Source organism: Phocoena sinus, chromosome 2 (genome assembly GCF_008692025.1).
Source record: "Phocoena sinus isolate mPhoSin1 chromosome 2, mPhoSin1.pri, whole genome shotgun sequence".
Lineage (NCBI taxonomy): Eukaryota > Metazoa > Chordata > Mammalia > Artiodactyla > Phocoenidae > Phocoena > Phocoena sinus.
In genome coordinates, this window is record NC_045764.1 from 133,161,131 (window position 1) to 133,449,488 (window position 288,358).

The 288,358-nt window shown below is 41.2% G+C and overlaps 1 protein-coding gene across 1 annotated transcript; it reads left to right on the plus strand.

Moving 5' to 3' along the window:
• The first annotated feature begins 28,247 nt into the window (after nucleotides 1-28,247).
• On the plus strand, nucleotides 28,248-236,666 carry PELI2 (pellino E3 ubiquitin protein ligase family member 2). Its single transcript, XM_032623134.1, has 6 exons — nucleotides 28,248-28,623; nucleotides 80,060-80,189; nucleotides 203,872-203,973; nucleotides 212,488-212,685; nucleotides 214,228-214,416; nucleotides 231,963-236,666. Exons 1-6 carry the CDS (start codon nucleotides 28,547-28,549, stop codon nucleotides 232,527-232,529), a joined length of 1,263 nt encoding a protein of 420 aa, XP_032479025.1. The 5' UTR covers nucleotides 28,248-28,546; the 3' UTR covers nucleotides 232,530-236,666.
• Nucleotides 236,667-288,358: the final 51,692 nt, after the last annotated feature.

Below are 288,358 nucleotides of genomic sequence, written 5' to 3' on the forward strand. Positions count from 1 at the left end.
CAAATGCTCACTAAATGTTAACTATTGTTACTCAATTTATCTTAAATATTTCCTTTTGCTCTTATGAGTTGAAAACTGTAAAGACAGCAAAAAACTATAACATTGGAAGATACTTGCCTCCATGTTTTCAGAGATGAAGATAACCAATCTGTTCTTCTTTAAAATATAAAATATTAGAAATCCAAGGTTTTAATCCCAAGAGCCGTTAGATGTAGTGTGGGATTTTAATTTAGGAGGTAACATAAGGCTTGTTCTAGGATTACCCTAATGGAACACAAGAGTTGTTTACTTTTACTTTGAATATACTGTTGCAGAAAAAAACTTCTAAAAAGTATTGGACATTGCTGTGAAGATAAAGTATAAGTGTAAAAATTTCCCAATCATCACACACACACACACACACACACACACACACACACAATCTGAAGAACTGAATTTTCTCTCTGACCAGAACAGCTACCTCTTTGTGCTACTTCTGGATTTGCTGAAATGTTTCTCTTGATGGTGGTACATCTGAAAGGGGGTTTTAAAAACATACAGCTTTGTCTTCATGGGCTTGACGAGAGCCAGTCATATCCTGGGGACACAGGGAAGGGCCGTGGCTGAGATGAGCCTTCCTGAGAGGAAGGACCCAGTTCCTGGGGAGCATCAGGCAGGGCCTGCAGCTGATGGAGAAGGAGTGCCGAGCAGCTGGGGCTGGCCACACGAGTCCATTTTGCCTGGCTAACAGGTTGACCAGATATCCTCTCCCCCAAATGATGTAAAAGAAATTACAAATGCATACATGCACTCTTGAAAATTATCCTGTGGACACAGGAAAAAAAATAAGATTCCCCTTGCCCTTATTTTAAGAGAAAAATATCCTTCCCCTTTCCTTTTTGTGAGACAGATACTTCAGGAATATTAAGTAGGGAAAATGGGTGGTGAGATAAAACAAACTTTTATTTCCTTGGCCAATGAGCTTTGAGTAATTGGAATTTGGGGGAAAGAGTTAAAATGGAAAGTAAGTAAGAACGAAAGCCTCCTCTGCCTTCCCTTTTTACCCTGTGCATTCACAGCAGCTGATAGGGTGGCCAAGACAGGACGAGTGCTGGGCAGTGATGGGGGAGTCCTGGTCTCAGGTGGTACATTGAGGGTCACGGAGGCTATGGCCTGCAAACGGAAGGAGCAGGCCATGTAACAGTGTGGGGCATTGCTAATTAGTGGCAAATTTGGCTGGTGTCTGCCTGTGAGAATCTTGAGCTGACTCTGGCCCCATCTGCTCTGAAAATAATGATGCACAAGTTTTACGCAAATGCTTTTCTTTCACAGGGAACTCCTATTTGGTCTTTCACTGGAAAACGAACCACAAAGATTTTTATTCTCGTCGTTGCAACTATTTTTTTGTTTTCATGTACAGGGGATGTTCCTCCATGATGTTTTTGTCTTGGGGCTGGTTAAAAAGCCTACCGATCTGAGGAGAGGTCTCCATTTTCTTTGTTAAGCTGATTCTCCCATAAAACCTAAATCTGCGGAAAATATTTTAGAAAAGGAGATTTACACTTAGCCCTGCAGAGTCCAATAGCTTCCCTGTGTTCCATCTGCCTCTGTTCATCTTTTACTGCTGTACAGGAGCCATGCCTCCAAAAGCTGATCTACTGGGAACTGACCTTTCTTAGAGAAAATGTCGGGAGACCCTCGCTATTCCTACAGTGGTTTCTGACATGGGAACGCATTTCCTCTCGTTCCTGGGTGGGTGTGTGTTTATTTATTTTTTAGTCAGGCAGCAACTGCTCACCTTTTCCCGTTTAATCACAGTTATCTGGGATTAAAAAACAGGAAAAAGTAAAACAGGAAAACAGACACACGAAAAACAACAGCATGCAACTTTTCTCAGATCCCATGTATGGATTCCAAAAAATAACTGAGTAAAGCAAAGGCACTGATCTTTATAGTTGATTTATAATGTTTTGTTAATTTCTACTATACAGCATGATGTTTTTCATTTTTCCTCCCTTTTCCTAAAAGGCTGAGCAGAGAAGTATCCAATCCCTTTATGTGTGTATGTATATATTTGTGATTATTCTTGTGTCACCTAGTCTCTTTCTGGCTTTTCTTGGCGCTTTCATGCATAATTCTCATTAGCTGAGAGCTCCTAATAAGGCCCAGCAACTCATTTTCAGCAACATTAAAAATGAAAAATCCAGTAAGAATGCAAGAGTCTTGTACCACTTGCAGCAAATAACTATTTCTTTGTTAATTATGTTGTTTTGGTCTTATTGCTCTGAGAAGGATTTTGCTTGCACATCCAACCACCATGTAGCCCAGCATAATGAAAACTCTGCAAGAACCTTTGCTGATGGATGCACCTTTGAGTTTACAAAGATTAATGATTTTAAAATTGACTCTGCAGACCACTAGCAATGAAATTGACCATATCCAATTTTGAAAGCCCTAAGACCTGAGAGAAACTGCATATTAACAGTGAAGAGGTAGCATGTTTCTGGAGATGTGAAGCCCAAGCTGATATTGGTCCAGTGAAGTGTTGCAGAATGCAGCAGTTTAGGTTAATATTGTCGTACTAGGTCAGAGGTCAACCTGGACATGAAACGTGTGGGCAGCCTTAGGAGACAGTCATTTGCAACTCCTAAAGAACTAGTGACAGGACAGTGACCATATGATTAGACTAGTTACAGTGATTAGTTATTACGTCCTACTGGCATGAGATACGAATGAAAAGAAGGAAGTAGTTGAGGTTATTATCTTGCTTCTATTGAAGTAATGATAATGGTGACCATAATACTAGCTAATATTTATTGAGTGTTTGCTATGTTCCAGGCACGAGGCTTAGCATTTAGTACACATTATTTTATTTAGTTCTCACCAGAACCTTGGGTGGTACATGCTGTTATTATTGCCCACATTTTACAATGGAAGAAACTAAAACTTAAGAAGCCTAAGTAACTTGCTTGGTTTAATCCGCTGTCAAGTAATGGATGTAAGAGTTGAACCTCCATCTATTTGATTCCAAAGTAAAAGCACTCAGTCGCTGTCTTTTACTGCCTCTTGATAGAACACTGCTGCTCTATTGTGTAGGGTCACATGGCCGGGAAGGGGTAGCCAAGATGGCTGCTATGACCAAAGCTTCAGTCACTTGAAGGTCTTTTAAATAACATCTCCAGCTTCTTGCGAGAAACGCTTTGTTTAACAACCAACTTAAATTCCTTATGCTGTCCTTTCAAACTCTTAGCTGTCATTTCCTTCCCCTGTACAATTAGGAACTCAAACAATGGGGTTCTCTACCTTCTTCATAGAAAATAGAAGCAAAGGTAAGTTTTATGGCCTCTATACTTCCTTAGTTAGCATCCCCAAGCTCCCATCCAACTCTCAAGGACACCCTTCCCGTTGAAACATTTGGGCACCTTCCTGGTCGAGGTATGTAACCTGTGGCCCTCAACCAAATGACTGGAAATGCTAAGGTGGAAATCCCTGCAAAGTAATGTGTGTAGGAGTAAGAAGTGAATCGCTTACTGTTCTCATGTAAATCAATTTCCCCTTCAAATATTACAACACAGGATTTGTGATTCAACTTGTAATTCAAGTGTTTTCTCAAGTACAGTTTCTCCTAGTCGTCATGAGTTAAAGGGGAAAATGCTATTCTGAAGACTGACTTCTGTGAGATCCAAAACTTTTTATGCTCTCCTGTTTCTCTTCTCTTCTCTCCCCACTCCCCATCCCATTTAGCATTTCTCAATGGCTCTATTCTCAGCAATACCACGTTTAAATTGAACACGTGCTTTTCAGTAACAAAAGCTAAAGAGTGGTGTTAGTACTGGATTGATTTTCAATTTCTTTTCAAGAAAAACTAAGAAAGCTTGGCTCAAAATAAAGGCAATCAGAATAGAGCATTCTGCCTATTTCTCTCTCAACTCAGTGCTTGGCTTGGGTGCTTTATCTTATCGCTCTGTGAATCTTAAGACTTGTTTTGGACTCTAGTCTCACCTGTACTACCCCTTGGACTTAGCAGTCTCAGTCGTGGCCAGTCTCCAGGTGAATTCTATTTATGCGATATAACATCAGAAAAACAAAAGTCGTTTGTCATTTCAAGCACTAGAAAAGTGTGCCATGTCACTCGACTGTAACCCTCTCTTTCCTGTACTTCTCCCCCAGTCCATTAAGTTTCAGGGCAGCTAGAATACCCAGGACTAAGTGTTCACTATAAATGAAGCTCCCTCAAGTCCAGAGAAAATAAAATAGAACAGACAAATGAGTTCTTCAGTCTTTACTTGATAGCTTTATCGGTTACAAGAGCCAGATGAAACTGCAGGTTTGCATTTCCATCTCATGGAAGATGGCATAATTTCTTTTGCAGTCACGTCACAGTTCATCTAAATCTGAATATGTGAGACATAAGAATCTCAAGTTGGATTTTCTGACTTATTTCTATAGCAACTGGAGTACAGTGCTATATACAGGGAGCAACTCTTTAAATGTGTGCCAACTTCAGCACCTCTCAGCCTTACAAAGATGCTGGAACGTTTAAGAAGATCCAAAGAGAGGTAGGTGAGAATGATGAGCACGAGAAGGCAGAAGTGATAGGCTGTTGCTGATATCTTAGCTGCCTGGAGCCTCTGTAAGTTACGAGAGTGTGAGCTGATGTCAGCTACGGATTGCTATGGAAAATTTAAGGGGGATTCCAGTGAATCCACCAGAAATAGAACATTTCTGAGACATATTAAAATATGTAGCTGGAAGCATAACTGCTATTGAAAATTAAAGGATGAAGAACCGTGACCAAAATTTGATAATATCATTTAGTTCAAAAATATTAAAATATGCACAGATGACTCTCAATAGCACCGCTAAAATGTTTGTTCACGAATTATAGAAGGGCTAGGATGGGGTCTCGGTTAAGCCTGGACAAAGGAACATGGAAAGGGAAGTAGCAAAACCACACAAAAAAATGTGTTTTTATATCTTATGGTACTTCAGCCTTGCCACCTTCCTTTTTCCCTCTGAGTCAGTCACGGTTTGAAAGCGGGGACTTAGAGGTCTTGAGCTCTGGAGATAAAGTAGCAGAGAGAAGAAGTAGAAGGAAGGAGCAAAGAGTTTTCACTAATCAAATATGCATTTGGAACCATAGGCTCCTCTTAAAACCAACAACAATCATTCCTTAGGGAAAGTGGCAGAGTGGAAAGGCACAGAAGTAACCGTTTGAGTCCTGGCTCTGTGACCGGGGCAAGGAACTGAACCGTTCTGAACTGTAGGCTCTTCATCAATCAGGGCGAGATCAGGCATCTACTCTCCCCTCCTTGGGAAGATTCACTGGAATAAGGGCTGGGAAGGTACTCCATGCTCAGCGGGCCCCTGGGATTGTGGTGGCTGGGTTTACTGGGTAGTCTCATTTCCTGGGGCTGCCATAAAAAATGATCACAAACTGGGTGGCTTCAAAAACAGAAATTTATTTTCTTACAGTTCTGGAGGCCAGAAATCCAAAATGGACGTGTCAGCAGGCCAGGCTCTCCTCCAAAGGCCCTGGGGGAGGATCCTTCCTCGCCTCTTCCAGCTTCTGATGGCTCTAGCCATGTGGCTTGGCTGCATTGCTGCAATCTGTCTTCACATGTTATGCTCTTTTGTGTTTCTGTCTTCTCCTCTTCTTGTAAGGACACTTAGCATTTGCTTCAGGGCTCACTCAGTTAATCCAGGATGATATCGTCTCAAGATCTTTCGCTTAATTACATCTGCAAAGACCCTTTTTCCAAATAAGGTCACATGCAGAGGTACTGGGGGTTAGGACTTGGACATATCTTTTGGGGGGGCCACAATTCAACCCACTGCACTGGATTTCCAAGTCCGAAGACTTGTTGGTCATCCATAGCTCACTGTGAATTAGACAAACCAAATAACAGCTGTATGTAAAGAGCGATGAGAGTGTTACTCTGTTGAGAATTGAAGGAGAGCTGTTTTGGAACCAGGGTCATTTTGGAAGAGGGAAGACGAGAGTGGGGTTGCACTGGTGGTGCTGGTGATAGAGTCAGGGACACTGTCCTGGCATTGAGGGAGGGGCATAGCAGGAGCAAAGGGGATGGGAAGTTAAAGACAAACATCACCCTCCTTCCCTTCCTTCCCAGGGCCCTGGTGGTTGCTTCTGTGCTGCTCTGGAACACCTCTGCCACTTGGATCTTAGGTCTGGCCTGTTACATAAATGTGACGTGAGATACCTTGGTCTCCCTAAAGAACAAGCGTGCCTTTGAATCAGGTAGCCAACCCCTGTGGCAGCTGGAATGATGGTGCACGTACATTAATAAACTCTCAAGGGAGTTCCTCATTGTGATGAGCAGAAAGCGAGGGTGGATCTGGATTCCAGCCTGTGGGAGGATGCTCTCTGTTAGCCCCTCACACCCACTGCCTAATCCTGCTGGGAGCTGCAGTGAACACATAGCATCTCTTAAACCAGTAATTCCTTTCTTAAAAAAAATTTATTGAAGTATAGTTGATTTACAATGGTGTGTTAATTTCTGCTGTACAGCAAAATGATTCCATTATATATATATTCTTTTTCATATTTTTTCCATTATGGTTTATCACAGGATAACCTGTGTTATACTGTAGGACCTTGTTTATCCATCCTATATACAGTAGTTTGCATCTTAGAATCCCAAGCTCCCAGCCCTTCCCTCCCTCCCTCCCACCTCCCCCTTGGTGACCACTAGTCTGTTCTCTATGCCTGGAGTCTGTTTCCATTTCATAGATAGGTTCATTTGTGTCGTATTTTAGATTCCACATATAAGTGATATCACAGGTATTTGTCTTTCTCCCTCTGACTTACCTCACTTTGGATGATGATCTCTGGGTCCATCAATGTTGATGCAAATGGCATTATTTTATTCTTTTTTATGACTGAGGAGTATTCCATTGTATATATGTACCACATCTTCTTTATCCATTCATCTGTTGATGGACATTTAGGTCGTTTTCATGTCCTGGCTATTATAAATAGTGCTGCTATGAATATAAGGGTGCACGTATCTTTTAGAATTATAGGGGTTTTTTTGTTTGTTTTTTTTTTAAATACATGGACTCCCATATTTATTTATTTATTTATCTTTGGCTGTGTTGTGTCTTCGTTTCTGTGCGAGCGGGGGCCACTCTTCATCGCGGTGCGTGGGCCTCTCACTATCGCGGCCTCTTTTGTTGCGGAGCACAGGCTCCAGACACGCAGGCTCAGCAGTTGTGGCTCACGGGCCTAGTTGCTCCGCGGCATGTGGGATCTTCCCAGACCAGGGCTTGAACCCATGTCCCCTGCATTGGCAGGCAGATTCTCAACCACTGCGCCACCAGGGAAGCCCCCGAATTATAGTTTTGTCTTAAACTAGTAATTCTTGACCTCGTTAGGGACCTCACCTTGGCAAAGTCTGCCAGTAGGGCCTTAGGTGACCTCTGGGGGTATTTTTACTGACTTCGACAGCTTTGCCTATTCCTAGCACTCCTGGAATAATTTTGAATTCCAGAGGGCAGCTTAGGAAGAGGGATCTGGACTCTGAAGCTCTTCCTTGTTCTAATATCTGTGATATACATTCATTTATTCTAAATCATAGTTAATATGCAGTGAACATTCAGTTACATTGTAAGCACTGTCCCAGGTGGTTGTGATGCCTTTTTTTTTTTCCCAGTTCTTACAAGAATCTTGTAAGGTGGATATATTATTGTCTCCACTTTTAAGGTTAAGAAACTGATGACCAGAGAATTTCGTTAACTTGCCCAAAGTCATACAGCTGGTAGGTGGAAGCTCCAAAAATCAAATCCAAATGCCTCTAACAGCAAGGCCCTTGCTATAAGCCGCAGCCCTGGGAGGGGAGGTGGGTCCCTGGTGCAGCAGTTTACACAGTAGAAGGAACTGGGGAGGCGTGCCGACAAAAGGAAGTTTCTCACAAGGAAGAAGCGCTCAAAGACCTAAGAAGTGAAACCAAATTTTCAGACTACGTGGCGGGTTCAGTTCTGTGATGGCTCCTTGCCGCCTATGTCCCCCGCTGTCAGCACACAGCCTCCCTGGAACACTGATGGGACAGAGTGGAGCTGCCTGCGAGAAGGTGGTGCAAGCTGACAGTATGGAAATGTTTCAGGTCAGCTCTTACTAGAATTTCTGCTTTGAAATCAGGATAGCCTGGAAAAAAACAAAACAGAACAGGACAGATGGTTGTTATCAGGAAAGCTTCGTTTAAAGAAATGGGATTCTGTGTCCTTGTTTAACACAGAGCAAATCCTTTCTTTGGGTGTCTTGGGTCTCTCCCTGGCTACAAGTATTACAACTTTTAAAATATAAGGCTGGCCGCTCCACAGTGATGCTGGGAAGAGAGCAGCACAGCTGGCTAAGAGGAATTCAAATACATGTATAAATGCTAGTTGATAGAGACCCTTTCACCACTTTCACAAGTTGCTGCGAATAATTCTGAATCTGAGACCACTAGTTATTTAAAATGTGCAGCAATAATTGAATACAGCTGTTTGAACATTTCTAAATGATTTCTATTTCAGAGTTAGGCACACCAGAGAGACTTTTGTTGCTCCAGTTACAAAAAAGTATTTCTTCTTGGGAACTCTAGTTCTAGAAAAATAATTGTATATGTGTTGGAGGAGGAAAACCATGCAAACCTTTTTGACATGTAATATATAAACAGCAGTCCCATGCCCTGCCCATCAACACATAAAAGAAAAATATAATTTAAAATGTCTATTTTTCAGGTTACTCCCATGGATTATTATAAAGAGGGCAATATTTTCTGTTAACCAAAAAATAATTTTTTTCACATGTTAACTCCAGAAAACTTTAAAATCATGGAAACTTTTCTTTGAAAGAAAGTGCTTCAGTCACTATTGCTACATAATAAATTACCTCAAAATATAGCAGCTTAAAATACCAGTCATTTTTAATATGCTTATGGATTCTGTGGGTCAGCAATTTGGATAGGGCACAAAAGGGATGCATTGATTCTGCTCCACAGTGTCGGAGAGCTCAGCTAAGAAGGCTTAAAAATTGAGGATGATTCAAAGAGCGAAGGCTGGCATCCTCTGGAGGCTGCTTCATCCCCATAATTGGCACCTGGGCTAAGATGACTTGAAAGCGGGACCGCTGACCAGAGCACCTACATGTGGCCAGTCCATGTGGTTTGCCTTCCTCACGGCATGGCGGCCCCAGGGCTCTAAATGCAAGCATTCCAGCAGACAAGGCAGACGCTGAATTACCTGTTCTGACCCATAACATCACTCCCACCACACTCCACTGGCTAAAGCAATCGAAAGCCCACACAGATTCGAGGGGAGGGAGATACCACCTGTCGATGGAGAAGGGGCAGGTCACTTTGCAGAGGAACATGTGAGATGGGAGTTATTGTTGCAGTTGTCTTTGGAAAAATACAATCTGCCACAAGAAGAAAAAAATGCCAAAGTGATTCAAAATGTGCATTATCCAAGACATGAGTTGATAACTGGCAGGAAAATCTGAATCGAAATAAGCTTCTTGAAGGGATTTGTATTTTATCCAGGTTACAGACAACAGCAATAGTCATAATGATAGTAATGAAATCTTACAGTGTTCAGTGTGTGCCAGACACTGTTCCAAGTGTCTATATTAATTCAGTTCATCCTCTGTGGAAAACGGGTTACAAAGAGGTTAAGTAATGAGCCCAAAGTTATACAGCTAGCAATCAATAAAACCAAGCTTTGAGCCCTGGCAATTCAGCTCCACTTGCTGTGTGCTTTAACTACTCCCCTGTATCACCTCTCCAGTCCAACGGGAAAAACAGGTGAAGTCTAATTAAAAGCAAACTATAAATTGACGTTTACTTCTAGGCTATACTAGGGAATGGGGACTGATCTTTTTTGATTACCCAACACATGCCAGGTATTATGCTCTACATGTTACCTCTCTTAATTCTTACAATGACCCCATGAGGTAGGTGTTATTACTGCCATCTCTCAAAAGAGAGAATTGAGGTTCAGAGGTGTTAAGTAACTTTCCCAAAGTCACAGAGCTGGCAAATGGTGGCCGTGGGATTGAAAACCAGATTTATCAATTTATTTGTTCAACTTATCTGTTCTTTCCATCTTTCCATAGCTACAGTCTACCTACTCTCAAGGGTTTTTCTGTAAGAGCCCGTTTAAAATAATTCACTATGGAGTCTTTTGCTTCCCAGTAGCATGGCATTTGGGGAATATAACTGAAAGATACAGAGCAGCTAAAATCCCTTGGTTTGATTATGGAGTTTTGGGGACTAATATCGCAACATTTGTGCTTGTCTTTGTAAATTCCTGCTGGACGTGACCCATGACTTTTATCTTAGGTAATAAGCCCGAATTCTGGGAGGATTTTTTTTCTCTCTCTAAAAAATGCCTTATTGAATATCCGACATTTTCAAGAATTTATCCTTTGCCCTATCAGACCATTAAGTGAGCAGTAACTGCTCTGGAAGGTCTGTGTTTTGCTTGGTCTTCAGCTATAATGTGATGGGCACTCAACCATAACATTATGATTATGAAGCACTTAGGGAGGATGCTATCTACAAGATGCTTTCTAAATATTTTCTCCTCTTGTGCTTCTCCCTCTAAGTCTCCAGTTCCAACTGTGCTGGGGCCCTTAGCTGATTCTAAAAGAGTTCCCTGAGCTGTCATGGGAGAAAGAGGCAATTTGATTTTAGCATCCAGAGATATTTGTATACTCTTCTTTATTCCATTAATGTGACTGACAGCTTCAGTCCTTGTGCCAGATTGCTCTTTTGACTTGTTTCCTGTGCTGACAACTGATGTTTTAACTCACTCATGATCTGTGGATTCAGAGGGTTATGCTGTTTGCCCTTTTCTTCAACAACAGAAATGACATCAAATATATCATTGCTTAAAGACTGACACCATGCTTTCCTTGGCAAGGACTTAGTGGACTTGCCTAGAGTTAATTCACAAAGCAAGTTGAGGGTTTTCAGTTATTAATGCTCTTATCAAGTTATAATGACATTATTTAGAATCATATCTGTTCTTAACGGGATAGAATTTAAACTAATGACAGGAGATGAAGGAGAAGTCACAGAGGTCTGAAACAGTTACAGAACCCACCAACGCAACATGCAGGCATCAGTACAAAGAGGAATCTAGTACGTGAATGATATTTCTTATCAGGACATAAAAGCCATTTGGATGTGTTTAGCTTAGTTCACTTTCTAGTTCAAAAACTCCTTGACAAGGAGCCCTTTTCATCTTAGTGTATGTTTGGTGCCCAGCACTTAGCGCATTTTAATTAGAGGTCTATTGAATTTTTCAGAATTATCTCAGAAACTTGCTCACAGGACTTTGTTTAAACTTGGAATCCCTTGTCAAAGAAACTCAAGCGAGGAAGGGCTGAATTTTTTATATGTGGCCCAAACCCCCCAACTCTCCAGCCCAGGGCTCTCCATTTGAAATCATCCTCAGAATTCAATGGGCTAAGGCACATTATATAATAACTGTGATTTACTTATAGTCCCACTGGAAACTTTATTTATAGCTCACCTAATTACCTTGAGGGCTCCAGGACTGTTCACAGTACTTAGCACATATAGTAGACACTGAATACAATTTGCTGAATGATTGCAATGCCTGAATCATCCATTTTATTAAGAAAAGCTTTTCTATTAAGTTCCATTTTTGTCACAGAAGTTACTCATCAAGGTCCATTCTGGATGAAACAGCTGTTCTTTGCAAATATTTAAGATATGCACACATTGGTGTTTGCCTTCCATTTTCTTTAGGGAGCACTGGACGCAGTGGAGACTGTACCCTTCTGTCTTTTTTTTTTTTTTTTTTTTTTTTGCGGTGCGCAGGCCTCTCACTGTTGTGGCCTCCCCCGTTGTGGAGCGCAGGCTGCAGACGCGCAGGCTCAGCGGCCATGGCTCACGGGCCCAGCCGCTCCGCGGCATGTGGGATCCTCCCGGACCGGGGCACGAACCCGCATCCCCTGCATCGGCAGGCGGACTCAACCACTGCACCACCAGGGAAGCCCCCCACTTGTGTCTTTTGAGGCATACTAAATACAGTTTATCCAGATTAAAAATATGCACATAAGAAACAGAATTATCTTAATCTCATCACAAGAAAAAGAAATACTCAAGCTAGTTGAAATAAAGAGGAATTTATTTTAAGGGTCTGAAGAAATCCTATGAATCTAATAGTATAGCTGGGTGACTTATGGGAACCCTGACATCTTCAGGCAGGTCATTTCTCTTGGTCTTTCTCAGAACACTGTCTTTTCTTCTCTTCGCGTGTCAGCTTCATCTTTCCTGTGGAAACCAGTTTCTTCTACAGGCCTTTTAGGGTCTGCTTCCCCATAACTTCAGCTGTATCTAACTTTGCATTTAGCTACGTTTTAATTTTGGCCATAAAGCCAATTACATTACTAATTCTGTATGACCTTATTGCTCTGGAGACTAAAGTGTCAATTAATTCAGTCTCTATCTTTCAATTTCCAAAGTTTCTAGGAGAATTTGAATGGCTTTGCCTGAGTCACTTGCCCACTCTTGGTCTAATTACCAAGGGGACGAGTCATATGCCTTTAGGGCTGCTTAGCAAAAATGTTCTCCACAAAGGTGGAAAAGGTGGTAAAGGTGGGCAAGTGGAAGTGGTGGATATATCAAGAATATGAAGCTTCAAAAAATCTGGTTTTGGAAGAAGGAGATACTTTTGATTATATTAATTGTCATGAGAACATATAAAATAAAGATGATAAAAATTCATTCTCATTCTTTGTACCTGATACCACTTCATTTTTTATTGCTAAAATACATCTTCATCTCTGAATCTGCTATTTCTCTCCCACAAATTACCTTGAGAGGATAATTTTGTGAACTCTCGTCTTGTAGGCCCTAAGTTAGAAGCCAAATAACAAGATAAATTCTTCAAACATTTCTCACTGCTTCTGGCAGTTTCATTTGTAATGATCACTTGGCCTAAATTAAAGTGGGGTTGATGATAGTAGAAATCAAACTCCAGGGAAAAGACTGAAAAAGCTGGGGTTACTTTTTGAAGCTTAAGAAGAGGAAAGAGATTGTAAGTAGTCTTGAACCTTTCTTTGGTAATTTACTCATTTAAAAAACCTGCTCTTTTCAAAAATAACACATGGTTTTATTGAAGAACTAACTTTGGAAGCTATGGATAATCTTGCATCTCAAAGATTAAAATAAAGACTATCTAGAAATGTCTGTAAATTTGAACATTTAAAAAATCTTTAAATGGTGTTATTTTAATTTAATTGTATAAAATGTATAATGTTAATACCCTGTTACCAAGAGCTTGCTTCAATTCAGCCCCAAATAGCCTACCTACGCTAGACATGCTTACAGCACCTACCAGCCTTTCAGCTTACAGGTAAACTGTGACAAAGTGAGAGAGCGGCATGGACATACATACACTACCAAACGTAAAATAGATAGCTAGTGGGAAGCAGCCGCATAGCACAGGTAGATCAGCTCGGTGCTTTGTGAACGCCTGGAGGGGTGGGATAGGGAGGGTGGGAGGGAGGGAGACGCAAGAGGGAAGAGACATGGGAACATACGTATATGTATAACTGATTCACTTTGTTATAAAGCAGAAACTAACACACCATTGTAAACCAATTATACTCCAATAAAGAGGTTAAAAAAAAAAAAACAGAGAGAGAGAAAGAGCCATTGGCAGCCATGTTTCCTACGTTTTGACTTGTCTTACCACCACAGCTGACTGGACCAGGAAAGACGACCCAGCCTAAAACTGACCTGTAACCCCTGACCTGGTATTCAGAAAACGTGTTGAGCCAATCATATTCCCTCTCTCAAGAATGTGAACGAAGAACTGCCGAGTGAAGGAATTCAGGAAGTATTAGGAGCAGAGATTGAATCATTATAACATAGACTTGATTTTCAATGTGCACTGCAAAGTCAGAGGGAAGGAAATATGACTCAGCAGAGGAAACCCACCTAGAGAGAGAAAGAGGAAAACAGCAACACATCAGGAATCAGGTATCTTCTAAGGGATGGACAGTCCCCTGGTACCTAGAGTTGCCCCAGTGCCATTTTTAATCCACGTGGAGACTTGCAGAAAAACCTCCCCTTTCTTAAAGTATCATGAGTGGCTCTCTATCTCCTGTAACTCAGAAAGTCACACTTCAGCACCATCTTATCCTGGGTTCATAAAAAAGGCCAAGGGCTGCCAACTTACCTTAGACAATGACAGTTGATTATGATGTTCATGATACTGACATCGATCCTTTTAACAATGAAATTTGAGAAAATTTGGGGTTAGCAGCAAAGCAAAGCATTTGCATGTTGGCCTGCTTTCCCAGAGCAATGAGCTTGGACCTCCCCCTCACCCAGGCTGATGTAGACAACCTTGGCAGCTGGCTTAGGACTCAGCTACAGATGACACACCCACCAACAGAGAGATGACAAACTTGTGTTGCTCAGAGCTGACTGGACCATTCCAGTTCAGGGTCTATTGAGTGCAGATTCGGGGATGAACGGGATGCCGTTCCAGTCCCTGAACAAGCAGGGCAGTTCCTAGGCAAAGCCACAAACTCCTGTCCTCGGTGTGAGGGGTCAGAAGGGCACTGAAGTTGAAGCAAGCTGTACTGTACACTGTCACCCTGTGTACGGTAGTCACTCTGGTAGCTTGGGCAGAAGCGATCAGGGTAAAGCTAGATGTGCCAGTCCCTCTTTAAGAATACAGTCCAAGGGCTTCCCTGGTGGCGCAGTGGTTGAGAATCTGCCTGCTAATGCAGGGGACACAGGTTTGAGCCCTGGTCTGGGAGGATCCCACATGCCGCGGAGCAACTAGGCCCGTGAGCCACAACTACTGAGTCTGCGCGTCTGGAGCCTGTGCTGCGTAACAAGAGAGGCCGCGATAGTGAGAGGCCCGCGCACCGTGACGAAGAGTGGCCCCCGCTTGCCACAACTAGAGAAAGCCCTTGCACAGAAACGAAGACCCAACACAGCAAAAATAAATAAATTAATAAACTCCTACCCCCAATATCTTCTTTAAAAAACAAAACAAAGCAAAAAGAATACAGTCCACTCCTGAGTGTGGTGTGTGTGGTGTCAAGGCAGTAGAGCAGTAAGGAAGAATGAGCCTCTAATCCTCTAATCACTGGTATTCTCTAGGAGAGAAATGGTTCTTTTGTGCACTCAGGGAGAGTGGTGGGCGCCTCAGATGGCCTCAAGAGCTTCAAGCTCTTACTAGAGGGTCAACCAGGATAGTTATGGTTCCTCCACACGGTATATTGTGAATAGGCACCTCTGGCCCTGTGCTTTTAGTCACTTTGGGACAAAGAAGTACTTCCAGTTAGTTAAATGGATATGGATACATGCTGGATATGGATACATGACAAAAACTGCTACCGCTAATTGACATGTTGAAGAACATTCAGCCTAAATTCCCAATAGGTATAAATTAAAATTTAAAAAATTTTGAAATTTAAACAGTTAAGAGGCACCATAGCATATGCATGGATTCTGGACCCAGATATCTTGGATCTAAAGCCCAGTTCCACTGCTTTCTACCTGTTTAACCTTGGTCAAAGCACTTAAATTCTCTATACCTCAATTTCTTCATCTATGTAGTGGGGTTGATGATCATAGCACCTACTTCATTTGGTTATCGTGAAGACTAAATGCTTACTTGTATAAAGCCTGTGCAACAGTGCCTGGCACATAATAAACATTCAGTTAATGTTATTGATTATTATCTACTGCATTTCAAGAATAAGCCATAGAGAGAGACTTATTGAAAGCCATGATGATCAAAACAAAGTTCCTGTTTGACACTGGTTCTTTAACACTAAAAGAAAACCAAACGTTACCCATACTTTATCCTCAATTATAGATGAAGAAGACTGAAGAATGGAAAGTGAAATTTTACACTAAAGGTGATGTCCCTCTCTAATTTGCTTTTTTTTTTTTTTTTTTTTTGTGGTACGTGGGCCTCTCACTGTGGTGGCCTCTCCCGTTGCGGAGCACAGGCTCCGGACGCGCAGGCTCAGCGGCCATGGCTCAAGGGCCCAGCCGCTCTGCGGCATGTGGGATCTTCCCAGACCGGGACACAAACCCGTGTCCCCTGCATCGGCAGGCGGACTCTCAACCACTGTGCCACCAGGGAAGCCCTCTAATTTGCTTTTTTAAAAAACAAAATTTGTGACTGAGTTGTTATGACTTCGCTGTCATTCTTTCTGCAATAACACACAGGAGTAGCGTCCCTTGGCAGCCTTCCAGCAGTGTTTACCCTTAAGATGCTCTAGAACCACACCATGAAAACAGTCCCAGTGCTCAGCACAGGGGCTGGCACATAGCAGACGTTCACGGTCTATTCACTTACTTTAAGTGACTGAATGTCAATTTCTCTCCTGCCATTTTAACCTCATCACCTCCTGTCTCGAAATCTTCAATAAGGGGTTTCCCTGGTGGCGCAGTTGTTGAGAGTCCGCCTGCCGATGCAGGGGACACGGGTTCATGACCTGGTCCGGGAAGATCCCACATGCCTCGGAGCGGCTGGGCCCGTGAGCCATAGCCGCTGAGCCTGCGCATCTGGAGCCTGTGCTCCGCAAAAAATCTTCAATAAGACTGCTCTTTTTCAAGTTTAAATTATTCATCCCATATTTCAAATCTTTCAGGGATCTCACTTCTTCCTTATCTCCTTTTATCTAGTTGGCCCCTTTTACTGCTCCTTCAGTTAATATATCTTCTTTTGCTCTGTTCTTCTTACTCATTTTTATCACCCACATGGTACTAAATATAACTCCTTCTATACTTTAACATTTTGTTTACACTCAAATTTTGCTGCTTTCTCCCCATTGGAATTATAGTTGTAGTAGGCAGTTTAGAGGTGCTTTCCCAGCCCGCCTCCTGTCTTCTCTAAAACTTGCTCCCATAGCAGCTATGTTTGAACTTCATGACCCTAACCGTTAACCCTTAACTGCCCAAGGGTGGTTTTTGTTTTTGTTTTAAGACACTAGGTTTTGAGGTGTTTTGTTTTGCAGTAAAAGATAAGGGATTCAGGACTTCCCTGGTGGTGCAGTGGTTAAGAATCCACCTGCCAGTGCAAGGGACACGGGTTCGAGCCCTGGTCCGGGAAGATCCCACATGCCACGGAGCAACTAAGCCCGTGCGCCACAACTATTGAGCCTGCGCTCTAGAGCCCGTGAGCCACAATTACTGAGCCCGTGTGCCACAACTACTGAAGCCCGCGCGCCTAGAGCCCGTGCTCCACAACAAGAGAAGCCACTGAAATGAGAAGCCTGTGCACAGCAACGAAGAGTAGCCCCCACTCACCACAACTAGAGAAAGCCCGTGCACAGCAACGAAGACCCAGCACAGCCAAAAATAAATAAATTTAAAAAAAGATAAGTGATACATCATTGTTCTTAAAAGTTGCTTCATAAAATCTCTAATTGTGAGTTAAAAAATATGCTTTAGAGCTATAGTCATTTCAACTTAATAGTCGTATGATTTTATTATAAAAAATTATAGAGTACAAGAAACTTCTCTACTGAATATGACGTATAGTACAAAACATATGGTAAGTCTGTGATAAATGCCAGCAAGATTATGATTTTTTAAATGCCTAGGAGAGGAGGGAGAGGGCAAGGGATTTGATTTTTTTAAGAAGTTTTTTTTCTAGCTTTCAGCATCTGCTGGCCTGGTCATAGAAGAGGATATAGTTAATAAAATGCTTAATATTTAATAAAATGTTTATAATTTCATAGAAGAAATAAATTTGGTTTGTTCGGTTAAGGTTCTTTACATTCCTGTTGTGTATTTATGGCTTGTTTTTAGTCAGCTGCCCATCTTTCTGTCATATTGACTTTAGCCAATGACAACACAGGGATTGAGCTCAAGAGGGGAAAGACCCCTTGTATACGTGACCAGTATGCAAGCAAAGAGCAAGGTTAATAGGAACTTAAATTGACCAGGCAGGTGGATGTTTTATGAATTAACAGTTTTGATTTTGCGGGTCTTAAAAGTGTTCAATTCCTCCATTACTGTGATTAAGTTGCCACCACGGTTTAAAGTTTTTCGAAAGGTATGAAAAATATTTTGTCTTATTATTTAGCTTAGGGGAGCAGTGATAACTTCTACGTGTTATCAGGTGCTTTGTTCCTACTGCAGCTGTTGACCATGGGAGTCTGTTCCATCTGTGCTGAGCTTGTGTGTCAGCGTGCCCTTGGCTTTTTGTGTGTGAACTGGCACGTGGTAATGGAGATTAGGTCGCTCTGCTTCATGTGTTGATTTTGCAGCTAAACACACCCAGTTACTTCACACGTGTGATTGTAATGGCTGAATTTAAAAGATTAGGAAAAGGTAAAAAGAAAACAAATGCATTCAGAATAACTTAAGATCAAATGGACATTCATAAGCATGTTGGAGATGGATGAAACATTAGCTCAAGATGTTAGACTGAGCTTCCTGATATCAGCTGATCTTGTTAGCACTCCCTCATAGTCCTGCTATTATATAGCACCTTACAGTTTGGAAAGCATTCTCATTTGGGTCCGTTTCTTATTTAGATTCCAATTTTCTAGCTGCTACAACTGGAACATTTCACAACTAGCAAGAAAGCCACAGATTGTGGGGATTCTGCTGACTGGAGTCCCACAGGCTCCCTCACTGTCCCTCATCTGAGATCACGATCGTACCTCCAAAGTGGGAGCCTGTGGGACTCCAGATTTCCTGCTGTCTCACTTGCAGCCATGGCACTTGCTGTATCTATCATGGTGCCTTAACGTAATAGGCCCTAAGTAAATATTTCTCAAATTATCTTATTACAGGGCTGTACAAAGCCAGCACAGGAACCTTTCAGCGCATATTTATTGATTCATTGTTATTTAATATTTCCACATCCCCGTCCCACAGTATTCTCCTGTAGTTGTATTTAAAAATGACAATACTGTGTATGTTTTAATACTTTGCAGTACATAAGTTACTGTCACGTGCATTATCTCATCTGATTTTCTCAAAAACCTTATGAGCTATACAGGCAGGAAATTATTACTCCTATTTCACAGATGGGCTAACTAAGGAAGGCATAAAGACATTAAGTGATGTAGGACTGAGGTCTCTGTCTCATTAACTAGCCTGTTTTCTGCTCTTTGAGGATGCTTTTCTCTTGCTTCAGTTCAGCCTCTTTCCCGGAAGAGTCCCTGTCTCAGTGGTGAATGAGAGTAGGGAGGCCCTCTTCCAGAACAATCTCATTGTTACAAATACCCTTCGTTGTTTGCAGTAACTCTGGTCTGGGGCAAAGAACATAAAAATGAATACTTTATTCCAAAGTCACTTATCATGTAGCTTCCAAAATGTGTATATTGATTTTGCATTTTATAGTCTCATGATGTCTATGTAGGTAAAATTATTACAAGATTTTGTTATTTATTGTTTCAACAACCCTACCCAACTCTCCAGTGATTTCCAATATCAAAGAGAAGCAATCATTACCCTGACGCCCTGTATGACCTGGCTCCTACCTACTTCTCCAGCTTTATCTTATACTCCTCTCCTGTTCATGCGGTAAGCTCTGGCAACATGAAGTTCTTTCTGTTCCTAACATATGCCAAGCTCAGTACTACCTTAGGGCATTTGCACTTGCTGCACCTTCTGGGTGGAATATTATTCCCTGAGATCTTGCACAGGTGATTCTGTTTTATCATTCAGTCAACTGCTCAGAAGCCTCCTTGAAGAAGTCCTTCCTGGTCTCCTTGTTAAGTGAAAAAAGCTAGGTACAGAATAGTGTACATAGTGTGCTGCCATTTCTGTGTGTTTTTAAAAGAATATTTATACAAACATATGCAGAGAAAAGTGCTGGGAAGATACATAAAAAATTGAAAACTGGTTTCAACTAGGGAGGAGAACTGCTGGGTGAAAGTAGGATTAAAACATTTTTCACTCTTTTTATTATTTGAATTGTTTACTATCTGTATCTATTACTTTTTGAAATAATAAAACCTCTTTAAAAGAATGAGAAAAAAAGAGCCCATTGGATTGTCTAAACCTAACAAATTGGAAATAAAACAGGAATAAATATTTAATATTTCACTTAGATTCAAGTATACAGGTCTTGGTGAGATGGATTCTTCTTCAAAGCAGTTCATCTGACAGAAACCTAAAATTCTATTGACCACAAGCTCAATAGGACCCAACCATAGGGCTGTTAGAAGACTGAATGCCTCCTCCCAACAGCAGCAGAATACATATTCTTCTTAAGTGCACATGGAACATTCTCCAATATAGATGACATATTAGAGAACCAAACAAGTCTTAACAAAATTAAGGTGATTGAATTTATATCTAGTATCTTTTTTTACCACAATGAACTGAAACTAGAAATCAATAGCAAAGAGAATTGGAAAATTCCCAAATATTTGGAAATTAAACAACACACTCTTGAACATAAATGGATCAAAGAAGAAATCAAAACAGAAATTTAAAAATATCTTGAGACAAATGAAAGCAAAAATACAAATACCAAAACTTATGAGATGCAGCAAAAGCAGTACTAAGAGGCAACTTTATAGTGATAAATGCCTACCTTAAAAAAGAAGTAGAATCTCAAATATAAAACCTATTTCTATACATCAAGGAATTAGAAAAAGAAGAACATAAGCCCAAAGCTAGCAGAAGGAATGCAATAAAGATTAGAACAGAAATAAACAAAATAGAAAATAGAAAAACAATAGATAAAATCAATGAAACTGAGTTGCTTTTCTGAAAAGATCAACAGGGACTTGCCTGATGGTGCAGTGGTTAAGTCTCCATGCTCCCAGTGCAGGGGGCCCAGGTTCAATCCCTGGACAGGGAACTAGATCCCACACGCATGCCGCAACTAAGAGTTCACATGACACAACTAAGGAGCCTGCCTGCCGCAACTAAGACCAGGCTCAACCAAATAAAAATAAACTAATCAATTAATTTTATAAAAAGAAAAAGATCGACAAAATTGACATCTTTAACTAGACTAACTAAGAAAAAAAAGAGAAAGACTCAAAATCAGAAATGAAAGGGGACATTATTACGACCTCTGCAGGAATTAAAAAGATTACAAGAGTACTATGAATAATTGCACACTAACAAATTGGATAACTTAAAAGAAATGGATAAATTCCTAGAAATATATAACTTACAAGATTGAATCATGGAGAAACAGAAAATTTGAACAGACCAATTACTAGTAAGGAGATTGAATCAGTAAAACAAACAAACACCTCTCAACAAAGAAAATTCCAGGACTAGATGTCTTCACTGGTGAATTCTACTAAACAGTTAAAGAAGAATTAATACCAATCCTTTTCAAACTCTTCCAAAAAATTGAAGAGGAGAAAACTTTTCCAAACTCATTTTATGAGGTCAGTATCACCCTGATTCCAAAGCCAGAAGATGTTACAAGAAAAGAAAACTACAGGCCAATATTCCTGATGAATATAGGTGAAAAAATCCTCCACAAAATACTAGAAAACTGAATCCAGACACACATTAGAAGTCTCATATTCCATGAACAAGTGGAACTTATCCCTGGGATGCAAGGATGGTTCAACATATGAAAATCAACCAATGTGAGACAGCATATTAACAGAACAAAGGATAAAACTCTTATGATGATCTCAATAGATGCAGAAAAAGCATTAGACAAAACCCAACACCTTTCTTGATGGAAAAAAAAGACTCAACAAACTAGGAATAAAAGGAAATTATCTCAAAGTAATAAAGGCCATAAATCCCACAGCTAACATTATACTCAATGAAAAACTGAAACATTTTCCTCTAAGATCAGGAATAAAAGACAGGGATGCTCACTCTTGCCACTTCTATTCAACATTTCTATTCAACTGGAAGTTCAAGCCAGAGCTATTAGGCAAGGAAAAGAAGTAAAAGCCATCCAAATCTGAAAAGAATTAAAAATCTCTGTTCACAGATTACATGATCTTATATGTAGAAAATTCTAAAACTTCCACAAAAACATTGTTAGAACTAATAAAGTCAGTGAAGTTCAAAGACACAAAAATCAATATGTAAAAATTTGTTGTGTTTCTATACATTAACAATGAACTATCTGAAAAAGATAAGAAAAGAGCACCATTTACAATAACTTCATAAAGAATAAAATACAAAGGAATAAACTTAACCAAGGAGGCAAAAGACTTGGACACTGAAAACTACAAAATATTAATGAAAGACATGAGAGAGGACACAAGTGAATAGAAAGACATCCTGTGTTCATAGATTGGAAGACTTAATATTGTTAAAATGTCCATACTACCCAGAGCAACCTATAGATTTAAAGCAATCTTTAGCAAAATCCCAATGACATCTTTTACAGAAATAGGAAAATAATCTTAAAATTCATATGGAACCACAAAGGACCCTGAATAGCCAAAACAATCTTATAAAGAACAAAGCTGAAGGTCTCACACTTCCTGATTTTAAACATATTACTAAACTATAGTAATCTAAACAGTATGCTACTGGCATAAAAATAGACATATAGACAAATGGAACAGAATATAGAGCCTAGAAACAAACCCATGCATATACAGACAACTGATCTTCAACAAGGATGCTAAGAATACACAATGGGAAAGGAGAGTCTCTTCAATACATGCTGTGGGGAAAATTTTGCATGTGCGTATCCACGTGCAAAAGAATGAAAATGGACCCTTATCTTACACCATACACAAAAATCAACTCAAAATGGATTAAAGACTTCAACAGAAGACCTGAAACTGTAAACTCTTAGAAGAAAGCCAAGGGGGAAATCTTTGTGATACTGATCTTGGCAATGGTTTCTTGGGTATGATACCAAAAAGCACCAGCAACAAAAGCAAAAATAGACAAGTGGGACTACATTAAATTAAAAAGCTTCTGCACAACAAAGGAAACAGGTAACCTACAGAATGGGGGAAAATATTTGCAAACCATATATCTGATATGGGGTTAATATCCAAAATATATAAGAAACTCATATAACTCAATAGCAAAATACCAAATAACCCAACTTAAAAATGGTCAGAGGTAATGAATAGACAATTCTCCAAAGAAGATAAGCAAATACAACAGATATATGAAGAGATGTTGAACATCACTATCATCAGGGAAATGTAAACCAAAATCACGAGATACCACCTCACATCTGTTAAGATGTTCATTATCAAAAAAACCCAGAAAATAGCAAATGTTGACGAGGATGTAGAAACATTGGAACCCATGTGCCATGTTGATGGAGATGCAAAATGGTAAAACAGAATGGAGCTTCCTCAAAAAATTAAAAATAGAACTACCATATGATCCAGCAACCTACTTCTGGGTATTTATTCAAAAGAACTGGAATCAGGATCTTGAAGAGATTTGCACTCCCATGTACATTGCAGCATTGTTCACAATAGCCAAGAGGTGAAAACACCTAAATATCCATAGATGGATAACTCGATTATATAGTACATACCTACAGTGGAATATTATTCAGCCATAAAAAGAAGGGAATCCTGTTATATGATATGTCATGGATGGACCTTGTGGACAATTTACTAAAAAATAAGCCTGTCACAGAAGGACAATACTGCATGATTCTACTTATATGAGATATCAAAAGTTGCCAGACTTATGCAAGTAAAAAGTGCAATTTCTCAGAGCTGCGGGGAGGGAGAAACGGGAATTGCTGTTCAATGGGTATAAAGTTTCAGTCATACAAGATGAAAAAGCTCTAGAGATTTGTTGTACAACATTGTGGTTACAGTTAACAAAAGTCTACTGGAGTCTGAAAGTTTTGTTGAGGGTAGATCTCATGTCATGTACTTTCTACCACAATTTTTTTTAAATGTGAATGCACCTCACAATAGCAATCAAAGAAATGCAAATAAAAATTATCACCTGTCACATTAGTGAGGGTTTAAAAATGCTACTGAGAGTTCCCTGAGGCAGGCTCTCTCTCATTTACTGATGGTTGCAGTATAACTTGGCAGCTATAATCATTCTGAAAAACAGTTTGGAAATATGCATGGAAGGGTCTTAAAAATGTTTATATCATTTGATGTAATAATTTCCCTTGTAGGAAATTGTTCTCATGCAGTAATAATGAATATAAATATGTTCATTATTTAGAAGACCAAAAATTAGAAATCTTCCCAATGTTTTATAAGAGGGAGGATGGTTCATAGATATTGATACACATGATGGAACAACAAAAATGAAGTTTTAGCAACAAGAGAAAACTGCTCACAATTGTAACATTAAGTGAAAAAAGGGGAGATAACAAACTGTGTGAAAGGTGATTATACACAGTATTATCACACTATGTAAAAAAATTAAAAATAAAAAAGATGAAGGAAATAGATAAAAAATGTTATACAGGGTTGTTTCTGGGTAATGAGACTATGGATGATTTAAATAAAATAGAATTTTTAAAAATCCCTTTTTTCATGTTTTCCAAACTTCTGACAAGGAGCTCATATTACTTTCCCAATCAGGAATATATATATATATATATATATCTATATATATATCTATATATGTGTATATATAGATATATATACGTATGTATACAGAAAATTTAAAAATAAAATGTGATCTAAGTTTTCATGAAAAAAATGACTAGTTTATCCAAACATATTTTTTTTAAATAAATACATTTATATATTTATTTATTTTTGTCTGCGTTGGGTCTTCGTTGCTGCATGCGGGCTTTCTCTAGTCGTGGTAAGCGGGGGCTACTCTTCATTGCGGTGTGTGGGCTTCTCATTGTGGTGGCTTCTCTTGTTGCGGAGCACGGGCTCTAGGTGCCTGGGCTTCAGTAGTTGTGGCACAGAGGCTCAGTAGTTGTGGCTTGCGGGCTCTAGAGAGCAGGCTCGGTAGCTGTGGTGCACGGGCTTAGTTGCTCCGCGGCATGTGGGATCTTCCCGGACCAGGGGTCGAGCCTGTGCCCCCTGTATTGGCAGGCAGACTCTTAACCACTGCGCCACCAGGGAAGCCCCAAACATATATTTTTTGAAAGGATCTTCTTACTCTTTAGTCTTTGCAAACATAAACATGTAAGGTAGAATGGAGAGTGACTAAAAATTAGACTCTTTATTCTAGAAATACTGGAAGGCATTTGATTGATTTTATTTAAGACAAACATAAGCTTCTTCACTAAATCTTTTCATTCTAACTTAAAAGAGATAGACCTAACTGGGGGGTAAAAATCAAGAGAAAGCCTTACATATTTGTGAAGTTAACATATGGCCTTAGGTAGCCCAAGAAGTAGCATCAACTCCCTCTGGGATGCTGTGGGTGGTTCATCCTCTTCAGGAGAGTGGTTTCGGAGAGACACAAATGTAATGGCAAGCAGGGAGGGAGGGTGGTGGTCTGCCCTGGCAGCCAGGTCAGTCAAACCCACCCTGGCTTTCAGTGGGTTGGCAGATGGCATGGCCAGATTGTCCCACCAGCCTGGAGCTACTAACTAAAACAATTACATTCAAGATGAGATAAATTCATGCTACAATCAGATTCCTAATATTAGCAGGGGATGGTGGGGGTAATGTTCTAACTGGCTTAAGTTGTGAACAGAAAACTCTAATGAGGGATGAACAGAGAAAGGTGCAAGCTGGCTTTTATAGGGATACAAGCCATGGACTCTCTGAGAAAATCAAGTTTATGCCCCACTATTCTGTTCCCCTCCCAGCCCTGCCATTTGATTCCACTTGAGAAGTGTTTTTTGGTTCTTTTTTTTTACCTTCGCTTATATATTTCCTTGAAACCAGACAAAGCAAATTTGGGGAACTTGGGCCCAATCTAGAAAACAGACATGGTTTTGGTGGGTCCAGTCTGTGTTTAAAACAAAACAAAACAGAACTGGAATGAGTTGCCTATAGTTACAAGTTGGATTTGGCATAAAACACAGGATTTGCACTTAAACAAAATTAAATTTAGCAACAGTAAGCTGTTATTGTCACATGGCGACAATTAGCTGGAGAGGAGTGACTGACGCGCCTCTGAGATGGCACAGTCTCACCAATTTGCCACAGTCCTCACTTGGCCCTTTTGCTCATTTGGATTTCCATTCCTGGTGCCTGTATGCATTCCTGAGGTTTTCAGGTGTCAGAATGATTCCCCAAACTGGTCTGTGAGCCCTGCGTTGCCTAAGATAAAAAGCCTCCACTGCTACAAAAACTTGATTCAAAGCAACACTTCCTGTAAGTAACTGATAAAGACAGACCTGATGAAGAACTTTAAACAAGCTCAAAGACATGCAGGGAGAGCAGAAAGAGAGAGATGGCCCTCTGGAAGTCAGAGGCGTCCTGGGCAAACAGCTAGAATGGAGGTCCTGCAAAGACTGAGACATCTTATGGGAAACTCTCAGCCTAGTGTTTGGAACTTAGTAGGAGGTTAATAAATGTTTGTTTCCGTCTTCCTAAGAGCAGATGCAGAGCACAGCAAGGAGGAAATGGAGCCAGAATAGTGTAATGCAATGCACAAAAGCACAGCATGCCAAGGGAGAACGAGGGAGGGGGTAATCGCAGCCTAGAGAGCAGTAGCAGCAACAGAACAAGCCTGGAGAAGTTAGAATGACAGATCAAGGTACTATAATAACTGGGGACTTCATATCCAAGGCATGATTCTGATAGACCTTTGCTAGCCACACATCTATAAGGTAAGTAGGAGCATGGAGTAGATAAATGAAGACAACATTAATCAGGCAGAAATTCAGACAGAAATTCACACCAAGACCCTAGTGATGAGAAAGCATTCAACCCTTTAGTGAAGGATTGTTGGTTAAAACTAACTATACACACACACATATTACAGAGAGTATGTAAAATATGCTGAATAACGGTGTTCAGATGAAGTATAGAAATTTTATACTTAGGTGAAGTAAGTTGTTTAAAAAGTTTTTGTGTGTTTGACTAACCAATGGCGTGGCTTTAGTTACTTTGAAATAATTTATTTCTAAAGCCCCAATTAAAAACAAATTCGTTACTAACTGAAGTAACATTTCCTGCAGCATCTTGTCACTATAGTAATAACCTGTCAGAGAATGTTAGACAAAGGGTGCTGAACGGTGCAATGGAAGGTTACTGATGCAATTATTTCTTTTTCCTAGCCCTTTACTTAGGGTCATAGCCCACCAGTCAGTTGTTTATACATAGGGTGGCTTTGCAGTATTTATTTCTTTGAAAATTATTTAACAGTCTTGAGAGGCAGTGACTGACAATAATATGCAGAGTTTCCAGTATGAGTGCTTAATAAATGGGAAAACAATAAAATCCTGTATGGGGAGAAACAGCAGTCAGTAAAGCTGTTATACTCTAAAATATTTTAAAGCCATAGTAGTAACTATTTAGAAAAGCATAAAAAGCAAACAATGCATCGGCTAAATTATAATAAAGGAACTTTTATATCCATTAAAATGTTTACCCAAATAATTTCCTCTTAAATTCCTTAGGGGATTGAGAGAAGGTATGGGAAAGCGGACAGGGTATGGATTAAAAAAAAAACAAAAAAACCCCCAACAACAGCAAAACATTTTTTTGGAACCATGTGGAACTCTGCTGACGACAAACCGGGTTGTTACATCCTGCACCGCGGCAGTGTGCTTCAAGTGCCTTCAAGACTCCCTCTAATCCAGTGCCAACTGGCGAGCCCCTCTAAATTTCTAGACGTCTTCAAGCTCTTAAGGACTTGGTTTTGGAAGAGGAGGCTCCCAGGTGCGCCTGTGCGACACCTCCGGATGTGTGCCGCGACACAGTGACACCGGGAAAGCAAATGCTCTCATACCCCGAGAGCAAGTTCTTTATTTACAGCTAACTAACCTGGGGAAACTAGGCTAGGCTTGGGAACCTTGACCGCTGTGCTTCCGGGATCCTGCGCAGCCTTCAGCCGCTGGAAAACTCGGCGACCAGGGCTGTGGACCCCGCGCTGTTAAGTTTGGGAAAGGAAGCGAGGAAAAAAAAAAAATAGAGCTGCTCCTTTAAGAATTTCTTTTCCCTTTTACTCTATGTTTACATAACACCCGGGCGATCCACCGCAGGGCCCGAGGGGGGCGGGGAGGGGACTTGGGCGGCCCCACGCGCCGGGGGAGGGGGCGCCGGGTGGGCGGGGGGGCTGCTGGCGTCTCGCGGAGGGCCGGGCGGCTCCCACCTGCCCGCGCGCCCGCGGGGCGGCTCAGCGGTCCGGCCCCCGCCCCTCCCCCTCCCCCGCCCTTCCCCCGCCCGCTGCCCCCGCCCCTCCCTAGCTTTCTCGCTCTTTCCCTTCCTCCCTCCCGCGGGGCTTCGGCGGCGGCTGCGGCTCAGGCGCTCGGCGCGGGTAGGTCCCCCTGCTGCCTGGTTCCATTTGTTGCCGAGTCCGGCTCGGGGTAGCCGCGCTGCGCGGAGCTCCGGAGAGCCCGGCAGGGCAGCCGCGCAGCCACGACGGAGCAGCCGCGGGATTGGCCGCCCCGCGCCCCCTTCGCCGCCGTGCCCTTCCCTGGCGCGCTCACTCCCTTCTCGGGATGGGATTGTAGCGGCGGCGCGGACTCGGCGGGGGTCGCGGCGGAGGCGACGGCGGCGGCCGAGCAGGGCTCCATGTTTTCCCCCGGCCAGGAGGAGCACTGCGCCCTCAACAAGGAGCCGGTGAAATACGGGGAGCTGGTGGTTCTGGGGTAAGTCTGGGGGTCCCCGACCCGGGGAGCTTTGGGGCGGGCGGCAAGCGCTCCGGGCTGGGTGGCAGCAGCGCGCCCGCATCCCGGAGCAGGGCCAGCGGGGTGGCTCGGGGGCTCTGTGGGGATCGCCCGGGCGCATGGGTCGGCGCGAGCGGCTCGGAGGGCTGGGACGGCGGGGGCGGGGAGGCGCGCGCGGGGCGCTGCGGCGGGCACCGGGATGCGCTCTCCGCGCCGAGGACGGTGGCGAAGGAAGTGGCGGGTCGCGGCCAGCCCGGGGCGGCGGCAGTGGCGGGGACTGGGGCGACCCCGCGCCCCGCGGGGCTCAGCGTTCGGGGACCAAGTCGTCGGTGGTACCGCAGGGATAGGGGTTCGACTTCCCTGCGCGCCCCGGGCCGGGTAGCGGGGGTAGTGGCCAGGGCTGAGGCACCGCCGTCGCAGGCACCACGCGGTGTCCGAGGACACCCCCCACCCACCACCACCTTGGCGAAGCTGAGAGGCCCCCGGGGGCCCTCTGACCCCGCTTACTGTGAGCCCGGGGCCCGGAACTCCAGGCGCGGCACCGCCGGCTCGGCCGCAGCGGGCAGTGGGATCCGCGCGGGGGGCGTCCACGGGCAGCGCTTTGCATATTGTTATGGTGGCCGCCACGGGTAGCCGCAGCCCGAGGGCACTGAACAGTCTGTGACTCGGTCGGGAGTGTCCCGGAGTGGGCAGGAACGCCGCTGCCCCCCACCCTGGGCTCCCGGGCACGGGACCGCATCCCTTTCGTCCCTCGGTCCTGGGATTCGGCCTCGCAGATGTCCTCCCAGCGGCGGGGAGCTCGCCAGCCCCACCCGCCTCGACTCCCTCCGCTTGTGAAAACCACATTTTGAAGATAGTAATTACCTACAGTCGTTAAACGGCAGCAATTAGAGACTTCATTTTCTTTCTGAGTTTCCTTGTGACATTTCTATTGTTTACCCTTAATAAGCCAAGAGAAAGGCTTCGCCAGGATTAAAGCAGGGTAAAGTGGGCAGTGAAAGGGGAGCGGAGTGGGGAGGGGAAAGTGCGGGGAAACTCCGGAGAAGAAGCAACTTGGGTTTAGTATTGGAAGAGAAAAGATTATTTTTCCCTTTGGATCTGTCACTCCTGAGAACCCGCGCTTTTGTCCTTCTCTCTTGAAAGACCTGTATTCTTAACATTATGGGTGCTGAAAGGTAGGCTTAGCACACATGCGAAGAGTCATGGGTATGGAAAAACTCAGGGCACTCTGAAAAATGTGTTTTGATAACTGAATACTTTGAAGTAAGTGCCGACTTAAACATAATTTTAAAAAGAAGAATTTTTAAGAGGAGCTTCCAGACACAGCTCAGCTCTAAGTTGTCTAGTCCAACTTACCTTGTTGCTACAGTATTAGGTGGAATATCATTGGAAATCTCATTACCTATTTGGAAGCTGTTTGCAGATAAGCATTTTTCTCACCTGCATCTAATTGTACTTAAAAGACAGATATCAGGGTTCACTGGAAGGAGAGAGGAATGGGAGGAAAAAAGCCAGAGTTTAGCTTGTTTTATGTAATCTCAGCCCAGCCTAAATATTGTGCAGTTTGGTTTTGTTTGTGTGGCTGGCTTCAAAGTATGTTTAACATTGTGAACCTGACACGAAAGATTAACTTAGGCCAGGACTTTATTTCATTATTTCCTTTTGAGGAAATCGTTGTTGAGATGTTTCATGAAAGCAGTGTGTGAATGGGCCTGGAGAGGGTTTTGTATTCACAGCTGGAAGTGCTGGGCATTCCAAAGCCCTGAAAGGGATTTATACCCTGGATTGTCCTAGTATCACAGGCTTACTCTAAAGTAGGCTATGTAAATGCGTTGCCTATTGCATGTGCTCTGTCCTTTAAGAATGCTTTTTCAGGAGACACTTCATATGACAGAGTTGGCACTTACATCAATACTTTGGGCCACTCAGCAGTTATTTGTGCACCTACTATGTGCCAGCACTGTTCAGGCATACCGGCTCCAGCAGTGAACAAGGAGGTTTCATTGTAGTGTGGAGCGGCAGGTATAAACAGGAGGAAACATGTAAACAAAGGAATAGTTAATGGCAATTTTGGGTGCTGCCAAGTTCTCAGCAGAAGTGCGTTAGCTTGGGAAATGTCTGTTGTAGGCAGGTCTTGCTTCTTTAGCTGGGAGGTCAGGGAAGGTCTCTCTGAGGAAGTGAAAGGTGAGTTGAGACCAGGTTCTGAGAAGATGCTCGTCTGGTTTTTGAATACTTCAGAAGAATTGTGGCCTTTTTCTGTTTTTGAGAGTAGTTTTCTGACTCTCTAGCGATATTGAACACATTTGAAGAATGCGGGGGAAATGGTGAAAAGGTAGGGAGACTTTAAAGAGACCCTTATTAATCATTATCCTACCCTTAGGACTTGAGACAGGACTCTCCCTTTTAAAACAGCAGTAACAAATAAAAATTATTATCAGATTTGCATGTCTGATCATCTAGAACATAAATAATGGCAGAGAATTCTAGTAGGTTTTCTCACTGATAAAATTAACCTTGAGATCTAAAAATGCCCAATATTGATATTGATAGAAGCTTTTTGCTTGTAAAATACAGTGTGTTTTTCATTTAAAAAATAAAAAACGGTTGTGTGGTAGCCCTTTTTGTTCGCTTCTAAATTTCATAGTAAAATGTTGCTAAGAGGTCCTGGAGAGCAGACTGAGGAGCTATATATGTATCTGTCTGTATCCATATATAGATGCTTCTGCGTCTTTTCGTGCTTTACACAATATTAAGAGAATTGCCAGCTAGTTAGGATTTTAGTAGGGCCATCATTTTCTTGGCAGATTGGTAGAATTGAATTATTTCTTGATTTCAACCAGTGAATGCTTCGTAGCCACAACTCATTGTTGTGTACATTATGTAATGGAAGATAGAGAAAAGGACTGGTCTACCTGTCAGGTCTTTTGTGCTGTTAATTTTAAACCTGGCTAAAATGTTGAAGTTGGGGAAGTGTGTCAGGATTTGAGAGGCAGTTTGGTGTAGTTCGTGAGGAGAGGATGAACCAGCAGTCGGGAGACCTGGATTGAATTCCTTTCTTGCCCACTGGCTTTGTGGTAGTGACTTAGGCCCTTACCCTTTCTCTGTTTCTTTAGAAATAATGAAATATGATTGGATTAGGTAGCTGTCAAGGACCTTTCTGGTTTATACCCTGTCATATTGTTCATTGGCTGAAATGTTGAAAACATATAGTTAACATAATCTAGGTAGCCCAGCATGTGTTGATTTTGTATATTCTTAAAGTGAAGGTGTTAGAATTCGAATGGGAACTGTGTTTTAATAGCAGAAAAGATTGATGCTGTGATTACTTTTTTGGAAGTAGAGATGTGCAAAACAGGCATTTAAAAAAGTTGTAATGGTATACATATATTTGGTACATTGGTGTTAGGTTGTACATGAGGGTGTTCAAAATTTGGTAAAACTTTCTGTTCCAAGTTTAAGGAAGTCAGTGATGTTTTGAAATTAAGCTCAGTGGGCTGAAATAATCAACATAAGGAAGAGATAATCTGATGCTGAGATTTTAGAACTGAAAGGGCCCTAAGAGGTCACGGTACATGTTCAGCTCTTTAATTTTACTGAGGAAGCAACTGAGGCTCCCGGAAGGAAGGGGATTTGTTCAAGGTCATAGTTGAGCTGGATCACTACACTGCCGGGTCACTGTTTCCCCATTTCAGGACAGAGTCCAGCAGTGCTGTTAGCAGAGTCCAGTCAGTTCCTCAAAGCTTCAATTTTTCTTGTAACTTTTATGAGGGGAGCTGAATCTCTTTCTGGATTCAATTTAAAGCATGCAGCTCTCTTGCTGACTAATGGCCCATCATGGTTTCTGGAAAAATATTGCTTATTCTTAGTTCCCCTCACCTCACAGTTGAATGGATAATGCATTTTGCAAGACTTTCTTTTTCATTTGATGCTTCACAAAATGTATTTTTATTGGCTTTCTCATCCAAAGGTTTTTTAACCTAGGGTCCACAGATGGAATCCAGGGAGCCCTTGAACTTAGATGGGGGAAAATCATCTTTATTTTTACTGTATTCAAACTGAGATTTAGCATTTCACTCCATTATGTGTATAGGCAACAGATAGACCTGCTGCTCGATTCGTTAATACATTAATCCAGAGGTACATACATTATTGTATCACAACTTAAAACTATCTTGATAACCAAGTATAATTGATTCCATTTTTAATCCTTTGTATTGTATTTTTTGCATTTAAAAATATTTTTCTGGACTTCCCTGGTGGCGCGGTGGTTAAGAATCCTCCTGCCAATGCAGGGGACGCTAGTTTGATCCCTGGTCCGGGAAGATCCCACATGCCGCGGAGCAACTAAGCCCGTGTACCACAACTACTGAGCCTGTGCTCTAGAGCCCGCGAGCCACAACAACTGAGCCCATGAACCACAGCTACTGAAGCCCATGTGCCTAGAGCCCGTGCTCCACAACAAGAGAAGCCACCACAATGAGAAGCCTGCGCACCGCAATGAAGAAGCAGCCCCTGCTTGCCGCAACTAGAGAAAGCCCACGCGCAGCAATGAGGATCCTGACACAGCCAAAAAATAAATAAATAAATTTATTAAAAATTTTTTTTTCTGAAAAGGGCTCAGTATACTTTACCAGACTGCCAAAAGGATCCTTCGCACAAAAAAGGGTTAAGAATTTCTACAGATATGACTCAAAAATATTGTAATTGAAACTGACCAAGATCTACAAACGGCTAAAGGTCAGGGGTACCTGCCTATTTCCCTTTGGATTGTGTAGCATTTTATCAGGTAAGACAAAGAGGACTGTTGCTGGAAGAGTTTATGGTCTTTATTTTTTGAAACAAGCAGCTCCGATTTCTAGATGACCATTTTTGTCTTAACCTTGGCATTTTGCCTTGACCCCTCCCCTTGGTAGTAATAAGAAACCTTAAAATACATCCTAACACTTTTCCTTTTCTCATCGTCCTCTCTAATTTGGGCCCAGACATCAAACACTCGTGTCCTTTATAGACTAAAAGGTCTTTGAACTTAAAAAAAAAGAATACAAAACAAAATCTTTGCTGTCGCTCAGCGTGTAGGGTGATCTGCAGAGCTCAGCTCTGTTTGTGTGGATGGAGTGTCTACTTCTGTAGGCTATTAAGGGTCATGATGTGACTGGCTTTGGGTTGCTATATTTTCCTTTACTAACTTTAGCCTTGTTTGGAGTATGTGGCTGTCTGTGTGGTTTCTTGTCTGGCTCTCTCAGATGTGTTTGTTTCTCTCTTTAACACACCAAGCCTGAAACCTTCATTAGGACTTTTCGTTTTCAGTTGTATTTCATCATATGATTAATGTTTGGGTATGCTTTAGGTAAACAGAAGTAAAACCAGGTTGATACAGGTTCCAGCACCTTTACCAAAATATATTTTATCAAAAGGATAAAACATGTACACAGAAAAGACCAAAAACCAAAACCATGCCAGTTGCTGTATTTGAGGGAGACCAGTATTGTCACATTGAGGCAGTGGTTTTGTGTCTGTTATGTGGGGATCAGCAAGGTGGGGCCATAGATTGTCTTTGGAATGGAGAGTGTAGCTCCTGATGGAGCTCCTTGGTATGGGAGAAAAATAACTGAAAAGGAATTTTTGACATCTTTTGATTTAACTAAGGGTTTCCCCTGGCGTGAGCAGAATCTATAAGAAGAAAGTCAGTCGAGGGTAAGAATGATTCTGTTAATGGTTCTTATTGAGCTTACTGTCACTTTTATCTTCTGCAAAATAAAAATAACGAGAGCAGAAAACGCTTCACATTTGTTAGCTTTGTCTAAATCAGCTGTTCTCAGCCACCTTAGTATGTGATGATCAGTTTTGAGGTACATGGCTGGTAATTTATGACACGTAATCAAGTATGGATCTTTTAAATGATTCCAAAATGTCCCTTTAATAACATGATTTTACGCACTCGCATCTGCTATGTTTTCCCAAGTGGGAGAGAAAGGGGTGGAGTTACATCAGGCAAGCCAGGGATTTATTCATTCAACAAATATTTATTGGGATTGTGCTCTTCCAGGCATGGGGGATACAGCAAGACAAGGCAGACACGTGAATTGCTGTCTTATTCTTGTCACAGCCCTTTAGGGAACAGGTAGTACAAATACACAGTTCATTTATTTATTCCACAAATATTTGAGCATCTGCTACGTGTCGGATGCTGTCCTTGGCACTAAGGGATGGACAGGTATCACCTCTGCCGCTGTGGATCCTGCATAGAAAGCAGTTTAGAGTATAAGCTGTGACGGGGGGCACATTAACAGGGTCACCTAACCATGTGCCAGGATGAGAAGGGGTCAGCCAGGTGGAGGTAGAGGGAAAGATTGCTCTAGGAGGAGGACTATTCTACGACCCAGAGGTGAGCACACATGCTCCTTTGAGGAATGGAGAAAAGCCCCAAATGACTAGAAGAGAGTGGTTGGAATGCATAATGTGAGAGATGAGGGTGGGAGGGCAGGTCCAGCAGGATTCGGGACTTTATCCTAAAGGCGTGGGAGACTGTAGCTGGATTTTCAGCTCTGAAACTTGGAGTGGAGAAAGCACCTCTGCAAAGAGGGCTGCAGCAGCGCCGGTGGAAGGAAAAGCCCAGGCAGAGAGGGACTGGGGCGTATGGGAGCCAGCTGCTGTCTGGGTTCCAGTTTCTGGTTCCTGTCCCTCATGAGATCCAGTTGCACCCACTGTCCAGGGTTGCGAGTGACCAGCCACTCATTCAGTGACTCAAAAATACTGACTGAGGGCCAGCACTGCCCCAGACACTGGGCTGCATACCGTAGGAGTGAGACAGAGGGCCCCGCCTGCAGGGAGCTCACCTGTGAATGGGGGAGATGGGTGGTGCAAATGAGTCGGCATGCAGGTAGATGCAGCATTTAATTTCAGAGAGTGTCAGGAGGAAGATGAAGCAGGGTAAGGGGAGGAGAGTGCTTGCTGTGTGTGTGGGGGAACTAGCCAGGTCAAGTGCTGGAGATAAGGTAGTGGGGGCCCTGGTAGACAGGAAAGTCAGGGGAAGCTTTTCTGAGAAAGTAACCCTGTATCCTCTGAGAGTCCCCCATCTTTTTCAGTTTTTATTTACTTTTTTCCGGTTTAAGCCACCCTGAGTGGGTTTCACTCTTACGCCAAAGGATTCCGAGTATCCTGTTAGTTAAGGAGGCAAAGTATGTAAACCATTTACTAAAGGTAAAATAGAAGAGCAAACAAGTAGAAGGACGTACATTTAACCTCCCGAGACACACGCAGGGTTCAGTCCGCTGCGCTGCTCGCCACGTGCCCAGAGTGGTAATTGCGTTCCACTAGGGCTCATTGAGAAGACCTGCTCCTCCCTCCAAGAAGAGTTGACCCCTTGAGGACAAGGGGTGACTTCTACCCCCCTTGGAGTGCGAGGTATGCCTTTTCAGGTGCATGGGAGGTTGGGTTTCTCTGGCACACTGCAGCGCCCTGCTCAGCTCAGAGGTGTCTCTGGGGTTCGGTGACTGTTTCTCGATTTGGAAGGAACGCAGATTCTGGTTCTGTAGCACAGCTGCAGCTTTGTAAACAGTCCTCTCAACCTTAAGGGCCCAACTTAAAGGCTCCCTGCGATACTAAACATGTACTTTACTGACGTCAGATATTCCCGTTTCAACTTTTGTTTTTCTTTTTGTCAGTCACCTAACAGTCATTTTGTCACCTGCAGAAAGTTCTGCCTTGAAGGGAAGCAGGCCGTCTGTTCCCATTCCACCAGCTGCTCGGAGCTGCGTTGCAGCGCGCTAGGGTGGTGCTGCAAGGCCGCGGTCATTAGTGCCTACTAATGACTAACGACGGCTGGGGGGTACAAGCCTCTTGGATGACAGACCTAATAAATATGCATTAGGGGTATTTTCGGCAGCAGGTTTAAGACTACTGCAAGTCATTCTCGACTGGGGTTTTATTTCCAGCCGTCCACATAATGCTTCTCGCTTGCAAACACTTAACTCCGTTCGTACCCTGCTTTTCTTGCTCTGTGTTTAGGATGAGAATCATTATTTCAAGCTCTGTGCTCCCATTCTAATTAGTACTGGTTTAGCAGAATCCAACCAGAGCAGGCAGTTGTGTGTTTGGCTTCCAGGCTGTTGGTATGAAACGGCTGTTTACTATTACCAAGTCCCTTCGAGGAGCCCCCGAGGCCCCTCCTCCTTTCCGGTCCATACCTGGCCTTCTCGTGCTTCCTGCTACACGGTTGTGGGGCGCTCTAATTATAATCAGAACTTGTGATGGGTGAGCAGTGAGGGTTTTCTGGAGCGCTTGACTGATGAATCGATGACCTTGAGGAAAGGTCCTTTTTGCACAAGGACCACAAACACAAAGAAGTGCGCTTCTTGCCAGATCCCAGAAACTTACAGACTGGGTCTCTGCTGTGGTACTTGAGACTGCTTTAGGGTTTGGGTGCTTTTGTTTTTACATGCTCTTGGGTAGAATTCAGAATGGAGTCTGTCGTTTTGCTCTATGGCTATTTGTATAGGGTATGCAGGAGAGCTATTGGAGGGAACAGGTAACTGTACCATGTGTGTCAGCAGTTTATGCTTCTCAACATAAACTGCTTGAGAACTGTTTTCACATAATAAGCATTCAGTTGTTTGACTCTTAAACCATTCAATGAAAGAGTTATATCTAAAGGCCATGTATTGAGGTGGACATTACCCAACTTTCCCAACAGGATTTGCAGGCAGTTGGAGATCAGATAAGAGAACTCAGGGTTTTAACTTAGTCCCACATTCTTCCTCTGTCATCTTCAAATACAGCCAGCGTACCGGACCTCTCTCAGGAGGTGGATCCCCTCCCCGTGCATCTGAGCTAGTTTTGTGATTTGCTCTGACCAGTCTTTGTGACAGAGGTCTGTGACTTTTGGATGTTGCCTTAAGGGGTATTGTATCTTCTGTTTCTGTTCTCTATATTAGTCTGCTGGGGCTGCCATGACAAAATACCACGGGCTCGGTGGCTTAAACAACAGAAACTTATTTTCTTATAGTTTTGGAGGCTGGAAGTCCAAGATCGAGGTGTTGGCATGTTGGGTTTCTCTTGAGGCCTCTCTCCTTGGCTTGCAGATGGCTGTCTCTCGCTGTGTCCTCACGTGGCTTTTTCTGTGTGGGTGCCCATCCCTGGTGGCCCTTCCTTTTCTTATAAGGACACCAATCATATTGGATTAGGGCCCACCCATGTGACCTAATTTAACCTTAACTACCTCTTTCAAGACCCTGTCTCCAAATACATTCACATTCTGAAGTGTACTGGGGGTTTGGACTTCAACATATAAATTCAGTCCTCAACATCTTCTTAGAAGGCAGCTGCCGTATAAAGACGTCTGACTACCCTGCTGGAGAGGGTGGCCCTGGTGGGTGAGAGATTACAAAAGGAGAGGAGGCCTGGTCATCCCCCAGCCATTCCAGCCACCCAGCTGAGGCAGCTGACCTGTGAGTGAAGCCATGGTGGCTTCTTGGTCCATCAAGCTGCCCCAGGCCACACTGCATGGAGCGGAGATGAGCCCTTTCCTTCTAGTTCTGCTGAATTAACGAATTCTAAGTGCCAGTTGTCCTTTGAAGCCATTATGTTTGGGGGTGGTTTGTTACACAGCAGTAGACAACTGAAACACCACAGTATTACATTTGCATGTGGTTCGGTTGTCAGATCTGACAGACTAACAGGAAAGAATTCACTGAGTTTTTGTTTCTTTCAGGTTATTGATTATTTTAATAAGCACAATTTCAGCCTTTTAGATGAGTTATTCCAAACATTAAGTACTGTACGGCCTGAAAACCGTAGATAGCAAAAGCAGCTGTGGAATAACTTTATCATGTATAAGTCATCTATGATCTCTTTGCGTTCGTTAATCTCCATAATCAGTATTATCTCCTGAAATTCATTGAGAGCAGGCAGTTGAAGAATGGCCCGGCTGAGCTGAGAAGCGTGCTTCTGGAAGACGGTAGCATAAGCAGCTTTAAGCCAGGACAGCTAGTCATGATGCCGATTTTCAGCATTTTAAAGGCCACCCAACATGAAATAATAGTACTAACAGAGGTTTGAGGAGGGGAGGTCGTCTATACTAGCATCGTGCAAGTACAGGGCGATGAAGAGCTCATTTGTGTGGGTTGTACCTGTCTGCGACTGTCAGCGGTAGGAAGGAGGTGCAGTTCCTGAAATACTTCCCAGGTCTCATTGATCCCATGGAGCCAAGTTATGTGCTGGGTAGGAAGTGAGCAAAGACAGAAGGTGGCTGTGGCGTGGTGAAGTCTGGGCTGGGCCAGTGTTTTCCTTCCAGAAGGAGACAGTTGTGGACAGCAGCCGAGCTGCCAGCCACGTGCATGGTCCTCGGGGTGCAGAGAAAGAACTACAGGTGTAGATTCTGCCAGCGACTGCCTTCAAACTGAGCACCTTGCCGAAAAAAGGATTCCTGTAGTAGCTGAAATGAATGGAATGTCTTAAAATTCTCCAAATTCTGTTTGGGAAGTTTTAACATTTGACATTTTTAATCAGAAGGACTGAAACATGTAAAATGAAAACTTTTGCATTCAAAATTTGTGAACTAAGTGTAAAAGAAACTTAAATACACTCCCAAATGGTGTATTTTGTAAGTTTGTAGCTTTTATAATTTTGGAGATTTTAAAGCTTAAAACTACACTAGAATCTTTGGGATACCAAATATATAGGTAGCTATATGTTACTGCACATGTATTCTGTATGGACATATTTAATTAAATGTGGGATTCACTGTACATACTAGAAATTAGGCAGTATCTAAACGTATGCAGTAAACTTTGAACCACTCAGTACGTGTGAGGTGATTGCTGTTACGGTTGCTGTTTCGGTGACACCAGTGGTCTCACATTTAGAAACCCACATAAGGAAATGCCCTCCAGGGGCCTACATCTAAGGGCAAGACAAATAACTAAGCAACAAATCATACATGGTGTTGAGGAGGGGTGGATGGAGGGAGCCGTTATTTCAGGTGCACTGCGTGCCAGGTTCTTTTGTTTTTTTCTTAATCAGTCCCAGGAGTTAGATTTCATTATTTGGGACATGAGGCTTCAGTTCAGGTAACTCATCTTGTCAGTGGCAGGGCCTGATTGGAAGGTAGGTTTGTATTGCTGTGAAGCCTGAGTCTTTCCACCAGGGTGAAGGTCAAAGGCATGTGTATTGCTAGGAGATTGGGAACATATCCTGGAGAAGGCAGCCCTTGAGCAGAGTTTTAAAAGGTGGCCTGAATTTTTATAGAGCAGTGGTAGGAAAAGTGTGGGGTTTAGGAACTTTGAAGGATTTGGCAGGAGGCTGAAGTGCTTGGGGAAGGAGATGAAGTTGGAGTACCATCATCTGGTTGGCATCTACTTGCACTGGGGATACAGAGGGTAATGACACAGTGGTCCCTGCCTTTCTGGAGCTTATCGTCCATCAGGAAAGAGGGACTTTAAGCAGATTAAGCTGGCCAGGTGCTGCCATGAGGTACAGGGCTTTATGAGGGTACACTGTAGGGGTCGGAACTTGTTTTTGTGCTGAGGGAAGGATCCCACTTAAGCTGAGATGGAAAGGCTGAGTAGGAATTAGCTGAGGGTCACGAGGGAAAGAGCAGTGTGCGTAGAAGCTGAGGTGCTGAGAGACATCAGTGAGTTTGGAAATTACGGGATTGGAGGGCCAGTGTAATGAGAGAGACCTGGAAGGGAAGGCAGCATGGGCCCTGTAATGATATAGGCCGCCAGGATCGGGAAGCCTTGACAGCATTTCGAGGAGTTATTCCATATGGAGATAGCAGGCACATTTCAGCTTTCTGATCCACAGGTTGGATCTTCTTTGAAATCTCCAAATGGGTCTGCGTTTCCTCTTTCGTAGTTTATTTCCCCCTACCTTTGTCTCCCTTCCCCACCAAGGGACAGTGGCTTGTGCTGGGAGGAGCCCTCTCCTGAGAGATGGCCGTGGTGGGATAAAGCCATCACTCGTTCACTCAGTAGCATATTTTGGAAACTTGTGCTGGAACCGATGGGTATTTTGGGGTCAGACCCCACCCAGGAGGGCAGTCAGGGATCAAAAGAACCTTTACACACTCAGCCAGCTATCCTCTAGAGCCTCGCTTTCCCCAGATGCCCAATAGATGGCATCCCACATGCATTGTCCCCTGGGCAGAGAGGACCTGCAGCCCCACAGCCCCACAGCCCTCCTTCCCCTGCTCCGAGGAAGCTGAGTGTGCAAACCATCCAGTGACTCGCCCTTAGGGAGGAATACCAGGTGCTCCTCCTGGCTGTTAGTGAAGCCCAGGGTCTTGACTGTCTCTGGCTGAGCTGGACCAGCAGCAGAAGTGTGGGCACGGGACCACATTGCCCACAGACCAGTGTCTCTGGTTGCTCGGAGAGCAGAGCAGAGTAGACTTGTATTCTTGCGAGCCTGGCAGTTTCTTCGGGGTCTCAGATCACTGCCCTGCTCGCTCCTGGCTCCCATCTCAACTTTTACCTTGTCCTCAGTGCCTTCCCTCCTTTTGAATTGAAGTGGAGGTCCCTGGTCAGACGCCTGCAGTTTAAAATCATCCTTAAAGAGGGAGCATCGGGATCTGAGCTTTTTGTCTTTTTTTTCTGCAAGGATGAGGAAATTCCAGCTAGGCTGCTGCCGCTTAGCAGCTGGGTTCTTTCTCTCTTTGGGGGAGGCGCACCCAGGGCTGGCGCATGGGTGGCGGTGATGGTGTCTTGCTCTTAGCCAGGTCCTGTGCAGAGCCGCTCTGACCGGGGGAGGTGGGTACCATCCCTCACCGTGTTATAGATGAGGAACTTGAGCCACGCATGGGGTTGAGAAGCTCGCGCAGGGTCGCTGGACTATATTATGTGGCAGAGCTCTGATTCGGACCCATGCCTTTCTGACTCCCCGCACCCTTGTCCTTAGGTCCTGCCTCTACTGTATGTCTGAGCAGTTTTGTACCTTTACGTTTATTTTTTAGCCAAACGCTTTCCATACTGGGTATTCTCTTTACACACAGTGACACAAAACTTGACTCGTTTATGTAGTTACCAGTGAGGTTGAATTTTGTTTTAAATGTTTCCAACTTACATGAACTTTTGAGGCGGGGTGGAAATTGCCTACATATGTGCTTTGCCCACTTAGGCATTGCGCCTACTTACATGTTTTCAAAAAAATCAAATATATGATCTCCAGAGAATAAAAACACGAATCCTCCTCATATCTGCCTTCTTGTACCTGAATATATTACAGTTAAATTAATGCTGCAAGGAAGAGCTGCTTTTGTAAATCCAAAATAATTCAAAGTTCATTTTCTCTAGTTTCAAAGCCAATTCAATGAGCTATTTTTCTAATCTTTAATCTCGTTAGTTGTGGCATGCACCCCTGAAATCTTTTTTCTTTTGCCATTGTCTGTGATGACTTAGGCTCGAGTTTGTATTTTGTTTACAGATTGGAAAAGGAGCTGCAAGCCCTTCTCTTCTCGAGTGAAGGTCTGCCTTTGCCTGGGTTCTCACGTCCCTGTGTGTTGATTTTTTCCTTTCTTGTCTCTTGCTCTTGCTGTTAGTGTCGAATAAGGGGAATGACCTTCCCCACTCCCTCCATCTCCTCCTTGACAGTCCTTAGTACAACCTGTCGCAGCAGTGGCACTGGTTTAGTTAATCCGAAAACCAGAGGCCAACAGCAGGCCAGGAAAAGTGCCTTTTATTTGCTTATTCTGAGTGTTAACTTAGACCAGATGCCAATTAAGGCTTTGATGAAACTGTTGACTTAGACCCTTCTGGAAGCTGGTGTAGCTTTATGTTGTACAGTTTCGACCTTCCTGGGAGGGCAGTTAAGCCTTTTCGGTTACAGATGTGGTGAGATGCACACGACCCAGGGTTTCTAAAAAAAGGTCCTTAACAAAGAGGTGTCCTTAGATATCAGATGGTAAAATAGCAAAGGACAAATATAGCCTCTTGATAAGCAATATTAGATGTTACATGGGGGGAAAAGCAGAGCCTTGGAAGCTCTGCAGGGAAGTAATTCAATCAGGAGGTTCTGATAATGTAATAAACTACACAAGGGTGAAACTTGAGTGGTTTACACACTAGAATGCCCTTCAATTGAATTATTGTCTTATAACAGTTGTCTGCCCATGTGCTACTGTTATAAACATTAAAAAATAGCACAACTCATCTTTTCCCCAGATGGGAGAGAAGAGACACAAATCTTCATCACCTGAATAATTTGTGTGCCCTCCTCCCACCCTGCAGCCGCACTTCGCTTGACTGTCAGAGCTCATGTTTTGGGTTTATTAGTTGGAAATCCTGTCCCTGATATTTAAGCATACAGACTCCGTGTTGGATAAGAAATACCACCGCTCCTCTCGTGTGCCGAGGAGTACAGGTTAGCCGGGGTGGTGAGCCTGCAGGCTTCCTTAGCTCCCAGGGGACCCCCTGGAAGAGAAGACGTTCTCCCCTTCACCCATTCTTCAGGGGCGGCTTCTTCTGTTGGTAGTGTGGAGGTCCCAGCAGGGCTTTCCTCTTCGTGCCTTCTCCCGGCTGCTGTACCATCTACTGACTGCAGGAGGCAGTAAGAGCTCCGGGTCCCTTGCAGGGTGTGGGAGGCCTGCCAGGGCGCCCCGCCCCTGCCAGGTGTTCAATTTCCTCAGGCCTCAGAGGAGGTGATGTCACCGTCCTTGGAGAAATGGGGAAGCGGAGATGCCTGGAGATTGAGCTTCACCTAGGAGCCTGCACAGTTAGTAAAGGATTTGCAAGCTCAGGAAATTTGAATCCAGGTCTCTCAGATTCTAAAGCTTATGCATATTGGACTTCTCAGAGCCTATGCATCTTATGTCGTTATCAGTAATGCCTTTTGATAGCGTTCTGAAGGGTAGAACGCTTAATGTTTGGCATTAGATTCTGAAGTTGGGATTATAACAATAGAAAGGCTGGCGATTCCCCTCTGGACCAGCCAGGCTGGGGTACACAATGGTATAGGCGACAGCCCCGCGGGGATCTGACCCTTTCTCGCCGCTTGATGGCTTGTCCTCTTACACTTCCCTTTATGTTCCTCTCCTTCAGGGCCACGGGAAGGGTCAGAGGATGCCTGCCCCTGTTTTTCCTGTTGCCTTCATTCAGATTAGATTCAGACAATAGAGCTGCACTCCCTCAGGAGAAGGGCTCTCCATAGCCCTTAACTCTCAGTTGAAATGAATCTTTCTCTGATCTAATTGGGTTTTTTTTTTTAATATACCTGAATCCTCACCCATGTTAGTTACCATAAATCACGTACTCTTCCATTTTCCTTGTGTAATTATTTCACCCCAATTTCTTTTAGATTTAAACCAGTTTTATTGTTTTAACATCTTTATTGGAGTATAATTGCTTTACAATGTTGTGTTAGTTTCTGCTGTACAACAAAGTGAATCAGCTATACATATACATACATCTCCATATCTCCTCCCTCTTGCGTCTACCTCGCACCCTCCCTATCCCACCCCTCTAGGTGGTCACAAGGCGCCGAGCTGATCTCCCTGTGCTATGTGGCTGCTTCCCCCTAGCTATCTATTTCACGTTTGGTAGTGTATATAAGTCCATGCCACTCTCTTACTTCATTGCAGCTTACCCTTCCCCCTCCCCGTGTCCTCAAGTCCTAAACCAGTTTTAAGTTGTGTGTCAGATTCTTGTAACTTTTAGAGGTTAGCACTAATCATTGACACTAATCATTTAGCTTTCCTCCACTGATAAATTTGTAAATGGAATTTTTTAAAGGCAGACCATTTATATTCAGGTAATATGGAATTAATTTAAAAAGCTGTATGCTGAGAAAATGATATATAGAGAATATTAATGAAAATTTTGGAAAAAGGAAGAAAAATGGTAATCATGCTGTTATTTTCATTTTTTGAACATTCACTTCTAATATCGTCTCTGCTGAAAAATATTTTATATACTTCATTTATATGTAGTGTATGTGCTGCTTTTTAAAGTATTAACTAACTGACCTTCATTTTAAGAGAATTTAATTAACATTAGAAAAACATTTAAAGTAAGCCATACATATTTTTTTATCAGAGTAGATATGTGTGAATAGATAATCTAACACAAATTCTGCTTTTTTTTTCTTCTGAGGTGGGTTTGCAGTATTAGAATTGCCATGTGATTTCTAAGGTCTCTGTTCCAACAGGATACATCGGACGAGGAGAAATACAGGGTTATTCTAGCCATTGTTTGAGGACTTCAAAAGATCTCTAAAAGGCTAGTTATGTATGCTAAGGGCGTGACTTCTGAAAACAAGTTTCTTAGGTACTTAGAGAAAAGGACGCTTTGAAGGATTCCAAATTCTGCATGTGAAATGCACAGTCAGGCCCAGGATAACTTACTTCCTTGCCCTTGGGGCCTACTTTCTGGCCCCCTCCATTATGCCTCCCCCCCCCCCCCCCCGCTTATGAGTTCGTAGAACTTTCTGTCTCCTCTTTTCTCAATTGCTTTCATGCACGTGGTTCTCTCTGCTTGCTGCATCCCGCTCACCTGCTAAAGGTGAGCTCAGGTGTCATCTCCAGCAAGGTGCCCTTCCTGACTCCCCCTCCCTTTCCCTCCAGCCAGAAGCAGTTAGTTCTAGTGAGCTCTCTGTGCCTTGTAAATGTTTATTCCTTTAGGATCCCGGTCAGGGCAGGGCCTGGGGCTCCCTCACCTGCACTCTGTCCCAGCGCCTCCCTGGAACCTGACACTTGGTGGCAGGTCAAGGATGTGGATGAGGAAATGCCGCCCTGGAAATATGAGCATTCTAACGTGGACAGCCTGTTCCCCCTTTTCTTCGCTCCCTGCTCTTTTAAGAAAGGACTATTTACTTTTCAGTAAGTATTTTGTGTATTTATGTTTCTTTAATGAGCTTCCTAAAAGTATTATCCTGTTCGCATCTTCCAAGGTAAATTGCAGAGCTCTTGGGTACGTGAACGCGATGAGCACTTGGTGACAGTTGACTCTTTGGCCCTGAAATGCGATGGTGGTGAATTTAAAATTTTCCTTTTAAACTTAAAGAGAAGGGGTTAAACTGGCTGAGTACAGGGATGTGTTCTGAAGCTGACAGGAATTTCAGCTTTCAGCTTTAAATGTAGTATTAAAAATCTCCCTAGAAAAGTCAACAAATCCAAACACACTTTGACAGTGATAAATCTTTATTTTTACTCAAAATTAGTTGCTCTGGTTTCTTATCTTTCCACTCTGAAGTCACAGATAAATATTCTTTCCATTATTTTTTCCTGATATTTATCACAGCTGGCTTTTGTGTTTGCATGCTGGCGGGGTTTGTGTACTTTCTCACTCTGCATCTTCTACTTTCCAACTCCTTTCCTTTGATTTTTAGAGAGCCTTCTGCTTATAATGTATATATGATGTTTGCTGTTCAGCCAGTTTCGTGATGTGTTCTTTTTTCATGTCCCTGCAAACATCCTTGCTGTTTGTTGACTTTTCCTCCATTCTACCATGTTGAGTACAACTCGTTATATATTTGAAGCAAGACAGCTGGGGTGCTCTGGAAGCCAACTTGAGTTTATTTTTTCGTTCCTTTTCTTTGTTTATTTTTTAAAAAGTCGTTATCACGAGGAACCAGAAATCTTGTCATTAAACTCTTATTTCTTTTGCCGGAGAGAGTTGTGTATAGCAGGGGAATATAAGCCATCTTTCTTCCCTGGTTTTCCTTTTTTCTGCCTCCCTCCCCCTCCCAATCCAATTCCCCACCCTGCCTTCAGTTTAGAAGTTAGGATTCTCCAATGAATATTTGTCTCCTTTCTCCATTCCAACTCCAGTTCTTAGAGGGACCATAACAGATAACGAAATGTCTAAAATTCAGATTATTCATGGGATTTATAACAAATAAAAAGGCAAATGCGGTGATAGTTTTAAAAAATCACCTACACATTGGAGAGCAGCGTGGCGGTTATACATTATTTTGAATTAAGGTCCTTCTTCGTGGTGTCTCTGCAACTCCAAAGCTGTATTCTAAGTATCAAACATACACAAACCTGGTTCTGTGGACAGAGTGCTGACTCATGACTTACCAACAAAGAGAAAGGAAATGGTCTGCTTCTCAGTGTGTGCACGGTCTTTGGGAGTAAGCTGCAGTCCATATGATTTGTGGATTGTGGTTTTATAAAATGGCTTAATGAATTTGTTCATTTGATTGGGTTGTAAGAAGAGAATGTTTTATGGTATTTGGCTGGTCGTTTTTGCCTTGTAGGTTTTCTTTCTGGTGTACTGTTGGGCACCTGCTCTCAATAAAAGTAGGCTCTAGAAGTGGCAGATATTTTCTCAAAATGGGAAATGATGTTTAGGGATGGTAGCTCAGTGATTTTGGTGGAATGTTGGTGGTTGATGAGTCAATGTATTACTGAAGATCGGTCTAAAGTGAGGTTTCTCCGAGAGCTGACATTTTTGGCTTTCTGTTACCAACGTATTAGCTATACATGGTGACTATTACTAAATTGAAAACAGCCTTTATTCTTCTCGTAGGATACATTTCGAAAGCTAGAACTCTTGTCACTTCTGTACCAGAAGTAACTGGGTAAAAGAAGACTAACAATGTGTTGTGTTGCATTTTCTGCTTATCGAGAAAACTTAGCTACGTAGTTAATAACCTCAGCTTTCACACTACGGTTATCATTGAATAACACTGTAAATTTAAAAGGCAGAAAACTGGGACTCAAGGGAACCCTCTGTCAACCCTTCTCAAACATTTTATTCCCATAAGTAAGATTTTTAAAATAAAAATCACCTTAGAGGTAGGTGACTGAGCTCTCTAGAAGAGCCGACTGTAGGGGAGGCATTTCTGTTGGCGGAGGGCTCCATTGGTGCCCTTACGTTCAGCATATTTGGGTTTTCCAGTATCTCCCAGAGGGTGGGGTGGAGTGTTGAGGTCCACAGCTTCTTGGATCACGCCCCGAGGCTCTGGATTTAGATAGTGGGGCAACAAAATATTTGCTTCCGTGGAGCGTATAACTTAGAAGCATCACTGCTAGCTGCCAGATTATATTTTTAACCTTTTAAACTGGTGGTTTTGCTTAATGCATTGGGCTGTTGAAAACAAGATTAAATCAGGGTTTCAGCTGAGGAGAACTGGGACCAGAAAGGAAAGCTAGAGGCGTCATACGTGATATACCATTCTCCAGGGCCCTTCAGTTAGAGGGATGCCTTTGTTTGAACAAGAATAAAAATAATAATCGAGTACTCCAGCTCACTGACCTTGGTAATTGTGACATCCTCTGATGTAACTTACTGAGTGCCAAGTGTTTTTAATTGATGGATAAAGCATGGGATTTATATGGGACACCTGCCAATGGTCTCACTCAGAAGTTGAATGCGTGTCTTTCTTCTACTCCTCTTTCTTTTCGTCCCCTCCTTCTTCCCCCTCCCTCTTCCCCTCCTTCTTTTCGTAGGTGTGCGCTCTGAGATCATTCCTTTCCAGGGAGACCTTGGCAGTTTGCCTTTGGCAGCTTCCTCTAGGAATCTCCTGTGGAGAGCCAGCCAGTGTAGTTAGTCTGTGTTCCATCTCCCCCTTGATAAAGCCCCGTCGCTCTTCCCTGCCCTCCGGATGGAGGTGATGGTTGTGTGGGGCTGCTCCTACGTCAGCTGGGAAGGTTTGGTTGGGTAGCAGCATAACGAAGTGAATTTCCCCCACCCAGTGGAAACTAGTCTTCACCTGCTGCTTACTGCAGTATTGGTGAGGGCATTGAGTTTACAGCCAGGAGCCTGAGATGGGGTCTATAACGTCTTCCAGAAAGTGGTTTGTGGCTTTCGTTAGCCTAAGAATCCCGCAGTAACTTTTCTTTCCTTGGGAGAGGCTGTTGACTGTGCGTAGGAAGATGGTTTGCTCAGGTGAAATTTGAGAAATTTCAGTCATTGGACTGGGTAAGAAGAGGAAAAAAAAGAGCTGTTTGAGCCATGTAACAAGTAATTGCTTTGTATCTGGATTAAGGTGGAGGAAAAGCACGATAAACCTAAGCTGTAGGGAGCCATTGGATCCTGTTCTGTGGCCAAGACAGCAAACTATTTCCCAGGTCCCCTCTCAGGTACCCTGGCTCCTTGTCACCTCCAGACCACTGTGCTCTGAATGTGTTAGGGTTGATTCTTCTGCTGAAGATGAAGTACACGTGTAGAAAAGGTGGTTTTGTGCTCGCTCCCCTTCCTAGGGTATTTAGCAGGATAGTTAGGGTAAGAAAAACGACTACTCACGTCCGCGTGTGATCTCTAACTTTATCATCAGCTGTTTAAAAGTCAGGATTGTCTGTGTGATCACATTCGAGGCTGGTGGTTTGAATTTAAGATCTTAAACCGTTCTGAGTTCATTTAAGCTGCCAGTGTGCTTTATTTAGGGAAGAAAACACGGGTTCATTTTTGCAGAAAAGTTCAGAAACCTGTAAGAGGGACGCTTCGATCATTCTCACGGAATGTTACACGACTGCAGACATTTCAGTTTGAAGTGCGAACCAGCTGATCTGTTCTGGGATGCAGTTGCTCCTCTGTGGTTTCTGGGAGGCCCTAGAATGTGTGCTTCCCGCATCTGCTGGGGGAGGCTGCTCTGTGTACCCTGCTCTCAAGGGTTCGGATGTGCCCCGGCCCGCCCCTCTCGCCCAGCAGCCTGTGTCTGTTCTGTGCTCACCAGAGCATCGCAATGCTCAGAAAATTGCTTTCACCACGAACTGGCTGTTTTTGTTCAGAGTAGTCATTTTTCATGAGGAGGTAAAAGGCAGTTCAGGAGCGTTCTTTGAAAACTGTACATGTAGTTAGCAGAAAGTGCTGAATCCCCAAACAGATCGTGTATTTTTACGTAGGTTTTGACACAAAGCACCTTAGGTTTAGAGTTTTAGTCCTACCGTGGAATTAGCAAAGCGTTTTTCAGGATTTGAGCATTTCCTCTCTTTGGAATCCCCTCTAACTTTTAAATCAAATCAAAGTACAGGTGATTCTGAGGGTTTTTTTTTTTTGTCTTTCAGTAACTGAAAAATATTCATGAATTATTATCTCTCTACAGAAAAAGACCGAAATGGCAACTGCTTAACAGGAATATTGTATAATAGGGTATTTACAAATTTGAATTTGTAAAGCCCTGACCTTGGAAACTTCGTAAAGTAATTCGGCACATTTAAGAAAAAGTGGGGTCTTATTGTTAGAGATGCGTGCCCAAGGATGGACTATTAAAACTGTAAAGGTTTGATCCACCAGGTTAAAATAGCATTCATTTTATTTCCAGCTGTGCTTGATTTGTGACATAACTGAAAGCTGCGCTGAGCAAATTGTTTTCAGTATCTTGTCAGTCTCGTAATGTCTATTGTTCATCCATCCAACTTGTTTGAAGTCTCAATAGCGTGATTATGGAATACTTAGTTCACGTCGAAACAGTTATTTCTCCTGTGCTGTCGGTTGTGTTTGTTTTCTCAGGTGCCTTTTCCCAGCCTGGCTTTCACTTCTTTCCTGCTGACAAAATTGATGAACCTGTGGGGAGGCTGTGGGAAAGAAATGGGAGGTTACAAGTGATTCAAGCTGGTCCGGCTGACAGGGTGCTGGAGGGATCTTCAGGATGTAGACGACAGAGTTGCGGGGACAGCTGGGTAGAGATGGACTCATTGGATAAGCCACAGAATCCTTAATTGTCTAACCGCAGGCCTGGCTTCTCGGATGCCCTGCATGATAGGGCATTACATACCCAAATTTGCCTTGGTGTGGTGCTGGCAGGGGGAGCGACGGAGGGAGGGAGGAAAGGGAGACAGACGGGCAGGGCAGGTGGACCGGTAGCAGAGAGGCGAGAGGAGAGAGGCTTGTGGGGCTGCTGAGCAGAGTGGGATTGAAAAATATTGAGTTTTCTTTGTATTTGGTAGTTTGAAGATTTATTTGTCTTATGCTGATTTATGAAACTATAATGAAAATTAGTATATCTGTATTTTGTGTGCAATTGCTTATTTACTAAGCAGAGTTAAGCAAAGTACCCTGTAGTTTTTTGGTTATCGCTGCATTAAAGTTAGTTTCTTCTTGAACCAACTCCTTTTTCCCCTCTCTGTTCCTCCTCTTCCCATTGTTTACCTTTCCTTCTTTCCTATTCTTTGGGTACCTTTGTATTTTGGTTTATTTTTGTAAATCTTAGATTTACTTTTGAGTCAAGTGCCTGAGGGCCTTTTTTTTTATGCTTTTGCTTTTGTGTTGCTACTTGCCCTTTAGTTGTTGTTGTTCTTCCATGTTGCAAATTTGTTTTTTAAAGTAAAGTTTCTGGGACTTCCCCGGTGGCGCGCAGTGGTTGGGAATTCCGCCTGCCAATGCAAGGAGCATGGGTTCGATCCCTGGTCCAGGAGGATCCTACATGCCGCAGAGCAGCTAGGCCCGCACGCCACAACTACTGAAGCCTGTGCGCCTAGAGCCCACGAGCCACAACTGCTGAAGCCCCTGCTCCTAGAGCCCGTGCTCCGCAACAAGAGAGGCCACCACAATGAGAGGCCCACGCACCGCAACGAACCCGCTAGCCACGACTAGAGAAAGCCCACGCACAGCAACAAAGACCCAGCACGGCCAAAGATAAATAAATAAAAATAAAGTTAAGTTTCTAAAAATGTAATTCTGGTAACCAGGGAGACTCCCCTAGCACAGATGGAAAACAGAAAAGCTCAGGCCAGCAGTCCTGACAATAATCACATCACACGCTCTTCCCATTTAGTTAGCAAGCTTTCCAGTTGGTAAGATCAGGCTTTTTTTTTTTTTTTTTTTTTTTTTCAGAAAGGGTGGTACCAACCAGCTTCCTTATTGAAAAGGGGAGGTGGGATCTTAGGATTTGAGGTTTGTTATTGGTCAAGCATGTTGCTGCTGCTTAAATTGGCTTTCGTCAGAAATGAGTACTTGTCTGAAAAAGGGCCTTTCCTCCTTCCGCCTTCTCTCGCTCCTCCCTTGTTGACATCTTCGTGCGCACCTGAGTGAAACGAAGATGCAGCCCTGTTGGTCATGGCTAAATCATGCATCATGCCTCAAGTGTGTAATTCAGAGCAGGGAGTCTCAGATATGAGTATATGTATATCTGAAAAGTTTGTAATTTTACAGAACTGATGCATCTTTCCCATTAATGTCTTTAGGACTTGTAAAGAATAGTCAATAACAACCCTTTTTCCTCCAAGTACAAACAAACTCCTTCCAATCCCGGGTATCTATTTTAAATGATTTTAAAAAGGTACTACTAGTGGTTGCTTTAAGTGAATGATTTGAATACATTCTTGTTAGGTACAAATTAATCTAACTTACTGAAAGCAGCAAAAGCAAGAGTACATACAACAGTAATGGATCCTTAATTTGTATTTTACCTTTACAGTGAGGGCTACAAAGAAAAAGACATTAACTTTAAACAAATGTTTTAAAATGACTGCTTTGGAAAGAAGTTGCTTTTGAAAGTTTCTAGGTGAAGACTGTTACTTAAAGGGTTATGTGCTGAGGCAGATCCCAGCCCTCAGCAAGATCCCAGCCCTCTTTAGGAGGGTCTTTGTCAAGCCCTCCTCATGGAATGACAGCAGGAAAAGAGAATGTTCAAGGCTTAAAATTATTTTTAGTTTTGAACTTGATGCCAAGGACTCAGTAGCGTTTTCAGTTTGAAATTTTGGTTCAACCACAAGATGGAAAAACTGGTGATGCAAGTGCTAGAGCCGATGGGGTCTGTGGACAGGTCGGGGGTTGACTTGTTATCTGGAGATGCCAGTTCCGTAGGCGAGGGAGGGAAGGCCAAGAGAATGGGCGGATGCATGGAGCTTGGAAGGTTGCTGGCCAGAGCGTGTGGAAGTTGACACAGCGGCCGAGTGTTTATTTCTATCCTCATTCCCCTTGTACTTTGTCTAGTTGTTTCATCAGCCGAAGAGAGTGTTCAGTAATAAAAGAACAGTAGTCTTGTCTGGTTTGGTTGGAATGCAAGCTTTGGTGGCAGAGCTTGGACCATCAGGCTGAGATGGCCAGTGCATAGTCCTGAACTGTTTCCTTGTAATCTGGGGTTCCCATGGATGAGATAAAAGTATAATTTGTTTTTTGTTGTTGTTTATTTTCTTTCGGTTTTATTGAGATGGCGTACAGCACTGTGTATGTTCAAGGGGTACAGCATAGTCACTTGACTTACATACCTTGCAAAATGATGACCACAGTGGGTTTAGTGACCACCCATCATGTATAGAAAAGTGTAACTTGTTTTTAATCAGTTTAAGACAAAGTGGTAATATGATTCAAAAACTAAAATGTTTAACACTTTTCAGGTATTATTAGGTCTCCTGTGTGTAGCATAGGATCTAAATGTACACAGGTGTTGTTTGACCGGAACCTTGCACGAGCTTTCAGTGCTCTTGCTTCAGGAGTGTATGCGTAGGACCAGCTGGCAAATAAACACCTGTTCTTCTTTTGTCTGCTAAGATTTTTCTGAGGTGGAATTTGCCTCACGGTTCTTAGGAGGTAATTTGTTTCATGGGCCCTATTCATGAATTTTGAGGTATTTTATTAAGAGGAAGGTGCCTCGTAGCACTGTACAAAGGCTTTGGCTTAAGCAAACGTGAGGAGTATTGTATGCAGCCATTTGATGCAGCATCAGCCTGTTCTGATCTCTTCCAGTTCTAGAGAGTTCTTTCTTCAGCACGGATCTCTAATTTACCGTGACTCGAAATCGCCCACCCCTCTTTAGTGGCCTTTGAAGTAAAAGGCAGCTGTGTGCTCAAGAGCAGAACTTCACATATCGGCAGTGGTCTCTGTTCTGCCTTTTACATTTCTGCTCACCCTTTAAACGCAAGTTTTCTTGAAGTAAAGAAGCAATAAATATATTATCGACTTATAAACCTGTGGTGCAGGATTGGGACGGGCTGCATCTTGAATGCGATAACCCTCTAACGGTGGCTTTGTTCCCTCCACTGAGCTGAGACCATGTGGCGCTTTGGCCAGGAGGTTGCTCCCATTTACCAGTGACTGTCCTCCAGTGTCTCACAGCCAGAGTTTCAGAGAGTTAGGAACGTAATGCTTAGTTAGATGTGATAGCTTTTCCACTAACTCTGGGTTTCTTAGCCAAGAGATATTAGACTTTAGAAACTTTTGGAGTATGTTTCATTTAGAGCCATTTCTTCCCAAAAATGAAAATGAAATCATTTTCTGTCCTGTCATTTCCCCGAACGCCATTCCTAGAGGAAGGGGTTGCAGTGGGAAATCTCAAGGTTACTAGAAACCTGCAGTCACAGCAGTGGCAAACTGAGGTACCTCCTCATCTCTTTTTACAAATAATTGCCTTTTCTTAACGAAGCTGTAACGTGTTCATTGTTGAAGATGTGGAAAATACAGAAATGTATGAAGGGGGAAATAAAGTACTCATAGGTCCCACCACGTGAAGGAGACAGTGTTCCCCTGACCGTCCCCGGGTCCCTTTCTGTTCCTCTGCCGGGCACACTCAGCAGGTGGAGAACCAGTGTGAATCGAATCATGTCATGTGTCTGCTTACTGTTCAGTGACTCCCAAGGCTCTGATGATCCAGCATATGCTTATGTGTTCTCCTCTCCTTCCCCCTCAGTTTCTGTCACAGCATCTGATGCCCTTTATAGACCATATTTATGGGCCATATCCTAGTTTGTTTGTATTTTTTGTTTGTTTACTTGGGTTTTGCCTGTCTCTAACAGTGGAATGTGAGCTCTGCAAAGCATGAGGGCCGAGTCCCATAGCATCCCTAGGGCTGGCAAGGGCCTGGAATATTGTGGGGGCTTAGAGATGTATTTTTTGCAATGAGTGAATCTTTCAGGTCCTGTTCTTCGCACACTCATGTATACATAATTACATATACATTTGTCCATTACAAAATTCTGTTTGGTTTTCTTTCCAGATTAGTACAATTTCTTTTCCTTCTAAGTGAAGAGGATAGGATTACAATGGCATACTTCTTTTAAAAAAAAAGGCACTTGGGCTTCCCTGGTGGCGCAGTGGTTGAGAGTCCGCCTGCCGATGCAGGGGACGCGGATTCATGCCCCAGTCCGGGAAGATCCCACGTGCCGCGGAGCGGCTGGGCCCGTGAGCCATGGCCGCTGAGCCTGCGCGTCCGGAGCCTGTGCTCTGCGACGGGAGAGGCCACAACAGTGAGAGGCCTGCATATCGCAAAAAGAAAAAGAAAAAAAAAAAAAGGCACTAAAGATTGATATGATGTTTTTAGTCAAAATAGGAGCATACTGTCTTTCTATTTTAAATTAAAAAGAGGAATAAAGACGCAGACATAGAGAATGGACTTGAGGACACGGGGAGGGGGAAGAGTAAGCTGGGACGAAGTGAGAGAGTGGCATGGACTTATATATACACTACCAAATGTAAAATAGATAGCTAGTGGGAAGCAGCTGCATAGCACAGGGAGATCAGCTCCGTGCTTTGTGACCACCTAGAAGGGTGGGATAGGGAGGGTGCGAGGGAGACGCAAGAGGGAGGGGACATGGGGATATATGTATATGTATAGCTGATTCACTTTGTTATAAAGCAGAAACTAACACACCATTGTAAAGCAATTATACTCCAAAAAAGATGTTAAAAAATAAAAAAAATGAAAGTCCAAGAAAGAAAAATTTAGGCTAGACTTAGATCTCTTTTTTTGACCTATAGCTCTTTTTTTTCTTTTTCTTTTGAATAATTTTAATTTTACATAAAAATCGTAAAAGTAATACGGAGAGTTCGTGAACACCCTTCACCCTGCTTCCTCTAATACTGTCAACTTTTATAACCATAGAACAATTATCGAAACCAGGAAATTAACACTGGTACAATTCTAGAAGCTAAACTACAAACCTTATATATTATGCATTTCACTCGATTACCCCCTAATGTCTGTTTTCCGTTGTGGGAACCATTCCAGGGTCACATTGCATTAGCTGTCATATCTCCTTAGTCCCCTCCAATCTGTTGACGGTTCCTCGATGTTTCACGACCATGACTCTTTTGATGAGTACCGGTCAGTTGTTTTGCAGACTGTCTCCCAGTTTGGGTTGGTCTGATGTGTTCTCATGTGTGGATTGAGGCTATGCAGTTTCATCAGAAGTACTGTGCTCTACTCAGTGTTGCCTGTCAGGAGTATGAGAAGATGAAATGTCTTACCTTTACCGCTTGGCTAAGGTGATAGCTGCATAATTTATCCTCTGCATGGTTATTATTTTTCCTTTGTAATTGATCAGTTTCTCGGGGGAGACACTGAGACTCATTTTCATGTTTTCCATTAACATCCATTTTGCCTGCAGCAGTTGGTACTGTGACATCTGCCTGATGGTGATTTTGTGTTCTCGTCATTCTGTTTACGTTTATTAATCGGAATTTTTCTGTAAAGAAGAGTTGTCTCTTCTCCATTTATGTATTATTCATATCAAAATGAAATTATGGATATTTATTGTATTTTATGGGTTATAATCCAAAAGTGTTACTGTTTATTTTACTGCTCCTGTTGTTCCAGTTTTGGCCACTGGGAGCTCCGTCAGGGTGGCTCCTGTGTCCTTTTGTCATACCTTAACCTTGGTCGAGTGCGTCCTTGTTTTCTGGCACCACAAGATGTTTCAGGTTTATCTTGTATTTTTTCCTGCCACAGCCCTGGAATCAACCACTTTTCCAAAGAGCCTTGGTTCCTTTTATGGGAGAATGATACTTAGAAACCAAGTTTAGTGTTGGTTTTAGTGTTCAGTGAGCTCATTGCTACTGGGGTGTCATTGCTTCTGTACCCTCTCAGTGGACAGAACTAGGAGAAAACACATCTGTATTACTAACCTATGCTTGATACTAAGCAGGGCCCTGTGGGGCTCCTGGGCACAAAGCTTTTCTGTGTCCCCCAATTCTTTGATTATAGGAAATAGCCTTCATTCAGTCTCCATGACCTTCCCTGAGTTCCAGTGGGCATATTCAAGCAGTTGTTAATTAGGGGAGGGAGGGGATGGGAGACCAGGGAGAAACAAGCAGTCAAGAGAAACAGTAGTGTGACCTTGGGGCAAGGTCCTGGTTCCCCATCCACGGATACACACAACAATATCTTTGAGCTGTTCTGCAGATACTGAAGCCCCCTCCAGGTGGCAGAAGTTAACGATTAATGGTGGTATGCTGCCTGCAAGCCTGTAGACCCCAGACCAGTTGGAACCTGAAGGTTGATGATGCTGACTCCTACTTACCTCACCATCAACCCATCAGAACAATGTCCACGAGCTGATCACACCCTCTTTGAACCATTACTATAAAACTTCTCACTATTCTCTCCAAGTTGGGAGACACAGTTTTTCGAGGCAGGAGCCTGCACTGTCCCCCTTTGCCTGGCAAAGTAATAAAGCTATCCTTTTCTACTTCACCCAAAATTCTATCTCCGAGATTTCGATTCAGCACCAGTGTACGGAGAAGCTGAGCTTTCAGCATCAATTTTGCATGGAGATCTATATTTATTTCTTTATCTGTCTGTATAAATGTGTATATTAAGAGCCATTAGTCTATTTTGATCCCTCTGATTCCAGTCCAGCACCACGTGATCATTCTAATCCTCCTTATTTCTAACTTTTTTCTTAGGCAACAAGAAGCCTGGTTCTCATGGTCTACAGTATATTTAGCTTGTTCAGTCCTGTTGTGTCATTGAGGTTTCAAGCTAGAGAATCCGAACTAGTAGAAGATCTGGTAAAAGTTTTATTGCAAGGAATTGTCTTATGTGATTGTGGAGCCTGGCTAGGTGAGTCCTAAATCCATAGAGCAGTCCATCAGGAAGGGCAGGCTGGCACTCTTGGGTGTGAGCTGAAACTGCTATCCACAGGCAGAATTTCTTCTGTAGGGAAGCCCTAGCTTTGCTCTTAAGGCCTTTCAACTAATTCAATCAGTCCCATGCAGATTATCTGGGATAACCTTCCTTTTTAAAATCACCTGATTATGGACTTTAATCACATCTACTGGATACCTTCACAGCAACTCCTAGAGTAGTGTTCGACTGAGTAGGTGGGAACTGTAGTCTAGCCAAATTGACTTATAAAACTGACCATTACACCTTATATGTGAATGAAGTAGTGACAGAATCGCTAACCCATACCTCTATGAGAAACGGGTACGGCATCGCTTGGTTTTTAAGCACTCTGTTTTCTTTGTAAAATTTATAGACACGATGGTGAATATAGAATAGCATTTGTCATGATCTCCAGTTATCCCTGTTATTTATAATATTGTTTATTGTTTGTCTTCCTCGCTGGACCCCTATTCATTTTTGCCCCGTATCCCCAAGACTGGGTATGGTGCCTGGCACAGTGGCTGGGTGTGAATGAAAAAAATGGGTGAGACCATCCATCCTAATATTTTTTTTTTTTTTTTTTTTTTTTTGCGGTACGCGGGCCTCTCACTGCTGTGGCCTCTCCCGTTGCGGAGCACAGGCTCCGGACGCGCAGGCTCAGCGGCCATGGCTCAGGGGCCCAGCCGCTCCGCGGCATGTGGGATCTTCCCGGACCGGGGCACGAACCCGTGTCCCCTGCATCGGCAGGCGGACTCTCAACCACTGCGCCACCAGGGAAGCCTGCAGACTGTCATTTATTCAACCATATTTTATGAGTGTTTATCCTATGCTGTGCATTTGGGCTACAGAGAGGAAAAGATACGGACTTTGCTATTAATGTGTATATGTTCTAGTGCATTGTTTTTCTTTTTCGTTTTTTGGCTGTACCGTGTGGCATGCGGGATCTTAGTTCCCCGACCAGGGATCGAACTCTTGTCCCCTGCATTGGGAGTGCGGAGTCTTAACCACTGGACTGCCAGGGAAGTCCCTGCACTGTTTTTCTAACTTTGGTAATATATAGTTCTATTTCAAAGGGAAAAAAATTATTTGGCATCCCCAGTGTTGAGTTACATTACTTTTGTAATGATGTTACTTAGGTACATATAACCATGTAACTAGGAACAAACACATTATGCTTATATCTCTTTTACCACTAGAAACCAAAGCCAATCTGCAGTGAAATATAAAACTACAAGGTCACTTAAATCCAAATTAACTGTATTAAATTAATGTGACAGATGGTGCTGCTTTGCTAAAACAAAAAGCACCATTTCTGATACAAAATATTGCATTGACTCATAAGGGCCAAGGTTTTGGAGCTCTGTGTGCTTCTGCTTCCCACCAGCAGTTTCCTTTCGGAACTACTGATGCCTTTGTTCTTGTTCAGGGCAGTGTGATTTCGTTGGGCCTCTGCTTGACCCAGATGCACCATCACCTGCATAGTAGGTCTGCCTCCGTTGGTTTCTTTTTAGAGCTAAACCATGAAAATGGGAATCGTTTGCACCAGCTTGATTCTAAATGCAGAACAAACTGGGACACGGCAAAAGAAGATAGAAGATATGCTCCTTGATATATTATGGACCCCTCAAGGATATGTCCATGAATCCCCACTGGGAAAACACTGGTTCTATAAAGAGACAGATGTACAAATATAGTTCCCATATGAACACAGTGCTGTACTGGAGTCATGTGTAAGGTGCACTGGGATGGTAGGTAAAGATGTTAGTGATTCAGGGGAAAACTTGAAGGATGAGAAGGAGTTAGAGAACTGACAGCATGTAGAAGGTCATGGGGCCTGGTAGCATGGGTAGTTCAGTACTGTTGGAGTATACATACTACAAGGGAGAACTTTTGAAGTTGATGGTAGCATTGTAACACAGTGGAATTCTGGTGCTTACATGCCGACATAAATTCTGCTTGTGTTATAACACTCAGTCTTCAGTTTTTTCTGTTGATGAGTAGTCTCTTTTCCTTTTTTTACAGCTTTATTGAGGTATAATTTATATACCATTCCATTTACCTATTTCAGAGTGCAGTTCAGTGGTTCAGTAGATTTATATATTCATTTATAAATTCATCACCGCAATCTAGTTTTAGAAAACCTTCATCACCCCAGTGTTCCCTCATGCCAGTTTTTAGTGAATTCCTCCTCCCATCCCTAGCTCTAAGGAACCACTATAATTTTGCCGTTTTCTAGAAATTTCCTTGGATCATACCGCATGTAGTCTTTTGTGTGTCTGGCTTATTTCATTCAGCGTAATGTTTTTGAGCTTCATCCATGTTGTAGCATGTATCGGTACATCATTCCTTTTTATGACCAAATGCTATTCCGTTATAAGGATGTACCGCATCTCGTTTGTCCAGATGATGGACAGACACTTGGACTGTTTCCAATTTCTGGATAATGCTGTTGTAGACATTTGCTGACAACTCCTTGTGTGGACATATGTTTTAGTTTTTCTTTGGTAGATACCTAGGTGTGGAATGACTGGGTCTCGTGATAAGTGTATGTTTAACTTTTTAAGAAACTGCCAAATTGTTTTCTGAAGATGCTACACCATCTTACTGACTGTACAGTCTTACTGGCAACACGTCGTTATGTATTGGGGGCAGAGGGAAGGAGAGGATGTGAAAGTCACTGCGGTGGGCTGGGTTGCTTTGTCTCCCACTTGATGTACCGAATTCCTATACCAGCACCAAATTGTGCAGGATGGCATTCTGAGGATACTGCTTTCTTTCTGTTTGACCTTAATTATTTTTTTCCCTTTACGAGCTCTGTTTTTTTGTGAACTATTTGTCAGACACTGGAATCTGGAAAAATACCCCAATAGTAATCTCCAACTGGGTTAAATAAAAACAGCACCCTCATAACTGTCTGTCTTTCGATAGACCACTCTGGCCCAGCTTCTAGGAAGTTAGGAAAAAGCCAGAGACGTGTAGGAGTGTGAGTGGATATTTTTAAGTGTGTGGTTTGGGTGTGTGTTGAGAAGGAAAGCTAGAGTATCCTTACGTCATTACCCGTGCTGTATGTTGACCACGGCATCATTAGTATGGCAAGTTGTCTCTGAATCAGATTTGGTAGGAGACTGAATATTCTGTTTGTCAATAGTCCAGGGACAGACAGGTTGATGTTTAAAGTTTTACGAGCATTAGATGGGAAGTACAGATTACTTCTTACCTTTTGGTCACAATACGAAGTTCAGCACTCAGATCACTGTCTCTCTTCCCCCTTAAATCTGCCTCCTTCCCCTGGATTCCCTGTGTCATTGGCACCATAAGCTATACAAGCCAGAACCTGGAAGTTAGCCTAGCTCTTTGCCTCACCTCCCACATTGTATGAGTCACTAAGTTTTAAAAAATTTTCTTCCTTATATCCAACCTGCTTCCTCTTTCCCATCCCCACAGTGTCTGTTGCCTCCTAATTGCTTTTCATCTTCTCCCCATTCCAGTTTATCCTTCACCGATCTACTGGAGAGGTCTGTTAGCAATGGAAAGCAATTTATGTGACCCTGTTAGGATTTATGTAACAGTGTGTGCGTGTGTGGTTGACTATAGGATAAAGTGTAACCTGTGCATGCTTTGCCTGCCCTGGCTGCCTCTGGTCCCCGTGCACAGCCTGCAGCCTTGTGGACCTGCTGCTGGCTGCTCGGGTGTCCCTGCCTGTCTGGGGCTTCCAGCCAGTGCAGGTCCTGCTCTGGTGTCTGCGAGGCCGTCCTTCCCCGCCCATGTCCGTTCTAAACACAGAAGTTCAATCTTCCCAGACTTGGCTTTGGCACCCAGGCTGCCCGAAACCTTCCCAGACGCGTTCCCGCCCCTGCCCTCTCGTCCTCTTGCCTCACAGCGCTTTCACAGACCTCGCTGTGTATTTGACTTTGTTTCAGAGTACTGTCACCTTGGGCTGCTCTGTCGCCCGCTGGGCCGTGTACCCCTTGGTAGCAGGGCTTTTATTATACGTTTATGACCTCAGCATCTAGTGCAGCGCGTGACACCAGGTGTGCACTCAGTAAGGCTCCGCAGATGCCAGAGCCGAGGAGCCTGGGCTAAAGCTGAGGGGAGCGGCAGCTACTTGTGGGAAGTGAGAGGCTGTCATGAGCGTGGGAGAGGGCTTGCCGGGTCACTGCATCTTCTTGCAGCTTTAGACCCAGACCCACCCACTGGCTGAAAGAGCTTCATGAGAGGTGCCCCCTCCTTATATTGTTTCAGTAATCAAATCCCTCATTCTCAGAAAATGGAGACATATTTTACCCAAATCGTTTATACTAGGGCTTAAGCCTTTATTTTCAGCCTTAGTATACAGTACGTCCCCTACATACGAACAAATTCTGTTCTGAGAGTGCATTCGTTAAGTCCAGTTTGTTCGGAAGTCCAGCAAAGTCAGCCTAGATACGCAACTAACACAATCGGAGGGCAAGCTGCAATTTCACTCACGCCTGATGTTGATGGAATGCACGTTCGCATCTTTGAAAGTTCGTAACTTGAAGGTTCGTGTGTAGGGGACTTAATTTATATGGATCCCTCTGTGAAAGTAAACAAAACATTTAAACCAGTGTTGTAATAATTCATAAAATTGAAACGAGAGTTGTGAAGTTAGATGCCAAAATGTGTGAGCTTATTAGGTAGGCTTTAAACCATGTATATCCGTAAGTATTGAAGAGCGAGGGTTTTGCATACAATGTGCTTTTTCCCGTTAACTTTCTCTTTACGCACAGTTCTGCTTTATTCTGGTTAGGTATTCTGGATGCAGCAGTTCATTCTTTTTCCTTTTTTATTTCTACAACGTGCCCAGTGTAATCACACGTGGAGTTATGTTTTATAAAACAGCGCCTGCCTGTAGGAGCATGGGAATCTGCAAGGACAATGCTATGAGGGAGGAAATGGAAGGAGAATCTATCTCCTCACCAAATATTTCTCCATTTGGTTTCAGTAGTTACAGTTTCCTTGGAGATTGGAGCCCACTTTTTACTCTTTTGTCGTTTTAAGCTATATCACAGTTATGAAGAATCTTTTTGTCATTCTACTAAATAAGTTTTTACCTGACCTTCAGGAGTTGTATTGCCTCACTTCATTTCCAGGTTATAACACTTCTCATACCTTTGCAGCATCTGAGTGAGGTGTGCAGACGTCTATTTAATATAGCATATGCTTTATATTTTTGCTCTTGGTTTAAGAGCTTAAGTATCTTTCAGGGGACAATGCAAATATTTTGTGTTTTACTTTTATTATTTTTAAGTGAAATTTAATGTCTTTCATGTACAGAACATACATTTTTCCTGCCTTCTTACTTTTTTGGTGATGGGGGGAGAATTAACAGCTCCTGCTTCCCTATAACTTTCTGTGCTGGCCCCAGCTACATTATGGACATGATTGATGGCTTTTCTAGAAATCCATGGCATTAGACATAACCAATATTGTTAAGAAGAAACTTGAATAACTTAGACCTTCTAAAATTATGCTTGTTACCTTCCTTCTCAAGGCAGGTGTAAGAATAAATAAGGTATTTTGCTTTGATCCCCTCAAAAGCAAAACAGTTTGAGGAGGAATTATTATGGGGATTATGTCCCTGGCAAAAAGCACCGTGTAACTGTCAAGTGTGTTTGGTGGTTAACATTAAGATCCAGTGTTAACTGCCAAAATGCCAACTTGAAGGAAACCATTTCCGCACGTGTAGCTAAAGTAAAGAAATTCATTTAAACAGTGTTTAAGAATGAAGATGTATTTTAATAAATGCCATGCCTGTTGATTGATCCAGTATAATCTTACAGTTGATTCTATTATCTGTTGCTTATGTTTAGTTCTTTTTTTTTCTTTTACTATTTTATGTTTAGTTCTTTTTTTTTTCTTTTACCATTTTGAGTAAATACATTGAGTAGTCACAAAGTAGTTTTTTCAGCTTAGTCTGTAGATCTGACGCAATACTAAGTGGTAGAATATTTATTAATGAATTTTGGGAGTGGATGCTTTACATAAATAAGAATGTTTAAATATTTGTTTACATATTTTTTGAAGTGTTTATGATACCTTGGAAAATACCTTACAACCTTTTGTTTCTACGGTTCTAAATATTTGAAAGGCTAGCTGGTAGAAAAGGGGGCAGACTCAGTTGTGTTGCTTGAAGAGACTATGAGATATGGAAAACTCGATAAAGGGGCCAAATTTAATGTAACGTAGGGAAGACTTTTATGGGCTCCACCACAGACTGGCCTCCCTTGTGGCCGTGTCCCAGTAGTGGACGACTGGGTGGTTTTCTGTCTCAGGCACAGCAGAACGGGCTGCTGGTGGCAGTGGGAAGGCTGGACCAGGTGATGCCCAAGGTTCCTTCAACCCTAGATCCTGAGAAATCTGGTAGAACTTTATATATAAGAAGACTGAAGTCTTAGGAGATTAAATGATTTTACCTTTTGGATGTTAAAAACTTAAGGAAACGAGAACTTCAAGGACCTTTGTCATGTTTATAGCTGGAGCTTAGGAAGAAGAGATGAAAATGAGATTGAGGGTAAATTGGGTGCTGACCAGTTTCTGGCAGTGACGTCTGCCCACACCCACCCACGGTACCGTGTCGCCTCTTTGAAGCTTCTTGGTAGCTCTGGGAGCAATTTTAGGGGTTTAATGCTTCTGCATATAGAGTCCCTTCTGCTTTTTCCTGCCCCCTGCCCCCATCCACCTGGTGAATTTTTACTTCCCATCCAGTGCACTGCTCTACAGCTTTCTCTGCTGTGACCTCTCTCGACCCCTGTGTCTCTCTAGCCCATACTTGACTGGCACAGGTGCTCCATCCTTGGTGCTCCCTTTGCACTTTGCCCAGACCCATTTTAGAGCAACACTGTATTGTAAGTGATGTATGTTCCTCAGGGGACTGAACTTGCTAACCATGAACTTGACAATATCTCAACCACTGGAACATACCTGTTCTGCTAGGACTTATTCAGAGTATTTGGGTTTTCACCCCAGCTCTGTGACGGTAGACAGGTTGCTTACCAGGGCCTCAGTTTCTCATCTGCTGGGTGAGGATATTAACAGTCCCTGCCCCCCCAATATAGATTTGTTAAGAAGATTAGAGGAGTTAATATGTGTGCTTAGAACAGTGTCAAGTAAGCATTTAATAAGTTATAGTTATTATCTGGACCAAAGCTGAGAACCAAGTTATTAAGAAACAAATTATTCATAGAGTTTATGTAAGAAAACAAAGTATGTTTTGAGCTAAAACAAAATGAGGTTAAGTATCTCTTAATAAAGAGATTATCTCTAAATAATATAGGTGTACAAAATACACCTAAATACAAAATACACCTAAATAATATAGCTGAAATGTAATAGATGTTTCCTCTCTCATGAAAAAGCCCAACATGGAGCAGTCCATGGTTGCTGTAGTCCACAGGGTCATTCAGAATCCCAGATGCATTCATGTTACTCTTGGGAAGCTGGTCTCTCAGAGTACAAGCGGTCCTGTCTCCCATTTGCGCTCCAGCCTCAGTTAGAGAAAGTGGTTTCAACCTTAAGGAGAGGAATCAGAAGTTGTATACATCATTTATGGCCCTGCCGCATTGTCTCAGTCACATGATCACAGCTAGCTGCAAGGGAAACTTGGGATGGACTGGTTAGAGTCCCAGCTCTGCCACTGAATGGCTGTGAGACTTTGGGGAAGTTGCTTCACCTCTCTGTGCCTGTTTTCTTGTCTTTGAAGTGGGGGTAGTAGAAACACCTGCCTCATAGAGATACGGTGAGGATTCATTCCATTAAGTTAATATGTGGAAAGCATTCAGGGCGGTGCCTGGCACAAAGGAAGCATTATATACATGTCAGCGATTGTGATTATTTTTCTAAAAGGTAGAAGGGAGTACGAGTATTGGGGGTCAGTGAGCAGTCTCTTGCATGGAAGGAAAACCAGAGGCTGGGGCTCCCAGCCTGCCTCATTAGCCGAGGTTTCTGGGTAGCCACAGCTTTACTGTAAATCACTGTGGGTCGCAGGAACTTTTAGGCTCCTGCCTTGCACAGGTCTTGTTTAGGCCTCCCTTGGGTCAGTATGAGAAAGGTTTATGAGCTGTGTTTATGGCTTTGACCTCTCAATTTCTCATTTCTAGCTCTTCCTTCACTGTGGCTTGTCATTAATATACCAAGGAAGTAAATTAAACATTCTATTTATAACTATATTTATAACATTCTTTCTTCCTTATAGTAGTTGTAGTACTAAAAAGATGACTGTAAAGTGAAGTCCATTTGCAGTTGATGTTAATCAGAAAATGTTTATAAATGGCAAAGGCAATATGCAATCCAGTTGTTTCTAACTCCTGCTTTTTCTCCAATACATTATCCCATGTGTTTGTAGTAACAGTGGGCCGCATGGTGTATGTGCACAGCTACCTTGGCAGTTCCCAAACTTGACCGCTTAGAGCACTATTCCTGGAAACGGTTGGCTCTGCGTGTGCCGTGAGCGTGGGATGTTAGACCAAGTCAGTGGGAAATACTGCCTGCCCTGTCTTCTGCTTGGCGATTCATAGGGCACGTTAGCGTATTAAAAGCTGTGATGGGTGTGAGTAGAAAAACCTGCTTCATTTTCTTTAATTCACTTGACAGACTGACTTGAAAATGAATTTTTTGGATTTATTGATTTGACTAGTGATGCTATAACTATTTCTGGAAAATGGAGCTCTATATGTACTAGTTTTGGCAGTATGAAAGATCCTGATCTGCCTCAAAGTTTAATGCAGATCATGCTGCTAATTGTATGAGTTGCCTGCAATTCCTGCTCTTAATTGCATCAGAAAGACATGAAAGTTTGACATTGCCTGATGAGTGGTGCTGAGAATTCTTTTAGGAATTAATCTGGTAACAGAAGTTTCAGATTTAAATTTTTCAAAAGTTTCTGTCTTTAAGCCCTAGACTCTATTTTCATAATCTAATGATAAATTACATGAGTTAGAAGTTTGACTAAGATTATACATAAAATAAATAAGTTTATATATGTCATGAATATCTCTAGTAGAAGTAGAAAACTTCGGAATTTTTAAAAGTTTTAAAAGTTCAAGAATGATAGGTGCGAAGAGTTTTTTGTAAAGTAACAGCTTCCCCAGCTGTGAAAAACCAAGTTCTACTTGTGTGCCAGAGATATCTGTGCATGAATGGTGTTTTCAATGTGGCCATTTAACAATTTAGACACATTGTGGCCTTCTTTTGAATATAAATTTAATCTTCTTCCCATCCTCAGGGTTGATTTTATTTCTGGGTCTTGTTTCAGATCTAAATTGATTAATACTGTATTAGAAATTAAAACAATGAGTCCACCTTTATTTAATGAAATATATGCTTTTTAAAATGTTTAATTCTGATTTAAAAAAATACTCAATATAGATGTTTAGAAGATATCAAAAAATAGAAATAAGAATTAAATCACATAATGATACTTTCTAACAATAATCACTATTAATATTTTGGTTTTTTATTTCCGTTTCCCTATGAATATTACATATTTTGAACATATTAGACATGATACCATTGGCACATTTTGTATTCTCTGGTTTTCAAAATCCTTTTTCATTGCTATTAAGAATTTGTAGTAAATGTAATTTCATCATCTAGAATTACATTATCTACTTAATCCATTATTACTGAACATTTAGGTTATTCCCAGTCTTTTGCCATTATAAATAATGACATAGTTACCATCTTTGTGCATACAGCTGTATACTGTGTTTCAAAATTATGTCGTGGGGATAGATTCCCTCAAATTAGAATTACTAGGTCAAAGAACATGAGTACTTTTACTAAGGGTGTTGATACATATTGGTAAATTATTTTACGGAGAGATTGTACCAATTCACATTCTCACCAGTGGTATTTTAGAGTAACTGCGTCATTTCAACAGTTTTGTAATTTTATTGGCAAATAATGAAATCTTGCTTTAATTTGTATTTTTTGATTACTGATGAGATTGAACATTAAAAAAAATATGTTCATTAGCCATTGTTTTTTCTCTGTGAATTTTCTATTCATGTTCTTTGCTTATTTTTCTATTGCATATCTTTGGGGATGTCTGTTTTATCTTTTACTTGTAAAAACATTGACCTGTTAACGATATTAAGCTTTTGTCATATTATTGCCAATGTTTTTTCTAGTTTTGTTGGACATGTAATTTTACAATTCTTGACATGCAGAAGTTTCAGATTTTTACATATTTAAGTGTACCAATCTTCTTCTTTGTAGTTTCTTTCTTTTTTTAACTGAGTTTAGAACATTATTACTGACTCAAGGATATGATAAATAATCAACTTTGTTTTCTTTGGTTTTATGACTATTTTTCATATTTATCTTTTTAGCATTTTAGAATTTGTTTTGTGGTAGAATGTAACATGCAGATCTAAGCAATTTTTTTCTTTCAAAGTAGGTAGCTGGTTTCTGTACAGAACTGAATAATCCAATTTCTTTCCCATTGACTGGTGCCCCTTTCTTCATCTTATATTACTTACGTAGTCAAGGGTCTATTTCTGGGACATTTCTTGTCCATTGGTTTGTGGTTTTTGTTCTCAAGTAATACATTGTTTTAATTATTACAGCAATAATACTACCTTAATATCTTCTTTTCCTACAGTTAATACCCCTTATTTCTAATTCAGTGTTTTTAGTTAGACTAGGATTTTTTTAGAAGAGTGTTTAATAAAAATGGTAATAGTAAGCGTCTTGTTTTGCTCCTTATTTTTAATATAAATGCTTTTATTTTACTCTTTTGCCTTTAAATAATTATGGGAAGGAAATATTCTTTTATTTTCAACTCTTAGAAACATTAATCTGAAATGGATGGAGACTTCTATCAAATGCCTGAATTTAGAAGTTGTTTATAAAGTGAATTTTTATACGTGAATCACGCTTTGCCAGAACTTATATTGCACATTGCAAAATGTGTCCCTAGAGAAAATGTTTCAGCTTCAAGCAAAATACATTTTTTGATACCAGAATTTTTTGTTTTTCCCCCTCAAAAGGCAGTAGGGCATTTTCTTTGTTTTTTTTTTTTTTTTTTTTTTTTTTTGCGTTACGCGGGCCTCTCACTGCTGTGGCCTCTCCTGTTGCGGAGCACAGACTCCGGATGCGCAGGCTCAGCGGCCATGGCTCACGGGCCCAGCCGCTCCGCGTCGTGTGGGATCCTCCCGGACCGGGGCACGAACCTGTGTCCCCTGCATCGGCAGGCGGACTCTCAACCACTGTGCCACCAGGGAAGCCCAGGACATTTTCTTAACTACCTGATAGACAAACATCTTCAAGCGGAGAGATGGAGTTTGACAATGCCTTCTAGACCCTGGCATTATTCCAAGGAACTCTTAGAAACACAGTGTCCCCAAACTGTCAAATTCTAGAAATCCTGAAGACAGCATTGAACTAGGTATTGGCTGGGTATCTTGAAGATGCTCTTGATTTGACTTGCTTGAAATCTATGCCAGCACTGTGCAGTCGAACTTTCTGATGATGGAAATGTTCTATAGCTCTGCTGTTCTGTATGGTAGCCACTGGCCACATGTGGCTGTCAGACACTTGTAATGTGGCTGGTGTGAACAGTTTTTAATTTTATTTAATTGTAGTTAAAATTTGAATAGCCTCATATAGCTAGTGGTTACCATATTGGACCGTGCAGATCTATGCAGTGCACCAGTATATATCTAAGGTCATTTGTAACTCTCAAACTGTGCTTTTCTGAATATGGCTAGAAATTTCCTAAGAATCTTCTCATAATTCAAGAACTGGTAAATTGGGAAAGTTGCGTGGGTTGGGGGAACCTCTGATGTGTTCCAGTTCTTGAATTCTTGATGAGATACTCCCTGAATCCAGGTGATACACATGGCTGTTCACTGCCTGCTGGTATCCATTAAAAATCAGGTATTATTTGTGATAATTGACAAGTTAATATATTTTCAGGATGAATATGAATTTTTTTTTCTTTTGCAGCTGTTGGGTTAATGCTCCAGACCAAAATTAACTTCGAGATAATAAGCTTCTGTAGCACTGAGGGAGGGGTTGGTTGTACGAAAGTCATTTCCTACAGAGAGGCTCAGAAGCCCTTTTGTGTAATTGACCCGATTCATCTACTACTGGGCTGTTATAAAATGAGGTTTTAGAGAAGGCTTCCATTTCTTGAAATAAACTTGATTTTTGTACACATTTTTATTTCTAATATTTTCTAACCTTGTTTCAGCTATTAGTTATGTGTAAATGTTCTAGAAATAAAACAGTCTTCTTTAGAAAAGTTGTATGAAAGGGAGTGAATCTATGTAGCATCAGTGATGTAAAGCCACAAATGGCTTTATGCTTTGTAGTTCATTAAAAAGTTTTTATATGCTTGATACAAAATCACCCCCCCCATTCTGCCATGGGTAATTGAATAAAGCTGATATATTTTATAACAAATTGTCTTGAGAACTGAATTTGCATACAATATCAATTACATATCTCTTTAGTAAGGAATTGTCAGGGCATTGCCTGGTAATGTTCAAAAGTTGAATTTGCTTGCTCTAGCGTGTCTGTATTTCTAGGAATTTCTAAAAATTCACTATGCATACTCAAAGTTTAAAGTAAATAAACATTAGTAAAAATAAGACATACATTAGTGTGATTCTTTTTAGGAGTAGTAAGAGAGGCATGCCATGAAATTTAAAAAAAGGAAAAGAGATTGGAAGGAATTATTTTAGTAGTTAGGAATAGTTAAAATAAGTTATAAGTATATAAGTTATAAATTAAGAAGAGATTCCTCTGCTAGTTTCTACTTCTAGCTTTAATACTTACATAAGTACTAAGGCGAGAAATCAGATTTCTTTGTACCATCAAGTTCTTTATTTGAAATGCCTGTAGTTTAGTACATATTAGATGATGGGCCCAATGCTAGTTTAAGATGCTTCCTTTTCGAGCATCCTTTGAGATGCTCACTTTTTAGAGGCCTCTTATTATAGTAGAAGTTGTGTGTAAACAGTTTGAAGAAAATCAGTGCTTTGCCAAATAATTAGTAGTTTTATCCTAATTCTTTTATGTCTAAATTTCACTTTTAGAGAGGAAGTCCTTTTTACATACACATCATATAGCTTATTTGAGGGACCACTGATTTTAGTTGACATAATGATTTACTGAAGAAAAAAAAAAGGACATCCAATTTGGTATTTTGTCCCCCTCTTGAAGAAGTATACTTTTTTTTTTTTTTTTGCGGTACGCGGGCCTCTCACTGTTGTGGCCTCTCCCGTTGCGGAGCACAGGCTCTGGACGCGCAGGCTCAGCGGCCATGGCTCACGGGCCTAGCTGCTCCGCGGCATGTGGGATCTTCCCAGACCAGGGCACAAACCCGTGTCCCTTGCATCAGCAGGCGGACTCTCAACCACTGCGCCACCAGGGAAGCCCGAAGTATGCATTTTAAAAAAATCTCATTCTTTATAGCCAATTTAAAAAGCAACACATTTGGAATTATCTCTAATTTTAGACTTTTTCCTTCATATTGAAAGAGTATTCTTTATATAAAACTTTCAATGGGTATATAGTTTGCATTTTTGTGATTTTAGTCCACCAAAGTTTTTGACTACTGAAGAAGCTACTTAAGTTAATTTGCTTTCGAAATTCATTTACTTTTTGCCGTATAATGCTGTGTGACCAATCATCCCCAAACTCAGCGACTTGAGACCACAGTCATTTGTTCTCATGACTGTGGGTTGTTGAGGTGGCTCTGCACTAGGCTGTGATGGAGTGGCTTTGCTTGCATCGCATGTATGCGGCTTGGATCTCCTCCCAGTGTCACTCGTGCTCCTCGGCAGGTTGGCTGGGACATACTCTTCCTATGGCCATGACAGAGGATAATCCCAACCGCCAACCACAGTGCACGCCCCTGCTTGTGTCCCATTTGTTTTTTTTTTCCCCTGGTGGCGCTGTGGTTAAGAATCTGCCTGCCAATGCAGGGGACACGGGTTCGATTTCTGGTCCGGGAAGATCCCACATGTCGCAGAGCAGCTAAGCCCGTGCGCCACAACTACTGAGCCTGTGCTCTAGAGCCCGTGAGCCACAACTGCTGAGCCCACGTGCTACAACTACTGAGCCTGTGCTCTAGAGCCCGCGAGCTACAACTCTGAAGCCTGCGTGCCTAGAGCCTGTGCTCTGCAACAAGAGAAGCCACCACAATGAGAAGCCCGCATGCCACAATGAAGAGTAGCCCCCACTTGCCGCAACTAGGGAAAGCCCGTGTGCAGCAAAGAAGACATAACACAGCCAAAAATAAATAAATAAATAAAAATTTAAAAAAAGTATACTCATCCTGTAGGACTTAAAAAAAAATCCCATTGGCTAAAGCAAGTCACATGGTCCAACCCAAAGTCCAGGGCAAGGAAGTTAACTGGAGGTATAAAGTCATGTCAAAGGGCATATCTTCAGGGAGGAGTGAAGAACTGTGACCAGTATTTCAGTCAACCACATACAATTTATATACCTGTCTTCATTTAGGTGATGAGAGGCTAAAATAAGCAAATGTTGGAGTGATTAAAAAAGGAATGTGTGGGATTTAATTTGGTTTTCAAAATTATTAATTGGCGAACTCTGTAAAGCAGTCTGGAGTGTAAAGTGGTACTAATTCTAGAGATTATCATATTAAGTGAAGTAAGTCAGACAGAAAGATAAGTATCATATGATATTACTTATATGTGGAATCTAAAAAAATACAAATGAACTTATTTACAAAACAGAAATAGACTCACAGATACAGGAAACAAACTTGGTTATGGAATTGGGGGGGAGATAAATTAGGAGTTTGGGATTAACAGATACACACTACTATATATAAAATAAACAACAAGGACGTACTGGGAACTATATTGAATATTTTATAGTAACCTGTAATGGAAAAGAATCTGAAAAAGAACAGGTGTGTGCATGTGTGTGTGTGTGTATGTGTGTGTGTAACTGAATCACTTTGCTGTACATCTGAAACTAACACAACATTGTAAAGTAACTATACTTCAATTTACAAAACAGGTAAAACACATAGCTGCTAATGGCAGAGCTATGACTCAGACCACCCCCCCCCCCAAGAAAAAGATGGTACTAATTCAGGAATAGGATAAAATGATGTCTTTACCTGATTCGTGAATTGTACAAATCTTGTACTATAGCAAATTCATTTCTTGCTATACTTTGGCTTTTTCACTTTGTGTGATATTTTCTCTTTTAGGAATCAAAAGTTACTGCAGGGTAATACTTGAAAAATATTTTTCACCCATAGGGTAAAAAAGATTCTTTGACATAAATGACTAATGTTATATTAATATGTATTTAATCAGATATTTTGGACTGTTGGCGCCAACGGCAGAATAAAAGACGTTAGTCGTCAGTGTTTTAAGAGTAACATAAATAGCCTTTTCTATTCCTGACGTTTTGCGTACCTTCCGGTATTCAGTAAAAACGCTCTACTGTTGGCCTCCCAGCAATGCTCAAAAATCAGAGATTCAATACAGTAAAAAAACTTTATCTTGTGTTTTTTAGTGACAGTACCAATTTGAGATGACAAAGGGAGGAGAATGACCTCAAAGAACCAGATGGCTAAGTATTAGATAAGAAATATTTTTCTTTTCATAAACTGTTCCTCTGTGTTTTAGGTGGACTGGATTTGCTTTCCATGCTCTTTTCTTTCGTATGGGCTGGTTGGAGGAAGAAGCAAGTAGGGAAGTGTGGCCTTCAGAGTCATAGGAGTTGAATGAATGCAGGAGAGAACAGAGTCCCTGCCCTGGTCATTGCAGATGCGGTGCTGATGAGGCTGGGGTCAGGGCCTTTCCGGATAGCTTTGCCCTCATCTCCCACCACCATGCTGCTCCAGAATCCAAGTGGTAGAATGGGCTCAGCAGCTTCCTACTTTATGGGGAGGGAAAGTGAGGTTCTGAGATGTTCAGGGACTTGTGCAAATATGGGATGGGACGCAGAGCCAGGATGGGGTCTCCCTCTGGCCTTCATGCTGTACCTTTTGCTGTAGTGGGGCTGGATGAGAGTGTGTGGGTGTATAATTCCTGGAAGAACGGCTGAAAATCTGCGTGTGGGAGCAGTATTGCGTTCCTGATAGAACGTTTTAATGTTTTGCCTTGGGAAATATTTTGGTCTGGGGAAGCTAAAAATCCTCAAGAGAAGGAAAACCTCAACCTGTAGCTGTAACTGCCACACCTCAACTGCCATAAAGAATTGAGGGGTCTTTGGAAGTGTAGCAGCAGATCAAAGCCAGTTGCTAAAATAATAGCCACAACCTTCACCCTTCTTAGACAGGATCCTGGTATTTGAGTTGGATGAAATGCCTTCTCTGTCCATATCAAATTGAAACGTTTGAAAGAGGTTTGGGAATCTCTTTTTAAAATTGAAATTGTTCTTTTGTGTTGCTGTCTTTGTAGCTGAGGAAACAGTCCCATCTTAGGTAAGTTCACAGCACCAGCTAGGAAAAGAGTTGGAGCTAGAATTCCTCTCTTGATCCCTTAAACCACTATTATTATTTCCATATTAATGTGGTGACTGTTTCATCGATCCCCTCCTTGGTTTTAAGGTACCACGTAGAGGTGAAGGGAGGATACACAAAGAAATAGGAAATTCCTCAAAGAGCATCCAGTCCAAATGGTGTGAGATAAATGGGAGATTGACTGGTGGTGTCACACAGGGTTGGTGAAGACTATTAATAAGGTTCTATGACTTGAATCACACATGTAGGGCATGCCAAGACTTATGACCGTGTCCTAAAGTAATCCCAGAGTTACTGTTCTGATTTTTTTTTTCCATTGTGTTTTCTAACTCACTTTCGTTGGCACTTATCAGTATTGTTTTATAACTATCTGTCACCTGATCTGTCTTCTCCACCTGACTGAGTCTGTTAAGAGACAGGGTGTCTCGTATCCTTAGCCCCTCAGCACACAGCCGTGGGCCTGGCTCACCCCATGGACTTCGCTTGATGCTATCTTGAATGAATATATGCACCTACACATTTTATATATAAATATATTTTCATATTCAATAGCTCTGAAGTAGCTACTTGGAGCAGAGACCATTTCCAACCAGAAATGGGGCATTGAGAATTTTCATTTGGAGGCCAAGCCCAGGAAGATTTTCTGAATGAATCGACGTTTAAAAAGCTGCAGCAGGTTATCCCCAGAGGGAGTAGACTGTAATGGTGCTGCCATAGTTAGTTCTCTGGCTGGAATTGAAAGTCTACTATTTATTTTATGAAACCGTACAATACGCAGCATTTGTTAGGCACAGGAAAATAGATACTGTTGTGTCCCTGGGCTTTATGTATGGAGTTCAGTCGGGCAGTGCAAGTCCAGATGCATCTGATAGCTTAAATAATGAGGAGTTCGGGCTGTAATGATGTAAAGCCAGTGTCAGGCACTTACTGGTTTACGTACATCTTCATATGCACGGTTGCAGCAGTGCGTTAGTGCGTTCACTATCGTGGTGAATTGATGTGCACTCCTTGAGACCGGGGGGCCACGGTGCAGGGGTTTATCAGACTCCAGTGCCCTTCACCTCTCTTGTCTCTAGTGTCCCCGGCCTGTTCATCTGCAGTGTACAGTCTGTCTTAGCTACAGTAGTTGCTTGTGATTTATATGTGCAGGTGACAGAGATATTGCTTTCGAGGGAGGGCAGAGCCTTCAGTCTGTAATGGGAAGCTGGGCTGCCTCTGGAATGTGGCCGTTTGATGCTGATGACGCTTCACTTCTGTAGCCCACACAGGTGCTGCTCCGTGCGTTCAGACTGGTTAAGATCAAATGTGATGCCTCCGAAGTGTGGCTGGGAGCCCCTGGCACGCCCTCTCTTGCTGTTATTTCCTATAGAAAATTCTTTTTGACAAATGCATTTTTTAGGTGGCAGGCGTCTTCTCAAGAATGTGTCTTTGTGGTGTTTGCCAGGAAATGCCTTGAATTTAAAAATTGTCAGTGTTGGCTACTGGAAAGAGTATGAAATATGGAGTCAGACAAAACCAGATGTAGATTTGAGTCCCATCTGCCCCTTCCCAGCTGTGCAATTTATGCGTGTTCCAGTCATTCAAGCCTCTTACTGCCCACGAGGAGCCTCCCTTACAAGGTTTCTTGGCACATAGTAAATGCACAGCAAATGCTATTTAAAAGAATTAATGTGTGAACTCTGAATTTTAAACCAAGAAACACCATTTCTTACCTTGTGAGGTTTCTTACAAGGGTTTTTCATTGTCCTCTGAAGCTTCCAAATACCTTTACCACCTATTTGCCCTGCGTATATGAAGAGCTACATTTTCATCACACATTTACTAAATAAGTGGATTTTTTTAGTCTCCAGAATTTTTTTTTTAATTTGAAGCTTGAAAGGCAACTTGTGGGTTTGAATCAGAATACCCTTGTTTAGCAGCTGAGACAGGTATGCCCACGGTACTTGGAAATCTTATTTCTACAAACTTGCTGGCTGAAAAGCTTGCCGGGCCAGACAGCATTCTGACCCTCTTTCATGGAATAGTACTTTTTTGCCTTTATGAGCAAATGTACCTTTAGATTTGGAGGCAAACAATAGTGGGCTGAGGAGTTGACAGGTAGGGAATTGGGACGGTGGGTGTGGAGCCCTCTTTTGAGGTTCTTGGCCATGAGAAGCTGGGAAGGAGAGGGTAGGCTCACAGTGAGGCTTGGCGCTGGAGGGCTTTGCTTGTTTTTGCGTTGCTGGTTTGCTCTGAAGGTGGGTGATGTCACCAGTGACGACGTGTTCTTTTCCAAATCATACTTGCGCATTTCTGACTGGCCTCTTAACGGATTAAACACTTAAAATTCTCTCTTCTCCTATCTTTGGTAATGCAACTTTCTACTGGTCCTGGTCCTTCTGCCTATGACTAAGACGGGTTTATTTATTTTTTTGAAGATATAAAAGGTATTTATTTTGTTTGAAATTTACATATGTTGAAAGTCACTTTTTTGACGAATAGTTCCGTGAATTACGGTTTATTTCTTTAAACGGTCATCTTTCCCAGGGTCTGTCCTTGCCTTCTGTACATTTTCTTGAGTAATCTCATTTGCTCTCATGATTTTAACTTCCACACCTGTATGGTGCAGGCACCCAAGTTTATAACTTCTCTTGCCTCATACATGTCTTCCCCCGGATGTCCCTGTAATTCCTATTTCTAATAGTGCCGTCGCCTTGGCCTTGGCCGGGAGCCTACGTGATATTCCCTTTCTCTGTCCCTCACTTGGTGCGGCCACACCATAGCTCACCAATTACTATTGATTTTTTGCCTTTAAAACCAGGGTCCTCAGCTGTAGCTGCAAGTAAGGATCACCTGCGGAACTTTTAAAAGTTCTGTCCCAGAGCTACTGAATCAGCATCTCTTGAGGCTTAGGCACGCATATTTTTATGAAGTTTCCCTGGTAATTCTCATGTTCATCTAGCATTGAAAACAACTCAGCAGAATTTGTTCTCCCACAGTTCCAGAGGCCTCCCATCTTGGAATCAAGGTGTCCGCAAGGCCGTGCTGCCTCTGAAGGCCTTGGGGGAGGGTTCTCCTTTGCCTCTTCCCGCTTGTGGTGGCTCCAGGCGTTCCTTGGCCTGTGATCGTCTAACTCCAGTCTCTGCCTCCATCTTCACCTGGTCGTCTCCTCTCTTTCCCTGTGTGTGTCTCCTAAAGACATTTGTCACTGGATTTAGGGCCCCCAGCAATCCAGGATGATCTCATCTCCAGATCCCTAACTACGTCTGCAGAGACTCTTTTTCCAGGTAAGGTCACCTTCACAGGTTCTGGGACATGGACCTGTCTTTCTGAGGGCCACCCGCTACGTTCCTCCTCAGGTTAGGGTGGTTCTCCCATCCAGTCATCCTGACTCTAATCCAGATGTGCGTCTTGCATGCTGCTGCCCTCATGATTACTTCATATGCAATCATGTTAGTCCTTTGCTTACATCTTACCAACTCCCATTCTTCTTAGGGTAAAAGGCCATGCCCCTTGTCGTGGAGTATCAGGGGGTTGTAATCTGGGCCCTGCCCACCTTTTACCCTCCTAGCCCTCTGCGTCTGTCCTCTTGAACTCTACCCTCCCACAGCACTGAACCACTCCTTGCCCTTGTACATACGATTGCCCTGCATTCCCCATTTAGTCATCTTGTTCAGAGTCCAAGAAAGTTCACACTCTCTGCTCTGTGAGGGCTTCTGATGTGGCTCTTCCCACGTGCTTTGAATGACTAGTGCATCTTGTCGCACGAGTGTTTTGTCACGCTTGTTTTTATGTCTTTCTCTGCTTTTAAGTGGAGAGCTCTGAACACGGGTTGGTTGATATTCATCGTTGCAGCTCTAGTACTTGGCATTATAAATATTGAACGAATGACCATGTAGCTTAACCTGATTCGAAACTTTTCTCATCGTGACACTGTTTTCTCCACTGCCTTAACTATTTCCAGCATGGTTTTTCACTGGGTGTCATGTAGATGTATTAAGTAAGCAGGCATATTAAGTGGACTGGCATATTTGCTTAACCTGAAATATCTGTGCATCTCTGCTCAGGCAGTTGAAATGAAAATGCTTTTGCATATGTTAAGGTTGACATTTCTGGTTTTTGTGTTTTCACCTTTATATTAGATATGGCTTTGGGGTTGCAAGTAGCAGAAACCAACCTGAGTTAGCTGAAACTAAAAAGAATTTCACCAACAAGGGTCAGAGTACATCTGGGCCAATAGAAGCCCTTAAGGACCCTCTTTCCATCTCTTTTTGTTGCTTGTCTCTGTTCATCTGTTTCACTCCTCACTTCTCTGCTGCTTCATCACGGAACAGACTGTGACATCCCCACAGCTCCCATGCTTCCAGTTTGCAGCTCTGGCCACCCACGCAGACTGGCGGTTGTCTCTCGTCCGGCTTTGCGTTTTTCCGGGATGAGAATGTCATTGGCCAGCTCGGGCCGGATGTCTGCCTCCAGCTATTCAGCTCCAGGGTGGTGGAGAGGATGCTGGCCTGGCCGTTTCATTCAGACATGATGCCGGGGCTCCCCTTAGGGAGTTCAGGGCTGGATTCCTGAGAAGGGATGTCATGGGGAGCAGATCTCTTCAAAAGCACCTGCCGTGCTCTTACTAGGTTCGCTGTCCTTGACCAGCAGTATATAGTTGAGAGAAAGATGCAGCGGAGATCTGGGCAAGTGTGAGGGTCACAAGGAACCTTGCCAGATCTTGTACCAATTGCCTCTAGGCCACAGTGGTGAAAATGTCCCTTAATTGTTTACAGCCCTGCCTTTGATTGATTCACGTACGTTTCTCTTAATACAGGATGCTCATCTTGGTTTAAGTGACACGGAAATATATCAGGACAAAGTGAGTTTATAATGGTTGTTTACTCATGGATATGTTCTTTGTAGTAGTGATCACAGATATGTTTAAGAAAACAATGCACATTATTCTGATCTTGCCTCAGAAAAAGGAGAGGAATAAGACTTGAAACAAATTATTTTTGTATTCTAGAGACATTTTCTTTTTGCTGACGTTCCTTTGTGATGGAAATGGAGACATTAAAAACACAGCAGGAATAATTTCTGGTGATAATTTAAATCCATTGTCATACTATAGCTACCGAATTGTAAAACAAACAACACAAACCCCTTGTTCTGACTTTCACTGTTCTCAGTGGGCCTTGTGTCCCACCCAGAGATCATGGCCACCATGATCTCTGGGATTGACGGACAAGTGGCAAAGGCAAGACTTCCAGGAGAGGGTGGAGCCGCCACACCACAGGCACTGCCCCTGACTTTGGTGCTCCGAGGGAGCTTTGGAGCTGTTATGTTTATCCACACAGATTGGAAACAATTCCCTTCCTTCTTTCGGTTCTCTTTTTGAAAAGAATTTCTGCCAAGAGGGAGTTGGAGAATAGGCATGGCAGTGTGGCAGCATGAGAAGCGGTCAGAACGTACAGGGACCCTTAATCCAGAGTTAGAAAATACAGGTGAAAACGGAAACCCTCCTGCAATCCTGCATTTCTTTTAAACACTGGTACTGGCTTAAAGTATTAATTCAGGAAATCTGCTTAAGGACAGTAGTGTTTTCCAGGTGACTTTTAGAGATATCTGTTAGTGGACTAAAACTCATCTTTTCTACCTTTGGGCTTTTTAATGGTCAACCTTCTTGTAGAGTCGTACTTTATGTTTAATTTTGCAGGCTAGTTTTTGCTAACCTGACAGTATAGGGTTCAAATAGCCATGGGAATGAAGGTGGAGAATTCCAAACTTTTAAGAATGCAAGTAACTAAATTGGGTCTTACAAATAAAGATCCTACAGACATTAACATGATTTGCGAGTGAGAGATGAGGTTTAATTAGAATGCTAGCTTCTAACTAGTTCATTTAAAAATATTTCTTGAGTGTTTCTCCGGGGCCCATTAGGACTGCGCTTGCTGAGTTGAGCCAGCACTAATACGGCCTCTGCAGAATTTTCATTTGCTTATTTTATACTTGGTCTCTTCTGAAAAGATTTGAAGCGTCTGACTTTATAGAATAGGAAACCGGTAATTACTTTGTACATCACTCTTCAATTAAGTTTCCGGAAGTGATTTGAACTTTATCATAGCTGACGTCTGTGAACCGTCTGTTCTGTGTCCCTTTTGTGGGGCGGTTAGTGGGCAAGTCTTTGTGAGCATTCCTGTCTTTTCCCTTAGGCCGTCGAACTTTTATTCTTAATGCCTTTAAAATCTACAAATAAATGAACCCTCTCATCTCTGTTTATAGGTACAATGGTGCTTTACCTAATGGAGACAGAGGCCGGAGGAAAAGCAGATTTGCACTCTACAAGCGGCCGAAGGCTAACGGAGTCAAACCCAGCACGGTCCATGTGATATCCACGCCGCAGGCATCCAAGGTAGGGGCTCCTTGGAACCGAGAGGGCCGGCGGTGACTCATGGTTATTGCTGATCAGCTGCTCTTCCCTTTGGGTCTCATTTCTCTGTGGGACAGTTTCTCAACCATTTGAGCTGGATAATCTTTGTTGTGAAGGGCTGTCCTGTGCATTGTATGTTTCGCAGCATCCCTGGCCTCTGCCCACTAGATGCCAGTAGCACCTCAGCCCCCCAACCCCCAACTGCCACCACCATGGAGACAACCAAAAGTAGCTCCAGGGCTTGCCACATTTCCCCTCCCTCCCCTCCCCTCCCCTCCCCTCCCCTTCCACCCCTCCCCACCCCTCCCATCTGTCCCCCAGTCCTCACCCCATAATGAACGACTGATTTAGGATATAGTGGAATCAGCATATTATCAATTTAGAATAGTTATGGTTGAAAGATAAATGATATTCTTTATCCTGAAGAGAGTTTTTATGTTAAATTTTGATATAAACCTCACTAAGATTTGCTGTTTCCCTTCTGTTACTTAAGGAGTGGGTGTTTTCACATAATCTACATGTACATGGAATTGAATTTGTGTAATTATTAGAAAGATTGGAAGTAAACAGAGCTAAGTGCTCTAAGAAGTCTATGATACATATTCCTCTTGTAAGTTTGAAGTATATAAAATGTTCATTTTTTTATGATTATTTCATTTGTTTTTTGATATATAAGTGGAGGGGAACCCTGAATTTCCATTCTGGCTGATATCGTCTATTAGATTATCTTTTAATTAAGTACGTTACTTAATGTGTAATATAGTTTCCTTTTTATTTATTTAAAACAATTTTTTTTTTTGCGGTACGCGGGCCTCTCACTGTCGTGGCCTCTCCCGTTGCGGAGCACAGGCTCCGGACGCAGGCTCAGCGGCCATGGCTCACGGGCCCAGCCGCTCCGCAGCATGTGGGATCTTCCCGGACCGGGGCACGAACCCGCGTCCCCTGCATCGGCAGGTGGACTCTCAACCACTGCGCCACTAGGTTTGTTTATCATAATAGGCTTGGACCATGTGGAATAAATGAGAGACTTGCTTCCCATTTTTTACTGAAAACCCATGGTTCAGAGAGAAATGAACAGCTTCATGGAAGCATATGTGGTATTTATACTCAGTGTTAGCAACAGGTCACCTCTGTTAACGTTTTTATAAAAAGTTCCTGTTGTTCTTTCTGAGGCAGTGCCTCGGAAAAAGTTTGTGAGAATGTGCCAGTCCAGACTGTCTTGGGTTAGGGAGGGAGTGGTTAGATGAGAAGATATCAAGCACCAGGGAGACAGGGAAGAATAATACATAGTGGCCAAGTTTTAGGCTAGAAAAAGGGAAATAAAGTGAAAGTTTTAGGGAGGAAAGGACACTTGATAGGGTAAACAAAGGAAATCAGCCTTACGAAGGTTCTGAGAAAAGGAGGAAGTGAAATGGCCACAGAATCTTGGAAGGTCAAGGAAGTATGAGAAACGTTTTACAGTCCCAAAATATTTGGAGGGGAAGGATACCAAGACAAGCATGTGATGATGCCAACAATATTCTGCTATTATAGACACGGTCTTTATAATTTTGTCTATATGTTGATATTTCTCTTTCCTTTCTCTGGCTCTGTACCTTTTTACATTTACTTTTTTTTAATCCAAATTTTATATTAACACAAGGGCTTTAGATATTTAAAAAAATTTATAGAAATCTTCCGTTACACTGGCTTCATGTTACAGTAGAATATGAACTATATCCTCCACTAGCTACTATTAGAAGATCGTGGCTCTTCCAGACTCATTAGCCACCTCCATCTGCTCCAGTTTTAGGCTTTTTCTATTTTACCTTTATACCTAGATTTTATCTGACGTTATTTGGATTATAAGTCTTTTGGAAGCTGTCTGTCTAAATCTGTTTTTTAAAAAATCGCTGAGAGTAGTATAGTAGGGACAATTGGGTTTTGGTCTTTTTTTAAAAAATAAATTTATTTGTTTATTTTTGGCTGTGTTGGGTCTTTGCTGCTGCGCGCGGGCTTTCTCTAGTTGTAGCGAGCGGGGGCTGCTCTTCGTTGTGGTGCGCGGGCTTCTCATTGTGGTGGCTTCTCTTGTTGCGGAGCACGGGCTCTAGGCGTGCAGGCTTCAGTAGTTGTGGCTCGTGGGCTCTAGAGCACAGGCTCAGTAGCTGTAGTGCACGGGCTTAGTTGCTCTGTGGCATGTGGGATCTTCCCGGACCAGGGCTCGAACCCATGTCCCCTGCACTGGCAGGCGGATTCTTAACCACTGTGCCACCAGGGAAGTCCCAGGTTTTGGTCTTATAACCTGTAAAAAAAAAAAAAAAATTCTCAGGGCCTCCGTTTCCTCATTTATAAAATGAGTTAGCTATGGGCAGAAGCCATGTTAAATCAGGAAAGATACTTTGGTTATAAGCAACAGAAATGATTCTGGCTAAAACAAACAAAGCATACATGGAGACATTATTAAAGGTTAGGGTAGGCACAGCTCTCAGAATCGGGGGAAAATTGAGTAACCAGGTTTTGTGAGAGAAGAGAACCAGAGTATCCACAGGAGTTAACATAGATATTCTTTCCAGGGTGTTATAAAGTGGCTCCAACTACCTTCAATCACTTTGAAAGGTTTTTAATTTTCAGGAAAGAGAATCTCATAGGCCCGTACAGGGTCAGTCAACCATGTCCAAGGGAGATGAATGGACCAGGCATATTTATTGTGAGCTGATCACCTACCCCATATCGCCTTTCTCTTATTTATCTTGGTACCTATATGTTGGGGGCCTTGTGCATAGTATGTCATCCTACCTGAACCTAGCACCTTAGTCACAAATCCCTCCCTCCTCCTGTTCCGCCTCAAGCTCCCATTCCCGGACCGTGTTGCCCGGCCGCTCCTGCTGCCACCTGCTCTGCTGGCCTCCTAGACAAAGTCTCTTAGGTATTTAACCTTTTCTTCAAATGCTCCTTCTACTACCTTACCTTAACTGAATCCTGGTTTTTCAGTAATATGTTCTTTTTCCATCTTTTCCAGTTCATGGCATTAGAAATGATTTCATTTTGTTTCCATTTCAGTCTCTTCTTTTGTAACCCTACCTTACTCATCTAAGCTGTCTCTTCCCCTGCCTCCTGCCCTCATTGACCTATAGATCACCCTTCTGCATGTTTCGCTGACTCCGTCCCCACCTTAGTCTCTGTGACTCCCCGGGCTGTATTCAACCGAACATGAGCATCTGTGGTGCATACTGCTGTAACTCTTTCAATTTCAAGGACTGTCACTTCTGTTCCACATTTCCCACAGATACAGTGGACCTTATAGCCCATTGTCACTTGTAAGTTACCATGACCTCCAGTTCATTCTACTCGTGTACACATATACTCTCCTTATCAGATTTCATCAGAGCTTCCAGCCCTTTAGCCTGTCCTTATTTGCCACGGTTGTTAGCCCACTTGGCTCTTCCAGTTATGTGTTAAACTTCACCCCAGATTCCCTTTCTCACCCTTCTTTGTGCGTCCCTGGCTCTGGGCCCTTCCCAGGCCCTGCCGGATTGTTTTTCTCATCTTCCTTCTCTCTCACCCTGTTTCCCATCAGAAGGCCAGGGTGTGTGGTAGTACTTGGCAGAGGCTGTTTGACTGGAACCAGCAGTGCTTTCCTGTGAAATTTGTGATTCTGCAGTATTGGTAATGAAAGGGTCATCTTTCACTGGAGGTGTGCAAGTGAGCTCTGGAAGGGTGGGGTGATTACCATTGTTAGAATTGGAGTGCTTGGCCTCTGAGCATGCTTTTTCTTCCCTCTGCCCCAGTCATTCCTTCTGCCCCACTGTCTGGGGGCAGACCAGGGAGACCCCTTTGCTGATGGCAGTGGCAGCTGGGAAATGGGCCCTCTTAGTCTTCCATGCATCCCCGTGTCCAAGCTAAGTCAGATGAGGGTGGCAAGTATGTGCCACTGTTGTGTAATTGCTATTTGTGTAATCAAGATTTGTGTAATCTTCATTTGTGTACCTATTTGCTCTTGAAATAGTAATACTCAAAGATATTTCTTCTGTTATGTAAGGTGTTAAAAGAAAAACCTGAAGCCCTGTTTTACTTTTAGCAGGTCTATTACATAGATATAGGGCATTTAGCAATTTATTCATCCACGTATATTTATCTAGTCCTTTTCTGTGGCCAGCCATCATCTAGGTATTGGATGTACTACAGGGACCAAAACATGTCCGCGTGGAGCTAATCGTCTCGTGAGTAGGCAAACAATAAGTAATCACGTGGATACACGTTTATCTGAATATTTTGAAAAGCATGGTGTGGAAAAAGAATACGGTGCTATGAGAAGAGGAGGCACAGAGTTTAGTCTGGGTGGAAGGGGGAGGATCTCTGAGGAAGTGGCCTGTGAGCTGCGAGCTGAACGGTAAAGAGGAGTTAGCCAGGCGAGCAGGGAGGTCTAGAGCTCTTGGGGTCCTGCTTGGAGAATTTGGATTTTTTTCCAAGGGGAAACATTGAAGGGTGATTAGCAGAGGGAGTGGCAGAATATGACTGAGAATTTAAGTCGATTTATGCTTGTTCGTTTACTTTTTAATGATGTGGGGCAATGATTTTGCTCTTATTTAATCAGTAAACAGTAGCTGGTTGTGGTGGGGATGGTGATGCTGTCTGATAAGTAAATATTTTGCTGGTAACGTGGTTTAAATTTAGCAACGTTACTGTGGAAAACTCTTCATCATGGTTTTCCCTTCTTAGATTGTGCTTTATTGAAATCTCCTTTTTTGGGTATTTTTACTTTTAAGAAGTAATTGAATATCACTTTGTTCCAGTTGGCATTATTTCAGAATGGAAAATATCAGTGGTCTAGCAGTGACAGTTCAGAGAAAAATTGGGGCTATTTAATGTAGTTGTTACAACCAGGGCTGCTCTTAAGCTGTTCCCACTGGGATGGCTCGACTGCTTGACGAGATATTAAAACTCTTCCTTTTCGGTCAGTGGATAATGTAACAGTAACTGGGAGAAGTGGTAAAAACTAATAATACAAATTTCAGTGTGAACTCATTAGTTCAAGCTAATTTTGTAGACTTTAGTGGGGTCTTTTTGCAGCACTCACTGTCTGTCTGTCCAGCCTGGCTCTTAGAGACAGTGGTGGCATATCTCCACTGCACATTCATTGTGAAGCTGAAGCCTTCTGTTCTTGCAAAGAATCATCTGTTTATCATTATCCTCGATTTTAAAATTGCTACAGCTTTTTTTTTCTTTTTTAACATCTTTATTGGAGTATAATTGCTTTACAATGGTGTGTTACTTTCTGCTGTATAACAAGGTGAATCAGTTATACATATACATATGTCCCCATACCTCTTCCCTCTTGCATCTCCCTCCCTCCCACCCTCCCTATCCCACCCCTCTAGGTGGTCCCAAAGCACCAAGTTGATCTTCTGTGCTATGCAGCTGCTTCCCACTAGCTGTCTATTTTATGTTTGGTAGTGTATGTCCATGCCACTCTCTCACTTTGTCGCAGCTTACCCTTCCCCCTCCCCGTATCCTCAAGGCCATTCTCTACGTCTGCGTCTTTATTGCTGTCCTGCCCCTAGGTTCTTCATGACATTTTGTTTTTGTTCTTTAGATACCATATATATGTCTTCACATACGGTATTTGTTTTTCTCTTTCTGACTTACTTCACTCTGTATGACAGTCTCTAGGTCCATCCACCTCACTACAAATAACTCAGTTTCGTTCCTTTTTATGGTTGAGTAATATTCCATTGTATATATGTACCACATCTTCTTTATCCATTCATCTCTTGATGGACACTTCGGTTGCTTCCGTGTCCTGGCTATTGTAAATAGAGCTGCAGTGAACATTTTGGTGCATGACTTGTTTTGAATAATGGTTTTCTCAGGGTATATGCCCAGTAGTGGGATTGCTGGGTCGTATGGTAGTTCTGTTTTTACTTTTTGTAAGGAATGTCCATACTGTTCTCCATAGTGCCTGTATCAATTTACATTTCCACTAACAATGCAAGAGGGTTCCCTTTTCTCCACACCGTCTCCAGCATTTATTGTTTGTACATTTTTTGATGATGGCCATTCGGATCGGTGTGAGATGATATCTCATTGTAGTTTTTGTTTTTTATTTTTATTTTTTTGTGGTACGCGCGCCTCTCACTGTTGTGGCCTCTCCCATTGCAGAGCACAGGCTTTGGACATGCAGGCTCAGCGGCCATGGCTCACGGACCCAGCCGCTCCGCGGAATGTGGAATCTGCACGGACCGGGGCACAAACCCGCGTCCCCTGCATCGGCAAGCGGACTCTCAACCACTGCGCCACCAGGGAAACCCTCATTGTAGTTTTGATTTGCATTTCTCTAATGATTAATGATGTTGAGCATTCTTTCATGTGTCTGTTGGTAATCTGTATATCTTCTTTGGAGAAATGTCTATTGAGGTCTTCTGCCCATTTTTGGATTGGGTTGTTTGTTTTTTAATATTAAGCTGCATGAGCTGCTTGTAAATTTTGGAGATTAATCCTTGTCAGTTGCTTCCTTTGCAAATATTTTCTCCCATTCGGAGGGTTGTCTTTTCATCTTGTTTATGATTTCCTTTGCTGTGCAAAAGCTCTGAAGTTTCATTAGGTCCCATTTGTTTATTTTTGTTTTTATTTCCATTTCTCTAGGAGGTGGGTCAAAAAGGATCTTGCTGTGATTTATGTCATAGAGTGTTCTGCCTATGTTTTCCTCTAAGAGTTTGGTGGTGTCTGGCCTTACATTTAGGTCTTTAATTCATTTTGAGTTTCTTTTTGTGTATGGTGTGAGGGAGTGTTCTCATTTCATTCTTTTACATGTACCTGTCCAGTTTTCCCAGCACCACTTATTGAAGGGGCTGTCTTTTCTCCACTGTATATTCTTACCTCCTTTATCAAAGATAAGGTGACCATATGTGTGTGGGTTTATCTCTGGGCTTTCTATCCTGTTCCACTGATCTATATTTCTGTTTCTGTGCCAGTACCATACTGTCTTGATTACTGTTGCTTTGTAGTATAGTATGAAGTCAGGGAGCCTGATTCCTCCAGCTCCTTTTTTCGTTCTCAAGATTGCTTTGGCTATTTGGGGTCTTTTGTGTTTCCATACAAATTGCGAAATTTTTTGTTCTAGTTCTGTGAAAAATGCCAGTGGTAGTTTGATAGGGATTGCATTGAATCTGTAGATTGCTTTGGGTAGTAGAGTCATTTTCACAATGTTGATTCTTTTAATCCAAGAACATGGTATATCTCTCCATCTATTTGTGTCATCTTTAATATCTTTCATCAGTGTCTTATAACTTACGGCATGCAGGTCTTTTGTCTCCTTAGGTAGGTTTATTCCTAGACATTTTATTCTTTTTGTTGCAGTGGTAAATGGTAGTGTTTTCTTAATTTCACTTTTGGATTTTTCATCATTAGTGTATAGGAATGCCAGAGATTTCTGTGTATTACTTTTGTATCCTGCTACTTTACCACATTTATTGATTATCTCTAGTAGTTTCCTGGTAGCGTCTTTAGGATTCTCTATGTATAATATCATGTCATCTGCAAACAGTGACAGCTTTACTTCTTCTTTACCAATTTGGTTTCCTTTTAATTCTTTCTCTTCCCTGATTGCTGTGGCTAAAACTTCCAACACTATGTTGAGTAATAGTGGTGAGAGTGGGCCACCTTGTCTTGTTCCTGGTCTATGTGGATGGTTTCAGTTTTTCACCATTGAGGACGATGTTGGCTGTGGGTTTGTCTTATATGGTCTTTATTATATTGAACAAAGTTCCCTCTATGCCTCCTTTCTGGAGGGTTTTTATCATAAGTGGGTGTTGAATTTTGTCGAAAGCTTTCTCTGCATCTATTGAGATGACCATATGGTTTTTCTCCTTCAATTTGTTAATATGGTTTATCACATTGATAGATTTGCGTATATTGAAGAATCCTTGCATTCCTGGGATAAACCCCACTTGATCATAGTGTATGATCCTTTTAATATGCTGTTGGATTCTGTTTGCTAGTATTTTGTTGAGGATTTTTGCATCTATATTCATCAGTGATATTGGCCTGCAGTTTTCTTTCTTTGTGACATCTTTGTCTGGTTTTGGTATCAGAGTGATGGTGGCCTCATAGAATGAGTTTGGGAGTCTTCCTCCATCTGCTATATTTTGGAAGACTTTGAGAAGGATTGGTGTTAGCTGTTCTCTCAATGTCTGATAGAATTCGCCTGTGAAGCCATCTGGTCCTGGGCTTTTGTTTGTTGGAAGATTTTTAATTACAGTTTCAATTTCAGTGTTTGTGATTGGTCTGTTCATATTTTCTATTTCTTCCTGATTCAGTCTTGGAAGTTTGTGCATTTCTAGGAATTTGTCCATTTCTTCCAGGTTGTCCATTTTATTGGCATAGAGTTGCTTGTAGTAATCTCTCATGATCTTTTGTATTTCTGCAGTGTCAGTTGTTACTTCTCCTTTATCATTTCTAATTCTATTGATTTGAGTCTTCTCCCTTTTTTTTTTGATGAGTCTGGCTAATGGTTTATCAGTTTTGTTTATCTTCTCAAAGAAGGAGCTTTTAGTTTTATTGATCTTTGCTATCGTTTCATTGATTTCTTTTTCATTGATTTCTGATCTGATCTTTATGATTTCTTTACTTCTGCTAACTTTGGGGTTTTTTGCTCCTTCTCTAATTGCTGTAGGTGTAAGGATAGGTTGTTTATTTGATATGTTTCTTGTTTCTTAAGGTAGGATTTGTATTGCTATAAACTTCCCTCTTAGAACTGCTTTTGCTGCATCCCATAGGTTTTGGGTCATCGTGTTTTCATTGGCATTTGTTTCTAGTTTTTTCTGATTTCCTCTTTGATTTCTTCAGTGATCTCTTGGTTATTAAGTAGTGTGTTGTTTATCCTCCATGTGTTTGTATTTCTTACCGACTTTTTCCTGTAATTGATATCTAGTCTCATAGCATTGTGGTTGGAAGAGATACTTGGTACGATTTCAGTTTTCTTAAATTGACCAAGGCTTGATTTGTGACCCAAGATATGATCTATCCTAGAGAATGTTCCATGAGCACTTGAGAAGAATGTGTGTTCTGTTGTTTTTGGATGGAATGTCCTATAAATATCAATTAAGTCCATGTTGTTTAATGTATCATTTAAAGCTTGTATATCCTTATTTATTTTCATTTTGGATGATCTGTCCATTGGTGAAAGTTGGGTGTTAAAAGTCCCCTACTATGATTGTGTTACTGCTGATTTCCCCTTTTATGGCTGTTAGTATTTGCCTTATGTATTGAGGTGCTCCTGTGTTGGGTGCATAAATATTTACAATTGTTATATCCCATTGTTGGATTCATCCCTTGATCATTATGTAGTGTCCTTCTCTGTCTCTTGTAATAGTCTTTGTTTTAAAGTCTATTTTGTATTATATGAGAATTGCTACTCCAGCTTTCTTTTGATTTCCATTTGCATGGAATAACTTTTTCCATCCCCTCACTTTCAGTCTGTATGTGTCCCTAGGTCTGAAGTGACTCTCCTGTAGACAGCATATATACGGGTCTTGTTTTTTTTTATCCATTCAGCCAGTCTATGTCTTTTAGTTGGAGCATTCAATCCATTTACATTTAAGGTAGTTATCGACATGTATGTTCCTACTACCATTTTGTTAATTGTTTTGGGTTTATTATTGTAGGTCTTTTCCTTCTCTTGTGTTTCCTGCCTCGAGAAGTTCCTTTAGCATTTGTTGTAAAGCTGGTTTGGTGGTGCTGAATTCTTTTAGCTTTTGCTTGTCTGTAAAGGTCTTAATTTCTCCATCAAATCTGAATGAAATCCTTGCTGGGTAGCAATCTTGGTTGTAGGTTTTTCTCCTTCATCACTTTAACTATGTCCTGCCACTTCCTTCTGGCTTGCAGAGTTTCTGCTGAAAGATCAGCTGTTAATGTTATGAGGATTCCTTTATGTGTTATTTATTGTTTTTCCCTTGCTGCTTTTATTTATTTATTTATCTAGTTATCTATCTATCTATTTATTTATTTATTTATATTTATTTATTTTTTTGCAGTACTCGGGCCTCTCACTGTTTTGGCCTCTCCCATTTCAGAGCACAGGCTCCGGACGCACAGGCTCAGTGGCCATGGCTCACTGGCCTAGCCGCTCCATGGCTTGTGGGATCTTCCCAGACTGGGGCACAAACCTGTGTCCCCTGCATTGGTAGTCGTACTCTCAACCACTGCGCCACTAGGGAAGCCCACCTCTTGCTGCTTTTAATATTTGTTCTTTGTATTTAATTTTTGATAGTTTGGTTAATATGTGTCTTGGTGTGTTTCTCCTTGGATTTATCCTGTATTGGACTCTCTGTGCTTCCTGGACCTGATTAACTCTTTCCTTTCCCATATTAGGGAAGTGTTCAACTATAATCTCTTCAAATATTTTCTCAGTCCCTTTCTTTTTCTCTTCTTCTTCTGGGACCCCTATATTTCGAATATTGGTGCATTTAATGTTGTCCCAGAGGTCTCTGAGAACGTCCTCAATTCTTTTCATTTTTTTTCTTCATTCTGCTCTGCAGTAGTTATTTCCACTATTTTTTTCTTCTAGGTCACTTATCCATTCTTCTGCCTCTGTCATTCTGCTATGGATCCCTTCTAGAGAATTTCTAATTTCATTTATTTTGTTGTCTGTCACTGTTTGTTTGCTTAGTTTGTTTAGTTCTTCTAATTCCTTCTTAAACATTTATTGTATTTTCTCCATTCTGTTTCCAAGATTTTGGATCATCTTTACTCTCATTATTCTGAATTCTTTTTCAGGTAGACCGCATATTTCCTCTTCATTTGTTAGATCTGGTGGGTTTTTGCCTTGCTCCTTCATCTGCTGTGTGTTTCTCTGTCTTCTCATTTTGCTTAACTTACTGTGTTTGGGGTCTCCTTTTCGCTGGCTGCAGGTTCGTAGTTCCTGTTGTTTTTGGTGTCTGATCCCCGTGGCTAAGGTTGGTTCAATGGGTTGTGTAGTCTTCCTGGTGGAGGCAACTCGTGCCTGTGTTCTGGTGGATAAGGCTGGATCTTGTCTTTCTGGTGGGCAGGTCCATGTCTGGTGGTGTGTTTTGCAGTGTCTGTGGCCTTATTACGATTTTAGGCAGCCTCTGTGCCAATGGATAGGGTTTTGTTCCTGTCTTGCTAGTTCTTTGGCATAGCACTGTAGCTTGCTGGTCGTTAAGTGGAGCTGGGTCTTGGTGTTGAGATGGAGATCTCTGGGAGATTTTTGCCGTTTGCTCTTGCATGGAGCTGGGGGGTCTCTTGTGGACCAGTGTCCTGAAGTTGGCTCTCCCACCTCAGAGGCACAGCCCTGACACCTGGGTGGAACACCAAGAGACAGTCCTCCTCACAGCTCAGAATAAAAGGGAGGAAAAAAAGAAAGAAAGAAGATAAAATAAAATAAAATAAATAATAATTATAAAGAAAAAAATTTTTTTAAGTAATAAAAAAATAGGACAGAGAGAACGCTAGGACAAATGGTGAAAGCAAAGCTATACAGACAAAATTACACACAGAAGCTTACACATACACACTCACAAAAAGAGAAAAAGGGAAAAAAATTATATATATCGTTGTTCCCAAAGTCCACCTCCTCAATTTGAGATGATTAGTTGTCTATTCAGGTATTCCACAGATGCAGGGTACATCCAGTTCATTGTGGAGATTTAATCCGCTGCTCCTGAGGCTCCTGGGAGAGATTTCCCTTTCTCTTCTTTATTCGCGCAGCTCCCAGGGTTCAGCTTTGGATTTGCACCGGCCTCTGCCTGTAGGTCGCCTGAGGGCATCTGTTTTTCGCTCAGACAGGACGGGGTTAAAGGAGCAGCTGATTCCGGGGCTCTGCTCACTCAGGCAGTGGGGAGGGAGGGGTGCAGTTGCTGGGCGAGCCTGCGGCGGCAGAGGCCAGCGTAATGTTGCACCAGCCTGAGGCGCGCCGTGCGTTCTCCCAGGGAAGTTGTCCCTGGATCCTGGGACCCTGTCAGTGGCGGGCTGCACAGGCTCCCCGGAAGGGAGGTGTGGATAGTGATCTGTGCTCACATACAGGCTTCTTGGTGGCGACAGCAGCAGCCTTAGCATCTCATGCCTGTCTCTGGGGTCTGCGCTGATAGCCGCGGCTGGCGCCTGTCTCTGGAGCTCCTATAAGCAATGCTCTTAATCCCCTGTCCTCCTGCACCAGGAAACAAAGAGGCAAGAAAAAGTCTCTTGCCTCTTCGGCAGCTCCAGACATTTTCCCAGACTACCTTCCGGCTAGCCGTGGCACACTAGCCCCCTTCAGGCTGTGTTCACGCTGCCAACCCCAGTCCTCTCCCGGCATCCGACAGAAGCCCAAGCCTCAGCTCCCAGCCCCTGCCTGTCCTGGCGGCTGAGCAGACAAGCCTCTCAGGCTGGTGAATGCCAGTCAGCACCAATCCTCTGTGCAGGAATCTCTCCGCTTTGCCCTCCGCATCCCTGTTGCTGTGCTCTCCTCCGTGACCCCGAAGCTTTCCCCCTCCGCCCCCCGCAGTCTCTGCCCGCGAAAGGGCCTCTAGTATGTGGAAACCTTTCCTCCTTCACAGCTCCCTCCTAGAGGTGCAGGTCCCATCCCTATTCTTTTGTCTCTGTTTTTTCTCTTTTCTTTTGCCCTACGCAGGTACGTGGGGGGTTTCTTGCCTTTTGGGAGGTCTGAGGTCTTCTGTCAGCATTCAGTAGGTGTTCTGTAAGAGTTGTTCCTCATGTAGATGTATTTCTGATTTATTTGTGGGGAGGAAGGTGATCTCCTCGTCTTACTCTTCCCACTGTGTTGAAGCTCCTCTCCTGCTACGGCTTTTAAATAGTTTTTATTTTGGCTTCTTTCATTGTTACTACACTACAATTCTTGAGTTAGTAGTGCCTGGTGTTTTGATATTTATAAGTACAAGAATTAATTTTATTATTTTATTATAAATGAAGAGGCAGCAAAGTTTTATTCTTTTAGATATCATAAACGTGAATATTCTGAATCTGTCAGAGAAGATAAAAAAGGAATATTAGTAGAAAGTTGAAGTCCAGAATATCTCTTGATACTATACAGGAATACAAACCTAAAACAGATAATTTGTATTTTTAGGATGAAACACAGTTTGATTATTTTGACAAAAAATATAAATATGAACAACTTACCTTTTTTTAAATTTATTTTTTACTGAAGTGTAGTTGAATTACAGTCTTGTGTTCATTACTGCTGTACAGCAAATGAACAACCTATCTTTATACCTCAAGAGACTAGCAAAAGAACAAACTAAGCCCAAAGTTAGTAGAAACAGGAAATAATAAAGATCAGAGCAGAAATAAATGAATGAGACAAAATAGACAATAGAAAAGATTAATGAAACTAAGAGCTGTTTTTTTGAAATGTAAACAAAATAGACAAACCTTTAGCTAGATTCAACAAGAAAAAGAGAGGGGACTCAAAATTAGAAATGAAAGAGATGTTACACCTGATACCACAGAAGTAAAAGGATCACAAGAGACTCGTATGAACGACCATACACCAGCAAATTGGTCAACCTAGAAGAAATAAATTCCTAAAAACATAAAACCTACCAAGCCTGAATCATGGAGAAATAGAAAATCTGAACAGACCAATTACTAGTAAGGAGAATGGATCAGTAATCAAAAACCTCCCAACAAACAAAAGTCCAGGACCAGATGACTTATGGTGAATTCCACCAAATGTTTAAAGATGAATTAATACCAGTCCTTTTCAAATTCTTCCAAAAATGGAAGAGGAGGGGACATTTTCAAACTCATTTTATAAGGCCAACATTATCCAAATACTGAAACCAGACAAGGACACTACAAGAAAAGGAAAATACATGCCAATATTCCTGATTAACATTGAAGCAAAAATCCTCAACAAAATTTTTTTTTAATAAAGGGAATTTCATATAGAGAACTGACTGTACATTTGCCAGAGGTGCAGAAGGAGAAGTAGAGGTCCTGGAGGAGTAAAGAGGAAGAAGGAGTGATACCTAAGGATTAGAAGCTGCTAACATCCCTGAGTTGAAACCCATTACAGCATCTGTTGCAGTTCTATTGGAAATGCTATCTCAGTTGGTTCTGGATGCATCAAAAGGGTGCTTTTTTTGTGTGTGATCTTTATCATATATCAAGTCTTTTTTTTTTTAACTTTTTATCTTATATTGGAGTGGAAGGGTAGCGGGAGGGATAGTTAGGGAGTTTGGGATTGACATGTACACACTGCTATATTTAAAAGGGATAACCAACAAGGACATACTGTATAGCACAGGGAACTCTACTCAATATCATGTAACAACCTAAATGGGAAAAGAATTTGAAAAAGAATAGATGCATGTATATGTATAACTGAATCACTTTGCTGTACACCTGAAACTAACACAACATTGTTGATCAACTATACTCCAATATAAAAAGTCAACAAAATTTTAACAAACCAAATTTAACAGTACATTAAAAGGATCATACACCATGATCAAGAGAGATTTATTCCAAGGATGCAAGGATGGTTCAACACCTGCAGATCAATCAGTGTGATACACCACACTAACAATATGAAGGATAAAATCCATATGTTCATCTCAATAAGTGCAGAAAAAGCATTTGACAAAAAATGCAACATCCATTTATGATTTTTTAAAAAACCCAACAAACTGAGTACAGAGGGAATGTACCTCAACATAATAAAGGCCATATATAATAAGCCCACAGCTTGTTCTATAAGATCAGGAGCAAGACAAGGATGCCCACTCTGGCCAATTTTATTCAGTATAGTACTGGAAGTGAAGTCCTAGCCAGAGCAGTTAGGGGGAAAAAAAGAAAAAGAAAGGAAGGAAGGGAGGGAGGGAGGAAGGAAGGAAGAGCGAGGGAGGAAAGAAAGAAAGGGCATCCAAACTGGAAAGGAAGAAGTAAAATTGTCTCTATTTGCAGATGACTTGAAATTGCATATAGAAAACCCTAGAGATTCCACCAGAAAAACTTTTAGAACTAATAAATGAATTCAGTAAAGTTTGTAGGGTACAAAAGTCAATGTACGAAATTCAGTAATGAATTATCAGAGTAATGAAGAAAAATATCTCATTTACAGTTGCATCAAAAAGAATAAAATACCTCAGAATAAATTTAACCAAGGAGGTGAAAAATCTATACGCTAAAAACAAAAGTCATTGATGAAAGAAATTGAAAAAGACACAAATAAAATAGAAAGATACTCTGTGCTCATGGATTGGAAGAATCAATACTGTTAAAATATTCATACTACCCAAAGCAATCTACAGATTCAATGCAATCTCTATGAAAATTTCAGTAGCATTTTTTTTTTTTTTTTTTTTTTTTTATGCGTTACGCGGGCCTCTCACTGTTGTGGCCTCTCCCCTTGCGGAGCACAGGCTCTGGACGCGCAGGCTCAGCGGCCATGGCTCACGGGCCCAGCCGCTCCGCGGCATGTGGGATCCTCCCAGACCGGGGCACGAACCCGTGTCCCCTGCATCGGCAGGCGGACTCTCAACCACTGCGCCACCAGGGAAGCCCCTCAGTAGCATTTTTCACAAATACAGAACAAACTATCCTACAATTTATATGGAATTACACAAGACCCCAAATAGCCAAAGCAGCCGTAAGAAAGAACAACAAAACTGGAGGTATCACATTCCCTGATTTCAGACTATATTACAAAGTAATTACATAGTAATCAAAACAGTTTGGTATTGGCATAAAAACAGATACATAGATCAATGTAACAGAATAGAGAACCCAGAAACAAACCCACACGTATATGATCAATTTATGATGAAGGAGCCAAGAATACTGCATGGGGAAAAGATGGTCTCTTCAGTAAATGGTGCTGGAAAAATTGGACATTCACATGCAAAAGAATGAAACCAGACCATATACACAAAAATCAACTCAATGGATTAAAGATTTGAATATAAGACCTGAAACTATAAAACTCCTAGAAGAAGACAGCTTTTTGACATTAGTCTTGATGATAATTTCTTAGATTTGACACCCAAAACAAAGGCAATAAAAGCAAAAATAAACAAGTGGGTTTATACCAAACTTTAAGACTTTTACACAGCAAAGGAAACTATCAACGAAATGAAGAGGCAACCTACTGAGTGGGAGAAAATATTTGTAAATCATGTGTCTGATAAGGGGTTAATGTCCAAAATATATAAAGAACTCATATAACTCAATAGCAAAACAAACCCAAACAATATGATTAAAAAATGGGCAAAAGATCTTAAAAGACATTTTTCCAAAGAAAATATCCAAATGAGCAATAGGTACATGAAAAGGTGCTCAGCATCATTAATCATCAGTGAAATGCATGTCAAAACCAGAGTGATATCACCTCATACCTGTTAGAATGGATATTATCATAAAGACAAGAAATAACAAGTATTTGAGGGTGTAGAGAGAAGGGAGCCCTTGTACCTGTTGGTGGGATTGCAAAATGGTGTAGCCACTGTGGAAAACAGTATGGAGATTTTTCAAATAACTAAAACTACAATTACCGTATGATCCAGCAATCTAACTCCTCTCCTGCGTATGGAAAGGAAATGAAAACAAAATCTTGAAGAAATGTCTGCACTCCCATGTTCATTGCAGCATTATTCACATTAGCCAAGATATGGGAACAACCTAAGTGTTCATCAACAGTTGAATGGATAAAGATGTGGCATATATGTATATACAGTGGAATATTGTTCAGCCATGAGAAAGAAGGACATCTTGCCATTTGTGACAACATGGTGGGATCTTAAGGGTATTATGCTAAGTGAAATAAGTCAGATAGAGAAAGACAGATACTGTATATCACTTACATATGGAATTTAAAGAGCGGAACTCATAGAAACAGAGACTAGAATGGTGGTTACCAAGGGATGGGGGAAATGGGGAGATGTTAGTCAGTGTACAAACCCCCAGTTACAATTTGAATAAGTTCTGGGGATCTGATGTACAGCATGGTGATTATAGTTAATTATGCTGTTTTATATACTTGAAAATTGCTAAGAGAGTAGATCTCAAATGTTCTCACCACAAAAAAAGTGATAATTTTGTGACATGATGGAAGTGTCAGGTCTAAGGGTATGGTGGTTATAATTTTACAATATATAAAATATCAGATCAATATGTTGTATACCTTAAACTTACACAGTGTTATACGTCAAACATATCTCACTAAAGCTGGAAAAAATAAACATAAATCAGTTTTCAAAAAAAATTAAGAAAATAACTTCCCAAAACATTTTATCAAAGAGTATTGCTAAAGCAAAGGAAAAAGTATTTATGAAATACCAACACAATATACTGTATAGTTTAAAGTAACTTTCTGACTTGAAGTATTTATTAAGACTTCAAAAAATAGTTTTTATACAAATGTATCATGGCAGTTAGAGTTATGGTTCTGATTGTTGTAAAACATCTGTTGAGATGAGAGAACAACTTTTTGGAAAACTTATAAATCAGGGCAGTAAAATGTTAGCCATTGACAAAGCTCCAACCATTTCACATAGAAGTGGTTTAATAATTTACTTAAAATGCAGTATTCAGGACTTTGAAGATAGGTGATGGTTTTTGTTGATTTCATGGAGCTAAAAGGAACAACATCTGAAATATATTAAACTTGATTGTCATACTCAAGAAAAATGGTCTCAATGATAAATATTTACATGAAAACTTTATGAGTTTTGTACAGGTGGTGCAAGTATAGTGCTAAGGAGAAAAAAAGTCTGAAATTCTAGAAAAACTTGCGGATATTTTTATTTGAGGTTTTATTTGTTACTTTAGTTATCTCTGGATTACAGCATAAAAAGATAGAAACCAAATAAACCACTTAACAATTTTTCTTGATATTTTTATATTCGTGAGCTTATGTTATTTAATAACTGGTATTTATTTGATATACCTAAGAACTTGGAATTGAAATAACGAAATACGGTTGATCCTTGGACAACACAGGTTTAAACTGCATGGGTCCACTTATACGTGGATTTTGTTGTTTCAATAGTCAGTACTGCAGTACTGCACAATCCACAGTTAGTTGAATCCCTGGATGCAGAGAAGTCATGTATATGGAGGGCTGACGATAAGATACTCAGATTTTTGACTGCATGGAAGGTCTGTTCCCCTAATCCCCATGATGTTCAAGGGTCAACTGTATTAGCCTTTGGATGGACAGCCTGGGTATTATTGATGCAAACTCAGTTTGGAAATCCTATAAAGACTTGCATATTGACTTTAGTAGAAATTGTGAGATAGCATTTGAATAATTACATTTTTTAGAGATTTAGCTTCATTACATACTATTCTAACCATTCTTATTTCTTTGGTTTTATAAGAAAGAAAATTTCTGATTATTAAAATGGATAGATTTCTTTGACAAGTAATAGATAATAGAACATATAAAACAAAATACAGGAAGCTGTGGTGGAAAAGCAGAGAATATTGGAGAAACAAACAAATTTGAAATAAAGTAAAATATTCCAAGAGAAAAATTATTAAATTATCCAACAAGTAACATGAAAATACCCTTATTTGATGACAGATCTGAAGAGTATAATTAACTTTTAATAACTTCTTTTTAATTTATTGGTTCTTAGAATTTGGCCAGTTGATTGTTTTCAAAGCACCATAGATCGAAGGTGAACAAAATTTTGTAAAAGTAAGCTAGATAATTAAATATGACAGTTCAATAAGTGATTTTCGTGATGATGATAGAAATAGTGAATATTATTAAGGTTAGAAAAAAATCTAATTTAATTGACTTTAGTTCAGCATGAGGTGTAATATAAGATTTACCAAGAACAATCTTATGTTATGGGGAAAATCTATATATCAAGACTCATCTTCTGTCTTTCAGTTAAATAGGGGATGTTACTGGAAGAGTTTGGTTTGTTATATTGAATCATAGCTCAGACATTACTTAGCTGTGACAGATATAGATCAAATAAAGGATCACACCAGTATTTTCTAACAGTTAACAGATGAGTTAGAAATTATTAGCATGATTTGATGAATGGTTGGTGCACTAACTTACAGTTTTATACTATGTGTAGTTCATATTTAGAGAAAAATGGGAATGTTAAAAATTTTTTGATTTATATGCTTAATAGTTTTTATTATAATTCTGATTGTTAAATATTGTCACTCCAGACATGAATAATTTTTAAAATACATCTGTGATTAGGTGATTATCTCATTTTATGTTTTACATGGTGTGAGTTTTAACATCAGTGATTGGTTATTATTAACTACGTAGTACATTTCTGTAAATTTTGACCCAGTACTTTTAATGATGTTTTTCTAAAGTTTTTGATAGTTGTTATTGCAAATAGTGTTAAGTGTAGCAACTTGTGAGTCGTTCTTACTTTTCTTGTTTTTCTGGTTTAGCTTTGTTGTTCACAAAGTAAACAACAGTAGGCTTTCTTGTTTAAGTACCTTTTCTTTCAAATCACCTAAATAAAGTGTTGAGATTTTTTTTACTGCCGTGTTTAAGCGAGGCAGCTTGACTTGTACTGGTACTTGTACTTGACTTAGCATAATTAGCACCATTTTCCCATTCAGATTTGTGTGAGTGCCTTTAAGGTAGGTTCTAAGATATTTTATAGTACTTTTAAAATTAAAGTTTTAAGTGTGATTCACTGCCTACTGAGAATAATTCCATGAAGTTGAAGACTATTACATTTTTCTTAGTTTCTGCAATTAATATAGTTTGGCACTGACATTTTTGTTTTCTCTAACCCTTCTTCCAGCATATATAGTTTCCTCGTCTCAAACACTAACGGCTGGGGTTTTTTTGCGTGTGCAGTATAATTACAAGGTCATTGCTGCCTTCCCTTCTGTTCATTGATATTTAATCAAAACTTCTGCTTTGCTCTGTGCTGTGGGCAGACTTATTCATTGGTTTCTAGCAAAAGAGACATTTTTGTCTTCTTTTCTGTATTTAGGATGTGGTTGGCAGACTGGTGCCCCCCTTCACTCCCCAAGATGTCCATGCCTTGGTGTATGGAACCTGTGAATATCTTACATGGCAGAAGGGACTTTGCAGATAGAATTAAGGTCGTGGAACTTAAAATAGGGAGATTATCTTGGATTATTGGGGTGGGCCCAGTGCACTCGCAAGGGTCTTTAAACGTAGAAGACTCAGATGTGAGGGAAGAAGGAATTGGAGAGTTTGAAGCATGAACAGGGGCTTCCCTGGTGGAGCAGTGGTTAAGAGTCCGCCTGCCGATGCAGGGGACACGGGTTCGTGCCCCGGTCCGGGAAGATCCCACATGCCGCGGAGCGGCTGAGCCGGTGAGCCATGGCCGCTGAGCCTGCGCGTCCGGAGCCTGTGCTCCGCATCGGGAGAGGCCACAGCAGTGAGAGGCCCACGTACCGCAAAAAAACAAACAAACAAAAAAAAGAGGCAGAGAAGCATGAGCAGGACTCAACTTGCTGTTCCTGGATTTGAAGATGGTGGAAGGGGGCTGTGAGCCTAGGAATGCAGGCAGCCTCTAGAAGCTGAGAGCAGCTGTGGCAGACAGCAGCATGGAAACGGGGACCTCAGCCCCTTAGTCACAGGGAACTCAATTCTGCCAACAACCTGAATGTCCCTGGAAGCAGATTTCCCGCTACAGCCTCATAAACGAACACAGCCCTCCTGACCCCTTGATTTCTGCCTTGTGAGACTTGGGCAGAGAAACCAGCCAAGGCTATAGACCAACAGACCTGTGAGATGACACATTTGTGGTGTTTGTAGGTGCTGTGTTATTTTTTACAACAGCAAGAGAAAACTTATATGTGCTATCTTATGGGACATGAAATACAGAGCATCTTGAAATACTGAGCAGCTCTTAAGCTTGTATTGTGGGAAACAAAAGGATGGGGAGGCCATCAAAGAATTAGGAGGCAGGGGGGGAGGTTTTTGGTTCTTTTCTTTCAGATCCAGAGTGTTGGAGCAGGAGAGCTTGACTCTAACACATAGTAACTTAATTATCAGTGTAATTGTCTGCATTACTGATATATAATAATTATACTGTTGACTCAATTCATGTATTAGTTGGAAAAATCGTATTTAATTTGTGTTGTCCTGAAAGCACAGTTTTATTAAGGAGTTGCTTTTAACACGTCATTGTGGGAGAATACTTGTATTTATATTTATAATTAAGCCTTTGCTCAAACTTATTTGAATTATGGCTCTGATTCAGGCACTTACCCCTGTCCTGTCTTTTCACGGAGGAAAAGAATCTCTTGCTGTAACTTTCTTTACTAAAAACATGGAACATGAGAGTTGGAAGGAACTGTATTCAGACTGACTGATTTTACACACGAGGGACTTGGAAGTTCAGAGAAGCCCATTAAGAAGTCTCAGATCACTAGGCCAGGTGTGTTACCCAGGGCCCAGAAGTATCGGTCTGTAGGTGCAGGTAGCAGGTGGACAGTGCCGTGAAGGAAAGAACCAAGCTGGATTCTGCTCTGGGTCTCCCACCTTCCAGGAGTGTGACTTGGAAAATCCATTTATTTCCAAACTAAGACTGCTCTGATGATCAGATAAGTGAGTGTGCTATTTGTTGGTAGAAATGGAAGTTACTCTGTCGACTTAAGGATCATTAGCATTGTTAGGATAAGCTGTCCAGTCAGAAATCAGGTGCTTTACAGAGAAAGCCTTTCCTGCAGAAGGAACAGTGACGGAGACTTGAATTTAGGTAGCTGGTTTGTTTGCAGTGGTCGTTACGGCAGCAAGTGGTAAAAGGTACCTCAAAATGAATTCTGTGCACAGCCTCCGAGGGAGGGGCGCAGAAGTATCGTTGACTGACTTGAACTTGCTGTGGCCTGTTTCGTTACAACGCTGCCTTTCACACTGAAGTGCATGGTTGACCTTATCTTTTGTGAGAAAGCGCTTCAGCCTGTTTGAGGTCCTGTGCTGCTGACAGATTCACAGGATACCTACTTACAAGCTAATTATCGATCACACCCCTGTCATGGGTGAATGAGTGGCTTCGGGAACCTTTGGTTTGGCCCCACCAGAGTTAGAGTTAACGGGAGCTCGGAGGAGCCTGGGTGCAGGAGCTCTCAGGTGGATAACTCCTGCTCATCCCTGCTTTGCCATATATCCTTATCCTGCCGTCAGATGAGCCGTGCAGGACCATCCCTCTCTTCTCCGCGTTTCAGCCTGACATTCAAGTTAAAGTCCCAGGCTCCTCCACATCTTCCACGTTCTCATTTCTGAGAACGTGCTCCAGCCTCGTATACTAACCTGTACACCGCCCTCCTTTAAAATACAGCTCAGATGTCATTTCCCCCTAGAAACTCTCCCTGACGCCCCTCACTCCCAGCCTTAGTGAGAAGTCCCTCTGTGAACTCCTAAAGTTCAAAAAACGTGTGTAAGGCTCCACAAGTGCTCTGGCACTGTGTTAAAGTTGTTGGCTTGCTGCTGCAAGCTCCTTGAAGGCAGGGGCGCTCTTTCCTGTCTGTGTTCCTGCTGCCCAGCACAGTTTGTGGGGTAAGTAACCAGATGGCGTGACCTGCCCTGGGCATGTGCTGGACAGCTGGTTGTTCTAATGGGTCAGTGACTAATGTGTTGGGATTCTGCAGACCCACAGGCACCTGCACAGGTCAGTTGGTATTTCAGGCACGTTTGGTAAATTAAAATTAAAATAATCCTTTTCCTATTGTTTCCAAGTTTTCTCTATTATAAAAAACATCATGATGAGCAGCTTTGTACAAAAACTTGTGTCCATCTCTGATCTTTTTTCCTTCTGATCTCAGGAATCATGTATTGGTTATTGAGAGTTTTAAGAAGAAATAGTTAAGTTTTGTAAAATTTGAAAGTGAGAATTGAATGACAAGTGTGGGTTTTGGTGTTTTGACTTCCTGAATTCTTTGTTTCCTCCATTTACTAGCTGTCGACTCTTGGGCAAAATACTTTTTCTGTGGCTCACTTTCCACTTTCATGAAAAAGATTTGTCTCAGTCAGTAGACGCCAGGTTATCCTGCAGTAACAAACAACTCCCAAACCTCAGTGGGATTATAACAACACAGCATATTGATTACTCACACTACATGTCCGTCGTGGATTAGCATGGGTGTTGTGTTCATTGTGGACTTTCAGGGACCCCATTGGAAGGTACATCTTGACTTACATTCCAGAGATCATGGAGGGAGGTAAGAGAGAGAACGTAGCTCTTAGAGCTTCTGTCTGGAAGTGACATACTTGCATTTCACTGGCTAAAGCAAGTATCCTGGCTGAGATCAAAGGTTGGAGATACATAATCATTTTGTAGGGAGAGGTATTAAATATTTGCAAATATTAGTGCAGTCTGCCTCCAGGTAGTGACTCATGAAGGGAAACACTTGGAATATATCGTGTGCCTAGTATATGGTAGTGATTGATTAATGGAAGCTAATGTTATTAGTGATTGGTTTCTCTGGAAAGTATTAATTATCTGTTATAAGAAGTTATAAATGGGCTCAGGATACAATGAAACCTAGCGTCCATACTTAATTATTGGCAGTTTGGTTATATTAAAAACTTTTATTTAAAATATACTGACAGGTTAAAAATTAAAACTGCAGCTTCATGGTTTGAAGATATAGGAGTTAAATCTATCATTTTCTTTAGGTCACAGCAACAAAGGTTTAATAATGAATAGTTTCTGAATTATTGAACCCACTAACTTAGAAAATCAGGGTATTGCCTCATTGGAAGATGTACTTACCAATTAGAACATTTTGGTAAGGCATTCGTTCTTACGTGAAAATGCTTCTGGCCTAAGTCGTTTTGGTGCCTCATGGGTTCTGCAAACTGCCAATATTAGTTTCATTCCTTGCTTTTCGAACAAAGGAGTAGTTCTGTATTTTTGTCAGTGTAGAATGAAACCTCTGTTTCACATGAGAAGGTGAGTCATAACACTTTGTCTTTCCATAGTGCCTGGTGGAAATTTTTAACATGAATATCAGTGACTTCCCCCCACCACCCCATCCAGCATTTAAAAAAGTCATTTTTATTATTTTACTCTGCAACTGAGTATGATAACTCCAAGAATATTATTTTTTTAAACTTCTAAATACCGTTGATACCCATGTTTTATGAGCTAGGTATAACTAACGTAATGAAATTTGGTTCCCGTAAAATGCAGAAAAATGGGAATTCTGGTCAACACATCTCACCTAACATTTTTCTATTTTTAAGATGTTCTTTAAAGTATACAAACCATAAGTGTAGAGTTTGATGGATTTTCATAAGGCGAACACACCCGTTTAAGTAGTACCGAGATCAAGGAACCGCATTGCCAGCACCCCAGAAGACCTCCAGGCTCTCCGTCCCAGTCACTCCCCCCATCCCCGACCCCAGGCAGGAACCAGGTAACCACCATCGTGACCTAACGCCATAGACTCGTCGTCCTGTTTTTGTACTTTATATAAATCGGATCTATATATAATAGTAAGCAGATTTTTATTTCTGATCAAAATAAATGGAAGTCAGTCATAGCCACCAGCCTTCCACATACATAGCCTGCAGCAGTTTAAAACCTAGCTACTTGCTGCACAAGTGAGAAACGTATCCTCACTTAGAAAACTGGTTAGCTTACTAAAACAGTAATGATTTTACAGAATTGAATATCTGGGGGAAGAACTCTAATTTTTAGAAAACTTTGAATTTTATGGTGTGTTGTTTTCTTCTCCTGAAAAGCTGACTACTGTGTTACAGCTAGGGGCCTGCATACCAAGTTTTCCTCACTTTTCACATATGTGCAGTAGACAGGCGGCCTGATGTAGACGGCAGGAAGAATACAGACTCCAATGTAAAATGAATCTAAGGGAATCTTGGCTCTTCTCTTTGCTAGCCATGTGGCCAGGGCGAGCCACAGAGCCCCCCCACCCTGGGTGTAACAGTTGCTTTCGGAGTTGCTGTGAGGGTTCCACAGAATGGCCAGTGCACACACCTCCTGGCCAGGTAGGCTCTCGGGGAGTTAGTAGCTGTTCTTTTAGTTACTGAGCATGGAAGTTGTAAAGATGTGATGGAATCGTTTGGTCCTTTGAAAGCCACTGTGTACCCCTCCAGTATGGCAGGTGTTGCTCAGCATGAGCCGAACCACCCACTTAACGTAATCAGCGACTTGAGAAGACTTTTAGGATGATTCCCTCCTCAAGTGCCACGGATGTTCATTCTCACCGTGTAGATGGATTTCAGTATTTAAAAATGTCAACCCATCTTTAATATTTAATTCCTCACTTAACTGCACACCAAAAAAAAAAAAAACAAAGCATATTTAAAACTTAATCATGACAGTTGAGTGCCTGCCCCCAGATGCTCCTCCGTGTGAAATCTGTGTTCTGGAGTCACTCGCCCCACCTTGCATTAGACCTGCCCCAGCGAGTCTCTGTTCCCTGCAGACGGTAAGCTCCCCGAGATCAGGCCCTACCTTTATAGGCAGAGCGCCTACGGAGAATGTGCAGTTGCTGATGAAATGAACAGGAGTCATCCCGGATGTTTTAGAATCCATCGCTTCTCAGTTAATTTACGTGGTTTCATGAAAGTGCCGAGGAGTTTGGTAACTTTTGCCTAGAGACGGATGAAAGCTTTTCTCAGAAAACACATATTTTTAGCATTCTAGATAGTTGAACTGGTTGAAGTGTTTTCTTATTTGTAAAAAGTAATCTGTAGCTGACGCCCAGATAGAATCCTTAAGTGGGAAAATGAAGTATGGCTGGTTGGCAGCAGTGAGTCCACACGGTGGGGGGTGAGGGGAGCGGGCTCCGGCCACAGGGCCAACCTCTGCGGTAGAAGTGCTGACTCGGTAGGCATGCAGTGAGGAAAGCAGCAGAAGTCCTCAGCTGCCAACGTCTAGATAGGTTGTCTGCGGCCGGCCGGTAGAGGACCCCTGCCTGAGGGGTGTCGCTGGTACCCGTGAAGGGCCCCTCTCTGCCTTGTCCCCCTTCTGTGCCTGTGAGATTAGACAGGGACAACGTGAATTCCTCTAGTGGAGTCCTTACTCTATTATAGTCATCAGAATTTGGTGACCCAGACTGTAATTTGAGAACTTTTCTACTTGCGCTGTGATACAAAATCAGTTTTTCAAAGAAGTTTTGACTCCGGTTGCTATCTTTTGTTTTTTTAGAATATAACACTTACTTTTCTTAATGGGGAGCTGTTTTTGTTTTAATTGAATAAAGCTTTTAGCGCCAATTTACTGACTTTTCTTCCACTTAGTCTTTTCATACACTGGTGCAGTATTTCTAGTGTTGTATGTTTCTAGTTCTTCATTATTCCCTACACTGAGTCATATGGAACAGCGGTAAAGGAGGGAAAGATTATTAAGAAGCCTAGGAGTATTTAGATCAGGGTTTCTCAGCCTCGGCACTATTGACAGTCTGGCTGGATCAGTTTGAGGCAGTGCTATACGTTGTAGGATGTTTAGCAGCATCCCTGGCCGCTCGCTACTCGATGCCAGTCATCGCCCCCAGTTGTGACGACCCAGGCATTGCTGAATGTCCCCTGTGGGTGCAGAATGACCCTATTTGAGGACCACTGATTAGACTCTGATTAGGTCAGTATGGAGTTTAGTTCAGAGTGTATGCTCTGGGGTCACATTCCCCAGGTTGAAACCCCAGCTCTTCTTTGGCCAAGTGATAACCACTCTGAACCTCAGTTTACTCATCTCTCAAGTGACAGAAAATACTAATATTACTCAGCTCATAGGTTGGAATAAGTGAGCCAATACATGTAAATTTCTTAGCTTTTAGAGTGGCATCTGGCACATTTTAAATGCTCGATAAATGTTAGCCGTGATTATTATTTCTGCTTATAAGAATATTGGGTATCATTATCACCTCTTTCCTTCCTTCCATTGCTGCTTATTTTCACCGTGTCACAGAATGGAGACCTAAGGAGAAATCATAATCGAGAAAGTTTTTCAGCAAATTAATCTTCATTTGTAAAAGCTGCGTTGCTGCGTGCTCCGGCAGGCAGTGTGGCACGGTGAACTGAAATCAGATTCCTCTTTAGTGACTGTGGGCCCCTTGGCAGAAACCCTTGCTCGAAATTAGGCTTTGTGGAGACAGAGGGGGATGCTTTACAAGTTGACTTTCAATATGAGGGCAATCTGTCTCTGGCCTGGATTAAGAAGGGATTCCGGATGGGAGTATGGGGTGGAAGGAACACTGTTTTCTTTGTTACCCCGGTCAGTTGAAGCCCCATCTTTCTTGAATTTCATCCATTATCTAATCTGACAAGGGCAGATTCGTTTTGCCAGAGCCTTGATTACGGCTGTGGTTGTTAATTTCATAGAATAAAATAAGCAGCATTGGGGATGTTGTGTGGTGAGGCAGGAGCTTGGATTGGGGGGAAATGGAGGAGAAGCAGCAGAGATTTTTCAGAAGGGAAAACAAGTCTCTGAAATCTGAGAATGGAAAAGGAAGAGGAGGAAGGGTTGGAGACAAATACGTAGTCATACATACCAAAAGAGCCTTGAAACCATTTAAATCAGCAGTGCCTCCTCTGCTGATTCATGCAGTTGAATTGCATGCACTTTATAGGTTAAAAAAAATCCATGTGGGTTAACCCCAAGTATGTTCATGACAGGTATTCTTTTAACATTTTATTGGGTTTCTGACTCTTAAAACACACTTTTGATAAAGAATAGGAATTTTCAGTTTCCAAAAATATTTTAAGGAAATATGAGATTTTAAAAGGTAAGCTAGCTTCCTTTTTTGTCAGAATAAAGGAGTGTATAATTTGTCCCTGGTTTGATACCATTTTTCTGTAGTATTACGTTAGGAAGATTTGGGTTCCTTCTGGTCACTTTTCCCAGCATGAAAACTGAGGCCTGGAGTTACAGGACCTTTCCGGGATTGCTTGACTAGCTTGAGCCTAAGGCTCTTAATCCTGTTAGGTGTTTTGTTGTTACATTCTTAACTGGGTTTTTGAGAAGGCGATAAAAGTCTTTTACTATTTTGTTCTTTTTTTTAAAGTAGTCATTGTTTCTGGACTCTGTGGACTCTTATGTGGTAAAAAGCACCTAGGAAAACACACCTGCGTGTAAGCTGTTCCTTATTGCACGATGTGGAGCACAGACCGTGAGCTCCCAGTGTGTCTCTGCCTCCCTTCCTGTGGCTGTCCCTCTGTTCCTGTCCTAGCATCTGCTCCTAAACACGCTTCTCTCTCTCCGACTCTTCGGAACTTCCTGTCTTTGGTTATAGTCCCATCACCACCGAGCTGATAGTCTAAGTGAGAACCTTGGTATCGTGCTTAACCTTTTCTTTCCCCTAATAACCCTGGCACCACCCCCCACCAGTGAGCCCCCAGATCCTGCAGAACCGATGTCTGCACCGACCCTGAGCTCCCCTCCTCCCCATCTCCATTGCTGATCCCTGGTGTTGACATTTGCAGTGGTTCTTGAATGGACGGATGGATGAAGCCCTAATAGTTTTACCTTCTCCCCAGGCCATAGTCCCTTCATACTTATTAGGCGCCACTGAGGTGCAAAAACGCTTTTAAGGTCACGTGAAGCTCTCCTTCATACCTCTGGGTCTGCTCAGTGACGTCACTTCTCCCAGTTGAAACCATGAATCCTTCTCCGTCACACACAAGATAAGGCCCCACGTCCAGAGAATGGCATGGAAAGTCTTTCACAGAATGGCCCCCGCCGTACCTATCCGACCTCCTTTTCTCTATTTCATAATTCAGTCAGTGGGGAGTCGTAAGGGGTCATTACATTTAAGATCTTGTCCTTTACATATGTAAAAATAAGAACCGAGTGTTGGTCCTTATTAGAGTTCAAGGGCCAGCCGTGTAAAACTCAGATGTCCCTACACTCACAGTGTATGGTGATGACTTTAATGAATGAAGGAGCATTCACGTCCCGCTGATGAGAATTAAATCTGAAGCTGTAAACTGGGTGCTCATTAATTTATCGTTTTTCCTTGATACATGTTTCTACAGCTTTCCATAAAAGCATTCTTAGGCTTTTATGCACACAGAAGAATAAATGCAAGCCAGAGGTCAATAGTCTAGAAATGAACGTAATTCCTGTTTGGTACTCCCTGTAACAGCCCCACCCCACCCCCAATAAAAAGCTCCATATTTCTAAAAATATATTGTGGCTCAGCATTCACACTGTTTACTTGTAATGTTGTGTCTTTATGTTTGCTTCTTACCATTTGGCCATCACCTGGTTTTCTAGTAGGATGTGGAGAGACAAACACTGCCCATCCCGGGACAGAGCTGTGCTTCACCCTCCCACACGCAACCCCCTCCTGAGGTGCCCTTGCTCTTTTTAAGGTGGTGCTCCCGTGGCATCATCCATTCTCATCTCACAGCTGGTTTGAGGCTGAAGCCGTTTTCAACAGCATCTGTTCGCTAAGGCCGTTCTGAAGCTAGTTGGGCATTTTAATGGCCATAAAACAGAATTACTCTGTGAAAGACCTTTCAGCAATTTAGCTAAAGGCTTTAGAGGCAGTGGAGATATTTTCACTTAAGAAAATTGGCACTAATGAAACATGTGGGGATACCTTTCCTCTAAATGCCACCACTTTCTGTATTAAAATCCTGAAGACCACACAGCAGAAGAAACTTGCCCTCCTTTGCTGTTTTAGTTTTTATTATTAAACCATTTCTTAGGTTTTAGAGTGGTACCACAGAAATCTTTTGGTTGTTTAAATGTGAATCAGGCCCAAAGCAAACTGCAGATTTAGTATAATCCCTATCAAAATTCCAATGGCATTTTTCACAGATAGAAAAAAAATCCTAAAATTCATATGGAATGGTAGAGATCCCAATAAACAAGGCAGTCTTGAAAAAGAAAGAACTGGAGGTATCATGTTTCCTGATTGCAAACTATATTACAAAGCTATAGTAATTAAAATGGTATGATATTGGCATAAAAACAGACACATAGACTGATAGAACAGACTAGAGAGCCCAGAAATAAACCCACATATATATAGTTACTTTACAACAAAGGAGCCAAAAATATACAATGGGGAAAGGATAGTCTCTTCAGTAAATGGTGTTAGGAAAACTGAACAGCTACATGCAAAAGAATGAAACTGGTCCCCTATCTTACACCATAACAAAAATCAACTCAAAGTGGATTAAAAATTTTAATGTAAGACCAGAAACCATACAACTTCTATGTATGGTTTGTATACAACTCCATACAACCCCCAAGAATACATAGAGGTTGAGCTTCTTGACATCGGTCTTGACGATTTCTTGGATTTGACACCAAAAGCAAAGGCAACAAAAGCAGAAGCAAGTGGGACTATATCAAACTAAAAAGCTTCTGCACAGCCAAGGAAACCCATCAACAAAATGAAGAGGCAACCTATGGAATGGGATAAAATATTTACAAATCATATATATTCTAGGGGATTAATATCTAGAATGCATAAGGAATACAACTCAATAGCAAAAAACAATTTGATTTAAAAATGGGTAGAGGGCTTCCCTGGTGGCGCAGTGGTTGAGAGTCCGCCTGCCGATGCAGGGGACGCGGGTTCGTGCCCCGGTCCGGGAAGATCCCATATGCCGCGGAGCGGCTGGGCCCGTGAGCCATGGCCGCTGAGCCTGCGCATCTGGAGCCTGTGCTCCGCAACGGAAGAGGCCACAACAGTGAGAGGCCCGCGTACCGCAAATTAAAAAAAAAAGGGGGGGGGGGAGGGGCAGAAGAACTGCATGGACATCTTTCCAAAGAAGACATCCAGATGGCCAACAGGTACATGGAAAAATGCTCAACATCACTAATCATTTGGGGAATGCAAATCAAAACCACATAAGGTTGCACCTCATACCTGTTAGAATGGGTACCATCAAGAACACAAGAGATCAGTGTTGGCAAGGGTGTGGAGAAAAGGGAATTCTTATGCACTGTTGGTGGAAATGTAAACTGCTACAACCACTATAGAAAATAGTATAGAGGTTTCTCAGAAAACTAAAAGTAGAACTACCACATGACCCAGCAATCCCATTTCTGGGTATACATCCAAAGGAAATGAAAACAGGGTCTCCAAGAGATATCTGCACTCTCATGTTTGTTGCTATTGCATTATTCACAATAGCCAAGTTGTGGAAACAACGGAAGTGTTTGTAAGTGGATGAGTCAATAAAGAAGATGGGTGTGTGTGTGTGTGTGTGAGTGTGTATGTTTGTATGAATATGTGTGTATGAATAGTATTCAGCTATGAAGAAGAAGGCTATCCTGTCATTGGCATCAACATGGATGGACCTTGAGGGCATTATACTGATTGAAATGAGTCATACGGAGAGACAAATAATGTATATCACTTATATGTGGAATCTAAAAAAGCTGAACTCATAGAAAAAGATATAGGCATACCTTGTTTTATTGCACTTTTCTTTATTGTGCTTTGCAGATTCTGTGTTTTATTTTTTTTACAAATTGGAAGTTTGTGGCAGCCTAGCATCCAGCAAGTCTATTGGCATCATTATCCCAACAGCACTTGCTCACTTCATGTCTCTGTCACATTTCCATAATTCTTGGAACATTTAAAAATTTTTTGTTATTATTATATTTGTTATGGTGATCTGTGATCAGTGCTCTTTGATGTTACTACCATGATGCCCTGAAGACTCAGATGACGGTTAGCATTTTTTAGCAATAAAGTATTTTTTAACTAAGGAATGTACGTTGTTGGCTTTTTTTTAGATACAATGCTATTACACACTGAATAGACTACAGTATAGTGTAAGCATAACTTTTATATGCACTAGGAAGCCAAAAATTTTGTGTGACTCTGTTGTGAAGCTCGCTTTATTGTAGAGATCTAGATCTGAACCTGCAATATCTCTGAGGTATGTCCACCATAGAGTGGTGGTCACCAAGGGCTGGAACGTGGAGGAAATGGGGAGATGTTGGCCAAAGGTACACATTTTCACTTTTAAGCTCTGGGGATCTAGTGTACACCATGGTGATTATAGGAAATAATCCTGTATTATATACTTGAAAGTTTTGCTAAGAGAGTAAATCTTAGATATTCCCATCACAAACAAGAAATGATAATGATTTGGCATGCTGGAGGTGTTAGCTATAGCTGTCGTCATCATCATTTTGTAATATATGTGTATCAAATCAACAGGTTGCACACCTTAAACTTACACAATGTCATATGTCAGTCATATCTCAATAAAGCTGGGGAAAAATGTGAATCAGTTGACAAAAAGCTTAATCTGTCCAGCTGGCAGTTTTGGACACCATTCTTAGGGGCTGAGGACCGTCGCAAGCTGCAGTTTGCACGTGTGGTTGTCAGGCAGAATGTGAATGGTGCTCTGACAGCAGGGCACCATTTCTGAGAGTGTATTCCCAGTTGGCAGGATGTATTTTTCATTTGATTCCAAAATGTTAATTTATGAATACCAGGGTGGGGATATGGGGAGATTCTGATAGAATTGGGCATTTACTCATCTTAAGAGATGCGTAAAATAGAATACAAAAATGCTTAATATAGTAGCTGTGATTTTTAAACATAATTTCCAAGATTGTTGGAGGTTGTATTTAAATGAACAGAATTGATACCAAGTGAATCTAAAAGCTAGAGCGAAGCAAGAGATTCCTTAGGAGTAATTTCCCTCCTTAAAATAACTGTATCTGTTTCCTTCGAAAGCATTTTTTTGGGAGCGGGGGGATGCACGTTGTGAATTCTGAAACTACTGTGTGTGGCATTCATTTCTGAAGAAGGTCCTTCTGAGTCTGTGTTTACTGAGGAATTCAAGCCACAGAAAAATTTTAGTCCTTGAATTTTTGCTATCTGGTGATGAGACTGTAATTATGTCACTGTCTCTGGGTTGGTGATCTTTGCTTTGGGAAATGTGTAATCCCCTAGTTCAAACAAACTCTGTGGATTCATTGCAGATGTGGCTGTAAGGAAACGATCTTCAGCCTCCTGCTTTCCCAAATTCCTTTCTCTTGCCGAAGCTGTCTAGCCCACAACATTGAGATTGTACACAACTGCCCACTTGAAAAATGGCCAAGAGAACCAGTTTTAAATCATTATCTTAAATCTTGAAAAAGTATTCTGTGTTTTGCTTTTTTTCGGGGGCTACTCTCCCTTGTGTGGGCTTCTCACTGCTGTGGCCTCTCCCGCCGCGGAGCATAGGCTCCAGGCGTGCAGGCCTCAGCAGCTGTGGCACGCAGGTTCACCAGTTGCGGCACACGGGCTCAGCTGCTCCGCATGTGGGATCCTCCCGGACCAGGGCTCGAACCCGTGTTCCCTACACGGGCAGGTGGATTTCCAACCACCGCGCCACCAGGGAAACCCTATTTTGTATTTTTATTTGTTCAATGTCAGTTAATTTTTGCCAATCTGATGGGTTAAGACTGGAATTTCTGCTAATTTCCTGGTGTTTATTAAGTATCTAATGTTTAAATTCCTTGCCTATTTTTGGATTGTATTGTTTGACTTCTTTTAAATTTATAAGACCTCTTTGTTGTATATATTGCATATATTTTATGTGTCTTTTAACTTTGTTCATGGCATCTGTCACATATTTGAGGTTTTCAACCTTAGCGTAATCATATTTGGATTTTTTTTCCAGTTACGATTTATAAGTTTCCTGTTTTGTTTAAGAAGCTCTCTGTCTCAAGGTTTACATATCTTCTTTTTTCCCAAATACTGTTTTTTATATTTAGATTTTTTTATATTTTGTTTTTTGTATTTAGAGTTTTCTTCTGTTTGAATTTTTTGCTATTTTAAAATTAATATTGATTGAGCATCTCCGCTGTGCCAGGCCCTGGGCTCTGCAGTGATGAGTTAAACAAACATGGTCCCTGCACTCGTGGAGGTTAGAACGGCAGAGGCAGGCAGTAAATAAGTAACCGAACAAATAAATACGCAACTTTCATCCTGCTCGGTGCCGTCAAGGAAACCGTGATAGAGAATACTGTGCGGTCCAGGGGCACAACCCTTAAGTTATGTATGTTACGGAGGAATACGTGGACGTTAGCTTTGCAAAGAGAGGGGGAAAAGTGTAATCGGCAGCAGATTCCAAGATCCTGAGGCAGATTTGAGGGTTCGTTAGCAGAGAGTTGGCGATGGGGATGAGAGGAAGGTCCAGAAGTAATGACCCTTCAGGTCTTGGTAAGGGACCTTGGTGTTAATCTAGGTGCAGTAGGAAGCTGTTTGGGGGTTTAGGGAGAGATCTGCGAAGGAGGTTTTTGGCTTTGGTATGGAGGGTAAGGATGGAAGCAGAGAAGTTATGAGGCTACTATAATAGGTTAAGCCAGAGATGAGGTGGCTTAGACTGGAGTGGTGGTTGATTTTACATGTTAACTTGGCTGCGGGGCCCAGATATATGGTCAAACATTATTCTGGATGTTTCTTTGAGGGTGTTTTTGGATGAGATTAAAATTTAATCAGTGGACTCTGAAGAACAGATTGCCCTTTATAATGCTGGTGGGCCTCATCTAAATAGATTGAAGGCCTTAACAGAGCAAAAGACTGACCTCCCCAAGCAGGAAGGAATTCTGCAGCAGACAGCCTTCAGACTTGAACTGTAGCATCAGCCCACCCCACGGAGTTTGGACTTGGCAGCCTCTGTAATCACATGAGCCAGACAAACAAAAACCCTCTGTATACACACACACACATTGGTTCTGTTTCTCTGGAGAATTCTGACTAATACAACAGAGGTAGTAGCAGTGGAAATACAGAGAAGTGAACATATTTTTGAGGAAGAAACAATAGGACTCACTAGGAAGAATAAATCGTAATCGAACAGATGGCGATGCCATTCACTGAAGTGAAGGCAGTAGAGAGAAGCCAGTGCAGGAAGAAATTCAAGAGTTTGGTTTGGGACCTGTTTAGTTTGAGGTGCCAATGAGGTATGAGTGGAAAGGTTGAGGGTACAAATTGGGGATGTGATCCTGGAACTCAGCAGTGTAGAGAGGGGCAGAAGATTTAGGACTGAGCACTGGAGAACCCAGCCTTTAGGGAAAGACTGACAAGGAGTGACCAGAAAACTAGGAGGAGAACGAAGAGAGCTTGGCGTCCTGGAAGACAAGAGAGGAGTGTCTCTTGAGCAAAAGGGAGACTCTGACAGTGTCAGATGCTGCTGAGCGGGACAAAATGAAGATTAAGGAGGGGCAACTGTTAGATTCGACAACTTACAGATCAGTGGTTACACGGGCTAAAGCACAGTGGAGGAAGGAGCGGCCTGTGGAGTGAACGGGAGTTGCAGTATGAAGAGCATACCTGTGGCCGCTCTTTGGCGAAGATGTGCGGTGACGGGGAACAGCCACACCAAGAGACCAGTAATTGAGGGTTCAGGGGGTCAAGAGAGGTATTTTTTTCCTTTTTATTGATGGATGATAGGAGGGCATGTTCACATGCTGATGGAGTTGATTCAGTAAAGTGGAAGATTGATGAGAAGGAGAGAGAGGGTGTGTAACTGAAGGAACAGGTCCCTGGGAAAAGGAAAGATGCATCTCTAAGCACAGATGGATAGGAGTCATGTGATAGGAAGGGAGGGAAGGAAAGGGCCCAGCTGCAGGCAGGTGTGCATACGCGGCGGAGTTGGGAGGGTAGGGGGGGATGAGGGTGAGGATGGGAGGGGGGATGGGGTGAGGGTAAAGGAGCTCCCTTGTGATCAGTTTTCCCTGTTAAAAAGGAATGGGGTAGTAGGAAGGCAGCTTGAAGAAAGAGGTAAGGTAGAGTGGGAAGAAAGTTAATTCAATAAACAATTGCCGGGTAGCGTTGAGAGCCCGCTTGAGAGTTGAGACTGATTTAAAGTGACACTATCTGTGTTTTTCCAGTGTAAATATTTTGCTGCTGGGCTGTGGCTATGGAAAAAGAAGAAAATTGGGTTAGAGTCCGACAAGCAGGACAGAGAGAAAGGTTTTTACAGGAGAGATTAAAGTGATGAATAGAATTTCAGTTTGATGAAAAGGGCACTAAATGGATAATTAAGAGACATCTAAGAACTGTGGTGAAGGGATTTGATGAGAAGTTTTATATGTATGGTGTGAGGCAAATAATAACAGCTGCATTATTTTCAGGAGAAGCAGTTGTGTCCCAATCCTTTATTGAACAGTCCATCCTTTTTTCACTGACTTTACTTGCCACTATTGCCATATAGGAACTTTCCATGTAATACTGGAGCCCTCTTTGCTTCTCTGTTCTGTTACCTGGATCTCTCTGTCTCTTGCTCTGTGGGCACACACTCCCTTACTGTGGGGCAGAGTAGCTTCCTTCAGGCCCATGTGTAGTATTTATTCAGACCCACCACCTGGAATGGAGTTTCTTGGTAAGAGGTTAAGTTCATCCTCCGCCATTAGCTATTGCTAAATTGTCTGCAAGATGTTTGTAGCTGTTTTACACTCCTACCAGCAAGATACAAGTTTCTACTTCTCCACATACTTACAAATACTTGATGTTATCAGACTTGCATTTTGGGGAGGGGATTTTGTTGACCGTCTCACTCCATCATGCTGGAAGTCGGCAGTCATAAGGCTTTAGGTTTTAATGTAGTCAGATAAATGTTTCTCCTCCCCCCACTTTTTGTGACTTTCGCTTTTGTGTCTCTTATTTAAATAAATCTTTCCCTGTGCTGATGCCATAGACATTGTTTCTGATACTGTCTTTTAATATGTTTTAAAGTTTTGCTTTTTATAATTAGGACTTTAAACCATCTGGAATTGATTTTATGTAAGTTGTAAGCTAAGTAAAGATCCAATTTTGTTTTTCCATGTTGACGACCAATTTTCTCTGCCCTTTCCCCCATTAACTTTCTCAGTCGTATACTAAATTCCTACATAAACATGTGAACCCACGTATATAGCTCTCTGTTCTCTTCCATTGGTCTGTTTATCCCTGTACTAGCATACCTCGGAGATACTGTGGATTCGGTTCCAGACCTCCACAATAAAGCGAGTATCGAAATAAAGCAAGTCATACAAATTTATTGGTTTCCTACTGCATGTAAAATTTATGCTTACATTATCCTGTAGTCTGTTAAGCATGCAGTTGCATTATGTCTAAAATAAATACCTTAATTTAAAAATGCTTTATTGCTAAAAAGAAATGCTAACCATCACTGAGCCTTCATCGAGTTGTAGTCTTCGCAATAGTAACGTCAAAGATCACTGATCATAGATCACCGTAACAGATATAATAATTGGAAGAAGTTTGAAATATTGCAGGAATTATCAAAATCTAACACAGAGACACAAAGTGAGCAAACGCTTTTGGAAAAATGGCACCAGTTGACTCGCTCAATGCAGGGCTGCCACAAACTTTCAATTAAAAATGCAGTATCTGCAAAGCGAAATAAAACAAGGTATGTACTAACACCACACTATTTTAATTACTGGACCTTATGATAAATCTTAATGTTTGGTAAGATAAGTCCCACCCACCTTGTTCTTCAGGAGTGCCTCGACTGTTGTTGGCTGTTTTCTCTTCCAAATGAATTCTAGGATCAAATTGCCAGGTCCTGTCAAAAGGCATGTTAGAGTTTTGATGGGAATTGCAGGTAGTTTATAGATCAATTTGGGATAAAAGTTGTGCAATATTGAGTATTCCTGTCCATTAACATGATTTCTCTTTGTTTAGGTTACTTTCTATGATTTTCAATAAAGTTTATTTCCATAGAGGTTTTCTCTTTTTAAAAATTTGGTCCTATGTAACTTTTGGTTGTAATTGCTATCATAAATATATCTATTTTTTAAATTATGTTTGAAAAATGGAGTGCTGTTGATTTTTATATATCCATGCATATAGATTTTAGCTCCTGTTTTCTACTTATTCTTTGATCAATTTTATATTTTCTTTTGAATATCATGCCTTTGCTCTGGAATTATTGACAAAGTTATCATAATATACACTTATATTTCTTTTAATCATTCATATCTGTAATTATATCGTTTTCTATTCCTAATGTCATATATTTTTGTTTCTTTTTTCCTTTTTTTTTTGCTTAAGTATCTTTTACTCATATTTTCAGTCAGATTCTTACTTCACTTATTTTCTTAAATTTCATTAGTTTTAGCTCATATCTTTTCTTACAGAGTAATTCTGTAAACAAAAACAATTTTATTACTGTCATGTGTGAGCCAGAAGTTTCTATCTTGCTGCTCAAGGCCTGTCACGTGAGAATGATCACATGACGTTTCTGAATCATCTTTAGTGACTGTCCTAAATGTCCCCACATATCCATGTCTGGAAACTGAATGTCTCAGTCCTGCATGGGCTCTAATAGAAGCCATTTAATTCTGTTCCATTTGTGTGTTTATACTGTGTTTAGTCTGGGTCATTTCTTCTCATGTTGCTGCTGAGGTGGAAGCCAGTTAAAGAACTAAGAACTTGGAGAATGACAATGTCCAACTGATCATCCAGGATGGCAAATTCCCAAACTTAATTTAAAACCATTCTTTATTATCAGCGATATTAGATAAACAGCTCATGGAACTCAATATTAAAAAAACAAACAGCCCAATCCAAAAATGGGCAGAAGACCTAAATAGACATTTCTCCAAAGAAGACATACAGATGGCCAAGAAGCACATGAAAAGCACTGCTCAACATCACTAATTATTAGAAAGATGCAAATCAAAACTACAATGTGGTATCACCTCAGACCAGTTAGAATGGGCATCATCAGAAAATCTACAAACAACAAATGCTGGAGAGGGTGTGGAGAAAAGGGAGCCCTCTTGCACTGTTGGTGGGAATGTAAATTGATACAGCCACTTTGGAGAACAGTATGGAGGTTCCTTAAAAAACTAAAAATAGAATTACCATATGACCCAGCAATCCCACTACTGGGCATATACCCAGAGAAAACCATAATTCAAAAAGAGTCATGTACCACAATGTTCATTGCAGCACTGTTTACAATAGCCAGGACATGGAAGCAACCTAAATGCCCATCGACAGACAAATGGATAAAGAAGATGTGGTACATATATACAATGGAATATTACTCGGCCATGAAAAGGAATGAAATTGGGTCATTTGTAGAGACGTGGATGGATCTAGAGACGGTCATACAGAGTGAAGTAAGTCAGAAAGAGAAAAACAAATATCGTATATTACCATGTATATGTGGAACCTAGAAAAATGGTACAGATGAACCGGTTTGCAGGGCAGAAATAGTGACAGATGCAGAGAACAAATGTATGGACACCAAGGGGGTAAAGTGACAGGGGTGGTGGTGGTGATGTGATGAATTGGGAGATTGGCATTGACATATATACACCAATATGTATAAAATGGATAACTAATAACCTGCTGTATAAAAAGATAAATAAAATTCAATTAAAAAATGGAAGATTATATTTAAAATAATACTCTAAATCTATCCAGTGCTTCATGGTTCTTCTTGTTGATTTCTCAGGGTTTGGTTAGCAATGAACCAAGGTTTATAACTTGCAGGTTTGAGTGAAAACCCTGTTATAAACAATTAGATTTAATGGTTTACAACATTTTTGACATATTTATTCTGATTAATCCCAAACCCTACTGGTTACATAGACAGAAAAAAGTTGTTTTGGTAAACTCAAGTATGTGAACATACATGATAAACCAGCCTCTCAGCTATTTCTTCGAACTGTATTGATGTATAATTTGCGCTCAGTTTCCTGGGATCCAGGATTGCTGGGATCCAGGATTGCTCCACTGCAGGTTCTGTGTATGGTCATGCCGTGTACACAGGTGGTGCTCCATAGATCTTGCCTGACCTGATTTGATGGAGTGTACCTGCAGTTTACCTTCCCTGTAGAAGCCACCCTACACGTGTGGCAACACTTGCTGTATTCACCTTGTAGACAGCTGGTCTGTATCAAGTCTAGGTGTCTTGGCAGTCAGCAGTTTAAGTGATTAATTGAAGAATTTGTACAAAACAGGGAACAATGATTTAAAGCCAGAATTCAAGGCCTTAAAATAAATGTTTATACTTTTTGCAATCTAGTTTGTAATTCATTTTCCAAATATTTGTTGTTGTTGTTTTTGTTACTTGAGGAAAACAGAATATACTTCTAGCTGCTTTCCTTTGCTTTTCCCATACCACAGTGCCATAATCATAGTGAGAGCTCAAGGATAGGCTGCTCACTGTGTGCCAGATGTGGTGCTGAGGGCTTTTCACATATTTCCTTATTTTCCCTCTCAACGGTCTTATGAGGTAGGACTTGATCATCTCCATTTTTAGGATGAGGAATCTGAGACACAGAGTGATTAAATAACCTCCCCACGACCACACAGCTGGTGAGAAGTGGGGTGCAGACTCACACCTGGTCTGTCTGATGCCCAAGCCTGCTTTCATAACGACCGTACTCTGTGTTGTTCCTGTATTGGGGTACAATCATGCCTAAGAAGGAAAGAAATCTTATTAAAAGATGGCGAAATAATCAATATAACTACCATTCAACCAAAAATACAATCCTGTGTGTTAAAACCTTGGATATTAGATTTCTGGAATGTTGATGATTGTAAGTGAGCAGCCTCCAGTCCAAGCAAAGATGTTTCTTAAAAAGAAAAAGAGTAACTGAGTTCCTGACTCAGGTTTCCGTATTAAAGTTCCTGTCAGACTAGTTTTTAATATCAAAGCAGGATTTAGCAGAAGAACTATTGGCATTTTTATTAATTCTCTTGCGTTTGCATTTCAAACATTCTGATCCTTTGGGTCACAGATTTTGCCTGGTCTCGAGGCCATTAGTGATCGTTAGTAAATGAAGCTGTCAAAGGATCCCACAAGTATGTTTGGATTTCCCAGGACTTCTTTTTTACATCAGAAAGGCACATGTGGTCATCTTTAGTATTAAAATACATCTAATCTAGGCATAAACACCAAATAAAAGAACAGTAAGCTTCGGTCTTTAAATGTACACCCAAGGCAGAGCACTGGCCTGTGAATTTAGAGCTGTGGAACTTGCTCCCTGCTTGGGACTCCAGATAAGTGATTCACTCTCTGAGCCTCAGTGAGGAAGCTGTGAAGTGAAACTGTAAATAAGTCCCGTTTCCTGCAGTTCCTCACATTTCATTATTCCATCAAGGGATGATTCTGGGTTTGCTGGCTGTTTTTTCATGAAGATGTTACTTAGGAGGAATGTAGAAAATATAGAGAAAGATAAGCTGGAACCCATGACAGAGTTTTTCATTTCTCTTTAAGTAGGCTTGCAAGGTGCCTTCTACTTAACGTAAGATAGCCTTTCATCCTGGGGTTTTGGACAATAATGTGTCCAGTGGTGAAAGTTATCCAGGAATGGGTTAGGGATTTTAAAAAGTTTAACAGGTCCACTGTGTACAGTACATTTTACGTGCATTTAACCAACAATTACTAAGGGCCTACCATATAGATTTTTTTTTTTTTTTAAAGAAGATGTTGCGGGTAGGAGTTCATTCATTAATTAATTAATTTTTGCTGTGTTGCGTCTTCGTTTCTGTGCGAGGGCTTTCTCTAGTTGTGGTGAGTGGGGGCCACTCTTCATCGCGGCGCGCGGGCCTCTCACTATCGTGGCCTCTCTTGTTGCGGAGCACAGGCTCCAGACGCTCAGGCTCAGTAGTTGGGGCTGACGGGCCTGGTTGCTCCGTGCCATGTGGGATCTTCCCAGACCAGGGCTCGAACCCGTGTCCCTGCATTAGCAGGCAGATTCTCAACCACTGCGCCACCAGGGAGGCCCAGATTTTTTAAGAAAAATATACTTCTCCCTGTATAATTTGGTTGAATTGTGTTGTCAGACTCCACCTGAAACCATTCCGTTCTCATAGGCTCTCATCCATGTAAATTGCAGGGTACTGTGAAGTGAAGTGATGCCTTTGAGCTGCTGCACTGTCTCTGCTCTTTCAGTGGGTGGCTCAGTGGCACTGTGGTTTACTAAGATGCAGTTAGGAATGTTTACCAAGAATTCGGCTAGCTAAGTACTGACAATAATCTCATGAACCCACGGTCAGTCAGTACGTGTTCTTTTTCTATAAAAGCTGAAATTTCACTGCTGAGTCGTTTTAAAGTTCAAACAGGCTTCTTAGCCTTACAATACGAATAATATTCACTATGACTGCAAAAACATATTGAACGTTCATCATGTACTAGGTATTGTTCTACACATTTGACGTGTTAACTCATCTCATTCTCACAATCCAGTGAGGTACGTTCTACTACCCCTGTTTCATAGGTGAAGAAACTGAGGTACAGAGACACACACGGGGTAGCTTGCCAGGGTCACACAGCTGGTAGGTAACAGTGCCAGGTCTCCAAACCCACACTCTTAACCAACTTAAAATTACCCAACTGGAACCATGTGAGGTATTTTCATAAAGAAATACTCTTATTGTCACCGAATAACAAGGAGGATGATTGTAAAAATGGAAGGGAAAAGTAAATAGAAATCATCCCTTTAGCAAAAAAAATTATTTTAGGAAAGTTTGCCTGAAATGTAAAAATAACCCTGTAGTTAATAATTACTTTTTTTTTTTTTTGCTTAGTTTTTGGTTTTTCTAGAATGGCTGCCTACTGCCTCTCTCCTGTAGAAGTGTAAATCTCCTAGATCGTCTGACTCATTAGTTACCTGTCAGCTCTGTTTTTCTTAGTGGGGACAGGCCTCCTGGAACCTCCACTCATTCACTTCACTTAGAATTTGTTACTCTCCAGGTCTGCTCACTCCCTGCCAGCAACCTGCTTGCTGTCTCTGGAGGCTTCCCTAAATGTCTGATGGTACCTGACTGTCTGTTCTCACGTGAGGCTGGGATCTGGGCATGGGGAAGGCGCGGACTCCTGTGGTTTGGAGCTGCACTGCAGTCGATGGAGTCAGGACAGGGCCCTGTCTTCTGGGGGATGTGGCTCCAGGTGTGACGCAACGTACCATCTGGGACGTGCTCTTGACAACATCTTTAACCTGAATCTCACCATTGAGACACAGCCAGACAAGTCCAGATCAGGGGGCATTTTACAAAATACTTGGACTCTTCAAAAATGTCTATTGTGGAAGACCAAAACCTTTTAAAAAATGAATGGCAGGGGAGTGGTTCTTTATTAAAAGAGATTAAAGAGGCATGAAACTGAATGTAGTACGTGATCATTCCTTGGATCCTGATTTTGTTTAAAAAAATGCTATTAAAGTGCAGTTTTTAAATACTTGGGGAAGTTTGAATATGGGATGGAGTAGATAATCACTGTATGAAGGTTAATTGCTTGGGTGTGGTAATGGTATGATGAATATGTGGGAAACTGCTAAAATATCTAGGAGTGAAGTATCATAATGTCTGCAACTTACTCTGAAGTAGTTCAGCCAAAGAAAATGTATATTTGTGTATATGTACCTCTTTTTCTGTCCACACAAAACATACACACTCTATCTATAGCTCAAAACGTACACACTGTATCTATAGCTCTCTCTATATAGACACTACACTATCTATCTATCGAGAGAATTGGGTGCACATGAGCAAGTGTAGCAAAAATGTTAGCAATTTTGAATCCAAATGAAGAATATGCAGAGTTTTCTGTAGTTTCGAATATGTAAGAATGAAGTTGGAGTGGAGAATCAGCCTAGCATATTTGTTATGTTGAGTCATATGGCTCTTCCCCTCAAGGACAATTCTGAGACTAAAACTTTCTCTAACTTTGTGGCAAAACACATTTACAAAGGAAATCAAAACACAACTTGCTGTTTAAAATGTAGAAGAGTTAGAGTTTGAGATTAGCAGATGGGATTTTATTGATTCTAAGAAATATGTTTTCACATTATAGTACCTGAAATTAGAATATGATTTTACAAAACTTCACATCTTAGTATTGTGTTGTAGCAGCATTTTGAAAATTTGTATCTCAGTGGCACATTGAACTGTGATGTGCCTTTCAGTAAACAGTGTTCTTAGATTTGGAATATAGTATTTAGTGGAAGACCTGATTTCTGGACATAACAGAACCTGAGGATGGGAGTGGTGTGTGTTTTGCTCCTCCTGTAATGCGGAAGGAATCCTCATAGCAGGGCCTCGTGCACAGAAGGCACTCAGCAGAATGCCGATGAAGGAGTAAATGAATGACGTGTGTTGATTTCAGATTTTTGCAACTTTTAACTGTAAAATAATGAGTGACATTTGTTGATTAATGATGACTTGATGATTATCGGACTTAGGCCAATTTTTGTTGTGACAATTATCATTAAGCCAAAATTGTTGATTGAACTTCATTTCATACATCCATTTGTAACTGAGGGAGTCCTGTCATTAAATTGAAACCTTTGGTGTCAATTTTTGATGGGCATTTCAGTAGTTCTGATTTGGCTTTCTTTTGAGTTGTGGGTCATTTCAGTGAATAGATAATCTGATTTTTCTGGATAATGAGATGGGGGCTAAAGGGGGTTCTGGAATTAGGCTGAGGATCAAGGGAACGATGAGAGCTTTGTTTTTTTTTCCCCTAATTGAAGGAAAACGGGCATGCTGAGAGGGTTTCAGATAGCTGATCTTTAATGTTTTGATGTGTGTATGTATAATACATATCTATTATACTTATATGATATATGTAGGTATATTTGATGTATCGTGTGTGTGCAATGTATATATGTCGATATCCTCCATATCTGTAAACTTCTGGGAATTATTTGATTTGTTGTAAAACACTGATGTTTATTTGTCAGAGTTGGACAATGAAGGACAAAGAAATGATTCAGAATTCAGTGAAACCAGTTAAAACATGATGTTTATGAGGACACTTTCTTTATAATTTATTTAACAAAAACTTATTGGGCACCTGTTAAGGGAGCCTGTACTGTGCCAGCTGCTTGTGAAAGGTCTAGCCCTCATCCTCGTTGAACTTGCAGCCTGGTGCAAGATCCTATGAGTAATTATGGGTGATGTTTCTGAAAGAGATCATGCCCTCTTTAACCCCCATCTCATATATATACAACAGGAGCTCCCACCCTGCCCTTAAAGGTAGAGAGAATCAGCTTCTACAGAAAGTGACTTTTCAGCTGAGTCTTCTGAAGAAAGATGAGGAATTAACTATGTTAAATGGAGAGCTGGGTAGAAGGATGGAGAGAAAGTGTAGAATGAAGAAGAAAAAGCCAGCGCAAAGGCCTTGTGGCTGGGGAGGATGATAGGGCTTCCTGCCTTTGGTGGGGGGACGGGTACAGAGACCTGAGCTGTAAGCAAGGCCGAGTTCCCCAAAGGACTTGTCAACCCCAGTATCGGGCAGGCATTAGAGGGCTTTCAAAAGGGAACCCGTGGGATCAAAGTCCCATTTTAGAATAGTCACGCTAGTGATCTTGTTGGCATTGCAGAAATGATCCAAGATTTCGAAGGTTGGTGAATACCTGGAGGTCACCTGTGAGCTGTTGTAGCAGCCCAGGTTAAGAGGACGTGATGTTTTAGACTGAGTCAGTGACGATGGGAATAAAGAGAAGTGGACAGATTAGAGTGATACGCATGTAGTAGATTAATCAATCCTTCGATTGGTTGGATGGGGCAGGTGAAGACAGAGCAAAAAGGCTGGGATGACTTCTGAGCAGAAGAAGACTTGCGGACGTGGAGGGATGGTGTGAATCCTGGAGAAGGGCCAGGAGGGTAGGAAGAGATGATTTCTGTTTTGGATACGCTAGATTTGAGGCGTTTTTGAGACTGACAAGTGCTGGTTTTCCGAAAGCTCTAAAGTGAATGGGTCTGGGGCTCAGAAGTGAGGTTGGGGCATGATGAGGGAGTTGACAGAAAGATGGTTTTAGAGAGAACACATGCTCCTGGGGAGAACTTTTAGACTGATTAAGAAGACTGGTTGTATCCGGAGGGCCTATTGGAAAGGGAGGAGCCTATGAAGAAGGATCCAGAGGGTGGGAAGAGAACTTGGAGGGGGCTCCAAGACCAGGGAGGGAGTGGGCAGCAGGCTCTGAGGCTGCGAAGAGGTCAAGCAGAGTGGACTGAAAAAGCCCCACGAGGTGTACGTGTGTGAGGGTCACAGGGGACCTGACGGATGTTGGAGAGCTGGGGGTGGTGTGGTGTAGACTAGGTCAAATGGAGCCTCAGGTGGTGAGGAGCGAGCATAGCAAACTCGTGCAATTTGACTGAACAGGAGACGAGAGTGTGGTATTGATGGGGGAGTGGAGTCAAGGGAGGGTTTATTCATATTTTTTAATATGGAAGAGTCTTGAACATGCTTAAATGCTAAGAGTCATGAGCCTGTGGGGAAGGGGAGATTAAAAAAAATTACCTACCTTTCCCCATATTTTCAATTAATTTTATTTATTTTTGACTGTATTGGGCCTTCATTGCTGCATGTGGCCTTTCTCTAGTTGTGGCGAGCGGGGGCTACTCTTCGTTGCGATGCGCGGGCTTCTCATTGCGGCGGCTTCTCTTGTGGTGGAGCACGGGCTCTAGGCGCGTGGGCTTCAGTAGATGCAGCACGAAGCCTCAGTAGTTGTGGCTCACGGGGTCTAGAGCGCAGGCTCAGTAGTTGTGGCGCACAGGCTTAGCTGCTCAGCAGTGCGTGGGATCTTCCCGGACCAGGGCTCAAACCCATCTCCCCTGCATTGGCAGGCAGATTCCTAACCACTGCGCCATCAGGGAAGCCCCGGAAAGGTGGGTAATTGATTGGACAAGCTCCTAGAGGAGGCAGGAGGGGCCTGAGCAAGCGTAATATCCTCGTCCATTAAAGCAGGAGGAAGGAGGAAAGCTTGGAAGCAGAGATAAAGGTAATGACTCAGTGGAAGAGTAAAATGAAAATTTAAAAAGTAAAGCCATTCAGTGGTTTGGAAAGCAAATAAAATTTTGTTCCTTCAAATACTGTTCATGCAGAGCCAAAGATAAGGCAGATGCCTCTGTCGAGTGCAGCAGGGACCTCTGATGGCTGTTGGGGGACATTGGTGCCCCGGGAAACCCCTGGTGCTGAATCTCAGGGTTAGGAAGGAGTTGGGAGAGGAAAGGGAGCAGTTAATTAAATGCAGTTGAAATACAAGGCTATTCCAGGTTGCTTCCATGTCTTGGCTATTGTAAATAGTGCTGCTATGGACGTTGCAGTGCATGTATCTTTTCAAATTACAGTTTTCTCCGGATATATGCCTAGGACTGGGATAGCTGGATCATATGGTAGCTCTATTTTTCATTTTTAAGGAACCTCCATACTGTTCTCCATTGAGAACAGTATGGCTACACCAATTTACATTCAGCCAACAAATTGGCGACACCAATTTACATTCCCACCAACAGTGCAAGAGGGTTCCCTTTTCTCCAGACCCTCTCCGGCATTTGTTATTTGTAGACTTTCTGATGATGCCCATTCTGACTGGAGTGAGGTGTTACCTCATTGTAGTTTCGATTTGCATTTCTCTCATAATTAACGATGTTGGACATTAGGAAGTAACCTAAATGTCCATCATTTCGGAGTGAATGAAGAGGATGTGGTATATACATACAGTGGAACATTGCTCAGCCATAAAAAAAAAAGAATGAAATAATGCCGTTAGGGACCTAGAGATTATCATACTAAGTGAAGTACGTCAGACAAAGACAGATATCATATGATATCGCTTATATGTGGAATCTTAAAAAAAAAAAAAGATGCAAGTGAACTTATTTCCAAAACAGATTCTCGTATGGCTCTCAGAGACCGGCTGTTAACCTTTGATGTGATGTGGAACCCTGTCAAATGTTTTCTGAAATTCCAAGATCACTGCTACTTCTTTTATTGAAGTTGTCGGCGCTATCCTCAGAGGTGTTTGCTTCGTGCGCTGTGAGGATGGCGGGCCATGCCCAAAAGCAGGTTGCCTGTGCCTAATCAAGATGTGCTCGACCAGTTATCAAATAAGGGCCCTTGGTTTTCAGTGATTACATGGCTATTGGATTGTGAGTCTGCAGTGAAATCCTGGGAAGGCGGAGGAAATTAATATCGAGAATTACCACCCCAAGAGCAGAGGGAACATGGGGTTTTAAGATTCCAGAAGTGCCTCGTTCCTCATGGCACTTAGACACATGCTAAGATGACGACATCCTAATAAATAATATTCTTTGCACATTGCCAGCGAGGCCAGTAGAGCAAAAAATTACTGAAGAATATGTGTAAACCCTAATATTGTCGTCATTGTCACCATATCACAATCACAACAGCGTCCACGGTTGGCTCCTGTGTCACAGTCACGGTGCTAAGAACTTTACACACGCTATCTCATGAAATTGCCTCCGCAGATATTTTTTGAGCATCTGCTATATTCCAGGTAAGCACTGGGGATATTAGGCTTGATAACCTCCAGGAATTTATAGTTTAGTAGGAGGTCCTTGCAAGAAAATCAGAAGTCCCACTAAAACATGATATGGCTGAGTTGCATTAGGAACAGGGACTGATTTTCTAGCAGGTTCATTTTCCTTCCCCAGACTGTATTTCCGTAGAAACATAGTCTCACACGGTGTGGATAAAGCACGATAAAGCTTTATGGTCACCTAGACCCAGTGGGAGGAAAGGTATGGGGAGGACTGGTAGCAAAAGAGGGTTGGTAAGGGCTAGCATGGCATCGCTCCCGTGGGCCCTCAGCACCAGCTGATGGCTGAAGCGGGGGGGTGGGGCAGCTGTCAGGAGAGCTGAGGCCTTTCTTGTCTGGCCAGAGTGGAGGGTGCCTACGTTGGCAGGGTCTGCTGGTACAGGGCAGTGGCCCGCCCAGGAGTGGACCCTGTTGCCTTTGCTGTCCTGGGGAGATGGCCGTCATACTTTGTCTCTGGAAGGAGTCTGGACCCTTATCTAGATGACAGGCACATTGGGGTTGTCAGGAGTACAGGACTGGGACTCACACAGCAGACCTAAAACTCTCATCTTTTTCAGACTTAGAGGCGATAAAGCCAGACTCCTCTTGCATGTCATGCCTAGCCTTAGTGCCTGCGTTCAGAGTGCTGTCTGTGTTATCATGTTGTATCAGCCAGCTTTATAGAGAGAGCTTTAATTTAGGTTTAAGAGTCAGTCTGGGGACTTCCCTCATGGTGCAGTGGTTAAGAATCCGCCTGCCAGTGCAGGGGACACAGGTTCGAGCCCTTGGCCCGGGAGGATCCCACATGCTGCGGAGCAAATAAGCCTATGCGCCACAACTACTGAGCCTGCGCTCTGGAGCCCGCGAGCCACAACTACTGAAGCCTGTGCACCTAGAGCCTGTGCTCCACAACAAAGAGAAGCCACTGCAATGAGAAGCCCACGCACTGCAACAAAGAGTAGCCCCTGCTCACTGCAACTAGAGACAAAGCCCACGCGCAGCAGCGAAGACCCAACAAAGCCAAAAAAAAAGAATAAATAAATAAATTTAAAGAAAGAGTCAGTCTGATGAGCAAAGAAAGAATCACTGTTGAGTGCCTGCCAGGATGGAGGCAGGCACCAGTGGGGAGGGGGTTCTCAGCAGCTCCTTCCTAAACTCCCTGACCATAGCGGACAGGCACTGTGGGAGCGCCGAGCAGGGCAACCTGACCTGTTCTAGAGGACACGGCTCCAGACCTGAAAAATAAACTGGGGGGAGATGGGGAAATGACAGTTGAGGTAAGCACAGCAAAACCTGCTCCAAGAATCAGAAGTATTTCCATTTGACTGGAAGGGGTAGAGAGAGAGGAGATGGTTAGCAAACTGTTGCATTTGATTTTGTCTCCATGTTGACATTTGCACTTACAGGGCAGAAGCAGTGGTGGGTAGAACTGCTGGCACCTTAGCACGAATTAAGGCACTGGCTCCAAACTGGTCATTTTATTCATGGCCACAAAGCACCTACAGTTTTTAAAAAAATACAATTTCCCTTGTTGAAGCAGTGAACATTATTTTTAGTAAAATAATGAATATGCACGTATTACACACAGGTATCATGTTCGTATTATGCGTGAGGAAACGGGAAGCATCACCTACTGAAGGATGATACTCGTCTCTAGGAAAAGCACTGGTGCAGAGTGTGGATTTGCATGCTGGCCTAGCCACTCTAAGGGAACGCCACTTTCACTTAAAAGAATGACATATATAGGGCTTCCCTGGTGGCGCAGTGGTTGAGGGTCCGCCTGTCGATGCAGGGGACACGGGTTCGTGCCCCGATCCGGGAAGATCCCACGTGCCACGGAGCGGCTGGGCCCGTGAGCCATGGCCGCTGAGCCTGCGCGTCTGGAGCCTGTGCTCCGCAACGGGAGAGGCCACAACAGTGAGAGGCCCGCATACCGAAAAAAAAAAAAAAAAAAAAAAAAAGAATGACATATATACATGGTTATTCAGATTTGGGTATTTGGCACCTATATTCTAAAGGAAAGCCGTGGAGAGCTTTTGTTGCCTATGTTAAAATTCAAGCTTCCAAGCAAAAATTAGGCTTTGAGAAAACCTGTGTGTGCTACCAAGTCTTGAAAGTTCCTAATACTTAAGACTTTTCTGATGCTTAGGGGCGATATTAATAAATGTGAATTTTGATATATGTAATGAAATGTGTCAGTATTTGGAAGAGCTACATAACTCAGTGAACTAATATTTCCCAAATGACCAAAGCGTGATGTTACATACATAACTCATGTTATATATAGTATATATGTATATGTATACACATAGCTAAAAGATCTATTCAAAGTATTATTTAGATCAGTGAATTTTTTTCATATAATTCTATTTTTAATTTTTTGAGGACTCAATATATATACATACATACGGCCAACCATAATGGCTACACCATTTTACATTCCCGCCAACAGTGCACAAAGGTGCCAGTTTCTCTACATCCTTGTCAAAATATATTTTCTGTTTCTTGATTATAAAAATCCTAATGGGTGTGAGGTGGTAGCTCATTGTCGTTTTGGCTCGCATTTTCCTAATGATTAATGACGTTGGGCATCTTTTCACGTGTTTGTTGCCCATTTGTATGTCTTCTTTGGAGAAATGTCTATTCAAGTCTTTTGCCCATTTTTTCATCAGGTTGTTTGGTTTTTGTTGTTGAGTTATAGGAGTTTTTAGCATATTCTGGATTTTAACCCCTTATCAGATATATGATTTGCTAATATTTTCTCCCATTACATAGGTTACCTTTTCACTCTGTTGATTGTGTCCTTTGATGCACAGAAGTTTTAAATTTTGATATAATCCAATTTATCTATTTTCACTTTTGTTTCCTGTGCTTTTGGTGTCATGTCCAAAAAATTATTGCCAAATCCAGTGTCGTGAAGCTTTTCCCCTGTGTTTTCTTCTAAGAATTTTATAGTTTTCACTCTTATATTTAGGTCCTTAATGCATTTTGGTCTAATTTTTGTATATGGTGTAATGTAAAGGTCCAACTTCATTCTTTTTAGGTAGATAGCCAGGTGTCCCCACACCATTGGTTGAAAAGACTATATTTTCCCCCATTGAATAGACCAATGGATTTTAATGTAACACAGTAAGAAAGGCTCATTGATGTGATTTCAGATGCCACATTGCAACAAATCTTTAAAAAGTGACCAGTTGTCCAGTTTTGGTGCTGTATCACAAGAGTGTGATAATAGTATTGTGGTTGTGTAGGATGAATGTCCCTGTTTGTATATAAAAGCATTCTAAAGTAGATGGGGGTGAAATGTCACATTTCACATGGTTTAGCAAAAGAAAAAAAAATATACATAAAATGAGAGGGCACATGTGGTATAATGTTAATCATTGGTAAATTTAGGTAAAGGGTATACAGAAAGATTTTTGTCGTACTATTTTTTAAAACCTTGTTTTAAACATGGTACTATTTTTTAAAACTTCTTATGTAGTTTTGAAGTTTTTTCAAAAATAAAATGTTGAGGAAGAATACAAGAGCCAGGAAAAAAAATAAATCTATCAAAGGTTTGGAAAATAAAAATACCTCCTAGAATGTAAAACAGAAAAATAAAAGTGACGGAAACTAAGGAGGGAAAAAAAGGTTCAGTCTAGGAAGTCTAACACTGAATAAGTATGAATCTTAGAAAGCAAACTGGAAGGAAAGGAGTTAACCAAGGAATAATGGAAAGAAATGGGATTAAAATATCCCAGAACTGGTTAAATGAATCTCCAGATTGAAAATGCATACTAAGTGCCCAACCCAGTGATGGAAGAAAAGAGCCGCCTCAAGGCATATCATTGTGAAATTCACAACAGTTGACAGTACTTTTCACTGGGATGGGAAGTTACTTTTGAAGAGGTGACAGAGCTGAGGTTTCTGTGTTTCATTTTAAGCCTTGCAGAATGACTTGATTTTTTTGTGTTTTAGACTATGTGTGTGTGTTTCTTAAACAAAACAGGAGTTTGTGATAAGATTAGTTCAAATTTAAGATTTCCAGGCATAAAGAAGTGATGAGACCTAGAGAATGGCCTTGGGAGTGGTGAATGGAGTGAAAATCTTTACGATTAATGAGGTCAGAGGACTGAAAGGCTAAGGTTCCATCTGGCTGCCAGGTGTGTTGAAGTTGTCCACAATAATGACAGGATTTGGGGTGCCAGGCGGACAGCGCCTGGGGTCAAAGTCTTCAGTCTGGAGCCCCATGGTCAGTAGGTAGAGGTGGTAGGACTCAGCTATTTCTGTCTGACCTATGGCTAGACATGTACAGCGTTTTCCCTTTACGTGAATGAAAAATGAATGTTTATTTCTAAATAATTAAAACTAATTTGAGTAAACTGTTGTTGCTTTTGGTGGTAGGTATTGCTCATTTCCTTGGTCTTAAGTAACTACCAAGAGTGTTTGGTGCGGCTCAACTTTCTGAGCATATTGTGTGTGCAAGATTTCTAAGCTGTTTAAGCCTGTCTATGATTCTTTTTTTTAAAATAAATTTATTTATTTATTTTTGGCTGTGTTGGGTCTTTGTTTCTGTGCGGGGGCTTTCTCTAGTTGTGGCAAGCGGGGGCCGCTCTTCGTCACGATGCGCGGGCCTCTCACCGTCGCGGCCTCTCTTGTTGCGGAGCACAGGCTCCAGACACGCAGGCTCAGTAGTTGTGGCTCACGGGCCCAGTTGCTCCGCGGTATGTGGGATCCTCCCAGACCAGGGCTCGAACCCGTGTCCCCTGCATTGGCAGGCAGATTCTCAACCACTGCGCCACCACGGAAGCCCAAGCCTGTCTATGATTCTGTATCCTGCAACACACCCAACTGAGAAGCCACCATAAAGGAGGATAAAAATCTCAGATATTTGGGCATTTGCTCCATCGCCTCTGCTGAGTTCTCTTCTCCTTCCCGTTGATGGAGAATGCAGCTCCCAGCCCTGAAGGAAACCCCACTGGTCACTGTAAGTGCTGCCAAGTCTCTAGCTGCTGGCCGGCTGGCTCTGGCCACCGGGAAGGTCAGCAGAGAGTCATAAGCTGATTGAGTTTTTTTGGTTGATAGTTGGGCCTCTCAGTTCAGATGTCACATCATTGTTGTGGCCTGTCACCTCCTGTGAAGGCTGTCCTCAAGTTGCCACCTCTCCTCCCCTGAAATCCACAGGGTTAAATGCTGGAATAGTACTTCATGTGCACGTCTTATGTAGCAGCTCGTGTTTGGTATTGTTTTTCAGCCTTGTGAGGGTAGAGAACGCATTTTATTGATTTCTGTGTCATCTGCTCTAACTATAGTCCTCAGCATCTAGTGAAAAAATACACATTTTTGGGTGGACAGATGGGTGAATATAAATAAGATAGGTATTCGACTTATATCAAAGTTTTAGAGACATTTCATTATAAAAGTATTAAATGTGTTATTTTTGTATTTGTTATTTCCAGCTGATAAGGTTGCCAGATTCTAAGAATTCCAAGTTGGAGGTAGTATGGGGATAATATTAAAAAGGAGCTTCAGGTTTTGTTTTTTTTTTTCTTTTTCATTCATCTAGCTAAGTTGCTTCTTTTCCTTTTTTTAAGAGGAAAAACAACTCCATGTTTTCAAAACTCAGAATCCATGCAAATGCATACATGTTGGCTTTCCCGTGGGAGAACAAGTGTGATTCTGTGGAGCATTGAAATCAAAAACCCAAAGTCAAATAGCTGACTAACACCGTAATTTAGTCAGCAGTGTGTTCAGAAGAGCCTGTTACGTGCTAGGAACAGCTCTGGCGGTCACTGTTCGGGACAAAAAAAGAACAGAAACAAAAAAACCTAACAGAGAACCAGCTGTAGATGTCACCAGAAAAGAGCAAGGCAGTAAAATCAGCTGGAGGACAGTTTGTTTGAACGTTAAGTATGTGTCCAAAACAAACAGGGGGGCCTGTCTCTGAAGTCCACGAAACAATCCATTCTCTCACATCTCAGCAGGTCCTGAGCAGAACGGATTTTTCAAATTCGACATTGTTTTGCCTTTCATAGGTATTACTGTGCTGTACTTTATTTTTTCACTGAAAAAATCCCCACTATTTCCCCCTGAACTCTTGCCAGGACCAGCTTTCAGTAGGTCACAGACACTGAGCCTCTGCTCCTTAAGAAACCCTGCCCTGGACACTGCTTGCCCCTGGCAGACTGGCCCTGGCTCCCCGGGGTGAGGCTCTGTCCTGGGACCCTGACCCATGTGGGTTTAGCTGAGCTCCTGCAGGGGAGTTGGAAGACACAACTCTGGTTGAGGAAAGGGGGGTACAGGTGACGGGCTTTCTGAGGACATCTGAAGCTCCTCCCTGCTGCCTTATGGATCTTCTTTTGGAGGAAGAGGGTTCTGACTTGGAGGGGTTCTGTCACAGTCACGCCGGTGGGAGCTCCACGGCCAGGCTCGTGCAGTAACTGTCCGAGGCTGTTATGGAAAGCAGTAAGTCTCACCATCACTCTGTCTTCCATCAGCACCTCTTTTCTTGCAAGTGTCGTGGAGGCTGGAACAGGACGGGGACACACACATTCCAGTGGTCAGTCTGGGTGTGTACCGTGCAGGAGAGGGGAGGTATGAGCCATGGCCCAGAAATCAAGCTGAGGCCGGTGGCCAGAGGCACCAGAGGTGCTGGGGGTAGAAGACAGGGGTCAGGGTCTTGTCCGCACATGCTGCGTGTGACCCTTTGGGAGCCCCGGCTTGGAAGGGAGTGGCTAGGGCCTCTGCCTAGACCTGCAGCCCTTCACGAATCTTATGGACTCTAAAACTAGAAAGTGACTGTCCAGGCAGACGCTTGGAAGATCAAATGATAAAGAACGGGAACCTTGGGCCTTGGGAGACATCCTTATCACTTCCTCGGGAAGTAGAGAACCCGCCCGGATAATGATATCTTTTCTCCTCCAACATGTGGGGATGAAGTTACAGTTTGTATCACTATGAGTTCGTTTTGTATCTGCTTTGCATCCCACGTTTTGGGCCCAGACCAGAGTTTTATACTGTAGAGGCAGAAGGAGATCCGGAAAGGAATTAGCCCGTTGGAAGTCCAGGGAGCCGCATACTTCAAGGGCATAGAAGGCAAGGTCAGGCTTAGCCGGGGAAGGCAGAGGCAGGCCCACCAGGCAGTTTAGCGCAGTTCCCAGAGCGCGAGAAGCAAAGGCCAGATCGCAGAGAATAAGTTTAAAAAGAGCCGGGATTGAAGCAGTGGGTAAACTGTCATCCCTGAGAGTTTGGCGGTTTGATGACGAAGCGAAGAATGATGGTGATGCTGGTGGTGGTTTTAGGATGGAGGGGGCAATAAATGAGTTTGTGGGTGAGGTTAATAAGCCAGTAGCGTTGGCGGGGATGGGGTCCGCGTAGCAAGAGTGGGGCTTGGGGTGAGCATTATTGATGACGGGTAGGAAGATGCCAGCAAAAGGCTTAGCTTTATTTATTTTGGTGGTTTTCTCCTGAGGGAGATATCAATTTTCTGAACAGCATATGGGGCCCTGTGCAGTGGTAGTTTTTAAGGATTCATTTACAAGGCTTGTCCTAATGTCACCATGAGTAAAACTTGGAGATCCCAAATTGGGATCCACAGGGATGTATAGTCTTAAATTAATTGGGATGCAGAGCCAGAAAGTCTTGTCTCGCTCTCTGACCCGGGCTCCGGGGCCAGGGAAGCCAGCAGAGATGGGAATCTGCCAGTGTGAGGCATGGAACTTGGGGGTCGGGGGCGTGGGGTGAGAGGGGCTAGGAGGCAGTGAGCTGAATCCTGCAACTTTGCCAGGTGCCAGGGTAAGTTGGTGTTTGAAGATGATGCTGGTTTTCCCCTGAATTCGTTTTTGGATGTTAATGGCACTTACCACTTAGACTGATTGGATTTGAGGAGTATTTGCAATCTCCGCAGATGATGACATGCCTGTGGTCATTGCTTTCGTAGAATATCCTCATTTTTAGTCTCTCTTCCTCTTTCCAGTCCTCCTCCTGAGTGTGTTCAGTGAGATGAATTTTGTCAATTTCTTCTTGGCTTGTTCCCTTGGTAGGAAGAGGATTCAGACCCACATGTCCTAGAGGGAACTGAACTTGGAGTCAGCTGTATCAAGGGTAGCCTTGGAGGGGGCTGGTGGGCATGGCAACCTCTGGAGTTTAGGAGATGGATATTCACCGTTTTTGTTCCTTTTTTTTTTTTTTTTGCGGTACGCGGGCCTCTCACTGCTGTGGCCTCTCCCGTTGCGGAGCACAGGCTCCGGACGCGCAGGCTCAGCGGCCATGGCTCACGGGCCCAGCCGCTCCGTGGCATGTGGGATCTTCCCGGACCAGGGCACGAACCTGTGTCCCCTGCATCGGCAGGCGGACTCTCAACCACTGCGCCACCTGGGAAGCCCCTGGGTTTTTTTTTAAGTGGAACATTTGAAGTACTGTGCTTGATTAGCAGGAGAGGAGGTTGGTTGGAAGGGTAGACTGTCAGGGGAGACATTGAGAACGTGTTGAATGCCACACAGAGGGTGTCCTTTCAGATATCTGCTCCCACGTGTGGAGTATCAGGGCGCTGGGCCCAATGCTGGGGATGGCTAGGCTAAGACGGGTCTTACCCTCAGGGATTTCACAGCCTGGGGAGAAGTGGCCAAGGAGATAAACAGTGCAGCACTGTGTTCTCTCCCCGCTTTGATAGAGGAGCTCATGGATGGAGTTGACTGCGTGGGGTTGGTAGTTTACCTGAACATCTTCTTTTTTCTGATTTTTTTAAAATTAAGAGATGCTGGGGGTCTTATTAACTTGTTTCACTTAAAGCAGTATTTTGAAAATTTTGGAGTAATTGTCACACACACGGTTGATCAGTAACCTGAGAAGAGGATCTATCAGTAATTAATATCTGCCTCTTGCTTAACTTGAAGCTGCTGGCACACCTCATTCATGAATCTCACGCTTGTGACCATCTGTGGAACAGTCTCACTTTGTAATACAGATGATGTCAAGATAGATCTTTATCAGTTTGATTTATTTTGATTTATTTTAAGACTCAGCAATTGAAATTGTTCTCTTTCTCATCCTGAGAAGTGTATTTGCTCAATAGGAAACAATTCTGTAGTGATAGACTAACGTGGCTTGCAGGCTAACCCCTTTTCATGGAGGACCAAGGGTTTCGGGAGAGGGCATTTGGGGATAGATAGCCTCCCGTACTGTTACTGAAGCAAAGCAGCACACAGAAAAACCAGCTGAAGGGAGATGATGATTGCACTGTGAGTGAGTTTACTTTGGTGCTGTTCTCACACAATTTTGGGTTTCCTCAAATAGGCAGGCAGAAGGAAACAATACTTGTTTTCTAGGTTTAAGACTTATTTAGAGCTTTTTAAAAGCATTATTAGTTCATGAACCAAGACTGAATGATTTGATCAGAAAGAAAATAAGTCAGTGGTTGAAAGTTCACGTTAGGAATTAACCTATACTGCTATTTGAAATGAAGTCTACATTTTGGTAACAGAACACAGGAGTTAAGGAGTGCTTTATTTTCAAAATTAATTGGGTATTAATAATCAGTCTTAAAATGTAGTCCGGTTTTGCCAATACAATTTCTAATTGAATTCACAGCTGTTTAATTACACCCGTCAGGTCTGGTCACCGTCACTAGTGTGGAATTTAGGTACCCAACGTTACTGAGCTTCAGTCAGTAGCTTAAAGCATGCATAGTGTGACCGCAAAGTAACAGCACTGCAGTGGTTTATAGAAATCGTGCAGTTTTATTTTGTACTCACATTTCACGTTGTTGAGTATATGTCACATTTGTCCTAATGTTATAATTTTATTTATTTTTATTTATTTTTAATTTTTTTTTGGCGGTATGCGGGCCTCTCACTGTTGTGGCCTCTCCCATTGTGGAGCACAGGCTCCGGATGCGCAGGCTCAGCGGCCATGGCTCACGGGCCCAGCCGCTTCACGGCATGTGGGATCTTCCCGGGCCGAGGCACGAACCCACGTCCCCTGCATTGGCAGGTGGACTCTGTGCCACGAGGGAAGCCCTATAATTTTATTTTTATATGGGAAATACATGTCAACACTACTCAGGAACTTGCTTAATCTGGCTTATGTTTTGCAAAGATGTCACCTCTAAGCTTCCAAGGTAGCACTGAATTTTGCTTTGCTATTTAACGGCATTATAGAAAAATTAAAAGTAAGCAAACAAGCAAAAACCTTGGATACAGCTGCTGATGCATTTGTGTTTTATGTCCCCGTGAAAGAATTGATCTTTTATTTGGTTTGGATTATGTGTGCGGGTGCGGTGCAGTGGCTGGGGGCTGTTGAAGGTTTTGGAGTCACTGAACTGCTTTTTTTTTTTTTTTTTTGCGGTACGCGGGCCTCTCACTGTTGTGGCCTCTCCCCTTGCGGAGCACAGGCTCTGGACGCGCAGGCTCAGCGGCCATGGCTCACGGGCCCAGCCGCTCCGCGGCATGTGGGATCCTCCCAGACTGGGGCACGAACCCGTGTCCCCTGCATCGGCAGGCGGACTCTCAACCACTGCGCCACCAGGGAAGCCCCACTGAACTGCTTTTGTTTGCATTAAGGTTCTTTTCTGTTCTGCTTTGTTTTCTGCTTTCTAAGCCAGTTGTGGAGTTACCCTGTGCTCAATTTTCTCTCCATTCGTTTCCAAGTTTATTTTTTAATTTAATTTAATTTTTTAATTTATTTATTTTTGGCTGTGTTGGGTCTTTGTTGCTGCACACAGGCTTTCTCACTAGCTGCGGCGAGCAGGGGCTGCTCTTCGTTGCGGTGTGCGGGCTTCTCACTGTGGTGGCTTCTCTTGCTGTGGAGCATGGGCTCTAGGCACGTGGGCTTCAGTAGTTGTGGCGCACGGGCTCTAGGTGTGGGGGCTTCAGTAGTTGGGGCTCGCGGGCTCTAGAGCTCAGGCTCAGTAGTTGTAGTGCATGGGCTTAGATGCTCCGTGGCATGTGGGATCTTCCCGGTCCAGGGCTCGAAACCATGTCCCCTGCATTGGCAGGCGGATTCTTAACCACTGCACCACCAGGGAAGTCCCCCAAGTTTATTATAACAGTATATTAAACTACTTGTTCAGCAGAGGGTGAGCTAGCACAGTTGGATATTCAGGCAGGACTGTTATTTTATAAAATATACATGTTCATACCCAACAAGGCATATAGGCCGTTTCATGCCACAAAAACATAGTAGCTCCCAAATGCAGATATTTCACATAATTTGTATCATTTTTGTCAAATGTGTAATTCTCTGTCTTAGTTGCAGTGTCTGAGTTTTCATACATTTGATGATAGTTTTTCAACAAGTACTGTTAGGCAGTTGTAAACCAGTTGTAACTGCATTCATTTGCATCTAATTCAGAGGGAAGAAAGCAACAGCACTCTACAGGGAGGGGCCATGTTCAGAGCTCCACTGCTATCAGGATTCACGGCATCAGGGCTCAGTTTTCTGGCTCCTCTGAAAAGCTAATTCAGTTTCTTTAGGCATCGGCTCACCCAGCAGACAGTTGGCTCTTTGCCATGAGCTGCTGGAGGTTACTGCTTCTCAGGTTGATTAGCATGCAGTGTTACAATGTCCCGAAGAATCATTTTGCTTACCTATATAATAATTGAAGTTTTAATCATTTCCAAACATGTCCTAAGTTATTCAGTCCTTTGTCAGCGTTTCATTTCGGTCCTAGAAGTTTATTTTTTAAGCATCTGCTGTAGGCGTAATAGCGTGTTAATACATTGTTTCCAAATAGGTGGTTGTTTCTAATAATAGAATTCCTTCCATGCTTTTGCTGCTTTATAGTTTCATACACACCTTACTTGATGGTAACAACAGTCTGTGAGGCAGAAATATGAGCAGGCATATCGCCCTTTTTCACAGATGAGGAAACTGAGGTCTGGAGAAGGTAATGGGTTTGCCCAGACCACACAGCTTGTAAGTGTTGCAGATCGGCCTACAACCCAGCTAGTCCTTTTGCGCCAGTGAACTGATCAGATAAGATGAGGGCTGTGTTGTCATGGGAGCGGGAGGACTCCTGGCTTTGGAGGGAGGGTGTTCAGCCTGACCACGGCTCCACCGGCTGCTGCCACTTCTTGAGCGACAGCCGAGGCCCAGATCGTTCTTTCCCCGCCCCTCCCACCCCCAGTGCCTTGGGAAGCCTTTCACACGTGCCATTTTTGACGTTTGTGTTAAAGAAAACACTTGATACCCTTTTATTTAGCTCCACGCTGAAAGCTAGACATGTATTTCGTTACAGGAAAAACTAAACAAAACAAAAGGCATGTAATAGAAAAAGGCAATTTATGTATTTTATCATCGCCTAACCTTCGAGACTTGAACATTCTGTTAGCCATCCCTGTTCTCTTCTGTTGTCGCTGGTTTGGTCCGATGTGGTGGCATTTCTCCTTGGTAGGCTTGCCTGTCTCCCTTCGGCATGCCCTTTTATATCCCTGTCTTTCAGGTCTTTCAGGGAACAGTGTTGTCTTCTCAAGCCCTTGCTCAACCAGCTAATAAAGAGCTCCTGCTTATTAAGGGTCATTTTTCCGGCAAGCGCTTTGCTGAGCAGGTCTCATATGGCATCCCATATCATTCCTGCCAGCCACCCCATCACTTGGTGTTCTTGGTGTTCAAAATAGCCCATCCCTATTTTGTAGCTGAAAAAAGTGAGTGTCGTGAAGACACCTGCTCAGCATCACACAGCTGCTGATAAGTGACAAAGGTGGGATCCGCCTGTTTTGTCTGCCGCCATAGCCAGTGGTCCGATACATGAACAGCCTGGCACTGTCCCTGCCTGTTCAGCAGCTGTGCGCTCTCATTATTTTCTGGGACATCTCCTTTCACAGAATATAATCTGGGGTGTTTGTTTGTTTGTTTAAATAGCTAGCTGATTTTGCACTTGGGATTTTTTGTTGCTGTTTTAATAGCCAGCTGATTTTGCACTGATTTTTTTTTTTCTATTCTGATGGTCAATTATGCAAAATGAGTCTAGTGTTTAAAATATAAGCCAAGAATTTCATTTTCTTCTTATTTATACCTTTACGGTTGTAGAGCAGAGAAGTTTTCCAGGTGGATCTTGTGACAACAAAAACGATTGGTATTGAAACCCACATTGCTACTTCTTTAATTGTTGCACATTTGGACATACTTGAGGACTAGGTAGAAACCTTCTGTTGTATAGAAGTTAATGTTTTGTGCCAAAGTTTAAGGCTAATTTATTGCTGTCTACTCTTGGACCTCCCAGAAGTTCTCCTTTATTTTTCCCCAGAGACGGAAATGTTATTCTGCTTTGTCTTTGTGGGTAATAGGTTTAAAAAAATCAGAGCCAAGACTGTGCGTGTGTGTTGGGAGGTGGGCGGAGAAAGAGAGAGAGGAGGGGGCAGGAAGAAAAAAGAAGAAGGAGAGGGGGAAGGGAGGAAGAAGGGGAGGAAGAAGAAGGATGGGAGAGCAGGGAGACAGGGAGACAGAGAGGACTTGATTTGCCAAGATTACAGACTAAGCTACAAAAAGCTGTTGGTCTGAAGCCGTGTCTGTAGTGTGCAGTATGATTCACACAAAGAAAAATAGATAAATAAAGTTGTTGTTATGGGGGGAAAAATTAAATGTGAAGAGAGTTTAGTTCTCAAAGATGATGAATATGCGGAAGGTGGTCCTGTGACGCTGTGTGCTTGTTAGAGCACATTGGGCAGCATTCTTGTGCTGCTTTTGCCTGGACCTTAGAAGACGCCTGGTCCTTTCACTTTCTTGGGCATGACCAGGTGGATTACTCCTTCCTTCCCTTTACCTTCTTTACTAATGGTAAGCAGATTCCTAAGAAGTGAACGTATCTTTAGGCACGAGCCATTTGGGGTATCCTTGTCTCTTAATTCTGCATAGACTTTTTTCATTAATGTTGACTTTGCCTAAAGTTAAAAACTGCTTCCAACTCCAGTTCAACATTCTAGTTGTTTTTAATGTTCGGGCCCCTACTCTTTTACCATTCTTTTCCTCTCCCAGTAACTACAAGATGATTTGTTTTGCCCCCTAGCGCTCAGCTCTTACAGCCGTATCTCACCTTCTGCAGCCACCTCTTCATCAATCTGGAGCAGGTTGGAACAGTCAGGATCAGCAAGGAAGTCACTCAGGGGTCCCTGAGCTGCCAGATGCTCACAAGGGGCTCCTTAGCCCTACTCCCAGGGCTCATTTGTTGTTTCTAGATTATTCTTAACTGATTGATTATTCTGTTTCCATTTCTGTTGCCAGTTTAAAAGCCGAAAGTTAGATGGGGAAAATTATACTTCGGTTGGTAAACCAGGAAGTGACACCATATACCTTCATTTTATTCAGCTAGTTTCATTTGTTTATTTCTATGTGCTCATACCCTGCCCCTTTCCGCAACAGATTGGCGGCTGCTGATGTCCTTACAGAAAGTGTCCCTTGCTGTGTCTTTAAGGGGTACAGGCTCCTTAAAGAAGCTCAGGTTGAAAAAACTCCTGCCACACAACAGATAAGTGTTCTGCTAACACTTTCTTTCTTTCTTTCTTTTTTTGAATTTTATTTTATTTAATTTTTACACAGCAGGTTCTTATTAGTCATCCATTTTATACACATCAGTGTATACATGCCAATCCCAATCTCCCAATTCATCCCACCACCACCCCCACCCCCCGCCTCTTCCCCCCTTGGTGTCCATACGTTTGTTCTGTGCATCTCTGTCTCACTTTCTGCCCTGCAAACCGGTTCTTCTGTGCCATTTTTCTAGGTTCCACATATATTCGTTAATATATGATATTTGTTTTTCTCTTTCTGGCTTACTTCACTCTGTATGACCGTGTCTAGATCCATCCATGTCTCTACAAATGACCCAATTTTGTGCCTTTTTATGGCTGAGTAATATTCCACTGTATATATGTACCACATCTTCTTTATCCATTCGTCTGTCAATGGGCTTTTTTTTCCATGACCTGGCTATTGTAAATAGTGCTGCAGTGAACATTGGGGTTCTGCTGACACTTTCTATTGCTCCATTAATGCCTGCTGTGGGAATCCTATCGCAAGCAGTCCAGGTAAGCAGTGAGCCAACACCGACACTGAGAACTTTCCTATTTCACCAAACGTGTTTCTTGTCTGCAGGCTGCAGACATTCAGTGGTCACGTGTTCCTTGTATCTGCTCTCTTCTTAAGGCACCAGACAAGGGGCGCCCCACAGACATGTCCCCGATGCTGGCTCCCTGTCTTGGAGCACAGTCACCATCACCAGGGCGATGGAAGTGGGCCGCATCACGGCAATGATGGTTTCACTCCCTGAAGCTTGAAAATCAGATGAATTGCATTTGTGCACCAGCACACGGGCAGGGGAGTGCTTTACTGTTTGACACACAGATGACAGTCTGGCTGGAAGCTAGCAGTTGGGGGAAAAACAGCTGAAAACAAAATGATAGTTTTGAAGCAACGTAGTTATAAGACACAGCATGTATCTATAGTTTTCTTCTGAAAAAAAGTCAAAATTTTCACCATGGAAGAAACACCCAGAAACCAAGCAGTGCCCTCCCTGTGTTTTGGCATTTTTATAACAGTTTGTATCGAAGGACGATACCGTATAAAGCGATTCCAATATGGCTCGTTAATTGCGCCAAAACCAAGACGAAACAATTGGTATGTTTGCTCTTTTGGTTTGAAAATTTTAAGAGTATCTCAGTGTAAAGTAGGGAGGGAGGGCGAAACCTGTCCTGTGATTGAAGGGGACAGTCATAGCTTGGTGAGGGTGTTACCTTGAAAATCCAGCTCTCTGCATGAATAGTTGGTAGAGAGCCACCTCCAAGGTATGGAGGGGCGTGAAATGGGGAATAGGAGGGTAGAAACATCCCCAAATAGTGCCAACCTCAGTGACTGAGACCCAGAATCCTATAAGGATTTCTGGAAAACACAACTGCATCGTTGAACTTATGCAGATATTACACTTATTCACACTTTTTAGAAACACACGCTCCTGCCCCTGTAAGAGTGCTGTGAAGGCAGTGAGGCACACGTCACCTAGTTGATGAGACAGACGGACAGTCAGGCCCCTGCGGTTCTGTGACATGGACAACAGAGCAGACCCAGACAGAGACCGCCCTCACCGCTGGCCATGCTTTCCGGGAGCTGAGCAACGTTTCGTAGACTACACCTGAGAATGGTAATCTCCATCCCTAAAGCGAACACACACCATGAGGGAGACTTCATTTAGGCAGCTGAGGAGGAGAAGAAAGCCTCCCCAAGAGGAGTCTGGGCCCGGGAAGCATCGCTCAGCCCCTGAGATTCTGAAAGGAGCAGCTCAAGTGACCAGGTTAAGGAGTGCCGGAGCAGGTTGGGATGAGGAAACATCAGAACAGGCACACTTTCCTTCAATATCCTAGTCTCCCCCTACCCACAGAGCTCAGGAAGAATCATTTCATTTTATAAAACAAACTGCAGAAACCTCCTGTTTGCCGGATCCTAAACGGGGATTGGTGCCTTCTCTAAAATGTCTCTCGCTGCCAGGATAGCAAGTTCTCACAGCCTTTGGTGACACTGAAATACAAATCCAGGGGTGCCAGAGATACCGGCATTGAGAGTTCTCCCTCCTTTTGCTTTTGTGTAGATGAGCAAAGGAAAATGTTCCTCAAGGACACCTTCGGTGATTGAAACATCAGTGATGAGTGATTCTGTATAGATGAGTTTTATAAGTAGTTGGTGGTGAAAGCGTTCACATTTTATTTTAATCTTCTCTTGGGTGGGTATGTTCTCCCTCAAGACGTGGTTCCTATTTCCCGTTTTGTGAAAGAAGGGTACCAGTGCTCAGCAAGTAGAGTTGTGACGAGCTCAGCATACACATCCTGATAGTGTGTGGCTGCCAACTCCGAGAAGTTTAGCTCCCTGCTTCATCCCTCCCACAAACAGAACAGGGATGGAGAAGTCATTGGCTGCGGTAACAATTATTTGTGTTAGGGTATCTTCCCTCTAGGCATAATGGCCCTTGGCTGCTATCCTTTTTTAGATGCGCACTGCTTTTGAATTTTTCTGCCTCCTTCCCTTAACTTTGTAAAATGGTTAACTGAGCTCCTGCTGTATTATGCTAGGAGCTTTTATCTATATCACCTCATTTAATTTTCACATCAAGATGTCCTTTTCATCGGTTTTCCTATGTGTGGCTTAAAATTAAATACATTTTGCAGCTGTGATACGTTTTTCCAATTCCAGCAATCATTTTGCCTGATATGGCTCGGAGGCAGCAAAGACTTCGTTCTCTCAATTCATCTAAGGTAGACCTCTCTCACATCACTATTAAAAGTATTGGAAATGCTAGGTAAAGCCAGCATTGAATGGCACTTTAAAAAGGTAAGAGTAACAACATCTCATATATTTAGTTGGAGCTTACCATGTGCCAAGCACTGTTCAAAACCCTTTATTTATTCATTTATTCCCATTAAAACAGCTCTATTTGACTTAAAGAGGAACTGTCCACGGGAAAAGATATACTAACGTAATATTATGCCTTAAAATGAAAAATACTTTTATCAAAGAGAATTCGAAAAGAATTTGTTTTAAGGGAAGAATGGTCTTTTTAGTTCGTAATGCTGACATAAAGGGGTAGGGAACGGAGCTAGCCTTAGCCCTACAAAGGAGAAAATGATGTCCTCTCTGGGCAGATACGGCCCCTGGGCCACAAGGCTTGGTGAATGGATGGTGTTTCTGTGCAAAATAGAAAAAGACCTCCCTTTCTCTGGTGGACACAGTCCATCACCAGGGTGTGCGGGCAGGGAACCGATTGCAGGCTGGCTTTCCGCCCCTTGCGTGTTATACAGCTTGGCCTAACTCTACAGGGCAGCCCGGGAGGTGGGGAGGCAGCAAAGATGTTGACGGAGAAAAGGGAGAGTGAATGTAGGAGAACAGGTACAGGGCAAAATGACACATTGTTTACTGGTTCACAGTCAGAGGACTTATTTCAGTATAGGGGCAGGGAAGAATGGCTGAGCCCACCTCTGCTCAAGGCATGTGAGGCAGTTTGGTCCTTGAAGTGACCCTTGATGCTGTGGCCTCATCCGTCTCTGGAGCCTATGGCCAAAACCCACAGGGGGGCTCTGCAAATCCCAAGTCAGGCTATTCTTACCAACCTCTGCCACCAGGACAATTTTTATTTCTGTAGCCTTAACTTCTTTCCCCGGTCTTAATTTCTCTAACTGCAGAGCTTAAACACAGAGCTTAGTCTTAGGGAGCTGAGCTTATTCTTAAGGGGAGGGGCTTATGCTTAAGGAGTGGGACCTATTCCTAGGCTCCCAAGGCTTTTGGGGAGGCACAAAGTTAGAGACACTGGAGGGGTGGTATGAAATGTGGTGGCCCTTTGACATTCTCCCCCTTGGTCGTAGGTGGGGTTCTCTAGAACCAACTGACTCCCTGCTACTGAGTTTTCCTCAGCCCAGGGGTAGTGAGGGCTGGCTCTTGGTCTTTGAAGAACAGCCTGGTCTCTCCCCCCATATTATTCTGTTCCCGTGTGGATTGCAGATGTTCAGAGAAAGGCCAAAATTGTGGGTTGGATGCTGTGCTGGTAGTAGGGCAGCAAAATATGGAAGCAGATATGGATTGGATGTGGAGAAGGGAAAATCTCATTGTAAAAGAGCCTTTTTATAAGAGGATACACACCTTGATTATTTCTTTTCATACTAGAAAATATTTGATCATTCATTAAGCTTCACTGAGGGCCAGATGCAGATTTCAGTACCACATGTAGTAACTTTCTAAAGTTGCAGGAGGGTGCAAGAAATCACAGTAAGGTTTTTATTCTTTTTTCATGTTCAAAAACCGTTCGCTCAAATTTCACAAGAATTAATGCTGTTTGCTACGATTCTAGAAGAAGATTAATTTGTGTTTGTATCATGTAATACCTGTTTTCCTCCTCCCATCCCCCATTTTGGCAAATGGAAATGAATGAGGATGGTGAGGTCAATGTAATTTACGGTGTATTTCTGAGAAAAAAAATGACTTCATAGTCTGCAAAATAATGGGGCAATATAAATTGGTCTTAAGTGGGAATATGGATGGACATGGCTTTTAAAAGGAGAAAAGAAAGAGGACTGAGGAATGTGTGTCTGCACTTCAAAAGTTCTGGTTTAGAACTCATGACAGGTTCAGAAGTATCCAGAACAATACCTGAATGGTTTAGGTATTCATTTGAATGGACTGGTTTCAAGCACAGGGCTCCATGTCCATGTTCAGTTGTAGGAATACTCCTCGCTTTGGTAAAGTAAGTGATTTAATATTGCTCTCAAATGTGGAGACTTGGGCTTCCCAGGTGGCGCAGTGGTTGAGAGTCCACCTGCCGATGCAGGGGACACGGGTTCGTGCCCCGGTCCGGGAAGATCCCACATGCCATGGAGCGGCTGGGCCCGTGAGCCATGGCCGCTGAGCCTGCGCGTCCGGAGCCTGTGCTCCGCAACGGGAGAGAACACAACAGTGAGAGGCCTGCGTACTGCAAAAAAAAATGTGGAGACTTGTGATTTAGCCTCAGGGAAAAGCATTATTGTCTGCTCCGGCATCCATTTACTTAATCTGTCCCAAATCTCATATCCCACCAAGGGGTGGCTATGGCTTGGTGTGCTCCGCAGTATTTGTTAAGTTGGGATTTCCTAACTTGGAAAGTCCACTGCTATCTTGCCCTCTAGTGGCTTTTTAAAACCTCCTTAATAGTTCACTCTGAAACTTAGCTGGTAAAATTGATGCTCTTGAGAAAAGGGTCATCTGTTCAAAGTTCAGTAAGGATAGAATTCCTACAGCAGAATATAATGTGTTTTGTGTCTTTCCTCTTAGAAGCTGAGCTCACAGACAAGTTACACCCACTCTCGTTTGTCAGAATTTTGTTTTCATTATTAACCCTCAAAGGCAACTCACAATTTCCATAATATTTTTTATGTGTAATAGAGGTTTTGCTACATTTGTGCAGGGCTTGTTGTATTTTAAGAAGGTAATCTTTTCTTCATTGGACTTGGGAGACTCATGAAAATGTCAATACGTAAAGAAGGTATAGTTGAATCAAAATGTAAAGATCTGGTCCCACACGCATTCCACCGTCTGCCTCCGCTGCCATCTCTGGGTCCCCTCGCGCTCTGTACACAATCCTGTCCCAGCAGCAGCCGCCCTGCCAATCTGCCAGTTGTTTTCTCCCTTGGTGCTCTGCCTAATTTGGAGGTCTCGGGAAGTGCAGATATCTGTGTGTCTTCGGTGTATGTGCCCCCAGAGCCTACCATAATGTAGGATGCTTAGTACACAGCAAGTGAATAAATACATGTATCAGTGTTTGGTAAAGATGACCAAGAGAACAGAGCCTGACCCTGGGAGACAGGGAAAGGATAAAGCCCATCCAGGGATTCCGAGCAGCTGGATGAACTTGGGCTCTGGAGATCCAGGCTGAGCTGGGCATCGGGCCGCTGTTAGGAGAACAGTTTTGAAGCAAGGCAGAGGGACTGGCTTCTCCAGAAATCCGGGTGTCTGAGAGCTTCAAACTAAGCACAGTGTGGAAGGAGGTAAAACGACCAGAAGTGACAGTGACCCCAAGGCTCCAAGGGCTATAGGAGCAGCTGGAGATGAGAAGGAGCCCTTGCCTTAGGCCTTCACGTGCTGAGCCCTTCCTGGAACTCCCTGAGTGGTGGGGGAAGGACCCATCCTTGGCCTGAACTGGGCATGCTTTCTGGTGGAGGCCTGTGCTGTGCCCCTGCGAACGCACAGGGGAGCTGCTGTGAAGGAGGAGGGGCGGGGCCGTGGGCCCGGCCAGCAGTATTCCCTTCACAGGCTGCTTTGGGGCTTCTCCATTCTATCTGTCTTGTCCTAGAGCAGCAGAAGCTAGCAAGGAGGGGCATTGGGCTAGAGAAGACTTCTGACTTGAGGCAGCCCCCAAAACGACTTTGCCACAGCTGCCCTTCCACGGTCCCCCACTTCCCCAGAGTGAGGTGGGGACTCCTTGCTCTGCTGGTCTCCCCCGCCTCACCCTCCGCCATTCCGGTGTTTAGCATCCATGTGTCATGTGGAGGAGATGAACCTTGCCCAAGGTCATTCAGCTAATTTGGCGTGCAGCCTGGATTTGAACTCAGTCTGGCTTCGGGGTCAGTGCTCTTCACGCTAACATTCTCTCCCTTTGCCAGTGTAGGAGCCGACTGCCCCAGTCAGGGCTGCAGGAGCAGTCAGCACACAGGTTAAAAAAGCTGCCTCTGCTGAAAACGGAAGGTCAGGGGAGCAGAACTAACTCCTAGGGTATTCCAGTCGCCTGCAGTTCCTCTGCTGGTCTGGTGTCGATTTGACCCTCTGTCTCTTCTTCCCCTGCCTCTCTCCCGGCACCTTCCTGCCCCACAAGGACTGACGGCTTGTTTTCCGCTCCGTCTTTCCTTCCCATCCTCGCTCACTCACCGCGTGCCAGCCTGACCTGCAGCCCAGGATTGCTGCCCTCCACCTGCGCGATGGGTCCCTGCCATCCACCAGCCTCCCAGATTCCTTGATCATCGGGGGCAAAGAGGCGCTCCGTTCTTTCCTGATTGTGCCTTTTTTCTAACCCACTTGGATGGATTTCAGACCAAATTTCTAAATAAGTAGACAGATAATTAAATATCCCTACAGTTCCATTGATTACACATGCTTGCACCAAAGTTACTTGAATTCCTAGTTTAATTTCCCCCTTCCAGACATAGATGCATTGACACTTGGGTTTAGGTGACAGCTATTTGTGAGCTATTAAAAACTTCCTGAATGGGCCCTTTAATTCATTTTACTGGGGGAAAAAATTATGCTCTGGGGCTTCTATGTTACAGTGGAATGGTGTTCTGCTTTGCTTGCTTAGGCATAAGTTGTGGAATTCTAGGGTACATTGCCTAGTATTTAGTGAACTTTATATCTTTAAGTACCAGCACTTGAAACGACCATGTTTGGTGAAAATCAACTTTTGCAGAACAGACACATTAGGAGGGATTCTTCACACTACAAAATGACTTTTTGCTATTAGTTGTGAAATAATGCGCCACATTGTTAAGTAGAAGGCCCCCAGGGCTCTAAAATGTGTTTGCTGTATAAAAACTTAAATGTCTGTGGAAGTTTCAGGACTATTATATAAAATGAAAATGTACCACCTGTCATTAGCTATATTTTATTTGTTAATTTTACCTGCAGAGATTTCAGAGATGTACCAATCTGGCATTTTTCGTATACCATTCATCTTTTATGTTGAGATTATTAGCAAGTTTTTCCTCTTCCACTTCTGCAGCAGTTCAGCTTAGAAGCCACTAGGTGGGACCAGACAAGGTAGCTGTCCGTGCGGGGATGAGGTGGGCGTGGACCACGGTGGTCCAGCTGGGGTGAGGAGGGTGTCATCTTAGGAGGACGGCCCTGCACAGCTGTCAGAGCCTAAGGAGGGCAGCCACGTGGACAGAGGGGGAGGACGGCTGTGGCCTAGTTTGGGATGAGGAGGGAAGCCTGGTGTTGGGTGTCAGATCCTGAGGGGTGAGATGGGACCTGGGTGGTGTGGGGTGTGACAGTATTAGCCTGACTCTCAGTATTCAAGCCCGAGTAGAATGAGGGGGATACTCCACTGGGATCAGTGTCAGCAGTGAGAGATTACATACATGAAAGGAGATTGACCAAATACATGAGTATATCAAGGAAAACGGGAACCAGATTTCTCACTTCCAAGAAGGGAATTACAGTTATGCAAAGGGAGAAAACTAGAATGAATGCTGTGGTGTCAGGTGGAAATTGGAGATATCAGCATGAATTCATGGATTTCTATAAACTTAGACATACAGAAACACATACGGCTGTATCTCTCTACTTAGGTGTGGTCCCCTGCTTTGTTCACTGACAGCCTGAGGGCAGCAACACTCCAATGGCAGTGAGCACACCTAGGATGCAGATCTTAGTTGCTAAATACCATTCTTCTCTGAAAGGAGCCAGGGCCCTTTGGAGAAATAATCCAAGTCCGGGGCCGGGGGAGGGGAGGTACAAGCCTGAACATTGTGTTGTGTGAAAAAATAAGGAAGTGCTCAAAAATAATGAAGACATGTCAGAGGAGCTCAGAAGCCAGGTGGGTATGTCTGGACAGCATGAGCATCAAATTAAATAAGTCTCCCCAAAGAACTGCAGGTCCAGACTGTGAAGTGAATCTGTGCGATGGCTAGGAATGTAGCTAAAAACTGGGGTGTTAACCTCACACTGCTTCTAGGGGTCCAAAATAATTGATCACTGCTAACAGCTATAGTGCAGCGTTTTAATAATTTTTTGACCTGAACTTGAAGCACTCCCTCATCCTATAAAACTCTTTCACTTCAAGAAATGATAGAGAAAACAATAGTTGTGTGTAAAATACACTTTTATTTAAAATTGGTATCTAGATATTACCAGTCTGTGACAGGGACATTGTTTTATGCGTGTCAGTCACAGTGACTGATGCCACCACGGTCCGTGCTCTCCCTGCTTCGCGTCACGTAGCCACTTCTTAATGCCGCTCTCGGAATCGATGAGGAGAGTCACAGACGTGGGCAGGGAAAAGGCTAATTTAAAGAAACTGAAAAGGTAGACGTCTATTCTGTATGTCTGAAAAAAATCCACGTTTTTTTCCAAGCCTGCCTAACTATCATATCCCTTTACTCATTTTTATTTCATTCACAGTTAATCCTGCTTTTTTAATTAAGTAAAACACTCAATAGGGCTTCCCTGGTGGCGCAGTGGTTGAGAGTCGGCCTGCCGATGCAGGGGACATGGGTTTGTGCCCCGATCCGGGAGGATCCCACATGCCGCGGAGAGGCTGGGTGCGTGAGCCATGGCCGCTGAGCCTGCGCGTCCGGAGCCTGTGCTCCGCAACGGGAGAGGCCCGCGTACCGCAAAAAAACCCAAAACAAAACAAAAAACACTCAATAACTTTATAAAATGTAGGAAAAAGCATAATTATAAACTTAAATTTTGAAGAACTGGATTTAGAAAAAATGAGTTTGCTAAGTGTACATTGAGTTTAGATTTAGAAAGTAAAACCTGGTCAGGCCTGGCAGTGTGCTTTCCTCCACCAGGGAAGCCGGAAGGGGCAGGGAGGAAGACACTGGGCAGTGGGGCTGCTTTGGGGTGTGCAGAGCGTGTGAACTGAGCGGGGGTCCATCTGGGGGGCCTGGCTGTGGAGTGTTTGCGGGGGTCTTTCATTGCCTGGATTGGAGAGCAGGGACCAGGAAGGGTGATTTTCCCAGCAGAGGTTAGAATGTATGTGTTTTCCTTCCCATCACTTTACTTCCTTTCCTGAGGATGACTTGTTTGTTTCCCAGCTAAGAAAGTTAGGTAAGGCTTAGAAAAATACAACAGAAAACATTGGTAGGCTCTACCTCAATGTTGGGTAGTTAATATTCCTTTCGTATCACCTCTTGACAGAAAGCTGATGTTGTAGTGAATGAGTTGTTACCGGCTGTAGAAGCAGTTAGTAAGACCAAGATCTTAAGAAAAAATACTAGCATGATAAATACAGTATCAGAATATATCTCTCAAATATTTGGGTACTTTTGTGGGGCCTTTAGGGACTTTCCACCCCCTCACTTGTTCCCGTAAACCAATTCTTCTCCCTATCGTGCGCCACTCCTTCTCCCTATCGAAACCAATTCTTCTCCCTATCGTGCGCCACTCCTTCTCCCTATCGAAACCAATTCTTGGAGTTTTTCAGTTGACGGGGACTTGCCAGACAGCGGGTAATTTTCCAGTTGCCCGTAACAGGTATACGCCCTAACCGCCACAATGAACAGACAACTATAACGGCCAGAAAGTGGGACAAAAGTTCCTAAGCCAATGAATTCAAAAGTCACCACATTTACCCAATCATTGTGAGAATATACCCGCCCTATGAGTAAATAAACCTATAAAAAGTATGTGATTCCGCTTTTAGGGGTTCCCCATCGGCCTCCTGCGTGAGGTTCAGGGAACCCCGGTGCATCGGCTCCTAATAAACCTCTTGCGTGTTGCAGCGGCTCTCGACTCTTGGCGGTTCTTGGGCGAGTTGGAATCCCTCGTAGACCGTTTGGGTCTAACACTTTCACAGAAAGCCTTAAAAACGCATATTATTCTTAGAGGGAGAGAGAAACCTTATTGTGATCTATCAGTGCACATGGTCAGCTCTCAGTGGTGCTGTGGTAACTTTGACAAGGCTTTACTGCTTTAGGATTTGTTACACAGTCGTCTCCTGTGTTCTAAGGGGCCTTTTCCCAAAATAAACCATCCTGTCTTAGCTGAAAGATAACATGAATATTTGCTTTTGTTCCCCAGCAGTTGATCATTTCCTGTGTTCCCCGAATGAAATATTAGAGGGTTCTTGCAAGTGTTGATTCTGACCCTTCTCTCTCCTCCCTTGAACAGAATCCTCTGTACAGCAGCAGTATATCAGTTGAGGATCTTGGCCTTTGTGATGGCCAACGTGACAGGTCAAGATTCCAGGGATAGTTGCTGTGTTGTGGTTGGGATTCTTTTGATGCCAGAAGAAACGCCCTAGAGCTAGGTCAGGTGGGGTTGACCCGGGGCAAGGAGCTGTACAGTCACCACTGAGAGTTCTGGGGAGGGTTCGGGGGCAGTTGGGCCTCTCTCTCGTTCTTGCTGCTTGTCTTTGTGAATCTGCTGTGGTCTCATTTCTCCCTCTGTCTCTCTGCTTTGTAGGTTCTCCACTCTTGTGCCTTCAGCCTAGGGGTGGCCCATCTAATCTCCTGAAACCCTGGTTCACCTTGCCAGCTTTCATCTTCTCTCTACGTTGAGGGGTGGTATGTCTGTGTGTCACTTAGGTGCCTTTTTAGAGCCAGGCCTAGAGCCACTGGCTAGCCTGTGGACTTAATGCCCTAGACTCCGACTGCCAGCCCTGCTGTGGTCACCCGTGCACAGGGCCTGGCCCTGCCAGAGTCGTGCAGCCTGAGCCTCACTGCCTGGGGAGCAGGCAGCAGGACCTGTTCGTGGAGCATTCTGTTGATGGCAGATCTAAATCTTGCAATTTTACGAAAGGGTGGAAGATGAATGTTTTCATTGCGTTAAGGCATTTCTCATGCATGAGCCTCTCCCCTGCGGACAAGAGCTGTCTGCCCAGCTATTTTGTTGGCTCATCCCATGCCTGCTTTTAAACCAAGGAGGAGACAGTGAAGGGAGAGGCATTTCTGCATACTTTAGGTGCAAAGGCATATCCTGTTTTTGGATGCTGGCTTAGGTCTCGTGTGTGTGTGTGTGTGTGTGTGTGTGTGTGTGTGTGTGCGCGCGTGTGTGTGTGTGTGTGTGTGTGTGTGTTGCTTTTAATTCAGTTGCATTAGCTTTATGATTACAGGAATCCTTGGAATTTGCTTTTGCTTCTGTTTTGGTGCTAGTGGGATTCCACCCCCTCACACCTCCTTTTCTGCGTTTATCTAGATATTTGGTGGGACACTGTAAGAGGTTGCATTAGGAGCTGTAGCTGCATAACCTTCTTCTAAACTCGACTGAACATTTTGACAGATTTAAAGCTCTCGTTTAACGTTTGTCCTCAGGTGTACTAATAAACCTACTTCTATTCATCCCTCTCAGCTTTTGAGGGTTAGTATTGTTTGGACCATGGCAAACCTTTCCAGAGAAGGACGCATGTGAGGCAACCCCAGGGTCCTGAACTTCTAGCAGCATCAGGTATCTTTTCTGAGGTCACTGAAACCAGTGGAACGAGAATGCTGCTGCCGTTGGATGCGTTTGCCTGACACGAGTTATGTAAATGCACGTTAGCGCTGAAGTGTGGAGCTAAGGAGAGAGCATTGGATGATGTACAGTCCACTCTAAACTCTGGTTAGCCTCTCCGTTTTATAGTGAAATTTCCCAATGTTTAATTTTGTTTCGGTCCCACATTCAGTTAGCTGAAGGCTCTGACTTGGAACCCGTACCAGTAGGACCATTTCCCACTTCTTCTTCGATTGCTTTTAGCAATGAAAGTGGCAAGTGGGTTTAGAGTGAGGATTACAGTCTCCAAGTGGCAGTATCTGCTACAGAATTCAGGTATCACTCTAACACGTTTTGTGTTTGTTGTCATTTTTTTTTTTAGTCAACTCTTTTGTGAGTTTGATAGAATGAAATTTTTAGAGTTTATAAATATGACCACTTTTACCTATGCTAGTATGTTTCAAAATAAGCATACTTGGTATTGATTTAAAACACATGTACATAGGCACGTATAGATAAGAATTTACATAGCCTTGTTCTGGCTATAGCTCTTTGTACAGAAATAAGCTGTAGTCTAATGAATACCAGGAAGAGACTTTTATCTCAGGTTTTAATTATGCTTTATGTATTAACTTTTACAGCAACTCTGATAGTAAGATGCTTTTGAAGAATGAATGAGATTTCAGCATATACAGAATCCTAGCCAGCTTTGAGTATCGTGTGTGATGCATGCTTATACATATTTTCTGTCTCAATTCTGTTTTTTGATAAATGCAGTAGCTAAAGCTTTTATAATTCTGATTCTCGCTGTGTTGTTTTTGCTGGCTCTTACTCATGGTGCCTTGCTTTTGTGTGTGTAGGGGGGTTGTTTGTTTTTTTGTTTTGTTTTTAGTTTTTACCATGAGTTCATATTTCTTAGATTTTATCTGTGGGAATTTTCTGCCACCAGAATTGAGGGTGGATTTCCCTAGAGAGAAATTGCCTTTGCTTCTCTCAGATGAATGGAGTCACTCCCAACCCCCAGAACCACTGGAAACTCAGCTCTCAACTTGAGGTTTTTTTGGATCTCAAGTTATTTCTGGCCACAAACTTGTATAAGGCCTGGCTTGTGGTTCTGAATTCTTGGAGGTTCGGGAATCTCCCCCTTTCACTTAGCACCAAGATTTGAGGCAGGCGGTTGTCTTTGTAGTCCTGAAGTGTCAGTCTCCCAAACACTGAGGGTGTGGTCCCCTGGTATTTCCTAATAGACGCTCCTCTTTGGGAGTTGATTTTTTTTTTTCCCTGCCTATAGCACCACTATGAGGCTATGAAAACAACAGTAAAGTCCACCCAGACCAGCAAATGCCCCCAAGACTGAAACTACTTTTAGTCTGTTGCTTACCTCTTTCAATTTCCTGCTTTCAGTTAATCTTTGGCTTCTAATATTCCTTACTAACCAGCCAGGTCATGTCCAACTATCTTCTTCTTTTTCTTTTTTTTTTTTTGTGGTACGTGGGCCTCTCACTGTTGTGGCCTCTCCCGTTGCGGAGCACAGGCTCCGGACGCGCAGGCTTAGCGGCCATGGCTCACGCGCCCAGCCGCTCCGTGGCATGTGGGGTCCTTCCTGACCGGGGCACAAACCCATGTCCCCTGCATCGGCAGGCGGACTCTCAACCACTGCGCCACCAGGGAAGCCCTCCAACTATCTATTTTTAATGCTTTACCCGACATTTTTAGGTTTCAGTGTGAGGATCAGTCAGAGTACCAACTTGGACAAAACTCCAGAAACTGATAGAAGTCCTCAGTTAATTCTTAACACTGCTTTGAACCTTTCTCGATTTCGCCTGTGCACCTGCCACTGCAGGACCTGGCATCTGTTTTATAGAATTCATGTCAGACAGGCATCCAGACCCCACTATAATATTCAGTGCTCACTACTTGTTCAGAATCCCATTCCATTCAGACAACTCTGATTTTTAGATTCTTTTTTCTTCCACGGAACTAAATTCTAGCTCGCTTTAATTTCTCCCGTTGTTTAATATTCTGCTCCTTGAAGCAACACAAGGTAAATCTCCCTTTTCCGTGTGGCATGACTTGAGATCTCCATCCCCAAACATCAGGATTATAGATGATTCCCCACTACCTGGAATCTAGTTTGTCAGCCCCCCAGGCATTGCATATTCAGAACTGCATCAGATATTCCCAATATGGCCCGACCATGTCATAGTGTGTGGACTCCCTAGACACTTCTGGCCGTGCTCTCTGTGGCTTTCTATAGTAGATCTGTCACCAGGTTCATTCCAATTCACTGAGCTAATAATCAGTTCTTCTCTCCCCACTCTCTATTCCTCCTACCCCACCCACACTGACCTTTTTCATGTAAACTGTTGTAAACCAGATCTTATTCATCCTGAAATTATGAATAATATACATTTTAAAAGGTAAATGATGGGCTGATGTCTGGTTCCTTTTGAAATGGGCACATTAAACCCTGATATGGTTTTATTTATCTTAAGAGTAATTTCCTTGAATGTAAAATAATCTAATATCTCAAAAGCTCCTCAATTGTTGGTTTAAAAGCCTAGCACTTTGACTTGATATGTTGCCAGTCAGTTCTGTCTGCAGAAGTTATTCATTTATAATTAATAACTAAATCTGTTGAATTAATAATATGCCTCTTGCAATTATAGTGACTCTTAAAAGATATTTTACAGAGGTGTTTCATTTACTATCTTTAATTTAAGGGAAGAGATTAAAGTTCTTAAAATTTCATTTTATCCAACATGTGATGTCAATTGCTGTTTTATAGTGATTGCATTAAATAGATTTCCTGCTGACTTCAGTCTTCTAGTACATAATATATCAAAAAAATCTATTAGTTATACTTTAGATTCTTGTCATAAATACTTTTAGAAGGCTGTTCCAGCAGTGGTAGTGGCCGTTAAAGGTATTCTAGTGTTCTTAACTCATCTCCACAATTATTTCGCTCTTCTCAAAATAAAACCTTGGTCCCTCTCTTTCCTGTTGTGATTTCTCGACTTCTGACTATGGGGCTCACCAGTTTTGTGTAGATTTACTGTGCTTAAATTTCTGACAAGATATATTCTGAATTTCAGACAATGAATTTGGTGTCTAATTAATCAATTATTAAGATGATTCATGAAACTAATTGTACAGGGACGTAAAGCATGTGTCTAAAAACCGCTGAGTGGCAGTTTCAGTGCCTGTGAATATGTTTGACAAAGATGTTAACCAGGAGGATTTGTGGGTTGAAGTTATTTTAAGGTTCACATGAAAGGATTTGCTTAGTGAACTAGGAAGAAAAAATTCTTGCCTAGAGATGAGAATAGAAAAGTAATTAGGAAGGTAGTTGAAAACTTCCTTGAGGTGATTAAAGCAACTCAAGCAGTAAATTAAGCAAGATTTATTGTTAATGGTGGAAAATGTTTTTTCATTGATTTTTGATTGGAAGCATGAATTAACTGTAAATCTTATCACCTGTTTTTCGAAGGGGACTTTTTATGCTAATATCTGTTAGTGACCTGAAGATATTATCTTAAAGTATAATTCATCTTAATAACAGGGCTAAAATAATGGAAACATCAGTTATTAAACCACAAATGATAGTTATGGCTCACTTGGTCTATATGGGTCCAAAGTTGCAAAACAGTTGCCTTAATGAGTTTTAGATAATCTAGAAAGATAAAGAATATTTATGTGTTCTTTCCTTGGAATTGAGAATAGGGAAATAATCTTCAAGAAGAGAATATCTTAGAACATCTGCTTTTTTAGATTTCTTGATCGACTTTACAGGAGGAAGCCTGACTTAACCTCTGACTCTTTGGGTTTGGTAGTCTTACCTGACAGATAAGAACTGACTTCATGAAGAGTAAACGGGAATACTGTCATGCCCTCTTCGGTTAAGCGTGCTCTAGACTTTTACTTTTAAACCTTCCTTTGTCAGTACTAATAACATATTTGTAGAGTCCTTTCCTGTTTCTCTTCTCACTTGATTTCCACAAGAGCTCTGAGAGGCAGAATAAGCATTATGTTTATCCTGTGTACGTGTGTACACACACACAACACACACGCATGTGGCAGTATTGCAGCTCCATTTAACAAATGAAGAAACCAAGACTCAACTAAGTGAAAGACTTGAATAGTTCTACACAGTTAGTATACTAGAGCCCAGGTCGTCTAATTCTGAGTTCAGTGCTCTGTAGATGCCACCCTCCGCCCAACTCTGTGTACCTGTGGAGAGAAACTACCCTGCTCAGCACCTGTGATTTGGGAAACCCTCTAGAAAAGCAGTTGAAGCACAGAGCTCAGGGTGAGTCATGCTGGGCCCCTGAGCACCTGGGTGTGACCTTCAGCAAGTTCCCCAACTCCATCTATCATCAACTCTTGGTCCCATTTCTTAATAGAAATGACAAGGAGGATGGATCATGTAGAATAGACAATAAAGGAAATCATCCAGGCTTCCCTGGTGGCACAGTGGTTGAGTCCGCCTGCCGATGCAGAGGACACGGGTCCGTGCCCCGGTCCGAGAAGATCCCACATGCCACGGGGCGGCTGGAGAGGCCACAACAGTGAGAGGCCCGCGTACCACAAAAAAAAAGAAGAAGAAATAATCCACCAGTAGTAGAAAGAGGTGGGGTTTAGAGATGAGGACCTGGATTCAGGCTTTGCTCCCAGGGCTGGTGAATCGGCAATGGCAGCAAGTCTTCTGACCCTCTGAACGACCAGTTTCTTATTCTGTAAGAACTTTGGGCCAGATCGTGAAGGCCTTATAAGTTATATTCAGGATTTGGAAAGTAATTTCGAGGGCAGTGAGATGCCACAGAAGTAGTTCAAGCAGGGATGTGACATGATCGGATTTGTTTTAGGAACATCATTCTGGGTACCGTGCGGAGAGCAGGACTTGAGTTTGGGAGATCTGTTCGAGTAACCCAGCTGTGAAATGATGGAGAAAAGTGCATGGATTCCAGTGGTGTGAAGGAGGGGAAATTGACCAGCTCAGTAAATGACCGGACGTGGCGGGTAGGGAAGAGGTTAGAGACAAGGATGATGCTGAAAATGTGGACAAGCTTCTTAGTGATGTTGGCAAGAACAGTTTCATTGGAATTATGGGAGTGGATGCCACATTTTAGAGAACTGATGAGCGAGGGGTTGATGAAGTGGAGAGAGTGCAAGAAGACTACTCTTTATGCTTGGCTTTCAAGATGTTAGACAGTGTACAGTGACAGGTGGAGGGAGATGAGAGTCAAGAGGAAGTTTTTAAGAGAGGCAAGTCCTAAGCATGTTTGAATGCCAACCTAAGAAGGCAGTAAAGGAAAAAGGGAGAAGCTACGGAAGAGGGAATTAGTGGGCAAAGAGATTGTGATACTCAGGAAAGGAAGGGTCCGAAGTTCAAGCAGAATGGCTGGCCTTGGATGGACTTGCATCTCTGAGGCAGTGTACTTATGGGTAGATGCCAAGTTCTAAAGTCTGGCAACAGTAAGACACTTACTATTATTACCGTTATTAATAATAATGATTATTTCTTATTCTTCTCTGTATTCTGTTACCCACAGTTTTTTTAATATACAGCAGGTTCTTATTAGTTATACATTTTACACATATTAGTGTACACATGTCAACCCCAATCTCCCAATTCATCACATCACCACCACCACCACCCGCCACTTTCCCCTCTTGGTGTCCATATGTTTGTTCTCTGCATCTGTGTCACTATTTCTGCCCTGTAAACCTGTTCATCTGTACCATTTTTCTAAGTTCCACATATATGCGTTAATATACGATATTTGTTTTTCTCTTTCTGACTTCACTCTGTATGACAGTCTCTAGATCCATCCACGTCTCTACAAATGACCCAATTTCATTCCTTTTTATGGCTGAGTAATATTCCATTGTATATATGTACCTCATCTTCTTTATGCATTCATCTGTCGATGGGCATTTAGGTTGCTTCCATGACCTGGCTATTGTGAATAGTGCTGCAGTGAACATTGCAGTGCATGTGTCTTTTTGAATTATGGTTTCCTCTGAGTATATGCCCAGTAGTGGATTGCCGGGTCATATGGTAGTTCTATTTTTAGTTTTTTAAGGAACCTCCATACTGTTCTCCATGTTCCTGTATCAATTTACATTCCTACCAACAGTGCAAGAGGGTTCCCTTTTCTCCACACCCTCTCCAGCATTTGTTGTTTGTAGATTTTCTGATGATGCCCATTCTAACTGGTGTGAGGTGATACCTCATTGTAGTTTTAATTTGCATTTCTCTAATGATTAGTGATGTTGAGCAGTGCTTTTCATGTGCTTCTTGGCCATCTGTATGTCTTTTTTGGAGAAATGTCTATTTAGGTCTTCTGCCCATTTTTGGATTGGGTTGTTTTGTTTTTTTAATATTGAGCTGCATGAGCTGTTTATATATTTTGAAGATTAATCCTTTGTCCGTTGATTCATTTGCAAATATTTTCTCCCATTCTGAGGGTTGTCTTTTCATCTTGTTTGTAGTCTCCTTTGCTGTGCAAAACCTTTTAAGTTTCATTAGGTCCCATTTGTTTATTTTTGTTTTTATTTCCATTACTCTAGGAGGTGGATCAAAAAAGATCTTGCTGTGATTTATGTCAAAGAGTGTTCTTCCTGTGTTTTCCTCTAAGAGTTTTGTAGTGTCCTGTCTTACATTTAAGTCTCTAATCCATTTTGAGTTTATTTCTGTGTATGGTGTGAGGGAGTGTTCTAATTTCATTCTTTTACATGTAGCTGTCCAGTTTTCCCAGCACCACTTATTGAAGAGGCTGTCTTTTCTCCATTGTATATCCTTGCCTCCGTTGTCATAGATTAGTTGACCACAGGTGCATGGGTTTATCTGTGGGCTTTCTATCCTGTTCCATTGATCTATAACTATCTTTAACTCAATACATATTTCTTTTATTTTTTTTTTCGTATTTCTTAAAAATAACAAGAAAGCAGAAACCAGTGAGGATTTTTTCAAAGCCACTACTAATTTAAATAAATATTTTTCAAATAACCAATCTGTATTGTGGCGTGCCATGCACATTTTCATTACTGATCTTTGTGGTTGGGAACTGTGCCCTCTTAGGGCTTCCTGTGGGTGATCTGTCTCAACATGTATAGTACCATCATTTGTACTGTGCGGCTGCCCTAGGAAATACTCCTCAAGATTGTAACATATTCTACTTATTAGATGGCTTTGTAGTTCTTTTTTTTTTTTTTTTAAGTCCTCTTTGTTTATTTTTTGGCCAAGCCCACATGGCTTGTGGGATCTTAGTTCCCCGACCAGAGATCAAAACTGGGACCCTTGCAGTGGAAGCGTGGAGTCCTAACCACTGGACCACCAGGGAATTCCCCGTAGTTCTCTTTCTTAAAGCCATATATTTATACTTTAAAAAAATTTTTAAAGTAATGCAGAACATATGCATATTCTGTACCAGGAGGAAAAATCTCTATAGCAGGACAGCGGGGAGGCAAGAAATCTTCCATCCCATGGCAGAGTGAGCCATTTCCAGACATGCGACTTGGGCTATGGTATGTGTACATCCAGGTGTCTCAAAGTGTCAGGTGAGGCTGAGTGGGAGGAAATACTGATTATTTGGAGTTGAAAGTTGCTGGAGAAGGGTTGCTTGTAGAGAGTCCAGAGGCCTCTTGGGAAAGGAGGGACTAAGGCCATCCCTTGCCCCTGACACTCAAAGTCACGGAAGTATGTCAGGATGTGATAGTGACCACGGCCCATTCATTGTCAGGGTATGCTTGGGTAGTGACCAAGGCCCCTAGTCATTATGGGGAGGAATAAATCTGGCTCGAGGGCAGGCCCATGTTCTCTTTCAGGAGTGTTTGCTGAGACAGAAAAATGGTATCTTATTGAAAATCGGGGATCAAGTGAACGCCCACGTGCTGAATAGTGAGCTCTTTCACTATCTTCCTTCTCTTGTTCCCCTGAAACCCTGGAAGTGAGACCAATAACGTCAGCCAGGAGATCTAAGGATTCTTCTCTGAGGTAACCAACCAGACCTAGAGAAGAAAACCTTACAGATGCCAAGTTTTGGAATTCTGTCCCCTTCAGTGAAACAGATGGGACTCTTGACTACTCAGAGCTAGGCATGCAAGAAAGAAAGAACTAAAAACTAAATATTTGGTAACCAGAGGTTAAAGCAGCTTTCGGTGATAGGAAGATAAAGGTGAAAGAAATCTCCCAGAAGGGAGAACAGTGAGCAGGGGAAAAGAATATTTGGGAATTGATCAACTCATGAGTCTAACCCCTAACTAACGTGAGTTCCAGAAGAAGTAGTGGGGAGAAAAATTATAAAGCAGTAGTTCAGGAAAATGCATGTGCCTCCAGATTAAACGGGCCCAGCAAGTACAGACAAGCCTTGTTCTTTCATTCTAGCTAGATTTATCGAGCACCTGCTCTATGACGGGCACCGTTAAATGCACTGGAGGTACAGGAGTGTGGGAGAGGCACATTCCTTCTGTTGGAATTACACTAAAAATTAAAAAATTATTCACACCAAGGCACTTCATTATGAAATTTCAGAACACCGGGATAAAGGGAAGATGGTAAACATTTCCAGAGAGGAGGAAACCAGGTTATATTGAAAAGATCAGGACTCAAGTAGCAATGAACTTCTCAACAACAAAGCAACGTGCTACTTAGGAGGGGAAATGAGTTCCAGCCTGTGGTTCTGCACCCAACCAAACCATCCAGTGGGAGAGCAGAGCCAAGACATTTTTAGATATGCGAGGACTAAAAAATTGACCTTCGCGGGATGTACTCCACAGAAATGAGGAAGGGAAATAAAGAAGAAGACACGTGATCCAGGAAACAAGAGCTCCAACACAAGAAGAAAGGTAAGGAAATTGGCAGGATGGTGAGAAGGGAACACAACTGTGTCCTCCAGGTCAGCCAACCCTGATGCGTGGAGGCCTCTGGAAGGAACCCCTCTGTGTGAGGGGAGTGGGGTCAGGAGGAACGGCTGAGAGATTCCCTGATGGGATTCCGTAGGGAGGAGTTTAATAGTCGTGTCAGGTTTGGGGACAAGTTGGTGATAGGAAAATAGAAAACGAAGTGAATATAAACAAAGTAATTAATTCCAGGAGAGACAAAGTTATTAAGAAAAGAAAGATACTCATGGTATAGACTCAGCTATGAACATTATGTAGATAGTCATAACCATGTCATAACCATGACAACAGTGAATATCTATTTAATAGAAAATTAGGTTAGCAAGATGAGGGAGGGGAGTCTGCCTGAGAAAGTTAAAGGCTCACCTTGCAAAATAGGAAGTCAACACTAACTTGTAACTGAAAACCAAGAGAGAGTAACGTGGTAGGTAGGTCATGTCACACTAAACGAACTTGCCAAGGAAGTCTGTGTAACTTCCACCCTGCTGTGGCTTAAGACAGGATGGAAAGCGATCTTTCAACCCTTTGGCTGATGACTCCTATAAACAGATTCCATCTCTGAGGGAGGTGGATGGCTTTATCACAGTGAGGTTCCTGAAGGAGCTATGCAGGCTTCTTGGGGCAAGCTTGTTTAACATACCCTTTCTAAGGAATACCATTGGGTTACAAGGACTGCATCAGTGCATTTATTTTACCTAATAAGCCCTGATTTCTCCTAGTATGTTTTTCTCCTATTTGAGAAGGAACATAGTATGGGAAGAATACAGGCTCTCGAGCCAGACTGCCTGGTCCCAAATCCTGGTTCTTTGTGACCTTGGGCAAGTGAAGTCACACCTCTGTTTCCCCGCCTGTAAAATATGGATAATAATACTACCTCCTTCCTAAGGTGGTTGTAAAGAGTAAATCAGTTAATATATGTAAAATCTTTCAACTAGTGCATGGCACATAGCATACAGTTGTACATTATAATTTTTTATTTCGTTAACTTTCATTTTTTTGCTATTACACTTGTGTTGTTTTCTTTATTCAGTTCACAAAAATGGATCAGTAATTCAGAAGTGGTTCACTGATGTGTAAAAGGACTGACAAAAATAGGAATATAATACCACAGTTCAGAATAATAGCATAAACATCAATAGCGAACAGAAACCCAGAGTAATTATAGAATGTGAATCTTTTTTTTTAACATCTTTATTGGAGTATAATTGCTTTACAATGTTGTGTTAGTTTCTACTGTATAACAAAGTGACTAGGCTATATGTATATGTATATGCCCATATCTCCCTCCCTCCTGCATCTCCCTCCCACCCTCCCTATCCCACCCCTCTAGCTGGTAACAAAACACCGAGCTGATCTCCCTGTGCTATGCGGCTGCTTCCTACTAGCTATCTGTTTTACCTTTGGTAGTATATATATGTCAGTGCTACTCTCTCACAGCGTCCCAGCTTACCCTTTCCCCCCCCCCGCCCCCATGCCCTCAGGTCCATTCTGTACTTCTACGTCTTTAGTCCTGTCCTTACCCTAGGTTCGTCAGAACCTTTTTTTTTTTTTTTTTAGATTCCATATATATGTGTTAGCATATGGTATTTGTTTTTCTCTTTCTGACTTACTTCACTCTGTATGAAAGACTCTGGGTCAACCCACTTCACTACAAATAACTCAATTTCGTTTCTTTTTATGGCTGAGGAGTATTCCATTGTATATATGTGCCACAGCTTCTTTATCCATTCATCTGTTGATGAACACTTAAGTTGCGTCCATGTCCTGGCTATTGTAAATAGTGCTGCAGTGAACATTTTGGTACATGACTCTTTTTGAATTTTGGTTTTCTCAGGGTATATGCCCAGTAGTGGGATTGCTGGGTCATATGGTAGTTCTATTTTTAGTTTTTTAAGGAACCTCCATACTGTTCTCCATAGTGGCTGTATCAATTTACATTCCCACCAACAGTGTAAGAGGGTTCCCTTGTCTCCACACCCTCTCCAGCACTTATTGTTTGTAGACTTTTTGATGATGGCCATTCTGACTGGTGTGAGGTGATACCTCATTGTAGTTTTGATTTGTATTTCTCTAATGATTAGTGATGTTGAGCATCCTTTCATGTGTTTATTGGCAATCTGTATATCTTCTTTGGAGAAATGTCTATTTAGGTCTTCTGCCCATTTTTGGATTGGGTTGTTACTTTTTTTGATACTAAGCTGCAGAGCTGCTTGTATATTTTGGAGATTACTCCCCTGTCAGTTGCTTCGTTTGCAAATATTTTCTCCCATTCTGAGGGTTGTCTTTTCATCTTGTTTGTAGTTTCCTTTGCTGTGCAAAAGCTTTTAAGTTTCATTAGGTCCCATTTGTTTGTTTTTATTTCCATTTCCATAGGAGGTGGGTCAAAAAGGATCTTGCTGTGATTTATGTCATAGAGTGTTCTGCCTATGTTTTCCTCTAAGAGTTTTATAGTGTCTGCGCTTACATTTAGGTCTTTAATCCATTTTGAGTTTATTTTTGTGTATGGTGTTAAGGAGTGTTCTAATATCATTCTTTTACATGTAGCTGTCCAGATTTCCCAGCACCACTTATTGAAGAGGCTGTCTGTTCTCCACTGTATACTCTTGCCTCCTTTATCAAAGATAAGGTGACCATATGTGCATGGGATTATCTTCAGGCTTTCTATCCTGTTCCATTGATCTATATTTCTGTTTTTGTGCCAATACCATACTGTCTTGATTACTTTGTAGTATAGTCTGAAGTCCGGAAGCCTGATTCCTCCAGCTCCATTTTTCTTTCTCAAGATGGCTTTGGCTATTTGGGGTCTTTTGTGTTTCCATAAATTGTGAAATTTTTTGTCCTAGTTCTGTGAAAAATGACCTTGGTGATTTGATAGGGATTGCATTGAATCTGTAGATTGCTTTGGGTAGTAGAGTCATTTTCACAATGTTGATTCTTCCAATCCAAGAACATGGTATATTGCTCCATCTGTTTGTATCATCTTTAATTTCTTTCATCAGTGTCTTATAGTTTTCTGCATACAGGCCCTTTATCTCCTTAGGTAGGTTTATTCCTAGGTATTTTATTCTTTTTGTTGCAGTAGTAAATGGGAGTGTTTCCTTAATTTCTCTTTCAGATTTTTCATCATTAGTGTATAGGAATGCAAGAGATTTCTGTACATTAATTTTGTATCCTGCTACTCTACCAAATTCATTGATTAGCTCAAGTAGTTTTCTGGTAGCATCTTTAGGATTCTCTATGTATAGTATCACGTCATCCCAAACAGTGACAACTTTACTTTTTCTTTTCCAATTCAGATTCTTTTTATTTCTTTTTCTTCTCTGATTGCTGTGGCTAAAAATTCCAAAACTATGTTGAATAATAGTGGTGAGAGTGGACAACCTTGTCTTGTTCCTGATCTTAGAGGAAATGGTTTCAGTTTTTCACCATTGAGAACGAGGTTGGCTGTGTGTTTGTCATATATGGCCTTTATTATATTGAGGTAGGTTCCCTCTATGCCTACTTTCTGAAGAGTTTTGATCATAAAAGGGTGTTGAATTTTGTTGACAGCTTTTTCTGCATTTATTGAGATGATCATATGGTTTTTATCTTTCAGTTTGTTAATATGGTATATCACATTGATTGATTTACGTATATTGAAGAATGCTTGCATTCCTGGGATAAACCCCACTTGCTCATGGTATATGATCCTTTTAATGTGCTGTTGGATTCTGTTTGCTAGTATTTTGTTGAGGATTTTTGCATCTATGTTCATCAGTGATATTGGCCTGTAGTTTTTTTTCTTTGTGACATCTTTGTCTGGTTTTGGTATCAGGGTGACAGTGGCCTCATAGAATGAGTTTGGGAGTGTTCCTTCCTCTGCTATATTTTGGAAGACTTTGAGAAGGATAGGTGTTAGCTCTTCCCTAATTGTTTGATAGAATTCGCCTGTGAAGCTATCTGGTCCTGGGCTTTTGTTTGTTGGAAGTTTTTTTTTTTTTTTTTTTTTTTTTTTGCGGTACGCGGGCCTCTCACTGTTGTGGCCTCTCCCGTTGCGGAGCACAGGCTCCAGACGCGCAGGCTCAGCGGCCATGGCTCACGGGCCCAGCCGCTCCGCGGCATGTGGGATCTTCCCGGACCGGGGCACAAACCCGCGTCCCCTGCATCGACAGGCGGACTCTCAACCACTGCGCCACCAGGGAAGCCCTGTTGGAAGATTTTTAATCACAGTTTCAATTTCAGTGCTTGTGGTTGCTCGGTTTATATTTCCTATTTCTTCCTGGTTCAGTTTCAGAAGGTTGTGCTTTTCTAAGAATTTGTCCATTTCTTCCAGGTTGTCCTTTTTATTGGCATAGAGTTGCTTGTAGTAATCTCTCATGATCTTTTGTATTTCTACAGTGTCACTTGTTACTTCTCCTATTTCATTTCTAATTCTATTGATTTGAGTCTTCTCCCTTTTTTTCTTGATGAGTCTGGCTAATGGTTTATCAATTTTGTTTATCTTCCCAAAGAAGCAGCTTTTAGTTTTATTGATCTTTGCTATTGTTTTCTTCATTTCTTTTTCATTTATTTCTGACCTGATCTTTATAATTTCTTTCCTTCTGCTAGCTTTGGGGGTTTTTTTTTTTTTGTTCTTCTTTCTCTAATTGCTTTAGGTATAAGGTTAGGTTGTTTATTTGTGATTTTTCTTGTTTCTTGAGGTAGGATTGTATTACTATAAACTTCCCTCTTAGAACTGCTTTTGCTGCATCCCATAGGTTTTGGGTCGTCGTGTTTTCATTGTCATTTGTTTATAGGTATTTTTTGATTTCCTCTTAGATTTCTTCAGTGATCTCTTGGATATTTAGTAGTGTATTGTTTAGACTTCATGTGTTTGTATTTTTTACAGTTTTTTCTCCTGTAATTGGTATCTTCACTCATAGCATTGTGGTTGGAAAAGATACTTGATATGGTTTCAGTTTTCTTAAATTTACCAAGGCTTGATTTGTGGCCTAAGTTATGGTCTATCCTGGAGAATGTTCCATGAGCACTTGAGAAGAAAGTTTATTCTGTTGTTTTTGGATGGAATGTCCTATAAATATCAATTAAGTCTACCTTGTTTAATGTGTCATTTAAAGCTTGTGTTTCCTTATTTATTTTCATTTTGTATGATCTGTCCATTGGTGAAAGTGGGGTGTTAAATTCCCCTACTATGATTGTGTTACTGCTGATTTCCCCTTTTATGGCTGTTAGCATTTGCTTTATGTATTGAGGTACTTCTACGTTGGGTGCATACATATTTACAATTGTTATATCTTCTTCTTGGATTGTTCCCTTGATCATTATTTAGTGTCCTTCCGTGTCTCTTGTAATAGTCTTTATTTTAAAGTCTATTTTATGTGATATGAGTATTGCTACTCTGGCTTTCTTTTCATTTCCATTTTCACGGAATACCTTTTTCCATCCCCTCACTTTCAGTCTGTATGTGTACTTAGGTCTGAAGTGGGTCTCTTGTAGACAGCATATATACTGTCTGCAGTATGCATACTGTTTTTGTGTCCATTCAGCCAGTCTCTGTCTTTTGGTTGGAGCATTTACTCCATTTACATTTAAGGTAATTATCAATATGTATGTTCTTATTATCATTTTCTTAATTGTTTCGGGTTTGTTATTGTAGGTCTTTTCCTTCTCTTGTGTTTCCTGCCTAGAGAAGTTCCTTTAGCATTTGTTGTAAAGCTGGTTTGGTGGTGCTGAGAATAATTCTCTTAACTTTTGCTTGTCTGTAAAGGTTTTAATTTCTCCATTGAGTCTGAATGAGATCCTTGCTGATTAGAGTAATCTTGGTTGTAGGTTTTTCCCTTTTATGACTTTAAATATGTCCTGCCACTCCCTTCTGGCTTGCAGAGTTTCTGCTAAAAGATTAGCTCTTAACCTTATGGGGATTCCCTTGTATGTTATTTGTTGTTTTTCCCTTGCTGCTTTTAATATTTTTTTCTTTGTATTTAATTTTTGTCAGTTTGATTACTCTCTGTCTCGGCGTGTTTCTCTTTGGGTTTATCCTGTATGGTACTCTCTGTGCTTCCTGGACTTGATTGACTATTTCCTTTCCCATGTTAGGGAAGTTTTCAACTATAATCTCTTCAAATATTTTCTCAGACCCTTTCTTTTTCTCTTCTTCTTCTGGGACCCCTATAATTCGAACGTTGGTGCATTTAATGTTGTCCCAGTGGTCTCTGAGCCTGTCCTCAATTCTTTTCATCCGTTTTTGTTTATTCTGCTCTGCAGTAGTTACTTCTACCATTTTATCTTCCAGCTCACTTATCTGTTCTTCTGCCTCAGTTATTCTGCTATTGATTCCTTCTAGAGTATTTTTAATTTCAGTAATTTTGTTGTTCATCACTATTTGCTCTTTAGTTCTTCTAGACCCTTGTTAAATGTTTCTTGTATTTTCTCCATTCCGTTTCCCAAGATTTTGGATCATGTTTACTATCATTACTCTGAATTATTTTCAGGTAGGTTGCCTATTTCTTCTTCATTTATTTGGTCTTGTAGGTTTTTACCTTGCTTCTTTGACTGTAACATATTTTTTTGTCGTTTCATCTTTTTTTTTTTTTTTTTTTGATGGGTGGTGCTGTATTCCTGTCTTACTGTTTGTTTGACCTCAGACGTCCATCACTGGAGTTTGCAGGCAGTTGGATAGAGATGGGTCTTTGTGCTGAGATGAGGACCTCTGGGAGGCCTCACTCCAATTAATATTCCCTGGGGTCTGAGGTTCTCTGTTAGTCCAGCAGTTTGGCCTCGGAGCTTACACCACAGGAACTTGGGCCCAACCTCTGGCCTGGGAACCACAATCCCACAAGCTTGGTGATGTGGTTAAAAAAAAAAAAAAAAAGAAAAATGCAGTGCAATATTAAAGAATACAAAACAAAATAAAATTAGAAAGATAAAAAATATATTAGGAAAAATAAAACTATAATTGAAACAACTGCAACAAGGTAAAATAAAACCACAACAGAAAAAAGAAAGAAAAAAAAAAAAGCAGTAGGGAACAAGCCAAAAGGAGAGAACAATAACAAACTATAAAGAATAAAATAAAATTAGAAAAATAAAAGATTTATTAGGAAAAATAAAAATATAAAAGAATCAACAACAGTGAATCAACAAGGTAAAACAGAACCCCAATCTAAAAGTGGGGGGAAAAAGCCTTGGCTATGGGGGCAGAGTTTAGGCAGAGGTGGAACTTTGGCAGGGGCTGGGTTTAGGGTGGGGCAGGACCTAGCTGGGTGGGGGGCAACGTTCAGGCATGGGGCTGTGGCCTCTGCTTGGGACCTGCGGGGAAGGGGAGAGGCAGCATGTGGAAAGGAGGGCCTCTGGCGCGTGGAGTTCTGGAGTTTGGAGGTAGGGCCCTGAGTGAGGGTGGGTGGGGTTTAGGCCCCGCTCATTGGAGGGGGTCTCCGAGTGTAGAGGTGGGGACCTGGGTGGGGAGGAGGGGCAGGGCTTGGGTTCTGCGCAGCAGGAGGGAGGCTCCGAGGGCAGAGCATTAGGCCTGGGAGCCCAACAGCCTCCCTGGTGCCTAAGTGGACAGGGAAAGCTCTGGCCCCGTTCCCTTCCGTTCCTCCGTGCCTCTCCCCCGCCATCTCCCCCAGAGCCTCCCCCATCCTGCTGGACCTCTAACCGTGGGTGGGTCCCGCTGGGTGCAGGAACTCCTCCCCTTCCCCAGCGGCCCCTCAGGGGTGCTGGTCCTGTTGGTCTGGCCTTTACTTTTGCTCCCCTTCCCTCCCTCCCACTCAGCACCCACGTGGCTGGAAGGGTCCTTGGTGGGCAGAGGATCAGGCCCAGGATCTCAGCAGGTTCCCAGGGGCCCAAGTGGGCAGGGGAAACCTGGCCACACTCCCTTTTGATCCTCTGCCCTCCCGATGGTCCCACAGTTTCCCCCTTCTGGTATGGGATCCCTTCCCCTCCCCCAGCCACCCCTCAGGGGCTCCAGTCCACCCCCGCCTCCACTTCTCCTCCCCCCTCATTCCCCCTCATGTCATACCCAGTTGCTGGGGGTTCTGCCCGTCCCCTTCAGTGTCTGTGGTCCCCCAGCAGTGCCTGGTAGGTGCCCTAGTTGTGAGGAGACGCAAATTCTGCGTCCTCCTAGTCAGCCATCTTGACTCCACCTCTAGAATGTGAATCTTGATGTCCAGAAACTAGAGAACCTGCCAGGTTGATAGTTTCACTCAAGTGACAGAAAAAGAAAAATTGTAAACAGAAAGTACCATCATGACTGTCTGTGAATTGGATTTTCCTTGGCAGGTGATTTATTTGTCCCGCGTCTCCCGTGCTTCCTCTGTTAATGAAACTTTGTCACGAGTGGCATGAAACCCTCAACACTTCTGAGTCATTTTCAGGCAAAGTACAAGTGGCCTTTCTAGTGAACCAGTTGTGTCTTCCCAGATCAAGTACAAAATAATGTTTTCCAGGATGAAGTTGATGAATGTTGTTGCTGAGGGCCCAGAATAGAGCAGAACCTCAGAGGCATGGTTCAGAATTCCATCCGTCACAGCAAAGGCAGATTTGCTAAGAAGTTCGTAAAATCAGCCTCAAAGCTGATGGCAAACATACTCAAAGGGAAAGAGGAACAAGCTTTTGGCGAAATATCTTTATCAAATGCTGCTGTTGCCTGTCACATAATATCAGTGGTATGCAGTATGGGAGAGCAGTCACGTGTGTGGGAATGAACATTTTACTTTATAGTTTGTTGAAATCACTAATGTGCAGGGTATGAGTCATAATAACACATCTGATAACACATATCAGGGAGAAGAGTCCAATGACTTTTCATTGAAAACCTTTGCTTCAGACCTAGAGGTTTTTTTTTTTTTTGCATTTTACTTATTTATTTTTAACATCTTTATTGGAGTATAATTGCTTTACAATGGTGTGTTAGTTTCTGCTTTATAACAAAGTGAATCAGCTATACATATACATATATCCCCATATCTCCTCCCTCTTGTGTCTCCCTCCCACCCTCCCTGTCCCATCCCTCCAGGTGGTCACAAAGCACCGAGCTGATCTCCCTGTGCTATGCAGCTGCTTCCCACTAGCTATCTATTTTACATTTGGTAGTGTATATATGTCCATGCCACTCTCTCACTTCGCCCCAGCTTACCCTTCCCATTCCCCGTGTCCTCACCGTCCATTTTTTAGATGCTTATTTTGTGAGCTCTGATGTCAGTCAGAAGGTTCCCTGACATTCCTAATGGCAGAGCACCAACTGAGTAAGCAGCTGGGGAAATGTCGCTCTTCTGATGCTTGTCCTCACTCCACTTTTCCACCAAGGGGTAAGGAAAGCTCTCATTGAATGTATTTCCCCACTGAGCTCTATGAAGGAATATTCAGCAGTATCTCAGCTTTTCTATGTTGAATTTTGCTAGATGTCGAGGAGATCTTTTATGAGATAAGATATGAAATAAAGTATTTTTCATGATCCTGTTGTGAGTCAAAACCATTTTTATAACGTCATTTGGATGAGGTGGCATATCATATAAGTAGGTTTTCTTTTCTAATTTAATCTATCTCTTCCTGATCAATGACAGAAGTAAGATACTGAAATTTTTAAAATGTGGATGATGGCGCTGACAACTTGATCGCTAGGAATTTGACTGTTTGCGAGCATATGTTGATTTTCATCAAAAAAGCAAGGAAATCTTGGGCATATATAAAAATCTGTGGCAAGTGCACTCAAAAAATGAGTGAAGAATCCAGTCGCCACTTCTCCCAGGTTGAAACATTCCATCTTCCAGCTTTTAAGGATGACTTAGGTTCTAGCAGATGCCGAGAGAAACTTTGAGTGAGAAGCTTCTCCATGATACCTGGGTTCATCCTTAATGCAAATATCTGTCCTGCCTGTTAGAACAAGACATTGCAGCTATTCCCAGCTGTCCATGTAGCACGAGTTATGACTTTTCTAATTTATTTAAACAAAAATATATTAATCAGCTTAGAACTGGATCCAGACTCTTGCTCAAGCTAAATACGTCATTCAACCCAGATATAAGAATGTGCTGATATGGAATACTTATTATTAATTTTAAAATATTATGCTTTACTGATAATCAAAAGTTATACTGAGCAAATAAAATTTTTTGATTATAATTCATCATCTGCATGTGTACCCTATGCCCAACTGAGTGAACTCATAGTTGGCAAAATTTGAAATGTATTGCCTTGGCGGCTGGAGAGTTATTATTCTGGTCTGGTGTTCGATCTGTATTAGTTGACCTGTACAGGTAAATTTTCTTTCTTTGGGAATTATTTCTTCATCTATAAAAATGAGAATAGCCAGACAATTTCGCTTGTTATATTAGTACTTACTGAACTTTTTTAACTGAATAGCTCCTTTGAATGTCATAGATCCTATCAATCTTAAAGTAACAGAAGATTTTAAGACTATATCTAGACCATCCTTCCTCAATAGGCACAAATCTCCTTTGCGGCACACCTGACACATTCTGTGAACTTTCCCCCGTGGGACGAGCAGAGGACGTGAAGCTTGTTATGACCTGGGAAGGGTGGCAGGCCCAGTGCTATACAACTGGGTTCCATTTTCAATAGCTGTAACTCTTGCAAGGTTTATCTTTCTGTACCTGAATCTGATTCCTCTCTCCTATAACTTTATATATTGGTTTTGGTTCTGTCCATCAGAGTCAAACAGAAAAAGTTAAATTTTTCTTTTAAATGTATAGCCCATTAATTATTTAAAGTCAGCTATTACTCCTCCACTAAGACATCACTTCTAGGGCAAGTTGCTCCAGTTCTTTGCACCCTTCTTGCTGTCCGTTTCCCATTTCGTTTTCTGCTTTGGCCCTTCTGTGTCTTTGCATTTGAGTGCTCTTTAGGACAACTGTGGTCTACCTGCATTGGTTAGAATGGTTTCTGTGTTATGCAGTGTTTACTGAGGCAGGCCAACTGTGTGCCGGAAGTGTGGGCTTGGCACGGTCCTGTGTTACTTAACCCATATAACTTTGCAAGTAGGCTTGATTATCAACAGTACACTGATAAGAAACTTAAGACTCAAATGTTAAGTAGATTGCTCAAGGTAACTTACCCAGGAAGTAGCAGAGCTGTGTCTCCTATTCCCTTTTATTATTTCATTGCACCATTGACTCATATTACACAACCTTTCTCATACTTGGTGCCTCAGCCACATGCCTTTTTTTTTTAATTAAAGAGGTATTACATGCTTTCTGAAAACCTTTAAACTATACACAAATGTATGAAGGAAATCTTTCCCACCCTAGGAATTCTGCTGGTAGTGTGAAATGTGATTGCCTTTTTACATTCTTCCTCCACCACTTCTGTACCTAAATAAAATAGAGATATGACTATGTACATGTTTCATTATAAGGATTGAACAACAGAATATATATGTAAAGGACATATAGAGTAGTGTCTGGAGCATAGTTAGAGCTCAAGTATTAGTTGATCTTAAATATACAAAGACACAAACTCATGCAAACTCTTGTATATGAAAATAAACATATATACATGTCAGCTAATGTTTGACAGGGGAGCCAAGAATACTTAATGGGAAAAAGAGTCTTTGAAATAAAAGGTGTTGGGAAAACTGGATAGCCACATGCCAAAAAGAAAGAAAAGAAACTGGACTCAATCATAACCACTCACAAAAATTAACTCAAAATGGATTAAAGACTTAAATATAAGACCTGAAACCATTAAACTCCTAGAAGAAAACATAAGGGAAAAGCTCATTAACATTGTCGTGGCAACAGTTTTTTTAATATGACACCAAAAGCACAAGCAACAAGAGCGAACAGGTGGGACTACATCAAACCAAAAAGCTTGTGCACAGCAAGAGAAACAATCAGCAGAATGAAGAGGCAACCTACAGAATGGGGGGAGGGGAATATTTGCCAACCATACATCAGAGAAGGGGGTAATCTCAAAAATATATAAGGAATTCATACAACCCAAAAGCAAAAAGACTAATAATCCAATTAAAAAATAGGCAGAGAACCTGAATAGACATTTTTCTAAAGAAGACATACAAATGGCTAACAAGTACATGAACAGATGGTCAACATCACTGATCATCAGCAGGTCAAACCCACAAAGAGATACCACCTCAAACCTGTTTAAATGGCTGTCATCAAGAAGACAAGAGATGGGCTTCCCTGGTGGCGCAGCGGTTGAGAGTCCGCCTGCCGATGCAGGGGACGCGGGTTCGTGCCCCGGTCTGGGAAGATCCCACATGCCAGGGCGGCTGTGCCCGTGAGCCATGGCCGCTAGGCCTGCGCGTGTCCGGAGCCTGTGCTCCGCAACGGGAGAGGTCACATCAGTGAGAGGCCCGCATACCGCAAAAAAAAAAAAAAAAAAAAAAAAAGACAAGAGATAACAAGTGTGGGTGAGGATGTGGAGAAAAGAACCCTTGTGCACTGTTGGTGGGAATGTAAATTGGTGCAGCTGCTGTGGAGAACAGTATGGAAGATCCTCAAAAAATTAAAAATAGAACTACCATATGGCTTAGCAATCCCAGCTTCTGGGTATTTATCCAAAGGTAGTGAAATCACTTTCCGGAAGAGAAATCTGCACCCCCATGTTCACTGCAGCATAGTTTACAATAACTAAGACATGGAAACAGCCTAGGTGTCCATCGATGGAAGAATGGGTAAAGAAAATATGGTATATATATGCAAGGGAATATTTATTCAGCCATAAAAAAGAAGTATGAAACAACCTGGATGGATCTTGAGGGTGTTGCACAGTGAAATAAATCAGAGAAAGACAAATGCTACATGATACCACTTATGTATGCAATCTTAAAAAAAAAAAAAAAAAAAAAAAACTGGGCATTTCCTGGTGGTCCAGAGGTTAGGACTCAGTGCTTTCACTGCTGGGGCCAGATTCAGTCCCTAGTCAGGTGGTCAGGGAACTAAGATCCCACAAGCCGAGTGGTGCAGCCAAAAAACAAAAGGCCAAACTCATAGAAGCAGTACAATGGTGGTTTCTTGGACGTGGGGGAAATCAGAAGTTGTTGGTCAAAGGGTACACATTTCCAGTTATAAGATGAATCAGTTCCGAGGATCTAATATAGAGCATGTGACTGTAGTTAAACATACTGTATTATACTTGAAAGTTGCTCAAGAGAGTAGATCTCGCTAAAAAAAAAATAGTAGTTAGGTGATGGATATGTTAACTAACCTTATTGTGGTAAGCATTTCACAATATATTGTATACATGTATCAGATCAACACATTGTATACCGTAAACTCACTCAATGTTATATGTCAATTATATCTCAGTTAAACTGAGGGGAAAGAGAAAGGTCTTCCCCACATTAGACTAATAAAATTTTTCCTTTTTTTTTTTTTTTTTTTTAAAGCCCACAAAACTCAATGGATGAGCTTAACAATAGTTTAGAGACAGGTGAGAGAATCAGTATGATGAAAAATAGACAAAATAAAATATCCAGAATAAAAGGAAATCATAGGATAATTTTAAAAACCGCTTAATCCAAAATAAAGCTTCAAAAGCTACTTAAAACAGGAATATACCACAGGTTAGGACAAATGGAAAGCAAGGAGTAAGAAGATAAATAAAACACAGCTATATATAAGTAACTATAATGAATTAAATGCTATGGTCTAGATGTTCCAAATTTAAAAAAGAAAACAAAAGAAAAAACATGTGGAATTCTTTAAAAACAAAACAAACAAGAATGGGGAGAGTCTGTGTATAATACCCTCAACCTGCTTTTATCACCCCAAATTTATCAGATATTCTTCCATATCATTATATTTCAGCCTCCTGTAGTTTTTTTTCTTTTTATAGCTGCAAAGTATACTACATTCAGTTAATATATTTAGCTATTCCCTCGTTGATGGATATTTATGTTGTCTTCTTGTTATTACAAATAATGGGAGCAGTTGGTACACATATCCTTATTCATGAGACTTGATTGTCTTAACCTACACATAAGAAATTTATATTTGTCTCTTTCAGAATATTTTATATTGTTAGATTTGGCCTGTTTTTGTAATGTCTTGTCATTGGATAGATTTTGATCCTGTCTTCCAGTGGATTCACTGACTGGTTTTATTTCATTTCTGTTCATTGTGATCAAGTGCCTCTCCTTGACATCTTGAAAATCTTGGATTAAAAAAGATTGAATTCAGCACAGTTTAGGGCAGAATTCTATAGTTGCCACCAGAGGTCTCCTGTTAGGTTGAAACTGATCTTTTAGGTATAATCATTCACCCAGGTATATTTTCTAACTTATTTCTTCATTGTATGTACAAAAATGTCATTACAGACCTTGTCAGATGCCGTTATGGAATCTTGTTAAGAAAGTAGTCAATTATGGAGTAGTCCTTGCTACCCAGTCTGGAAGGATGATACTTTACTGTCTATTTGGGGAAACTTGAAATATAAACAACAGATGTCTGTAGTTTGGGAAATGTCTGAAAAATGTCTAAAAATGCCCACAGTTTTATTGCATACACACAGAAAGTATGAATGCTGTTTTGATTCAGTTAGGCTAGCTGCCACGTAACTGACATCAGTGTTGATGCTCCATTTGGAAACTTTTTAGCAAGATCAAATTTAATATAATCAGTTAAGATGTATTTTCAGAATATTGGGTTGATTTAGACCATTAAAATTGGTTGCATGAATGTGAAATAGAGTACAAAAATAACTTTCAGTCTCTTCTATGCTAACTATTAGCATGCAGCAACCGTCATACAAGCCAACTAAAAATGAAGCTGCGTTGAACCTAGTAAACAATGAAAACATGAAGCTCTGTGCACATTTTTTATTCATTCTTCAGCTCTTTAAGACTTTAGAGATTAGAACCACATACAGCGCCTCATTTGAATCTTTCAGAGACTCTGAAGTGACAGAATACAGATCATTATTCCTATTTTTTAGTGGAAGGAATTGAAGCACAAAGAAATAAAATCACTGCCTTGGAGAAGGAGCGGTTCATTCTGATCATCAGGAGAGACGTGGAAACCTTCCCACAAGAGATGGCCTTTAACCAGGGCGTACCACTTTATTCAGGAGTGATTGGGAAAAGGGGCATCCAGGCTGAGCAGCGGGCCAAGCGGGGGAGGCGTGGAAGAGGCAGGAGGGTCTGGAAGGTAGAGGGAAGGCAGGTGGCTGGCACCTACCGGGAGGTTGGCCCGAAAGGGTGATGTGCGGCCAAATCCTAGACAGACCTGAATGCCAGGCTCGGGAATTCCGAAGTGCGTCCCTCACAGTGGGAAGCTGCCTGAAAGGAAGAGAGGCCGGAAACAGAGTGGAGGCCTGAGAGGGCTGTTGCTGCTACGTACTGTTCCGAGGCTTAGTTGTTTGAAACTCACAGCTGTTCGTTAGGTGCCCGCAGGAGGGCCAGTCGCTGCTGGTTGTCTGTGTTCACCAAACCACTTTGTAAGAGGGTTTTCCTCTGAGGGAATACCTCCTAAGCGTGGCTAATTGCTATTCAAAAATGAAATGCTCAGTTTTCTCTCCCAGTTGTTGCCCTGACATCGGCGTTATGCCTTATTGGACCGTTCACAGGAAGGTTTGAGTACTTTTTCATCAGTTCATCCCTGTGGTAGTTCTGTGACTTGGCCATGGGAGATGGATTATTTGGCGCTCAAAAGTGTTTATGAGTTTCAAAAGGTTGATATGGGTATCTTACTTCCCAGAAATTCACATAGAGTGTTCTAAGCTTAAGGCATTAACATCTAGTAAAATTCAAGCAATATTGAGCTTTACTCTGTTCCAGGCACCCAAGGGGTGTGGGAAGAAAGAGAAGTAAGGCCAAGACCCCTGGGCAGTTAATTGTTCCCATCTGTTTGGTGTCATTTACTTGGGTTATTATACATTTGGCTATCGCAGTGGTTGGTTTTTCTCATTTTCAAGTCTTGTCTCAATCACTGTGCGTGCCATCTCCTCTCCAACATACCTTTTACCTCGTTCTGCCTAAATCCTGCTACCTCAGCATCCCGGTCAGGGACCACTTCCTCCTAGAATCCTTATCCAACTCTGCCCAGCCACAGTCAGTTTAATTCAACAAGTCCTTCTGGAGCAATCTATTGTGCACAAGGTCTGGTGTGGTTAACTTGGGGACAAGAACTGTGCCTAACTCAGTCTTTATAACCTCAGTACTGAGCATGGTGCTAGACACATAGCCGGGGCTCCAAGGATGTCTCACAAGGAAGTAAGGGACTCACGTTCCCTTGAGGAGGCAGTACGTAGACACACACCGAAAACACACAGCAGCACTTGGGGCAGCGCACATGGCCTGCGGCCTCAGTTCTGTGGGCATTCAGAGGGTGGAGACTGGAAACAGCGGCAGAGAGCGTGTCTCCACTGCTCTACCCATCAGAGTGTGTGCAGTGACTCATTCAGGCACTGTTGCCTGCTGTGGTCAACAGCTGTTCTGGGCCCTGTGGATATGTGAACCGTGATGTCACTCAGATGCTTCTGAGGTGGGGAAAGCATTTCTGGGAGATTTATTTGACTTCTGTGAATAGTCTGGATTAGAGGGGTGTCTCACACAGGGGCTGGGGTAGGTCTCTCTCATATTCTCCAAGAGACAGAAGTCCGCTTCACCTGTAGGTTTTGGAACATCCTGTCTTTCTTTCTGAGGATGCTCTAAGCAGGGGTGTATCCCATCCCAGATGTAGCACCATGTGCTCTGCCCAGACTTTGGCTTCTGGCTTGTTTCCGGTAGCCACCAGCCTTGGCTGGACTTGGGGAGTGCCGTCCTGATGTGCTGTAGGCCCTAAGGAAAGCCTGGGCCTTCCTGGAAACTCTGCTGAAACACTGCCAGGCAACTCGATACTGGAAGATATTAGTGGTTTCTTAGATTTGGTTCTTTAAACGCAAAGCCTGGGTAAGTGGTTTATTGAGGAACTGCTGTCAGAAGAAAACAGTAAGGAATTGAGGGGAGCAGGAGAGAGCCAGAGAAGCAGCTGAGAAAATGTTAGCCGAAGTCTAGCCTCAGGTTGGTCCCGCGGGGAGCACTGAAGCGTGGGACCACGTAGTTGCCTCACTTTTTTTTCTTTTTATCTATTTTATTTTATTCTATTTTTAAATTTTTATCGGGGTATAGTTGATTTACAATGTCGTGTTAGTTTCAGGTGTACAACAAAGTGAATCAGTTATACATATACCCACTCTATTTTAGATTCTTTTCCCATATAGGTCATTACAGAGTATTGAGTAGAGTTCCCTGTGCTATACAGTAGGTCCTTATTAGTTATCTATTTATATAGAGAGCAGTGTGTCTATGTCAGTCCCAATATCTCCCAGTTTATCCCTCCCCTACCCCCTTACCCCTGGTAATGATAAGTTTATTTTCTACATCTGTAACTCTATTTCTGTTTTGTAGATAAGTTCACTTGTACCCTTTTTTTAGATTCCACATATAAGCAGTATCATATGATATTTGTCTTTCTCTGTCTGACTTACTCAGTATGACAATCTCTAGATCCCACTTTTTTTGATAGTTACGGGCCACAGGCTGCTCCTGGGGGAAGAGCATCCTCTCTCAGGCATTTCTGAACTGAGTAGTCAAAGGGACCTTCCCCAGAAAAGGGTTCAGTCGTGAACCATTAGTGCCCCACGCTCAGCTGCCCTCAGTCCCCACGGTGGGGGAAGGGGGAGGTAGGCACACTGGCCCTGTGAAGTCACCAACAAGCCCTCTTCATAAACAGAGGTTAACATTTGTACTTCTTAACCTTAGTGTACCTCTTTCTGTCACACATGGAATTACGCCCCCCCCCAGGAAGATAGTGGCATAACGTTTGTGTAGAGCTTTAAACTTAAAAAATCAAGTTTATTTTCTTGCTTCGCTGTATCCCTGTGAGGTAAGTAGGGTAGTTATTGATGCTTTACAGTTGAGAGTATTGTAATCTGTCAGTAACTTAAGGGCAAGTAGCAGTGTTTCCTCGGGGCACTCTGTTTCACCCTCACAACAGTTCTCTGAGGTGACTATTGTTGCCCCCCCCCACCCCCCAGTTTCCAGGCAGGGAGGTTGTGTGACATGCCTGTGTCCTCAGAGCTGGTGTGCAGTGGACTCTCGTATTTAAACCACCTGTTGGACTTCACGCCCCACTTCAGTCCCACCATACCCCGCGGCCTCTGCAACTTAGGCAAAACCAAGGCCAAGACTCAAGTTTTTGACACACACAGTTCTTGGAAAGAGGCCTCTAAGTGTAAATGATGGGGACTATTAGATGTGAAATTTTAAATGTTAGTTGTCTGAAGCTAGCGTAGAGTATCAGGACGAGCTGTCAGAGCTCTGGGGTTGCCCCGTCAAGAGTAGCCACGTACGTTGATACTTCAGCTGTTCGATTTATATTCATCTTGTGTTCCTGTCTAGACGGACACGATGGCCTGAGGCTCCACGCATTGTATACTGTAATTCTCTTGGTTTTGTTCATAGTGAGGCATAAATGGATGATGAGGTAGAACTTTCAGAATTTTTCATTAACTTAATTTGAGACTAACACAGGGTAATAATGTCTCAAGCATCTAGAATGCTTGAGAGGATAGGATACTCTGGCTCAAGGATCTGCTCATTTGGCCAGACATCATGCAGCTAGACAGTAAGGAGCTGACAGTGTATAGACAAGTAACGCGTCACCATAGCACAGGCGAAGTCAAGTAGCCAGACTTGAAAAAAACGATGTTTAGGCCTTTAGAATTAGTTTCATAGTTACTAGTCACATAGCCCTGTCTTAAAGTAAGATTTCCCAAAGGGAAAATGTTCCTACACTGTGTTCATTAACACGGCCAAATCTTTTTTGGAACATCTATTGGACCTAAAGTACTGTAACCCAGTCCCATCACTTGCCAAGTCAACAAGCTTTGAAAGAAGTCTTAGAAAATATGATGGTAACATTATTCCTGTGAAAACACATCTAACATGTCACATGTTATGTGTATGGGTTGTCATGGCAGAGTCAGTTTGGGTTAGGCAAGACAAAAAACATCATTCACTACAGAATGAAAATTAATCAGAAATGTCAGAAGCCAGGTGTGGTTCTGGAGAAAGGGGGTATCCAGAAAACATTTACTGAGATCTGACTGAAAAACTATATAAACTTCAATTTGTCCCTGTATCTTTTAAGCAAAGATTTTATGTTGAGGCTGACTCCTTTTTTTGTTTGTTTAACACAAATTGTAATTAGAAAGCACAACACTTCAGAACTTCTTGTGAAGTAACTAATATATAGAATAAATGAAATCACTAGTTAACCTAGCCTATAAGCTCTTAAATAACAAAAAGATTTTATCTCTGGCAGATTTCAGATAGGTCTCCCCTCCTTCATCTCATATGCTCCGATTAATCTAGGCCACACCTTTTAAAGTGCACGTTTTGAGTATATGTAACCTTCATCTTCAGATTCATACTGGTGTATGCTGCTAGAAGGTGCCAGATGCTTGAATATTTCCATAGGATGCTCTGCATTCTTACGTATTGTTTACTTTGACAAACATTAAGGTATATAGTGTTGCTTTTCCTTTCAAAATATGAATTTGAGTATTTCTTTTTAAATATTTGCCTGGATATACATAGAGCCCTATTTTAATAATATATGGTGAACATCAAGGGCAAATAGGATGTGATTTAACCAAAATTAGCGCTATAACAAATACGTGTTTTCTTCTATAACAGAGATACCTACCAAGTTAAAGAATAGATGCACACATTGTCCTGTAAAGTAGTTGTGTACTGTGCGTGCCAGGAATACACACAATACACAACTACTTTATAAGACAATGTGTACTTATTTGTGTACTCTAGGTACTAGAGATAAATCAATGAACAGCATAGAAAAAGTTCTTACCCTTTTAGAAATTACTTTGTAATGTGAGCTAGGAGGAAGACGGTATACAAATAAAATAAACAAATATCAGCTGTTAAGTGTTCAGGAAAAAAAATAAGATTAGCAAGAAGTGGATTGGAATACTACTAATAGTTAATGTTACTAGGAGTGTTATAATTCAAGAAGTTGAATTAAGTTTAAAATTGTCATCACTTCAAGTGTACTAGACTCTACCCCTACCCCCTAGATTTTCTGAATGTATGCAAAACAGAGTTCTCTGCCTATCCATCAAGAATTATCTCCTACAGAAACTTTCTCTCTCCCCTTGCTGTACACAACGAAACACTGGACAAAATATATTAAGTAACTGTTTGCAGGCATTGGACCACAGGCAGCTCAGGGCTGTGATTCCCTAAGAGAAGGGGAATGAATGAGGCACCCCCCACCCCCATTCTAAATGGCCTGAAGGCAGTTTCCAGGCCCAAGCAGATGGGGAACAACACAGCCCTGTGTTGAAGGGCCAGAGATTACAGTTATGGCAGCTAGAATTTGTGAAGGACAGTAGCAGAGATGGGAGCTTCATAGGGAGGAAGAGCTCCTGATAGCTGCAGAGGACGATGCCCCTGAGCCCTTGGGTGAGCACTGCTTTGCTCATGTGTGGGGTAAAACTCCACATTGTGGGCAAAGAACCACTGGAAAACAGTGAGTTGAACCATTTCCGCAGCTCACAAAGGGCTGGGGCTTAGTCCATGTTCCCACTTGCAGAGTAGAAAGACTTCCTAATACAAGGGAAATAGGATAGAGTCTATAGAAGAGAAATAGATAACGAGGCTAAATTATCCCTACGTCAAAGTCTGCCCTGGACGCGCCCTAACAAAGCTTACAAGCAAGCCTTGAGAGAGAAAACTCATCCAAAGTAGCATAACTGCCTGCCAGAACAAGTTCAACACCTTTAACAAAATCCAGCACCCCAAAATATAAAACTCACAGTGTCCAGCATCCAATCCAAAATTACCAGAAAGGCAGAAAAGCAGTAAAATTATGACCTATACTGAGGCAAGGGTGGTGAGAATCAACCAGTAGAAGCAAACCCAGAAATTACAGATGGAATTAATAGACAAAAAGGGTAAAACAACTGCAGTAGTTATATTTCCTGTGATCAAGAGTGTAGAGGAAAACATGAACATGTTGAGGAGAGGAATGGAAGTAAAAGAAGGACCCAAATGAAACTTCCAAAGTGAAAAATGAAGTGTCTAAAGTGAAAAACACACTGGTTGAGGTAACAGCAGTTTAGAAACTGAAGAAGAAAAGATCAGTGAACTGGAAAACATAGCAATATAAAGTATTCAGTATAAGGCAGAGGAAAATGGCTGAAAAAAAGTGAAGAGAGGGCTTCCCTGGTGGCGCAGTGGTTGAGAGTCCGCCTGCCGATGCAGGGGACGCGGGTTCGTGCCCCGGTCCGGGAAGATCCCACATGCCATGGAGCGGCTGGGCCTGTGAGCCATGGCCGCTGAGCCTGCGCGTCCGGAGCCTGTGCTCCGCAACAGGAGAGGCCACAACAGTGAGAGGCCCACGTACAGGAAAAAAAAAAAAAAAAGTGAAGAGAGCCACAGTAAAATGTAGAAAAATATCAAGTGGACTCAAACATGTGTAACTGGTGTTTTAGAAAAATTGGAGTAGGAAAAGAAAGAAAAGAATGGCCATACACACTACTCTATATAAAAGATAACTAATAAGGACCTAGTGTATAGCAGAGGGAACTGTACTCAATACTCTGTAATGGCCTATATGGGAAAAGAATCTAAAATAGAGTGGATATATGTATATGTATAACTGATTCACTTTGCTGTACACCTGAAACTAACACAACATTGTAAATCAACTATACTCCAATAAAAAAATTTTTTAAAAAGGCAGAGTTTTTCCAAATTCGATGAAAATGATAAATCCAAGATCTAAAATGCTCAATGAACCCCAAAGAGAAGAAACATAAGGAATACTACAGGTAAGACCTATCACAATCAAATTGCTGAAAACTGTTAATAAAATCTTGAAGGCACCCAGAGAAAGAAGAGGCAGTTCCCCTGAACAAAAATAAGAATGAAAAAACAAACCAAAAACAACTTACCAGAAATGTTGCAAAACTGAAAGACAATGGATTGACATCTATAAAGTACTGGAAGGGAGGAAGGAGAAAGAAAAAAAGGGAGACTCTCAATCTAGAATTCTATATCTAGCAAAAATATCTTTCAGAAATGAAAGAAAGACCTATTTCAAACAAACAAAACTGAAAATAGTTATCAATGGCAAATGGCACAACAAGAAATGTTAGTTTTTTTGGCAGAAGAAAAAAGATACCAGAGGGAAATTTGGATTTACACAGAGTACTCTGGACATCGTAAGAATAAGGGTAAATATAAAAGACATTTTAAAAATCTCTTTAAAAGATAATTGACTAGTTAAAGCAAAATTAATAATAATTACAGGGTTTATAATATATATAGAAGTCAAATATATGACAGTAACATCAAGGGCAGGAGAGAGGAATTGTAAGATTTTTGCATTGTTTATCCCAGGAATTTAGGGTTGGTTCATTATTCAAAAATTGGTCGATATATTTCTCCATGTCTCCTGCCATATCCATGGATTGGAAGGTGTGATATTATTGAGATGTCAGTTTTCCCAAAAATTGGTCTATAGATTCAGCAGTTTCAATCAAAATCCCAGATTGCTTTTTCTTTGTAGAAAAAATTATATATGATTATGAAAGTTTGTATAAATGCCCTCTTCCAGAGTTGGAAATTGTTTTGTAAAAAAGCAATGAAGTATAATGAAGAGAGTTTTCAGCGCAGTGTACACTTACCCATTCACTAAGGAAATGACTTACCCTCTCCAAGTCAGTTTCCTTATTTTACAAAACGGGGATAATTATATCCACATTGTAGTGGTTGTGTGTGCCAGATGATCAAGTAAAATGATATACATGAGAATGCTCTACCTTGAACAAGCACTATATATGCAGAAATCATTACTGATTTGGTTATTAAGGTGCAGATGTTTATCTTATTTTATAAATCTCTTTTGAGTTTCTTATTTCTAGAGTGGTATCCAAGCAGAGGATTTTATGCGTTTAGATTGCTAACCTAATTAAACTTAATATATAAATATATGGCTGAAGGGTGCTGACTTTCCTAGTACCATAAGTGAGACGCACTTGCTCTGGTCACACAGGTTTATTCTTGAAAAGTTGCTTTGATAGGTGGCATCCATAGGGTTTCCCGTTCAGCATAGGCTTCATCCACTAGATATCAGCACATTTGTTTGTTGAGTGTATTTATATTGTCTCTTCCCCAAAACCATTAGAGGCAGGGCTGGTTTATTTTAAGCAGCAGTCTTCAGGCAGAGTCCTAAGGCAGATCTGTCCCTTCATTTGTCTTCCTTTAGCTAGACAGCAAGTATAATAACAGAGCATTGACCCTGGTCATTTTTAGCTGCAGTTCTCAGAGTTTTGTTCCTCAGCATCACCTAAGGAATACACATTGTGTTATCTACTTCACGGATAGATCTTTTCATCAGTAATAATAATCTTATTGACTTAATAACCAAGTCAGATCTGAATTCCCAGTGCACTCAGTATCAAGCCATTTTACTCTCTCATTGATTTTTTGATTATGTGTAAATGGATTATCTACAGATTTTTCATGTCACACTTATTTCTGAGATATCCCTTACCCCCTATTCTTGTCCTTCAGCCCTTAATTTCTCAAGGAATGTAAACAGTTTTAATAATAGCTGAGGTTGGGTAGGGGGTGATAATAATTTTTCTCCCTATGTAGAATGTATTCTTACAGTGAAAAGTGGCATTTGAAATCTGTGCCACTGCTTTCCTCTTTTACCAGATTTGTAAGGTTTTAGTAACACACAGAAGGACGTGGTTAGTTGGTCTTGAGGCTGAGCCTCAAGCTAATAAGTGTCTTGCTCCTGACCTGACATTCTTTCCATTGTCACATTATGTCCCAGTGCTGTCATTGACCCCACTTGATTCGTGTTATATAATATCCCTGATTTCTTTGGATGATATTCTCACCAAATATAGCCAGATTGTAAAAGTCTTAAGATAGAATATGCACCGAGGAAAATATTTTTGTGTGCAAGACCTTTCATCCATTTTTGTTAGTGACTCATTTCATCTGGCGGTTGTTCAAAAGATTATTGCACTATGCTAGATGCTTAGATTTTTTTGCCCAAGGACTTCATAATCTAGTGACCCACGATTTCTTTACTTACTCCAAATTTCCTTTACACATACAGCTAACAGACAAATATTGATAAACATGCAAGCACTCAGGATGTAGAATTTTTATGATCCTTTACTGAAGAAATTACCAGAAGACAAATTTCAGCCAAATAGGAGGTGAACGAAGAATTGTTGGCAAAGAGACTGGCATCTAGATGTTGAATTAAGCACTCTCTGTAGGACTAAAAGCAAAGTAAAAGTGATTGTCAGAAAATAGAATATAAATGTTTTAAATTCTGCAAGGTAGAAATAACGAATAATGAAAGAAAAGGTCAGAGAGGAAGAGGAGAAAAGGTGAAAAGTGCTGTATGCAGGCTAACGTCCTCAGATTTTATAGCTGGGAGATAAAAACTATCATTTAAAACAGAAAGATATAAGTATCTTTAATGGTTTTTTAAAAAGCAAACAGCAGTAAACATTGTAAAATCAATTAAAAGTGTGTGTAGGAGGATGGTAGAGAGGAAATGAAAATATTCTCATTTATCATTGCCCTTATTAGAGAGTTAATGAGTGTAACCATATTTATATAGTTTTATATGTAAAAGTAACCACAAAAATAGAAATATAAGCCTTCTAAGTAATCATATGAAATACAGGACATAAGGCAAAGAAAGCGCAGGCCATAAGGTGCAAGATTTTTTAAAAGGATACCACAGAAGCTCAGAAATTAATTTTAAAAAACTGCCACTTACAGTAGCATCAAAAATGTGAAATACGATCTTCATTATTTTCAGATGCCATATTTGCACATTCACCTACTTACTAAAATTTATTGGTGTCCCCAAAACCAATACTTACAGCACATTCACAGCCATTTGTGGGGATGAGCAGCATATGGTGAAAAATTTGAGTTGCCACTTGAAGTTGAACAAAATGACACTCTGCCTGTTTGACAATTAATTATTTGTAAGAAGTGTGTGTTAAACAAGGTGCCTTTAAACAGAAACACATATAAAACAAGGTTATGTATTGATCAGCTGACAAAAATGTTGTGACCCACGACTCACAGGAACCTTACCCTGTATTTCTCCGAGGTATTCATGAATTCACTGTTTGCAGCAACTTTATAGAACATAACTATGGTGAATAACAAGAATCAACTGTACTTAAGGATGAAGCTAACAAAAGCTGTGCAAGACCTGCACGCTAAACACTACACAACTTTGCTGAGAGTTGTACCACATCTCCAAATATATGAAGAGATAGTCCATGTTCGTAGATCAGGAGACTCAGTATTGGTATCAGTTCTTCCCAAATTGATTTGTAAGTTCAACACACTCCCTATCACAATTCCAGCAGGCTTTTTAAAAAAGAAATAATGTTTACTTGAAAATGCAAAAACCTAAAAAAGCCAAAACAGTTTTGAAAAGGAAGAACAGAATTGAAATACTTACACTAACTGACTTCAAGACATTTTTGAAACTACAATAATTAAGACAATGTGGTACTGATGTAAAGATATAAATATAGATCAATAGAACAGGGTCAAAAAATAGGCCTGCACATACGTGGACAACTGATTTTCAACAAAGGTGCAAAGGCAACTTAGTTGAAAAGTTTAGCCTTTTAAACCGGTGGTGCTGGACCATTTGGGATCATAGACCTAAATATAAAACTTCTAAAAGGAAACATAGGGAAAAACATCTTTGTGATTTTGGATTAGACAAAAATTTCTTAGATACAAGAGCAAACTTGATTTGTAAAAGAACAGATTGACAAACAAAAAATAAGAACTTCCGCTCTTTGAAAGAAATTGTTCAGAGAATGAAAAGCTATGCCAGACTGTGAAAAAAATTTGCAAGTCATATATATGATAAAGGATTTGTATTCAGAATATATAAAGAGTTCTCAGAACTCAATAATAAGAAAATAACCTAATTTTTTTAATAGGCAAAGATTTGAACAGACATTTCACCAAAGTAGATATATAGATGGCAAATTAGCACATAAAGAGATTCTCAATGTCATTACTCATTAGAGAAATACAAATTAAAACCACAGTGAGATACCACTACATACCCATAAGGATGGCTGAAATGAAAAGATGACAATACCAAGGGTTGGCAGGATGTGGGGCAATTGGAACTCACGTTCATTGCTGATGGGAATACCAAATGGTACAACCAATTTGGAAAACAATCTGGCAGTTTCTTTAAAAGTTTAACGTACACCTACCATATGTCCAGCTATTCCACTTCTAGGTATTTGATCAAGAGAAATGAAAGCATATGTTTATACAAACACTTGGACATAAATGTTCATAAGAGCTTTATTTGCAGTAGCCAAAAACGAGTAACCTGATAGCCATCAACAGATGAATTGATAAACAAATTTTAGTTTATTCCTACAAGGGAATACTGCCCGGCATAAAAGTAATGAACTATTGATATGTGCAACTAAATGGATCAATCTAAAAATAATGATGCTAAATAAAAAAAGCCAGAATTACAAAATAGTACATAGTGTAAGATTTCATTCCTATAAAATGACAGAAAGTGCAATATAATATTTATAGTGATAGAAAACAAATCATTGGCTGCCTGGACATGAAGAAGCAGCTGGAAGGGAAGTATGAATTACAAAGGGGCATGGTGAGGAAACTTCTGTGGGTTATAGATATGTGCATAATTTTATTATGATGATGGTTTTATAGGTACATAAACATGTTGAAACTTATCAAGTTGTACATTTTAAATAGATGCAGTTTATTGCGTCTCACTTAGACCTTAGTAAAGTTGTTTCTATAATAAAAGGCAATAATAGCAATACAGGCAGAGAGTATAGATATATCTTGTACCTATCAGTAAATGTGAATGTTCTAAACTTACATATTAAAAGAATTGGATCACGTAGAAAAATATAATTATAGGCTGTATATAAAACACATCTAAAACAAAATGATCTAGATTGGGGGTAAAATTATGGAGCATACCAAAGAAATGCAAACAAACAAAAAGAGTCAAAGTTACGGTCTTAACATTAAGGAAGATTGAATTCATGGTTTAAAAAAAAGGTATTAAGTCAAAGAAAGTTTATTTATAATGAAAAGGGATACAACCCAATGAAGACCTAAGAGTTGTGATCATTATGTATCAAATAACAGAATCACTTTCTTTAAGCAAAATGTATAGGAAACAACAAGGAAAAAGAAAAGTCTTGCATTGTATGCTTATAATACGACTTTTACATGCTGAAAATAGAAACTTGTCTTTATACGCACTCACGACTGTTCAGATAAGTGTGCAAGTAATATTTTTAAACATAAAAAGTAAAATCATAAATGTACTAAAGAATGGAAAATTGTTCACTTTATTTGGGATTGAGGAAAGCCTTTCTAATTATGAGGTAAAATCTGGAAATGAGAAAAAAAATACTGATGTTTCACCATATAAACTTCTAAAAATAATCTGTATGGCAAAAACACGTTAAATAAAGTCAAAAGCCAAATGAGTGGTGGAAATTTGCAGCTCATATCACAGACAATGGGGGTAATATATAAAGAATACCTACAAATAAGTATGAAAAAGACCAAAAGAGTAATGGACAAAGATATAAACAGTTCACAGTAAAGAAAAAAGATGACTTTCAAGCATTTTAAAACACATTCAGCTTCAGTAATGATAATAGAAATGCTTAAAGCACAGTGATATCATTTTCACATATCATACAATACAGACCATAACACTTAGTAACTCTCTATGTTGGTGAGGGTAGGGGAAACACCCTCTCACATACATCTGGTGAGAATCTAAATTGGTATCACTTCTACGAAAAGTAGTTCAACAATACCTATCAATATTAAAAATGCACATATCATTTGATCCAGCAGTTGTATCTCTAGGAATTTATCCTATAGATATATTCCCCTGTATGCAAATTGAATACATGGACATTCGTTGCAACATTGCTTGTAAAATAGAAATTTTATTTCTTAATTTTTTTGTTAAATAAGTTTAAAAGACTGAGAAATCAGGCTATATCTACACATCAAAAAGAATGAGGAGGCACAAATAGGCAGGTGATGCAGACCATTGTAAAGCGAGAGAAGCAGGGGACAGACCTCTGTGGACAGTGTGCTCGCATTTCTGCCACCTGTGCTACGTTAGCACAGACACCGATAGTCCCTGAAAAGATATACATGGAACTAGTACTAGAGGCGCTCTCTGTGACCGAGGGCTACATCGGAAGGAGCATACTATTCACTGGTAATGTTTGGTACTCTGTGCACATATTACCCAATTAACAATATTCTCTGCCTTCCAAAGCAATCAAGAATCTGGAGGCCTCTGTAAAATTAAGTATTAAATTATCTGATAGAGATTATGTTTTAGTCATAAAAATAGCTGGCTGTAATAGTAATTATTATGTGCTGGGCACTGGACTCTGGGTCCTTTACAAACATCATCTGAGTCTTTTCAACAGCTCTTCAAGGCAAGTGTTTCACTTTGCAGGTTAAGAAACAGTTTCAGAATACGACCCAAGGACACAGATAACAAGGGCCCTTTTAAGAAGTTCATTTGAATGAGGCTTGAGGAGGAACATTCAAATGTATATCCAAACTTCTTCCAAAAGCGCGTATGAATGCTTGGGGAAGCAGGGGCAGGCACACATGTTAGGCACATACATGTTTTTCCTTGTACTTCAGCCATTGTCTTACTCAAAGTTTTGTATATTAGGATTGGAACCTGCATGATTCTAGCCGGCCTAACATCTTGAAAATGCCAACTCCCAAGATAAATGTTGTCTTTTGAGAGTAAATATCTCCATGTCTCTACATAACTACGACGTGGCCTCATCCAATTGGTTTTACTCCATAACGAAAATGAGATCCTGCAGCAGACGGGCAAATTTTAAATCAAGGCCAAGCCTTAAAAATAAAAATCCGGGGCTTCCCTGGTGGCGCAGTGGTTGAGAGTCCGCCTGCCGAGGCAGGGGACACGGGTTCGTGCCCCGGTCCGGGAAGATCCCACGTGCCGCGGAGCGGCTGGGCCCGTGAGCCATGGCCGCTGAGCCTGCGCGTCCGGAGCCTGTGCTCCGCAACGGGAGAGGCCACAACAGTGAAAGGCCCGCGTACCGCAAAAAATAAAAATCCAAGTAAAATGAGGGGAAAAATTGAGCCTCTCCCCTTCCTGTTTTTTTTTTTTTCTTTTTAACGTCTTTTAAATGAGAGCTTTTGCTTTTTTCACTATAGGTAATCAGTAGGGTTTTGTATTTCGTTTTATTTTGAACCAGGGTAAATTTTAGTCTTTTTATTCTTCACTACTCAAGGGATCGTTTTGACAGCTGATAAACTGGCCCACATATTAAAATAATTATATGGCGGGTCTTTGGATATCTTGGTATAAAATCGATTTATGTCATATTCAGTTTATAGTATCTGGAAGTTTGCCCGCTCATGGCAACAAATTAAGGCTTGCATTTACTGTTGGCTCACTGTAACACATAGTTCACGGTAGATACCTATGTATTTTCTCTCCAGTGCTCTTTAGAAACAAAATATACTTTTTTTTACCCAGTAAATGCATGACTTATATAAAGCATATTATTTATAAAAGTATATAAATGGAATTACTGAACTGATTTTACTTTTTCAACATAGTCATTTTGTAAGATACTTCATTTATAATTCATATTTATTAGGGTTCATTCTTTCAGTTGGCTTTGTCTCTTGTGGCAAGTAGATCATATGTATGCAGATACTTAAATATTCAGATAAGTAAATGTTAGATGTTGCAGCAGACAGATTCACACCCATCCCTTAAAGCACTGTCCATTGACTGACTAAGTATCTCCTCTTAAAGTCTCCTGTTACAGGAGACCACAATTAGGTTCCTCTCTCTCTCTCTTCCCTAGTCTTGTTTGTGTACAACAAAGAGGTAAATCTCATCTTTGGTTTAATTTTCACTGCAATACTTAGCGTTTCACAAATACATTGCGTCTTTCTTCCGTTCTTCCTATGCCCCTTCTTGCTCACATCTAGAACCGTAAAATGTTCCAAAGCAAGTGCATTGCTCTTTTGATGAATGAATTTGTTGGAGGTCAGTTTCTTTATCTCCTACCAGACGAGCGTGACCCCGCATCCTTCCCCAGGTGACCACGGTGGTCCTTGCCACAGGGTTAGACCCCAAGGTAGTCGCCACTTCGGACATTGGACATGTGTGGGCACTGAGATGGATGGAGTGCCAGAGTGCCTACCTTGCACTAACAGGGCTGTACCCCTTCCTTGTCCTCTCCTGCTTTGGGGGAGCTGCCATGCAGTCACTGTGGGGAGATGTCTTTGAAAAGGGCACACTTTCAGAGTCACCACTTGAAATAGACCGTCATTGATAGTGACCAGTGCACACATGTGATTGGTAACGTAACCTGTTCGTGTGTCTAGATGTGTGTCCTAGTCATAGCATTGCTCTGTGGGAAAACAGCACATCATCCCTATTTTCCAAAAGACAGGAGACAAAATAACGGAAAGAGGAGATTGCACATTAGGTTAGGTTTAAAAAGTACAGTGACATAATCTACAGACTTGGATCTGAACCTGTCACTTGTTCAGCACTTTGTGATAAACTGGGTGGATATAGAAGTAGATAAGCATCTTTGTCCTCAGCCAGCACTGACCTTCCTGGACCCAGGACCAGCACTCGTAAGATGACAAAACTGAGGCACAGAGCATTGAAGTAACTTCCCCAGAGTCCCGCAGCTGGTCATCAGTGGAGTGGGAATCCAGCCTGATCTGTACTGTTAGCCATGCAATATACTGCCTGAATCAAAGGCAGGTTTAAAAAGACAGGCGATCCTGCCCTCAAGGAGCTTTTCATTCCATCAGTGTAAAGTGGTAAGAATTCCTGGGGCCAGATTTCTGCAAGGCCTGTGGACATGTTCCTGCCCAGCTCTCCAGCCACAAGCCTTCGGTGTGTCTCATTCTCCAGACTATATAGGTCATCTCTTGTGACTGGTACCAACGACCAAATCCAGCTTCAGTGTAATTAGGAGTGACTCCAAGATAGGAACACGTTCTCCTCAAACATTCTCACCCTCTCTGGCATCTTTGTTTGCTGGATTGATTGACCGCGGCTGCCCCGGCACTGTGCATGCACCAGGTTCTCTGCCAACGTTTGTCGAATAGCTCAGTGAGCCGATCCCAGACGGGCATGGGAGTGGCCCACTGCTAAGTTCAAAGCCATTGCTTCTAACAAATAGGCTTACCACTTTGATTTATTTATTGTACGAAACACCGTTGATTTTGATGAAATCCAAGTTAGCATTTTTCTAACCATTTTTCTAATGATTCAGGCACCCATTTGAAATAGGGCTCCTTGAAAAGAGAGAATATTTTAAAGAGTAGGTTTATGCAAAATAAATTATGAATTCCTTTAGCCACCTCCTCTCTTTAGAAATAGCACTCATATGTATTTTATACCTAAATTGACAAGGATGGCAGAGATCTCATCTTCCTTGTAGCAATTTGAACCAGACTGGTTGAGGATTTATTGCCTAATTATACTTGTCAGCCTGACATAAAAGTCATTAGTTCTGGAAAAACATGTTTTTCATACCAGGATGATCTTTAATTAATACACTCAATATTTAACATATATTTAAAGCTAAACAGAATAGTAATCTCTGAAGCCTGTGTTACGGACCACAAGGAAGTGACGGTAACCCCTTGGGTCAGGAAGCAGTGCTTTAGGTGCAGGTTTATACTTGAGGAGAGACAATGCTGTGTTATACATTGTTCCCTCTGCTTTGCATACAATGAAATCAGTGCTACTGACATTGAATCCTTCTGTTGATAAATTATAAAGGTGATAACCAAAGACTCCAGTGACATGTGGTTACAGTGGGTGAGTGACTGAACTAGGATCCAAACCCGGGGTCCAGTGTGTGGTTTTTCTCAACATCAGAATCCACTGGCCATTGATCTCTGCGATGTCCACACATGGTCTTATTCTCCTTTGCTAGAGTACCTGTAAACTTGAAGCTCAGCAGGATAAACTGGGTAGTCGTATTGATAAACCATCTGTCGTGAATATTCCCTTTTGCCCCGTGTCCAGACACGTGCTGGATCGTCAGTGGATATTGCAGCAAGGCGAAGCAACGCCAGAGACCTCACAGGGCAGCTGCCAAGCACCCGTATGTGCTGATACCCTCTAGTTCCCAGCCCCACCCACACTGCCCCAGCACCACAGTGGACAAGGGGCTCTGGGTAGTAAAATTATTCATCAGGTATTTCCAATATGCTACAGAATTCACAGCAAACCCATTTATCTGCTCATAAGTGCGCACATTTCTGCTCTAAACATAAATACCAGAAGGTGTTTTTGAACGAAGAAGGTTCCGTTCCTTGGCCCTTTTCAGTCCTATCCCAAAACAGATTCCGTTATTAAGTTTTTCCATGCTAGTTAACAATGTTGTTCCTATAGCAATCCACCCTGTCATAGAAGGCTTGTATTTATAACCAGAATGGCTGCCAGAGATCAATGTAGTTGTTTTCCATTTTATCAGGTCCTTTCTGTGGTAATAGTTTTGCATATTTATTTATTTAAGTTGTACGATGGGCTGAAATATTAACTTACAAATTAGAATTAACAGTTAAAGTGGCTGAAAATAAACTTGCCTAAAACATGCAGAATAATTGGCTGGGGAGCCTGTACCTTATCTACTGTGCCTTATTAAAGAGTGCCGAGTTATGGACATCGTTTAGAAGGCTATTCAGAACACAAGCTCATATTATGTTTCTTGGTGGAACCCAAAAGACAAAGGGGTCTCTGGCTCCATGAGTAGACTGTGCAGGACTTTTCCTAGGATTGTCCCTATCTGATGGGCTGTGAGAGCATCTTTGACTTCTTCCTGAGATGTTTCCTTGGAAACTGAAAGATGCGGTGCGGTGAGCAGCATCCGAGAAGGCCACCATATTCAGACACATGATGCAAAACTCTTCAGAGCAGCTCTGTGAAAACTTGAGATTTATCTGGAAAAGTTTCCTTGAACAAGCATGTAAGAGTGCCAGATGTCTGGCACTCAGTTTTTTTGGTTTTTTTTTTTTTTTGCGGTACGCGGGCCTCTCGCTGCCGTGGCCTCTCCCGTTGCGGAGCACAGGCTCAGCGGCCATGGCTCACGGGCCCAGCCGCTCCGCGGCATGTGGGATCTTCCCGGACCGGGGCACGAACCCGTGTCCCCTGCATCGGCAGGTGGACTCTCAACCACTGCGTCACCAGGGAAGCCCTGGCACTCTCTTTTGAGAGGCAAAAAAAACATTAATTCCATCTGCTCCCAAGGAGAGAAACTACAGAGGGTGCTGCTGTTTGCAAAAACATTCATTAGGTTTAGTCCAGTGCTGTGCAGCACAGGAACAGTAACTGTGGTTCTGTAACAGTCAGCATCCTGGACAGCTAGACAAGGGCGATCGTCAAACTCTTGAGTAATTTGGTTCTAAGATACAGTAATAGAAAATGTGGGTGTGGATTTGGAGAAAAGGGAATTTCATTTCATTGGAAACTCAGATTCACACACACACATATTACATCCCCTTAAATGAGGCTGGCTCTCGTTTAGTAAGGCATGCCCATTAACGTTACATGCTGTGTGTGGTTTGTCAAAGTTTTAACATCATAGCTTCCAACACATCTGGTTGTTTTCTTCTCCTGTCTTCCTAGTATCTCTTCTATTCCTGCTCCAATGGGTAAGGACTAAAAATTGTCCATGTGATATGCTTTGTCTTCTCTGAAAGGCTTTGAATGCTTTACAGATGCCTTTTATATATTGATCTATAAATGTTAATTTTAAATACTAATACAAAATTTTCTTCTCAGTCATCCGACAACTGAAGATTATCATAGTAACAATATATACTTGCTCTAACCACAGACAGCCTCTTAATATGCATTCAGGACCTCATGAAAGTGCCATCAGAAACACAACCCCTGCTCTCTGTAAAGGCACCATGCTACCTATACCTGTACCGTGCCCTGGGGCATAGGTAAGGTGAACACACAAATCACCGTGATGACTTACGTGATAAGTCACATAAGACAGAAAAGATGCTCTGGCACCAATAGGCCTTGAAAACTGATTGTCCAGTTGTCTTTAGTTGTGTAGCTAACTACTGCAACACTTAGTGGCTTAGCAAAAAACATTTGATTTTGTTGATCATTTTGTGGGTCAGGAATTGGGGAAGAGCTCCCATGGCAGTGTCTCTGATCCACTTGGCAAATGCTGGGGCAACCTGGCACTGGAGGGTCCATTTCCAAGGTGGCTCCTTCACTCACATGTCTGGGTCTTGCTTTCTCCGTGGCCTCCTCTCCCCCACATGGCATTTCAGTCTCTAAGGCCCTTCTCGTAGCTTGGGCTTCTCGTAGTGTGGTGGCTTCCAAGTAGTTAGGTGTCTTATATGGCGGCTCAGAACTCCAAGAGCAAGTGTTTGAGGGCAGCAAGGGGAAGCTGCAAGCCTCCAAGTCCCGTCTGTCACTTCTGACCCTTCCCAGGGTCAAGGGAAGATGAATTGGATTACACCTAATAATCTCCAAAGTAGAAAGTTATGGGCTATAAAGGAGCTGGTTGTAAAACTCCTTTGGGGAATAAATCAGCTTTGTAATTACTGGTTGCCCAACTACTACTTTGTATTTGAGGAGAAAAAGTGAAATGTTGCACATTGTTTATTCTACTTTGTCTTTGATTTGTGCCTTAAGGCAGTAAAATCAGTGAGCTTGGCTTTGACTCGTGATTAGATTTTAAGTATGACGGTAATGATTAACTGTATCTGGACAACAGTGGCAAGAGAGGGCTGAGAGATGACACGGAGGTTTTAAGTATGAGTGATTGGAATATGGTTACACTATTGACTAAAAGAGGAAACCCAGGAGGAGAAAAAGTTTGGACTGAACAATGTAATGATGCTTTACACTGCAAGTAGCAAAATACCCAACCCAAAGCACCCTAAAACCCCTCATTTTTCTCACAGAAGTAGTCAGGGGCAGACAGTTTCCGATTTGGTTCAGCTCAAAGATGTTGGGGCCCAGTTTGCTTCTCTGAGAGTCTTTTGACCTTCCTTTACTGTTGCCTGATGGCCACCTCAGCTCCAGATACCCCTTAATCATCATTCATTTCTTCTATTAACAGAGAAAGGAAAGTATCTTTCTTGATGTCTCCCATTCCAGGAGCGCCACACCAGATCTCTCCAAAGTCCCGCCGGTCAGGATTGGGTCACCTTTCCACATGCTCACTTCAGAGGAGGCTGGGAGAGCTGCTCTTTTCGTTTCCAGGCATTGTCATGGGCAGCCAGCTCAGCTAGCAGGGTGAAGGGCGTTAGGTAGGCAACCAACGATGTCTGCCTTGGTGATGAATTCCATTTTCTCTCCCTACACAGTTGATAAAGTCTCACTTAGCAGCCTTACGGAGCTTGAATTAAATGAGCTAACTCATAACTGTAGTAAGTTAGTATTTTCTAGAAGCCAGTTACTTTCTGATCGGCCTTTCTCCCTTTTTTACTTTGTGATTGAACACTAACCCCACAGCTTCTTAATAAAAGCTTAGAGTATTTTACTTATACTTTTAAAAATTGATTGAAAGCTCTTTGACTTCCATGAATACATGTACCTATCTCATTATGCATCTTGCAGGATTGCCTTTCTGGTATCATTACGTATTATGTATCTTTTTAAGTGCCTTATGTATGTACATAGGGGTTTATAAGAGGAAGGAAATTCTGCAGACCTTGTGAACCATGTTTGTTTTAAAGTCTGGAGGCTCGGAGGACTGTCAGTTAGTTGAAGTTGAACAAGGACAACCAGTTCTAGCTGTTCCCCTGAATGACAGAGAATGGCTCAGCTGAGCCGCGCCTGTGGCACAAGTAGAGTAACCCTAAGAAAGCATCTTCAACTGGGAAGACAGTGTCCTGGCTCAGAAAGGGCCTTGGTTTGGGCACCTGGGTGGAGCAGTGCTGAACTTCCTAAACCGGATAAAGTTGGAATCTTTCCTTCTCTGGATCTGTAATTGTGTCTAATTTGTAATTGTCCAATCGTGATATTTTTAACCCCATGACATTCACACGTAATAAATTTGAGCTGAGGGTGTCAGTGTTGGTACCGTTGCTGGTGAAAGGTAAGGGAGAGGTTGAGAAGACCCGAGGAAAGAAGCTCCACGTCTCATCTTGAATCCGTTGCAGTCCATTCACTCATCTGACTTTCCTTGAAAGCCTGCCACGCCCTCACTGCCGGGGGTGGAGACCACTGAAGACCTGACCTGCCTTTGAGCATGGTAGCGACATAAGAGGGAGTCAGCAGGGGCTTCCCTGGTGGCGCTCGTGGTTGAGAACCTGCGTGCCAATGCAGGGAACACGGGTTCGAGCCCTGGTCTGGGAAGATCCCACATGCCGCGGAGCAACTGGGCCCGTGAGCCACAACTACTGAGCCTGCGCGTCTGGAGCCTGTGCTCCGCAACGGGAGAGGCCGAGACAGTGAAAGGCCCGCGCACCGCGCACCGCGATGAAGAGTGGACCCCGCTCGCCGCAACTAGAGAAAGCCCTCGCACAGAAACGACGACCCAACACTGCCAAAAATAAATAAATAAATTAAAAAAATAAAAAAATAAAAAAAAAAATAAAAAAAAAAAAAAAAAAGAGGGAGTCAGCAACCCTGGCTTCTCATCACAGTAGGAAAGCAAATATGGCCAATCAGTATTGTCTGCTAGGCAAGTTGGTTGGGCTAGCTCTCCTTACCATTTTAAAGCGCTCGGTCTCCATATTTGAACTAGTGTAGTGAAATCTCACTATGTTACAGTAGTTGTGTTGGTACTGAACTCCAGTGAGTGCCAAGAGAAGGCCTTACCTACTCTCCTTTCTGATATTTCAGAAATAGATTTCAAAGCAACTTGGTGCCTTGGGGAGATGTTTATTTCCAAAATAACCTGAAATGATCGACTCAAGTCAGTGAATCTGTAATTTACTAGAAGCTGTATTTCCAAGAACCATATTTTAAATATTAAAATTATTGCTGAAAAATTGATACTTCTAACCCCAAAGAAGCTTAATGCCTCATATACTTGCCAGATGGAAAGCAAAAATTGAGGTCAAGCTTAAACTCTCCTCTTACCTTCCTCCAAATCCCCCAAATCTGGCCCCACTGTAGACTTTAATGCACAAACAAGATCATGTGAGCCCTAATTCATGGCATCAAAGGGAAGTGGGTGCCTCTCCATTTATTTCTGAGGAGCCCGGAGGTGGCCTGGGTTTCAACTGCCCCCTTTTGCTCTAAACCCCAGTCCTGGCTTAAATCCCAGTCTTCTGGGGCCAGCTCATCTCCATGCTTCTCCCCACTGTGGGTGCAGACTGTTGGCCTCTTTGCAGGAGGGCCTCCCCTCCCAGCTTAGCACTCACAGAGGGAGACCACCGCAGGACTGGAAGTGACTTCGGTGGGTCACACCGATTCTGAAGTTCCTCAGCCGTCCTGCCACAGGGGAGTTCATCACCTGCTGCTCAGAGCCCCCTCCACCTTCTGGGACTTGTTTCTCCCTGTAGGGTCTCTGTTCCCACTTCTCCATCTTCCCCAAATCCAGAGGTTTCTAAAATGTAGCGCACAGTTAAGATGTTCCTATTCAAAAAGTCTCAGAAAATGTGTTTTCTTATCCTTCAAAGGGTTCACCTTTCCTAACTCTGCCGATCCACGTTTAAACCACGTTTCAAAAACTGGCGGAAGTTTGAAATTGTAATTTGTCTTTAAATGGGCTCAACATTCAAGGTCACCTGGATCCGGCGTTCAAGGCCTCGGGGTCCCCACGCTTTCTTCCCTGTTGAGGGCGGCCGGGCAGGGGCTGGCCAAGGTCTTTGTGCTCCCTTGGCTCTGGGTGGTTCCCAGGTGTGGCACTGGGCTCGCTCTCCCTATAAATAGTCTTATTCATGCTTATGATAGTCTGGGCCACAAGAGTAGTTTTGGAATAAAACACTCTAGAAGAATTGGGCAACTTAGGGCCTGTAAAATGCATATTTCTGGGGCTTCCCAGAGTGGCATGGAAGCTGCACTAGGTCGTGGGGTGAGCACAGCAGATCTTCCTGAGGCATTGATTTCCCAGCAAACTTGTTTAAATATTGAAAATGTTTAAATGTTAAAACTACAGGCATGTTAAGGAGTAGAATACAAAATTTAGACTAATTTCAAGGTAAGATGTTTCAAGCGTGAGAAGCTTCACTTCTAGATTGCTCTCCCAGACATGTCTAGGGGTTCACATAACTCCCTTCCAGTTAAGGCAACCTTGGTGGAAGTTTGAGAAACACAGTACTTAAGAGGGTACCATCGTACAAAAATGTCTAACTTTTTTAAAGGTGTTCTGTTCCGACACTTGTTAACTCCTTCTTTTGCAGATAATTGGCAAACTACAGACATTCTTATTTTGTGTAGCGTGTGTGCCGAGAAAGTTGTGTTTGAGTTGGTGCACTTGTAAATGGAAAACTCTTAAGTGCAACAGATACTTTTTAAGGAACTGTAAAATAAGTTATTGTACAAATAATCACCCACCTAGTTATCAGTTTTGTAAGTTTGAGTTTAATAAAATTGTTTTTAAGTGGGTTTTTTTACTTAACTATGAAGATAAACAAGCATCCACTTACCTTAAACTGGAAATAATTCTTTATTAATTTGACTTTCAAAAAATGTCACTTATATCAGTACCACTGAATTGATGTGACTCAGACCAATGAAAACTTCAGATTATATTTGTTACTGGAGTTGAGTAGTCTAAGAAGTATTTTTTTTAGCTTCCTAATCATATTAAATGTATAAATAATTATTTCTAATACTTGCATTATCTTAATGAAGCATGTACAATAAAGCATCATTTCAGCCATGAAGTTCCTGAGGGCAGATGATTGAAGAACCCTGAGATTAACCAGGCTAACTTCAAAGTTGATTTGGAATGTTGTACTCTTTATTACTCTAAGCAATTATATTAGTCAAATATAAATGTTCAGAGTACATTTTCATTAGGTGCTGTATGTATGTCCAGCTACTTCCAAATGCTGTCTTAGTCTTTCTTGGTCTTCATACAGTGTGATTGTTCAATAAATGTTTAATAGATAGGCTTATTAAAGTTTTATTTATTATTCTTAATGTAAAAGAATGGAAATGAAGATAGGTTAAAGTTGAACGGACAGGGTAATTGAAATAATCTGGAGTATAATTTAAATAAACTTCTTTGTTAGTTTGGAAATTTTAAAGTATGTGACCACAACGTAAAATGGGTTGAAAGATATCACTATGGAGGAAATAAGAACATCATCAACGTATTGGTTTCTGGATTCTTTGAAAAAGACTATTAGCTTTAGTCTAGTCTAAAAATAGAGGCGATAAAACTAACTTAGCTACCTTATTTATTAACTCAATATCTGGGTTAAACAAGTGCTTATACAAGTTTTCAATAAGATGTAGAACAGAGTATAAGTGTGATTATCATTGGCTAAAATAGTGCATTATTATATGGAAGTTTTTATAGAATTTTACTTTTTTTCAATGATTCGTTTACTCTCATAATCTCCATCACGTAGGAAAAATACTATTACAAAATGTTCCTGACTTATCCGTTTCAATGTGAAATAAATTAAGAAATTTTAAATCATATTAGTCTGAAAATTCTGTCACTGAGTTAAGGTAACACGGAGAAAGTGTATGTTTTTCTAGGACTATGATTAAATCAGGTCTTGGAAACTAGTGAGTTAACTTTGATTTGGCTTAAGTAAAATATTGTTCATATTAAGGATGAATATTTGATAAACCCAGTATTATGACTGCTGGCTCCTCTGTAATTCAGGGCACAGCAGGGACAGGCTCTGACCATTAGGAAAATGCTGGCTTGTGTTGGGGTTTTGCTGGTAGAGTGATGTCTCTTAACTACAAACAGAATTGTGGTAAGTTGTTGAAATGAAATTCTAACAAATTTTATATTTTTTATTTCATTATTAGGCTATCAGCTGCAAAGGTCAACACAGCATATCGTACACTCTGTCAAGGAATCAGACTGTGGTGGTGGAGTACACACATGATAAAGATACGGATATGTTTCAGGTAACATCTTTCTTTTTTCCATGGAAATTTTTAGCACATTTTTCCTTCGATTCTCTATTTTGCTATGTAGTCAGAACTTCTAGCACAGTAGTGTTTGGTGATGTCCAAGGGGAAAAAGGTGAGGATAATATTTAAATTGTTCCTATTTGGTTTTCAAAAGACTAAGAAAACACTTAATTCTAAAAATGCAGAAAGAAATTATAAAGACTACATTCTCAGATCTCAGTGCAATAAAAAAAGAGACTCTAAAAACGAGAGCAAACATTTTTAGAGCCAGCTACTTTTAAAAGTTAACATGTTCAACAAAATACTTCCTAAATAACACTTGAACCAAAGAGGACATCAAAACTACAATTATAGGCCTTTTAAAAAATAACTGTGGAAACATTTAATAGCATAATTCATGAGATGTGACTGATGTTGTATTCGGAAGAAAATGTAAAAACCTTTAAGTGCTTTTATTATTTGGAAGGAAGGAAGAAACTCAAGGAACTAAACATTGATCAGAAAAAGTTCCTTTTAAAAAATGACAGTAAGAAAGTAGAGGGCAGTTTGAGAAGGATAGGTGTTAACTCTTCTCTAAACGTTTGATAGATTTCCCCTGTGAAGCCATCTGGTCCTGGACTTTTGTTTGTTGGGAGTTTTTTAATCAGTTTCAATTTCAGTACTTGTGTTTAGTCTGTTCATACTTTGTTTCTTCCTGGATCAGTCTTCGAAGGTTGTACCTTTCTAAGAATTTGTCCATTTCTTCCAGGTTGTCCATTTTATTGGCATAGAGTTGCTTGTAGTAGTCTTTTACGATCCTCTGTATTTCTGTGGTGTCCGTTTTAACTTCTTCTTCTTCATTTCTAATTTTACTGATTTGAGCCCTCTCCCTTTTTTTCTTGATGAGTCTGGCTAAAGGCTTATCAATTTTATCTTCTCAAAGAACCACCTTTTAGTTTCATTGATCTTTGCTATTGTTTTCTTTGTTTCTATTTCATTTATTTCTGCTCTGATCTTTATGATTTCTTTCCTTCTACTAACTTTAGGTTTTGTTTGTTCTCTAGTTGCTTTAGGTGTAAGGTCAAGTTGTTTATTTGAGATTTTTCTCGTTTCCTGAGGTAAGATAGTATTGCTGTAAACTTCCCTCTTAGAACTGCTTTTGCTGCATCCCATAGGTTTTAGATTGTTGTGTTTTCATTGTCATTTGTCTTTAGGTATTTTTTTGATTTCCTCTTTGATTTCTTCATTGGCTGTTTAGTAACATGTTGTTTAGCCTCCATGTGTTAGTGTTTTTTACAGTTTTTTTTCCTGTAATTGATTTCTAATCTCATAGTGTTGTGATTAGAAAAGATGCCTGATGTGATTTCAATTTTCTTAAATTTACTGAGGCTTGATTTGTGACCCAAGATGTGATCTATCCTGGAGAATGTCCATGTGCACTTGAGAAGAAAGTGTATTCTGCTGCTTTCAGATAGAATGTCCTATAGAAATAAACTGTACTCCAATAAAAATTTAAAAAAAAGAAAGGACAGGCTCAAGAACAGTTTTAGTGGTATATACTTGAAAGTCCAGAAACACATCAAAAGAAAGCAGAAGGAAGGAAATAATACAGGAAAAAACTATCAGTTAATTTAAAAAGAAGGGAATTAATAATATAGCCAAGATTTGGTACTTTTTTTTTTAATTGAAGTATAGTTGATTTACAATGTTGTGTTAGGTTCAGGTATACAGCAAAGTGATTCAGTTATACATGTATATACACACAGAAATAGATTCTTTTTTCAGATTCTTTTCCATTATAAGTTATTACAAGGTATTGAGTATAGTTCCCTGTGCTATACAGTAGGTCTTTGTTGGTTATCTGTTTTATATATAGTAGCGTATATATGTTAATTCCAAACTCATATTTTATCCCTCCCCCTGCTTTCCCCTTTGGTAACAAGTTTGTCTTCTATGTCTGTGAGTCTGTTCAAGATTTGGTACTTTAAAACAACAGGAAATTAAAATTAAGGCTAATCAAGGGAAAAAGCAAACACAGATTCAACCAGGAGGCTTTGCATTTCTATATGGAGAGTTAAATTATTAAATACATGATGTTGAAACAAATGTCAAAAAAGTATCGTAGATACATCAAAAAGGGGAAATAGGGAACTCCCTGGCGATCCAGTGGTTAGGACTTGGCGCTTTCACTGCTGGGGCCCAGGTTCAATCCCTGGTAGGGGAAATAAGATCCCGCCAGCCATGTGGTGGGGGCAGAAAAAGGTGGGGGAGGGGCGATAAATAGTTCTGAAAAATAAGAAAACCTGCTCAGCCTCGCTTATAAAAACAGAAATGTGAATTCAGATCACACAGAGGTACCATTTTTCACTTACCAGATTGGCAGAAATCCAAAAGGTTTTGTCAGAGGTGTGGGGAAGCAGATGCTCTCCTCCATCCTATAAATTAGTCTGACCTCTATGGGGCAGTGACTTGGAAATACGTATGAAAAATACACAGTGCTTGCACTCTGACTCAGCTTTTCTTTCTAAAGCTCTCCTCTTTCTAGAGATTTACCCCCGAGATACCCCTGCATACATCCAAAATGACATTTTTACCAACTTATTGCTTGCAGCGTGGTTTCATGGTATAAGATTGCAAACAACCTAAATGTCTCTTAGTAGAGGACCATGGTAGTTTTATTTTTAATTATTTTTTTTGAGGAAGCTCCATACTGATTTGAACTTCTAAATGCTTTATGCATACCTCCCATTTCATCACACAGAATATTAAAAGACTCAAGATTTAATAAAATTAATAATTTTTTACTGCTTCATCAAAGCATACATATCCCTCCCCCACCCTTACCCCCTATGAAATCAGCATTTTTTTTTAACTGCAAATGCATGGCAGTGAGGAACACGGTGACCATCAGTATAGTTTGGTGCCACTGCTTTGATTCCCGCTAAAGCACATCATTGTTTTATCATCATCAGAGCAAATGTCAGCATCTTCATATTTATTATGAAACCATAATATTGTGGTTCACATTATGAGACCATGGCTTCATGGACCTGGCCCCTTAAAAAGGCCTCAAGGACCCTCAGAGGTTCATGGACCACACCGAGAAATACCAGTTTTTACTATACTGACCTCTTAATTTTATAACTGAGAAATCTGTGTCTTTGAAAGAAAAGGTAACTTAACCTAAGGGCAAAGATGGCACTCGTGGCAGAACTAAAGGTTTAGGTCTCCTGAGTTCTCCATTCTCTACATAGTACCTACTCAGTAACTTTAAATAAGGCACGATAATTCAACAGGGATTTATAGACATATGAAGAAAACATAACCCATTTGTTATTTTTGCTAAAATAATCTGATTCCTTTTGCAGATTAACTGGACATATTGGAGGATTAATGTCAGATCACTCTAAGCAGAGTAGAATTAAGCAACTCTTAGAAGGCCCTGAAAAATCAAGCTTATTTTAATGTTTTCCTCCTTTTAACAAGTTTACATGTGTAAAACCTACCACTGACAAAAATCACTGAGCAACAGCATTGCAGCATTCATATTTCTCAAGTATGGACCTTGGTGTTGAGGGATGTTCATTTTAGCCATTACCCATTAAAACGATTTGTAGGTTAATTGAGCATTTAAAAGCAGAACATCAGAATGAACCAAAAACGGGGCCTTGTGCTGCATTTCCCACAGTGGAATCAGATAATAGGCTCAGAACTCGGACGTACTAGTGCCTGAGAAAGTCAAACCTAGATCTAAATTTATGAGATGGATTAAGACTAACAAAATCTGAGTTAATATAGCCAGAATAAGATCTTAGTAATTATTTTCTAGAATAGGGGTAAATAAAGGAAAGAGAAAAGAGCATAGGTATTGAGAAAGTAAAATATAAAGAAGAATATAGTTTAGAAAAGGAATCAAAGGCAAAGACGATTCTGATCTTGGGGGGCGTTAAGGAAACTGAGCAGGTCCTGAAACCAGAGTTAGTGGTCATTTCCGCCTCTGGTTTCTCAGTTTCATATGCTTCAGACCTAAGTGCTGCAATGCCTTATGTTTTGGTTTTTTTGGGGTTTTTTTTTTTTGTTTGTTTTTTAGTTAGTTTATAGTAGTTCTAGATGGTAACATTTCATTAGCATCTATTTAGTTGAGAAAAATGTTAAAGAATATTTTAATAATTATTTCCTAAAACATTGTACTTGTGTGTGTGTGTGTGTGTGTGTCTCACAGGCTCACACTGTCATAATCCTCCATTCATCAGTTTCATTTCTTGAGCACCTACTGTGTCAGATGCTCATCTAGTCACCGGAGGTAGACAGCTCCCCTCTCATGGAGCATATATTCTAGACGAGGCAAAGAGACCACAGATAAGCCAGCACTGCAGCAGTGCCAAGGCCCCAAGGCGGGAGCAGAGCGAAGGGAGAGGGAAGTGATGTGAGATGAACTCGGAGAGGCAGGCAGAGGCCAGGAGAGTAAGGGGCCTTTAGGCCAAGTAAAGACTTTGGGTTTTATTCTAGGAGTTTGTTGGAGGAATTTAAGCAAGGGAGAGAGAAAATCCAAATTATTTTGTTACGATATCTCCAACTACTGTCTAGAGAAAAATGTAGGAGGCAAGTGTGAAAACAGGGAGACCAGTTTGGAGTCTAAGGCAGTGCAATCCAAGTAAGAGCTGAGGGCAGCTAGAACTAAGGTGGGGAAATGCGCAAGGACTGAAGATGCATTTTGGAGGAAGAGTTGATAGAATTTACACGAGGTTAAATGTGGGTGTGGAGAAAAAATCCAGGGTGATTCTTGGGTATTGATTTTTTAGCTTGAGCAAATTGGGTGCCAGTCACTGACATAGGGAACCTAGGGGTTGAAGAGGATCCAGTGTAACATTTGAAACGTGTTACATGTGAGATGCTTATTAGACATCCATGTGGAGATTGGGTGTGCTAATCTGAAGCTCAGGGAGAGATCAGGGCTTTGGGGCTAAAATGCGATTTGGTGAGGTTACCTGGGGGAGAGAACACAAGGGGAAGGGAAAGGGGCTGTTGGCCAACTAGCCTGGAAAGGTTTCATTAACTTAGTACCAGGTACGGATATACCAGGACATGTAAGCCCTGGAAACCTCAGCATGCGGGGGTTTCAGTAGAGCCGTGCTGAGAGTTGGAGTGGCTTCAGAATGGGTCACGGGGATGTGTAAGGAAGCAGAGGGTAGTAACTGGTGGCAGGTTTTTCCGGAAGTATTGCCATTAAATGAATCCAAGAAATGGGGCTATAGTTCGAGAGGTGCTCTCAAGCAAAGGAAAACATTTTCAAAGATGAGAGACGAGTCTAGAACGGTGCTTCAGACTGCTCAGCCAAGCAGCGAAATGTCTGTTAACGGTGCAGGATGAGACAAGTAAGGAAATCGAGAAGGAATGCGTTTGGAAACTTGTAGTAGCAGTTTGGCATTCCTGAAACATCCATGCAGATGATCATTTTTCTAATACTCATTTTTGTTATATTTTTAAAAGCTATTAAGTGACAAGTTGAAATTTTAAAAACTAACAAAAAAATGTTTGATAGCTGACAGTGTGATCCAGTAATAGAGAGAAATTGATCATTTCAGGAGTAAAATCCTTGGAAAGGGGAGAAGAGTGGGATGCCAAGCACCCGTGGAGAGATTGGTCATGGATAGGAGCAGCAATAACTCATCCTTATCATAGGAGGGAAGTGAGAAAATAAGGTTACAGATACAGGGACGAGGGTAGGATTGGTCCAGGAAAGGTGAAGGTGGACCTTTTGGGTGCTTTCACAGCATTTTACCTGTGCTGACTTTGATTGACAGCCAGGTAAACCCAAACTTTTCTCATATGTACGCAACTGAAAGTGCCAAATGATGCTGTATATGTGCATATCAGTCAGCAGCAGGGAGAAAATTCTCCCCATGGCTACTATGTGAATATCAGATGAAATTCAGATACATCATGGCTGGTCCACGTGACTACCCTTAAAATAACGTAGAGTTGATCCAATAGTCAAAAGAAAGGACAGGCTCCAAGTCTTCCACATTGGGTGAGTTTTCATTAGGAAAGTGGCTTAGATTTTTTTTTTTTTCTTGGCAAAAGCAACATGAGGTTTGTGTCCTAAAGTATAGAAATACGCTAACACTCTACAGGTTAGATTTAAGTGGAAGTGACTTGATAAACAAATATTAAAGGACCAGTCAGGTAAGTATCATGTCTTGAAATAATTGATCTTAGCAGTATGTTCCAGTTGGAATAAAATGTCATGTTTTACAGGCAATTTCAGTTGATTCATCCAGACATTAATACATTGGAATGAAATCAGAATGGCCTTTCTTGAAGAGAGTAATCTCTATAGACAAGGAGTGGTTGTGTGACATTCTGCTGGAGCACGGTTTTAGCTTTGAGCTTTGAACAGAGTTTGAAAAGTCTTCGCCCTCTTCCACGGAGGTGACAGAAATTAGATCATAGCCTGTGTCTTTGTGAGAGCTCTGGGTTTTGTGTGGTGACCAGGCAATTTTAGAACTTCTCACATTTTACTCCTAAGGCTTCATTGGAATCGAGGTTCAGGACAGATTTGTTCCTGAGTTTGGAGTAGTCTCCTGTATACTTTCCTGTATTTGTGAACTATTTTGCAGAGTATCTTACTTTTCTAATTGAAAAAAAAACAAAAAACAAAAAACCTAAAGTGAAATAAACAGAAAAAGACAGATGTGTAATATCACTCACATGTAGAATCTAAAAAACAAAGTCAAAATCATAAAAACAGAGAGTAGTTACCAGGGGCTGGAGGGGGTTGGGGGGGTGCATGGAATTGGGGAGATATTGGTCAAACAGTACAAACTTCTGGCTGTAAGATGAGTACGTTCTGGGATGTAATATACAGCATGGCGATTGCAGTTAATAATACTGTATTATATACTTGAAAAAGAGAGTAGCTTTAAAAAAAGGTTTAAAAACATTCAGCAGTCTGAATCAGTAGAGCTTCTGAGTTACACATCCAGCTTTTGAATGAATCTAGCAGAGAGAAGGTTCTGCAACTTTAGAAAGATGAACCATATGATATGATTTTATAATCTCTGTAATTCAAGTTTTATGTTGCAGTTTTTAACAAGTTACATGTTTTCTAAACCTGTATGTTCAGGCAATAGGCATCTATTCAAGGTGATAAGTTTCAGTGAGCCCCATGGTTTAGTTTATTCCAGGCACATTTCAATAGGACAAGAAATTAAGGGTTGTAAAAAACAAAAGAAATAGATGTCTGTTGGTTTAGCAGGGGTAGTCTGTGCATGAAAATGTGTATGTGAGATTTACAAAATAAATTCAATATTGTTCCAAAGCAAACAGACCTAAATGATGCAAGATATATACATTTTGTTGTATTTATTTCACCTTTATTCATTTGGACAAAAAAGAGTACTACACTGCTTATGTTTTAGATAGAATTTTGAGATCAGGATAAAGATACCTGGGAAATTGACTTTGGAGGCCTTATACATACACACTGGGGGTTCTGTCTGTTCCTTCCATTGACAATTTCAGAATCAAAGTCACTTGTTAGGAGAGAACATTAATATCATATTTAACAAGAAATGATTTGTTTACATATAAATTATTTTAGTTTAAGACGTATCTTTGGCATATATAACATTTATCACTGTTTCCTACTTAGAGATTCATAGAACATCATTACATAGACGGTTTAACGTTTTGTCGTGAGGATTTCCTTACCTGTAAACAAATACTTCCCAGTTCACAGGACACAGCAGTACCTGTCTTATTTGGATTTAGTGAATATGAAAAGCTTTGTTAGAACTCTAAGATCATGCTAATGAAATATATTCTTTCTGGCAGCATTTAAACTTACCAAGGAAAGTAAGCCAATAAAATATTATTGGCCACTTTTTAGACTTTCCCAGGACAGTTTTATTTTAAATCCAAAATTGAAATGTTAGGATCAGCTTTTGAAATCTTTCATACGACTGCATCTCAAACTTTGAGCTGAGCTGTATAGCCCTTTACATCACTCTCATTTACGCTGAGTGACAGAAATAGGCATTGGGGTCTCATGTCTGAGGTAGGGCTTGTTCTCCCTCTGTGCCATGAGTCACTGGTGGATTCACTTAGTGTGGAAAACCAGTCCCTGGAGCTGGGCAAGAGTGGGGGAAATAGGGCTTTTGTTGGCTGGCTTCCTTTAAAATCTTGGGGGTTTTCCCACCTGGAAATACAAGAAAAAAAAAAAAAAGAATGATTTTCTATGAAAGTAATAAGTAATGTTTCTACCTGATCAGAAACCTGTTTGGAGTGAGATCTGTTTTCCTCTAGAATAGAAAATTGGGTTATTCTTAACATTTAAAATCTTGTGGTTGGTTACCATACCATCTCCCTTAAACAAGAAAAGGAGCAGACCAAAGATTTTTTCATTGAATTCCAACCTTCATAGTAGAGATAATGAATGTTAAAGGATCCTGAACACTCATTTCATGTGATGAATGTGGTGACATCCTATTTTTCAAGTAGATCCTGAGTATAATTTGATTTATTTAGGTGGGCAGATCAACAGAAAGCCCTATTGACTTCGTCGTTACAGACACAATTTCTGGCAGTCAGAACAACGACGAAGCGCAGATTACACAGAGCACCATATCCAGGTTTGCCTGCAGGGTAGTCTGTGACAGGAACGAACCGTACACAGCACGATTATTCGCAGCCGGATTCGACTCTTCCAAAAACATATTTCTTGGCGTAAGTACTATTAATCAGTACGTTGTTTCTAGAAAAACACCCATTATCATCATATAGAACATTTAATTGTGGCCAAAAAATTTGCCTTGCACAATGCTTCTGGTGAGATTTTAGTTTTCATACAGCCAGTTTGAAAAGCTATCATTAAAAATCTGAAAACAATTGTCGTTACTTGTTATATTTGCTATATTAACTATAATATGTACAGTAATTACTTTTGTAAAGTATGTGTATTAACATACATAATGTATTTATTTCAGAAGGAAAATGGTCAGATCTAGATAATCGGGGTGCAAAAGAAAATGTTATTCCTTTATTCAGTCAAAAAATTGTTACGTAGTGTTTGCTTTGTTCCATATTGGGTGTTACAGATGTGATATCACAAAGAACAAAACAGACTAAGAATATCTCCCTTCATAGAATGTCCATGTAAATAAAACCCCACAGTTTTAGTGAATATCCGGTTTTAATATAGTCCCCTTTTTGAATCAGGATATTTTTGCCGGGTGGGGGGTAGAAAAACCTCACTTTAAAATGGCCTAAATGGTAATAAAAATGTATCACGTTGCAAGAAGCGCCCAGGAAGGCCGGCTGCAGGCTTGGTTGGTACAGTGTTCTGTGACATCCGGGGAGCCAGGTTCGTTCCGTCTTGCCCTCTGCCTCTGGGCACATCAGCTTCCTCAGGCGAGGTCCTGGTGGCGGTGGGATGGCTCTGCACTTCCACCAGCCCCCACAGCATGACAGCTTCCCGCTGAAGAAGGGCAGCAAAGGCACTGTTTCTTCCTCGTCTCTTTTAAAGAACCAAGAAACCCTTCCAGGAAGCTTCCCAGAAGGACTCACTCAGGCCTCACTGGCCAGAACTCAGTCACATGCCCACCCCTAAACCAGTCATAACTGGCTTATTTATCCTCATCAGATTTACCCAAGTCATGTGAGCAATATCTGGCTCTGTTCCCAGGAAAGAAAAAGAAATCACTGTGGCCAGGCGTCCACGAGCATCTGTCCTGCCGTTACATCCAGCCGCTTGTGCCTTCCACCCTTGATGATACAACGCTGATTCGTATGAAAACAGAACGGAGTGGCCACAACTTGTTGGCTTAATATATTTTGAAATTTTGTTTGTTTAATAAAAAATCTTTTTCTCTTCCTTCTAGTACTTCCCTGATAATGAGTTCATACAAAGCATTTTTAGATAACAGGATGAAAGCACTGCACAAATAGAATCGAAGAATACATACTGTATTCCTGGAATCACCTGGGAGCAGGGGGTGGTTTGAACAAGAATCTGTGAGGGAGAGGTTCAGGCATCAGGTTTTGTTTAAGTGCCCAAGGTAAATATGTCTCCAGCGATAAATCATTCATCTATTTTTGCACTTCTTTCATTTTGTCGGACTAACTGCATTTTTTATCCTTCTGATTATTAGCTTTAAGTAGAAAATGAAAATTCCTCACTTTCCTCCCCTCTGCCCTTACCCAATAGTTTAAAGAGATTCTAGAATCTTTTTGTGTTGAACATAATCTTTTCTGTGGTATGCTCTCCAGGAAAAGGCAGCAAAGTGGAAAAACCCCGATGGCCACATGGATGGGCTCACGACCAATGGTGTCCTGGTGATGCATCCAAGAGGGGGCTTCACTGAGGAGTCCCAGCCTGGGGTCTGGCGCGAGATCTCTGTCTGTGGAGACGTGTATACCTTGCGAGAGACCAGGTCTGCGCAGCAAAGGGGAAAGCTGGTGAGTGGACTTCATGCAAGTAAGGCATGAAACTACAGACACCTAACTCGAAAGCTATCATTTTCCTCCCCTGAAATTCAAAATCTTTGTACAGGTCTTAGGACTGTGTACCATTGACCCAGGAGAACAAGAATTTTCTGAGCCTCCAAAAGTAAGAGGGAAATAGCCTTCTTCCCTTTCATGATTAAGCTTTTCCAATAGTGGAAGAAAATTATCTTCTGCTCCTAACTACCTTAAGAGCACAGCCTTATTAATATACTTCACCACAGGTTTCTCCTTAAATTCACTTTAAGAAGAATAAACTTATTTTTAATGTAAAACTTTACTAATTTGGAAAACTCCTGAGCAGTCTAAGACTAATTAGTAAAAATTTTGAATTAGAGAATTATTTACTACACTTTCTGGGACTAAAAGATAATTAAGTTAGCTTTTTTTTTCCCTTGAGTTAATAGTAAGAATTTAATATATAATTCCCTATATGATTCACCAAATTCCCAGTTACAGCTTTTTACTTGAAATAGTTCGTATAGTATGTTGACTTGGCATGTTTGTATTTTTTCTATAAATATTACTACTTATCTCAAATGCCCTAAAGCTGTTGGGTTTTAAACCCTTTCTTCAATGGAGAATAATTTTTTCTTAAACATCTTTATTGGGGTATAATTGCTTTACAATGGTATGTTAGTTTCTGCTCTATAGCAAAGTGAATCAGTAATACATATACATATGTTCCCATATCTCTTCCCTCTTGCATCTCCCTCCCTCCCACCCTCCCTATCCCACCCTTCCAGGTGGTCACAAAGCACCAAGCTGATATCCCTGTGTTATGGGACTTCTTCCCACTAGCTATCTACCTTACGTTTGTTAGTATATATATGTCCATGCCTCTCTCTCGCTTTGTCACAGCTCACCCTTCCCCCTCCCCATATCCTCAAGTCCGTACTCCAGTAGGTCTGTGTCTTTATTCCTGTCTTACCCCTAGGCTCTTCATTACATTTTTTTTTCTTAAATTCCATATATACGTGTTGGCATACACTATTTGTCTTTCTCTTTCTGACTGACTTCACTCTGTAGGACAGACTCTAAGTCTATCCACCTCATTGCAAATAGCTCAATTTCGTTTCTTTTGACGGCTGAGTAATATTCCATTGTATATATGTGCCACACCTTCCTTATCCATTCATCCGATGATGGGCACTTAGGTTGTTTCCATCTCCGGGCTATTGTAAATAGAGCTGCAGTGAACATTTTGGTACATGACCCTTTTTGAATTTTGGCTTTCTCAGGGTATATGCCCAGTAGTGGGATTGCTGGGTCATATGGTAGTTCTATTTGTAGTTTTTTAAGGAACCTCCATACTGTTCTCCATAGTGGCTGAACCAATTCACATTCCCACCAGCAGTGCAAGAGTGTTCCCTTTTCTCCACACCCTCTCCAGCATTTATTGTTTCTAGATTTTTTGATGATGGCCATTCTGACTGCTGTGAGATGATATCTCATTGTAGTTTTGATTTGCATTTCTCTAATGGTTAATGATATTGAGCATTCTTTCATGTGTTTGTTGGCAGTCTGTATATCTTTTTTGGAGAAATGACTATTTAGGTCTTCTGCCCATTTTTGGATTGGGTTGTTTGTTTGTTATTGAGCTGCATGAGCTGCTTGTAAATTTTGGAAATTAATCCTTTGTCAGTTGTTTCATTTGCAAATATTTTCTCCCAGTCTGAGGGTTGTCTTTTGGTCTTGTTTATGGTTTCCTTTGCTGTGCAAAAGCTTTGAACTTTCATTAGGTCCCATTTGTTCATTTTTGTCTTTATTTCCATTTCTCTAGGACGTGGGTCAAAAAGGATCTTGCTGTGATTTATGTCATAGAGTGTTCTGCCTATGTTTTCCTCTAAGAGTTTGATAGTTTCTGGCCTTACATTTAGGTCTTTAATCCATTTTGAGCTTATTTTTGTGTATGGTGTTAGGGAGTGATCTAATCTCATACTTTTACATGTACCTGTCCAGTTTTCCCAGCACCACTTATTGAAGAGGCTGTCCTTTCTCCACTGTACATTCCTGCCTCCTTTATCAAAGATAAGGTGACCATATGTGCGTGGGTTTATCTCTGGGCTTTCTATCCTGTTCCATTGATCTATATTTCTGTTTTTGTGCCAGTACCATACTGTCTTCATTACTGTAGCTTTGTAGTATAGTCTGAAGTCAGGGAGCCTGATTCCTCCAGCTCTGTTTTTCGTTCTCAAGATTGCTTTGGCTATTCGGGGTCTTTTGTGTTTCCATACAAATTGTGAAACACAAATTATGAAATTTTTTGTTCTAGTTCTGTGAAAAATGCCAGTGGTAGTTTGATAGGGATTGCATTGAATCTGTAGATTGCTTTGGGTAGTAGAGTCATTTTCACAATGTTGATTCTTCCCATCCAAGAACATGGTATATCTCTCCATCTGTTTGTATCATCTTTAATTTCTTTCATCAGTGTCTTATAATTTTCTGCATACAGGTCTTTTGTCTCCTTAGGTATGTTTATTCCTAGATATTTTATTTTTTTTTGTTGCAATGGTAAATGGGAGTGTTTTCTTGATTTCACTTTCAGAGTTTTCCTCATTAGTGCATAGGAATGCAAGAGATTTCTGTGCATTAATTTTGCATCCTGCAACTTCACCAAATTCATTGATTATCTCTAGTAGTTTTCTGGTAGCATCTTTAGGATTCTCTACGTATAGTATCATGTCATCTGCAAACAGGGACAGCTTTACTTCTTCTTTTCTGATTTGGATTCCTTTTATTTCCTTTTCTTTTCTGATTGCTGTGGCTAAAACTTCTAAAACTATGTTGAATAAGAGTGGTGAGAGTGGGCAACTCTTGTTCCTGATCTTAGTGGAAATGCTTTCAGTTGTTCAGCATTGAGGATGATGTTGGCTGTGGGCTCCTCATATGTGTCCTTTATTATGTTGAGGAAAGTTCCCTCTATGCCTACTTTCTGCAGGGTTTTTATCATAAATGGGTGTTGAATTTTGTCAAAAGCTTTCTCTGCATCTACTGAGATGATCATATGGTTTTTCTCCTTCAATTTGTTAATATGGTGTATCACATTGATTGGTTTGCATATATCGAATAATGCTTGCATTCCTGGAATAAACCCCACTTCATCATGGTGTATGATCCTTTTAATGTGCTGTTGGATTCTGTTTCTTTGTTAGTATTTTGTTGAGGATTTTTACATCCATGTTCATCAGTGATATTGGCCTGTAGTTTTCTTTGTGACATCCTTGTCTGGTTTTGGTATCAAGGTGATGGTGGCTTCGTAGAAGGAATTTGGGAGTGTTCCTCCCTCTGCTATATTTTGGAAGAGTTTGAGAAGGATAGGTGTTAGCTCTTCTCTAAATGTTTGATAGAATTCGCCTGTGAAGCCTTCTAAGAATTTGTCCATTTCTTCCAGGTGGTCCATTTTATTGGGATAGAGTTGCTTGTAGTAATCTCTCATGATCTTTTATGTTTCTGCAGTGTCAGTTGTTACTTGTCCTATTCATTTCTAATTCTATTGATTTGAGTCTTCTTTTTCTTGATGAGTCTAGCTAATGGTTTATCTATTTTGTTTATCTTCTCAAAGAACCACCTTTTAGTTTTATTGATCTTTGCTATCATCTCCTTCATTTATTTCTGATCTGATTTTTATGAATTCTTTCCTTCTGCTAACTGTGGGTTTTTTTTGTTCTTCTATCTCTGATTGCTTTAGGTGCAAGGTTAGGTTGTTTATTCGAGATGTTGCTATAAACTTCCCTCTCAGAACTGCTTTTGCTGCATCCCATAGGTTTTGGGTCGTCCTGTCTCCATTGTCATTTGTTTATAGGTATTTTTTGATTTCCTCTTTGATTTCTTCAGTGATCACTTCATTATTAAGTAGTGTATTGTTTAGCCTCCATGTGTTTGTATTTTTTACAGATCTTTTCCTGTAATTGATATCTAGTCTCATGGTGTTGTGGTTGGAAAAGATACTTGATACGATTTCAATTTTCTTAAATTTACCAAGGCTTGATTTGTGACCCAAGATATGATCTGTCCTGGAGACTATTCCATGAGCACTTGAGAAAATGTGTACTCTGTTGTTTTTGGATGCAGTGTCCTATAAATATCAATTAAGTCCATCTTGTTTAATGTATCATTTAAAGCTTGTGTTTCCTTATTTATTTTCATTTTGGATGATCTGTCCATTGGTGAAAGTGGGGTGTTAAAGTCCCCTACTATGATTGTGTAACTGTCGATTTCCCCTTTTATGGCTGTTAGTATTTGCCTTATGTATTGAGGTGCTCCTATGTTGGGTGCATAAATATTTACAATTGTTATATCTTCTTCTTGGATCAATCCCTTGATCATTATGTAGTGTTCTTCTTTGTCTCTTCTAATAGTCTTTATTTTAAAGGCTAGTTTGTCTGATATGAGAATTGTTACTCCAGCTTTCTTTTGGTTTCCATTTGCATGGAATATCTTTTTCCATTCCCTTACTTTCAGTCTGTATGTGTCTCTAGGCCTGAAGTGGGTCTCTTGTACACAGCATATATATGGATCTTGTTTTTGTATCCATTCAGCCAATCTGTGTCTTTTGGTGGGAGCATTTAGTCCATTTACATTTAAGGTAATTATCAATATGTATGTTACTATTCCCATTTTCTAAATTGTTTTGGGTTCGTTATTATAGGTCTTTTCCATCTCTGTGTTTCTTGCCTAGAGAAGTTCCTTTAGCATTTGTTGGTGGTGCTGAACTCTCTCAGCTTTTGCTTGTCTGTAAAGGTTTTAATTTCTCCATCAAATGTGAATGAGATCCTTGCTGGGTAGAGTAATCTTGGTTGCAGGTTTTTCTCCTTCATCACTTTCAGTGTGTCCTGCCACTCCCTTCTGGCTTGCAGAGTTTGTGCTGAAAGATCAGCTGTTAACCTTATGGGGATTCCCTTGTGTGTTATTTGTTGTTTTTCCCTTGCTGCTTTTAATATGCTTTCTTTGTATTTAATTTTTGACAGTTTGATTAATATGTGTCTTGGCGTATTTCTCCTTGGATTTATCCTATATGGGACTCTCTGTGCTTCCTGGACTTAACTATTTCCTTTCCCATGTTAGGGAAGTTTTCAACTATAATCTCTTCAAATATTTTCTCAATCCCTTTTTCTCTTCTTCTTCTTCTGGAACCCCTATAATTCGAATGTTGGTGCGTTTAAAGTTGTCCCAGAGGTCTCTGAGACTGTCCTCAGTTCTTTTCATTCTTTTGTCTTTATTCTGCTCTGCAGTAGTTATTTCCACTATTTTATCTTCCAGGTCACTTATCCGTTTTTCTGTCTCAGTTATTCTGCTATTGATCCCATCTAGAGTATTTTTAATTTCATTTATTGTGTTGTTCATCATTGTTTGTTTATCTTTAGTTCTTCTAGTTCCTTGTTAAATGTTTCTTGTATTTTGTCTATTCTATTTCCAAGATTTTGGATCATCTTTACTATCATTATTCTGAATTCTTTTTCAGGTAGACTGCCTATTTCCTCTTCATTTGTTAGGTCTTGTGCGTTTTTATCTTGCTTCTTCATCTGCTGTGTGTTTCTCTGTCTTTTCATTTTGCTTATCTTACTGTGTTTGGGGTCTCCTTTTTAAAGGCTGCAGGTTCGTAGTTCCCATTGTTTTTGATATCTGTCCTCAGTGGCTAAGGTTGGTTCAGTGGGTTATGCAGGCTTCCTGGTGGAGCAGACTAGTGCCTGTGTTCTGGCGGATGAGGCTGGATCTTGTCTCTCTAGTGGGCAGGTCCACATCTGGTGGTGTGTTTTGGGGTGTCTGTGGACTTATGATTTTCGGCAGCCTCTCTGCTAATGGGGGGGGTTGTGTTCCTGTTTTGCTAGTTGTTTGGCATAGGTTGTCCAGCACTGTAGCTTGCTGGTTGTTGAGTGAAGCTGGGTGCTGGCGTTGAGATGGAGATCTCTGGGAGATTTTCACTGTTTGATATTATGTGGAGCTGGGAGGTCTCTTGTGGACCAGTGTAGATGCAGCACCAAGAGCCTTTCATCCACATGGCTCAGAATAAAAGGGAGAAAATGTAGAAAGAATTAGTAGAAGTAGGAAGAAAGAAAGGAGGGAAGGAAGAAAGAAAGGAAAGAAGGAAAGAAAGGAGGGAGGGAGGAGGGAGGGAACAAAGGAAAAAAGAAAAAAGAAGAAAGAAGATATAGTAAATAAATAAAGTAAATATATAAAGTTATTAAACTAGAAAATAATTATTTAGAAAAAAAAAGGGACAGATGGAACCTTAGGACAAATGATGGAAGCAAAGCTATACAGACAAAATCTTACACAGAAGCATACACACACACCCTCACAAAAAGAGGTAAAAGGGAAAAAATCATAAATCTTGCTCTCAAAGTCTACCTCCTCAATTTGGGATGATTCGTTGTCTAAAGGAGGGAGGGAAGGCAGGAAGGGAAGGAAGAAAGAAAGTAAAGTATAATGAAGTTATTAAAATTAATTATTAAGAAAAAAATTAATTAAAAACAAAAAAAACACGGACAGATAGAACCCTAGGACTAATGGTGGAAGCCAAGCTATACAGACAAAATCTCACACAGAAACATACACACTCACAAAAAGAGGAAACGGGGAAAAATAAATGTTGCTCTTGAAGTCCACCTCAATTTGGGATGATTCATTGTCTGTTCAGGTATTCCACAGATGCAGGTACATCAAGTTGATTGTGGAGCTTTAATCCACTGCTTCTGAGGCTGCTGGGAGAGATTTCCCTTTCTCTTCTTTGTTCTCACAGCTCACAGGGGCTCAGCTTTGGATTTGGCCCCACCTCTGCATGTAGGTCGCTGGAGGGCGTCTGTTTTTTGCTCAGACAGGACGGGGTTAAACAGGCCGCTGATTCGGGGGCTCTGGCTCACTCAGGCCGGGGGGGAGGGAGGGGCACTGCGTGCCGGGCGGGCCTGCAGCAGCAGAGGCCAGCGTGACGTTGCACCAGCCTGAGGCGTGCTGTGTGTTCTCCCGGGGGAGTGGTCCCCGGATCCCAGGAACCTGGCAGTGGCGGGCTGCACAGGCTTCCCGGAAGAGGGGTGTGGATAGTGACCTGTGCTCGCACACAGGCCCCTTGGTGGCAGCAGCAGCAGCCTTAGCGTCTCATGCCCATCTCTGGGTTCGCGCTTTTAGCCACGGCTTGTTGCCCGTCTCTGGAGTTCCTTTAAGCAGCGCTCTTAAACCCCTCTCCTCGCACCCCAGGAAACAAAGAGGGAAGAAAAAGTCTTGCCTCTTCAGCAGCTCCAGACCTTTTCCCAGACTCCCTCCCGGCTAGCCGTGGTGCAGTAACCCCCCTGCAGGCTGTGTTCACGCTGCCAACCCCAGTCCTCTCCCTGTGCTCCGACCAAAGCCCTGAGCCTCAGCTCGCAGCCCTGCCCACCCCCGGCAGGTGAGCAGACAAGCCTCTCGGGCTGGTGAGTGCCAGTCAGCACCAATCCTCTGTGCGGGAATCTCCCCACTTTGCACTCCGCACCCCTGTTGCTGTCCTCTCCTCTGCAGCACCGAAGCTCCCCCCGCCTTAGTCTCTGCCTGCAAAGGGCCTTCCTAGTTTGTGGAAACCTTTCCTCTTCACAGCTCCCTCCCACTGGTGCAGGTCCCGTCCCTATTCTTTTGTCTCTGTTTTTTCTTTTGCCCTACCCAGGTACACCGGGAGTTTCTTGCCTTTTGGGAGGTCTGAGGTCTTCTGCCAGCGTTCAGTAGGTGTTCTGTAGGAGTTGCTCCACGTGTAGATGTATTTCTTGTGTATCTGTGGGGAGGAAGGTGATCTCCGCGTTCTTACTTCTTCCACCACCTTCCCCTCCGCCCCGAGAATAATTTTAATACTTAAATAGGAGACTTTGCAACCTAACTGTCCATCGACAGATTGAATGGATAAAGAAGATGTGGCACATATATACAATGGAATATTACTCAGCCATAAAAAGAAATGAAATTGAGTTATTTGTAGTGAGGTGGATGGACCTAGAGTCTGTCATACAGAGTGAAGTAAGTCAGAAAGAGAAGGACAAATACTGTATGCCAACACAGATATATGGAATCTAAAAAAAATGGTTGTGACGAACCTAGGGACAGGACAGGAATAAACACACAGAAGGAGAGAATGGACTTGAGGGCATGGGGAGGGGAAAGGGGTAAGCTGGGATGAAGTGAGAGAGTAGCATTGACATATATACACTATCCAATGTAAAACAGCTAGCTAGTGGGAAGCAGGTGCATTAAACAGGGAGATCAGCTCAGTGCTTTGTGGACCACCTAGAGGGGTGGGCTAGGGAAGGTGGGAGGGAGACGCAAGAGGGAAGTGATACGGGGATATAAGTATAGGTATAGCTGATTCACTTCATTATACAGCAGAAACTAACACAACATTGTAAAGCAATTATACTCCATAAAGATTTTAAAAAAAGAAAACTAGGAGGCTTTGGGTTTCTGATCTTGCCATAGGCATGGGGCACAGCACTAAAACGTTCTTAATTAAAAGTACTGGAGTGGAAATTTTATTAATCGTTAGGTAGAAGCTAGAACAAGAGAGAACAAATATTTTCTTCCAAACCACGAGAGAAAAAATATAGGGAATACAAGATGTGATCTAGCATTTTTTCAGAGAGCAGCATGATAACTGAATATTCCTAAGATGGAAAACGAAGGTGGGGGACTATTTTACTAACCTGGTTTGCTATTCTTTACTGGATGTTTGTTTTTTCAGGAATTGTTATTTTTATTCCTAGTTTACACCATTATTCAGCTGCAGGTATAGCTTCTGCCTTTTATGATAAGGCCCAGTCTTGAGCATCATGGCTGAGTAAATATGAAAAGCATTTTCTAAGAATGCCAAACAAATTCAATAAACTTTGTTTAAACACTTTCCAAGAGATTGTAAATAGGGAAGAGAATGTGAAGGCTGTTTTTCCAAATAACTTTGTGTTTCTGTTCATCACAAAACTGAGCTAGGTTGCCCTAAGTAGGGCATCATTATAACAGCAATAGTAAGAAGTCGGTGTATGTTTGCTGAGTGCAGACACTGCATTAACATTTCAGAGACATTAGCTCATTTAAGCTGCACATCAGCCTTGTCAGAGAAGTGGAATTATCCCCATCTTATGGATGAGGAAGGCGTAGCATAGAGGTTAAATAATGCCCAGTCACAGAGTTAGAAGGTAGCAGCAGATGGGATTGAAACACAGGTCCTGCTTTAAAGCCTGAACTCCTGGCTTCTACTCAGTACCATCATGTGGGGAGTTACACCTGGCTCTCACCATCACCAGAGCATTGCCTCCCTGGGCAGATAGAAAGCATACACTGGGTCCAGGACGGCACATCACAGGATGAGCTTCTTGTCTACTCTGGTTCATGTATTTTATTCACAGATAGAAAGAGCACATAAAAATAACAGCTAAGAGGGAAAACAGGTTACTGTTTGAGCAGCCACTGTGTATTAGTGGTTCTGAGGTCAGGCCATAGGTCCAAGTCCTGGTCTACCACTTAGTAGATCTGCAGTCTTGAGTAAGTGGCTTGACCTGTCTGTACCTGGCCTCACATTCAGGTAACCAGAATAATGCTAGTATATATCCTTTAGGATTACTGTGAGAACAAGTAAGATTGGAGCAGTGCTGTACCCAGGAATAGTCCATAATTGGTTGCCATGATTAAGCAGGAGCTAGGAACTGGAAATCTGGCAGTGACCAGGATGTCCAGGGCTCTGCCCTCGAATTGTGGAGTCTGGAAAAGGTTATAGGCAAGACCTCAAATCATTAGGATATTGTGTGATAAGCACAGTCATAAAGTACTGAAAGGCACGGGAGTCCCTCAGAGGGACACCTGTCCTAGACATGGGAGTCAAGAGTATGTGGAATATAGAAGACCACAGACTGAAATTTTATAAGATGTTGTTTACCAAGAGCTGCCCTACAGGAAGGAAAAGGAAGGTTGTTTAACAACATGGCCCAGAGGCAGAGATAAGATGGCAGAGTAGAAGAATGTGAGCTCACCTCTTCTCATGAAAACACAAAAATCACAACTAACTAACTGTTGAACAACCATCAACAAAAAAGTCACTGGAACCTACCAAAAAGATATCCTACATCCAAAGACAAAGAAGAAGCCACAGTGGGATGGTAGGAGGGGAGCAATAACGATAAAATCAAATCCCGTACCCACCATATGGATGACCCACAACTAGAAAATAATTACATTGCAGAGGTTCTCCCATGGGAGTGAAAGTTCTGAGCCCCCAGCCTGGGGATCTGGAAATGGGAGGAGGAGCCCCCGGAGCATCTGGTTTTGAAGGGGTTTGATTTCAGGACTTTCAAAGGACTGGGGGAAACAGAAACTTCACTCTTGGAGGGCACACACACGTTTCTCGTGCACACCAGGAACCAGGGGAAAAAGCAGTGACCTCATAAGAGCCTGACCAGACCTACCTGCTGGTATTGGAGGATTTCCTGTGTAGGCGGGGGCAGCTGTGGCTCACTGCAGTGACAGACACTGGCAGTAGTAGTCCTGAGGAGTACTCATTAGCGTGAGCCCTCCTGGAGGCCACCATTTATTCACCAAGACCTGGCCCCACCCAACAGCCTTGGAAGCTCCAGTGCTGGGATGCCTCAGGTCAAACAACCAATAGAGCAGGAACACAGCCCCAGCCATCAGCAAACAGGCTGCTGAAAGTCTTCCTGAACACACAGCTGCGTGCTAAACACACCCCCTGACACAGCCCTGCCCACCAGACGTACAAGACCCAGCTCCATCCATCAGTGGGCAGAAAACAGTCCCTACCACCAGGAAGCCTGCACAAGCCTCTTAGGCCAGCCTCATCCACCAGGAGGCAGACAGCAGAAGGAGAATTACAACCCTGCAGAATGGAAACCGCAATCACAAAAAAAATTACACAGAATGAGATGCCAGAGGAATATGTCCCAAAGGAACAAGAAGAAACCCAAGAAGAACAACTAAATGAAGTGGAGGTAGGCAATCTACCCAAAATAGAATTCAGAGTAATGACAGTAAAGATGATCCAAGATCTCAGAAAAAGAATGGAGGCACACACTGAGAAGATACAAGAATGTTCAACAAAGACCTAGAAGAACTAAAGAACAAACAAAAAGAGGTGAGCAATACAATAACAGAACTCAAAAATATACTAGACGGAATCAATAGCAGAATAAATGAGGCAGAAGAACAGATAAGTGAACTGGAAGACAAAATGGTGGAAATGACTGCCATGGAATAGAATGAAAGAAATGAGGACAATCTAAGAGGCCTCTGGGACGAAATTAAAACACACCAACATTCACATTATAAGGATCCCAGATGGAGAAGAGAGAGAAAGGACCTGAGAAAATATTTGAAGAGATAATAGCTGAAAACTTCCCTAACATGGGAAAGGAAACAGACACCCAAGTCCAGGAAGTGCAGAGAGTCCCAGGCAGGATAAAGCCAAGGAGGAACATGCCAAGACACATAGTAATCAAACTGACAACAGTTAAAGACAAAGAAAAAGTATTGAAAGCAACAAGGGAAAAGCAACAAATAACATACAAGGGATTTGCCATAAGGTTATCATCTGATTTTTCAGCAGAAACTCTACAGGCCAGAAGGGAGTGGCATAATATATTTAAACTGATGAAAGGGAAGAACCTACAACCAAGAATACTCTACCCAGCAGAGCTCTCATTAAGATTAAATGGAGAAATCAGAAGATTTACAGACAAGCAGAAGCTAAGAGAATTCAACATCACCAGACCGGCTTTGCAACAAATGCTAAAGGAACTTCTCTAGGCAGAAAAAAATAAAAGGCCACAACCAGAAACAAAAAAATTATGAATGGAAAAGCTCACTGATAAAGGTAGGAAATCATCCGCTCACAAATACGATATCAAAACCAGCAATCGTGAGAAGAGGAATGTACAAATGCAGGACACTGGAAATGCGTTTGAAATTAAAAGAATCTTATTTATATATAAGCTGTATTTGAAATTAAAAACACTCTTGTTTATAGACTGCCATCATGGTAACCACAAACCAAAAATCTGCAATAGATACACAAAAAAGAAAAAGGAATCCAACCAGAGTACTGAAGTTAGTCATCAAATCACAAGAGTACAAAAGAGGAAGAGGGGAAAAAAGACCTACAAAAACGAATCCAAAGCAATTAACAAAATGGCAGTAGGAACATACATATCAATAAGTACCTTAAACATAAACAGATTAAATTCTTCAACCAAAAGACACAGACTGGCTGAATGGATACAAAAAACAAGACCCGTATATATGCTGTCTACAAGAGACCCACTTCGGATCTAGGGACACATACAGACTGAAAGTGAGGGGACGGAAAAAGGTTATTCCATGCAAATGGAAATCAAAAGAAAGCTATAGTGGCAACACTCATATCAGACAAAATAGACTTTAAAATAAAGACTGTTACAAGAGGCAAAGAAGGACACTACATAATGATCAAGGGAACAATCCAAGAAGTAGTATAACAACTGTAAATATGCATGCACCCAACATAGGAGCACATCAATATATAAGGCAAACACTAATAGCCATAAAAGGAGAAATTGACAGTAACACAATAATAGTGGGGGACTTTAACACCCCACTTTCACCAATGGACAGATCATCCAGACAGAAAATCAATAAGGAAACACAGGCCTTAAATGACACATTAGACCAGATGGACAAAATTGATATTTATGGAGCATTCCATCCAAAAGCAGCAGAATACACATTCTTTTCAAGTGCACATGGAACATTCTCCAGGATTGACACATGCTGGACCACAAAGTGAGCCTTGGTAAATTTAAGAAAATTGAAATCATATCAAGCATGTTTTCTGACCATGACACTATGAGATTAGAAATCATCTAAAAAAAAAAAACCTGTAAAAAAAAAAAAAAACACAAACACGTGGAGCTTAAACAATATGCTACTAAACAGACAATGGATCACTGAAGAACTCAAAGAGGAAATCAAAAATACCTGGAGACAAATGAAAATGAAAGCACCACAACCCAAAACCTATGGGATGCAGCAAAAGCAGTTCTAAGAGGGAAGTTTATAGCGATACACTCTTGCCTCAGGAAACAAGAAAAGTCGCAAATAACTGAACCTCACACCTAAAGCAAGAAGAGGAAAAAAAACAAAACCCAAAGTTAGTAGAATGAAAGAAATAAAGATCAGAGCAGAAATAAATGAAATAGAGATGATGTAAACAATAGAAAAGAGCAGTGAAACTAAAAGCTGGTTCTTGGAGAAGATAAACAAAACTGATAAACTTTTTTAGCCAAACTCATCAAGAAAAAAAGGGAGAGGGCCCAAATCAAAATTAGAAATCAAAATGGAGAAGTTACAGCCAACACCACAGAAACACAAGGATCATAAAAGACTACTACAAGCAACTATATGCCAACCAAATGGACAACCTAGAAGAAATGGACAAATTCTTAGAAAGGTATACTCTCCCAAGACTGAACCAGGAAGAAATAGAAAATATGAACAGACCAAATTACCAGTGCTGAAATTGAATCTGTCATTTAGAAACTTACAACAAGCAAAATTCCAGGACCAGATGGCTTCACAGGTGAATTCTACAAAACAATTTAGGGAAGAGTTAACACCTACCCTTCTGAAACTATTCCAAAAAATTGCAGAGGAAGGAACACTCCCAAAGTCATTCTCTGAGGCCACCATCACCCTGATACAGAACCAGACAGAGATATCACACACAAAGAAAGAAAATTATAGACCAATATCACTCATCAACTTAGATGCAAAAATCCTCAACAAAATACTAACAGACCCACGCCAACAATATACTAAAAGGATCATACAGCTATGATCAAGTGGGATTTATCCAGGGGTGCAAGGATTTTTCAGTATCTGCAAATCAATCAGTGTGATACACCACACCAACAAATTGGAGAATAAAAACCACATGATGATATCAATATATGCGGAAAAAACTTTTGATAAAATTCAACATCCATTTCAGATAAAAACTCTTTAGAGAGTGGGCACAGAAGGAACATACCTCAACAAAATAAAAGTGATATGTGACAAACCTACAGCTAACATACTCAGCAGTGAAAGCTGAAAGCATTTCCTCTAAGATCAAGAACAAGACAGGGATGTCCACAATGTCCACCCTTGCCACTTTTATTCAACATAGTTTTGGCACTCATAGCCATGGCAATCAGAGGAAAAAAAAAAAAACAGAAGGAATCCAAATTGGAAAAGAAGTAGTAAAACTGTCACTGTTTGCAAATGACATGATGCTGTACATGGAAAATCCTAAAGATGCTACCAGAAAACTACTAGAAGTCATCAATGAATTCGGTGAAGTTGCTGGATACAAAATTAGAACACAGAAATCTGTTGCATTTCTATACACTAATGATGAAAGATCAGAAAGAGAAATTACAGAAACAATCCCATGTACCATCACAACAAAAAATAAAATACCTAGGAATAAACTTACCTAGGAAGCAAAAGAACTTTACTCAGAAAACTATAAGACTCTGATGAAAGAAAACAAAGATGACACAAACAGATGGAAAACTATACCGTGTTCTTGGATTGGAAGAATCAATATTGTGAAAATGACTGTACTACCCAAGGCAATCTACAGATTCAGTGCAATCCCTAGCAAATTACCAATGGCATTTTTCACAGAATTAGAACAAAAGAATTTTAATTGTATGGAGACACAAAAGACCCCGAAAACCAAAGCAATCTTGAGAAAGAAAAACGGAGCTCAAGGATTCAGGCTCCCTGACTTCAGACTATACTACAAAGCTACAGTCCTCAGAACTGTGTGGTACAGGCACGAAAACAAATATAGATCAATGGAAGAGGATAGAAAGCCCAGAAATAATCCCACGCACCAATGATCAATCTATGACAAAGAAGACAAAACTATACAATGGAGGAAAGACAGCCTCTTCAATAAATGGTGTTGGGAAAACTGGAGAGCTGCATGTAAATAATGAAATTAGAACATTCTTTAACAACATACACAAAAGTAAACTCAAAATGGATTAAAGACCTAAATGTAAGACCTGATAGTATAAAACTCTTAGAGGAAAACATAGGTAGAACACTCTTTGACATAAATCGCAGCAATATCTTTTTTGACCCATCTCCTAGAGTAATGAAAATAAAAACAAAAATAAACAAACAGGACCTAATTAAACTCAAAAGCTTTTGCACAGCAAAGGAAACCATAAACAAAATGAAAAGACAACCCACAGAATGGGAAAAAGATATTTGCAAACAATGCGACCCACAAGGGATTAATCCCCAAAAGTTACAAACAGCTCATGTCCTTCAACAGATGAATTGATAAAGAAGATGTGGTACATATATAGAATGGAATAGTACTCAGCCATTAAAAAGAATGAAATAATGCCATATTCAGCAACATGGATGAACCTGGAGATTTTCACACTGAGTGAAGTAAGTCAGAGAAAGACAAATATCATATGATATCACTTATGTGAAGAATCCAAAAAAAATAATAATACAAATGAACATATTTCCAAAACAGAAACAGACTCACAGACTTAGAAAACAAACTTATGGTCACCAAAGGGGAAAGGTGAGAGAGAGGGAAAAATTGGGAGTTTGGGATTGACATATACACACTATTATATTTAAAATAGATAACCAACAAGGACCTACTGTATAGCATAGGGAACTCTTCTCAATATTCTGTAATAACCTTAATGGGAAAAGAATTTGAAAAAGAATATATACATATGTATAACTGAATCATTCTGCCATACACCTGAAACTAACACAACATTGTTAATCAACTATACTCCAATAGAAAATAAAAATTCAAAAAAATTTCAGAAGATTGAAATCATATGAACTATATTCTCCAACCATGATATAATCAATCTAGAAGTCATGGATAAGATAAAAAGAGCATCTGTGTGTGTGTATGTGTATATATATATATATATATATATATATTTTTTTTTTTTTTTTTTTTTTTTTTTTTTTTTTTTTTTTTGTTAGTACGCAGGCCTCTCACTGTTGTGGCCTCTCCCGTTGCGGAGCACAGGCTCCAGACGCGCAGGCTCAGTGGCTATGGCTCACAGACCCAGCCGCTCCGCGGCATGTGGGATCCTCCCGGACCGGGGCACGAACCCATGTCCCCTGCATCAGCAGGCGGACTCTCAACCACTGCACCACCAGGGAAGCCCTGTGTATATTTTAATAAAATATAAAGAAAAAGCAATGAATAAAAATAATCATAAGGAAAACAAAGAAAAACATAGCCTAAACTCCAGCTTATTACCACAGCAGTGTTCTTGTTCTTACAAAGTTTATGCAGAGCTGAGACCTCCCGAGAATTACCTGTGGTCGGGAAGAGAAGGGAGGCTCCTGACACCCGGCGAGAAGGGAGGAGACTAGGAGGTGTTCAGGGTGGGAGTGGGGCGAGGAGAGCGCTTCAGCGACTTAAACACTATTCAAAAAGCAGTCACCGTGTTTTTCCTGTAAAGTATTGAGATTTATCATTTTGTTGGGATTTTAGCTTTTTCTAACTACCAGTATTGGATACTTTTTTGGGGAAGGACCGCTGTTGTCATTAAAGGACAACTTCCAGGCAAAGTGCCATCCAAGTGAGCCCTGAATGATGAGTGGGAGTTTGCCAGGCCCAGGGGTAGACTAGGGGGTGGGGTGGGCTGGGATAGAGAATTCTCGGCAGAGGTCACTCATGGCACGTGCCAGAGGGCAGTGCACCTAAGTGCATCCATAGAGCACAGGTGGCCCACGGAGACAGGGGTCAGGCTCCTGCGGATCATGTCTAACTGTGCTGCTTGTCAGCTGTTAATCCATCTTGTGAGCACTTGGTACGTAGCACAGCCAGTCTCTAGGGGCAGGACAGAAATAAAGACGCAGATGTAGAGAACAGACTTGAGGACACAGGGAGGGGGAAGGGTAAGCTGGGATTAAAGATGTTCCAAAGCTCACAGTGAGCGCTTCTGCTCCAGACCTTAGGAATGCAGGATAGATGATAGATTGTGTGAAGCCGAAGGTCACCAAGAGTCGTTGGCACCACTAGAGTATTTACTGCAGGGCCCCCCTAGGGGTCTTCTGGATTGGTTCTGGTCTAAATGAGCATGAGTCTTCACCAGATGGACTGGCTGGACATCTCCTGTCCCTTGAGACCAAGGAGTTGTGTTGTTGACTTGAGGAGGAAAACTAAAAATCTAAGATTTGTGACGTTTGTTAAAATAACCACTACATTAATTGAACATGTAAAGTAAATGTATCCGTGCTTAGGGCTTTGTGTGTTTCACATACATGATTTATATCCAGTGTTCAGATGAGGAAAGGGAAGCTCAGGGAGGGTGAGTTACCCACCTAGTTCTGTTTTGCAGGAAGGCCATGGGATAAACTGCCCCCCTGTGTTGACTACAGAGATGATCTTTAAGAGGACAAAAACGTTAGCATGGTTTGTCAAATTTTGCTTTTAAAAGGCATGTCTGTCAAACTTGTAGGTGGAAAGTGAGACCAACGTCCTGCAGGACGGCTCCCTCATCGACCTGTGCGGGGCCACCCTGCTCTGGAGGACAGCAGATGGCCTCTTTCACACCCCAACCCAGAAGCACATTGAAGCCCTGCGGCAGGAGATCAACGCTGCCCGGCCACAGTGTCCCGTGGGGCTCAACACCTTGGCCTTCCCCAGCATCAACAGGAAAGAGGTGGTGGAGGAGAAGCAGCCCTGGGCGTACCTCAGCTGTGGCCACGTGCACGGCTACCACAACTGGGGCCATCGGAGCGACACAGAGGCCAACGAGAGGGAGTGTCCCATGTGTAGGACTGTGGGCCCCTACGTGCCGCTCTGGCTCGGCTGCGAGGCGGGCTTTTATGTAGACGCGGGACCACCCACTCATGCTTTCACCCCTTGTGGACATGTGTGCTCAGAGAAGTCTGCGAAATATTGGTCTCAGATCCCGCTGCCTCACGGGACTCACGCATTTCATGCTGCCTGCCCTTTCTGTGCCACGCAGCTGCTTGGGGAACAGAACTGCATCAAATTGATTTTTCAAGGTCCAGTTGACTGATGCCCTTTACAGCCATCGACGACGACTTTATTACAAGTTACTGTGAAGATTTTGCCACTAACTCTAGATTTTACCTTTTTATAATACCGTCCATTAAGGGGAGAGGGGGTCTTGAGGCTGGGAAAAAAGAAGGGCGTGGTGATGAAACATGCCAGGCATCGATGATAACAGTGGTGTGTTGCATGCTGCTTAATTAAACCATAATATCTGTAACAATTGGATTTAAAATGCCATACTTTTGTTTTAACCTTGGGGTTTTTAAAACAAGTTTTCTTTGTTAAATTTGGACAGGACTTTAAATCCCATTTTAAAACTGTAGAAGAAATTTACTCAAAAGTTGTTGGCTCTTAACTGCAAACTTTGGTGCTGTGTGGTATAGGTGTTAGACATGCCGTATCTGGAAATACTTGATACAGGTTAGAATCTGACCAGATACCAAAGGGGCAGCTCTATAAGATGATGTTGGGGGACAGGAGACCTTAGGCACAGGTGATTGTTTTGAAATCTGGGGCTTTTCTCTGATTTTTCTTTTGAGGGGAGGGAATATTCATATGTTGTCATGTTTTCTTTTTTTTTTTTTTAAAGTTCAGTGGAATTTAATTACTTTATACACACATTCATCAAATACCTTGGCATTTCAAACAAAGAGTTTCCCGTAACTTTTTAGTCTGCCTTTTGTTATTTTTGGTCTGACGTGGTCTATCCCTGATTCTCATCTTGGATAGCCAGAACTGTTTGGTTGATTCAGATGTAGCTGCTCTTAAAAATTCATTAACTGAGAGTGATTATTGCAGCAGAAAACATGGCCCAGGTAATATAATATCAAGTTTACTTGCTCACTGAATAATTTAAGAGTGATTAAAAATAAGATTTTACTTTTTAAAACTACTCATTGGAATTTCCTGTTTTTCTTAAGAAAGCCAAAATTCCGTGAACTTAAAAAGCAACATATTACAACAATACAAGTCAGTTTTGTTCACCCCCTTTCTGCCATCTGTCACCTTCCCTTGCAGCTTACAGAGCCCTATAAGTTTTGAAAATGTTTGCAAACCAAACTAAATTTAAATGTGATCATTAGATATACACAACACCAAGTGGTACATCTGCAGAGAGCATTTGAAATTACTGATTTCAAGAGAGCAAATGAGTGTTTACTGAGGAATAATTAAATCAGAATTTCATATGAGCTCCACCAGCCCTCTCTGTTAGTTTCATTTCATTTTGAATAATACTTCTTGGATGTTTATTCTCTGTGCTCAGTACCAGCGTATCACTGTTCCTGTGAGGTAAAGATCCCTTAGGACATGCGACTACCAGAGCTGGCTGGGATGAAATAGATTCCTGCCACGTGGAGCAAGTATGTTTAAATTAACATCCTCTTAAATTGACCATTGCAGATTCATGCTGCATTTTTTTAACCTTTGTAAAGATATATGATTTATATGATTCTAACCTACTGCATTCCTGTTTGAATTGGTTTTTCCATGGTTTGCCTACTAGCAAATATTTTGCCTATTTTCAATTGTCCTAACCCATTTTGAAAGCCCTTTTCCTTAACGTGATAAGATCTATTAGTCTTGATGGCTACTGCTTAAATTGACTTAATATATAAAAATTTCATCCTCTCAGTTTTCAAATAGCTTTACTCTTCAGTGGAGATTATTGTTTATGAGGTGTTTTCGTTTTGGTGATTTTTAAGTGCTGTGAAAATCCAACCACAGTGCTCTCATTGATAGCTTACTCAATTCTGTATAGCTTGCTTGACCTGCAGACAGAGAATGAAGGAGAACAATGAAATTGCCCAGAATATATCCAATGCCTTTTGATGTCGCCAGAGTCTCCCGTGGTTAGCTTTTACTGATGGAATATGTCTTTTCAGTCTGTGCCGCTTTAGGCTCCACAAAATGTTACAGGAAGCACACAGTCCCTTTTCTTGCGATGTGGTTTGAAAGTGGTTTGAGGAGTCTTGATAACCCTAAAAAGCATCATGTAAGGTAAATAAATAGTCTTGCATCTAGAAAGACTGGATTTTACCTATCAGAAACTTTTTTTTTCCAAGAAAGTTACCATCTGATATCACTTTCTATTTCAAGGACTATAGTAGTTCAAGGTCTGGTAGTTCCACATGCAACATATACCCCAAAATAGTTATCTTCCAACCTGAGAAGTTTGACTTTTTAGTAAATTTGGGTAGAAATTCCAAGCTCTTGGAAGGGGCAACAGTGACCCCCGCGCCTCTGTTAGCACCACACCTTTTCCTTTGACTTCCAAGTGAGGTCCCCTCTCCCCTGTCTAAAGAACCACAGCAAGGTGGTCCGTTTGCAGAAGGAAGCCAGGCTCATCTTGGCCACTGCTAGTAAGATCTGCTAACTTTGGTTAATGAGACATTTTTTTTCTCTGGAAAAAATGAGAATAAAGAACTCTAGCTCAGAGTACAGTAATACAGTTCAGAAAAGGTAACTTCTCAGAGGTTATGTCTGTTTTTATGTCTTGCTTGACATACATTCAAGGGCAAATTCCACTCCCCAGGTGTACACATAGGAAATTGCAGACCAGTTATCCTGATCTCAGCCTGACTGAAATGCCTTCTGTGACTAGGTTTCCAGAAGAGCTCCAATGATGTATTCCCATAGGGTTTTTTTCCAGTTGTTTACGCCAGTTTATTACAAAAAAAAAAAAGATTCAGAGTGAATGGGATACAACTCTGAATATTTTTCTAGTCTGGAATTGTTTTTATTATTACTAATCGGTGCTGCCAGGTCATGCATGCTGCAACACATTTCCCTTATTTGGTTTCGCTTTTTGCAAGAAGGGCTACAGTTCACACTGCAGAGTAAGTATTAAGCTTTCTGGGGTTTCTTCCCTAACTGTAGCCCAAAAGAATTAAAATCTTTTAATATAAATAGCGTATTTATCATTCCTCGATAGTTAATTATAGAGTTTGGTACCTTTGTGCCTCAGGGAAGCCACGTGACATAACTGGTTATAGAATTTCAGGGTTAGGGTTTAAAGAAAGGAGAAAGCCATTGGAAAAATGATGGGCTCCTTTAAGGAGACGAATGAATCTGGATGCAGAAATATGCCAGGAACTGGCATACACATGATTGTAGTAGAATTTATTTCCAGTAGCAGTAGGGAAATTATTTTAAGTTATTACATCTACTATATTAGCAAAGTTGAGGAGAACTCTTTGCTTCATAAAGCTTCCATGCTTTATTTTTGCTTACATTAAAAAAAAAAAATTCAAACCCCTGTCATTTGGGAGCTCAGTATTGTTATTTGGGCACTTTTTGAGAGTTTAAAAAGGAGCATGTTTTCTCTTTCTTAAATTTAAGTCTCACATAGATTATAGAATTGTTACCTGCAGTTCTATGATTTTGATCAACTTTTCTTTTTACAGCCATTCTGTTCTTTGGATTTGCATGAAAGGATATATGATCACAACATTGTCAATGCTGGCTAAAAAACTTATCTTCATGCAATCCTGCCTTGTAACAGTGGAATTTCTAATAGACAAACCACAGAACCTTGATTTTAAGCTGGATCTAGCGCTGTTCTTTTGGCTGTAGCTCTTACAACCCCAGAGTTTAACCTTCATAGGCTGAGGGTATGAAGTTCCTCCTTTAATGCTAGAAGGAGAGCACAGCTCTGTCATCATTTCTTTATGACCCAGTCGAAGACCAATGAGACAACTCCAGGATCTTTTTAAAAGAATGTAAGCATTACTGAATCAGTAAAACAGAAGAAGGTTCAGTATTTCTTCTTAGTAAAACTAATATCCTCTCAAGTTTTCACCCTCATGCAGAATCCCTAGAGGAAGATAGGGAAAAGCAAGTATTTTTCCAGTTCTACTTAACTGTTTCTAAACAAAAATAAACTCGATGAAAGGGAAGTTGTTTCTTTTTAGCTGAGATGACATATTGTTTCTCTGTTTTAAATAGTCTAGAAGCTAAGAGGTTGGTCATATTTACCATGTATAGTGTTATGAGCAGTTAAATTTTATGGATATATTTGTAAAACTGTTCTTTTATATTTCATGTCAAATTGAAAAGTTTATTTCTTCACTGTTATATCTGTGGAAATACAAGCCATTTTACAGGAAAAATCTTCAGAAACTATTAAACGGATCTCAGTATGTTTGTGAGTCGTTGTCTTCATCAGGACATTAGATAGGAAGTGGATGTAAAAGTAGACGTGACTTTTGCATTTTTCAAACTTATAATTCGATCTCAGACAGTTGAGCTGATCATTGTTTTATATTCTGCACAATACCTATTTAAACCTAGATTCTGAAAAATCTCAATTTTTTTTTTTTTTTTTTTTTTTTTTTTTTTGCGGTACGCAGGCCTCTCAGTGTTGTGGCCTCTCCCGTTGCGGAGCACAGGCTCCGGACGCGCAGGCTCAGCGGCCATGGCTCACGGGCCCGGCCGCTCCGCGGCATGTGGGATCCTCCCGGACCAGGGCACGAACCCGTGTCCCCTGCATCGGCAGGCAGACTCTCAACCACTGCGCCACCAGGGAAGCCCTCAATTTTTTTATCTGAAAAATTCCATTGGTGTTTATATTTGTGACATTACATCACTGTCAAATAAATCTCACTTCTAGGAGAATTTAACCTGGCTTGTAGAATTAATGGATTTTCTGCATGGCCATTATAGTCATACTGCTACCTTTGTGACAATCTTCATTCACTTTTAACAACATAGCATTATGTGTAAGCCTCCAAGCCTTAAACTAGTATGTCTTTCATAAGAAAAGGTATTTGACAGTTTTTTTCTCATCGCATTGATATTTAAGGAGTCTTAGTATTGTTGAGGGAAATAGATTTTTCATCCCCCCCCAAAATATAAATTTATATAGGCTTTTATTTCAGGATTAAGTATTCTAACACTTTAACAAATCTAAGATGCCATGATTTGTAAGATGCGTTATTACAGAAAAACAGCCAGTTACAATTGTGGGATGCATTCGGTTTTACAAGGATGCCCCAACTATTCAATGGGGAAAGAAGAGTATTTAACAAATGGAGGTGAGATAACTAGATATCCACATGCAAAAGAATGAAGTTAGACCCCTACCTGACACAATATACAAAAATTAACTCAAAATGGACAGAGAGCAAAAACTATAGAACAGAGTAAAACCTTTGTGACCTTGGATTAGTCAGTGATTTCTTAAACACCAAAAAACACAAACAAAAGAAGGAAGATAAACTGGACTTCAAAATTAAAATATTTTGTGCATCAAAAGACACTCTCAAAAGTAAAAAAAAAAAAGGTAAAAAGGCAACCCATACAATGGGAGAAGATATTTGGACATCATATAACTAATAAGGCAATTGTATCCAGAATACATGGAGAACTCATAACTCATCAAGAAAAGGACAGATAACCCAGTTAAAAAATGGTCAAAAGATTTGAATACTTTTCCAAAGAAGATACACAAATGACCAATAAGCACATAAAGATTCCCAACGTCATTAGGCATCAGAGAAATGAAAGTTAAAAACCACAGAATACCACTTTATACCCACTGTGATAGCTAAAATCAAGACAGTAACAAGTGTTGAGAATGTGTTGAAAAACTGGAACCCTCATACACTGTTGGTAGAACTGTAAAACGGTGCAACCACTTTTGAGCAGCAGTTTACAACTCCTCAAATGTAAAATATACAGTTACCACATGAGCCAGCATTTTCACTCCCAGCTATATACCAAAGAAGGTTGTGAAACAGCTTCTAGTTTGTAGCAAATAGGCTTCATTCAGCCTGCCCTGAGTTCCAAAGGGCAGATACAAACAGCTGCAAATCAGGAAAGGGAGAGAATGCAAAAACAAAGGAGAAGCAGTCAAGAAACAAAAGTGTAGCAACAGGGCAGGATCCTGGTTCCTCCTCAAGGACTATAACAATATATCTTTGACTTCTGCAGGAACTAAGGCCCCAGCCAGATGGAGGATGGTAACTTCAGGCTGAGTGCAAGGTTCCTGGAGCACCACCCTGTTACCTTACCACCAACCAATCAGAAGAAAGTCACACACCCTGCAGCCCTCATCCCAAATTTTGCTTATAAAAACATGTCCCTGAAAACCATCAGGGAATTCAGGTTTTTCTGAGCATGAGCCACCGTTCTTGCCTGACCCTGCAATAAGATTTTCTCTGCTCCAAACTCCAACACTTTCGTTTGTTTGGGTTCACTGGGCATCGGGCACACGAACCTGCGGTAACAGTAGTAATGGTTGCACAACTCTGAATGTGCTAAAAGCAACTGAGTTTTATACTTTGAAGGGGTAACTTTTATGGTATGTGAATTATATGTCAAAACTAATTTTTAAAAGATACATACTAAATTCAGAGATGTTAGATTATGAAAAATGTGATTCCTAGAATTGAACTACAGTACCATACAGCAAAGGAAACTGTAAACAAAACGTAAAGACAGGACTTGCGCGGTGCTTCAGCTCGTGGTGTGAGGTGTCGGCACAGCCACATTACCTGAAGAACTCTGGTCTGAAAGCCTGGGTGAAAGCCTTTGCACGCAGCACTGTACGAGCAAGTAAAACTAGACTGTGCACAAAGGAAAAAAGGTCTGCAGTAGAAAGAGAATAGGCGCTGCCTGGGAAGATGGCGGAAGAGTAAGACGCGGAGATCGCCTTCCTCCCCACGGATACACCAGAAATACATCCACACGTGGAACAACTCCTACAGAACTCCTACTGAAGGCTGGCAGAAGACCTCAGACCTCCCAAAAGGCAAGAAACTCCCCACGTAACTGGGTAGGGCAAAAGAAAAAACAGAGACAAAAGAATAAGGACGGCACCTGCACCAGTGGGAGGGAGCTGTGAAGGAGGAAAAGTTTCCACACACTAGGAAGCCCCTCCGCGGGCGGAGACTGCGGGAGGCAGAGGGGGGAGTTTCGGGACCGCGGAGTAGTGCACAGCGACGGGTGCGGAGGGCAAAGCGGGGAGATTCCTGCACAGACGATCGGTGCCGACCGGCACTCACCAACCCGAGAGGCTTGCTGCTCACCCACCGGGGCGGGCGGGGCTGCGAGCTGAGGCTCGGGTTTTGGTTTTGGACGGAGCTCAGGGAGAGGACTGGGGTTGGCGGCTTGAACATAGCCTGAAGGGGTTAGTGCACCACGACTACCCGGGAGGGAGTTCGGGGAAAAGCCTGCACCGGCCGAAGAGGCAAGAGACCTTTTTCTTCCCTCTTTGTTTCCTGGTGCGCGAGGAGAGGGGTTTAAGAGCGCTGCTTAAAGGAACTCTAGAGACGGGCGCGAGCCGCGGCTAAAAGCGCGAGCCCCCGAGACGGGCGCGAGCCGCGGCTGAAAGCGCAAACCCCAGAGACGGGCGCGAGCCGCGGCTAAAACCGCGGACCCCAGAGACGGGCGGGAGACGCTAAGGCTGCTGCTGCCGCCACCAAGGGGCCTGTGTGCGAGCACAGGTCACTCTCCACACCCTTCTTCCGCGGAGCCTGTGCAGCCCGCCACTGCCAGGTTCCCGGGATCCAGGGACAACTTCCCCGGGACAGCGCACGGCGGGCCTCAGGCTGGTGCAACGTCACGCCGGCCTCTGCCGCAACGTCACGCTGCCTCTGCCGCCGCAGGCCGGCCCTGCACGCAGTGCCCCTCCTTCCCCCATCCCCCAACCCCCGGCCTGAGTGAGCCGGAGGCCCCGAATCAGCGGCTCCTTTAACCCCGTCCTGTCTGAGCGAAAAAACAGACGCCCTCCAGCGACCTACACGCAGAGGCAGGGCCAAATCCAAAGCTGAGCTCCTGTGAGCTGTGAGAACAAAGAAGAGAAAGGGAAATCTTTCCCAGCAGCCACAGAAGCAGCGGATTAAAGCTCCACAATCAACTTGATATACCCTGCATCTGTGGAATACCTGAATAGACAAGGAATGATCCCAAATTGAAGAGGTGGAATTTAGGAGCGAAATCTATGATTTTTTTCCCTTTTCCTCTTTTTGTGAAGGTGTACGTGTATGCTCCTGTGTGACATCTAGTCTGTATACTCTAGCTTCCACCATTTGTCCTAGGGCTCTATCCGTCCATGACTTTTTTTTAAAAATTCTTTTTCTTAATAATTAAGTTTAATTGTAATAACTTTATTATACTTTACCTTCGTTCTTTCTTTCTTTCCTTCCTTCCCTCCCTCCTTTAGACAACGAATCACCCCAAATTGAGGAGGTGGTCTCAGGGAGCAGGATTTATGATTTTTCCCCCTTTACCTCTTTTTGTGAAGGTGTATGTGTATGCTTCTGTGTAAGATTTTCTCTGTATAGCTTTGCTTCCAACATTTGTCCTAAGGTTCTATCCGTCCCTTTTTTTTTTTCTAAATATTTTTTAATTCAATAACTATATTATACTTTATTTTATTTTTACTGTATCATCTTTCTTTCTGTCTTTTTTTCCTTCTTTCCCTCCTTCCTTCCTTCCTCCCTCCCTCCCTCCCTCCTTTCTTTCCTTCTTTGCTTCTTTCTTCCTTCCTTCCTTTCCTCCTTTCCTTCTTTCTTTCCTCATACTTCTACTAATTCTCTCTACTTTTTCTCCCTTTTATTCTGAGCCGTGTGGATGAAAGGCTCTTGGTGCTCCAGCCAGGAGTCAGGGCTCTGCCTCTGAGGTAGGAGAGCCAACTTCAGGTCACTGGTCAACAAGAGACCTCCCAGCTCCACATAATATTAAACAGCGGAAATCTCCCAGAGACCTCCATCTTAACACCAGCACCCAGCTTCACTCAACGACCAGCAAGCCACAGTGCTGGACAACCTATGCCAAACAACTAGCAAAACAGGAACACAACCCCACCCATTAGCAGAGAGGCTGCCTAAAATCATAATAAGGCCACAGACACCCCAAAACACACCACCAGACGTGAACCTGCCCACTAGAGAGACAAGATCCAGCCTCATCCAGCACAACACAGGCACTAGTCCCCTCCACCAGGAAGCCTACACAACCCACTGAAACAACCTTAGCCACTGGAGACAGACATCAAAAACAACGGGAACTACGAACCTGCAGCCTGCAAAAAGGAGACCCCAAACACAGTAAGATAAGCAAAATGAGAAGACAGAAAAACACACAGCAGATGAAGGAGCAAGATAAAAACCCACCAGACCTAACAAATGAAGAGGAAATAGGCAATCTACCTGAAAAAGAATTCAGAATAATGATAGTAAGGATGATCCGAAATCTTGGAAGTAGAATGGACAAAATGCAAGAAACAGTTAACAAGGACCTACAAGAACTAAAGATGAAACAAGCAACGATGAACAATGCAATAAATGAAATTAAAATCACTCTAGATAGGATCAATAGCAGAATAACTGAGGCAGAAGAACGGATAAGTGACCTGGAAGATAAAGTAGTGGAAATAACTACTGCAGAGCAGAATAAAGAAAAAAGAATGAAAAGAACTGAGGACAGTCTCAGAGACCTCTGGGACAACATGAAACGCACCAACATTCGAATTATAGGGGTTCCAGAAGAAGAAGAAAGAAAGAAAGGGACTGAGAAAATATTTGAAGAGATTATAGTTGAAAACTTCCCTAATATGGGAAAGGAAATAGTTAATCAAGTCCAGGAAGCACAGAGGGTCCCATACAGGATAAATACAAGGAGAAACACGCCAAGACACATATTAATCAAACTGTCAAAAATTAAATACAAAGAAAGCATATTAAAAGCAGCAAGGGAAAAACAACAAATAACACACAAGGGAATCCCCATAAGGTTAACAGCTGATCTCTCAGCAGAAACCCTACAAGCCAGAAGGGAGTGGCAGGACATACTGACAAGTGATGAAGGAGAATAGCCTGAAACCAAGACTACTCTACCCCAGCAAGGATCTCATTCACATTTGATGGAGAAATTAAAACCTTACAGACAGCAAAAGCTGAGAAAGTTCAGCACCACCAAACCAGCTTTACAACAAATGCTAAAGGAACTTCTCTAGACACGGAACACAAGAGAAGGAAATGACCTATAGTAGCGAACCCAAAACAATATATAAAATGGAAATAGGAACATACATATCAATAATTACCTTAAATGTAAATGGACTAAATGCTCCCACCAAAAGACACAGATTGGCTGAATGGATACAAAAACAAGACCCTTATATATGCTTGTCTACAGAGACCCACTTCAGACCTAGAGACAATACAGACGGAAAGTAAGGGGATGGAAAAAGATATTCCATGCAAATGGAAACCAAAAGAAAGCTGGAGTAGCAATTCTCATATCAGACAAAATAGACTTTAAAATAAGGACTATTAAAAGGGGACAAAGAAGGACCTACATAATGATCAAGGGATCGATCCAAGAAGAAGATATAACAATTGTAAATATTTATGCACCAACATAGGAGCACCTCATACATAAGGCAAATACTAACAACCATAAAAGGGAGATCAACAGTACCACATTCATAGTAGGGGACTTTACACGGCCACTTTCGCCCATGGACAGATCATCCAAAATGAAAATAAATAAGGAAACACAAGCTTTAAACGATACATTAAACAAGATGGACTTAATTGATATTTATAGGACACTCCATCCAAAAACAACAGAATACACATTTTCTCAAGTGCTCATGGAACATTCTCCAGGATAGATCATATCTGGGTCACAAATCAAGCCTTGGTAAATTTAAGAAAAACTGAAATTGTATCAAGTATCTTTTCCGACCACAACGCCATGAGACTAGATATCAATTACAGGAAAGATCTGTAAAAAAATACAAACACATGGAGGCTAAACAATACACTACTTAATAATGAAGTGATCACTGAAGAAATCAAAGAGGAAATAAAAAAATACCTAGAAACAAATGACAATGGAGACACAACGACCCAAAACCTATGGGATGCAGCAAAAGCAGTTCAAAGGGGGAAGTTTATAGCAATACAAGCCCACCTTAAGAAGCAGGAAACATCTCGAATAAACAACCTAACCTTGCACCTCAAGCAATTAGAGAAAGAAAGAACAAAAAAAAAACCCAAAGCTAGCAGAAGGAAAGAAATCATAAAAATCAAGATCAGAAATAATGAAAAAGAAATGAAGGAAACAATAGCAAAGATCAATAAAACTAAAAGCTGGTTCTTTGAGAAGATAAACAAAATAGATAAACCACTAGCCAGACTCATCAAGAAAAAAAGGGAGAAGACTCAAATCAATAGAATTAGAAATGAAAAAGGAGAAGTAACAACTGACACTGCAGAAATAAAAAAAATCATGAGAGATTACTACAAGCAACTCTATGCCAATAAAATGGACAATCTGGAAGAAATGGACAAATTCTTAGAAATGCACAACCTGCCAAGACTGAATCAGGAAGAAATAGAAAATATGAACAGACCAATCACAAGCACTGAAATTGAAACTGTGATTAAAAACCTTCCAACAAACAAAAGCCCAGGACCAGATGGCTTCACAGGTGAATTCTATCAAACGTTTAGAGAAGAGCTTAACACCTATCCTTCTCAAACTCTTCCAAAATATAGCAGAGGGAGGAACACTCCCAAATTCCTTCTACGAAGCCACCATCACCTTGATACCAAAACCAGACAAGGATGTCACAAAGAAAGAAAACTACAGGCCAATATCACTGATGAACATAGATGCAAAAATCCTCAACAAAATACTAGCAAACAGAATCCAACAGCACATTAAAAGGATCATACACCATGATCAAGTGGGGTTTATTCCAGGAATGCAAGGATTCTTCAATATACGCAAATCTATCAATGTGATAAACCATATTAACAAATTGAAGGAGAAAAACCATATGATCATCTCAATAGATGCAGAGAAAGCTTTCGACAAAATTCAACACCCATTTATGATAAAAACCCTCCAGAAAGTAGGCATAGAGGGAACTTTCCTAAACATAATAAAAGCCATATATGACAAGCCCACAGCAAACATCATCCTCAATGGTGAAAAACTGAAAGCATTTCCACTAAAATCAGGAACAAGACAAGGTTGCCCACTCTCACCACTCTTATTCAACATAGTTTTGGAAGTTTTAGCCACAGCAATCAGAGAAGAAAAGGAAATAAAAGGAATCCAAATCGGAAAAGAAGAAGTAAAGCTGTCACTGTTTGCAGATGACATGATACTATACATAGAGAATCCTAAAGATGCTACCAGAAAACTACTAGAGCTAATCAATGAATTTGGTAAAGTAGCAGGATACAAAATTAATGCACAGAAATCTCTGGCATTCCTATATACTAATGATGAAAAATCTGAAAGTGAAATCAAGAAAACACTCCCATTTACCATTGCAACAAAAAGAATAAAATATCTAGGAATAAACCTACCTAAGGAGACGAAAGACCTGTATGCAGAAAATTAAAAGACACTGATGAAAGAAATTAAAGATGATACAAATAGATGGAGAGATATACCATGTTCTTGGATGGGAAGAATCAACATTGTGAAAATGACTCTACTACCCAAAGCAATCTACAGATTCAATGCAATCCCTATCAAACTACCACTGGCATTTTTCACAGAACTAGAACAAAAAATTTCGCAATTTGTATGGAAACACAAAAGACCCCGAATAGCCAAAGCAATCTTTAGAACGAAAAAAGGAGCTGGAGGAATAAGGCTCCCTGACTTCAGACTATATTACAAAGCAACAGTAATCAAGACAGTATGGTACTGGCACAAAAACAGAAAGATAGATCAGTGGAACAGGATAGAAAGCCCAGAGATAAACCCACGCACATATGGACACCTTATCTTTGATAAAGGAGGCAGGAATGTACAGTGGAGAAAGGACAGCCTCTTCAATAAATGGTGCTGGGAAAACTGGACAGGTACATGTAAAAGTATGAGATTGGATCACTCCCTAACACCATACACAAAAATAAGCTCAAAATGGATTAAAGACCTAAATGTAAGGCCAGAAACTATCAAACTCTTAGAAGAAAACATAGGAAGAACACTCTATGACATAAATCACAGCAAGATCCTTTCTGACCCACCTCCTAGAGTAATGGAAATAAAAACAAAAATAAACAAATGGGACCTAATGAAACTTCAAAGCTTTTGCACAGCAAAGGAAACCATAACCAAGACCAAAAGACAACCCTCAGAATGGGAGAAAACATTTGCAAATGAAGCAACTGACAAAGGATTAATCTCCAAAATTTACAAGCAGCTCATGCAGCTCAATAACAAAAAAACAAACAACCCCATCCAAAAATGGGCAGAAGACCTAAATAGACATTTCTCCAAAGAAGATATACAGAATGCCAACAAACACATGAAAGAATGCTCAACATCATTAATCATTAGAGAAATGCAAATCAAAACTACAATGAGATATCATCTCACACCAGTCAGAATGGCCATCATCAAAAAATCTAGAAACAATAAATGCTGGAGAGGGTGTGGAGAAAAGGGGACACTCTTGCACTGCTGGTGGGAATGTGAATTGGTTCAGCCACTGTGGAGAACAGTATGGAGGTTCCTTAAAAAACTACAAATAGTATTACCATATGACCCAGCAATCCCACTACTTGGCATATACCCTGAGAAAACCAAAATTCAAAGAGAGTCATGTACCAAAATGTTCATTGCAGCTCTATTTACAATAGCCAGGACATGGAAACAACCTAAGCGCCCATCATCGGATGAATGGATAAAGAAGATGTGGCACATATACACAATGGAATATTACTCAGCCTTAAAAAGAAATGAAATTGAGCTATTTGTAATGAGATGGATAGACCTAGAATCTGTCATACAGAGTGAAGTAAGTCAGAAAGAAAAAGACAAATACCGTATGCTAACACATATATATGGAATTTAAGGGAAAAAAATGTCATGAAGAACCTAGGGGTAAGATAGGAATAAAGACGCAGACCTACTGGAGAACGGACTTAAGGATATGGGGAGGGGGAAGGGTGAGTTTTGACAGGGCGAGAGAGAGTCATGGACATATACACACTAACAAACGTAGTAAGGTAGATAGCTGGGGGGAAGCAGCCGCAAGGCACAGGGATATTAGCTCGGTGCTTTGTGACAGCCTGGAAGGGTGGGATGGGGAGAGTGGGAGGGAGGGAGACGCAAGAGGGAAGACATATGGGAACATATGTATATGTATAGCTGATTCACTTTGTTGTAAAGCAGAAACTAACACACCATTGTAAAGCAATTATACCCCAATAAAGATGTTAAAAAAAAAAAAAAAAAAAAAAAAAAAAAAAAAAAGTAAAAAAAAACTCCAGAATAGGAGAAAATATTTACAAATGATGCGACTGAAAAGGAATTTCCAAAATATACAAACAGCTCATACAACTCAACAACAAAAAACAAACAACCTAACTGAAAAATGGGCAGAAGACCTAAATAGACATTTCTCCAAAGAAGACATTCAGATGGCCAACAGGCACATGAAAAGATGTTCAACATTACTAATTATCAGAGAACTACAAATGAAAACTATGATGAAATACCACCTCACACAGGTCAAAATTTGTAAAATCTACAAATAAATGCTGGAGAGGGTGTAGAGAAAAGGGAACCTTCCTACACTGTTGGTGGGAATGTAGACTGGTGCAGCCACTATGGAGAACAGTATAGAGGTTCCTCAAAAAAACTAAAAATAGAGTTGCCATATGACCCAGCAATCCCACTCTTGGGCATATACCCAGACCAAACTCTAATTCAAAAAGATACATGCACCCCTATGTTCCTAGCAGCACTATTCACAATAGCCAAGACATGGAAACAACCTAAATGTCCATTGACAGATGAATGGATAAAGAAGATATAGTACATATATACAATGGAATACGGCTCAGCCATATTTTTAAAAAAAGAACGCCATTTGCAGCAACATGGATGGACCTAGAGATTATCATTCTAAGTGAAGTAAGTCAGAAAGAGAAAGACAAATATATGATATCACTCATATGTAGAATCTAAAATATGACACAAATGAACTTATCTACGAAACAAAACAGACTCACAGACAGAGAACAGACTTGTGGTTGTCAAGGGGGAGGGGATGGGGGAGGGATAGATTGGGAGTTTGAGATTAGCAGATGCAAACTATTATATATAGAATAAACAAGAAGGTCCTACTGTATAGCACAGGGAACTCTATTCAATATCCTGTGATAAACCATAATGGAAAAGAATATGAAAAAGAATGTGTGTATATATATATCTGAATCACTTTGCTGTACAGCAGTAATTAATACAACACTGTAAGTCAACTATACCTCACTAAAATAAAATGAAAAATACAGTACTATACATTTTCTTAGTCACTGAGATAAAAATCAGGATCCTCAAATGTTTGCCTACCTTGAGATGTTTTCCAAAGTCTTACAACATAGGTCATTTCTTTCAATCACACTTCCCCTTGTCATTAGATAAAGAGAACATACACATAAGCGTACTAAAAAGATTACAAGACAGCATCATATTCTTAAGGATTGTCTATTTTTGCTATGAGGATGAAAAAATAGAATACACTTTCTGAAAGCATAGAATGCTATTTTAAAGAATAGAATGCTATTATAAGATCTCAAAATCTACTTGCTTTAAAAAGTATTTTTGAAAACAAAAACTTTTATAACCAAAGTAAAAGCCAGTAGAAGTCCATTGTAAAAAACTTAAAACCTGGTAAGTAAGAAATTCATAATCCCACCACCCAGAGAGAAACACTTAACATGTGGAGGTTTATCTTTTCCAAACTTAAATGAGTTTTTAACCATGACTTCAATTTCATTCGGGTCTTACTTTTAGTTATTTAATTACAAGGACTTTTTAATGTAAATTAGGAAATGTGGCTTTGGGAACAGAGGGAAAAATGACGACTTGTATATCTGTAGTGGGTTTCTCAGTAAACAGCTGCAGAAGCAAGTTTTCTCTCCCAGAGACACAAAATGTGCCCAAGGGTGGCAAAATGAGACCACAGTGGTTATGGCTGCCAAAGCTATAAGCCTAAGAAAATTATGTTCAACCTGTTGTGGCCCCTTGAATGTCCATTGCCAATTGTGGGACATGTGTTGGAATGCCCAAAGGGACTATTCTTAAGCATTGCTTCCTTCTTTTATCTTCTAAACAGGCTCTAGCTGAATATCAAGGCTATTCTTATTAAAGAAGTATAATGGACATTTTTGCCTAATTCCAGGTTCAAACTTGAGCTAACATCAGAGTGCCCTGAGGTGTTCGCTTATAATGCAGATCCGTAGTCACATCAACAGAGGCTGATGTTCTAGTTCTAGGTCTCTCCAGGAATTTACACTTGATGGACAACCTAGATGACTCTGCAGGTGATCCATGTTCCATGCCTTGAGAAATCCTTCAACTAAATGATTGTATTGATTGTATGCCTCTGTGGTACAAGTAACTAATTCCACATTGTGCTCATTGGTTTTGGTTCTCCCAACATAGTTCCCTTGGAACTTGAGGTATATGGCCCCACATGGAGATGGGAATGGATGGCCTAACCACTCAAGTGTTCTTTCTGCCCTGTGATTCTGGCTTCCATCTTCTCTTCTGTGACTAGACCTGACTCGACTCCACTGCATCTTTTCTAATCTTCCATTCCCTATCCTTTAGGGTTGATTTCTTTAGTACATACCTTCAACCATTTCCACCTTACAGGGAAAAAATATCTCCAAAAATTCTCAGATTAGTTTGAGGGAGTTCAGGGGTAAAGATGAGATTTATACATAATTCTGGGAACTTGCTGAGTTCTCAAAATTGTTATTTAACATGATGGAAACTTGCTATGGATCAGTAAACTGGGTATCATCACAGCACAGTTCACAGATTTGGGGTTCCTATTACATAGTTATATATTTCTGAGAAAACTTGGAAGGGAACATTTTTTAATCCCAGGGTTTGATTTCTGCATACATTCTGGAAACGTTCTGCTATTTAGATCCATTGGGTTAAATGGATGGGCAGGTATTTCCTTATCTTTAAAACAGAGTGGTAATAATGCTTTAATTCCTTACAGATGTGAAGGTAACATAGGAACTAAGGTACATAATTGCTCAATAAACAATAGTGGTTTATATAGTGTTCCCTTGCAAGTGAAACTAAGCAGGACCCTGTGGGGCCCTCCCAGGTACAAATACTTTCCATGTCCTCTCTTTCTTTTTTGTAGGAAATAGGCTTCATTCAGCCTCCTTGACCTTCCCTGAGTTCTAAAAGGCAGATTCAAACAGTTGCTAATCAGGGAAGTGAGAGAATGCAGAATCAAAGGAGTGACAATCAAGAAACAATAATACATGGATGCAACTAGAGATTATCATAGTAAGTGAAGTAAGCCAGAAAGAGAAAGACAAATACCATATCATATCACTTATATGTGGAATCTAAAATGACACAAATGAACTTATCTATGAAACAAAAACAGATTCACAGAGAACAGACTTGTGGTTGCCAAGTGGGAGGGTGGTGGGAAGGGATGGATTGGGAGTTTGCGATTAGCAGACGCAAACTATTGCAGATAGAATGGATAAACAACAAGGTCCTACTGTATGGCACAGGGAACTATATTCAATATCCTGGGATAAACCATAATGGAAAATAATATGAAACAGAATTTATATAATATATATATGTATAACTGAATCACTTTGCTGTACAGCAGAAATTAACACAATATTGTAAATCAACTATACTTCAATAAAATAAAATTTTTGGCCATGCCCCGTGGCAGACATGTGGGATCTTAGTTCCCCAACCAGGGATCAAACCCACACCCCCTGCATTGGAAGTGCAGAATCTTAACAACTGGACTGCCAGGGAAGTCCTAAATAAAAAAAAAATTTTTTTAAAAGGAACAATAGTGCAGCGATGGGGCAGCGTCCTGGTTCCTCCTCAAAAGCTATACATAACAACATCTTTGAGTTCTTCTGTAGGAACTAAGGCCCCCCACCCAGGTGGAGGATGATAACTTCAGGCTGAGCACAAGATTCCTTGAACACCATCCAGTTACCTCACCACCAACCAATCAGAGGAAAGTCTGCACACAGTGAAAGATAACAAAGACTCTGATCCCCTCCCTAAATAGTTAATGGTAATTAACTTCCCTTTTCTCCTTTTAAGACTTTGATGGTCAAACAGAATCTTTGGAGCTGGTTTTTGGACACAAGTCCACCTTCTCCCCAGGTTGCCAACCTCCTGAATAAAGCAACCTTTCCTTTCCAACCAACACTTGTCTCTCAAGTACTGGCCTTCCAGCAGTGAGCAGCCAAACCTGAGTTTGGTAATATAAGGTACTTCCCAAAGTGTCATCTTTAGAACTTAAGTCTCAGAAAATGTTCTGCAAAAAGAAGGCCTTATAGGAGAGACGGAGAAGATGGCGGAAGAGTAAGACGCAGAGACAACCTTCCTCCCCACAGATACATCAGAAATACATCTACACATGGAACAACTCCTACAGAACACCTACTGAATGCTGGCAGAAGACCTCAGACCTCCCAAAAGGCAAGAAGCTCCCCACGTACCTGGGTAGGGCAAAAGAAAAAAGAATAAACAGAGACAAAAGAATAGGGACGGGACCTGCACCAGTGGGAGGGAGCTGTGAAGGAGGAAAGATTTCCACACGCTAGGAAGCCCCTTCGCGGGCAGAGACTGCAGGTGGCAGAAGGGGGGAGCTTCGGAGCCGCGGAGGAGAGCACAGCAACAGGGGTGCAGAAGGCAGAGCGGAGAGATTCCCGCACAGAGGATCGGGGCCGACCAGCACTCACTAGCCCAAGAGGCTTCTCTGCTCACCCGCCGGGGCGGGTGGGGGCTGGGAGCTGAGGCTCAGGCTTCAGTCGGATGCCGGGAGAGGACTGGGGTTGGCGGCGTGAACACAGCCTGCAGGGGGTTAGTGCACCACAGCTAGCCGGGAGGGAGTCCGGGGAAAAGTCTGGACCTACCGAAGAGGCAAAAGACTTTTTCTTCCCTTTTTCTTTCCTAGTGCGCAAGGAGAGGGGATTAAGAGCGCTGCTTAAAGGAGCTCCAGAGACAGGCGCGAGCCGTGGCTAACAGCACAGACACCAGAGACAGGAAGGCTGCTGCTGCCGCCACCAAGAAGCCTGTGTGCGAGCACAGGTCACTATCCACAGCCCCCTTCCGGGGAGCCTGTGCAGCCCGCCACTGCCAGGGTCCCGTGATCCAGGGACAACTTCCCTGGGAGAACGCACGGTGCGCCTCAGGCTGGTACAATGTCATGCCGGCCTCTGCTGCCGCAGGCTCGCCCCGCACTCCGTACCCCTCCCTCCCCCCGGCCTGAGTGAGCCAGAGCCCGCGAATCAGCTGCTCCTTTAACCCCGTCCTGTCTGAACAAAGAACACACGCACTCTGGCAACCTACACGCACAGACGGGGCCAAATCCAAAGCTGAGCCCCGGGAGCTGTGAGAACTAAGGAGAGAAAGGGAAATCTCTCCCAGCAGCCTCAGGAGCAGTGGACTAAATCTCCACAATCAACTTGATGTACCCTGCATCTGTGGAATAACTGAATAGACAACGAATCATCCCAAATAGAGGAGGTGGACATTGAGAGCAAGATTTATTATTTTTTCCACTTTTCCACTTTTTGTGAGTGTGTATGTGTATGCTTCTGTGTGAGATTTTGTCTGTATAGCTTTGATTTCACCATTTGTCCTAGGGTTCTATCTGTCCGTTTTTTGTTTTTTTTTTACTTTTCAAAAAAATTTTTTCTTCATAATTATTTTTTATTTTAATAACTTTATTTTATTGTACTTTATTTTATTTTCTTTTATCCTCTTCCTTTCTTTCTTTCATCCTTCCTTCCTTCCTTTCTTCCTGCTTTTTCTACCTTTTATTCTGAGCCGTGTGGACGAAATGCTCTTGGCACTGCAGCCAGGAGTCAGTGCTGTGCCTCTGAGGTGGGACAGCCAACTTCAGGACACTGGTCCACAAGAGACCTCCCAGCTCCACATAATATCAAACGGCAAAAATCTCCCAGAGATCTCCATCTCAACAGCAACACCCAGCTTCACTCAACGACCAGCAAGCTAGAGTGGTAGACACCCTATGCCAAACAACTAGCAAGACAGGAACACAACCCCACCGATTAGCAGAGAGGCTGCCTAAAATCATAATAAGGCCACAGACACCCCAAAACACACCACCAGACGTGAACCTGCCCACCAGAAAGACAAGATCCAGCCTCATCCACCAGAACACAGGCACTAGTCCCCTGCACCAGGAAGCCTACACAACCCACTGAAACAACCTTAGCCACTGGGGACAGACACCAAAAACAACGGGAACTACAAACCTGCAGCCTGCAAAAAGGAGACCCCAAACACAAAAAGATAAGCAAAATGAGAAGACAAAAAAAGACACAGCAGATGAAGGAGCAAGATAAAAACCCCCCAGACCTAAAAAATGAAGAGGAAATAGGTAGTCTACCTGAAAAAGAATTAAGAAATATGATAATAAAAAGATGATCCAAAATCTTGGAAATAGAATAGAGAAAATGCAAGAAACATTTAACAAGGACCTAGAAGAACTAAAGATGAAACGAGCAATGATGAACAATACAATAAATGAAATTTAAAATACTCTACAAGGGAACAATAGCAGAATAAATGAGGCAGAAGAACAGATAAGTGACCAGGAAGGTAAAATAGTGGAAATAACTACTGCAGAGCAGAATAAAGAAAAAAGAATGAAAAGAACTGAGGACAGTCTCAGAGACCTCTGGGACAACATTAAACAAACCAACATTTGAATTATAGGGGTCCCAGAAGAAGAAGAGCAAAAGAAAGGGACTGAGAAAATACTTGAAGAGATAATAGTTGAAAACTTCCCTAATATGGGAAAGGAAATAGTTAATCAAGTCCAGGAAGCACAGAGAATCACATACAGGATAAATTCAAGGAGAAACACGCCAAGACACATATTAATCAAATTGTCAAAAATTAAATACAAAGAAAACATATTAAAACCAGCAAGGGAAAAACAACAAATAACATACAAGGGAATCCCCATAAGGTTAACAACAGATCTTTCAGCAGAAATTCTGCAAGCCAGAAAGGACTGGCAGGACATATTTAAAGTGATGAAGGAGAAAAACCTACAACCAAGATTACTCTACCCAGCAAGGATCTCATTCAGATTTCATGGAGAAATGAAAACCTTTACAGATAAGCAAAAGGTGAGAGAGTTCAGCACCACCAAACCAGCTTTACAACCAATGCTAAAGGATCTTCTCTAGGCAAGAAACACGAGAAAGAGAAGACCTACAATAACAAACCGAAAATAATTAAGAAAATGGGAATAGGAACATACATATTGATAATTACCTTAAATGTAAATGGACTAACTGCTCCCACCAAAAGACACACATTGACTGAATGGATACAAAAACAAGACCTGTATATATGCTGTCTACAAGAGACCCACTTCAGAACTAGAGACACATACAGACTAAAAGTGAGGGGATGGAAAAAAATATTCCATGCAAATGGAAACCAAAAGAAAGCTGGAGTAGCAATTCTCATATCAGTCAAAATAGACTTTAAAGACTATTAGAAACAAAAAGGACACTACATAATGATCAAGGGATCAATCCAAGAAGAGATAACAATTGAAAACATTTATGTACCCAACATAGGAGCACCCTAATAAATAAGGCAAATACTAACAGCCATAAAAGGGGAAATTGACAGTGACACATTCATAGTAGGGCACTTTAACACCCCACTTTCACCAATGGACAGATCATCCAAAATGAAAATAAATAAGGAAACACAAGCTTTAAATGATACATTAAACAAAATGGACTTAACTGATATTTATAGGACATTCCATGCAAAAACAACAGAATACACATTTTTCTCAAGTGCTCGTGGAACATTCTCCAGGATAGATCATATCTTGGGTCACAAGTCAAGCCTTGGTAAATTTAAGAAAATTGAAATTGTATCAAGTATCTTTTCCAACAACAATGCTATGAGACTAGATATCTCTCTCAGGAAAAAATCTGTAAAAAATACAAACACATGGAGGCTAAACAATACACTACTTAATAACGAAGTGATCACTGAAGAAATCAAAGAGGAAATCAGAAAAAACCTAGAAACAAATGACAATGGAGACACGACGACCCAAAACCTATGGGTGCAAAAGCAGTTCTAAGAGAGAAGTTTACAGCAACACAATCTTACCTTAAAAAACAGGAAACATCTCGAATAAACAACCACACTTGCACCTAATGCAATTAGAGAAAGAAAAAAAACTCCAAAGTTAGCAGAAGGAAAGAAATCATAAAAATCAGATCAGAAATAAATGAAAAAGAAATGAAGGAAACGATAGCAAAGATCAATAAAACTAAAAGCTGGTTCTTGGAGAATATAAACAAAATTGATAAACCATTAGCCAAACTCATCAAGAAAAAAAGGAAGAAGACTCAAATCAATAGAATTAGAAATGAAAAAGGAGAAGTAACAACTAACACTGCAGAAATACAAAAGATCATGAGAGATTACTATAAGCAACTCTATGCCAATAAAATGGACAACCTGGAAGAAATGGACAAATTCTTAGAAATGCATAACCTGCCGAGACTGAACCAGGGAGAAATAGAAAATATGGGCAGACCAATCACAAGCACTGAAATTGAAACTGTGATTAAAAATCTTCCAACAAACAAAAGCCCAGGACCAGATGGCTTCACAGGCGAATTCTATCAAACAATTAGAGAAGAGCTAACACCTATCCTTCTCAAACTCTTCCAAAATATACCAGAGGGAGGAACACTCCCAAATTCCTTCTACAAGGCCACCATCACCCTGATACCAAAACCAGACAGGGATGTCACATAGAAAAAAAACTACAGGCCAATATCACTTACGAACATAGATGCAAAAATCCTCAACAAAATACTAGCAAACAGAATCCAACAGTACATTAAATGGATCATACAACATTATCAAGTTGGGTTTATTGCAGGAATGCAACGACTCTTCAATACATGCAAATCAATCAATGTGATACACCATATTAACAAATTGAAGGAGAAAAACCATATGGTCATCTCAATAGATGCAGAGAAAACTTTTGACAAAATTCAACACCCATTTATGATAAAAACCCTCCAGAAAGTAGGCATAGAGGGAACTTTCCTCAACATAATAAAGGCCATATATGACAAACCCACAGCCAACATCGTCCTCAATGGTGAAAAACTGAAAGCATTTCCACTAAGATCAGGAACAAGACAAGGTTGCCCACTATCACCACTCTTATTCAACATAGATTTGGAAGTTTTAGCCACAGCAATCAGAGAAGAAAAGGAAATAAAAGGAATCCAAATCGGAAAAGAAGAAGTAAAGCTGTCCCTTTTTGCAGATGACATGATACTATACATAGAGAATCCTAAAGATGCTACTAGAAAACTACTAGCGCTAATCAATGAGTTTGGTAAAGTAGCAGGATACAAAATTAATGCACATAAATCTCTGGCATTCCTATACATTAATGATGAAAAATCTGAAAGTGAAATCAAGAAAACCCTCCCATTTACCACTGCAACAAAAAGAATAAAATATCTAGGAATAAAGCTACCCAAGGAGACAAAAAACCTGTATGCAGAAAATTATAAGACACTGATGAAAGAAATTAAAGATGATACAAATAGAGAGATATACCATGTTCTTGGATGGGAAGAATCAACATTGTGAAAATGACTCTACTACCCAAAGCAATCTACAGATTCAGTGCAATCCCTTTCAAACTACCACTGGCGTTTTTCACAGAACTAGAACAAAAAATTTCACAATTTGTATGGAAACACAAAAGACCCCGAACAGCCAAAGCAATCGTGAGAATGAAAAACGGAACTGGAGGAATCAGGCTCCCTGACTTCAGATTATACTACAAAGCTACAGTAATCAAGACAGTATGGTACTGGCACAAAAACAGAAATATAGATCAATGGAACAGGATAGAAAGCCCAGAGATAAACCCATGCACATATGGTAACCTTATCTTTGATAAAGGAGGCAGGAATGTACCATGGAGAAAGGACAGCCTCTTCAATAAGTGGTGCTGGGAAAACTGGACAGCTACATGTAAAAGTATGAGATTAGATCACTCCCTAACACCATACACAAAATAAGCTCAAAATGGATTAAAGACCTAAATGTAAGGCCAGAAACTATCAAACTCTTAGAGGAAATCATAGGCAGAACACTCTACGACATAAATCACAGCAAAATACTTTTTGACCCACCTCCTAGAGAAATGGAAATAAAAACAAAAATAAACAAATGGGACCTAATGAAACTTCAAAGCTTTTGCACAGCAAAGGAAACCATAAACAATACCAAAAGACAACCCTCAGAATGGGAGAAAATATTTGCAAATGAAGCAACTGACAAAGGATTAATCTCCAAAATTTACAAGCAGCTCATGCAGCTCAATAACAAAAAAACAAACAACCCAATCCAAAAATGGGCAGAAGACCTAAATAGACATTTCTCCAAAGTAGATATACAGACTGCCAACAAACACATGAAAGAATGCTCAACATCATTAATCATTAGAGAAATGCAAATCAAAACTACAATGAAATATCATCTCATACCAGTCAGAATGGCCATCATTAAAAAATCTAGAAACAATAAATGCTGGAGAGGGTGTGGAGAAAAGGAAACACTCTTTCACTGCTGGTGGGAATGTGAACTGGTACAGCCACTATGGAGAACGGTATGGAGGTTCCTTAAAAACTACAAATAGAACTACCATATGACCCAGCAATCCCACTACTGGGCATATACCCTGAGAAAACCAAAATTCAAAAAGAGTCATGTACCAAAATGTTCGTTGCAGCTCTATTTACAAGAGCCAGGAGATGGGAACAACCTAAGTGTCCATCATCAGATGAATGGATAAAGAAGATGTGGCACATATATACAATGGAATATTACTCAACCATAAAAAGAAATGAAATTGAGCTATTTGTAATGAGGTGGATGGACCTAGAGTCTGTCATACAGAGTGAAGTAAGTCAGAAAGAGAAAGACAAATACCGTATGCTAACACATATATATGGAAGTTAAGAAAAACAAAATGTCATGAAGAACCTAGGGCTAAGATGGTAATAAAGACACAGACCTACTAGAGAATGGACTTGAGGATATAGGGAGGGAGAAGGGTAAGCTGTGACAAAGTCAGAGAGTGGCATGGACATATATACACTCCCAAACTTAAAATAGATAGCTAGTGGGAAGCAGCCTCACAGCACAGGGAGATCAGCTCAGTGCTTTTGGACCACCTAGAGGGGTGGGATAGGGAGGGTGGGAGGGAGGGAGACACAAGAGGGAAGAGATATGGAAACAAATGTATATGTATAACTGATTCACTTTGTTATACAGCAGAAAGTAACACACCATTGTAAAGCAATTATACTGCAATAAAGATGTAAAAAAATAAAAAAGGGAAGGTCTTATAACCTTGAGAAATAATCTAGTACATCCCATATTTATTTGACAACAGAGCCCCTTTTTTTCTCATATAGTGTAGTTTAAATTCTTGAGGAGAGCTTTAATTGTTAGGCTTTAGCCATTATGGACCTATTGCCCCACATTCTCAAGATTACTTATTTTCAATGAAACAAACGAGCATAAGCCCAATATTGGCCATTCTTATTCATGTAGTTCTAAACCCTAATCTTTAAATAAATGTACGGTTTTTGCTTACGCACAGCTCTGACTTAAAACATTTTAATAGGTTTTATGCTGGTGACCATGTAATGATATTATTTTATGAAAAGAATAGCAAATATACTTGTGACTATATATTTGAGAATATGACTATTGACAATTATGCACCACTCTTTCAGTTGGTAGATACTTCTTAATATTAAATGCATTTATTTTTGATAGTCTCAAAGTCCCATTCTGTTTATTAGAATTAGTTTATTCACTTGGAACATTGAACCTCATGAATTTGATGGACAGCAAGCTGGATTACCTCCCTATGTTACATTAGGATATTTGATTGGTTCTCCTGTTAGTTTCTTGTAGAGTAAGAGTAAAAATTCATTTTAAACACTACAACCTATACTATTAAATCCAATAAACTACCCAAATTTCAAGTCCCTGCAGCCCATCAACATTTCCATTGAATGAGAACTCCTTATTTATCTGAACCAATTGATTGTACTTTGATTTTTTAATGATAGTCTGCTTATATTTCTAAATCTTTAGGATGAAATCTGCTTTAGAAAATGAAGGTTTCAATGATGAATTGAGTCTGAATCAGCATGACTGAAATTAAAAAACAAAGCCAGTGTGGTCAGTGGGAAGAGCATTGAGTTAGGTGTTACTTTCTGTTAATTGTGTGACCTCTAATTAATTGTGTGAGCTCAGGCAAGTGGCTTCATCTCTCTGCCTATTTTTCCCATAGGAGATGATGAAATTAGATTAAAAGTTGATCATATGTCATGTCACAAAACAAGTCTCAAGATATTTAAGAGACTGATATTATGCTAAGTATCTCTGCCTGCCATAATGGAATAAAACTAGGAAATAACAACATAAGGGGAACTGGAAATTTCACCAAAAAAATGTGGAACTTCAACAGCACACTCTTGAGCAACCACTGGGTCAAAGGGGAAATTAAAAAGGAAATTAGACAATACCTCAGGGCAAATAAAAATGAAATTACAACATATCAAAATTCATACACTAAGAAATTCATAATGTTAAGTGCATACATTAAGAAAAAGAAAGATCTCAAACAACCTAATTTTACACCTCAAAGAATTAGAGAACTAATTGAGCTCAAAATTAGAAGGAAGGAAGTAAAGAGCAGAAATAAAATAGAAAATTTTTAAAAATAGGAAACAAACGAGTTGGTTTTTTGAAAAGATGAAAAACTTTACAAACTCTTAAGCTGGACTAAGAAAGAAAGAAAATTCAAATAAAAAATCAGAAATGAAAGAAGAGACATTATAACTGATGACACAGAAATAAAAAGGATCACAAGAGACTACTATGAACAATTATCCACCAGCAAACTGGATAACCTAGAAGAAATGAATAAATTCCTGGTAATATAGGACCTAGCAAAATTAATCATGAAGAAATAAAGCCTAAACAGACCCATAACTACTACGGAGACTGACTCAGTAATAGAAAATCTCCCAAAGAAAGTCCAGGATCAGACGGCTTCCCTGGTAAATTCTACCAAACATGTGAAGAGGAATTAGTGCCAATCATCTCAAACTCCTCCCAAAAATTGGAAAGGGGAGAACCCTTCCAAATTCATCTTATGAGGCCAGCATTACCCTAATAACAAAGCTAGATGAAAACTTTATAAGAAATGAGAACTATAGGCCTATATCTCTGGTGAATATACATGCAAAAATCCTCAACAAAATACTAGCAAAGTTAATCCAACAGCACATTAAAAGGATCTTACGCCATAACCAAGTGGGATTTATCTGTGAGTTGCAAGGATGATTCAATATATGAAGATCTAAATTAATGTGATATATCACATCATAAGAATAAAGGATAAAAATTGCATGATTGGGAGTGGCCAAGATGGCAGAGTAGAGGACCCTAAGCTCACCTACTCTCATGAGCACACCAAAATAATCTGCACGACAACCATCACTGAAAAAGACTGAAACCTATCAGAAAAGATCCTCTACAACTAAACACATAAAGACAGAGCCATAACGAGACTGGTAGGAGAGGTAGACTTGTGATAGAATCAAATCCCATACCCCCCAGGGTGGGCAAACCACAAACTGGAAAATAATTTTATTACAGAGGTTTTCCCACAGGAGTGAGAGTTCTGAGCCCCACGTCAGGTGCCCTAGCCCAGGGGCCCAGCAGAGCATTTGGCTTCGAAGGCCAGCAGGGCTTGATTGCAGGAAGTCACAGGATTAGGGGAAATAGAGGCTTCACTCTTAAAGGGAGCACACAAAATCTCATGCACACTGACCAAGGACAAAAGCAGTAATTGATAGGCAGCTGGGCCAGACCTACCTGCTGGTCTTGGAGCATCTCCTGGGGAGGCAAAGAGCAGGTGTCGCCCAGTCTGGGGACATAGACACTGGTGGCGGATATATCATTGAGCATTCATCTACATGGTCTGTCCTGGAGGCTGACATTTTGGCACCAAGGACCTGGTCCCACCCAACAGCCTGGAGGACTGCAGTGCTGGGATCCTCAGGTCAAACAAACTGAGCAGGGACAGAGACCCACCCATCAGAAGACAGGCCTGCCTAAAGATTTCCTGAGCTCACAGCCACCACTAGACATGCCCCTAAGACATGCGCCCTGCACACCAGAGAACTGAGATTCAGCTCTACCCACCAGGGGAGCAGGCACCGGCCCCTCCCATCAGGAAGCCTGCACATACCTCTAGACAAGCCTCACCCACCAGGGGGCAGGCACCAGAAGCAAGAAAACTACAGTGCCTCAGCCTGCAGATCAAGTCTGCAAATGCAGGCCAGACACCACCCAGGGACCACCTGGCCCCTGGTCCTTGGGTGACAAGAGGGGAGTGCACTGCTGGGACACATAGGACATTCTCCTACAGAGGGCCACTTCTCCAAGGTCAAGAAATGTAACCAGTCTACCACATACATAAAAATACAAATAGCAATTTAGACAAAATGAGGTGACAGAGGACTATGTATCACACGAAGGAACAAGATGAAACCCCAGAAGAACTAAGTGACATAGAGACAGGTAATCTACCTGAGAAAGACTTCAGAGTAATGACTGTAAAGATGATCAAAGAACACGGGAGGAAAATGGATGCACAGAGCTAGAAATGAGAACTTTTTTAACAAAGAATTTAAAAATATAAAGGACAACCAAACAATTAAAGAATAACTGAAATGAAAAATACACTAGAAGGACTCAAGAGTCGACTAAGGGAGGCAGAAGAAAGGATCATTAACTGGAAGACAGAGTAGTGGACATCACTGCTGCCAAACAGAAAAAAAAAGGAATGAAAATAAATGAGAGTTTAAGAGACTACTGGGACAACATCAAGTATGCCAATATTTGCATTATAGGAGTCCCAGAAGAAGAGAGAGAGAAAGGGCCTGAGAAAATATTTGAAGAGATAATAGCTGAAAAATAGCTGAAAAATTCCCTAACCTGGGGAAGGAAATAGTCACCCAAGTCCAGGAAGCACAGAGAGTTCAATGCAGAATTAAGCCACAGAAGAATACACCACAACACATTGTAATCAAAATGTCAAAAGTTAAAGATAAAGGGTGTGGAGCAAAGGGAACCCTCCTACATTGTTGGTGGGAATAATAAATTGGTGCAACTACTATGGAGAACAGTATGGAGGTTCCTTAAGAAACTAAAAATAGAGTTACCACATGATCCAACAATCCCACTCCTAGGCATACATCCAGAAAAGATGAAAACAAATTAGAGAAAGATACATGAGTCCCAATGTTTATTATAGCACTATTTACAATAGCCAAAACATGGAAGCAACCTAAATGTCCATTGACAGAGGAATGGATAAAGAAGATGTGGTATATATATACAATGGAATATTACTTGGCCATAAAAAAGAACAAAATAATGCCATTTGCAGCAACATGTGTGGACATGGAGATTATCATACTAAGTGAAATAAGTCAGAGAAAGACAAACATCATATCACTTATATGTGGAATCTAATAAAAAAATGACACAGATAAACCTATTTACAAAACAGAAACAGACTCACAGATCTCAAAATTAAACTTATGGTTACCATAGGAGAAACATGTGGGGAAGTGATAAATTAGGAGCTGGGATTAACATATACACAGTACTATATATAAATAGATAACTAATAAGGCCCCTACTGTACAGAACAGGGAACTCTACTCAATATTCTGTAATAACCTATATGGGAAAAGAATCTGAAAAAGAATGGAGATTATATATACACACACACACACACATATATACACACACACACACACACACACACATACACACACCTGATTCACTTTGCTATACACCTGAAACTAACACATTGTAAGTCAACTATACTCCAATAAAAATTTTTTTAAAAGATAAAGAGAATATTAAAAGCAACAAGGGAAAAGCAACAAATATATTCCTTAGGGAATTTCCCTAAGGCCATCAGCTGATTTTTCAGCAGAAACTCTGCAGGCCAGAAGGGAATGGCGTGATATACTTAAAATGATGAAAGAGAAAAACCTACAACCAAGAATACTCTGCCCAGCAAGGCTCTCATTCAGATTTGATGGAGAAATCAAAAAACTTTACAGACAAGCAAAAGCTAAAAGATTTCAGCGCCACCAAACCAGCTTACAACAAATGCTAAAAGAACTTCTCTAGGTGGAAAAGGAAAGGCCACAACTGGAAACAAGAAAATTACAAAATGGGAAAAGCTCACTGGTAAAGGCAAACATACAATAAAGGTGGGAACGGGCTTCCCTGGTGGCGCAAGTGGTTGAGAGTCTTCTTGCCGATGCAGGGGACATGGGTTCGTGCCCCGGTCCGGAAGATCCCACATGCCGCGGAGCGGCTGGGCCTGTGAGCCATGGCCGCTGAGCCTGTGTGTCCGGAGCCCGTGCTCCGCAACACGAGAGGCCAGAACAGTGAATGGCCCGCGTACCGCAAAAAAAAAAAAAAAAAAAGGTGGGAAATCAGCCATGCCACAGCTAATAGGGAGGTTAAAAGACAAAAGGAGTAAAATCATTTGTATCCACAATCAGCAGTTAAGGGATACATAAAACAATTAGATGTAAAATGTAATATCAAAAACAGTAACCGTGAGGGAGGAGAGCACAAATGCAGAGTCTATAAAATATACTTGAAATTAAGAGAAAGCAACTGAAAACAAGCATGTATAAATACAGACTCCTAAACAAAACCTCATGGTAACTGCAAAATGAAAATCTGTAAAAGATATACACACTAAAAAGAAAAAGAATCCAAACATAACACTAAAGATAGTCATCAAATCACAAGAGAGACAGAGCAAAAGAAGAAAGGTGAAAAAGAGACCTACAAAAACAAATTCAAAACAAAATGGGTGGAGACAAGATGATGGAGTAGAAGGACGTGAGCTCACCTCTTCTCACAAAAACAACAAAATCATAACTAACTGCTGAAAAAAAAAAAAAACCCACTGGAACCTACCCAAAAAGACAGCCTACATCCAAAGACAAAGAAGAAGCCACAGTGAGACAGGAGGGGTGCAATAGTGATAAAAACAAATCCCATACCTGCCAGGTGGGCAACCCACAAACTGGAAATAATTATATCACAGAGGAGACCCACAGGAGTGAAAGTATTTTTTTTTTTTTGGCAGTACGCGGACCTCTCACTATTGTGGCCTCTCCTGTTGCGGAGCACAGGCTCCGGACGTGCAGGCTCAGCGCCACGGCTCACGGGCCCAGCCCGCTCCACGGCATGTGGGATCTTCCCGGACAGGGCACGAACCTGTGTCCCCTGCATCGGCAGGCGGACTCTCAACCACTGCGCCACCAGGGAAGCCCGGGAGTGAAATTTTTTAGCCCCCACGTCAGGCTCCCCAGGCTGGAGGTCTGGCAATGGGAGGAGGAGCCCCCAGAGCATCTGGTTTTGAAGAGCTGCAGGCTTTGTTCTCAGGAATTCCACAGGACTGAGGGAAACAGAAATTCCCCTCTTGGAGGGTGCATACACGTCTTGTGCACACAAGCACCCAGGGTAAAGAGCAGTGACCTCATAGGAGACAAGGCCAGACTTAACTGTTGGTATTGGAGAGTCCTCCTGTGGAGACGCAGGCTGGCTGTGGCTCACTGAGGGGACAAAGACACTGGCAGTGGTAGTTCTGAGGAGTAGCATTGGTGTGAGCCCTCCTGGAGGCCGTCATTTTCTCACCAAGACCTGGCCCCACCAATAGCCTGTAGGCTCCAGTGCTGGGATGCCTCAGGCCAATAACCAACAGGGCAGAAACACAGCCCAACCCATCAGCAGACTGGATGCCTAAGTATTCCTGAGCCCAAAGCTTCCCACTAAACCCACCTCTTGACATGGTCCTGCGGACCAGAGGGACAAGACCCAGCTCCACACACCAGTGGGCAGGGACCAGTCCCTACCACCAGGAAGCCTGCACAAGCCTCTTAGGCCAGCCTCATCCACCAGGAGGCAGACAGCAGAAGCAAGAAGAATTACAACCCTGCAGCCTGCAGGATGGAAACCACAATCACAAAAACATTACACAGAATGAGATGCCAGAGGAATACGTCCCAGACAAAGGAACAAGAAGAAACCCAAGAAGAACAACTAAATGAAGTGAAGATAGGCAATCTACCCAAAATAGAATTCAGAGTAATGACAGTAAAGATGATCCAAGATCTCAGAAAAAGAATGGAGGCACACACTGAGAAGATACAAGAAGTGTTTAACAAAGACCTAGACAACTAAAGAACAAACAGAAAGAAGTGAGCAATACAATAACAGAACTGAAAAATATACTAGACAGAATCAATAGCAGAATAAATGAGGCAGAAGAACAGATAAGTGAACCGTAAGGCAGCATGATGGAAATCACTGCCATGGAATAGAATGAAAAGAAATGAGGGCAGTCTAAGAGGCCTCTGGGATGAAATTAAACACACCAACATTCACATTATAAGGGTCCCAGATGGAGAAGAGAGAGAAAGGACCTGGGAAAATATTTGAAGAGATAATAGATGAAAACTTCCCTAACATGGGAAAGGAAGCAGACACCCAAGTCCAGGAAGTGCAGAGAGTCCCAGGCAGGATAAAGCCAAGGAGGAACATGCCAAGATACATAGTAATCAAACTGACAAAAGTTAAAGACAAAGTATCGAAAGCAACAAGGGAAAAGCAACAAATAACATACAAGGGATTTGCCATAAGGTTATCATCTGATTTTTCAGCAGAAACTCTACAGGCCAGAAGGGAGTGGCATGATATATTTAAACTGATGAAAGGGAAGAACCTACAACCAAGAATACTCTACCCAGCAGAGCTCTCATTAAGATTAAATGGAGAAATCAGAAGATTTACAGACAAGCAGAAGCTAAGAGAATTCAGCATCACCAGACCAGCTTTGCAACAAATGCTAAAGGAACTTCTCTAGGCAGAAAAAAATAAAAGGCCACAACTAGAAACAAGAAAATTATGAATGGAAAAGCTTGCCAGTAAAGGTAGGAAATCATCCGCACACAAATATGATATCAAAACTAGCAATCATGAGGAGAGTACAAATGCAGGATATTGGAAATGCTTTTGAAATTAAAAGACCAGCAACTTAAAATAGTCTTGTTTATATATAGACTACCATATCAAAACCTCATAGTAACCACAAACCAAAAACCTACAATAGATACACACACACAAAGAAAAAAGGAATCCAAACACAACACTAAAATAAGTTATCAAATGACAAGAGAAGAGAACAAAAGAGGAAGGGGAGAAAAAAGACCCTACGAAAACAAATACATAACAATTAACAAAATGGAAATAAAAAACATATATATCAATAATTACCTTAAATGTAAACAGATTAAATGCTTCAACCAAAATACATACACTGCCCAAATGGAATCAAAAAATAAGACCTGTGTATATACTGGCTGTAAGAGACCCACTTCAGATCTAGGGACACATACAGACTGAAAGTGAGGGGGGTGGCAAAAGGTATTCCATGTAAACAGAAATCAAAAGAAAGCTAGAGTAGCAATACTCATATCAGACAAAATAGACTTTAAAGATGGTTACAGAGACAAAGAAGGACACTACATAACGATCAAGGGTTAATCCAAGATGAAGATGTAACAATTGTAATATATATATTCCCACCATAGAAGCACCTTAATATATATGTCAAAAACTAACATCCATAAAATGAGAAATCCACAGTAAACACAATAATAGTGGGGGACTTTAACACCCCACTTTTACCAATGGATAGATCATCCAGACAGAAAATCAATAAGGAAACCCTGGCCTTAAATGACATATTAGACCAGATGGACTAAATAGACATTTATAGAGCATTCCACCCAAAAGCAGCAGAATACACATTGAAGTACACACGGAACACTCTCCAGGATTGATCACATGCTGGGCCATAAAGTGAGGCTTGGTAAATTTAAGAAAACTGAAATCATATCAAGCACCTTTTCTGACCATCTTTTCTATGAGATTAGAAATTAACCACAAGAAAAAACTATAAAAAGCAAACATGTGGAGGCTAAACAAAATGCTACTAAACAGCCAATGGATCACTGAAGAAAGCAAAGAGGAAATTTCAAAATACCTAGAGACAAATGAAAATGAAAGCGTGATGATCCAAAACCTATGGTATGCAACAAAAGCAATTCTAAGAGGAAAGTTTATAGCAATACAATCTTACCTCAGGGAACAAGAAAAATCTCAAATAAACAACCTGACCTTATACCTAAAGCAACTAGAGAAAAAAGAACAAACAAAACTCAAAGTTAGTAGGATGAAAGAATCATAAAGATCAGAGCAAAAATAAATGAAATAGAGACGAAGAAACAATAGCAAAGATCAATGAAACTAAAAGCTGGTTCTTTGAGAAGATAAACAGAATTGATAACCTTTAGCCAAACTCATCAAGAAAAAAAGGGAGAGGGCCCAAATCAATAAAATTAGAAATGAAAATGGAGAAGTTACAGCCAACACCACAGAAACACAAAGGATCGTAAGAGACGACTACAAGCAACTATATGCCAACAAAATGGACAACCTAGAAGAAATGGACAAATTCTTAGAATGGTACAATCTCCCAAGACTAAACCAGGAAGAAATAGAAAATATGAACACAAAAATTACCAGTGCTTAAATTGAATTAGTAATTTAAAAACTTACAACAAGCAGAAGTCCAGGACTAGATAGCTTCATAGTTGAATTCTATCAAACAATTAGGAAGAGTTAACACATATCCTTCTGAAACTACTCCAAAAAATTGCAGAGGAAGGAACACCTCTGAACTCATTCTTTGATGCCACCATCACCCTGATACAGAGCCAAAGATATCACACACATGAAAGGAAAATTACAGGCCAAAATCACTCATAAACATAGATGCAAAATTCCTCAACAAAACACTAGCAAACCTATTCCAACAATACATTAAAAGGATCATACACTATGAGCAAGTGGGATTTATCCCAGGGATGCAAGGATTTTTCAATATCTTCAAATCAATCAGTGTGATATACCACATCAACAAATTGAAGGATAAAAGCCTTATGATCATCTCAAAAGATGCATAAAAAGCTTTTGATAAAATTCAGCATCCATTTTGGATAAACACTCTTCAGAAAGTGGGCAGAGACGAAACCTACCTCAATATAATAAAGGTGACATATGACAAACCCACAGCTAACATCACACTCAACAGCAAAAAGCTGAAAGCATTTCCTCTAAGATCATGAACAAGACAGGGATGTCCACTCTTGCCACTTTCATTCAGCATAGTTATGGCAGGCCTAGCCATGGCAATCAGAGAAGAAAAAGGAAAAGAATCCAAATTGGAAAAGAAGAAAAACTGTCAGTTTGCAGATAACATGATGCTATACATAGAAAATCCTAAAGATGCTACCAGAAAACTACTAGAACTCATCAATGAATTTGGTAATGTTGTAGGATACAAAATTAACACACAGAAATCTGTTGCATTCCTATACACTAACAATGAAAGAAGAGAAAGAGAAATTAAAGAAACAATCCCATTTACCATCACATCAAAAAGAATAAAATACTTAGGAATAAACTTACCTAAGGAGGCAAAAACCTGTACTCCCAAAACTACAAGATACTGATGAAAGAAAGTGAAGATGACACAAATATATGGAATGATATACCATGTTGTTGGATTGGAAGAATCAATATTGTTAAAATGACCATACTACCCAAGGCAATCTACAGATTCAATGCAATCCCTATCAAATTGCCAATGGCATTTTTCACAGAACTAGAAAAAAATTTTTTATATTTGTATGAAAACACAAAAGGACCTGAATAGCTAAACAATCTTGAGAAGGAAGAACGGAGCTGAAGGAATAATGCTCCTAGACTTCAGACTACATTACAAAAACACAGTAAGTAAAACAGTGTGGTATTGGCACAAAAACAGACACATAGATCAGTGGCACAGAACAGAGAGCCCAGAAATAAACTCACCTACTTATGGTCAATTAATCTATGGCAAAGGAGACAAGAATATACAAAGGACAGAGATAGGCGCGAGCCATGGCTAACAGCACGGACCACAGATACGGGCATGAGACGCTAAGGCTGCTGCTGCTGCCACCAAGAAGCCAGTGTTCGAGCACAGGTCACTATCCACACCTCCCTTCTGGAGAGCCAGTGCAGCCTGCCACTGCCAGGGTGCCAGGATCCAGGGACAAATTTCCCAGGAGAACGCACAGTGCACCTCAGGCTGGTGCAACGTCACACTGGGCTTGGCTGTCACAGGCTCGCCCCGCATCCGCACCCCTCCCTCCGCCCAGGTTGAGTGAGCCAGAGCCCCCGAGTCACTTGCTCCTTTAAACCCGTCCTGTCTTAGTGAAGAACAGACACCCTCTGGCGACCTACATGCAGAGGTGGGGACAAATCCAAAGCTGAACCCCGGGAGCTGTGCGAACAAAGAAGAGAAAGGGAAATCTCTCCCAGCAGCCTCAGGAGCAGCAGATTAAATCTCCACAATCAACTTGATGTGCCCTACATCTGTGGAATACATGAATAGACAATAATTCATCCCAAATTGAGGAGGTGGACTTTGAGAGGAAGATGTATTATTATTTTTTTTTTTAAACATCTTTATTGGGGTATAATTGCTTTACAATGGTGTGTTAGTTTCTGCTTTATAACAAAGTGAATCAGCTATACATATACATATGTTCCCATATGTCTTCCCTCTTGCGTCTCCCTCCCTCCCACTCTCCCCATCCCACCCTTCCAGGCTGTCACAAAAGCACGGAGCTAATATCCCTGTGCCTTGCGGCTGCTTCCCCCCAGCTATCTACCTTACTACGTTTGTTAGTGTGTATATGTCCATGACTCTCTCTCGCCCTGTCAAAACTCACCCTTCCCCCTCCCCATATCCTTAAGTCCGTTCTGCAGTAGGTCTGCGTCTTTATTCCTGTCTTACCCCTAGGTTCTTCATGACCTTTTTTTCCCTTAAATTCCATATATATGTGTTAGCATACGGTATTTGTCTTTTTCTTTCTGACTTACTTCACTCTGTATGACAGACTCTAGGTCTATCCATCTCATTACAAATAGCTCAATTTCATTTCTTTTTAAGGCTGAGTAATATTCCATTGTGTATATGTGCCACATCTTCTTTATCCATTCATCCGATGATGGGCGCTTAGGTTGTTTCCATGTCCTGGCTATTGTAAATAGAGCTGCAATGAACATTATGGTACATGACTCTTTTTGAATTTTGGTTTTCTCAGGGTATATGCCCAGTAGTGGGATTGCTGGGTCATATGGTAATTCTATTTGTAGTTTTTTAAGGAACCTCCATACTGTTCTCCACATTGGCTGAACCAATTCACATTCCCACCAGCAGTGCAAGAGTGTCCCCTTTTCTCCACACCCTCTCCAGCATTTATTGTTTCTAGATTTTTTGATGATGGCCATTCTGACTGGTGTGAGATGATATCTCATTGTAGTTTTGATTTGCATTTCTCTAATGATTAATGATGTTGAGCATTCTTTCATGTGTTTGTTGGCATTCTGTATATCTTCTTTGGAGAAATGTCTATTTAGGTCTTCTGCCCATTTTTGGATGGGGTTGTTTGTTTTTTTGTTATTGAGCTGCATGAGCTGCTTGTAAATTTTGGAGATTAATCCTTTGTCAGTTGCTTCATTTGCAAATGTTTTCTCCCATTCTGAGGGTTGTCTTTTGGTCTTGGTTATGGTTTCCTTTGCTGTGCAAAAGCTTTGAAGTTTCATTAGGTCCCATTTGTTTATTTTTGTTTTTATTTCCATTACTCTAGGAGGTGGGTCAGAAAGGATCTTGCTGTGATTTATGTCATAGAGTGTTCTTCCTATGTTTTCTTCTAAGAGTTTGATAGTTTCTGGCCTTACATTTAGGTCTTTAATCCATTTTGAGCTTATTTTTGTGTATGGTGTTAGGGAGTGATCTAATCTCATACTTTTACATGTACCTGTCCAGTTTTCCCAGCACCATTTATTGAAGAGGCTGTCCTTTCTCCACTGTACATTCCTGCCTCCTTTATCAAAGATAAGGTGTCCATATGTGCGTGGGTTTATCTCTGGGCTTTCTATCCTGTTCCACTGATCTATCTTTCTGTTTTTGTGCCAGTACCATACTGTCTTGATTACTGTTGCTTTGTAATATAGTCTAAAGTCAGGGAGCCTTATTCCTCCAGCTCCTTTTTTCGTTCTCAAGATTGCTTTGGCTATTCGGGGTCTTTTGTGTTTCCATACAAATTGCGAAATTTTTTGTTCTAGTTCTGTGAAAAATGCCAGTGGTAGTTTGATAGGGATTGCATTGAATCTGTAGATTGCTTTGGGTAGTAGAGTCATTTTCACAATGTTGATTCTTCCCGTCCAAGAACATGGTATATCTCTCCATCTATTTGTATCATCTTTAATTTCTTTCATCAGTGTCTTATAATTTTCTGCATACAGGTCTTTCGTATCCTTAGGTAGGTTTATTCCTAGATATTTTATTCTTTTTGTTGCAATGGTAAATGGGAGTGTTTTCTTGATTTCACTTTCAGATTTTTCATCATTAGTATATAGGAATGCCAGAGATTTCTGTGCATTAATTTTGTATCCTGCTACTTTACCAAATTCATTGATTAGCTCTAGTAGTTTTCTGGTAGCATCTTTAGGATTCTCTATGTATAGTATCATGTCATCTGCAAACAGTGACAGCTTTACTTCTTCTTTTCCGATTTGGATTCCTTTTATTTCCTTTTCTTCTCTGATTGCTGTGGCTAAAACTTCCAAAACTATGTTGAATAAGAGTGGTGAGAGTGGGCAACCTTGTCTTGTTCCTGATCTTAGTGGAAATGCTTTCAGTTTTTCACCATTGAGGATGATGTTTGCTGTGGGCTTGTCATATATGGCTTTTATTATGTTTAGGAAAGTTCCCTCTATGCCTACTTTCTGGAGGGTTTTTTATCATAAATGGGTGTTGAATTTTGTCGAAAGCTTTCTCTGCATCTATTGAGATGATCATATGGTTTTTCTCCTTCAATTTGTTAATATGGTTTATCACCATATTTGATTGATAGATTTGCGTATATTGAAGAATCCTTGCATTCCTGGAATAAACCCCACTTGATCATGGTGTATGATCCTTTTAATGTGCTGTTGGATTCTGTTTGCTAGTATTTTGTTGAGGATTTTTGCATCTATGTTCATCAGTGATATTGGCCTGTAGTTTTCTTTCTTTGTGACATCCTTGTCTGGTTTTGGTATCAAGGTGATGGTGGCTTCGTAGAAGGAATTTGGGAGTGTTCCTCCCTCTGCTATATTTTGGAAGAGTTTGAGAAGGATAGGTGTTAGCTCTTCTCTAAACGTTTGATAGAATTCACCTGTGAAGCCATCTGGTCCTGGGCTTTTGTTTGTTGGAAGGTTTTTAATCACAGTTTCAATTTCAGTGCTTGTGATTGGTCTGTTCATATTTTCTCTTTCTTCCTGATTCAGTCTTGGCAGGTTGTGCATTTCTAAGAATTTGTCCATTTCTTCCAGATTGTCCATTTTATTGGCATAGAGTTGCTTGTAGTAATCTCTCATGATTTTTTTTATTTCTGCAGTGTCAGTTGTTACTTCTCCTTTTTCATTTCTAATACTATTGATTTGAGTCTTCTCCCTTTTTTTCTTGATGAGTCTGGCTAGTGGTTTATCTATTTTGTTTATCTTCTCAAAGAACCAGCTTTTAGTTTTATTGATCTTTGCTATTGTTTCCTTCATTTCTTTTTCATTTATTTCTGGTCTAATTTTTATGATTTCTTTCCTTCTGCTAGCTTTGGGGTTTTTTTTGTTCTTCTTTCTCTAATTGCTTGAGGTGCAAGGTTAGGTTGTTTATTCGAGATGTTTCCTGCTTCTTAAGGTGGGCTTGTATTGCTATAAACTTCCCCCTTTGAACTGCTTTTGCTGCATCCCATAGGTTTTGGGTCGTTGTGTCTCCATTGTCATTTGTTTCTAGGTATTTTTTTATTTCCCCTTTGATTTCTTCAGTGATCACTTCATTATTAAGTAGTGTATTGTTTAGCCTCCATGTGTTTGTATTTTTTACAGATCTTTTCCTGTAATTGATATGTAGTCTCATGGCGTTGTGGTCAGAAAAGATACTTGATACAATTTCAGTTTTCTTAAATTTACCAAGGCTTGATTTGTGACCCAAGATATGATCTATCCTGGAGAATGTTCCATGAGCACTTGAGAAAAATGTGTATTCTGTTGTTTTTGGATGGAGTGTCCTATAAATATCAATTAAGTCCATCTTGTTTAATGTATCATTTAAAGCTTGTGTTTCCTTATTTATTTTCATTTTGGATGATCTGTCCATGGGTGAAAGTGGGGTGTTAAAGTCCCCTACTATGAATGTGTTACTGTTGATCTCCCATTTTATGGTTGTTAGTATTTGCCTTATGTATTGAGGTGCTCCTATGTTGGGTGCATAAATATTTACAATTGTTATATCTTCTTCTTGGATCGATCCCTTGATCATTATGTAGTGTCCTTCTTTGTCCCTTTTAATAGTCCTTATTTTAAAGTCTATTTTGTCTGATATGAGAATTGCTACTCCAGCTTTCTTTTGGTTTCCATTTGCATGGAATATCTTTTTCCATCCCTTACTTTCAGTCTGTATGTGTCTCTAGTTCTGAAGTGGGTCTCTTGTAGACAGCATATATAAGGGTCTTGTTTGTGTATCCATTCAGCCAATCTGTGTCTCTTGGTGGGAGCATTTAGTCCATTTACATTTAAGGTAATTATCGATATGTATGTTCCTATTTCCATTTTATATATTGTTTTCGGTTCGCTACTATAGGTCATTTCCTTCTCTTGTGTTTCGTGTCTAGAGAAGTTCCTTTAGCATTTGTTGTAAAGCTGGTTTGGTGGTGCTGAACTCTCTCAGCTTTTGCTTGTCTGTAAAGGTTTTAATTTCTCCATCAAATGTGAATGAGATCCTTGCTGGGTAGAGTAGTCTTGGTTGCAGGCTATTCTCCTTCATCACTTTCAGTATGTCCTGCCACTCCCTTCTGGCTTGTAGGGTTTCTGCTGAGAGATCAGCTGTTAACCTTATGGGGATTCCCTTGTGTGTTATTTGTTGTTTTTCCCTTGCTGCTTTTAATATGCTTTCTTTGTATTTAATTTTTGACAGTTTGATTAATATGTGTCTTGGCGTGTTTCTCCTTGTATTTATCCTGTATGGGACCCTCTGTGCTTCCTGGACTTGATTAACTATTTCCTTTCCCATATTAGGGAAGTTTTCAACTATAATCTCTTCAAATATTTTCTCAGTCCCTTTCTTTCTTTCTTCTTCTTCTGGAACCCCTATAATTCGAATGTTGGTGCGTTTCATGTTGTCCCAGAGGTCTCTGAGACTGTCCTCAGTTCTTTTCATTCTTTTTTCTTTATTCTGCTCTGCAGTAGTTATTTCCACTACTTTATCTTCCAGGTCACTTATCCGTTCTTCTGCCTCAGTTATTCTGCTATTGATCCTATCTAGAGTGATTTTAATTTCATTTATTGCATTGTTCATCATTGCTTGTTTCATCTTTGTTTCTTCTAGGTCCTTGTTAACTGTTTCTTGCATTTTGTCCATTCTACTTCCAAGATTTCGGATCATCCTTACTATCATTATTCTGAATTCTTTTTCAGGTAGATTGCCTATTTCCTCTTCATTTGTTAGGTCTGGTGGGTTTTTATCTTGCTCCTTCATCTGCTGTGTGTTTTTCTGTCTTCTCATTTTGCTTATCTTACTGTGTTTGGGGTCTCCTTTTTGCAGGCTGCACTTTCGTAGTTCCCGTTGTTTTTGATGTCTGTCTCCAGTGGCTAGGGTTGTTTCAGTGGGTTGTGTAGGCTTCCTGGTGGAGGGGACTAGTGCTTGTGTTGTGCTGGATGAGGCTGGATCTTGTCTCTCTAGTGGGCAGGTTCACGTCTGGTGGTGTGTTTTGGGGTGTCTGTGGCCTTATTATGATTTTAGGCAGCCTCTCTGCTAATGGGTGGGGTTGTGTTCCTGTTTTGCTAGTTGTTTGGCATAGGTTGTCCAGCACTGTGGCTTGCTGGTCGTTGAGTGAAGCTGGGTGCTGGTGTTAAGATGGAGGTCTCTGGGATATTTCCACCGTTTAATATTATGTGGAGCTGGGAGGTCTCTTGTTGACCAGTGTCCTGAAGTTGGCTCTCCTACCTCAGAGGCAGAGCCCTGACTCCTGGCTGGAGCACCAAGAGCCTTTCATCCACACAGCTCAGAATAAAAGGGAGAAAAAGTAGGGAGAATTAGTAGAAGTATGAGTAAAGAAAGAAGGAAAGGAGGAAAGGAAGGAAGGAAGAAAGAAGCAAAGAAGGAAAGAAAGGAGGGAGGGAGGGAGGGAGGGAGGAAGGAAGGAAGGAGGGAAAGAAGGAAAAAAGACAGAAAGAAAGATGATACAGTAAAAATAAAATAAAGTATAATATAGTTATGGAATTAAAAAATATTTAGAAAAAAAAAAGGGACGGGGCTTCCCTGGTGGCGCAGTGGTTGGGAGTCCGCCGATGCAGGGGACATGGGTTCGTGTCCCGGTCCGGGAAGATCCCACATGCCGCGGCAGCGGCTGGGCCCGTGAGCCATGGCCGCTGAGCCTGCGCGTCTGGAGCCTGTGCTCCGCAACGGGAGAGGCCACAGCAGTGAGAGGCCCGCGTATCGCAAAAAAAAAAAAAAAAAAAAAAAAAGGGACGGATAGAACCTTAGGACAAATGTTGGAAGCAAAGCTATACAGAGAAAATCTTACACAGAAGCATACACATACACCTTCACAAAAAGAGGTAAAGGGGGAAAAATCATAAATCCTGCTCCCTGAGACCACCTCCTCAATTTGGGGTGATTCGTTGTCTAAAGGAGGGAGGGAAGGAAGGAAAGAAAGAAAGAACGAAGGTAAAGTATAATAAAGTTATTACAATTAAACTTAATTATTAAGAAAAAGAATTTTTAAAAAAAAGTCATGGACGGATAGAGCCCTAGGACAAATGGTGGAAGCAAGAGTATACAGACAAGATCTCACACAGAAGCATATACGTACACATTCACAAAAAGAGGAAAAGGGAAAAAAATCATAGATCTCGCTCCTAAATTCCACCTCTTCAATTTGGGATCATTCCTTGTCTATTCAGGTATTCCACAGATGCAGGGTATATCAAGTTGATTGTGGAGCTTTAATCCGCTGCTTCTGTGGCTGCTGGGAGAGATTTCCCTTTCTCTTCTTTGTTCTCACAGCTCACAGGAGCTCAGCTTTGGATTTGGCCCTGCCTCTGCTTGTAGGTCGCTGGAGGGCGTCTGTTTTTTCGCTCAGACAGGACGGGGTTAAAGGAGCCGCTGATTCGGGGCCTCCGGCTCACTCAGGCCGGGGGTTGGGGGATGGGGGAAGGAGGGGCACTGCGTGCGGGGCGGGCCTGCGGCGGCAGAGGCAGAGTGACGTTGCGGCAGAGGCCGGCGTGACGTTGCACCAGCCTGAGGCCCGCCGTGCGTACTCCCGGGGAAGCTGTCCCCGGATCCCGGGAACCTGGCAGTGGCGGCCTGCACAGGCTCCGCGGAAGAGGGGTGTGGAGAGTGACCTGTGCTCGCACACAGGCCCCTTGGTGGCGGCAGCAGCAGCCTTAGCGTCTCCCGCCCGTCTCTGGGGTCCGCGGTTTTAGCCGCGGCTCGCGCCCGTCTCTGGGGTTTGCGCTTTCAAGATATATTATTTTATCCCCTTTTCCTCTTTTTGTTAGTGTGTATGTGTATGCTTCTGAGATTTTGTCTCTATAGCTTTGCTTTCACCATTTGTCCTATGGTTCTATCCCTCTGTATTTTTCTTACTTTAAAAAAATTTTTTTCTTAATAATTACTTTTTATTTTAATAACTATTTTAATTTATCTTCTTTTATATTATTTTATTTTACTCTCTTTCTTTCTACTTCTTCTCCCTTTAATTCTGAGCTGTGTGGATGAAAGGATCTTGGTGCTGCAGCCAGTAGTAAGTGCTGTGCCTCTGAGGTAGGAGAGCCAACTTCAGGACACTGATCCACAAGTGACTTCCCAGGTGCACATAATATCAAACAGTGAAATTCTCCCAGAGATCTCCATCTCGCCACGAGCACCCAGCTTAACTCAACCACCAGCAAGCTACAGTGCTGAACACCCTATGCCAAACAACTAGCAAGATAGGAACACAAACCCATTCATTAGCAGTCAGGCTACCTAAAATCATAATAAGTCCACAGACACCCCAAAACACACCACCAGACGTGGACCTGCCCACCAGAAGGACAAGATCCAGCCTCATCCACCAGAAAGCCTACACAACCCACTGAACCAACTTTAGCCACTGGGGACAGACACCAAAAACAATGGGAACTACGAACCTGAAACTTGCAAAAAGGAGACCCCAAACACAGTAAGATAAGAAAAATAAGAAGATAGAAAAAGACACAGCAAATGAAGGAGCAAGATTAAAACCCATTACACCTAACAAATGAAGAGGAAATAGGCAGTCTACCTGAAAAAGAATTCAGAATAATGATAGTAAAGATGATCCAAAATCTTGAAAACAGAATAGAGGAAATGCAAGAAACATTTAACAAGGACCTAGAAGAAATAAAGAATAAACAAGCAATGATGAGCAACACAATAAATGAAATTAAAAATACTCTAGATGGGATCAATAGCAGAATAACTGAGGCAGAAGAACGGATAAGTGACCTGGAAGATAAAATAGGGGAAAAAACTGCTGCAGAGAATAAAAAAGAAAAAGAATGAAAAGAACTGAGGACAGTCTCAGAGAGCTCTGGGACAACATTAAACGCACCAACATTCGAATTAAAGGGGTTCTGGAAGAAGAAGAAAAAAAGAAATGGACTGAGAAAATATTTGAAGAGATTATAGTTGAAAACTTCCCTAATATGGGAAAGGAAATAGTTAATCAAGTCCAGGAAGCAAAGAGAATCCCATACAGGATGAATCCAATGAGAAACATGCCAAGACACATATTAACCAAACTCTCAAAAATTAAATACAAAGAAAACATATTAGAAGCAGCAAGGGAAAAACAACAAATAACACACAAGGGAATTTCCATAAGGTTGACAGCTGATCTTTCAGCAGATATTCTGCAAGCCGGAAGGGACTGGCAGGACATATTTAAAGTGATGAAGGAGAAAAACCTACAACCAAGATTACGCTAATCAGCAAGGATCTCATTCAGATTTGATGGAGAAATAAAAAACTTTACAGACAAGCAAAAGCTGATAGAGTTCAGCACCACTAAACCAGCTTTACAACAAATGCTAAAGGAACTTCCCTAGGCAAGAAACACTAGAGAAGGAAAAGACCTACAGTAACAAACCCAAAACAATTAAGAAAATGGGAATGGGAACATACATATCGATAATTACCTTAAATGTAAATGGACTAAATGCTCCCTCAAAAGACACAGACTGGCTGAATGGATTCAAAAATGAGACCCATATATATGCTGTCTACAAGAGACAAACTTCAGACATGGAGACACATACAGACTAAAAGTGAGAGGATAGAAAAAGTTATTCCATGCAAATGGAAACCAAAATAAAGCTATAGTAGCAATTCTCATATCAGACAAAATAGACTTTAAAATAAAGACTATTAGGAGAGACAAAGAAGGACACTACAGAATGATCAAGGGATTGATCCAAGAAGAAGATACAACAATTGTAAATATTTATGCACCCAACATAGGAGCACCTCAATACATAAGGCAAATACTAACAGCCATAAAAGGGGAAATCGACAGTAACACATTCATAACAGGGGAATTCAACACCGCACTTTCACCAATGGACAGATCATCCAAAATGAAAATAAATAAGGAAACACAAGCTTTAAATGATACATTAAACAAGATAAACTTAATTGATATTTATAGGACATTCCATCCAAAAACAACAGAATACACATTTTTCTCAAGTGCTCATGGAACATTCTCCAGGATAGATCATATCTTGGGTCACAAATCTACCTTTGGTAAATTTAAGAAAATTGAAATTGTATCAAGTATCTTTTCCGACCACAGCACCATCAGACTAGATACCAATTACAGGATAAGATCTGTAAAAAACACAAACACATGGAGGCTAAACAATACACTACTTAATAATGAAGTGATCACTGAAGAAATCAAAGAGGAAATAAAAAAGTACCTAGAAACAAATGACAATGCAGACACGATGACCCAAAACGTATGGGATACAGCAAACGCAGTTCTAAGAGGGAAGTTTATAGCAATAAAATCCTACCTTAAGAAACAGGAAACATCTCGAATAAACAACCTAACTGCACCTAAAACAATTAGAGAAAGAAGAATAAAAAAACCCCAAAGTTAGCAGAAGGAAAGAAATCATAAAAATCAGATCGGAAGTAAATGAAAAAGAAATGAAGGAAACAGTAGCAAAGATCAATAAATCCAAAAGCTGGTTCTTTGAGAAGATAAACCAAATTGATAAACCATTAGCCAGACACATCAAGAAAAAAGGGAGAAGACTCAAATCAATAGAATTAGAAATGAAAAAGGAGAAGTAACAACTAACACTGCAGAAATACAAAAGATCACGAGAGATTAGTACAAGCAACTCTATGCCAATAAAATGGACAAATTGTTAGAAATGCACAACCTGCCAAGACTGAACCACGAAGAAATAGAAAATATGAACAGTCCAATCACCAGCACTGAAATTGAAACTGTGATTAAAAATCTTCCAACAAACAGAAGCCCAGGACCACATGGCTTCACAGGCGAATTCTATCAAACATTTAGAGAAGAGCTAACACTTATCCTTCTCAAACTCTTCCAAAATATACCAGAGGGAGGAACACTCCCAAACTCATTCTACGAGGCCACCATCACCCTGATACCAAAACTAGACAAGGATGTCACAAAGAAAGAAAACTACAGGCCAATATCACTGATGAACATAGATGCAAAAATCCTCAACAAAATACTAGCAAACAGAATCCAACAGCACATTGAAAGGATTATACACCATGATCAAATGGGGTTTATTCCAGGAATGCAAGGATTTTTCAATATATGCAAAACAATAAACGTGATACACTATAATAACAAATTGAAGGAGAAAAACCATATGATTATCTCAATAGATGCAGAGAAAGCTTTTGACAAAATTCAACACCAATTTATGATTAAAAAACCCTGCAGAAAGCAGTCATAGAGGGAACCTTCCTCAACATAATAAATGCCATATATGACAAACCCACAGCCAACATTGTCCTCAATGGTGAAAAACTGAAAGCATTTCCACTAAGATCAGGAACAGGACAAGGTTGCCCACCCTCGCCACTCTTATTCAACATAGTTTTGGAAGTTTTAGCCACAGCAATCAGAGAAGAAAAGGAAGTAAAAGGAATCCAAATTGGAAGAGAAGAAGTAAAGCTGTCACTGTTTGCAGATGACATGATACTATACATAGAGAATCCTAAAGATGCTACCAGAAAACTACTAGAGATAATCAATGAATTTGGTAAAGTAACAGGATACAAAATTAATGCACAGAAATCTCTGGCATTCCTATATACTAATGATGAAAAATCTGAAAGTGAAATCAAGAAAACACTCCCATTTACCATTGCAACAAAAAGAATAAAATATCTAGGAATAAACCTACCTAAGGAGACAAAACACCTGTATGCAGAAAATTATAAGACACTGATGAAAGAAATTAAAGATGATACAAATAGATGGAGAGATATACCATGTTCTTGGATGGAAAGAATCAACATTGTGAAAATGACTCTACTACCCAAAGCAATCTACAGATTCAATGCAATCCCTATCAAACTACCACTGGCATTTTTCACAGAACTAGAACAAAAAATTTCACAATTTGTATGGAAACACAAAGACCCCGAATAGCCAAAGCAATCTTGAGAACGAAAAACGGAACTGGAGGAATCAGGCTCCCTGACTTCAGATTACACTACAAAGCTACAGTCATGAAGACAGTATGGTACTGGCACAAAAACAGAAATATAGATCAATGGAACAGGATAGAAAGCCCACAGATAAACCCATGCACATATGGTCAACTTTTCTTTGACAAAGGAGGCAGGGATGTACAGCGGAGAAAGGACAGCCTCTTCAATACATGGAGCTGAGACATCTGGACAGGTACATGTAGAAGTATGAGATTAGATCACTCCCTAACACCATACACAAAAATAAGCTCAAAATGGATTAAAGACCTAAATGTACACTATCAAACTCTTAGAGGAAAACATAGGCAGAACACTCTATGACATAAACCCAGCAAGATACTTTCTGACCCACCTCCTAGAGAAATGGAAATAAAAACAAAAATAAACAAATGGGACCTAATGAAACTTAAAAGCTTTTGCACAGTAAAGGAAACTATAAACAAGACCAAAAGACAACCCTCAGAATGGGAGAAAATATTTGCAAATGAAGCAACTGACAAAGAATTAATCTCCAAACTTTATAAGCAGCTCATGCAGCTGAATAACAAAAAAACAAACAACCCAATCCAAAAATGGGCAGAAGACCTAAACAGACATTTCTCCAAAGAAGATATACAGAATGCCAATAAACACATGAAAGGATGCTCAACGTCATTAATCATTAGGGAAATGCAAATCAAAACTACAATGAGATATTATCTCACACCAGTCAGAATGGCCATCATCAAAAAATCTAGAAACAATAAATGCTGGAGAGGGTGTGGAGAAAAGGGAACACTCTTGCACTGCTGGTGGGAATGTGAGTTGGTTCAGCCACTATGGAGAATAGTATGGAGGTTCCTTAAAAAACTACAAATAGAACTACCATATGACCCAGGAATCCCACTACTGGGCATATACCCTGAAAAAACCATAATTCAAAAAGAGTTATGTACCAAAATGTTCATTGCAGCTGTATTTACAATAGCCAGGAGATGGAAACAACCTAAGTGCCCATCATCAGATGAGTGGATAAAGAAGATGTGGCACATATATACATTGGAATATTACTCAGTCATAAAAAGAAATGAATTTGAGTTATTTGTAGTGAGGTGGATGGACCCAGAGTCTGTCATACAGAGTGAAGTAAGCCAGAAGGAGAAAGACAAATACCATATGCTAACACATATATACGGAATTTAAGAAAAAAAAATGTCATGAAGAACCTAGGGGTAAGATGTGAATAAAGATACAGACCTACTAGAGAATGGACTTGAGGTTATGGGGAGGGGGAAGGGTAAGCTGTGACAAAGTGAGAGAGTGGCATGTACATATATACACTATCAAACGTAAAATAGATAGCTAGTGGGAAGCAGCCACATAGCACAGGGAGATCAGCCTGGTGCTTTGTGACCACCTGGGTGGGTGGGATAGGGAGGTTTGGAGGCTGGGAGATGCAAAAGGGAGGAGATACAGGAACATATGTATATGTATAACTGATTCACTTTGTTATAAAGCAGAAACTAACACACCATTGTAAAGCAATTATACTCCAATAAAGATTAAAAAAGATTTTAATAAAACAAGAAAAATTTAAAAATATATATATAATGGAGAAAAGACAGTCTCTTCAATAAGTGGTGCTGGGAAAACAGGACAGCTACATGTAAAAGAATGAAATTAGACCATTTGCTAACACCATACACACACACACACACACACACACACACATGCACACACACACACAAACTCAAAATGGATTACAGACCTAAATATAAGGCCAGATACTATAAAACTCCTAGAGGAAAACATAGGCAGAACACTCTTTAAGATAAATTGCCCTAATATATTTTTGGGTCTGTCTCCTAGCATAATGGAAATAAAAACAAAAATAAACAAATGGGACCTAATTAAGCTCAAAAGGTTTTGCACAGCAAAGAACACCATAAACAACATGAAAAGACAACCCACAGAGTGAGAGAAAATATTTGCAAACAATCCTACCAATAGAGGATCAATTTCCAAAATATACGAACAGCTTATACAGCATAATATTGAAAAACAAACAACCCAATCAAAAAATGATTTTTTTCGGGCAGAAGACCTAAATAGACATTTCTCTAAAGAAGACATACATAATAGCCAACAGGCACGTGTTAGGATGCTCAACATTGCTAATTATTAGAGAATTGCAAATCAAAACTACGAGGTATTACTTCACACTGGTCAGAATGCCATAATTTAACAGTCTACAAACAATAAACGTTGAAGAGGGTGTGGAGAAAAAGGAACCCCCCTACGCTGTTGGTAGGCACATAAATTGATGCAGCCACTATGGAGAACAGTATGGAGGTTCCTTAAAAGCTAAAAAGAGAGTTGCATTATGATCCAGCAATCCCACTCCTGGGCATATATCCATACAAAACTGTAGTTCAAAAAGATACATGCACCCCAATGTTCATATCAGCACTATTTACTATAGCTAAGACATAGAAGCAACACAAACGTCCATTGACAGATGAATGGATAAAGATGTTGTACATATATACAATGGAATATTAATCAGCCATAAAAAAAGAATGAAATAATGCTATTTGCACCAACATGGATAGACCTAGAGATTATCATATTAAGTGAAGTCAGAGAAAGAAAGACAGATATATGATTATCACTTATATGTGCAATCAGAAAAACGATACAAATGAACTACTTTACAAAACAGAAAGGGACTCACAAACATAGAAAACAAACTTATTGTCACCAAAGGGGATGGGGGGTAGATAAATTGAGTTTAAGGTTAACATACACATTCTACTGTAATAAAATAGGTAAACCACAAGGACCTACTATATAGCACAGAGAACTATATTTGGTATCTTGTAAAAACTTATAATGGAAAAGAATCAGAAAAATAATATACATATATGTCATATATATAACTGAATCACTTTGCTGTACACATGAAACTAACACTGAATTGCTTTGCTGTACACTTGAAACACAACTCTGTAAATTAACTATGCTTCAATTTAAAATTTTTTTCAAAATTGCATGATTGTCTAAATAGATGCCAAAAAAACCCCATTTCATCAAATTCAACATCCATTCATGATAAAAACGTTCAATAAACTAAGAATAGAAGGTAAATACCTCAGTATTATAAAGGCCATAAATGAAAAGCACACAGATAACATACTCAATTGTGAATAACTACAAGTTTTTTTCTCTAAAAATCAGAACAAGGCAAGGATGTCCACTCTCACCACTTCTACTTAACATGGTACTGGAAGTTCTAGCCAGAGTAATTAGACAAGATATAAAAAGCATCCAAATGGGAAAGGAAGAAGTAAAATTATCCCTGTTTACACACAATATGGTCTTGTATGTAGAAAAGTCCAAGATTCCATTAAAAATAATTATAATGAATGAATTCAGTAAAGTTGCAGGATACAAAAGTCAACATACAAAAATCAGTTGCATTTCTATTTACTAACACTGAACTATCTGAAAAGGAAATTAGGAACACAACCCTATTTACAATAGTACCAAAAAAGAAAATACTTAGGGATAAACTAAGGAGGTAAAATATTTATATACTGAAAACTAAAAACCTGATGACAGAAATTTAGAAATAAACAAATGGAAAAACATCCCATTTTCATGAACTGGAAGACTTAATATTGTTAAAATGTTCATACTCCCCAAAGCAATCTACAGATTCTAGGCAATCCCTATCAAAATTCCAAAGACTTTTTTTTTTTTTTACAGAAATAGAAAAAGCAACTCTACAATTCATATGAAACCACAAATACACAAATCAAGTCTAAGAAAGAACAAAACTAGGAGGTATCACACTTTAATTTCAAGACATCTTACAAAGATACAGTAATCAACACAGTCTGGTACAATCAACAATACTGCAATTTTAAAAACTGTGGTACTGGCATAAAAAGACATATAAACCAAATGGAACAGAATAGGGAGCCCACAAATAAATCCATGCATACATGGTCAACCAATTTTCAGTAAGGGTACAAAAAATACACAATAGGGAAAGGATAGTCTCTTCAACTACTTGGTGGTGGGAAAACTGGAGAGCCACTTATAACAGAATGAAGTTGGACCTGTATCTTACACCATACATAAAAATCAACTCTAAGCAGGTTAAAGACTTAAACAAAAAACCTGAAAATGTAAAAGTCCTAGAAGAAAACATAGAGGAAAATCTTTATGAGCTTGGTATTGGTAATGATTTCATGGATATGACACCAAAAGCACGTGGAACAAAAACAAAAATAAATAAGTGGGACTGCATCAAACTAAAATGTTTCTGTACAGCAAAAGCAACAATCTACAGAGGGACAAGGCAACCTACAGAATAAGACAAAATACTTCTAAACCGTATATCTGATGAGATGTTAATCTCCAAAGTAGGTAAATAACTCATACAACTCAATAAACAAAAAACCTAATAACCCAATTTTAAAAATGGAGAGGGATTGGTTCAAGATGGCAGGGTAGAAGGACGTGCTTTCACTCTCTCTTGTGAGAACACCAGAATCACAACTAACTGCTGAACAGTCATCCACAGAGAGACACTAGAACTCACAAGAAAAGAATCCCCACATCCAAAGACAAAGGAGAAGCTATAATGAGATGGTGGAGGGGGTGGTGCACAATCACAATAAAATCAAATCCCATAACCACTGGATGGGTGACTCACAAACAGGAGAACACTTACACCACAGAAGTCCACCCACTGGAGTGAAGGTTCTGAGCCCCACGTCAGGCTTCCTGACCTGTGGGTCTGGCAATGGGAGGAGGAATTCCTAAAGAATCAGACTTTGAAGGCTAGTGGGATTTGATTGCAGGACTTCAACAGGACTGGGGGAAACAGAGACTCCACTCTCGGAGGGCACACACAAAGTAGCGTGCTCATCAGGACACAGGGGAAGGAGCAGTGACCCCATAGGAGACTGAACCAGAACCACCTGGTAGTGGTAGAGGGGCTCCTGCAGAGGTGGGGGGTGGCTGTGGCTCACCGTGAGGACAAGGACAATGGCAGCAGAAGTTCTAGGAAGTACTCCTTGGCATGAACCCTCCCAGAGTCCACCATTAGCCCCACCAAAGAGCCCAGGTAGGCTCCAGTGTTGGGTTGCCTTAGGCCAAACATCAACAGGGAGGGAACCCAGCCCCACCCATCAGCAGACAACAGATTAAAGTTTTATTGAGCTCTGCCCACCAGAGCAACACCCAGCTACACCCACCACCAGTCCCTCCCATCAGGAAGCTTGCACAAGCCTCTCAGATAGCCTCATCCACCAGAGGGCAGACAGCAGAAGCAAGAAGTACAATCCTGCAGCCTGTGGAACGAAAACCACATTCACAGAAAGAGAGACAAAATGAAAAGGGAGAGGACTGTGTACCAGATGAAGGAACAAGATAAAACCCCAGAAAAAAACCAACTAAATGAAGTGGAGATAGGCAACTTTCCAGAAAAAGAATTCAGAAAAATGATATTGAAGACGATCCAGGACCTCAGAAAAAGAATGGAGGCAAAGATCAAGAAGATGCAAGAATTGTTTAACAAAGACCTAGAAGAATTAAGAACAAACACCTAGAACAATAAAAGAACAAACAGAGATGAACAATACAATAACTGAAATGAAAGATACACTAGAAGGAATCAATAGCAGAATAACTGAGGGAGAAGAACGGATAAGTGACCTGTAAGACAGAATGGTGAATTCTCTGCCACAGAACAGAATGAAGAAAAAAGAATGAAAAGAAATGAAGACAGCCTAAGAGACCTCTGGGACAACATTAAATGCAACAACATTCATATTACAGGGGTCCCAGAAGGAGAAGAGAGAGAAAGGACCCGAGAAAATATGTGAAGAGATTATAGTCAAAAACTTCCCTAACACGGGAAAGGAAATAGCCACCCAAGTCCAGGAAGCACAGAGAGTCCCAGGCAGGATAAACCCAAGGAGAAACACACTAAGACATACAGTAATCAAATTGACAAAGTTTAAAGACAAAGAAAAATTACTGAAAGCAACAAGGGAAAAACGACAAATAACATACAAGAGAACTCCCATAAGGTTAAGAGTTGATTTCTCAGCAGAAACCCTACAAGCCAGAAGGGAGTGGCATGACATGTTTAAATTGATGAAAGGGAAGAACCTACAACCAAGATTACTCTACCTGGCAAGGATCTCATTCACATTCAACACAGAAATCAAAACTTTACAGACAAGCAAGAGCTAAGAGAATTCAGCACCACCAAACCAGCTCTACAGCAAATGCTAAAGGAACTTCTCTAAGTGGGAAACACAAGAGAAGAAAAGGACCTACAAAAACAAATCCATAACAATTAAGAAAATGGTAATAGGAACATATATATCAATAATTACCTTAAACATGAATGGATTAAATGCTCCAACCAAAAGACACAGGCTCCCTGAATGGACACAAAAACAAGACCCATATATATGCTGTCTGCAAGAGACCCACTTCAGACCTAGGGACACATACAAATTGAAAGTGAGGGGATGGAAAAAGATATTCCACGCAAATGGAAATTTGAAAAACAAGCTGGAGTAGCAATACTCAGATAAAATAGACTTTAAAATAAAGAATGTTACAAGAGACAAGGAAGGACACTACATAATGATCAACGGATCACTCCAAGAAGAAGATATAACACTTATAAATATATATGCACCCAACAGTGGAGCACCTCAATACATAAGGCAACTGCTAACACCTATCAAAGAGGAAATAGACAGTAACACAATAATAGGGGGGACTTTAACATCTTACTTACACCAATGGATAGATCATCCAAACAGAAAATTAATAAGGAAACACAAGCTTTAAATGACACAATAGACCAGACAGATTTAACTGACATTTATAGGACATTCCATCCCAAAACAGCAGATTACACTTTCTTCTCAAGTGCACATAGAACATTCGCCAGGATAGATCACATCTTGAGTCACAAATCAAGCCTCACTAAATTTAAGAAAATTGAAATCATATCAAGCATCTTTTCTGAGCACAACACTATGAGATTAGAAATGAATTACAGGAGAAAAAAACGTAAAAAACACAAACACATGGAAGCTAAACAATACGTTACTAAATAACCAAGAGATCACTGAAGAAATCAAAGAGGAAATGAAAAATACCTAGAGACAAATGAAAACAAAAACACGATGACCCAAAACCTATGGGATGAAGCAAAAGCAGTTCTAAGAGGGAAGTTTATAGCAATACAAGCCTACCTCAAGAAACAAGAAAAATCTCAAATAAACAATCTAACATTACACCTAAAGAAGCTAGAGAAAGAAGAACAAACAAAACCCAAAGTTAGTAGAAGGAAAGAAATCATAAAGATCAGAGCAGAAATAAATGAAACAGAAACAAAGAAAACAATAGCAAAGATCAGTAAAACTAAAAGCTTGTTCTTTGAGAAGATAAACAAAATTGATAAACCATTAGCCAGACTCAACAACAAAAAGAGGGAGAGGACTCAAATCAATAAAATGAGAAATGAAAAAGGAGAAGTTACAACAGACACCGCAGAAATACAAAGCATCCTAAGAGACTACTACAAGCAACTCTATGCCAATAAAATGGACAACCTGGAA

What these genes read in the sequence shown, in the direction of transcription:
- PELI2 (XM_032623134.1), top strand. Translation starts at nt 28,547, where the DNA reads ATGTTTTCCCCCGGCCAGGAGGAGCACTGCGCCCTCAACAAGGAGCCG. An exon ending in GGGGAGCTGGTGGTTCTGGG is followed by an intron (nt 28,624 to 80,059) that starts GTAAGTCTGGGG and finishes CTCTGTTTATAG; the next exon opens with GTACAATGGTGCTTTACCTA. An exon ending in CCACGCCGCAGGCATCCAAG is followed by an intron (nt 80,190 to 203,871) that starts GTAGGGGCTCCT and finishes TTTCATTATTAG; the next exon opens with GCTATCAGCTGCAAAGGTCA.